The following is a 288,358-nucleotide window of genomic DNA, read 5'->3' as shown; positions in this document are numbered from 1 at the left end:
AATGGGAACTGTCAAAATGTAAGTACTGTCATTTGTTAGTAGATTTCATGTGGACAGATGTGTGTAGCTGTCCTTCAGTGAGGATGAGATCAACATCAAGGAAAGTGACACAGGATTTGGAATGGGACCATGTGAAATTTAATTGTGAGAAGGTATTCAGAGATTTGAGAATTTTAACAGGTCAACCTCACCATGAGTCCATATGGTAAAGATGTCATCAACATATCTAAACCAAACCAGGGGCTGAAGATTTATGGATCCCATGAAAGCCCCCTCCAAGCGACCCATGAAAAGATTGGCATAGGAAGGAGCCATCCTGGTTCCCATGACTGTACACCTGATCTGTCTATTCGTATCACCTATGAAATTACACGTCATATGCCAGCTGTTATGTAAACACTGTTCGGCCTTTTATGTCAGCATGACTACCACGAAATCATCAATTAGGATGAATGGGCATAAGCAGAGGGTGTATACTGGCAATGCACAATATCCTGTTGCAGAGCAAGCTCTACAACATGACAGTCAAGACCTCAGTGCCTGTTTCACCACATGCGCCATCTGGATTCTTCTCCCAGACACCAGTTTCTCAGAACTCCAGAGGTTGGAACTAGCACTGCAACATGTCCTAGGTTCTCACCACCCATCTGGTCTTAATTTCTTCACAATAACTACTCTTTTTCTTCACTCCGTTTTAGTTTTCTACATCTTTCATTGTCTTACCCGTGCATTTTTCACAGTCCCCCTCCCACCACTGTTATGCACAATTCACTTAGCTTTTCACTCTTATTAACTCGTGCATAAGGTTTAAGCAGTATTGCATATTACCCTGTCTTCCACCTTTAAACTCTCAGGTTTTCAAATCTCATGTGATGCAGTCTCCAATCCGTCTTTCCTTCTCATCCTGTCTGGTAAGTCTCCCAGACCAGCAGTTCTAGGTGTCTTTACGAAATCTACCCCTTTTCCTTGACCCTGTTCCTTACCCTTGAACCCTTCTGACTGAAGCAGGAGCCACTGGCTCTTGAAGCTTGCCTAATTATTTATTTGTTTATTTATTTATTGCGTCATCAATCTTATGACTGGTCTGATGTGACCTGCCATGATTTCCTCTCCTGTGCCAACCTCTTCATGTCAGAGTAGCACTTGAAACCTATATCCTCAATTATCTGTTGGATGTATTCCAATCTCTGTCTTCCTCTACAGTTTTTACCCTCTACAGCTCCCTCTAGTATCATGGAAATCATTCCCTCCTGTCTTATCAGGTGTCCTATCATCCTGTCCCTTCTCTTTCTCAGGGTTTTCCACATACTCCTTTCCTCTCCGTTTCTGCACAAAATCTCCTCATTCCGTACCTTATCGGTCCACCTAGTTTTCAGGATTCATCTGTAGCACCACATCTCAAATGCTTCGATTCTCTTCTATTCCCGGTTTTTCCACAGTCCACATTTCGCTATGATACAATGCTGTGCTTCAAACATACACTCTCAGAAATTTCTTCCTCAAATTAAGGCCTATGTTTGATAGTAGTCGACTTCTCTTGGCCAGGAATGCCCTTTTTGCCATTGCTAGCCTGCTTTTGATCTCCTCCTTGCTCCGTCCATCATTAGTTATTTTGCTGTCTAGGTAGCAAAATTCCTTAACTTTATCAACTTCGTGACCATCAATCCTGATGTTAAGTTTCTCACTATTCTTATTTCTGCTACTTCTCATTACTTCCTCTGCCTTCGAATTATTCTCAGTCCATATTCTGTTCATCCCATTCAACAGATCATGTAATTCTTCTTCACTTTCACTCAGAATAGCAATGTCATCAGCAAAATGTACTATTGATATCCTTTCACCTTTGTTTTATTTCCATAATTGCTTCTTCGATGTATGTTATTCAGTGTTTTGGTATTTAACTAATTTGTAAATGAAAATGATAATCTTATTTTATTACATTGAGTAATTACTAAATAATTTTTCTCCCGGTTAAAGATTGGGTCAAGTTGCTAAAGAACTCCAAGTTAATGTCGTGTTAAAGTGTTGTCTGTAAGTTGTGTAAGTGTCACTAAATCACAGTTCATACAACAGATTCTATACAACTATTGATTATGATGGAAGCAGTTATCTTCAGCAAAATGATCATTAAAACCACCGAATATCAGCCGCACGCAACACTGATGTATGTTACCTGAAACAATATTCTTTGCAACTCATGCTTAATTAATTTTGGCTCCATACATCAGCTAGAAAAGTTTGTTATAAGGATCGTGCTATGAGCACTGTTTTTAAAGAACCAATCCGATTCGAATTATTTTCATTAAAATGAGTTCGGGACCACCGGCGCACATTTATTTTTACACATTTGTATTACATTCGGCATTTATGTCTCCAGAGTTGCGTAATTTGAATTTGCCGCTGAGATCATTGTTAAGATGGCGGCAGACAATTGATAGAGATTTTCTATTGTTAGAGCAAATAAGATAAGCATTTGAAATGCTTATTAAACTTTACTTTCATATTGTGCGCTATTTAGACTTCATCAAGTAAACATTTGATTTTTTTCTATGGAAAACACAGACAAAAACGCGATACAAATCGCTATCATCAATGGCTGTGCTCCTTGCAGTGGAAAGAAATAATTAACACAGATAATGCTTACTGAGAGAGGAATTAAAGTTACAAATAATTATTCACTCATATTTATAATAATAATAATGAACTCTATTCTCAAGTAATAATTAACAAATAATTACAATTTCTTAACAGACTTCAATTTGATATGCGTCCACAACCTACAAAAGCCAACCAACAAAAGGTAAAAACAAAGAAAGACAAATGCAGATCTTAAAAGGAATTTACAATTATCATTGTCTTTGTGCGATACATATCGATATGTCCAATTACATCATAAAATATTATTAAATAATTAATATTTATCATCGTTTTCACTGTTTTTCTTTTTTTTTTTTTTCTTTTTTTAAAATATGTCGAATAGATAATGTTTATAACTGTTAGAGGCATAATTTATCTCGTGGATGTTACACTTTCCTCTCCGTTTCTGCACGAAATCTCCTCATTCCTTACCTTATCGGTCCACCTAGTTTTCAGGATTCATCTGTAGCACCACATCTCAAATGCTTCAATTCTCTTCTATTCCCAGCTTTTTCATAGTCCACGTTTCGCTACTATACAATGCTGTACATCAAACATACACTCTCAGAAATTTCTTCCTCAAATTAAGGCCTATGTTTGATAGTAGTCGACTTCTCTTGGCCAGGAATGCCCTTTTTGCCATTGCTAGCCTGCTTTTGATCTCCTCCTTGCTCCGTCCATCATTAGTTATTTTGCTGTCTAGGTAGCAAAATTCCTTAACTTGATCTACTTCATGACCATCAATCCTGATGTTAAGTTTCTCACTATTCTTATTTCTGCTACTTCTCATTACTTCCTCTGCCTTCGATTTATTCTCAGTCCAGATTCTGTACTCATTAGACAGTTCATCCCATTCAACAGACCATGCAATTCTTCTTCACTTTCACTCAGAATATCAATGTCATCAGCAAAATGTACTATTGATATCCTTTCACCTTTGTTTTATTTCCATAATTGCTTCTTCGATGTACAGACTGAACAGTAGGAGCCAAAGACTACATTCCTGTCTTACACCCTTTTTAATCTGAACAGTTCTTTCCTGGTCATCCGCTCTTATTATTCCCTCTTGGCTCTTGTACATGTTGTGTATTACACGTCTCAGAATTTCGAACATCTTGCACCATTTTACATTGCCAGATGCTTTTTCCAGGCCGACAGACCCTATGAACATGTCTTTATTTTTCTTTAGTCTTGCTTCCATTATCAAGGGTAACGTCTGAATTGCCTCTCTGGTGCCTTTACCTTTCCTAAAACCAAACTATCGTCATCTAATACATCCTCAATTTTTTTTCCATTCTTCTGTATATTATTCTTGTCAGTAACTTGGATGCAAGGGCTGTTTAGTTGATTGTGCGATAATTCTTGCACTTGTAAGCTCTTTCAATCTTCAGAATTGTGTGGATGATATTTTTCCAAAAGAGAGATGGTATGTTGCCGACTCATACATTCTGCACACCAATGTGAATAGTCGTTTTGTTGCCACCTCTCCCAATGATTTCAGAAATTCTGATGGAATATTGTCTATCTCTTCTGCCGTATTTGATTTTAAGTCCTTTAAAGCTCTTTTAAATTCTGATTCCAATACTGGATCCCCTATCTTTTCTAAATTGACTGCTGTTTCTTCTATTATCACACCAGACAAATCTTTCCCCCTAGAGGCCTTCAGTGTACTCTCTCCACCAATCTGGTCTCTTCTTTGCATTTAACTATGGAATTCCTGTTGCACTCCTAATGTTATCACCCTTGCTTTTAATTTCATAAAAGGTTGTCTTTACTTTCCTGTATGCTGAGTCAGACGTTCTGACAATCACTTCTTTTTTGATTTCTTCACATCTTTCATGCTGCCATTTCACCTTAACTTCCCTCCACTTCTTATTTATTTCATTCCTCAGTGACTTGTATTTCTGTAATCCTCAATTTCCCTGAACATTTTTGTACTTCCTTCTTTCATCTATTAACTGAAGTACTCTCTCTGTTACCCATGATTTCTACATCTACATCTACATCTACATCTACATCTACATCTACATTGATACTCCGCAAGCCACCCAACGGTGTGTGGCGGAGGGCACTTTACGTGCCACTGTCATTACCTCCCTTTCCTGTTCCAGTCGCGTATGGTTCGCGGGAAGAACGACTGTCTGAAAGCCTCCGTGCGCGCTCTAATCTCTCTAATATTACATTCGTGATCTCCTCGGGAGGTATAAGTAGGGGGAAGCAATATATTCAATACCTCATCCAGAAACGCACCCTCTCGAAACCTGGCGAGCAAGTTACACCGCGATGCAGAGCGCCTCTCTTGCAGAGTCTGCCACTTGAGTTTATTAAACATCTCTGTAACGCTATCACGGTTACCAAATAACCCGGTAACGAAACGCGCCGCTCTTCTTTGGATCTTCTCTATCTCTTCCGTCAACCCGACCTGGTACGGATCCCACACTGATGAGCAATACTCAAGTATAGGTCGAACGAGTGTTTTGTAAGCCACCTCCTTTGTTGATGGACTACATTTTCTAAGCACTCTCCCAATGAATCTCAACCTGGTACCCACCTTACCAACAATTAATTTTATATGATCATTCCACTTCAAATCATTCCGCACGCATACTCCCAGATATTTTACAGACGTAACTGCTACCAGTGTTTGTTCCGCTATCATATAATCATACAATAAAGGATCCTTCTTTCTATGTATTCGCAATACATTACATTTGTCTATGTTAAGGGTCAGTTGCCACTCCCTGCACCAAGTGCCTATCCGCTGCAGATCTTCCTGCATTTCGCTACAATTTTCTAATGCTGCAACTTCTCTGTATACTACAACATCATCCGCGAAAAGCCGCATGGAACTTCCGACACTATCTACTAAGTCATTTATATATATTGTGAAAAGCAATGGTCCCATAACACTCCCCTGTGGCACGCCAGAGGTTACTTTAACGTCTGTAGACGTCTCTCCATTGATAACAACATGCTGTGTTCTGTTTGCTAAAAACTCTTCAATCCAGCCACACAGCTGGTCTGATATTCTGTAGGCTCTTACTTTGTTTATCAGGCGACAGTGCGGAACTGTATCGAACGCCTTCCGGAAGTCAAGAAAAATAGCATCTACCTGGGAGCCTGTATCTAATATTTTCTGGGTCTCATGAACAAATAAGGCGAGTTGGGTCTCACACGATCGCTGTTTCCGGAATCCATGTTGATTCCTACATAGTAGATTCTGGGTTTCCAGAAATGACATGATACGCGAGCAAAAAACATGTTCTAAAATTCTACAAGAGATCGACGTAAGAGATATAGGTCTATAGTTTTGCTCATCTGCTCGACGACCCTTCTTGAAGACTGGGACTATCTGTGCTCTTTTCCAATCATTTGGAACCCTCCGTTCCTCTAGAGACTTGCGGTACACGGCTGTTAGAAGGGGGGCAAGTTCTTTTGCGTACTCTGTGTAGAATCGAATTGGAATCCCGTCAGGTCCAGTGGACTTTCCTCTATTGAGTGATTCCAGTTGCTTTTCTATTCCTTGGACACTTATTTCGATGTCAGCCATTTTTTCGTTTGTGCGAGGATTTAGAGAAGGAACTGCAGTGCGGTCTTCCTCTGTGAAACAGCTTTGGAAAAAGGTGTTTAGTATTTCAGCTTTACGCGTGTCATCCTCTGTTTCAATGCCATCATCATCCCGTAGTGTCTGCATATGCTGTTTCGAGCCACTTACTGATTTAACGTAAGACCAGAACTTCCTAGGATTTTCTGTCAAGTCGGTACATAGAATTTTACTTTCGAATTCAATGAACGCTTCACGCATAGCCCTCCTTACGCTAACTTTGACATCGTTTAGCTTCTGTTTGTCTGAGAGGTTTTGGCTGCGTTTAAACTTGGAGTGGAGCTCTCTTTGCTTTCGCAGTAGTTTCCTAACTTTGTTGTTGTACCACGGTGGGTTTTTCGCGTCCCTCACAGTTTTACTCGGCACGTACCTGTCTAAAACGCATTTTATGATTGCCTTGAACTTTTTCCATAAACACTCAACATTGTCAGTGTCGGAACAGAAATTTTCGTTTTGATCTGTTAGGTAGTCTGAAATCTGCCTTCTATTACTCTTGCTAAACAGATAAACCTTCCTCCCTTTTTTTTATATTCCTATTAACTTCCATATTCAGGGATGCTGCAACGGCCTTATGATCACTGATTCCCTGTTCTGTACATACAGAGTCGAAAAGTTCGGGTCTGTTTGTTATCAGTAGGTCCAAGATGTTATCTCCACGAGTCGGTTCTCTGTTTAATTGCTCGAGGTAATTTTCGGATAGTGCACTCAGTATAATGTCACTCGATGCTCTGTCCCTACCACCCGTCCTAAACATCTGAGTGTCCCAGTCTATATCTGGTAAATTGAAATCTCCACCTAAGACTATAACATGCTGAGAAAATTTATGTGAAATGTATTCCAAATTTTCTCTCAGTTGCTCTGCCACTAATGCTGCTGAGTCGGGAGGTCGGTAAAAGGAGCCAATTATTAACCTAGTTCGGTTGTTTAGTGTAACCTCCACCCATAATAATTCACAGGAACTATCCACTTCTACTTCACTACAGGATAAACTACTACTAACAGCGACGAACACTCCACCACCGGTTGCATGCAATCTATCCTTTCTAAACACCGTCTGTACCTTTGTAAAAATTTCGGCAGAATTTATCTCTGGCTTAAGCCAGCTTTCTGTACCTATAACGATTTCAGCTTCGGTGCTTTCTATCAGCGCTTGAAGTTCCGGTACTTTACCAACGCAGCTTCGACAGTTGACAATTACAATACCGATTGCTGCTTGGTTCCCGCATGTCCTGACTTTGCCCCGCACCCGTTGAGGCTGTTGCCCATTCTGTACTTGCCCAAGGCCATCTAACCTAAAAAACCGCCCAGCCCACGCCACACAACCCCTGCTACCCGTGTAGCCGCTTGTTGCGTGTTTCTTTGCAGTTACCGTCTTTGTACCTATGTTTTTCTTTCCAGCTTCTGTGATTGCCCTTTTTGGAGATGTCCATTTCTCTTTAACTGTACTGCCTACTGAGCTATTCCTTATCGCTGTATCTATAGAGAAATTCAAGCGTATCTTATCATTCTTTTGTACTTCTGTATCCTACTTCCTTGTGTATTGATCTTCCTGTCTAATCTCTTAAATGTCAGCCTACTCTTCATACTACTACATTGTGATCTGAGTCTATATCTGCTCCTGGGTATTCCTTCCAATCCAATTCGGAATCTCTGTCCGACTGTCCGACCATGATGTAATCTAACTGAAATCTTCCCATATCACCCAGACTTTTCCAAGTATATACCCTCCTCTTGCGATTCTTATAATCTTCTTTTATGTGTGTGTTCTGCCGCCACTTGGTGAGTAGATTTGCATTTTCTTTGGTGGATGATACCAAATTTATCAAACTAGTTAAGACACTAGGAGCATGGTATTCTTTGTCTTCTAGGAAGAACCTGACAAACAGGTCTTTAAATCATCGTTGTCTTGAAATCGGGGAAGTTACAGGCAATAAATGGGCTGAAACCAAATATGTTATAGTGGTCATGGACATGTAGACCAATGTTAACGCACAGTGCACTTTGTTGAGCAGCACAAAATACAATGTGCTATTACCGACACTGCTAACATTCCTGAGCAGTACATTTCATAAAGCATTACTAAGGGTATTAAAGTAATTGTTTCTTATGGGGAATAAGTGAAAATGTGTATTTTCTTGTCACTGGAAGTGCAGTTGTTATTTTGGATGTAGTAAAGAAAATGATGGTTGTTCATTTAGATTGCACTTTTCAAACTCTTAATTAGTAGTGTGACACGTGTTCAACCATCCTGAATCAGGAGCACTAAGCTGCTTGAGCAAGAAATGTTGCAATTAATTATTGTTTTGTTCAAAATCAGTACTGTAGTCACTGCCAACTTCAGCTAAACAAGAAACAGTTAAAGCTTATGACACAGCATGTAGTGTTGGTCAAAGGTGGCTTCATAATGATACTTTCATTTGTTAAGTGTGAGATTCCAATGGCAGAAGAGTGTAGTGTTTTGAAAGACTGCTTTTTGATGTTCTGAAAACTCTGTTCAAAGTAATGGAAGAAATGCCTAGGGAGCAGTTCGCAAAATCTCCTATTGTGCTTCCTTTGGTCTAAAGATGCCAAAGATTAGTGTTATGGTGCTTAGTGTAGGTGCCAAACAATGTGTGTCTGAGTGGTAGACATGCATATAAAATAAAGTTCTGTTCATGAAGGTGCATGAAAACTGAAGCACAAATCAAACACTGGAATGAATAAACAAACATCACTGTAAAATATTTATATTGTGAATACTCAACTAATACATTGAAGGTGGGCATGTGCAATACAAAGTCTGTAGCCTACTGATGGCATTGACATGCACAATTGAAAGTCTCTGTGCACTAGCTCTGTTGTCCTAACTGAAGTTAAAGTTCCACAAAGATAACTGCCCTTGCTGTGAGTTGATGTCTCTGAGGCAAGGTAAACACTTAACAGCAATACATGTCACTGTACTACTAAGTGGCTCCACTGGTGTCATCATGGACAAGACTGGCTGAGCCCCAAACAGTAACTGGGGAGTAACCAGCAAGTAACTGGGCCTGCTGCTGCAGACGGTGTCTCTATATGTTACTAAGTCTCGCATCCTAACGGCACTGCTGCACAGGGGGTGTGAGCGTGGCATCACTCAGGGTTGGATGGCACCTGTTTCAGTGGCGACTGCTGGTGGATGACATTTGCACTTCTGCTGCCAACTTCAAAATGTTCGATGATGGCACCCTGTATGATATTGATTGTGCAATGATACCCCATTCCTTCCTTTCAAACATCCTCATTGTCATCATACTGTGGGCAAAACAGTGGCAGGGAGATGCTTGGTCACAGGTCTTGCTGATGAGGCAGGGGCTAACACATCAGCCAGTGTAGCATCCCTGCTCACATTCCAGCATCTGCTTTGTGAATACCCAGAAACATTGGCCAAAGAACTAAACATCTCTGTGTCCTATGGTTTGCTGAAATTGTGATGACTGGCAGATGGGTGATCCTGATCTGACTGCAACAACTGATGCTGCAGGCACTGTGAAGATGTCATCAGGTCAGTGTCCAGCAGTGTTGCTAAGACCAAGGGAGATGTTGATGGCCGTGACTGTAAAATCCTGCATGGCCCCACATCTGTAACTGAAAAATCTGTGGCTTAATCATGCTGCAAACTGTGCACTCTGTCAGGACACTGAATCAGAAACATTGAACAACCTAGCAATTGGAGAATTGTGCCATGTTCCCATTTGTGGCTGGCTCCAAAGACTCTGTAAAATACAATGTCATTAATCTTATACTTTTTATTGCAAGACTACTTTCTTGCCTGCTGTGGTAGATGTAGCAGATGCAGGAGAATTTGATGGCAACCACTGTGTAGTGACTGCTGGTGATTTTCCATCACGTGCCTGTGATTGGTAGGATTACAAAGAAGGTCTGAAGAGCTTGTTCCTGAGTATGGAAAACATGAAGTCTTTATAGCTGTTGTTTGAATGTTTGGACAAGGTGTTTGGCCTTACTGTTGGATGAGGGATGTAAACAGTGCAGTGTTAAATGTTGAATGCTGTTGCCTTCACAAAATTGCTGAAATTCTCTTGAAGCAAACTGTGGTCAATTTTTGGGAACAACAAACAGGAATTTACTGAAGGCGTTCACCACTATCAACTGTTTGATACTCTAAAATGGTTGTGTGAAATCAGTATGCTGTGTCTACCACAGGGCAGTTGGTTGAGGCCACTCGAAATAATACTGTGGGGGAGCAGCTTGGTGCTCCACAAAGGCCTGGCAACTTGCAGTCATCTTCTCAATTTGGTCATCCATTGCAACACAAGTACAATGGTGTTGGGCCAGCGGTTTGGTTCTGACCCTGCCCCAATAACCACAGTGCAGTAACTGAAGCACTTCCTGTTGCAATGACTTGGGAATGACTATGCATGATTGAGCCGACTCCGTGTGGAGGAAAATCACCCCTTTCTGTATAGAAAGAGCCTGCTGGAGTGTGAAGTAATGACAAACCAAAGAATTTGGCATTGTCTTGACAGACCTGTGCCAAGCAGTGTGGATGTAGTGTAGTAAACTTGCGAAACTTGAGGTTTTGCTGTTGCCAGGACTACCTTGTGATGTGTAATTGGGAATTCTTGAAGTTGTTTTGCTGCTTCCTGAGCATCCACAAAGAAACATGACTCTTCCGACTGGTCAAGTATTGTATCAGTCCCAACAGAAAGTCGTAAGAATGTGTCAGTGTTTGAGTGCTTGCTTGTTAGATGGTACAAAATCTCATACTGATAATTTGACAAAATGAACGGTCATTGCTGCAATTTCGGTGTGGTGTTTGGTGGGGTGGGGTGGAGCAGGCTGAGCAGAGATGTCAGTGGCTTGATCTGTCACTAGGAAGAATTTTCGCCTATACAAATATTGGTGCAACTTTCTAACTCCATCAATGATGGCAAGAACTTCTTTCCCAAGTTTTGAGTGATTGCACTGAGCCTTGCTTAGTAGTTTCAATGCAGGGGTGATCAGTTGACTGGCACCTTTGGGGCGGTGAGACAGAACTGCCCTGATCCCTAAAGACAAAGCATCGACCGCCTTAACGACCGCTTTGGATGGGTTGAAATGTATTAGGCATGTGTCATATAGAAAAGCGTCTTCTAACTTCTTGAAGGCTGATACATGTTATTTTGACTGCACAACGGAAAATTCTTCCGAGAGATGCGATGCAGGGAAGTTGCAATCTGGGAAGCATTCAGAATAAATAAAATATAGTATGTCAGTTTGCCTAACATGACCCGTAGTTCCGGAACACTGTGTGGCTCTGGCAAATCAGATAGCTCTGAGATGGGCCTGTGTTGGATGAATGCCTTGCACATTGCTCACATGTCCCAAAGTAAGTGTTATTCTGGTGTGCGAACAGCAGCTGTAACATAATGGTACCTTGGCTGTTAGCCAATGGGAGGCGCTGAAGTGCTGCTGGAAGGTTAACACAGGAATTTGAATAGACGCATGAGCGTGTTTGTGACAAAAATCTAATATGACTGCTTGTCTAAGGAAATCCAAAAGTAGGCATCTTTCAAATCTGCCTTGCCAGCACCTAGTCTGTTCACGAGTTCCTCTAGCCTGGATAATGGGTATGAATCCACAATGATCTGTGGGTTAACAGTGGACTTAAAATCTACACAAATGCATAACCTGCCATCCGACTTGGTTAGTACGACTAAAGGCAAAACCTGTTGGCTTGCTGTGATTGGTGCCACCACACCTTGTTCTTGTCACTATTGTAATTATTTTGCTACTGTGTCCCTAATGGCATGTGGGACTGGCCATGCCTGGAAGAATTTCGGTTGTGAATTTTGCTTTCAGAGCAATATGAACTTCAAATTAATGGCCTTGCCTGAAGAGTGTTGAAAGAGGTCCTGAAATTCATTGCACAGTCTAGATACCCGCCATTAGGTATGATTGTCCTGAATTTGCAAACCAAACAAGTCAAAAGCGGCCATGCCAAAAATATTTGGACTGTATTTTGCATACAGCACCACAAATGACGCTGTTTTAGTTATTTTTTTTTTTTTTAAAAAAAAGGTAGGCATACTACACACAGCAAGAATCTCAGAATATCACCTTCATTCTGCGTAAGTGGACAGCACAATTAGTGACTATGAAAGTTTTGGCTGACTTTATCAGTCATATGTACACCAGTTTAATAGAGTGACTGTTGCTCCTCTGTCTAGTTGCATATGCACCTCTCGCTGACAAATGTTCAAAGACGTGAATAACTTGTTAGCTTTCCTCTAAACTGATGACAAAACTGACTTAGACTTAACACTGTTTGCCTCAGATGTGGTTTTCACACAATTATGTTCACACTATTCTCTTTCCTTTTAAATGAATGAACATTGGACTTTTTCTGAAACTGATTGAACATGTCCACATTTGCCTCATTTAAAGCATTGTGCCTCCCTACAAAGACAAGCTTTCCACTTATGCTCCTTGAAGCATTGAGGACATGACTTCACTTTGTTTACTGCTTACTTATCATGGGGCAGATGTTTACTACTGCCGCCATGTTGCATGGGCCAGGCCAGTTTGCACTAGGCCATGGCACATAACCTGTATGCACAGTCTGTTTACTACTACCACCAGCCTGAACAACAGAAATTTGCGGGGACTCAAACCCCAACACCGCACTATCAAATGTGTCTCGGTGATCCAACCAATCAAAAACCTGCTTGAGAGTAGGATATTGGTATCTTAGAATTTGATATCTTAGATGACTGTCTGATCCATTATGGGTAACAGAATCATACGACATGTCATCACTGTAACTTTTGCTACAGTCACAACTAAACTTCCACTGTCTAGTTAGACCTCTCAAATCTGTAATACATTGTTTGTCAGTTTGCACTGGCTTCATACAACATATAACAAATTTAAACCTCATTGCAGCTACTTGAATCTCTTTGTCAAAATACTTCTCTTAGCTGCTACTAAACTGTCACACACAACATTCTTGGGGCCAGTTGTAGAAAATAATTTACACCAAAATTGGTAAGTTACAGCACAAACACTTGAGAGAAATGAGCAAGCCACTCTGTTCCTTTTATGTTTTGGGTTGAAAGATGTGCTTGCAGAGGTGCAAATTAATCAGTCCAATCTTCTTGCTGAGCATTGAATTCCTGGAACCTAGGTGCACAGTCTGATGCTGCAGCATGACCTGGGTAGCAGGAAGCAGTGCCATTATGTTTGACTGGAACTCTGAGTGTCTGTTCATATGTTCAATAAGTTGTTGAATATGTTGTTCTTGAAACTGAGCAATTTGTGTAAGTGACATTTTTGGCATAGCCATGGCATACACAAATACAAGTAACGGCACAAGAAATTACCAATTCTAAGCAAAAGTGAAAGTGGAGAACCGCACAACAACAAAATATGCTTTATACACTGGAAGTAGCTTCTTGCCAGAAGTCTGTAAGTGAGAACATGTCAGTACACTTACATACTGTGGACAATGGCCAGATCTCAGAACAAATTTTTTAAAATTAATTAGAACCTTCAAAATCATTTTTCCTTGTTGCCGGATGTTATGTGCTTAGCGTCAGTGCCAAAGGATGTGTGTTCAAGAAGCAGATACGGGTAAAAAATACAGTTCTTTTCAGAAAGGTGGATGGGATTTGAAGCATAAATCAAACATGGAATGAATAAAAAAAGTCACTGTAAAATAGTTGTATTGTGAATACTCCACTTATATACTGAAGATCTGCATGTGGTACAGTACAAAGTCCTTTGCCTACTGATGGGGTTGACATGCGGAATTGAAAGTCTCTGTACAGTAGTTCTGTTGTGCCTGATTGGCATTAAAGTTCCAGAAAGATAACTGTCCTAGTGTTAAGTTGATGTCTCTGAGGCACGGTAAACACTGAATTGCAATGTACATCACTGTACTGCTAAGTGGCTCCGCTGGCATCATGGACTGAACTGGCTGGACCATGAAAATTGACTGGGCCTGCCACTGCAGGCAGTGCCACTTTATGCATCAAGTCTCACATCTAGGTGGTGCTGCTGCAGAAATGATGTGGGTCTGGCATCGCTCGGGGTTGGATGGCACCTGGTGCAGTACCAATTGCTAGTGGATAGCCTCTGCTTTTGTGCTGCCAACTTCAGAATCTTTGATAATGATGTCCCCCCTGTGTGATATCGACTGTGTGACAATACCACAATTAGTGAAACACAGAATCCCAACTCTGAAGCCATGCATCACCTTGAGAAAAAATATACTACAGGCCCTGTCAAAAAGGCTGACTTGTTATGAAGAAGACTGCACAGACATCTGTTCCAAAATGATTATTTTGGACACTCAGCACAAAAAGTGTGGTTTTGGAGTAGCTAGAAGTGCTGACAATGTTGTGAGCAAGCTCATAGCAGAGAGCAGCCAAACTCCAAACAGTGGCACCACAATGATGGATTGTATGGTGGCTCAAGGAAAGGGAGACCAGTCACAAGTTAAGAAGATCTGGACCTTTTGCAGGGAGCAGAAAAATAAAAGTAATTCAGTATCAGGGAGGCTTACTTGTTTGCAAGAGGACATATGTTTATATATAAATTCTCCAAAAAGCTACTAGACATACATTTTATTTATTATTTATTTTATTTATTTTTTGGGGCAAAGTACCCCAAGCCCATGTTATTTTTTATCTGGGATTGCATTAAAGTGTTTGTGTGCCCTTGTAACTTTGGCGCTCTCAAAGTGAGGCTGGACAAGTCTGTAAGATGAGGAGCCAGTTGAAATTGAAGAATGTGGACAAGATGGTGTTTTTAAATGCTAACCAAAAGTACATTGTTAAATAAACAATCTATAGTACCACCATCTGACAGCTATGGTTTGATTAAAATTATTAAGGCTTCTTTTGTAATGGAAATGGATTTTAATAATATATTGCACTTTCAATACAATCAGTGTTATCCACAGGTTTTGTGTTTTATGAAATCAATCAAAACTATATGAAAATCCAACTGAGTGAGTACCTAACGTTTCCCCTCTGCTAACGAACTGAAGTGTGTTTGTGCTCATAGTAACAGTGAGAGAGTACACCACAGCTTATTAGAGCAAGAATACAAAATGTAACATAATTCAACATAATAATTTAAGGTATTATTTTGACAGTGTGAGCCCACTGGAATGCATCAGTGCATTTGAAGGTGAGGTCTGCCTCAGTTTGATTCTCCACTGTTTCGAGTTGGTTCTGCTGGCCAACCTCAGTGAGGTTTTTAGGAGATTTACCTACACTCGTATAGGTGAATGGTGGTCTAGTTAATCATTTTCATGATACAAAAAAAGTTACAAGACAAAAAACATATCTACAAAGTATGAAGGAGACTAAAAAATTTTAGAATGTGATTCTTTCTAATGTTTGGGAACTTGACTGCCATGCAGTTTCTTCAGTTTGCTCAAGTAGTTTAACTATCATCATTTAAAGATATTATGTACAACAAAAAATGGATTTGACTACAACATAACTGGGCTATAATTTTGTATGATTTTAAAACATCATTAACACCAAAACAATGCATATATCATTTCAGAAACTCATTTAGCAAACAAGCCCCATCCAGGACAACAATTTATAATTGCTACAGCAGATTCAAAAGAGATCTCTCTTTCTTAGTGATGACTTTCATGAAGGACACCCAAGAAGTGCTGTTAGTGATGAAAATACTACTGCTGTTCGGGCAATGCTTGCAGAAGATCAACGGATGTCTTATGAACTTATTCAGGCAACATTGAGCATTGTCATGATTTAAATCCAAATTATTTTACTTCAACAGTTAGTGAGAAAACATAATTGTCAATGGATTCTAGATAAACTGACTCTCGATTGAACACAACAATGCAAAGATTGCAGCAGAAAAGCTTGGGGAAAATTTCCCAGGTGGCATTTCAACTTGGTTTGGAATATTGTTACTGGATATCAATCTTGGATTTATTGTTGTGATCCTGAAAAGAAAAGTAAATTGGCTTAAAGGGTTTTTGGAATGGAGCTTAAGTCTACAATTGATGTTTGTGGACTCGTAACACTGCTCCATTCACTGCCACTGCTTTCTAGCATGGTATGAGATCTGAAGATGGTCAAAGACTGACTAAAACTTTTAACCACAAAAATAAAGGTTTCTTGAGGTTGAGACTGTTTGTATTGATTTTAAAATAAGGAGAAAAAACGAATGGGAGAAATCATGTGATTGTATAGAAAGTGATCCTCAAGATAAATTCAGTGCTATGTGCAATATCTACAAAGCTGATTTGTATTTTAGAACTATATAAATTAAAGAAATTAAAAGAATATGAATGACAAACACTATTTTTGTAGAAAAAAATAGTTCCAACTAGTGGCAGCATGTACTTAAAATACAAGTGATTAAGTCACTAAACATAAAAAAATTATATCCTATATGCTTTCTGTTCACATCACCTCAGCATTTACCAAAATACACTGTGTGATCAAAAGTATCCGGACACCCCCAAGAATATATGTTTTTCATATTAGGTGCATTGTGCTGCCACCTCTGCTAGGTACTCCATATCAGCGACCTCAGTAGTCATTAAACATCATCAGAGACCAGAATGGGGCGCTCCATGGTACTCATGGACTTCGAACATGGTCAGGTGGTTGGGTGTCACTTGTCTCATATGTCTGTATGCAAGATTTCCACATTCCTAAACATCCCTAGATTCACTGTTTCTTATGTGATAGTGAAGGGACACGTACAGCAAAAAAGCATACAGGTCGACCTTGTATGGTGACAGACAGAGACCGCCGACAGTTGGAGAGAGTCATAATGTCTAATAGACAGACATCTATCCACACCATCACATAGGAATTCCAAACTGCATCAGGATCCATTGCAAGTGCTATAACAGTTAGGAGGGAGGTAAGAAAACTTGGATTTCATGGTTGAGCAACTGCTCATAACCCACACATCATGCCGGTAAATGTCAAACAAGGCCTCACTTGGTGTAAGGAACGTAAATATTGGATAATTGAGCAGTGGAAAAACAGTGTGTGGAGAGATGAATCACAGTACACAATGTGGCAATCTGATGGCAGGGTGGGGTATGGCAAATGGCTGGTGAACGTCATCTGCCAGCGTGTATAGTGCCAACAGTAAAATGTGGTGGTGTTATGGTGTGGTCTTGTTTTTCATGGAGGGGGCTTGTTCCCCTTTTTGTTTTGCACGGCACTATCACAGTACAGGCCTACATTTATGTTTTAAGCACCTTGCTTCCCACTATTAAAGAGCGATTCGGGGATGGCAATTGCATCTTTCAACACGATTGAGCACTTGTTGATAATGCATGGCCTGTGGAGTGGTTACACAACAATAACATCCCTGTAATGGAATGGCCTGCACAGAGTCCTGACCAATCCCCAAGAAACCTTCCAGCACCTGACTGAATGTATGCCTGCGAGAGAGGAAGCTGTCATCAAGGCTAAGGGTGGGCCAACACCATATTGAATTCCAGCATTACCGATGGAGGGTGCCACGAACTTGTAAGTCATTTTCAGCCAGGTGTCCAGATACTTTTGATCACATAGTGTAGAATAATCAGTGTTGGGGGGCAACCGGTGGGAAGAGTGAGATACAACTTCAATAAATTTAAACTAAAAAACAAATTTTTGATTATTTAAACATAAATTCAGAATGCAGCACCAGTTATTAAACTTCTAAAAACCAACCAAAGATTGATACATAATGTTAGAAGTGCAAAAAAATTTGTATTTAACTAAATAAAAACAAATTTTGAAAATATTTAATTTTTAGAAATATATCTGATTGAAATAAGATATGTTATTTGTCTTTCAAAAAGTTGGTAACCCTTGTTGTATTATGTGTAACCAAAAATGCTGAAGGCTGTCCTTTGTGATGGTATTTGGGGAACACAATGTGTGAATGAATGAATTAATCACGTATGAGAATGAAAATGCTTCTACCAAGAGACTGAGTGAAAACATTCATATAAATTAACATAACTGTCAGAGACTTGCGTCAGTCAGTTGTTCCACTTTAATTGAAATCATTCAAACCAAGAGTGTGTGTGAAAATCATCCAAATAGTTGATATGGCTGCAGAGATTAATTTCATTTGACTACAGAGGTAGGGAGGGGAGGCTGACTGAAAAATAGCTGACTGTCCAATCAACTGCTAAAACCAGTTGATTTTCTCATGATTGTTGAACACTCTGTATGAGATGACATGTTTGTTCTTGAGACTTTGTGAGTAAGGAATGTGGGATAGCTGGTGCCTATCCTCAAGCATCTGCAATTTCAGTTGCACTATGTGAGTCAACTGCACCTGTGACAGTTCATGCCATATATGTTTAATATCATGTGTCTTGCTGCCCAATTTCATTTGTGGAAATGAATGCTTGAGGTGGTGCAGAACCAGGAGACACAGAAGCAGACCCAATGGGTAAGCAATACATAGAGAAGGCAAGTCATCATTTATGGGAAAGAGAGCATATTAATTACAAAGCCAGCTGCTTAATTACTCAAATGATAGCAAAACCCACGGAGTGGGTGACTCTCTAACTGGAAAAACCAACCAGAGAAAGTAACAAACAATGGACAAGACATCCAGATATGGAACTTTTAGGCAAGGTTGGACTATAAGTAGTTTGTAATATATAACCGACTAGGCAGTTCGCAGTTGGTCATCTGTGAGGAACAATCACAGCACGGTGCAAGACGAGGGTCGCACTGAGACATCAGAAGAGCAGCAGCACCAAATCAGTGTCGCTGAACTAAGATCTGTGCAGGAGCAAGCATTGTACTGGAAGTCTCTATTCCATTTTGGCAAGCCTAATGATGTAGATAATGGAGTCCAAGAAGTAATGGGTGTCTTTATCTGTGTGTCAGATAATGGTTAGAAGAATAAGGGCAATCAGCACTTGTCTCTGTGAGTGAGTACATACTGGCCACCTCTGGTGGCTAAAAGCCAAGATCGTTAAAGTAACTTAAACAGTTTGTTGGAATATTAATTGGGCCAGGTGTGCCATAAGAGAGAAGCTACTGTAGAGGGAATATTTGCAGTAGAGGGAATATTTGCAAATAAATTGATAAATGGTTCAAACAAATCTGTTTAAATACTTCCTAGTCTGATGAATAACCCTCTCTGTTCCCATCATCTTTCCTATGTTACTGAGGAAGGCTTTTACTCCCTCTCACTTCAGAGGAGCCAGCCCACAAGTATCTGTCACCCAAGTCCTGTTAGCATCTAGTGGGGATGTGAAAAAAAAAAAATCATTTTTTTGGTGTCAGGTGTCTGGTTTGTTAAGATGTTTTGATACACAATTTGAAATTATGTGCGAGAACATAGGAGTAGAGAGTGGGAAGGATAGGATATCTAGTCAGATTCCCAAATGGTTACAGGAAGAAGACAAACTCAACCCAGACTTGTATAGGTAACTTAGTTCGAAGAAGCAAGAAGAAGCCTGTCTGGAAGCCCAACCGAGCTTGTCAAAGCCAGACAAGCTGAGATAAAATGGAGCAAGTCCCAGCAAACCATGTTAAATGAAGGAATCATAGACATCATAATTTCCATCATCATTCCCATAAAAGAATACAACAGCAAGTGACAACAGCGTTAATATTAAGTTCACACACACACACACACACACACACACACACACACACACACACACACACGCACCACATGACTACAGTCTCTGGCAGCTGAAGTGAGACTGTCTGGCTTTGACTGCCAGAGACTGGGGTCATATGTGCATGAGATGCATTTTCGTGTGTGTGTGTGTGTGTGTCTATTTTTGACAAAGGCCTTGTTGGCCGAAAGCTCATTTTGTGACTGTTTTTTTGTTGTGCCTATCTGCGACTCAGCATTTCCGTTACCTGGTGAGAACCTACTATCCTTTTCATAATATTGTTGAGAGTTAAGAGAGTTTCTTGAGTATGTAAATGCAGCATTTGACATTGTGTGGAATGAAGATAAGACATTATTGTTTCAATATGTGAAGTCCAAAATTACTGGGGGTACAAATCCTAAGTTAACAATAAGTGACAAGACTAATGTTTGGATCCAGGCAAGCCAAATGCTAAAAAAGAATTATTCGGATAAAAGAACTGTTGATTTCTGCACATGCTGTATGTTTTAAACCAGACAATGCTCAAACAAAACAATTGCACCAGGGAAAACAGAATTGATGAGCTGTCCAAATGATTCAGAATGGCTGCTGTAAAGGTGATAGGTGGATCACAACTAAAAGGTGCTTTAAATTTGATATATGCATTAGGATGAGCATGTTTTGTTCATAGCAAGTTATCAAATTGAAATGACTCTATGAAAGCACAGTGAAAATATAAGTTTAATGGATGCTGTAGAAGCTGCACAACAGAAAGAGAGTGCACTACTGTTGATGGAGGAAAGGTATTAGGTACCAAGGGTTACCCGCAGAGAAATTGAAAGAAAAAAATAATATAGTGGCAAGATATTATAACTGAGTACAAAAAAATGTTCAAATGTGTGTGAAATCTTATGGGACTTAACCTAAGGTCATCAGTCCCTAAGCTTACACACTACTTAACCTAAATTATCCCAAGGTCAAACACATACACCCATGCCCAAGGGAGGACTCAAACCTCTGCCGGGACCCTGAGTAAAAAAAGATCAGCTAGCAGTGTATTGCTGGAACCAAAGAAAAATGTGAAAACACGATGGGTAACACAACACCACCCACACAGGCACAAGAGGCGAAAAGTTTCAGAATTTCTGTTAGCATTGTGATAGACTGGGGCATACAGATGCTGAGTGTCGAAAGATAGCTACCAGCAAACAATCCCACAGATGTGGGCATCGAATGAAGGATTATTGGACACCTAAATGCAACAGTATGGGCATATTACGCCTTGGTGTGGAGAGAAAGTGATACAAAATTTGGTGGACAGATAGGGAAATGAACAATTTGGAAAACAAAGCAGTCATTTGTTACCACAATAAAGTGGCCAGAAATTAGAGCCATAGAGTGTGAAGCTAAAAACAAATAATTGTCATGCAATGCTGTGACTCAGATAAAGAGTTACAGTTACTGGTTGATACAGGGGCACATTATGTGAGACTTGTGAAGGAAGAGTGGCTAGACAAGAAAAGAGGTATTAGTTGTAAAGACATTCATAGGTTGAAAGGGGTCACACAAAGTATAATGGATACACCGGAGGTCCATGGATCTCTGTGACAGTTTTTAGCAGAGAAACTGCAAGTAATACTCAAGATCCATGTCAAAGGGAAAGGATCTGATGTCTCTTATGATGATTTAATAGGATGTGGTGTTTTAAAATGGCAAAGGATCACAATGAATTATGATGACAAAGTGTTCAGAATATGGGGTTGACTTATCTACCTGCTGACGGTGCCCAAAGTAGTGACACAAACGGATGAAGTAAAGCAGTAAATTTCCAAGGAACCCATAGGTCAGGTGAAATAAGTAAAGAATACAAGACTACTAGTCAGATGGAAGCCAAGACTGATATGATAGTCAGCCATAGCTTGAGAAAATTTGGAGATATATGTAGAAAGAAAAGAATCCCTCATGATTGGAAAAGAAATAACTATTCCCGACCAGGAAATTGATGGTACAATGAGGAGAATGTGTTATAAGAGTACTGAATATGAAAGAGGTGAGTGTAAACTGAGTTCAGTGAGAGTAAGGATAGAAAAGCTTGCAAAAATAATACCAATTAGGAGGATACAGGAAGGAGCAGGCAAAGTAAACACATATGAGAACTATATGACTCAAAGCAAGAGCAGCAGTCTGCATGGGGTGTTTGAATACAGAAGATAAATATGATTTAGAGAAACTACACAGCAAGTATTGTTACATACGCTACTTCAAAGGTGATAAGTTATCTTATACCGAAACAGTGAAGCACACTCTCCCTATGTTACCCGAGCATAGCGGGAAGGTTGTGTATGTATGCATGTTTTTTACAGACTACCAGAGGTACAAAGAAAGTGCTGCAGAAAAAATACAGCCCAAAAATGCACCAGTGTTGTTAGTGTCAAAAGACACCAGAGTATTAATAAAGTATAGTTTTGCAACAGATTAGAGGAAGTTAAATGAAATTTCAGTTGGAGAGCCTTTCTCAATACCCAATGTAAATGAGATCTTAGACCAGATGGGAAAAGTTAAGTATTTTTCCACTTTAGACTTGACAAGTGGGTACCATCATATCTTGGTGGAACCAAGGTATAGATAAACAAATGGTGATGTGACAAAAAACTGCACCAAATACATATACATCAAAGGTTAATGAACGTAGTATTGTCAGGACTGCTGGTAACAAGATGTTTAGTGTGCCTAGATGATATTATTTGTTATGGAATCTGGTGAAATAAGAATAATGAGAAGTTCAAGAAATCTTTGAGAGATTAAGGGAACACAGGTTGAAACTTCAACCTGACAACTGTGAATTCCAGTGAAAGGGGATAATATTTTTAAGGCAAAAAAATAATGGATAAAGGGGTAGAATCAAACAGATGAATATAGAATAGTGTGGTATCACATATTGATACCACCCCATGGGTGTCAAAATTGGCAACAGAATTGCAAGTTTCTGTCAAATGCCGTTAGTGGTTGTACAGGATCTGGCAGACCCAATGGAGCATGCACACTTAGCCATGTCTCCAGTGGCTCCGTACAAGGAGCACCCACTGCCACTACAATATAGGACAGCCAGCAGCAACCAGATAATCCCACTTGCACTTGCAGTCTCTTCTCTATGTGACACTATGCAGATGCCACCCAGTCACAGCTGTGACACCATCATTCGTGTTATAGTTCAGAGAGCCTAATCCTTGTTGACATTGAGAGCTGGACTCTGTTTCTTGTTGCATTATTTGTAACAAGTTCTCAAAGGCGTGGAGAAATACAAGCTAAGTAAATCTTCTGTTTATGGTGTTAACTACTTCACTAACCATTCCGCAATGTCCAGCTTTCCTACAATGACAGTTGCCGCACCACTCTGCAGCCCACTCTTCTTACCATTGAGTATGAAGTCACACACAATGTACCTGGCGATGAGTGATTGTGCCTATGTGTGGCCATTTTCAAGTTGACTTCTTCCTGTTCTGTCAACTTTTTGCTTGTTTTTTGCTGTTATTGTCTTCTGTGTCACTTCTGTGTCTTCGCCTGTTGCATTGCCTGCAACTGATCTAACTCAGTTTACTCAGTTTCAGAGTCAACAAAAGGCACAACTGCTTGAAGTAATAAATCACTTCATGACAGTGCAGATGACTTCACACAAGATGCTGGGTCCAATGGCAGTACCACCAACTGCACCACCTGTGTATGTGCCGCCATTTCATGAGTTTTATATGGCGAAGGAAGACTGGACAGCATATCTCGCACAATTCAATGTACACATCGCAGCACATTACTTACAACAGGAGTGACTATTTATAAGCTGTGCGCCAAGTTATTTCCCTCATCTCCCCCTTGTGTAAGCAACAAGGACAAACATACTGTCAGTGGGTGACTGAATTGCAAGGCCTTACTATACCTCAAATGTGAATGTGGCAAATATTACAGTGATACAATGGTTTGTTATGCCATCACACACAGTGTAGCTGACTCTCGAAATTGGGAACAGATTCTTAAATACCTGGATCCTTTATTGCAATAGGTTCTGCAGATTCTAGATTATCAAGATTCCTGTGAAAGTACAGCAGAAAGTTTTGAGGAAGTACCTGTTTCTTTGATAGATAGACACAGCAAACAGGCCTTCCAGCCAGCTTGCAAACAGTGGCATGGCTGGACACAGTGCTCGTGTAACTACATGTCGTGCCCAGTGCAAGATATGAAGTTGTCACATTATTGCTGATTTTGCCCCTCACATGAAGTGCCTTGCTTTTTTGTGGCAAATGAGGACATGTGCAGACTGTGTACTTACAAAAGCACAAGGCACTCCCTTCTGCTACTCCTCCATGCAAATCTAAGTCACAAACAGTGTATAATGTGTTTTCAAAGACTCAAAGTGTTGTTAGTCAAAAATGACAGTGTAATAGCCATTCTAGAAAGGCTCCCAACTCATCTCAGCGCTACATGAGGACCATAAACTTTTTGTGTCTCTTACTGTTGTTGGACAATCAGTCCATTTGCGTTTGTTCAGCTGTAGCACTTATGAATTGCCTGGCAAATTTAAGTTGTGCATATCATGCCATATGTTGATGGCTTATAATGGCCTGTCCCGGACACTTGTAGCCTTCCTGCAACTTTCTGAAATTTGGTGAAGACACTGACATTCACAATGACTTTCTCCTGTGAGAATGCTAATAATTTGGTCTTGACTCTTTTGATCTGTTTGGGTTAAGTATTTAGGACAATGTAATTTCTATTTCTTTCTTTGATCCTTGGGGCAGTGTTGCTAAGTTATTTGTAGAATTTCAGGATTTGTTTCCTGAGAGTTTAGACAAAGCCAATAATTTTGTTTCCTGTGTCACAATGCACAGCCATGTTTTGTTAGAGCTTGTCCTGTCCCTCTGGCTCTTCGAGAACAGATGTTTCAGGAACTTACTGCTTTCCAAGATTGTGGGGGCTTAGCACCCATTACTGCCATTCAGTGGGTGTCCCCTCTTGTTTTTCCAAATAATCTATTTGGCAGACTGCTGTGCACCAATTTTAAGAAAACAGTGAATGCTCAGTCAGTCATTGACAGTTATCCCTTCCCATGCTCAGAAGAACTGATGGACAAATTAGGTGCCAGTAGTTACTTTTCCAAAATTGATTTGTGTGACACTTACTTGCAAATCTCTCCGCATGAGCAGTCACTAGAGGTCTTGTCATTGATGCTCATCTACGTTTCTTCAAATTTTTGAGATTGCCATTTGGCAGTGTTTCCACACCCACCATATTTCAATGCTTTCTGTAGCACCTGACTGCAAAAGTTTATTTTTGCTTGAATTACTTTGATGCCATTGTCATCTCAGGTCACACTCCTGATGAACACATCAGCAATCTTTGCACTCTGTTTTAAGTGTTAGGTGCAGCTGGTCTCAAATGTAACAGACACAAGCTTATGTTTCTTGAAACTGAACTTGAGTACTTAGGATGTGTCATTAATAGCCGGAGTGTTCACCCACTGCAATCACATTTGCTTGCTGTCTGTGACCTTCCACCCTCACACAATGTGCAGGAATTACGGTCTGTATTATGGAAGCTCACATATTACATCTGATTACCCCCAACACTGCTCACAAATCATGGTTCCATTCCAGTGCCTGTCCAAGGAGTATGTTTCTCCTGTTTGGTCACATGAGGGTCTGTTTGCTTTCCAGAAGTTGAAGGAGGCTTTGCTTGGTAATCGATGCCTTGTTCATTTTGATCCAGTCAAACCTGTGGTCTAGGCTGTGCGTGCTTCCTCTTATGGAAACAGTGCAGTTTCCTCTTATGAATTTGTCTTTGCTTCGAAGCTATTGAAAGAAGCTCAACATAATTATTTGCAATCTGAAAAGGAGGCTCTTGCCATTGTCTATGGTGTCACCAAGTTTCACCAGTATCTTATTGGCAGAAAATTTTACCTGGTGTCTGACCATAAACCCCTATAATCTTTATTTAGCCTTTCTCAGTCAGTTGCAACTCGCTCAGCACAGAAGCTACAACAGTGGGCTCTTCTTGTGTGAAATTACCAATATGAGATTGTGCATCAGCCCACTTCTAAGCATGTCAACACAGATGGCCTTTCTCGCCTCCCTGTTGTCCCACATTCAACTTCTGATGAGTGCTCTGCTTCTTGTTGCTACATTCATGTACAAGACACAGACGCCTTTCACAGTTTTCCACTTAATCACTGGAAAATTGCCCAGACCATAGCAGTCCATAGCAGTGGATCCTGATTTACAAGATTCTGTTGCACTACATTTGAAATATTTGGCTGCATTAGCCAGACAGATCCATAGCTCTGTGGTTTGCTGATATTTTGCCTGTTGGCACGCTCTTGAGTGCAACAAGATGTCATTTTGCTTTACACCAATAGTGACCAGTCTCATTTTGTGGTTCCCCACAGCCCAGCCTGACATGCTTTATTTGCAACTCCAAGGTCACTGGGATGTTGTTCGCCCCAAGCAGTTGGCACAATGTCATTGCACCTGGCATGGTCTGGATGAGCAAATTGAACAGTTGACTTCTCAGTGCCAAGCCTGTACTGAACATCAGTCAGCATCACCTGAGCAGTTCTTTGAATGGCCCAAACCACAAGCACCTTGACAATGCTTGCACTTGGATTTCAGAGACCCTTACTGATATACATGTTGGCTCTTTGTCATTGACACTTTCATCATGACGCCTATGCAATCTGCTATGATTCAGTCCTTGATCCAGGCCTTATCACAGATATTTTGCCTCAAGAGATTGCCTTAAGCAATTGTGACTAACAAAGGATTTCAATTTGTTTCCGCCAAGTTTGAACAGTTTTTCACTGCCTATGGCATCAACCACATCACGAGTGCACTGACTGTCCCCTCCCCCCCCCCCCCCCCCCCCACCTCCAATCCACTGCCAAAACTGAATGCTATGTACAAACACTTAAAGCAACACATGGACAAACTTCATGCCTCCCACACATGGGATCAAGCTCTGTCGCTCTTCTTGGCTTCCTACTGCTCCCACACATGCAACGGGCCATCACCGGTGGAGTTGTTACACTGACGATGCCACCGCACCTCGCTTCAGCCGCTGCACCACAATGTGCGGCACCCACTCTTTCCAGATAGGTGAAGTATCACACTAACGATTCAGTCTTTTACAGATTGTATGGCAGGCAGAGGTTCTGGAAGCGAGGCACCACTGTAAATTTTCTTGGATGTTCTATGTTTCTCCTGCAGGGACTGAGAGTCCTGTTGAGGTAACACCAGAATCAAATTTGTCTATGTGAATTGCATGATCCTGCCACAGGGGTTGTGCTTTCATATTCCATGACCACCTGGAAGTAGCAGTCCTCATTTCACCACTACAAAATAACAGGTATGGAATGCAATGCTTACTTTTTGTCCACCATTGGCCCTGACATGTATTGCCTCTATGTCAAATTATGTGCTGCAACTGTTCTTGACAAAATCATGTTTGAGAACCTTGTGAAATTGTTAGAAGACTATTTTGACTGTCAAGTCTATGTAACAGCTGGATTGTTTAAATTTTTTCATCTGAAGCAGCAGCCTGCTCAGACAGTTAAACAGTGGATACCAGAACTTATAGGTCAAACTGAGCATTACGAGTTTAAATGTTTGTGTGGAATTAACAATAGTGCAATAATGTTATGTGAGGTTTTTATACATAATGTATCTGATGCATGCATCGATGCTGCAATTCTATAACTGCCAGACCCTGATTTAAAAACAGTGTCTATAGTGGAATCACAAACAATTGTGAACTCAGCAGAGGTTGATTTTCAGGCTCCATGTATTTCTGTTGTTCATAGTGCACCAGACACTCAGTCTCATGTATAACATAGTGTTCAAGTAATTAAGAATAGTGCTCAGACAAACAGCAAGAACAATAGAAGTAAACATTTTGTCTTGTAGGGAACACAGTATGTGTTTTTCGAGACATGAATGGAAAAATTGTCCATGTCATAATGCTCAAACTACATTGCACTTGGCTGCAATTATTGACATGTCGGCACCTCCTAACATTAAGGACCTTCAGTCAGTCATGGGAATGCTCATGCCAGAACACACTTCAGCAGTTGAAAGAGGCATTGTTAATTTGTAGATGTTTGATTCACTTTCATGCAGCTATGTTGTGTTAGCTGTGGATGCATCTTCTTATGGGATTGGAGTTGTGTTCTCCCATCAGATTGGTTATTCTGACAGGCCTATTGCTTTTGTTTCAAGAGCTCTTCACAAAGTACAGTGTAACTAGAGTCAGCTTGAAAAAGAGGTGCTTACAAATTTTTACCAGTATTTGTATGGTCAGAAATTCTGTTTGTTGATAGCTCATCAGCCTTCAACAGCCTAGTTTGATCTTTTCAAGCCTGTATGACCTCGGATTGTGCAAATATTACAATGTTGGGCTCTGACATTGTCTAATTATCAGTATGAGATGTCATACAGGCACAGTGCCCAACATTTGAACACTGACATGTTGTCTTGCTTATTGGCCAGTAATGACATGGCATTTGATTTGTCTGAGGTACCATGTATTCAGATCAATTCTCAGGATATTGATTGTCTTCACAATTTTCCTCTCGACTTTTGGCATGTTGCCACAGCAACTTGTGATGAAGCAAGCTGGGATCTCCTTACTTCCTCTCTTGTTTTGCCATCTGCCTCCCTGGATTCATTTTATTTCCATTTTTGCCTAATTACCATGAACATACATGAGTATTATCTGCATTTCTGCAAAAGAGAAAGGTTGACCCTCAGTCTTAAGAAGTATAGCACCAGATCTAACTTTGTGCATAGTTTTGTGTATATAATCAATTTCCTAATTTATTTTGACCATTCCTAGTTAATATATTTTGTTGTAGGATGATATCAGTAACTGTTTTGTGGCTTAGATTCTGTTGTTGACTTATAAACAGATATAAATTCTGTACTAATTATAAACTTTTGGAAGAACTACTAGGATTCTTTTAGTATTTTTTGACTCTTTTCGAAAACATGTTATCAAAGCTAGCCCTTATTTAATTCCAAAATAAATACCAGATATGTCAAAAGCATTGTTTGCATAACTATATCTGTTAATTTCATTATTTAAACAAATAATTTGGCCTAACCTTGGTGGTAGAAGAAACTGTTAAAAAGGAGGAATTTTTCTGATGTATTCAGTTATTTGAATAAGTTATGTTTTAATTGTAATTTCTGCAAATAAAATCAAACAATGTATAGTTTCAGTGCCCATTATTGTAAGGATATATAAAGGATGGATTTTTGGTCTCGAAATAGTCAGTCCTTGCTGATTTTCAGATGGGAAGTCTGTATCAGTTAGAGGAACAATAATGCATTAACTTAACAGTGGAATTAGTGTAACACAAATAGGCCATGTGTTAAAACAATGACAGTTCTGTTCAATTTATTTGAAATATGGTGTCACATGTACCTTATTATTCTGCAAGAACTGTGAACTGTGTGGTTAGGTATTTACTGCTCACAGATGTTCAACAGCAAACTATTGTAGCAGTATGCTCATGTTTGTCTGTAAACTATTAATGAACCTTATCAGAAGTTACCAATAGTGAACTGGCCATATAACTGTTATCATATTAGTGGGTTGTAAACAGTGAAAGTAAAGAACTGTGAAACACAATTGTTGGCTACATCATTTACAGTAGTCAGTGTTGAACTTCCATCTCCTGTTTTTCAGCCAGTATAACAATGCAGTACACTGACAATGAGGACTATCAACGAAGAAATAAAGCAGGTGAACGTCACAAACTGCTTCTGATGCAGCTTTGTAGGTTGTTTTGCCATATGTGCATGTTGGATGGCCACACAGTTTTCATGTCAGCACGCACTTTCTGTGCAATTAGGCATTCTGCTTCTATGCACACAGAACAATGATGTGCATGTTGTGATTCCTCAATTCACACAGCGGAAATTCTTGTTTTTATTGCACCAAGGCCACTAGAGCATAGTTCACATGAAGCAACTTGCCTGCTGTCATTATACTTGGCAGGGCATGGACAATCAAACTGAGCAACTGACTGCCCATTGCAAAGTTTGTGTGGAAAATCAGTCAGCTCTGCTACAACGTTTGTTTGAGTGGCCATGTCCATCAGGATCATGGCAGCACATTCATATTGATTTCACAGGTCCGTTTTGGAACACTTACTTCCAGTAAGTTTCCTTTTGTTGTCCCCACAACATTCACCACTACTGCAAGTGAGGTATCAGCTTCACTTCGCAGGTCTCCCAAGGTCATTGTCTCAGGCAATGGTCCACAATTCGTATCAGCTGATTTCCAACAGTTTTGTGCCACGTGACCACTGCACCTTTTTCACCAACAGTCTAATAGTGAAGGTGAACGGTTTGTTTATAACATTCGAACATCACTTATAAAAAACCATGTTCCTCCCACATGTGGGACCAGGTTGGTTCAAATGGCTCTGAGCACTATGCGACTTAACTTCTGAGGTCATCAGTCGCCTAGAACTTAGAACTAATTAAACCTAACTAACCTAAGGACATCACACACATCAATGCCTGAGGCAGGATTCGAACCTGCGACCGTAGCGGTCGCTCGGTTCCAGACTGTAGCGCCTAGAACCGCACGGCCACTCCGGCTGGCGGTGGGACCAGGCATCATAAATTTTTCTGTCTTCACACTGCTCCTTGCCACATGATAGGAAGCTGCTGGCAAAATTGTTATATGGTCAAAGCCACCATACTCTGTTCCATGTTCTGTGGCTGCCATGGAAACCATTCATTCCACCAGGATGGACAAGTTTCAGCCCCAGGATGAAGTCTTTTAGAAAGTCTTTGGCAAGAAACAGCATTGGGGCAATTGAGTCATTATTATCAAAGCAATCACAAGCTCATCTTATATCATCCACTGTTTTGCTGGGCTACTGCAGTGCCACCACAAACAACTGCACCCCACACATACGAGCACGTTACTGATTCCACTACCGAATGTATGTCCACAGGCTCGGTGCATTGCTAGGGTCACCATATGCAGTCGCAGTCATCTCTTGGTCAGTCATGGCGGGCACCTTCCCCAGTGGTGCCTGTGGAGATCGACACCTCACCATTGCTGCTGACATAACCGGCATTCCAGCCACCCAAAACAATGTCCATGGATCAGTTGCCACTGGAAGGTCATCACATTGCTCCAGAAGATCACTTGCTGGATGCGGCATGCACCCTGTGTCTGTTTTTCGGTTGGTGTTCCTAGATACCCTTCTGGTGGATACTGGAGTGTGAGCAGGGAGGTGCCAACAGGCACAGTTCCCCTCCATTACCTCCTCATCTGCATCTGGATCTGGAAGAGGAATGTTGTATTGCACAGAGATTACGTTACCACACCAAAGTTGGTAACATGGATCGATATCACAGACATAAGTGGGGGCTTGCTACAATCCACAACAACAAATAGGAGGTTTTCCTGAAGACCATGTCCCCACTCTCGGCTCAGCAGCACCCTCACACTGAAGTCGGTATAGTGTCAAACTAGCAAGAGCTCTACCACAATTTGAGACCTCAGCTACAGCAGTTACCATCATCGTGTAGGACCAACGAGTAATTAAAGTTTCAGATGAACTTTAGTGTTGTTAATGTCCTACATTGTACCTCAAGAGAACAGTTTGTTAATTAGTGCTCCAAGTGATGCTTTGCTAGCCAACGAAAGTTTTGAATTATGCAGTACTCCTCTGGCACAGAAGTGGGTCAAAGTTCAGTAAATCTTTTACTCATTTGCATAATAAAGTTAACAAATATATCACATGTTATAGTTTGATGAGCCTCCTCCCAGATCAATCAAAGAACTCACAGTTATGGACGGATGAAAGCAGTTTCATCAGGACACAAGACAAATAGCACAGAAGAAAGTAGTTGTCTCACATAAGGATAGTTAGAGAAGAAGAAGAATGAGATGCCAAGGTTGAAGAAATTAGTGCAGAAGAAAAGACAAAGATTATGAAGGAGATGCATGACAATCTATTAGGCAGACACCAAGGGATCTACAGAATGTTGGACTGCATAAAGAAGTATAAAACATAGAAAGGCATGAAATAAGACATGGAAGAATATATCAGGAGAAGTGACAAGTGTCATTAGAAGAAATTTACAAAGTGAATGTGCTGTTAGTGATTACAGACATGGTATATACAGTATTTGAGAAATGTAATATATACGTAGCTGGTCCACTAGTTGTCACATAGCAGGAAACAGATATATCATGATATGCCAAGATGAATTAGGCAAGTTTATGGTAGCAGTAGCGATCAAATGTCAAGATGCTGAGACAGAGGTGCAAAAATGTGTGAAGAAATTGTACTGAGATATGGGATTCTGTCAAAATTACTAACTGACCAAGGGCTGAATTTTTTGAGCGATGTATTTAAGCAAGTATGCAAGCTACTACATGTAACAAAGATACAAATGAGAGCTTTTCATCCACAGATGAACAGAACACTAGAAAGGAGTTGCAGAACATTGGTAGAATATCTGGGGCATTTTATAGGTGATGACCACAGTAATAGTAATTGGGATTTATGTGTATCATACAGTACATCCATGTTCAACACTACACCACATAATAGTGCCATATACACTCCATTCAAACTTATTTTTGTGAGAATGGTGAACATACCAGGAGTTTTTCAGAAAGAAACGATGACTGTTGGGTACAATTATGACAAATACATATGCTAACTCAACACACAGATGCAAGAAGTTCACAGAGTAATACACAAGACAATTAAAGGGGCAATTGAATCAACTGAGATTTATAGGACAGAGAGACCAAACACATTTGAAACAGGAGACAAGGACCATTAGAAGAGGTAGATCAGAGAAACAAGTCACACTTCAGAGGAAAGTGTTAAGTGGCAGCAGTGAATCTGGCAGACTTAATGATCAAAGTACACAGAAATAAGAGAATGAAAGTACACGATAACTGACTGAAGTCCTGTTATTAAAATGATATATACAGGAATGCTGAAGAGAAATAGTCAATATTCAGGCATATGACATGAATGATTGTTTTACGCAAAATATTTGTATGGAGATAGGGCATATTCCAAATGGTTTCTGAGATAGAACACATTTAATGAACAATTGTTATTTATTTTCTGTATTATTAAATACACTGTCAGATTTAAACATGTACAACAGTTAGTAAACATTACATGTGTTTTACAAAGTGTCAGTTCAAAAAATATGTATTTTTAACATGTTCACCTCTAAGCATTCATACACATCTCATTTACTCCTGTTGTACAGTGCACAATAAATGTTTGAATATCCTGTCATCAGCTTCAGTGAATTTGTGCATTCTTTGGAGAACATATTGAGTTGCTTGTGTGAATGCATCTGTGCATTCCCTAATGAGGGTGGCAGTGTCCATGATGCGAGCAAGTGGTTTATCTCACATATTCACCTATCATTTGTACACCTCAGACTTCATCCTAACCTGTAAAAAAAAATCTAGTGGCACAAGGTCTTGGTGGCAAGTTAATCGTATTAACACGTCCAATCCAGCGATTAGGGTAAGTGCAGTCGAGATGTTCCTTCACACACCTGGTAAATTATCGAGGGACTCCATCATGCTGGAACCACATTTCAATCTGTGTAGCCAGTGGAACATCCTCAAGGTGTTCAACGAAAGAATTTTCCAAAAAATGCAAGTTGTTCTTCCTGTCATGTACTTTTCTAAAATGACTGGACCTATCAGCACGTTACTGATCATGCCACATCAAACAGTGATTAAAAAGTGAACTTGGAATTTGGTTTCCACTATAGTATGTGGATTTTTGCTGTGAACATTGATGGTTATTATGTGTGGTGTTGACTCCATTCCATTTAAAAACTGCTTCATCGGTGAACAGTATTAATGGAAGCAGTTGACAATTTTCATTTAACCAGTGGCAAAATTCAAGTTGTGTGGTACTGTCACCAATGTAAAGATAATAGATGCACTGTGTGTGATATGGGAACAAGTTTTCTGCATGTAATGTTCACCACACACGTTTGTGGGACAGCGATACATGCAGAGAGTCCCCATGTGCTGGTAGCAGGACTATACTGCACCATTTCAACAACGTGTTGCTGTTCCTGCACAGGTTGTTGAACTACAGATTCAGAAGAAAAATGGTAACTTGAAAGGATACCTGTTTCTCATAGTGTGCTGAAAACTCAGATATAAGCACTCTGTGATCAGGAAATGGACTAGTTGGGAAGTGCCAATGATATTCTCCTACAGCAGAAGAAGCACTACCGTTGCAGAAGCCATAAGAACATACCAACCTGCATATTCTTATTAGTGTAACGTGTGGTATTTTAGCCAGTATGTGTACAAACACAGTTAACTGATTGTCCTCTCTGATAAAGTCTCAGTCCCTTGCACTACTTCACTCAAAACACGCCATGGACAAAATTAAACTAAATTAAATTTCCTACTAAAAAGGTTCTATTCATTTTTTATGTAGGACTAACAGTTTCCATGTTGCAGGGGATAGAAAAATCACAAATCATTAAATATATTGTTCAAAGGGTAAAAAATTAATGTTTATCTTTAAATGAACTAGGTTAAAAACAAATATTAAATATGTGTACAACATCTAAGTACAGCAGAGCCATATTAGGGGATAAATTGTATTATAGAAGTGTAACGGGGGGAGGGAAGAAGTGCGAGGGAAAGTGGGTCACAGGATTGTGTTCATGCCTTCCCTCCTTCACATGTCTGCAAACTGAAGGTTATTCCCTGCTCTATCCACCCGACTTTATTTCACAAAGCACCTTATGAATCACCTTTGATGTAGCGCCCAGACATGTCTGGGGAATGTTTATTTTGCACAAAATGCATTAATACTACATGGAATGCAGATATGAGTTACTACTAATATCGATGCATGTAATGCAGATTGACAGAATCTACGTCAATCTCTGCACACTGGTGTGTACTGTTAGAGGAGAAATTGATTCTTAGTTATCCTATATAGCAGCTGTAACATTCCTCCAGGAAGGCAACTACACACACCATGAGTGCTGCTCACTTTTCAGTTTACAAGCGGACTATACCTCCCCTGCATTCCTGTTCAGTTCTCTTATGTGGGTAGACAAAATAACTTCACTGTGCTCATGTTGATATAGTGAAGTTATTTTCAGTTTATTAAGTGGGTACTTAATTGCAGTTGTTAAGTGAACTATTATTTAAAGAGCTCAATAACTGGAGCAGTTAACTGTCTACCACACTGAAGAGCCTTTTCCAAGTGCAACATGCTGTCAATATGCATTCAACAATGTCAATTGTATTGTCTTCACAATCACTGTTTAGAATGTTTTTCACAGCATGATGGATATAAAACACATCATTCTAACCTCAGCTCTCCCAAATTCTGAAGAGGCCCACAGGCTTAAACTGTCTCCCTTTCCAACAGAAGTAGGTCACCTAGATGTTGTAGAACTTCAGATGCTTCAACATAAGTCAAGCAATAAGACGACGGGAAAGAGTTATACACTCCACCATAAACGCAATTTATGGTGAGAGAAGTGCAGTAACTCTTTGGTCAATCACTAATTCACCACCAAGCATATTTACAATGTGCTCGAAAAAATCAATCTCTTGTCTTTAAACCAAACTGGTTTTTGCAAAGGCATGAGTACAGAAACAGCAATCACCCAATTCATTGAAAACATTGTAATAGTACTTGACAGAAATAACAGTACAATAGGAATAAACTTGGACTTAACGAAGGCATTCAGTACTGTTGATCACGATATCTTGTTGGACAAACTAGAAGCTATAGGTATACGAGGAGTTGCATTAAAATGGTTTCAGTCATATCTCCACAATAGAAAACAGGTAGTAGAAATTACCTCAGCAAACAATAAAAACCAAAGCATTATGTACAGATTGGACATGCAGACAGTACCAATCGGAGTACCTCAGGGCAGCGTTTTAGGACCTTTCTTGAAATCAAGATCCCAATCAGTGGTACCCACATAACTTTGTTTGCTGATGACACAAATATTGTTGTAACAGACATAAGTAGGGTATTGCCAACATCTGCAACCAGGGTTTTGGAATACATACAAAACTGGTTTGAACAGAACAGGCTAACCTTAAATATTTCAAAAACTAATTTTATACATTACAGGAAAACTAAGTCTCTTCATGATGTGAACATCAAAATTCAAAATAAACAAACTGAAAGGGAAGCTGCCACATAATTCTTAGGTGTGCAAATTGATGAAAATTTAGACTGGAAAGCCCACATTCTCTACCTCACTAACAAGTTAAGCTCTGCTTGTTTTGCATTACGCATAATTAGTACTGTGTGTAGTAGAGAGTGTAGCAGAACTGTCTACTTTGCTTACATACATTCTGCCATCACCTATGGCCTAACCCGCTGGGGTCATAATAAGGCAAACATGAAAACTATCTTCACCTTACAAAAACGAGCTGTTAGAATAATTACAAACAGTAAAAGGCTAACACCTTCCAAACAGTTATTTCAACATCTAAATATTCTACCCTTACCATGCCTCTGTATAAAAAAAATGCACATTGATAATTACAAAACAACTCAGATCTTCACTCGTACAATACAAGAATGTGCAATGACATCCACATAAAAAGAGTAAACAAGGCTTTAACACAAAAACAAACTAACATTCAGGGTACTATTTTGTACAACAAACTTCCAACTCGGCTAAAAGAAATATAAACATTATCTACATTCAAGAAGCAATATTTAAATTCTTAATGACCAACTGCTATTATAGTGTAAATGAGTATCTGCAGTAACCTTGTAGCAAGTAACTACATTCATTTACTATATGTTAATAGTACCATAAATCAAATGCTTGCCACAGCCTCAATGTAATTTTTCTGAACAACAGTGTTAAATCAATTATTTACTTGTAATGTATTTCATGTGGAAGATCCTTCTCATACTTTTATATTGTTACAGTAATCAAAGTTGTACTGCCCAAAAATATTGTGATGGGTACAATGAACCATTGTATTGTGTAGGAAACTGTACAGTCCTATCTTATTTTTGTTATACTATGTTCTTTGACGAAATCCATACAATCTACACTGTTGTTGGATAATAAACTACTATTACTATTACTATTACTACTACTACTACTACTACTACTATAGACAGCAGCAAGGTGTATACCAATACAGTACCTTTCCCACCAACACTATATAGGCTACTAACATCATCACACTTACAAATTAAATACATGTGTTTTACATAAAAGTTCACTTAACAACTGCAAATAAGTAGCCATTCAATTAACTCAATGTAACTCCACTATGTAAGAATGTGCTCAGTGAAGTTATTTTGTGTATTCACATAAGAGAACGGAACAGGAAATGTTGGGAATGTATACAGTCTCTAAGTAAACTGAAACCCGAGTAGTACTTGTGAATGAAGTCACCTCTCCCAGAAAAGCTGCCATACATAATGACTAAGAATGAATTTCCCCTCTAGCAGTGTAGAACAGTGTGCAGAAATTTACACAGATTTTGTTCATACATTTGTGTTGGTACTATTAGAAACTCATATCTGCTTTCCTAGTATCATTAATGCACTTTTCAGAAAATAAACAAGTCCTCAGGCACATCACCAGTAGTTCATAAGACACACTGCGGGCTGTCCGTACGTCTTGCTAAAAATCTTATAGTCACTTATTGTGATGTAGTGGGAATCACCTGTCGACCGACAGCTTGTAGATTTACGAAGGAGGGAAGAGCATGAACACAATCTGGTGACCTACATTCCCTCGCAGTTCTACATGACACATCTCCCCCTATCCCCTCTTAACACAATTTACTCTTAATACAGCCCTACTGAATTCAGATGTGGTAGACACATTTAATATTTGTTTTTAACGCAGATCATTTAAAGATAAACATTAATTTGGTACAATTAGAACAATATTTTTAACAATTTGTGATTTTTCCACCCCTTGCAATGCGGAAAGTATTAGCCCTACAGAAAAAATGAATAGGACAATCTCTGTAGGAAATTTAATATACACTCCTGGAAATTGAAATAAGAACACCGTGAATTCATTGTCCCAGGAAGGGGAAACTTCATTGACACATTCCTGGGGTCAGATACATCACATGATCACACTGACAGAACCACAGGCACATAGACACAGGCAACAGAGCATGCACAATGTCGGCACTAGTACAGTGTATATCCACCTTTCGCAGCAATGCAGGCTGCTATTCTCCCATGGAGACGATCGTAGAGATGCTGGATGTAGTCCTGTGGAACGGCTTGCCATGCCATTTCCACCTGGCGCCTCAGTTGGACCAGCGTTCGTGCTGGACGTGCAGACCGCGTGAGGCGACGCTTCATCCAGTCCCAAACATGCTCAATGGGGGACAGACCTGGAGATCTTGCTGGCCAGGGTAGTTGACTTACTCCTTCTAGAGCACGTTGGGTGGCACGGGATACATGCGGACGTGCATTGTCCTGTTGGAACAGCAAGTTCCCTTGCCGGTCTAGGAATGGTAGAACGATGGGTTCGATGACGGTTTGGATGTGCCGTGCACTATTCAGTGTCCCCTCGACGATCACCAGTGGTGTACGGCCAGTGTAGGAGATCGCTCCCCACACCATGATGCCGGGTGTTGGCCCTGTGTGCCTCGGTCGTATGCAGTCCTGATTGTGGCGCTCACCTGCACGGCGCCAAACATGCATACGACCATCATTGGCACCAAGGCAGAAGCGACTCTCATCGCTGAAGACGACACGTCTCCATTCGTCCCTCCATTCACGCCTGTCGCGACACCACTGGAGGCGGGCTGCACGATGTTGGGGTGTGAGCGGAAGACGGCCTAACGGTGTGCGGGACCGTAGCCCAGCTCCATGGAGACGGTTGCGAATGGTCCTCGCCGATACCCCAGGAGCAACAGTGTCCCTAATTTGCTGGGAAGTGGCGGTGCGGTCCCCTACGGCACTGCGTAGGATCCTACGGTCTTGGCGTGCATCCGTGCGTCGCTGCGGTCCGGTCCCAGGTCGACGGGCACGTGCACCTTCCGCCGACCACTGGCGACAACATCGATGTACTGTGGAGACCTCACGCCCCACGTGTTGAGCAATTCGGCGGTACGTCCACCCGGCCTCCCGCATGCCCACTATACGCCCTCGCTCAAAGTCCGTCAACTGCACATACGGTTCACGTCCACGCTGTCGCGGCATGCTACCAGTGTTAAAGACTGCGATGGAGCTCTGTATGCCACGGCAAACTGGCTGACACTGACGGCAGCGGTGCACAAATGCTGCGCAGCTAGCGCCATTCGACGGCCAACACCGCGGTTCCTGGTGTGTCCGCTGTGCCGTGCGTGTGATCATTGCTTGTACAGCCCTCTCGCTGTGTCCGGAGCAAGTATGGTGGGTCTGACACACCGGTGTCAATGTGTTCTTTTTTCCATTTCCAGGAGTGTAGTTCACTTTTGTATGGGGAAAAATTTTGCGAGAGGCCATGGTTTTTTAGTTATTCGAGCGAAACATAAAGAAGTGACCTTTAAATGCCCCCCACATCCCCACTCCAATGCTCACACCCTAACAGTCAGGTTTGTGACACTCCCCCCTAACACTGTGCAAAATTTGCAGTGACTACATGATTTCTTTCCCAGGTCAATTTCCTAAAAAGGGAATATTAGTATTAATGGCACTCTGTTTACTGCTCATTAAGTATTCTGGGGAGGAGCTATCATGGCAATCCAATTTGACTAAATTATTAAATGTCATTGTCATGAGTGTGCAACTCCATTTGTATAAATGAACGCTTGAGCCAGTGCAGAACCAGAGGACATGAAATCAGATGTGACAGGGTAGGAACTACAAGGAGAAAATAAGTCATCACTTGTTGATACAGGTATGGAAAGAAGACAGTATGTATGTCACATTAGCATAGCTGGGAGCTGAAACACAGAAGAGATAATAAGCCATTCAGATTGATCATCTCTGTAACGATAAGTGAAAGGTTTTTGGAACTTGGGAAAAAGTCAGAGATAGTGACAAATAAGTGACAAGAAACACAGATGCAGAATTTTGGGAAAAAGTCAGAGACAGTAACGAATAAGTGACAAGATGCAGAATTATTAGAGAATACTGTACTATAAGTAATTCATAATATGTAGCTGACAAGGGAGTTCACAATTGGTCAGGCACAAGGAGCCATCACATCACAGTGGAAGATGGGGAGCTACTGAGGTGCCATTTTGGGGAGCAAATGACTTAGGTAATAGAGTCCAGAAATATTGAGTGTCTCTGTGTGTCAGATAATGGTTAGAAGAACAAGGGTAGTCAGCACTTGTTTCTTTAAGTTTCTGCACATATGAGGGTAGACTGTAAAGTTTATGACCTCACAAAGAAATACATTTTTTCATCAAATTTATTTTTATTTTTCAACATTATCTCCTTGTAAGTCTATACACTTCTCCCAGTAATGCTCCCATCTCTTTAACCTGTCCAAATAATAGTGTGTTTCTCTATAGTTGTTTACGAAGGTGATTGCCTCTTCATTTGACAAAAATTTCTATACTCAGAGCTCAACTTTTAGCTGAGGTAATAAAAAAAAGTTGCTTGGGATTAGATCCGGTGAGCAGCTGAAACTGTAATTTGTGGATTTTCACTACAGAAATCACTTAGGTTTGAGGCAGCGCATTGTCTTGGTGAAACAATTTTTTTTCTTTTGCTACTGTGATCATTTTTCCTCAATCTCTGCTTTTAGTTTGTCAAGTAATGTCACACAGTATGAGCCTATAATAGTTTTCCCTTTTTCTCTAGCACCATTTGGTGAACTTGAGCAATGTTATCATCAGTGGTTGCTGTTTTTGGCCGTCCCAAATGTTTACCATCATCCGAACTGGTATAGCCAGTTTTAAATTCAGCTGCCCAAAATTTCATGGTGGAAAATAATGGTGCAGAGTCCCTATACACAGCATCCAAATCGTGTTTAATCCATGTAGGCTTATTGCCTTTCAAAGATAAAAATATGATGATAGTTCAATAATCAGTTTGTCCATTTTCACAAAAAACACTCACTTTGGCTCACTAAAATGACTGTCAAACAATAACTGTGCATCCAAAATGGCTGTAATTTTGGTGTATGCCTTAATATGCAGGCGTAAACAAATTATCCAACTTGACAAGTGCTGGTTCCTTATGATGAGGTTGGAAACAACTCAAACCACCTTTGTAAATAAGAATGCATCATAACACAACACTCTTCTCTAGTGGCAGTTAGAAGCCAAGACTGCCAAAGTAACTGAAACTGTTTGTGGGAACATTAATCAAGCCAGTGGGCCACAAGAGAGAAGCCACAGTAGACACCTCTCACGGTAGTGGGAATATCTGTTAAATAAATGATTCAAGTGTAACTTGTTCTGATAAATTAGCCCTCTCCACTCTCATCTCCTTTCCTAAATAACAGAGGAAGGCTTTTACTCCCTCAAACTTCCTGCAACTTTATGTAGCCAATTCTAGAGCTATTCTTGCTCAAGGCCTGTCAGCAACTAATGGGGACGAGACACCTCTGTACTCCCTCAATCTTGAGGAATATTGCAGGATGGATGCATAAGAATTTTGAAAGCAATCTTCTTTGTAGACAGACTGTATTTTCCCAGTACCAATGAGCCAACTCTACAATCTGCTTTACCTACAATTGATACTATGTGATAATTCCACTTCATTTCTGCACAAATTGTTACTTTGATGTTTGTATGAGTTGACTGATTCCAGTTGTGACTTAGTGATGCTGTAATTTTAAGACACTAAGTTTTTGCATTTTGTGAAGAGCACAGTTTTGTGTTTGTGAACATGTAAAGCAAGGTCCCAATGTTTGCACAACTTTGAAAACCTGTCAAGTTGTTAGCAACAATACAAGTAAAATGATAGATTGCTACTCAAAGTAAATATAACACAATGAGTTGCAGACAGCCACGAAGAAAGACTGCCATCTTTGTGATGAGTAGCAATCTATGTTTTTCCTTATATTGTTGACATTCCAGCCTGGAGTTTCCAAGTTGTTAGTTACTTTCAGGTTCCATGTATCATTTGCACAATAAATCATAACGATGTTGAAGGAGTCATTTTACATTTGCATCACAAATTAATTTGTAAATGTGGCTACATGCTAATCATTTATAAGTATTTTATAATAATAATAATTATTATTATTTGTTATTATTATTAAATATAAAGATCTGAGCTAGTAATTCCTATCCACCACCTTTTACACATCACAATGATAGAAATTCTTCTATGGATTAGGATGGATTGTTAAGGAGAAACATTTTCAGTTTGTTTTCAAATTTTCATATGCTGTCTGTCAGAGACTTTATATCACCGGGTAAGTCATCAAAAATTTTAGTTGCAGCAATGTGCACCTTGTTTCTCCTACAGACAACCTTACTGTGCAATAATGAATGTCTTTTTTTTGGTATTGTAATTATGTAGTACATCATTGTTTCTTTTGAACTGCAGTGGATTATTTACAACAAACTTCAAGGGGGAGTAAAATATACTGTGCACCTGTAGTCAGAATGCCCAACAGCTGTGTACAAGATGATCATGGATGAGCACCACATATTATTCTTGCAGCACATTTTCAGGCAATGAAGACTTCCTTTCTTAGAGATAAGTCACCCCAGAATATTATACCATATGACATAACTGAATGACAATAAGAAAAATATGTCAACCTACTGATTTCTCTCCACAAGATTTGTAATTTTTCTAAGTGCAACTGTGGCTGAACTAAATTGATTTAGGAGTTCCAAAATAGGCTTTTTCTGGTTTACATTCTCACCAGTATGGACATCCAAAAATTTTGAAATTTCCACCCTATTTATTATTTCCTCACCATGTGTTACACTTATCATTTGTATAGTATCTCTAAATGTACAGAACACAAGAACTGCCATAGTCAGACACAAGACCAGTTGAGAAAAATTTGGGGGGCGGAGTAACACCTTGGTTCACCAGGCCCGGGTGATACTACCTTATGAGGGTGGTATGGTGAAGACTTCAACAACAGCGAAGATGGAAATGGAGACCATCAGAATGGTGGAGCTAGTGGATGAAGCAGTCCTGTGTTTCTGAGCCAACACCAAAATGGATAGAGGAGGAACCTCCTTTTTGTGGTTCTCAGTGGTTGTCGAGGTGGATGATATCATGCCAGATGGACCAGCTGTGAGAGCGCAACTCAGTGGCATTTTGAGTCAGTGACACTCTGTTGCAGTTGCAGTTGCAGTACTAGAACCTGCATGTCACATTTAATCTGAACTGTAGAGTCTAGACCAAAGATCCTAGTGTGTGGGTCACTTCCTTGCAAGCTGTGATCCACCTTAACCAAAATCCTGCTTGTGGGACTTTTTCCTGCTGTCACACCTTCAACTCAAGTCCAACGGTGATGGGTAAGGATAGTGGAGGGAGATTTTCAGATGAAACTGGAAGCCTCCAGTTTAGATCTGCATGTTGGCAGCAGATGTGTGATGATCATCTTTCTGAGATCCCATGACTACTCAGGAATTTGGTCCTGCATCTGTGTTTGGGCAGGCCTGTTTAGGATTACTGCTGCCCACTCTGAATGGGGAAGGCCCTAGAAAATGTGATGAGAAGGATGTCCTTGTCACCAGGACTGCAAGATGCATTGATGACTGCTGGGCAGATCATAAGCTTCTTTACTGCTGGTGGAGGATTTAGTCTGTCGCAAACCAAAAGAATCCATCCACAATCTGCCCAGGCTGAAATTCGATACGTCTAAACTTCAAATTAAATCCACAGGTACAGATTACAAAACACAATCTCAAATAACCTGGCTAGTCATCCAGTCAGCACTAACAGTGCTAACAGTGCTAATCAGGAATAGGCCACACTTCAGAAGGTCATTACCGAATCAGCTAAAGAAACAACTGGTTTTGTGAAGAAAAAAGACAAGACTGGTTTGATGAAAATAATGGAGAAAATATGCATCTGATCGATCAGTGGTAAACAGGAAGGCTATCTATCCTTACTTCATGATCCGTCTTCCAGTGCGAATAAATCACATATCATGGAACTTAAGGGGAAATGCCAGGCACAAATCACGAAAATAAAGAATAACTGGTGGCAACAAAAAGCTGGAGAACCACAAAGATTATCTGACCTGCAAAACTTCTATGCAGCCATAAAGGAGATATATGGCTCACTCCCATCCTCTTCAGTAACACTGAAGACTGCTGACAATTTCATCACTTTAACTAAGAATGCGAAAATCTTAGAGCATTGGAAGGAACATTTCTCTGGGCTTCTAAATCATGGCTCCAGTGTTGCTGAGGACTTTCTTCAGATTATCGGTCAGCAAACCCAACAACCATGGATGTCACATCCATTCACATCCAGAGGCTTTATCAAAGTACTCAATCAACTAAGACCAAGAAAGACTCATGGTCCTGATAACATTCCTCTGGAACTGATACATAATGAAGGTAAACCCCTGAAGAATAGACTTTTTACACTGATCCTCTTAATTTAGGAAATTTTAGAAGCACCTGATGACTTGAAGAATGCTACCATCATCACTACTTCAACAAGGGCAACAGTATTGTAAGTGGGAACTACCGTGGTATATCGCTATTGTCAGTTGTAAGTAAAATTCTTGCAAGGATTCTATTAAATCAGCTCCTGATTATTTCAGAGAGGATTTTGCCCAAATCTCAATGTTGTTTCCAGATCTCCAGAGGCACAACAGATATGACTTTTTGTGCAAGACAACTCCAGGAAAAATGTGGAGAGCAACGAAAGCCGCTATATTTAGTTTTCTATGGCTTGGAAAAAGCCTTTTATACTTTCCCCAGATTACATTGTTTTAATTACTAAGTACAGCTTTCTGCATTCTTTTGGTTAGGTGTCATTACCCATTGGTTGGCTATACCATTAATTCCATAGAATTTCAGTTTGTCTAGGAGCACATAGTGGTCAACATAGTCAAATGGCTTAGATAGATCACATGGCTGGATATTTGTGTGGTGTTTTCAGATAGTTCTTCATTATCAATAACTACATCATTTGCAAATAATCTGAGGTTACTATCAATAGTGTCTGTCAAGATATTAACATGAATGACAAGCAAGGGTCCCAAGACATTTCCCTGGGAAACACTTGAAATTACTTCTATGTAGCTGCTGACTTTCCATCCAAGATAAGATACTGCAATCCCCCAATGGAGAAATCCTCCAAATAGTTACAAATTTAATTGATACCCTATGTGACCATACTTTTATTAACAAGTACTGGTGTGGTACTGCATCAGATGCTTTCTGAATGCTTTTTGGAAGTAAAGAAATATGCCAAAATGTGTAAAAAGGTTGAGCTGGATTTCACTTGACTGATGTTTTTGGAACCTGTGCTGAACAGCATGGTGGAGGTGAGTCCATATGAGATGCCTTATTACCAAAATATATGTGGTAATATTCTATGGTGCCTACTGAGCATAGTTTTTTGTCTGAAGGATGTATGGTGTATTATAGGTAACAAAGGTGCCAATCCTGCTACAAAATCTGTACTGAATCTGACAAGGATTCCAATGACACCTTATTTAATTTTTATAAAATCAGCAGTTTCTCAACACAACTGACTCTAATACGTACATGACTTATCTTTACAGTGGTGTGAGGATTAATTGTGGACCATTAATTGTGGAACTAATCCTGCTCCTTCTTTTGTAAAGGACTTTTTGAAAATGTTAAGCATTTATGGCTTTACATATGACCAGAATTTCATGAGGTTTTGGGAGAAGTCAGTCAATAAAAATCTTCTATGGTAGATATTTAAGGATTCACTCACTGCCCCTTTCACAACTAAACAGGATTCATTCAGCATCTCTTTTTTCTATTGCCCTGTGCTTTCTTGTTTCCTTAGAAGCTTTTTTTACATGAAATGTGTACCATGGAGGGTCCCTCCTGCCATGAGCTGTTCTGCTACATACTAGTTCACTATGTAACATGATTGCTAATTTTGTGAATTATTATGAGAAAAGCAGCTCCACTGCAGCAGTATGTGATTTCATAAACAAGCCTGTATACCTACCTCAAGGTAGCTAGGCTGAGACATGCAATTTTGACGACTTCACAGAAAAACAGTGCTACTACCAATGGCCAGAGAGGAGTTTCCACATTCTTCGGCCATGAAAGTGATGATCTGTACAAGCTCGGAAGCAAGGCATCTGCCCAACAAACATGCCATTAATCACTATAAATACCATTGAGTCTAGCACAGTATGCGCAGTCTGGCAGTACCGTCCATGACACCATGGCCAGACAAGTCTGGACCGTGTTATGGGCCAGTGAGCAGCCGATTTCGATCTGGGCAGCCATCTCCACCAGACTAGCTCTTGGGGCTAAGTTTGCACCCATGGAATTGGAGCAGTATAACACATGAGTTGACTCCAGGTTCTACACCAGCAGTTGAACTTCTGCCTTGGAGAGCAGCAGTTCATAACCAGGGCAGTACCACTGCCATCCACTTGCAATGGGACAAGCTTCTCTTCCAGTAGGTGTAGACGTCTATGAGAATCAGGGCAGACGTTTGCATCACTGGCACTTCTTACTCACTGCCACACAGTGCTAACTGGAGCATGCACTGCTGAGTGAAGCAAGCAATGCCAGTAAAGTAGGACACTGATGTCAGACATCCAGCATACTGCCACAGCCTTCTGCAGCTGATGGCAGCTGGCAGAACAAACGGCTGCAAGGAGGGTGTCTGTGGTATCAAAGAATTTCGAACATTGTAACAAAAGTCCCAATTAAGATGTTTTGCCTTGTAGCCAAGTTGCTATAGCCAGCAACATTGCCTCAACACTCAACATCCCACCACTCCACCACCTCTACACTGTATCAGCCCTGCTCTCCCCAGGTCTCTACAAATTGGTGTCAGAAGTATTTTGGTATCAGTAGACCTCGACTGGCAGCTGGTGCTACACAGTCTACCTCCATGCAGCATGGCTTTGCAACCACAGCACACAGTTTTGTCACACAGTAGGGTGAGTGAGCAGAATGTTGGTTTTTGTGGTTGTTTTTCCTGTTTCTGGGTAGATGGCATGGAGTCTAAATGGGAGTTCCACAGAAATTTAAGGGCTACACTTGTATAGCCATTGGAACAGGCTGATATTTCTCACTTCCAAGGTAATACGAAGGAGCAATATTTACAGTTTGTGAGATGTGGTCAGAATAATTTTCTAGGGCATTTTTCACCACATGCAGAATCAGTACTGGTAATTTGTGTTAATTTTCATAGGAATGGCATATGGCTAGTCAGTGAACAGAGTCAAGATGATCAATGATAAGACATAAGATGTAAACATTATATTGAGGTAAGCAACCTGTTATAAGTGTATTCTCTGTTATGTGGTGCATTTTGGAGATTCAGATTTCACAGTGACATAGTCTCAGATACAAGATGTCACTGGTTGGGAGGCAGTTCAGGTGTTCATTAATTAGATAGTGCTACTGAGGGCATATAATACAAACTTGAGTAATGAGCTTTCAGCTAGAAATGAACAGTTAGAATTATCCAAGCAACCTAGCACTTTACTAGATTTAGACATCATCAGTTTGATCATGTCTTTCTCTGGAAAGTTAACAGCCAATGTAATGTCCTTTTTTGATGACCTGCAGTTAATAGTGAGAATTGTCAAAGGATCAGTTACTACTGGTGATGAAGTTACAATTGGTAGGGAAACCTGAGATGCATGTCAGATGTACGGAAGGACTAAATGGTGTGGAAACATTTGATAAATTGAAATAAGAGCTGCTACAAAAGTACAAGAAGCAAAAAAGTGCGAGATTTTTTTCACAAACAATTGAGTAGTCTGTCAAAGAAATACAATAAGTCACTTGAGAATTTTGCAGATAGGATACTTAAGGTGAATGTGCTAACAAATCAATTAGGGGAGTGTGATAAGACAAAAAAAGTCATACTTCAGGAAGTGAAACAGAAAACATTGGATGCATTTTAAAGGGTTTGCTGGTTGATATGTCAAGAACAGTGAAAAAGGATACCACAAAGGATTTATACTCTGCAGTCAGATTAGCCACAGAGTTTGATGAAACTGATAAAGCAACAGGAATGCAGGATAAGAGGGGAGTATTTTCTGTTAACATGAAGTGCTGCAGATCTGAGATGGCAAGATATGTGCAGAGGCAATGTCGCCAGTCCCATTGTGATAGATGTGGTGTGGCTGGACACCACCAATGCAATTGTAGGGATCGTAAGGGGCTTACTGGACACAGGAGTGCATGTGTTGGTAGTAAATAGGGACCTCATGGGTCAGCGGTGTTTGAACCCCCCCCAAACTATAATTTTCATGGTATTGGAGATAGCGATGTGGAGTCTTTGGGTCTAGAAATAGTAAATTTTCAAATTGGGTGCAGAAATTTAAGCAGTGTCTAGAAGTAATGCCCCAGTTAAGTGAAAGTTACTGAATGATCTTAGGGTTACATTTTCTGATAATCCAGCATACCAAAATCAACCTTAGGTGATGTATAGTTGAACTTAGAGGAATAATGTTTCAGCTAGGGGATGCTGTTGCCAGTGAAGTAATATTGCAAGGTGCATCAGTCTAAAGGGGAGAACTACTTGAATTGCAGTCAACAACATTAAGGATTAATTTGCATGTTATTGTGCCTCAAGACACAGGGAAGATGGTCTGGGTAAATGTGGAACCAGAACAGCCTATTAACGTATTGTGTTTGATAGGATCAACTGCAGAAAATGATGTATTAGATAAATAACACTGCTTTGTAAGGAGAAGTATTGTAAGCATACAGGAGAGGTTGGATGGGAAAGTAGTACCCACGATTTTGATAATTTTAGTGTTTACAGAGCAGAGCTGACCAAATGAATGCTGGTAGCTAATCTGAAAGTCCTGGATATGTTGACAGGGACTTAGTCAGAGTGCAACAGGGTAATACGCAAAAGTAGAGCACCTTAAGGGTACAAACAGACTGGATATGTAGATGTTATAATTTGAGTTTGAGATTTTTTTTTTCCGAGGGCCTTTACCTTTGACACCTATAACACATCTTACCCCTACAGGAAATGAGTCACCAGGGCATCATACACCTTACTGCATACCTTAATATTTGCAACCAGTGTTGGAGAAATTGATTGATCAACTAGCCAGTAGAATGATATAGTACAGAGTAATAGTCAAGGGAGCAGCTGTGAGGGTTGTGCCAAAGAAGTCACCAGATCAGCATAAGAGATATAGATTTTGTTGTGACTACAGACATCTTAACAGTAAAACTGTAACCAAACTGTATTGGATGCATGTCCAATACCGAACATCACTGTGACTACTGACAGCTTAGGGCAGTGCAAATACTTCTCTACCATGGATCTGAGGACAGGCTACCATCAGATAGAGGTATTTCCTGAGAACCACCGCAATACAGCACTATCAATCCCTGGGCCCACTACCAATATCGTAGAATGCCATTTGGTTCGAAGAATGCTTTGGCAATGCTTCTGCATTTGTTAGATGGAGTGCTGAAGGGACTGAGACCTCACCAGTGCATGGTATACCTAAATGTTATAATTGGTGTCATGAAGGATATGGCAGAATATACACATTTGTCAAAGGTTTATAGAAGGTTACAAGCTGAGCATGGAAAAATGTCACTTCACTTTAGAAGAAGTAGCACATTTAGGGCATGTGTGACTAGCAGTGAAGGAGTTCAGATGGATCAGAGGTTGGTACAGGCAGTATGGGAATTTCCAATTCCTAGTAGTACTAAGGATTTATGGCGTTCTTTGTGTTTAGCAAATTATTAAACAAAATTCATAAAAGTGTTTGCAGATGTGGTGGGACCACTGTTAAGAAAGGGGGCGAAGTTCAATGAATGAAGGAATGCTAAAACATGTTTGAGGAGTTAAAGAGAACATTAACAACAAGTCTAGCACTAATTTTTCTGAACTCTCTGAAAGAATTTGTCTTGTATGATGCTCCTAATCAAGTCGTAGGATGTGTTCTCAGTCAAATAGTAAATGGAGAGGAGCATCCAGTAGCATATGGCTCTAGGCATTTAAACAGAGTAGTATGAAGTATGGAATCACATATTTCTGATGTTATTTGTATGGAAATAAGTTCCAAGTAGTAACTGACCATGCAACTCTTAGGTGGCTGCTGGTACTTAAAGGCTCTTCTAGTAGACTGATCAGATGGTCATTGAGACTGAGCGAGTTCACGTATGAAGTCTTATACAAGCCTGGTAACAAGAACTACAGATGTGGATGGTTTAAAGCAAAAGGTACTGGTTATAGAGTCACTGGGTCATCGCCTTGCATACTGACGAGCAGCACAATGCACTGCTGCAGAATGTAAACTATATGCATCACAGTTGCAATTCACTGTGTGTGATGAGTTGTTGTGTAAGACAATGAGCTTGGGACTGCTTTGAAATTGAAAGAAGTGCATGATCACATATTGTCAGGACATGAGGATTCTTGAACAGTGAATAGGAGAATAGTGGAATGCTACTGCAGGAAGTCAAGGAAAGAAGATGTGGATCTATATGTGAGATGATGTACACAATGTGCAGATATAAGTCATAAGTTAATACTTTTGCAAGGATTACCAGAAGTGACGGAAAATTTCCAAATGATTGGGTTATATATCCTTGGACCATTTAAGTGGACTCTAGCAGGGGTTGATTTGTGTTGACTACTATTGATAATTTTTCCCAATATGTAGAAAAGGTTGCAATCTCTAACCAAAAAGGTGCAATCATAGCACAAGAATTGGTCGACAGCTGGGTGCTCACATTTGGAGTGCCATAAATGATAATCATTGATCAATGGACAATGTTTACTCGGATTTGTTAAAGCAACTGTGTAATTTGTTAAAGGCTAGAAAGCTAAGTATTAGTCTCCTGCACCCACAGGCTAGTGCTAGGATAAAGAGGGTGCATTGCACTATTGGCAGGATGTTGAGTCATTATGGGAACTCATACCATAATGATGGGACATGTATCTATCATTTGTTGTGGCCTTGTGCAGTTCACAGACCTATTTTGGATCAGGGTTGCCACCTTATGAGTTAGTTTAAATGAGGTGCAAGCAGTAGCTGTTGGACTGGATAAGACCAAAGGTTGGCAAAGATGGGGAGTCTGTCAAGAATTTTGCTAAAGAATTAAGGACAATATGGAAGTATGCTCAGGTACCAAATGCCAGAGCTCTGGAATGTCAAGATCAGTTTGGAAATTATGTGGACAGATTACCACAGTATAAAGTTAGTCAGTGGATGATGTTATCCCCAAGGAAAAGAATGAGAAGTTTTTACTTCTAGATATCAAGGGCCATATCATATAATTGAAACAACATCGCCAGTTAACATCAAACTCCAATTACTGAATAGTAACATGGACGTTTATGTTGGCCACATAAAGCAGTTTCAAGGTGCTCCAGATGTGTTGAAGCAAATGTCGTCATTAGTCAAGGGTAAAATTACGTACAGAGAATAGGAAGAAGGGGAAGTGCAAAAACATTTTGCAAACTGCAGCAGAGATTCAGTTTGGATTAAGGCATTTAGGGGTTAATGTAAAGCATAAATGATTAATGTATCGAGTGGTTGTGAGATAGAGAGAATGAGTTGTGTCTCATGTTATACCTATAGTCACACTTCTGTGTTCATTTGTATGCATATTAGGTATTTTAGGGTTATATTTTCTCTTGTATATCTACATGATGACAGACCTTTCAAAGGGGGGAGGTGAGTGATGGGAATTCCTTGTTCCCAGGTTGCTGTGGGTTGATGTAGAGATGAGAGTAGTCCTTGTTTTGGTAGTGTACCACCTCCTTACCAGGCATGAAGTGGGTGCCCTGGGATACTCTTCCCAAGACTGAAGTATGTGCTAGTCAAAAGCCATCATCGCGCACTGAACCTGACACTGAATACTTGGGCTGTGTTATGAGGCGAGATGGTGAGAAGATGGATTTGTGGAGTTACAGCCAAAGATAAAAGGTGAAGATGTGTTGAAAGGGTGACAAGTGAGTACAGTAAGTTGCAGCAGATGTATGAACAACTGCAAGTGCAGATGCAGCAGATGGTGGAAGTGGTACAGCACATGGATGGCAATGAAAAAAAGGGTGGTTAGAGGCAGTGGGAAGAATACTGAAAATTCTTTTTGGGACTATGGATATTGGTGACATCTGGGAATTAAATGGTACAAGAGGAAGAGAGTGAATGTTGTGGTGAGGAGGAATAAAGCCATCATGGAATGGCACACTACACAGTTAACCAGTTTGAACAAGAGGTATTGAATAACGCACACACATTACAGAGATTAGCAATGTAGGTAACATAGCCTATGAAGAGGATGGTAAATAGAGTAAACTGAGATGTGGAAGACCTGAGGGGTACTTTAGATACATGAATGGCAGTAGTAACAGCCTGTGGTGTGCTTGGGTAGTGGTGACAGAGTTGCAGTAAACAGTTTTACATTAGCTACATCTACATCTACATCTACATTTATACTCCGCAAGGCACCCAACGGTGTGTGACGGGGGGCACTTTACGTGCCACTGTCATTACCTCCTTTTTCTGTTCCAATCGCGTATGGTTTGTGGGAAGAACGACTGCTGGAAAGCCTCCGTGCGCACTCGAATCTCTCTAATTTTACATTCGTGATCTCCTCGGGAGGTATAAGTAGGGGAAAGCAATATATTCAATACCTCATCCAGAAACGCACCCTCTCAAAACCTGGACAGCAAGCTACACCGTGATGCAGAGTGTTTCTCTTGCAGAGTCTGCCACGAGTTTGCTGAACATCTCCGTAACGCTATCATGCTTACCAAATAACCCTGTGACGAAACGTGCCGCTCTTCTTTGGATCTCCTCTATCTCCTCCGTCAACCCAATCTGGTATGGATCCCACACTGATGAGCAATACTCAAGTATAGGTCGAACGAGTGTTTTGTAAGCCACCTCCTTTGTTGATGGACTACATTTTCTAAGGACTCTCCCAATGAATCTCAACCTGGTACCCACCTTATCAACAATTAATTTTATATGATCATTCCACTTCAAATCGTTCCGCATGCATACTACCAGATATTTTACAGAAGTAACTGCTTTCAGTGTTTGTTCCACCATCATATAATCATACAATAAAGGATCCTTCTTTCTATGTATTCGCAATACATTACATTTGTCTATGTTAAGGGTCAGTTGCCACTCCCTGCATCAAGTGCCTATCCGCTGCAGATCTTCCTGCATTTCGCTGCAATTTTCTAATGCTGCAACTTCTCTGTATACTACAGCATCATCCGTGAAAAGCCGCATGGAACTTCCGACACTATCTACTAGGTCATTTATATATATTGTGAAAAGCAATGATCCCATAACACTCCCCTGTGGCACGCCAGAGGTTACTTTAACGTCTGTAGACGTCTCTCCATTGAGAACAACATGCTGTGTTCTGTTTGCTAAAAACTCTTCAATCCAGCCACACAGCTGGTCTGATATTCCGTAAGCTCTTACTTTGTTTATCAGGAGGCAGTGCAGAACTGTATCGAACGCTTTCCAAAAGTCAAGGAAAATGGCATCTACCTGGGAGCCTGTTTCTAATATTTTCTGGGTCTCATGAACAAATAAAGCGAGTTGGGTCTCACACGATCACTGTTTCCAGAATTCATGTTGATTCCTACAGAGTAGATTCTGGGTTTCCAGAAACGACATGATACACGAACTAAAAACATGTTCTAAAATTCTACAACAGATTGACGTCAGATATATAGGTCTATAGTTTAGCGCATCTGCTCGATGACCCTTCTTGAAGACTGGGATTACCTGTGCTCTTTTCCAATCATTTGGAACCTTCTGTTCCTCTAGAGACTTGCGGTACACGGCTGTTAGAAGGGGGGCAAGATCTTTCGCGTACTCTGTGTAGAATCGAATTGGTATCCCGTCAGGTCCAGTGGACTTTCCTCTGTTGAGTGATTCCAGTTGCTTTTCTATTCCTTGGACACTTATTTCGATGTCAGCCATTTTTTCGTTTGTGCGAGGATTTAGAGAAGGAACTGCAGTGCGGTCTTCCCCTGTGAAACAGCTTTGGAAAAAGGTGTTTAGTATTTCAGCTTTACGCGTGTCATCCTCTGTTTCAATGCCATCATCATCCCGGAGTGTCTGGATATGCTGTTTCGAGCCACTTATTGATTTAACGTTAAGACCAGAACTTCGTAGGATTTTCTGTCAAGTCGGTACATAGAATTTTACTTTCGAATTCACTGAACGCTTCACACATAGCCCTCCTTACGCTAACTTTGACATTGTTTAGCTTCTGTTTGTCTGAGAGGTTTTGCCTGCGTTTAAACTTGCAGTGATGCTCTCTTTGCTTTTGCAGTAGTTTCCTAACTTTGTTGTTGTACCACGGTGGGTTTTTCCCATCTCTCACAGTTTTACTTGGCACATGCCTGTCTAAAACGCATTTTACGATTGCCTTGAACTTTTTCCATAAACACTCAACATTGTCAGTGTCGGAACAGAAATTTTCTTTTTGATCTGTTAAGTAGTCTGAAATCTGATTTCTATTATGCTTGCTAAACAGATAAACCTTTCTCCCTTTTTTTATATTCCTATTTACTTCCATATTCAGGGATGCTGCGATGGCCTTATGATCACTGATTCCCTGTTCTGCATTTACAGAGTCAAAAAGTTCGTGTCTGTTTGTTATCAGTAGGTGCAAGATGTTATCTCCACGAGTCAGTTCTCGGTTTAATTGCTCGAGGTAATTTTCGGATAGTGCACTCAGTATAATGCCAGTGTGGGCAGCTGTGTCCAGCTCTGTTTATGCCGGATCAGTTCTTCGTAGGCTTGCGGAATGTGTAGAAGGAATTGTCACCAGAATTAGAACTTGTTCCCAAGCCAGATGAATCAAACCTACCACTGTGTTACCCCATAGCAGTGATTGAGATTAGAAGGGATCTAAAGTGATTGTACATATTAGGTCAATTCTGGTTAGCAGTGTGTCAACCCAGTTCATGAGTTACACCCATACCTATTACAGTGGTGGACCTTGGGGAAGTTTGTCCAACTCAAAACAAAAGAGATATTGCTGATCTCAGAGGATGGTGACAGGCATGCGGTGATGTCACTAACCAAACTGCAACACTGTCAAAGACAGAGGGTTACAATCTGCTCAACCCAGGTGGTGCATCCAGACACTGGCACACATGAGATTCAGATGTGCTTCGGTAGGATAGAAGGTCAGGATTGCCCATTTGACTTCCTGCAAACTGCAACTTGCAGGGCAGGCTTGCAGGAGCTAAACAGTTAGAATTACATGTGAGTGGAGTAATTATTAACAGAAAAGACTGTGACATGACAGGGCTGACCTGCCAGCCTCTGTTACAGGAGAATCTAAATTGAACATTACGCAGCTGTACTTGCACTGGCCAGCGAAGCCACTAGGGATACTTACAGTAAGAAATTTGACTTGCCTAAATAAAACATAGGAGCCTAACCTAATCCTATCCTTAAACCAACTAATAGACATGGAAGAGGGATGGATTTCAGTATGGCAAATATTTTCACATGTAGAGCAATATCGGAAGGAGTAGCAACACATGATCACAATTATGGCTGTCACAGCAGAAGCACTGTGTTGATTCTGATTCAGTTTTGTGTAGCCTTCATCTACCTCAGGCAGAGGGCTGCTTGTCAGTGTGACCCACCAGTACATAAAATACCAACACAGTGGTTAACTGTGCAAACATGAAATAGTACAAGGGGTGCAAGAAACTGAATAGTAATGAGAGAAATTTGTTGTAATGTTAATGATTGCTTGTAACTAGGGGTGGGGGTGAGGGCACTGAGTGATGTTGGGACAAGTACTGTTGCTTATAGTATGAGACACCATAAGGGAACAATTAGTGGATATTGATGTAAATTGTTATTAAATGTTTTTGAATTGTTAATGCTTATGGGGTAACTTAAACAAGAACAGACGTTTTGTGTATTAATGTAAGGAAGGATGGATGAGTCGATGAGCTGAGAATAGCAGAGTGAGTGTGGGACCTCTGAACTTTGTAGCCCATGCTGCTTAATATTAAGAGGGAAACTGTAAATTGCTTATATCATAATTATGTATCTGAAGTCTTTTGTTGCAGACTGGTCATAGGTTCAAACCCGGGGTCCAGGTCTTTCCAAAGAGGGGAAGCACGTAATGGTATTGCTAATTCTGGGCATTACTGTGAGAAAAGCAGTGCCACTGTTGCAGTTTGTGAGGTGAGCAGACAAGCGCTGAGGCATTGGTATGTGATTTCATAAATGAGCCTGTTTGCCTACCACACGACGGTCACATCAAGCTGTGCAATCTTAGCAATGTCACAAAAAAGCAGTGCAACTACAAACCGGCCTGAGGGGAGTTCCCACACAGTTGGGCTACAGAGCTGTTGCTCTGCGAAAGCTTGGAAGCAATGCATCAGCACAACAAACATGCCATTAACCACTATAAACACTCACTCAATCTAACACAGTTATGCACAGTCTTGCAGCACCCTCATGACACCATAGCCATGCAAGTCTCCACACATTACGGGCTAGTGAGCAGCTGATGCCGGTCTGGCAGCCATCTCCAGCAGACCAGCTCACAGGGTTAGGTCCACACCTGTGCACTCGGAGAAGTACAATGGATGAGCCTTTTCCAGGCTTTACAGCAGCAGCAACTGAACTTTTGCCTTGGAGGACAGTGGTTCACAACCAGGGAGGTACAACCAGCAGAGCCTTCTGCTGCTGCTGATGCAGAGCGCAGACCAAGCACCTGCAGGGGCACGTCTGTGGCATCGCAGCACTTTGATCATTGTAGCGCAAGAGTAAATAGAGATGTTTTGCCATGCAGCCAAATTTACTTAGCCTCTATAGATCAGGGGAGACTTACCAGATGGGATGAGAAGAAAAGACTGATTCTTGAGGACTACAATAGATGAGATTTCTGGGTGACTTTCCTCCAGTCCTTTTTCTTTCATGCATCTTCATTCCCCTTCAACTCTTCTGCCAGGGGAAGGAGCCACTGGCTCTGAAAGATTGTGAAGGTTAAGCCTTTTTGTGTATGTGTTCTCCTGCCGCCACTTGGTGAATAGTTTCTTTTATCTATCCATTTACATTATTTAGTCAATAATTGATTATTTTTGTTGTTTAACTACTTAGTACAGATTGTTTGGAAGCCCACTCACAATGGAAATATGTTGTAGTTGTGATGTTCAGTCCAGAGACTGGTTTGATGCAGCTCTCCATGCTACTCTATCCTGTTCCAGCTTCTTCATCTCCCAGTACCTACTGCAACCTGCATCCTTCTGAATTCTGAATCTGTTTAGTCTATTCAACTCTTGGTCTCCCTCTACGATTTTTACCCTCCCCCTCCAATACTAAATTGGTAATCCCTTGATGCCTCAGAATATGCCCTAACAACCGATCCCTTCTTCTAGTCAAGCTGTGCCACAAGTTACTCTTCTCTCCAATTCTGTTCAATACCTCCTCATTAGTTATGTGATCTACCCATCTAATCTTCAGCATTCTTCTGTAGCACCACATTTCGAAAGCTTCAGTATTCTCTTCTTGTCTAAACTATTTATCGTCCACATTTCACTTCCATACATGGCTACATTCCATACAAATACTTTCAGAAACGACTTCCTGACACTTAAATCTATACTTGATGTTAACAAATTTCTCTTCTTCAGAAACGCTTTCCTTGCCATTGCCAGTCTACATTTTATATTCTCTCTACTTCGATCATCTTTAGTTATTTTGCTTCCCAAATAGCAAAACTCATTTACAACTTTAAGGGTCTCATTTCCTAATCTAATTCCCGCAGCGCAGCATCACCTGATTTAATTCGACTACATTCCACTATCTTTGTTTTGCTTTTGTTGATGTTAATCTTATATCTTCCTTTCAAGACACTGTCCATTCCGTTCAGCTGCTCTTCCACGTCCTTTGCTGTCTCTGACAGAATTACAATGTCATCGGCGAACCTCAAAGTTTTTATTTCTTCTCCATGGATTTTAATACCTACTCCGAATTTTTCTTTTGTTTCCTTTACTGCTTGCTCAATATACAGCTTGAACAACATTGGGGAGAGGCTACAACCCTGTCTCACTCACTTCCCAACCACTGCTTCCCTCTCATGTCCCTCGACTCCTATAACTGCCATCTGGTTTCTATACAAATTGTAAATAGCCTTGCTCCCTGTATTTTACCCCTGCCACCTTCAGAATTTGAAAGAGAGTATTACAGTCAACATTGTCAAAAGCTTTCTCTAAGTCTACAAATGCTAGAAACGTAGGTTTGCCTTTCCTTAATTTATTTTCTAAGATAAGTCGTAGTGCCAGTATTGCTTCACGTGTTCCAACATTTCTATGGAATCCAAACTGATCTTCCCCAAGGTCGGCTTCTATCAGTTTTTCCATTCATCTGTAAAGAATTCATGTTAGTATTTTGCAGCTGTGGCTTATTAAACTGATAGTTCGGTAATTTTCATATCTGTCAACACCTGCTTTCTTTGAGATTGGAATTATTATATTCTTCTTGAAGTCTGAGGGTATTTCACCTATCTCATACATCTTGCTCACCAGATGGTAGAGTTTTGTTAGGCATGGCTTTCCCAAGGTTGTCAGTAGTTCTAATGGAATGTTGTCTACTCCCAGGGCCTTGTTTCACTTAGGTCTTTCAGTGCTCTGTCAAACTCTTCACGCAGTATCATATTTCCTATTTCATCTTCATCTTCGTCTACATCCTCTTCCATTTCCATAATATTATCCTCAAGAACATCGCCCTTGTATAGACCCTCTATATACTCCTTCCACCTTTCTGCTTTCCCTTCTTTGCTTAGAACGGGGTTTCCATCTGACCTCTTGATATTAATGCAAGTCGTTCTCTTATCTCCAAAGGTCTCTTTAATTTTCCTGTAGGCAGTATCTATCTTAACCCTAGTGATATGCGCCTCTATATCCCTAAATTTGTCCCTGCTTAGCCATTTTGCACTTCCTGTCGATCTCATTTTTGAGACATTTGTATTCCTCCTGCTTCATTTACTGCATTTTGTATTTTCACCTTTCATCAATTAAATTCAATATCTCTTGTGTTACCCAAGGATTTCTATTAGCCCTCGTATTTTTACCTACTTGATGCTCTGCTGCCTTGAGTATTTCATCTCTCAGAGCTACCCATTCTTCTTCTACTGTATTTCTTTCCCCCATCCTTGTCAATCGTTTCCTAATGCTCTCCCTGAAAATCTCTACAACCTCTGGTTTTTTCAGTGTATCCAGACCCTATCTCCTGAGTTTCCCACCTTTTTGCAGTTTCTTCAGTTTTAATCTACAGTTCATAACCAATAGATTGTGGTCAGAATCCACATCTGCCCCTGGAAATGTCTTACAATTTAAATCCTGGTTCCTGTATCTCTGTCTTACCATTATATAATATATCTGCAACCTTCCAGTATCTCCAGGCTTCTTCCATGTATACAACCTTCTTTCATGAATATTGAACCAAGTGTTAGCTATGATTAAGTTATGCTCTGTGCAAAATTCTACCAGGCGGCTTCCCCTTTCATTCCTTACTCCCATTCCGTATTCACTTACTACGTTTCCTTCTCTTTCTTTTCCTACTATCGAGTTCCAGTCACCCATGACTATTAAATTTTCGTCTCCCTTCACTATCTGAATAATTTCTTTTATCTCATCATACATTTCACCAATCTCTTCATCATCTGCGGCGCTAGTTGGCATATAAACTTGTACTACCGTGGTAGGCGTGGGCTTCATATCTATCTTGGCCTTAATAATCCGTTCACTATGCTGTTTGTAGTAGCTTACATGCATTCCTATTTTCCTATTCATTATTAAACCTACTCCTGCATTACCCCTATTTGATTTTGTATTTATAACCCTGTATTCACCTGACCAGAAGTCTTCTTCCTCCTACCACCGAACTTGACTAATTCCCACTACATCTAACTTTAACCTATCCATTTTCCTTTTTAAATTTTCTAACCTACTTGCCCAATTAAGGGATCTGACATTCCATGCTCTGATCTGTAGAATGCCAATTTTCTTTCTCCTGATAATAACGTCCTCCTGAGTAGTCCCCACCCGGAGATCTGAATGGGGGACTATTTTACCTCCGGAATATTTTACCCAAGAGGACGCCATCATCATTTAACCATTCAGTAAAGCTGGATGGCCTCGGGAAAAATTACATCTGTAGTTTCCCCTTGCTTTCAGCCATTCTCAGTACCAGCACAGCAAGACCGTTTAGGTTAGTGTTACAAGGCCCGATCAGTCAATCATCCAGACTCTTGCCCCTGCAACTACTGAAAAGGCTGCTGCCTCTCTTCAGGAACCACACATGTGTCTGGCCTCTCAACAGATACCCCTCCATTGTGGTTGCACCTACGGTATGGCTATCTCTGTCACTGAGGCACGCAAGCCTCCCCACCAACGGCAAGGTCCATGGGGAGGGATGGAATTATGTTGGATCTAATAGCAACAAATTAGTCTCGGAAACTGACATACAGCTGAGAGAGTGGTGAGCTGACTACATGCCCCTTCATATCCGCATCCAGTGATGCCTGTGGGCTGAGGATGACACAGCAGCCGGTTGGTAGCATTGGGCCTTCATGGCCTGTTCGGGAGGAGTCTTTTTTTGTTTAATAGCAACAAATTGCCAGCCCCCTTTGATGATGCCCACAGCATAACTGGTATCAGTGACCATGAGGCAGCTGTAGCAACAATGATTTATGAAGTAAAAAAGTCTTACTAAAACATGCTGAATGATTTATAGGTTCAGCAAACTAGATAAGGAGCCAGTAGTGTCGCATATCAGTTACGAAACTGAAACATTTAGCTCTGGAGAGAAGCAAGAAGAAGATCTGTGGCACAGATTTAGAATAAGAGCTGACCATGCACTTGATAGATATGTACACAATACAGCAGTTCACGATGGGAAGGACCCTCAATGGTGTACAATCATCATAAAGAAACATCTACAAAAACACAGACTACTGCATAATAGGTGTAAAATCATAGCTAAGGGTTATAGACAGGGAGATGTTGAATGAAATGAGTTTGGCTGTCCAAACAGCTATGCATGAAGCCTTCAATGACTATCGTAGCAGAATATGGCAGAAGGATCTTTCATAAAACCCGAAGAAATTATGGTCACAAGTAATGGCCGTTAGTGATACTAGAGTTAGTGTTCAGAACTCATGAATGAGACAAGAACTGCAATTCATGTTAGTTCATGGATTTATTCCAGTGGCAGTATTACTGTCAATGGTGTTGAGAAAATGCTGAAATCGCTAAAACTGAACAAAGCTCCAACCGCTGAGGAAATCCCTATCTGATTATATACTGAATTTGCGGCTGAGTAAGCCCATCTTTTAATCATAATCTGCTGTACCTCCCTCAAACATAAGACTCTACATAACAATCTACAAGAAAGGCAGCAGAAGTGATCCACAAAACCACCATCTAGTGCCCTTGATGTCCATTTGTTGTAGAAACTTAGAATATACCCTGAGCCAGAGATCACCTCCTCCATGCCAACCAGCATGAATTCCTAATATATAAGTCATGTGAAACACAACTTGTACTTTTCATTAAATCTCAAAAGTCATGGATCAAAGGAGTGAGCTACAAGTAGTATTTCAAAATTTCTGAAAACCATTTGATTCAGGAACATACCTGTGCTTACTATCGAAAGTACAATCATAAGGGCAATCAAACAAAATTTGTGACTGTATTAAGGATTTCTTAGTAGGCAGGACACAGTATGTTATCTTAGGTGGAGAGACAATGACAAATGTTGAGTTAACATAGGGTGTGTTACAGGGAAATATGTTCAGATCCTTGCTATTCACATTGTATATTAACGACTTTGCAAGACTACAGTAACCTCAGACTCTTGACAGATGATGCAGTTATCTGTAATAAACTACTTGCTGAAAAAAGCTGTACAAGTACTCAGTTGGATCTTGATAAGATTCTGAAGTGGTGCCAATAATAGCAATTTGCTATAAATGTTCATGAATGTAAAATTTTGCAATTCAAAAATGAGTATGCATAGTATCATATGGCTACTATATCAACAAGTCACAACTGGAATCTCAAAGCTCATACTAATGTCTACAACTACATTTATCACTGCAAGCCATCGTGAAATGCATGGCTGAGGGTACATCCCATTGTGTCAGTTATCAGGGTTTCTTCCCATTCTATTCATGTGTGGAGCACAGGAGGAATGACTAATTGAATGCTTCTGTGCATGCTATAATTATTCTAATCTTGTCCTGAAAATCCCTATGTCAGTGATACACAGGGGATTGTAATATAGTCCTAGAGTCATCAATAAAAGTCAGTTCTTGAAACTTTGTCAGTAGACTTTCTTGGGATAGTGTACATCATTCTTCATGAATCTGTCAGTTCAGTTTCTACAGCATCTCTGAGACACTCTCCCATAGATCAAACAAACCTGTGACCATTTGAGCTCCCTTTCTCTGTATACATCCGATATCTCCTGTTAATTCTATTTGGTACAAGCCCCACATACTTGGGCAACATTCTAGAAGGGGTCACATGAGTGATTTGTAAGCAATCTCCTTCATAGAGTGATTGTAATTCCCCAGTATTCTACCAATAAACTGAAGTCTACCGCCTGCTTTATCCAAGACTGAGCCTGTGTTATTGTTTCACTTCATGTCCCCACCAAGTGTTACATCCAAGTATTTATATAAGTTGGCCGATTCTAACCGTGGATCTTTGATATTATAATCATAGGATACTACATTTTTTTCATTTCTGAACATTTGAAGGAAGCTATCAATCTTTGTATCATTTTGTGACTTACCATACGAAAGCGCTGGCAGGTCGATAGAAACACAAACAGACACATACATACACACAAAATTCAAGCTTTTGCAACAAACTGTTGCCTCATCAGGAAAGAGGGGAGGAGAGGGAAAGACGAAAGGAAGTGGGTTTTAAGGGAGAGGGTAAGGAGTCATTCCAATCCCGGGAGCGGAAAGACTTACCTTAGGGGGAAAAAAGGACGGGTATACACTCGCACACACACACATATCCATCCACACATATACAGACACAAGCAGACATATTTAAGCTTGTGTCTGTATATGTGTGGATGGATATGTGTGTGTGTGCGAGTGTATACCCGTCCTTTTTTCCCCCTAAGGTAAGTCTTTCCGCTCCCGGGATTGGAATGACTCCTTACCCTCTCCCTTAAAACCCACTTCCTTTCGTCTTTCCCTCTCCTTCCCTCTTTCCTGATGAGGCAACAGTTTGTTGCGAAAGCTTGAATTTTGTGTGTATGTATGTGTCTGTTTGTGTTTCTATCGACCTGCCAGCGCTTTCGTATGGTAAGTCACATCATCTTTGTTTTTAAATATATTTTTCCCGCGTGGAATGTTTCCCTCTATTATATTTGTATCATTTTGAAATCTTATCAAGATCTGACTGAATATTTATGCAGCTTCTTTCATACAGTACTTCATTATAGGTAACTGCATCAACTGCAAAAAGTTTAAGGTTCCTATTAATATTGTCCACAAGAACATAAACAGCAAGGATCACAAACACACATTTCTGGTGCACATCTGAAGTTAATTCTACATCTGCCAATGACTCTTCATTCGAGATAACTTGCTGTGTCCTCCCTACCATTCTCAATTCAGTCACAAAGTTAATATGATGCACCATATAATTATACTTTTGACAATAATCATAGGTGTGGCACTGAGTCAAATACTTTTCGGAAGTCAAGGATTACTGCATTATCTGCTCCCTAGTTCCAAAGCTTTTGTATGCCATGTGAGAAAAGTGCAATTGGGTTTTACATGATCAGTGTTTCCAGAATCCATGCTGGTTGGCATGGAGGAGGTCATTACATTCAAGATACTTCATTGTGTGTCAGCTCAGAATATGGTCTAAGATACTAAAACAAACGATGTCAAGGATACTGGACAATAGTTTTGTGATCATTTCCACTATCCTTCTTGTAGATGGATGAGACCTGCACTTTCTTCCAACTAGTGGGTATGGTTTTTCGTTCAAGTGATCTTGATAGCTTATAGTTGCAACACAAGCTAACTCAGCCACAAATTCAGTGTAGAATCTGATACTGATTCATTGGGCCCTGGTTTCTCAACACCACTGACACTAATACAGATTTCACTCATTTTTTTCAGTGGTACGGTGATTAAGTTGGGGCAGTTGTCTTGGGTTTTCCTATATAAACAAACATTTGTAAACAGAGTTAAGCATTTCAGCTTTTGCTTTCCTACCCTCAATTTCAGTTCCTGTCTGATACACTAGGGGCTGGACACTAACTTCCATCGACAATCTTAGCCTTTCCATATGTCCAGAATTTGTTTGTGTTTTAAGAAAGATTATTTGACAATATTCTGTTATGGTAGTCATTGAAGGCTTCAACATTGCTCTCTTAACAGCCAAATGTGTTTCATTTAGTGTATCTATATCTATAACCCTATGTTTTGTTTTATGTCTATTATGCAGTAGTCTCTGTCTCTCTAGAAGTTTATTTAATAGTTACTGTATACTGGGGAGGGTCCCTCCCATAATGAACTATTCTAATGGGTATGTATCTAACCAAGACATGGTCAACTCTTGTTTTCAACCTAATCCTTAGATCCTCTTCATACTCCAGGCCTGTGCTGAAAGTTTCAAGATCCTCATTGAGATATAACACTACTGACCTCGTATCTAGTTTACTGAATATATCAATATTATGAAAAGGACAGTTGCTACTCACCGTATAGTGGAGATGGTGAGTCACAGATAGGTGCAACAAAAAGACTGTCACAAACTAAGCTTTCGGCCAACAAGGCCTTTGCCAAAAATAGGCAATAGACAGATACACTCTCACAACCTAACACAAGCAACTCACACACACACGGTCACAGTCTTGTCAGCTGCTAGAGACTGTGTTTTTTGTTTTTTTGTTTTTTGATTTTGTGTGTGTGTGTGTGTGTTGTCTACTTTTGACAAAGGCCTTGTTGGCCGAAAGCTTATTGTGTAACAGTCTTTTCGTTGTGCCTATCTGCGACTCAGCACCTCCGCTATATGCTGAGTAGCAACTATCCTTTTCATAATATTGTTACATTCCATCCTGGATTTTCCATTTTTTTATTGAATGTGTAATACATTGTTGATATTCCCACGTGGAGTTTCCACTGTTCTGTTCATTTTAGTTGTCCTTTGCACTTTGGTAACCATTGTTGCAAAACCGCGTCAGGGTCACCGATATCAATTTCAATGTGGACATCCTCAAAGAAGTCAGGTCCATTTGTTGCCATTAGATCTAGTATATTTCCATCGTGGGTGGGGTTCTGAACTGTTCGTTCTATGTAGTTTTCAGAGAAGGCATTTAGTAATTTAGGTATTCCGTATGCTCATACCTTTGTTAATATTCTGTAGTGGGGCACAATGTCAAATGCTTTTTGGAAATCTAGAAACATGGAATGTGCCTCTTGTTCTTCATCTATGATTTGCAGAGTATCATGTGAGAAAAGGGTATAGAGAATTTGACATGAATGATGCTTTCTAAATCCATGCTGATTTGTGGACAGAAGCTTTTCTGTCTCCAGGAAATTTGTCACATTCAGACTCATAAGAAGTTCATGAATTCTGCAGCAAAACAATGTTAAGGATGCAGGGTCCATTCTTTTGCTGTTTTTATATGCAAGAGTTATCTGTGCTTTATTCCAGTCACTTGGGATTTTGTGTTGGGTGACAGATTCACTATAAGTGCAAGCTATGTAAAAGGCCAATGATATAGAGTATTCTTTATAAAAAAGAATTGGGATTCCATATGGATATGGTGACTTACTAGTTTTCTGCTCTTTCAGATGCATCTTTAAGACAAGGATGCCTATTACTATGTCCTCAATATGGGAATCTATCCGATGGTCAGTTGCAGTATGTCTGTATCATCCAGGTGTGTAAACAATATTTTAAACTCAAAATTTAAAACTTCAGCTTTCCTTTTATTATGACACCAGACAGGTCTGTTAGTAACTGGATAGAAGCCTTTGATCTGGTTATTGATTTTATGTGGGACCAAAATTTTCTTGCATTCTCAGAAGGATCTTTTGCTAAGGTATGATGGTGGTAGTACGCTTCAGTATTGATCCTTTTATAGACGCATGAATCCCTACTAACTTTTGCCTGTCATCATTTGTGATTTTCTTTTGAATGTGAGTGCAACCATCTCTGCTTCCTCAGAATTTTCTGAATTTTGTATTAAACCACGATGGGTCTTTTCTGTCATTGCTCTTCTACTTGTCTCACATTTCTCCAGAGCCCGATTTATAGTTTGGTTAAACTTTGCCCATAATTCCTCTACATCCAGCATACTGTAAGTAAATGATGTCCATTAATTCTCTGACTGGGATTCTAACAACTGCTTATTCACTCCTTCTAGCAAAATTACTCTCCTTGTCTTCTTGGTTGATTCGTTAATATTAATAACTATCATCACTATGATATTATTAATCTCAGTAGCTATACTAACACTGTTGATAACGTCAGGCCTGTCTCTAGCTACAAGGTCTGAAATATTTCCATTGCATGTGGGCACTCGAACCAGCTGCTCAAGACAATATTCAGAAAATGCATTCAGAAGTACTTCACAAGACTGCCTGTCCATATCCCCTGCAGTGCATCCGTAGATATCCCAGTCCATACTCTGTAGCTTAAAGTCTCATCCAACTAATATTGCACAATCTGTGTCTTTACATGCTACTGACCATAGATTTCCTTTGATTGATTCTAATACTGTTATAGCAGAATTGGGTGGCTGTTAAAAACATCCGACAGTTAACTTGTTTTCACATAGACCTGTTGTATGTGTAGATAACTTCACAGTCACACTCAAATTCTACCTCAATGGAGATAATATTTGTTGACAGCAATGAACGTTCCCACTCCAATGGTATCTAATCCGTCTTTCTGATATATGTACCATGAATTGCTAATAATTCATTTGGGGGTAGGAAAAGACTTTTGATAGGTTGCTAGAATCAAATGACTCTACAGAAGTTTCTCCTTTATAGGGATTTGGTTAGTAAATAATATTTTTCTACTTTTGAACCATAAACCTTGAAGTTGGTGGGGTGGCTTGCATGCCCCAGCGATACAAATAGCCATACCATAGGTGCAACCACAATGAAAGGCTATCTATTGTTAGGCTAAACAAACCTGTGATTTCTGAAGAGAGGAAGCACCCTTTTCAGTAGCTGCACAGGCAACAGTCTGTATGACTGACTGATCTGGCCTTGTAACATCAACCAAAATGGCCTGGCTGTGCTGGTACTGGTGTAACTGTTCCCGAGAGAGTGCAGCTCTACTGTATGGTTAAGTGAAATGGGCAACCTTCTGGGTAAAATATTCTGGATCTCGAGGAAGGGACTACTAAGGATGACATCATCATGAAGAGGAACAAAACTGGCATACAACTTAGTGGACCATGGAATGTTAGGTCACTTAATTGAATAGGTAGTTTAGAAAATTTAAAAAGGGCCATGGATAGACTGAAGTTATAGTGACAGTGAATTTCGGTGGCAGGAGGAACAGGACTTCTGGTCAGGTGAATACAGGGTTATAAGTACAAACTCAAATAGGGGTAATGCATGAGTACGTTTAATAATGAATAAGAAAATAGGAATGTGGGTAAGTTGCTATGAACAGCATAGTGAAAACATTATTGTTGTCATGATAAACACAAAGTTCCCACCAACCACAGCAGTACGGGTTTATATGAAAACTATAGAACTGAAAGATATTGAAGAAATAAATAATGAGATAAAAGAAATTATTTAGAAATTAAGGGTGGCGAAAATTTAATTTTGATGGGAGCTGGAATGGGACAGTACGCAACGAAAGAGAACATATTTGTTCATATCAGTTTCAATGTGAACATTGTCAAAGAAGTCATGTCTATTTGTTGCCATCAGATCCAGTGAATTTCCTTCATGAGTGGGGTTCTGAGCTATGTGTTCTAGGTAGTTTTCAGAGAAGGCATTTGGCAAGGTTTCACAGGATTTCTTATCATGCCCACCCCACCACTAACAATACTGTAATTTTCCCACTTGATTGTTGGGTTATTAATGTCTCCACCAATGATCACAGCTTGATTGGAGAACTGAGGCTTCGTCTGAAGTTTTTGGTTATGTCAGGAGATGAGTCTGGTGGGTAATACAAGGATGCAGATACCATTTTAGGCCCACCCCTGATACTGAGTCTTGCACAAACAATCTCACATGCAGCTCCAATTTCTATCTCGTTGGATTTGAGTTTCTTGAATACTGCAACAGGTTTCAACCAGCTTTCTGTACCTAGTATCATGTGAGCTTCACTGCTTTTCTGGAGCTCTTCAAATTCTGGCACTTTGTTGTTAGTGCTTTAGCAGTTAATCACTAGGATTTTAATACTCTCGCTTGTGAGAGGAATTTATTTCGATCTTACACTGATACTCCTTGATTTCTTACAGCTATCGTTATTTGGACTGAACGGAGAGTCACTTAATCTAAAAAAAAAAAAAAAAAAAAAAAAAAAAAAAAAAAAAAAAAAAAAAAAAAAAAAAAAAAAAAAAACAACCTTGTGTGCACTCCGCACACAATCAACTACCGTATTTACTCGAATCTCGAATCTAAGCCGCACTCGAATCTAAGCCGCACCTGAAAAATGAGACTCGAAATAAAGCAAAAAAAAAAATTCCCGAATCTAAGCCGCACCTGAAATTTGCGACTCGAAATTCAAGGGGAGAGAAAAGTTTTAGGCCGCACCTCCAAATCGAAACAAAGTTGGTCCATTGTAATATGAGACACAATTTACGTCGAATGAATGACGATACAGCGACAGTAGTTTGGTTTGAGTCGTAAGCTTAGCAGTTAAGCTTTACCAGGTAGCCATTGCTATGCGTCAGGCGCTCCGTCCGTATTTATGCGAGTACCATTCCTTTTTCACGTGCTCTGTCTGGTTTGAATCGATTGCTTATTTTGCTTTGATCTGATAAGTGCCGTTTTCTTTGTTATAGGTGTCATCCTAAGCTGAAAATGCATTACTGTACTGTCATGGATTGTTTGTCGCATTCTGACAGTGCGTGTTTAACTGTTTACGGCCTGTCGCCTCTCGCTGCACGGCTTTCTTTTGTGCGCGCTACCGCCGCTTACAATTTAAAAAAAAAGAGAGGGGGGAATCGTCTCATTAGCGAAACAATGGCAAGAGACTGCTATTTGTTGTTACTTACACTGCTGCTTTCTTTGATAATGATCAACAAGAACCAAATAATAGACTGCGTATTTCAGAACATGTTCTGAACGAGAGTTCGGCGAAAATTTTTCTCCGTTTGAAAATCTTTGCGGCCGTTTCTGTAGTACATCAAATTCTGCACAGAAATTAGAGTCATCTTAGATTTAAAAATCTAGTCAGTTGCCATACTTCATTTCTGACTGTATCACATTAGGCATAAGAATAATACGAATATAAACATGACACGATACGTATATTCTTCCGCGTTTGCTGTTGTCTCACTCTAGTTTCGTAGTTTATTAGGCAGGATTTAAATGAGATAGCAGCAAACGCGAAAGAATACATGGCAAAATGTTTATATTCGATTATTCTTATGGTGAAGAGAATACTGCATGTGATTCACATTTCATCAGGTTCCTATTAGCAACCAACTCTTCTCACTGGTAGGAAAAAATTCAGAACGTAGAGTTGGGCATATTGACAAACATCCTAAACAGTCTTGCCAGTCGGATTTTCGTAGTACATTGAAATTCTGTTACATTCGAAGATGAACAATACGGAATTTGTATTTACTTCGTTGGGTAATGTATGAAAATGCAGTGGTCGAAACTCGGGGCGGAGAAAAAAAAAAAGCTCGTCTTCCACCTTTTTTTTTAAATTTATTTACTGACACAGAGGTTTTGGCGAAAGTATTTATCTTTGTGCCTACAAAGCATACCTGTGTAGCGCTACATATATTCGACAGAAGAAGTTATAGTTGTAGCGGCACCTACCAACATTTTTCAGAACTTCCGCTTCCTTTGCACTTGATTCTAAGCCGCAGGCGGTTTTTTGGATTAAAAAAAGCGGAAAAAAGTGCGGCTTAGATTCGAGTAAATACGGTACTTGGGTAGCAGCCTCTGATGTGTACTATATACCTGACACTTTTAGGGGCACCCTACAGCCCTCAACCCTATAGCGCAAATATAGGATGTACAGCCTAGCTTGACACAGAACCTTTGATGTCTGTGGTTCAGTTCTTCCACTTAACTCAGAACCAAAGGGCCATGATCAGGCCTGGGGATGATGCTGCAAATTATGAGCTTCATTGAAACCCCTTCTGCAAGTCTGGTCTTCTGAACTTTCTCTGCCAGTCGCTGGAATGATCAAAGTATGACCTTGGAGCCAAGATGACATGAATCATTTGTTCCAATGTGCACCACAGTCTTGCAATTGGTTGTACCCTGTTCCATCAATGGCTGCCAGAATAGTCTCTTCAACATGTCACATGAAACTCCCAGGCGCACATACACTTAGTGCCTCTGGTGTCTTTTCCTATCCATTGCTGCCATCATTTGCTATATGTCTGAACTGCTGACAATTAATAATCCTCTACCCTTTGGCATTTGCCCCCTCTTGACAGCAGAGAAAACAGGTTTCCCCAGAAGATGTGAGTCCCACTGACACAGCTTCAGTGAACGACAGCACCATGAACTTGTTGGTTAGGATGATCCGTGTAACACCCTGAGTCCTGGACCCCATCCATCCTGTATAGAACTACTAGATCAATAATTGAGACACTACCTGCTGCCAAAAGGATGAGCAATGTCAGATCCCTCACTTCCTGCAGAGGAGACAGGATCCACAGGTAAGGATAGTGTCTGAGGTGCCTTTGGTACCTGTACCACTGGTACTTGACTCTCAGGAGTTCTTTGAACACACTGATTTGCAGCAGCTGCCAATTGTTTGATAGTAGTCAGGGTGATTTCCAATTGCTTACAAACATCAAACAACTCATTCTGTGTTCAAGAAGGGCATCCACAGTGGGGCTGCATTTTGGCTGGTGCAATGTATTACAGGGCAGTGAGCAAATAATTTTAGACTAGGCCTGCTGATTATGAAACTTCCTGTCAGATTAAAACTGTGTGCCGGACTGAGGCTCGAACTCGGGACCTTGGTCTTTCGCGGGCAAGTGCTCTACTGGTGGAAGTAAAGCTGTGAAGATGGGGCGTGAGTCATGCTCGGGTAGCTCAGATGGTAGAGCACTTGCCCACGAATGGCGAAGGTCATGAGTTTGAGTCTTGGCACGACACACGGTTTTCATCTGCCAGGAAGTTTCATGTCGGCACACATTCCGCTGCAGAGTGAAAATCTCATTCTGGAAACATCCCCCTGCTGATTTTCTTTTAATCTGTTGAGCTAGAAAAATACTAATTGCCTATATGAACTGAACAAAGAACAAAACAAGATTTCTGTTAAGGCAACAGAAAAACCTATGGTAAAAATAAATAGTTTCCTAAAACTTTTTGATTTTAGTTATAGTTGTTAACAAACTCGAAAATGGAGTTAATGTATGAAAAATATAGATCATATGTACAGTACCCATATTTAAGGGAAAACTAGATGTAACACAATATGTTAGTTACTATATCTGCTACAGTAACTAAATCACAAACGCTGATTTACTAGAAATTAGATTATGCATAGGACAATGGTAACTTCTGGAAATTCTCAAAAATGCATGTTCATTTGTGTTGATGTACAATGAAATACCTGTTTGTAACAATCAGTAGGAATATAAAATGGAACAGATATGCTCCCAGTTGTGGGTAAAACATTTCAATTTATTGGCAGAAAATGGGGGAAATGCAATTGGTCTACAAAGGAGATTGCTTACAAACCACTCGTCTGACGGGGGATATTGGATGTATTACGGATGATCACAGCTTTTTTTGACACATGGGAAATTGTCACAGAGAGGTTAAAGAAACTGGCTTTGTAGATATTTGAAGACAGATGCAAACTATCCTGACGGAGCCTACTTACAAAGTTTCACTAACTTTCTTTGAACTATCAGGTCAAAGTAGATTCCAGAGGGTGCCGTTACCATTAATTTGCAGGTAGCCTCATTGGGCACACTGCTCATGAAACTGTAAATATCCCAATTGATTGTCAGATGACTGAAGTCTGCTTCAGTGATGACAGTATGATAGGGGGAAACATACTAATGAACTTGAGTTTTTCACTATAGTATTTGGTTAGATCAGTGGGAGAGTCTGATGATTGATTGTTGTTGTTGTTGTGGTTCTTCAGTCCTGAGACTGGGTTGATGCAGCTCTTCATGCTACTCTATCCTGTGCAAGCTTCTTCATTCCCAGTACCTACTGCAACCTACATCCTTCTGAATCTGCTTAGTGTATTCATCTCTTGGTCTCCCTCTACGATTTTGATGATGATTGATAGAAAGACATAATTACAAGTTGTCCACTCTTGATACTGAGTCTTGTCGAAACAATATGGCATGCAGTATCAATTTTTATCTTGGTGGATTTGAGTTTCTTGCCTATTGTGAAAAATCAAACAGCTCCATTTCCGATTAGCCTATTCTTTTAATATCCACTTAGATTCATAACAAAATCACAGTTTTCAATTTCATAATGTACAGAAAGTTCTGGCCAAGAATTTCGAATTATTTAGGAATAAAGGAGGCGACTCACCAAAAGGCAGAAGCGCTGCATCATCGACAGGTATACAAACAAAAGGGAAAGAGCTCACTAGCTTTTGGAATAAAATTCCTTTTTCACGCTTGTAGGAGAAACGTGCACAGAAACACACTCACACTCATGCATACTCCTGGCTCCCTACATTGTGCTCAGTCAGCTGCCAGCTCTTTACTGCCCCACAGTGAGTGTATTGAGGTGAGGTGGGGTGCAGGGTGGTTGGATGGTGGTACAAATTGGGGCAGGAATCCAGTCAGTCCCAATTCTGACCAACATCCAACTGTGACCTTCCCACACTCCATTCTAACCATCTCCTGGTCACCTTCCAGGAATTCCCAACTTCCAACCCGGCCTCACCATCCTTTCCCAGGTCCCTCCCTGAGAACAACAACGATTCTGCAGAAGAAAGGACTGCCCCATACAACCTAAAAATGGCCAACATTATTGTGATGAACTGGAGTGACTACCTGGCAGAGACCTCTGTCACCTCCACCTGCAAGCTCTGCCAAAGTGACCCCATCCCAGAAGTCCAACGTAACCTCCAATCACTGATGAAATCTTTAGGCCCTTCCCAGAACCTCTCCCCTAAATTCATCTCCCTACTCACCCGAACAACAGCCTGCACACCAACCTTCTACATGCTCCCCAAAATCCACAAACCAAACAATCCTGGGTGCCCCATTGTAGCTGATTACAGTGCCCCCAGTGAAAAAATATTGACCCTTTTTGACCAAAATCTGCAACCAATTGTCCAAAACCTAGCCTCCCACACTGCTGATACCAACCAATTCCTGCACCAGCTCTCCACTGTGCACACCCTTACCTCCCGTGTTCCTACGCGTCACTTTACATGCAGCCTCCTTATACACCAATATCCCTAATGCCCATGGCATTTGTACGATTGAACACCACCTCTCCCAACACCCTGCAGATTCCAAACCCACCACTTCATTCCTCATACACCTAACCAAGTACTTCCTGTCCCATAACTACTTCATGTCTGAAATTTGTGGCACAACCATGGGCACCTGCATGTCATGCTCTTATGCCAACCTCTTCATGGGCCAGTTAGAGGAAGCATTCATAGCTTCCCAAAACCCCAAACACCTGGTCTGGTTCATGTTTATTGATGACATCTTTATAATCTGACCCAAAGCCAGGACACTTTATCCTCATTCCTCCGCAATCTCAACACCATCTCTCCCATTCACTTCATCTGGTCCTCCTCCACCCATCGTGCCACCTTCCTAGATGTCTATCTTCTTCTCTCAGATGGCTCCATCCATGTCAGTTCACATCAAACCCACCAATCACTAGCAGTACCTGCAGTTTGACAGCTGCCACCTCTTCCACCCCAAAAAATCACTCCCATACAGCGTGGCCACCTGACGCATCTGCAGTGATGAGAACTCCCTTGCCCAGTATGCTGAAGGTGGCCTTTACAGACAGGCAATACCCTCCAAACCTAATACACAAAAAGATTTCCCATGCCATATATCCCCACATACACCTGATCCTCACATCTATCCCAAAAACCAGTCACAAAGCAGTGTCCCCCTTGTCACTGGACACTGCCCGGGACTGGAATGACGGAACTGTGTCCTTTGTCAGGGATTTGATTATCTATTATCATGCCCTGAAATGAGGGACATCATACCCAAGATAGTTCTGTCCCCTCCCAAGGTGGTGTTCTGCCACCCACCCAACCTCGACAACATCCTAGTCCATTCCTATGCCACTCCCACCCCAAATCCCCTGCCATGAGGATCATATCCTTGTGGAAGACCCAGGTGCGTGACCTGTGCAATCCACCCACCCAGCACCTCTTACTCCAGTCCCCGTCACAGGCTTATCCTACCCCATCGAAAACAAGACCACTTATGAAAGCAGCCATGTTATATACCAGCTGTGCTGCAACCATTGTGCTCTGTTTTATATTGGTATGACAACCAACCAGTTGTCAACAATGATGAATGGTCACTGCCAAACTGTTGCCAAACACAAGGTGGACCACCTAGTGGTAAAACATGCAGCAGAGCACAACATGAGAGATTTCAATGGGTACTTCAGAACCTGTGCCATCTGGATCCTCCCCACCACCAACAGCTTTTCTGAGCTGCAAAGATGGGAGCTATCCTTATAGCACATCCTTACTCATGTAACCTCCCTAGCCTAAACCTAAGGTAACTCTGTGTGTGTGTTTTCTCCTACAAGCATGAAAAGGAATTTCATTCCAAAAGCTAGCAAAGCTCTTTACCTTTCTTTGTGCATATGTCGACGACGCAGCACTTCCGCTTTTCAGCGAGACATCTCCTTTATTCCTAAATAATTCATAGTTTTCAATTTCAGGTTTCAGTCCATTTGCTGTATTACATGAGCTCCACTGCTTTTTATTAACGCATTAACCATCAAAGACAATTTATTGCATTCTGCCAGTGAAGAAGTTATCAGTTTAGTCAAAAATCTAGCTCGTTATCCATTATGATGTTTTTACTTTAGTAGATGTCAACTTAGTGCTGAATCAAATACTTTTGTAAGTCTAGAAACAGCAAAAGCATCTGGTTACTTCTGCCCGTAGTTTCTAGACCATCATATAGGACATGAAATGTGGGACTATCATTTTTCACTATTGGAGTTTACAGATTCCATCTTGGCTGCAATGGAGTTTGTCTTTTTGCTACAGGTAAGTTATTATGTTTGAACTGGGAATGTTCATAAAGTATGGTACTGATAATTTAGGTAGCTATTTGTATGCTCCGTACATCATTTGTACAATTAACTGTTATGAAGTGGAACAAGTCATTTTGCATTCACATGTAATATGATACAAATGTTCATCTACTTTTTTTTCCTTCAGTACTTTTGCTAACTAATTATTCTTGCCTGTCACCTTGAACACATTATAAAATTAGAAATTCTCCTATGGAATGGATGGAGGCATCAAGAAGAAACTTTTTCAGTTTGTTTTAAAATTTAACTTAGTTGTATGTCATATATTTTTTATCCCTGGGTAAGTGATGAAAAATTTTGGTGGCAGCATTGTGCACCCCTTTTTGTGCTAAAGATGACCTTAATGTGGAGTAACAAATATAATTTTTTTTGATATTGTAATATATACATCATTGATCCTCTTGAACTATAGCAGATTATTTACAACAAACTTCCTGTAGGAATAAATACAATGGGAGGCAGTAATCTAAATGTCTACCTTACACAGATGTCTACAAAATGTTCATCGGCGAGCTCCATATATTATTCTTAATGCACATTTTTGAGCAATAAACACTTTCGTTCTTAAAGTTGATTCACCCCAGAAATATTATTGAATAAAATACACAAAATATTTCAACACACTGATATGTCTCTCCCCAATATTTTCAATCATTCAGTGTCCAAATGTGGCTAAATTAATTGTTACAAAATTTTACATTTCCATCCTAGTTATTATTTCCTCACCATGTGTTAACACTTGTATTTGGTGTAGCACTATTACCTTTTTATGGGCAGAACTGAATCTTTTGTATCTTTTTGAAATTGAGAGTGAGACTATTTACAGAGAACCACTCAATAACACTTTTAAGCATCTTATTTACCATTTACTCTGTTGCCATATATATGTTTGGATTGATTACAGTCCTAGTGTCATCCACAAAAAAAGTAATCCTTCTTCTTGTATGTTAGATGGAAGGTTGTTTACATGTCTGAGAAACAATAGAGTACCTATGATTCAGACTTGTGGACCCCGTAAGTGATTTCTCCACTCAAGAATCTCTCCTGCTTACATTGGTTGAATTTTTAGATGTAACTTTCAGCATTATATTAGTTAGATAAGACATTACCCTCTGGTTTACTGTACAATCAATTCTATTCCACCCCAGTTTCTCTGGGAAAGTATTTTATTTCACAGAGTCAATGGTTTTCGATACAGTAGTTAAGGATGCCTTTTTGCTGATGGATATGAAAAACTGTTTTCCAACTAACAATAGTGATAAATTACAGTTAAAAACGGATGTCACACCCAGCGACCCTTGTCTCCACGTGCTATGACATACTTAAATCATACATTACAAATAGGAAACAATGCACAGAAATCAGACATACTAGTGGGGGAAACATAACAAACTACAGATCAGAATTACAAACAGTTAAACACGGTGTGCCGCAAGGGTCTGTGCTTGGGACAATACTATTTATACTCTACGTAAATGACTTCCCTAGCTATATAAATCAGAAACTTATAATGTATGCTGATGACACAACAATCATTTGCACAGCTGACACAAAGGAGGAGCTTGAGAAGGAAGCACTCCTAACTATCGAAAATGCAAATAAATATTTAACACAAAACAACCTGTTTATGAATCAGTCTAAAACAATAAATGTAGTATTTCAGACCAAGCATAGTGAAAATTATATATAAATGTTAATATAAATGGAAAGACTATTAAAGAAGTAACCAGCACAAATTTTCTAGGAACTACAATAGACAAACATTTGGCATGGAGGGAGCACATAGATGCACTGTGTAAAAAGATAAACAAACAGATCTTCATCATGCATAAAACAGCTAAGACTGTGGATGATGAAGTCCTCAATCAATGTATTATGGACTTGTCTTCCCACATTTGTCTTATTCAGTTCATATATGGGGAAGTGCACAAGCTGGCTACCTAAAAAGAATATTCACAATTCAGAAAAGGGCAGTGAGATGCATTGCAAAAATACCACCAAGACAGACCTGTAGGCAAGCTTTTGTACACTATAATATTATGACAGTATATTCACTGTACATATACCAAAGCATAATGGTGGTAAGGTCAAGTGATAAACACCTCCTAAATAAAGATGTACACAAACACGGTACAAAAGGAAATGAAAATTACTACATGATAAACAGAAATCTAAAACTGTCTATGACTGCCCCAGAAGAAGCAGGCAAAAGGTTTATTAATCAACTCCCCAACATCATTAAAAAAGAAACAGACCTAAAATGTTTTAAAAATCATTTGAAACTATATCTCACAGAGAAATGTATATACAGTTTGAGTGAATACTAAGATGGTGTTTAAATATGTTATATCGTTACTGAAATGTACCTTTAAAAATTATCATTTCTGTATGTTGTTTGGATTTGTGTGTACATATAATGTGAAACATGTAATACCTTTGTATGATTATGGACTATTTCTGTTTAATTATTTGTTTCATTTATATATAATGAAATCAAGTTTGATGTTAATAGCCTATTATATGACACACCCAATACTCTCAGCTGGATTTTCAGCTGGAGTCCATGGGCAAAGAATAAATAAATAAATAAATCTTCTACACTCGATGTTTTTGCTGAAGTACCAGGAACAGCTTTTAAGAAACACAGCAAACCTGTTAATGCTGTTAATGAATGTGAAGTTTATCACTAATACTCTACTTGCCTAACCAACTGAGTACATTTCTTGTGTTCTGGGTGCTCTATGTACATCCTGGATACCAAGTCACTAATAATTAAACTACAATTGTGTGTTTGCTGGTAGCCATCTGTTTATGAGATCTTAGAGATTAATTTTAACAAGTGCCACTATTGGTTGTCAAAAACCATTAATATAGCAGTCAGGAAACAGTGTGTGTATTGTATATCGCACATTAGGAGTTCTGTACATCCTCCCCTACCCCTTTTCTCCCCTGTAACGTTATTTCTGTAACTATTGACTTCTTGTAAAGGGCGAACTAATTTCTGGGGCTTTTCCTCACGGGTTTTTGCACAAAATTACCTCCCGTCAAGGGTGAATACAACTGTGTGATCTGAACAGCTATGGTTTTTCTTTCTTTTCAAGGATAGCAATTGAACATAAGAATTAAGTTACTCGACAGCATAAAATTTGTGCAGAGGCCTAAAGAACCCTACTAAAGCGTACAACTAGAATAATTCTAAATATGTAACAAACATATCTACATTATAGATGTTATTAGTTACGACGCAGGAAGGTCTACAATTAAAATAATTATCCCTGGACATTTACTATTTACCACTAGTGTGTTTTGCTGACGCTATTTTAACTGTGTATTTCGTCGTCATATGCACACGACGCATAAGTGCCTAGACTGAGTTTTGCTACGGACTGTAATAAAGTGCAAGATGGGCATTAAATTTTTCCAAAACATTTAATAATTATGGGCATATATTCCCCTTGTCTTCCAGCGTGCAAACACCCACCCACATTGACTTGTTTCGTTTCCCCTACCCTTACCGCTACACTTCCTTCACGTTTATCCAGTGCATGCAACGTTTTTAATTGGTGTGGAAATGGACACAACACAAAGTTTTAATATTGAAAAAGATATTTTTAAAACGTAAAACATCGATAGGTCAACTGTGTGAGCAACACAGTTGGGTGAAAAGTGGCCACAAACATGCACTGTTCATTTTTCAGAAGACTTAGCTCTCGGTGCATTCACAAGGTTGGCAATAATGTTGACGTCACCAAAGTGACCAAATGGCTGTATCTAAGTTCACGTAGATGATGAAGCTGAAACATGAGTAAAGAATAATGTAAATTACGAACATAGCTCCAGAATCGAATAGCTGACTAGCAAGAAAAACTGACTTCAAAAGTCTAGATAATTTTGCATAAATAAAGAACGATACCTGAGAATATATATATATCTTCCTTTTTATCCTCAATTTACGTCGGGCTCAATGGACTGATGCCCTGTGTACTAATCGGATCGCCTTGATGAAGAATACGCAAATATGTACTGTCTGACTGAATAGTGCTACCCATCAGCTCTGGTGAGTACGCACCGTTCGCTTTACTTAATATATTTAATGATAGTTTCTGTGTAAATATCAATTTACGATACTAATTCCAGCGAATGTACCGTGTAACCACTTCTGAACAAGATGGCGGACAGGTAGTTCCTGAAATTATTTTGCTGCGTGTTTTGAAATCATTTTCAAAGTTTTCAGTAGTGATCATTACGTGACTGACATTTGTAAACACAAATTCTAAAATAAGTGTAGTGTTTTTGTGGCCGTAAACAGTAACGGTAAGGTTATGATGTCTTTGTGGGCTACATTGTGTATCTACAAATTAGGTTTTGTTTTCCTGGAATGATAAAACACCGTTGCACAGTGACGAAAAGTTGAACACCTAGCACTTCAGTTATTATGTGTTTTGTTTGCAGGTAAATGTCTTTTCGTATTTTTGGGCCTTGTGGAAGTCATATCTAGTGTCATTGTGGTGAAACAGTTGTGCAGCGGTGCTGTTACAATGGCAAGGGTAGATCACTGGCTGTATCTCCGGTGTAAAGAGATAAATTTTCTAAAAGGCGCCTTAAAAATGTTATCCGGATTCTAAATTACGATAAATTACTTTTGGTGCCAGTTGTCCGTTTCTCAGTGATGTCAGCTGGGTGTTTACGTTTGATTATACAGAAAACATTGTATGTTTTCTTGTATGGAAGAAATTTATTTCGTGTGAGTTTATTTTTATTAACTGTTACAGTTATGGACTACGTTTTACGGTTTGTAGAGTGTCATATTGACATGGTCAAATTGTGGCAAAAGGTTTGTTGAGAATCAGCTGAGTGGTTAATCTTATTTGTATTGTTTTAGCCTCCAAATTGCGTCATTAGCTTTCTGAGTGTTTAGCCCATGCATTTAACAATTATTTTTGGTGTGCAGCCCTGTGAACTGACCCCTCAGTGTTTTTTGAATCGTAGTGCATATTTTATATCCACAGTATATTTGAATGTTGTGTTGAAACTAGTTGCAGGATTGTGTTCTCAGGAAATGTTACAAACATATGAAGTGGCATTAGTTGTGCCTTTTTGCAAATTGATTATATATCCGCCTTGTTCATTTACTTATCTATAGGCCTAATTACTTAGCAGAATGGTAGCTGTACCTATATGTAGAGACCTGGTGAGATACCCATGAGTGGAAGTTTCAGTGAGCAGTGCAGTAGAGTGGGAGTATTCAAACTTAGTTATTAAGTCACCAGCAATTCATGGTGGAGGGAAATTACATAGTGTAACCTGACCCTTTTCTGAGAGCGAATAAATCTGTGAAAATTGAATGACTTTCAGATGGTGTGGAATGTTACCGCCCATTGCCAGCCTTACCTATTACACAACACAACATACCGTAGCATTTTAGCAAGCACTGTTGATGCTGTTTATTCCAGTGTGCTGCCCTCTCTGTGAGAAAGAGGTGTGGGCTTGTTTCCCAACTCCTCTCTTTCTCTCATAGCAGCATACAAACCAGGGGACGATCATGTGCTTACACTTCCACCAACTACTGCAACAGTTTCAAGTTAGATTTTGTGTATAGTAGTCATATTTCCGTAATACAACAATGAAAATAATCAAATGTTAACAAACATGCAGATATTTATAATTACTTACAGGTCCCTGCACATATTGCCCACATGACTTCTGGTCGATATCAGGGCCGTGTACATATTCCTGCCTCTCAATTACATTCTTTCTGCACTTCTGTCCGGGGAAAAAAAAAATGATTTAGCACCTGTGTGTAATAAGATGATGTTGAACTCAATACGGTTAACATTTTACATCTCAAATCTTTGGCAGAGAGTTACCTAATATTAAGCAGTATAATACGAAAGTGTATGGCAGAGATGTGTTCTTGTTTCACCATTTCTTACTTTCTTTTATTTAGGGTAAACCTATGCTGTTTGGTATTTTATTTAAGAAGGGGAGGCCACGACATTGGGATCACAGATTCACTACAAACTGTGTACTCTTTTATTAGGCCATAAAAAACACTATAATGTGCAATTAGTAAGGTGCACTACTCAGGCAATTCCAAGAAAATCACAAGGGAAATTTTATGCTGCTTATTATGTAACTGGTCTATCTATGTGAAGGTGCCGGCAGTAAGAAGTCATTGTTATCAAGCGGTTACTGTTGGCGCATAGCGAAAGACTTGTGGATGAGGCTATGGTTCAAATCCTGCCATCACTTATTTTTTAATCGATATTTTTTTCCATCACTGGTCACATTATTGAATTTATATGAGTTTTGAGAGGTAATATAACGGGGACAAAAAAACTACGTGCATTTTCATGAAGTCGCCGTGAATTTCATGTGTTATTTGATTATTTACTATTTCTAATAAAATTTTCAGGGTTGAGGGACAGGCTTGAAAAGCCAAATCAAACCTCGATAAATAATGATGTGAACGACGCTATTCACAATCAGTAATACAGTAAGTAACAATGTGCCAGACAACAAGACTAGTGTAAAATTCATTGTCAGATGTGCTCTCGATGTCACATGTTGCAGGATGGTATTTTTCATGAGCTAAAACATAAACTGAAACTTCATACAAATACACATCGTTTTTCTTTTGTTCTCATTATATTACATCTCAAATGTCATATAAATTAAATTAAATGACTAGTGATGAATGAAAAAATAGATTAATAATTAAGTTTGAGTGGGAGTCGAACCGTCACCTCAAACATGTATGTCTGACGAAGCTCGAACGCTAATCACTTGATGACTAATGAACTCCGATTTTCGGCTACTATGCATTGATATATAAGGCACATAATAGACGTGTAAAAATTCTCATGCGATTTTCTCTGCTTTGTCAGAGTAGTGCACCATACTACTTGTACATTATTTTGTTTTTAATGACCTACTAGAGGTGTGCAAAGTTTGAAGTAAATCTGTGAGCCCAACACTGTGGCCTCACCTTAAAAGATGTATGCTTTAGGTGAACTTTTAAAGATGTTTGTTTTAACCACCCCTATTGTTTCTTTGACAACTCATTATATAGTTTAATTTCCTTGTGGAACACACAATTTTAAGTTTTTTTGATATGTTTAAGTTAGATTTGGCATTTGCTCCATGATAATAAATAGAACTGTCAGTGGATTTTTACAGTGACTGCAATTACTGTTTTTGGTTGATATTCCTGTGTCCCTTTCTGTAATTTGAATGTTGTCACTGTATGATGTTTACTAGATTCCCCCAAAGAAACAATATTTCGTGCAGTGATATCTGATTTCCTGGCCACGATGAACAGTTGATTGCAACTGTAATTTACAGTGTTAGTTTTAGTAATTTATTCATCCAAAGATCATTTCATAACGATACAGGATTTGTCAGCTTAATACAGGGAGAAACATAAGCTAGATATACATACAGACTTACGACTATACATATGTTTTGTGATGAGAGGTCAGGTGATTTGCTGTAGTCTTATCTAAGGAAACATGGAATTTGCCTGAAATGATTTATGAAAATTATGAAAATCCTAAATGTGGATGATCGAACTGAACATCTGCCTCCATTCTATTCACAGTACGTTGGAGTGTACCTTGTGGATAAGTTTCTCTTCTTTGGGGTTGTATGATGGATCTTGTTTGTTTTTATTATTTACAATGCTTCCTTCACTTGGAACTCATAAGCAAGTTGAAGAGTAGGAATGAAGATGTCTGTCATCAAATTTCTTCCTTTCTTCAGAAATTTCAGTGAGAGGCACAGAAAATGTACCTTCCAAACAGGTGATTACATAAATGTATATTCTCTGTATAGAGGTGTGGGAATGCTTCCCAAACATACTTTACTTTTATGTCAACAGTACTAAGAAACTGAAGCTGTTGATGTCTCTATTTTATTGGGAAAGAACTAAATGAACCTGGACATTTTTTTCCTTTGTATGAGGCAAGCACAAAAAATAAGAGTACTCGATTTTTATATTGTTCGTAGAAAAGTGTATTTGAAAAAAATTACTGGATATTGTTGATACACTTGTTGACTATTTTTTCACATAATCACTCTCCCATTCAGTGCATGTGGTGAGCTTTGGTATGAGCTGCTTCTGCTCTCCTTGAAGAACTCTTTCCACCATTTCCTTCTTCCACTTTGAAACCACTTTTTGTACCTGCTCGTCAATTTAAAATTCAATTCCACCGATGTGTGCTTTCAGGGAGGTGAAAAACTGATAATCTGGAGGTGCCAAATCAGGGAAACATAGGGGGTGATTAAGAACATCCCGACCAAATGGGTCTAAGGGTGCCGTGTTGGCTAAGGCTGTGTGAAGATGGGGATTGTTGTGCAACAAGCACGCTCCTCTTTTGCTTTTAACACTCCTTTTTAAATTTTTTTAGGGTCTCAAAATAATGTTGTGCATTGATGTTCTCCTGAGGCAGAAATTCAAATGAAATAGGCCCGTATACAGTAAGGTCATGATTTCCCCCTCCCCCCCACCCCCTCCCTAAAGATTGTGGTTGTGAATTTTTTGGCAGGTAGGGAATTGGTGTGATGCCACTGTGACAACTGTCTTTTCATATCAGATACATTTCATCTCCAGTCATTCTAGAGCTCAGACAATCCTTGCCCTGTAATTAAAGAAACTCAAGAAACTTGTGCGCACTATTGACCCAGTTTTTCTTGTGCTGCTCTGTCAGCTGTTTTGGGACTCATCTTGTGCACTGTTTCCGAAATCCTAGCATCCTTTTAGTGTCTCATATAAGAGAGTTGTAGAGGCACTGCAGAAATTTCATCCACTGACAATCAACAGTCGTCACGAAGTGTTTCCTTGATTTTTTTTTTTGCACAAACTCATCAGTCAAAATGGGTTATCCACTGCTCTGTTCGCCATGGACATTTGTTCTGATCCAGTAATCTCCCTGCACCATTTAAACGCATTAATTATTTATGAAAAAAATTGGTAGGTGGTGTTTCTTCCATGAGTGTGAAGTGGATCATAGCATGTGGCTTGCACTTGGCGGGATTCTTATTAACATTTTTCATGCAACTGGACACTACAGTGAGAGTTTGTGTTCTACTTTTTTCATAGGATGCTGATTGTGGTCAGGGGATTCCCCTCTACCACTAAAGTGTTGCCAACTTTCAAAAAACCACAGCTTGTTCTGGTCACAGTATACTGGCTTTTTGAACATGCTTTGTGTTAACTATTCATCTAAGATTTTTTTTTCTCCTAGGTGATCACCAAAAAGGAATTACCTACAAACTTATGCTAAAACTTAAACTCAACCTAATGAATTAGAGCGATCAGAGAATTGTTTGATAAAGTATGTGTTAGCACTTAGTTTTCTTTGTAAATACAGGCTCGCAGTTGTGCAGCCTAAAATGACAACAGTCTGTTCTTTCCCTTGTTCTTTCTTTCATTCATTGTACCTTCTCAAGATAAGGTCTATTCCTTTTTCTTGAGTCAGTTTTTCACCATTTGGTTCTTCGTGTGTCTGTATCAGTTAAAGCAGCACACAAATAATATAAAAACATATAATGGTATCATCAGCTCATTGACAGACATTCAGGATGTTCACAACTGATTTTCTTCCACTTGGGAAATAATGAACAGGCAATAATATCTCACGCTGTTTCATGTCTAATTACCAGCCTGTGAATCATTTGTCCTGACATGGGTCAGCAGTTTCATTGTGTTCTTGCAATTACATTTTATTCATGATGTTAATAGGCCTACTTGCTTGTCTCTGGAACTAAATCGGTTATCTTCTAGAATTTAGGTTCCAATCATGGTGTTCAAAGTTTAAAATAAGTATGACCTCAGCATATAAGTAAGTGTACTCTGGTTTTACATTAGTGAATAATATTACTCATGCGAAGAAAATCACTTCTATATTTGAATATGAACTGTCATAAAATGAAATCTTTAGGTCTCTGGAAACTAAAATGATTGTTTTTTGACTGTACACTGATAGCTGACAGCTTGTATGGAGTTACTTCCAATAAAGGATACGCTTCACTCCTGTATTCAGAGATGACATTAGTGTGGCCAAATTGACACCTCCGGTTGTTTGTACAAAATTTATAAGAGAAAAGATTATTAGTGAAATTTTCGAAATTGCTGTTGCCCCTTTCCCCATTTTTCCACCCCTCCCTCAATTAACAACTAATCTCGGGTCAACTCAGGCATTCAATACCAGTTGTTTTCTTTGACCCATGATGTAACTTTCTTTGACCCATGATGTAACTGTATTGTTTTATGTGATGTCACAGTGGCACAGCGTGTTTGTTGTGTGTAGTGTTTGCAGAGGGCGTGTTGCAGTATGCTGTGGCATGCTCTAGTATGGGATTTTTATTTTTTTATTTTTTTTAATTCATTGGCAGTGGTGTTAGTGACACTGGACTCCATGAGTGCTGTTTGTGATAATAATATTAGAAGACTTTGTGACAGTTTGTTAGTAAGTTATTTTGATGTTGACAGTTACGAGCAATAGATTCATTTTCAGGTTTGGGATTACGATTGAGGTGCATTGTTTGATAAGAGGTTGAGTTTTATGTTTCATTTTTTGTTAGTTATGGATGTGACGGTGAAGGTCACGAGTAAGAGTCTGCATGTCACAATGGGGACAAAATGTTGAACAAGATTAAATTTCTAATGTTGCTCAGTTTAACTGCTGAGTATGTATTACATTTGTGGAGGATGCGTGAGATTTTCTAAAGTTGCTGCAACTCAGACCAGGGACCAGTACATTTGGTGTTGTCTTCAGGACAATAGATGGTGTTCTGCCTAGAGGGGTTCCTGGTTTGAGATGTCTAGGCTGGTTCGTGTTGCTGTTTCTAGATTTCAGGATTTGTATGTCAACTCACTTTAATTGCTAATTATGTTTTTATGGTTTTATCTCTTTTTTTGTTGTAATATGTACGATGTGTGTTTATCTGTGTAATTGTGTGGATCTTGTATTTTAAAATTTATTTATTGTAGGTTTTTGTTGTGTTGGTAGTTTTTGTAATTATATTGGATTGTGACTGGTAGATATCGTGTAGTTCATTTTACCTACATTGGTGAAGTTATGTTTTTGACATTTGCCATATGAGCATATAGTTTTGTGGTACTGTGGTTAGGCTTATCGATGTTGTTGATACAGTCTGATAGCTTTCATGATTTTTTGCTATGTATATTGGTCTTCCTTTTGGCATTTTCTAGTCCAGTCTGCTGTAGGATTTTTGCAGTGGTATTGATCTTTCAAGTAGAACTATAGCTCAACTCTGGTAACAAGGGGTACCAGGTTCAATTCCCGGCCGGGTTGGGGATTTCCTCCACCTGGGGACTGGATGTTTGTGTTGCCCTCATCATTTCATCATCATTCATGAAAGTGGTGGGATTGGACTGAGTAAAGATTGGGAATTTGTGCGGGCGCTGGTAACAACTCAGTTGAGTCTCCCAAAAACCAGACATCATCATCATCATCATCATCATTATCATCTGGTTATCACTACCACATTTTGTTAGTTTGATGAATTATTGCTAGTTGTATAGTGTGATTTATTTTAGGATTTCTGTACCGATTTTCCACTGTATGGTATTTCTTTTGTGTTTTGTATAGTTTTCTAATCATGTGTTTTTGCGATGGTTAGCCCTACCCAAAAATCACGCTTTTTACAGTAGTCCCATTAGCTTCTGTATTTAATATAAATAATTTGTATGGTTTTGTGCTTGTTGGCTGTATTTCACACCAAGTTATTGGGTACCATTGTGAAATCATTGTGTTGTATCGTGGGGCTGGCTGTTACATCGTTGATCAAAGCCAAAGAGTGGTATAGGATGCCCTAGTGGCTTATTCCTACTCTACTTGCCCCTCCCTGACACACTAAAATGCACCAACACCACATAAAATGCACAAACACCACAGTGCTTCAGGAAACCAGTCATCCTACACAACTGTCCTCAATGGACCTGCTTCAAAATCTCCCCTCAGAGTCTAGTTTTCTGGCACAGATAGTGGCTATTGAAAGAGGTTAATTCTGTAAAATGACAATAATGATAATGATAATCATAATCATGAGCATGAGGTGAGTTACAGACCATGTTGTTGTTGTTGTTGTTGTTGTTGTCTTCAGTCCTGAGACTGGTTTGATGCAGCTCTCCTTGCTACTCTATCTTGTGCAAGCTATCTCCCAGTACGTACTGCAGCCTACATCCTTGTGAATCTGCTTAGTGTATTCATATCTTGGTCTCCCTCTATGATACTAAATTTGTGATCCCCTGATGCCTCAGAACATGTCCTACCAACCGGTCCCTTCTTCTTGTCAACTTGTGCCACAAACTCCTCTTCTTCCCAATTCTATTCAATACCTCCTCATTAGTTATGTGATCTACCCATCTAATCTTCAGCATTCTTCTGTAGCACCACATTTCGAAAGCTTCTATTCTCTTCTTGTCCAAACTATTTATCGTCCATGTTTCACTTCCATACATGGCTACACTCCATACAAATACTTTCAGAAACGACTTCCTGACACTTAAATCTATACTCGATGTTAACAAATTTTTCTTCTTCAGAAATGCTTTCCTTGGCATTACCAGTCTACATTTTATATCCTCTCTACTTCGACCGTCATCAGTTATTTTGCTCCTCAAATAGCAAAACTCCTTTACTACTTTAAGTGTCTCATTTCCTAATCTAATTCCCTCAGCATCACCCGATTTAATTCAACTACATTCCATTATCCTCGTTTTGCTTTTGTTGATGTTAATCTTATATCCCCGTTTCAAGACACTGTCCATTCCGTTCAACTGCTCTTCCAAGTCCTGTGCTGTCTCTGACAGAATTACAATGTCATTGGCGAACCTCAAAGTTTTTATTTCTTCTCCATGGGTTTTAATACCTACACCAAATTTTTCTTTTGTTTCCTTTACTGCTTTCTCAATATACAGATTGAATAACATCGGGGAGAGGCTACATCCCTGTCTCACTCCCTTCCCAACCACTGCTTCCCTTTCGTGCCCCTCGCTCTTATAACTGCCATCTGGTTTCTGTACAAATTGTAAATAGCCTTTCGCTCCCTGTATTTTACCCTTGCCGCCTTCAGAATTTGGAAGAGAGTATTCCAGTCAACATTGTCAAAAGCTTTCTCTAAGTCTACAAATGCTAGAAACGTAGGTTTGCCTTTCCTTAATCTTTGTTCTAAGATAAGTCGTAAGGTCAGTATTGCCTCACGTGTTCCAACATTTCTATGAAATCCAAACTAATCTTCCCTGAGGTCGGCTTCTACGAGTTTTTCCATTCGTCTGTTAAGAATTCGCGTTAGTATTTTGCAGCTGTGACTTATTAAACTGATAGTTCGGTAATTTTCACATTTGTCAACACCTGCTTTTTTTGGGATTCGAATTATTATATTCTTCTTGATGTCTGAGGGTATTTCGCCTGTCTCATACATCTTGCTCACCAGATGGTAGAGTTTTGTCAGGACTGGCTCTCCCAAGGCCGTCAGTAATTCTAATGGAATGTTGTCTATTCCCGGGGCCTTGTTTCGACTTAGGTCTTTCAGTGCTCTGTCAAACTCTTCATGCAGTATCGTATCTCCTATTTCATCTTCATCTACATCGTCTTCCATTTCTATAATATTGTCCTCAAGTACATCGCCCTTGTATAGACCCTCTATATACTCCTTCCACCTTTCTGCTTTCCCTTCTTTGCTTAGAACTGGGTTTCCATCTGAGCTCTTGATGTTCATACAAGTGGTTCTCTTCTCTCCAAAGGCCTCTTTAATTTTCCTGTAGGCAGTATCTATCTTACCCCTAGTGAGATAAGCCTCTACATCCTTACATTTGTCCTCTAGCCATCCCTGCTTAACCATTTTGCACTTCCTGTCGATCTCATTTTTGAGACGTTTGTATTCATTTTTGCCTGCTTCATTTACTGCATTTTTATATTTTCTCCTTTCATCAATTATATTCATATTTCTTCTGTTACCCAAGGATTTCTACTAGCCCCCGTCTTTTTACCTACTTGATCCTCTGCTGCCTTCACTACTTCATCCCTCAGAGCTACCCATTCTTCTTCTACTGTATTACTTTCCCCCATTCCTGTCAATTGTTCCCTTATGCTCTCCCTGAAACTCTGTACAACCTCTGGTTTAGTCAGTTTATCCAGGTCCCATCTCCTTAAATTCCCACTTTTTTGCAGTTTCTTCAGTTTTAATCTACAGTTCATAACCAATAGATTGTGGTCAGATTCCACATCTGCCCTTGGAAATGTCTTACAATTTAAAACCTGGTTCCTAAATCTGTCTTACCATTATATAATCTATCTGATACCTACTAGTATCTCCAGGATTCTTCCATGTATACAGCCTTCTTTCATGATTCTTGAACCAAGTGTTAGGTATGGTTAAGTTAAGACCATATTTGGTAATAATTTTCCAATAAAATGTTGTATGATGTGGTTGGTGAATTAATACGGTGTACGTTTAGTGTGAAGATCATCAGAGATACCAAAATTGCTGCTGATTAAGAATTGCATTTTTATGGAAATATTTGATTGTCGTCTTACACTCTTCCATTTGTCCCCATTCTCTCAATTCCCTTTCATCTGCTACCACACTACCATGACGAGTCTTCCTAGTATAACCGCACAGTAAAAGTTTACATTGGATGCAAAACTTATTACAAATTACCATTAGTATAATCACATTAGACGTAACTGTATCTTAAAATAAATCAAATGTACTTTAATTTTATGTATACTTTTTAATAGTATTGATAAATTTTTCAAACTTTTCTATTTTAAAACACTACATATTTCATGATAATGAATGTAAATTTTCTAAAATTTCTTGTTTTTAAAAGATTGGCAGTGATTGCCAAAATGACTGTAGGTTTTCTTTACCACCTTTTTTGTAGTATCCATAAAAGCCATAATGTTATTAAATGAAGGCAGCATTTTTCCATTTAAACTGTACTTATTTTGCCTTCTTAATAAGTACAAACTATGCGAAAGATACTTTTTTGAAGTACGAATAATTCAAACTTTAATTACTTTTTGATAGAAGCATACTAACATAAAGCTTAAAATGAAAATGGAAGGCACCTATTACTCAGGAATGAATATAAGATGGATGTAAACTGCAACGATAATGAAATATAATTAAATGAAATAATAATCATCACATAGATCCATATTGATGAAGGCTGATGAACAGATTTCATCTTTGCAGTACCTCGGTCCATCTCCTTCAACAGGAATCTTATATGGTCCCTTTCACATGATAACACTTCGTTTGTTGTTTTTATCAGAAACTGCTGCACCACACTGAAAGCTGTTTCTCCTAAATACGAGGGTTATTCCAAAAGTAAGGTCCGATTCGCCGTAACTATTGAAATTTGGCGCCAATAACAAAACACGCATGCGCGCCGACTCCCGGCAAGCCTTGCGCGTCAAACGCCGCCATTCGCTTTGTTACTGTCGCTGAGTGTAGTTCACAGTGTCACTTTACAATGTTTAAGACAATTGATCAGCCCGCCGATTGTGAAGTAAGGGCAGTGATACGGTTTTTGTCTGCAAGAAACAATTCAGCGGCGGAAATCCATCGGCAGATTACTGAAGTGTACGGTCCTAACATAATGAGCGACAGTAAAGTGCGCAAGTGGGTGCGAGCTTTTAATGAAGGACGGGATAATGTGCACGATGAACCACGGTGTGGCCGACCATCAGTGATTTCAGACAATTTGGTCAATGCGGTTGACAAAAAAAATCGTGAAGATCGCCGATTCACTATTACAGACGTAGACATGCTTTTTCCGAATGTGAGTAGAACAACTTTGTACAGAATTGTGTCTGAACATTTGAAGTTTCACAAATTGTGTGCCCGTTGGGTTCCCAGGCTGCTTACTGAGCCCCAACGAATGAAAAGAATGGCTTTTGCTCTTGATTTTTTGGAGCGATATCATAAGGAAGGTGACAGTCTTTTAGACAATGTTGTCACAGGGGATGAGACATGGGTTTCTCACATCACTCCAGAGTCTAAACGTCAGTCAATGCAATGGCGTCACACGTCATCGCCAGTCAAGGTCAAGGCAAAGCAGACAATCTCAACACGTAAGGTTATGGCGACTGTGTTCTGGGATAGACGTGGAGTATTGTTAGTCGACTTTATGGAGAGAGGAACAACGATTAATAAAGCCGCCTACTGCGCTACCCTGACTAAACTTCGACGTGCAATCCAGAATAAGCGACGTGGTCTTTTGTCGTCTGGAATCTTGTTGTTGCATGACAATGCCAGTCCCCACACTGCAAATGAAACGCAAGCTCTGATCAAGAAATTTGGATGGGAACAGATGGACCATCCTCCTTACAGTCCGGACCTGGCGCCAAGTGATTTCCACCTGTTCCGTTACTTAAAGGAGTTTCTCGGCGGCAAGCGCTTCGACACAGATGATGAAGTGAAAGAAGCAGTTAAGGACTGGTTATCGTCACAGGCGGCCGATTTCTATAACATGGGCATTCAAAAGCTTGTTGAACGATGTGACAAATGTTTAAATAAGTATGGAAGTTATGTAGAAAAATAGATAAAGATGTAAGGAATGTAAATAAAACAATTGTTTTGAAAAAACATTTTAGTTTTGATTTTTGTTTTATAACCGGACCTTACTTTTGGAATAACCCTCGTACATACATAGAAAAGCTAAAATGACAGTTGTAACTTTCACCACAGAAGAGGATGGGAATTGTTCACTTTTGACCAGAAACCTTCGTAGCCATATTATTGGAGTAATACTTGGGCCTTTGTTGTGTTTCAAATCAAGTGACTCCTCTTGCAGCATCTTTATGATATTTTTCTTAGCCTATTGAAATTGGATTGAAACTCATGTTGGTAATTTGAGCTATATAGGTCATGACATTTACACTGAGGTGACAAAAGTCATGGGATACCTCCTGCTAGTGTGTTGGACCTCCTTTTGCCCAAAGTAGTGCAGCAACTTGGCATGGCACAAACTCAACAAATTGTTGGGAGTTCCCTGCAGAAATATAGAGCCACAGACACCCATAAATGTGAAAGTGTTGCTGGTGTAAGATTTCGTGCATGAACTGACCTCTAGATTATGTCCTATAAATATTCTATGGGATTCAACGTCAGACTTTCTGGGTGGCCAAATCATTTGTTCAAATTGTCCAGAATGTTCTTGAAACTGATGTCATGGCACATTGCCATCCATTAAAATTCCATTGATGCTTGAGAACGTGAAGTCCAAGAATGGCTGCAAATGGTCTCAAAGTAGCTGAACATAACCATTTCCAATCAGTGTTTGGTTCAGTTGGACCATGGGAGCAGTCCATCCTAGTAAACATAGCCCACACCATTATGGAGCCACCACCAACTTGCACAGTGAGAACTTGGCTCTGTGGCTTTGTGGTGTCTGTGGCACACTCAAGCCCTACTGTCAGCTCATGCCAATTGAAATCGGGACTCATCTGACCAGGTCACGACTTTCCAGTCATCGAGGGTTCAACTGATATGGTCATGAGCCGAGAAAGGTGCTGTAGGCAATTCATGCTGGTAGCAAAAGCACTTGCATTGTCATCTGCTGCTGTAGCCTGGTAATGACAACTTTTGCTACACTGTCCTAATGGATATGTTTGTTGTACATTATTCATGGATTTCTGCAATTATTTCACAGTGTTGCTTGTCTGTTAGCACTGACAACTCTAAAACACCGCTGCTCTTGGTTGTTAAGCGAAGGCCTTCGGCCACAGCATTGTCCGCAGTGAGGGGTAATGCTGAAATTTGGTATTCTTGGCACACTTTTGATTCTTTGGATCTCGGAATATTGAATTCCCTAACAATTTCTGAAATGGAATCTCCCATGCTTCTAGCTCCAATCACCATTCTGCATTCAGTGTCTGTTAAATCCTTTCGTGCAGCCATAATCATGTCAGAAACCTTTTCACATGAATCGCCTGAGTACAAATATCTGCTGCACCAATACACTACCATTTAAAGGAATATTTTTTCTTCCTTTGAAATTTTTTTCGAGTTTCTCATGTAAAGCTTGTTGGTTGATCAAAGTCCTGGCAGACAGCAGTTCCTCTAGTTCTTTGTAATTCTGATTAATGAAACAAATGTAAGAGAATAGTAATACTTCATTAACTGTAGCTGTTGATTTGTCAATTTGGAGTATAAATTTTGTGTTTTTCTATGAATTGAATGCAAGGCACCTCATATTTTCACAGTGGTCTAAGAATATAGACATAATGTACTATAATTTACACAAAATTTCAGTAATGTCATTATTGACACATCACCGTTTTTAAAATGGTTGTCTGGTGAAGAGTTTGTTCATGGACTTCCCTTATTGTAGCTGAGCCCGTCTGTGAGCTTTTGCAATTTGTGTGTGCGCATATTGACTCCAAGGCAGAGAACTTGTAGTTACACTGGCTTGTAGAAGCATAATTGTAACAAAAATGTATTTGAAAGCATTTTCACTTTTATACATCTTGCATAAATTAGTCTCTCATTTTTAAACTAACTGGTAAAGGGAATATCATTTTGATCAATTGTATTGTCTTTATCTTTCATGTGTCACTGAAAAAATGTTTAGGAAATTAAATTCCCTTGCCTTTCTCTGTTAGTAACGGAAAGAGCAATCAATCAAAGTTATTGCAGAACATGCACTGTCCTCCTGTGTCCCCAATTCATAGCTGCACTCCCCTCACCCTTCCATCCTTATTGCTACTTTTCATTCCACTGCCATCTCAAGAAATGGAATGCTTCCCCCACCCACCCCCAACCCCTCCCCATCTTCCATGGGGAGATAACTTCCAGGTTGTGAACTATAAGTCAGAATCTACATCTACATATGTACTCTGCAAGCCACAGTACAGTACATGGTGGAGAGTACTGCATGGTGGAGTGTATCTTGTACCACTATTAGTTATTTTCTTTCCTGGTCCACTCGCAAATAGAGCAAGGGAAACATGACTCTATATGCCTTCATATGAGTCGTAATTTCTTTTATCTTCATGCTCCTCGCGTCAAATGTACATTGGCATCAGTAGAATTGTTGTGCAGTCAGCTTCAAATGCTGGTCCTCTAAATTTTCTCAATAGTGTTTCTCAAAAAGAACGTCTCCTTCCTTCCAGGGATTTCCATTTGAATTCCGAAGCTTCTCCGTTGAGACATGCATGTTGATTGAATTTACTGGTAACAAACTAGCAGACTGTCTGTGAATCGGAAAATAGCCACAGATTGCTGTTCACCCTGTCCATCAGATTATTTATGTGCATAGAGAATAATTGCAGTCCTATTATACTTTCCTCTGGGGGCACACTTGATGATACCCTTGTTCCTGATGAATACTTGCCGTCAAGGGCAGCATATTGGATTCATTAGTTAAGAAGATTTTGAGCCACACACGCACATCTGGGAACCTACTCATCTACATCTACGTCTATTGTCTGTAAACCACTGTGAAATGCATGGCGGAGGGTACGTCCCTTGTACCAATTATTAGGGTTTCCTCCCGTTCCATTTGTGTATAGAGCATAGGAAGAATGACTGAATGCCTCTGTGCATGCTGTAATTATTCTAATCTTATCTTTACAATTCCTATGTGAGCTATACAGGGGGGGGGGGGGGGGTGTTGTGATATATCCCTAGTCATCTTTTACAGCCGGATCTTGAAGTTTTGTCAGTGGTTTTTCTCAGGATAGTTTGTCTGTATTCACAAGTCTGTCAGTGAAATTTTTTTCAGTATGTTTGTAACACACTCCCAAGGATCTAACAAACCTGTGACTATTCGTGCTACCCTTCTCTGTTTATGTACCATATACACCTTTACACCCAGGCATTTGTATGAGTTAACCGATTGCAATGCTGACCCATTGATATTATAGTTGTATGATACTGCATTTATTGTTTTGTAAAGCCCACAATTTTACATTTTCGAACATTTGAAGCAAGTTGCCTATCTGAAATCTTAGCAAGATCTGAGAGTATATTTACGCAGTTTCTTTCAGATGGTATTTCATTGTGGATAACTGCATCATCTGCAAAAAGAGTCAGGTTGCTATTAATATTGTCTGCAGAGTCATTGATACACAATGTGAAGAGCAAGGGTCCCAACACATTTCCCTGGGGCACATCCGAACTCTCCATCCATGATAACATACTGCGTCCTCCCTGCCAAAAAGTCCTTACTCGAGTCACAGATTTCACTTGAGACCTCATATGATCATACTTTTGACAATAACAGTAGTTGTGGTACTAGTCAAATGCTTTTCGTAAATTGAGAAATGTTGCATCTATCTGACTGCCCTTATCCAAAACTTTCAGTATCTCATGTGAGAAAAGTGTGAGTTGGGTTTCACATGATCATTGTTTTTGGAATCCATGCTAATTGACGTGGGGGAGGTCTGTCTGTTAGAGATATCTCATTATGTTTGAGCTGAGAATATGTTCTAAAATTCTACAACAAATCGATGTTAAGCATATTGAATGGTAGTTTTGAGAATCATTTCTATTAGCTGTCTTGTAGACAGGTGTGACCAGTGCTTTTTTCCCAAGAACTGCGATAGACGTTAGTTAGAAAAGGAGCTAATTCAGTCTCAAATTCATTATAGAATCTCGTAGAGATTACAGTGGGCACTGTTCGGTTTTAATGATTTTAGCTGTTTATGAACACCATTGATACTAACACTGATTTCACTCATCTGTTCAGTGGTACAAGGGTTAAATTGGGGCAATTCATCAGGTTTTTCTTCGTAAAGGAACATTTGAAAACAGAGTTAAGCATTTCAGCTCCTTCCTTGCTACCCTCAGTTTCAGTACCTGTCTCATTAGTGACAGGTCTCATAACTTTTTTGATACTAATAGCCTTTAAATATGACCGAATTTCTTTGGGTTTTGTGAAAGATCATTTGACAGTATCCTGTTATGGTAGTCATCAAAGGCCTCACGCATCACTCTTGTGACATCCAAACGAATTCCATTCAGCATCATTTTATCTATAGCCCTATGGTTTGTTTTTCACCTGTTATGCAGTAATCTTTGTTTCCTTAGAAGTTTATTTACAGTGACTTTATACTGTGGAGGGCCTCTGACATTATGAACTGTTCTACTGGGTATATTTCTATCCAGTGCATGGTCAACTATTCTTTTAAACTTGAACCATAGTTCCTCTCCATGCTCCTGTTCTGTGCTGAAAGTTTAAAGTTCTTCATTGAGCTATGACACTAGTGAGTTTTTATATAGTTTATTGAACATGTATAACTTTCAGCTTGTTTCAGTTGTTTGTACTTTGGTAATCATTGTTGCCCCAACCAAATCATGGTCACTAGTACCAATTTCAATGTGGGCGTCCTCCAAGATGTTAGATCCATTTGTTGCCTTTTGATCCAGTACATTTCCATGATGAGTGGGATCCGAACTGTCTGTTGTAGGTAGTTTTCAGAGAATGTGGTGCAGTGGGGCACTGTGTCTAATGCTTTTTGGAAATCTAGAAGCATGTAATCTGCCTCTTGCGCTTCGTCTGTGGTTTGCAGGATATTCCAAAATCCATGCTAATTTTTGGACAGAAGCTTTTCTGTCTCAAGGAAATTTATTATATTCAAACTGAGCATGTGTTCAAGAATTCTGCAGCAAATCAATGTTAAGGACATGGGGTCAATTCCTGTACTATCTTTATATGAAGGAGTCACCTGTGCTTTTTTCCAACCACTTGGGACTTTGCACAGGGTGAGAGATTCACTATAAATGCAAGCTAAGTAATATGCTAGTTGCATAGAGTATTCTTTATAAGACCTGGTCACTTCTTCCCCACTTTTTCAGTTGCATCTTTAAGACAAGGATGCCTATTACTATGTCCTCCGTATGGGAGTCTGTGCAACAGTCAGTTGCAGAATGTTTGTATGATCCTCCTATGTGAACAATATCTTTAACACGAAATTTAGAACTTCAAATTTCCGTCTATTGCCACACCAGCCTGGTCTAAGAGTGACTCGATAGAACTCTTCGACTGTTAAGCGATTTTCATAGGACCAAAATTTTCTTGCATTCTCAGCAAGATTTTTGCTACACACGTCTATCTTTTTACAGACACATGAATTTCTGATAACTTTTTCCCTTCAACATTTGTGGGTTCTCTTTGGAACAAGAGTGCAGCAGTCTTTACTTCCTCAGGGTTTTCTAAATTTTGTTGTTAAACCATGGTGGGTCTTTTCTGCCCTTAATCCACTTGCTTGGCACGCACGAAGTTTGTTCAAAAAATTCCAACATTTGTAATTTCGTCCCAGTGGTGTGTTGGAGCGAAATATGGTGGCATCCCAGCACACACCTGTGTTTAATGTGTGTCATAAGTTCCATTGTTGTATTTCTCTTAGTTATTGTTCAGTGCTGTATAGAGTAGAATGTTTTGTTGCACAGTTTGTGAATTTTGAGAGGGAAGAATGAGAGGAGCAACGCATCTGCATTAAATTTTGCGTGAAACTCGAGACAAGCTGTACAAACACACACCAAATGAGTGCAGGAAGCCTATGGTAATGAATGCTTAAGCCATTTTCTCGGTGCTGTGAATGGTTCACACAGTCTAAAAATGTCCGAACAGAAGTTAAAGATCACTCCCATTTAGGACACCCGCCAGCAGCTACCGATACCGCTCATGTCAGGAATGTCAACAAAACTGTTCATGTCATTCAAAGACTGACTATCCGAAAGATTGCAGGAGAATGTAACATTTCAGTTGGATCATATCATGGAATCCTGACACAGCATCTTGGAATGCACTGTGTTGCTGCAAGTTTGTCCCATGGCTCATGAGTCAAGACCAGAAAGACTTTCACCTTGCAACCTGTGAAGAACTTTTGGACCCTGCAAATGAGAACAAGATGTTCCTTAATAGAATCAAAACTGGTGATGAGATGTGGGCCTACAGTTATAAAGTTGAGAAAAAGGTTCATTCTTCATAATGGGTCGGGAAAGGCCAAGAACAAAAAAAAGCTCGTCAGGTCAGGTCAAATGTCACAGCCATGCTAATAGTTTTCTTTGAATTTAAAGTATAAAGTCATCATGAATTTGAGCCACAGGGACAAACTGTTAATTGATTGTACCGTTAGGACATGTTGTGACACCCGCGAGAAAATGTGAGAAGGAAATGGTGTGAAATGTGGTGAGATAATGCACCCGCACATTCATCCCTGTTGGTGCAAGGCTATTGTGCAAAAAATGAAAGCACTGTGCTGCCTCATCCTCTTTACTCTCCAGACCTGTCTTCTGTAGCCTTTTTTTTATTTCCAAAGTTGAAAGCCACACTGAATGGATGAAGATTTGCATCAATAGGCAAGATAAAAGGAAATTCACAGTTGGTGCTTCGCGCAATCCAGAGGTGTACTAATACAGCTTTTGGAAATGGAAAAGATGTTGGGAGGGATGTATCAAATGTGGAGTAGTGTTTTTTGAAGAGACCATGCACAACAAGTAAAAGGCGAGCGTAGAAAAATTTTGTATTTTTCGAAAAGACCTCATACTTCTCCAGAGCTCAATTTATAATCTGATTAAACTTTGCTCATAATTCCTCTAAATTTGTCATACTGTAACTAAATGATGTACCTTTGTTGTTTAAGTGGGATGCTAACAACTACTTATCTGCTCTTGCTAGCAACACTACTCTCATAGCCTTCTTGATTGATTTGTTAACTTCAATGACCATTGACGCTGTGGTATTGTTAAATTTAATCTTTATAATGACTCTGTTGATGATGTCAGGCCTGTTTGTAGCTATGAGACCTAAAATATTTCTAGTGCATGTGAGACTCAAACCAGCTGCTCAAGGCAGTTTCCAGAAAATGCTTTCAGAAGAACTTCACAAGATTGCCTGTCCATAGCCCCTGCCGTGCGTCCGTAGATGTCCTAGTCTATACTTGATAGGTTAAAGTCTCATCCAGCTAATATTGCATGACCTGTGTATTTACATGCTACTGACCATAGATTTCCTTTGAGTGAGTCTAGAACTGTTATGGCAGAATTGGGTGGCTGTTAAAAACATCCAACTGTTAACTTGGTCTCATGTAGGCCTGTTGTATGTGTCCGGATAACTTCACACACTCAAATTCCACCTCAAACGAGACAATATTTGTCAACTGCAATAAACGTTCCCCCTCCAATGTTATCTAATCTATCTTTCTGATACATGTTCCACAAGTTGCTAAATAATTCACGTGTATGCAGGAAAAGGCTTTTGATAGTTTGCTAGAAACATATGACTCCACAGAAGTTTCTCCTTTATTGGGATTTGGATAGTAAATAACATTTTTGTCTACTTTTGAACCATAGACCTTGAAATTGGTGGGGTGGCTTGCGTGCCTCAGTGATACAAATAGCCATACCATAGGTTCAACCACAGTGAAAGGGCAGACTAACTTGTTGTTTCTGAAAAGGGAAAGCAACCTTTTCAGTAGTTGCCCGAGCAACAGTCTGAATGACTGACTGATGCGGTCTTGTTAATATCAACCTAAAATGGCCTGGCTGTGCTGGTACTGGTGTAACTTTCCCCAAAGGCGTGCAGCTCTACTACTGCATAATTAAGTTATGTTCGCACTCTTCTGGGTAAAATATTCTGGATCTCGAGGAAGGGACTACTAAGGATGACATTGTCATCAGGAGAAACAAATCTGGCATTCTTTGTATCAGGTCATGGAATGTTAAATCCCTTAATTAGTAAATAGTTTAGAAAATTTAAAAAGGGAAATGGATGTATTGAAATTAGATATAGTGACAGCTAGTGAATTTCGGTGGCAGGAGGAATAAGACTTCTAGACAGGTGAATACAGGTTTATAAGTACAAAATCAAATAGGGCTAATGCATGAGAAGGTGGAACACCAGAAGTTTTCAGACTGATTATATAATATGGTAAGGTAGAGATTTTGGAACCAAATTTTAAGTTGTAAGACATTTCCAGGGGAAGATGTGACCTTTGACCACAGTTTATTGGTTATGAACTGTAGATTAAAACTGAAGAAATTGCAAAAAGGTAGGAAATTATGGAAATGGACTCCTGATAAGTTGAGGGAACCAGAGGTTGTAGAGTGTTTCAACAAGAGTATTAGGCAATGATTGATTAGAGCTGGGGAAAAGAATGCAGTAAAAGACAAACGGGTAGTTTTGAGAGATGAAATATTGAAGGCAGCGGAGGATGAAATGGGTAAAAAGACAAGGCCGAGTAGAAATCCTTGTATAACACAGGAGAGAGAGAATTTAATTGATGAAAAGAGAAAATATAAAAATGCAACAAATGAAGCAGGCAAAACAGAATACAATCGTCTAAAAAATTAGACTGGCCAGGATGTGCAAAATGGCTAAGCAGGAATGGCTAGAGGGCAAACATAAGGATTTAGAAGCACATTTCACTAGGGGAAAGTTAGATATCACCTACAGGCAAATTAAAGAGGGCTTTTGAGAAAAAGCAGCTGTATGAATATCAAGAGCTCGGATGGAAAACTGACCTCTCAGTGTAATAAGCCATGGTTGAAAAATACAGACATGAATTATGTACAGAAGAATGAAAAAAAAAAAAAAACAGTAGAGGCCGACTTCCAACTTCGGGGAAGATCAGTTAGGATTCTGGAGAAATTTAGGAATGTGAGGAAGTACTATACCTATGACTTATCTTCGGAAATAGGCTAAGGAAAGACAAACCTATGTTTATAGCATTTGTAGATTCAGAGAAAGCGTTTAACCATGTTGACTGAAATACTCTCTTTTAAATTCTGAAGGTAGCAGGGGCAAAATACAGGAAGCAAAAGGCTGTTCGCAGCGTGTAGAGAAACCAGACATCAGTCAAGAGACATGTAAAGGAAGCAGGCTTTGGGAAGGGAGTGAGGCAGGGCTGTAGCTTGTCACCAAAGTTATTCAGTCTGTACATTGAGCGGGCAGTAAAGGAAACCAAAGAAAAATTTGGAGTGGGAATTAAAGTACAGGAAGAAGAAATAAAAACTTTGAGGTTTGATGACAACATTGTAATTCTGTCAGAGACAGCAAGGCACTTTCCATAAGTTGAATGGAATGAATGTCCTGAAAGGAGCTCATCAGATGAACACCAGCAAAAGCAAAACTGAAATAATGGAAACCAACCAAATTAAATCAGGTGATGCTAAGAGAATTCGATTAGGGAAGAGACACTTAAAGGAGTGGATGAGTTTCATTATTTGGGCAGAAGAATAACTGATACTGGCAGAATTATTGAGAATATAAGATGTAGACTGGCAATAAGTCTTGTCTGGAAGTACAGTGTGTACATGAAGCCCAGGAACACTTTCAGTTATCTACTGAATGAGAACCAAACTTTGTACAAATATCATACATGTAATTGTTGAATCCAGGATACAAAGCATCCACATGAATGCATTGAATTTGAGCGTGATTCCCCAAAGGTAAATGTTTTTTGTGCCTTTTCACGTTGAAAACTGTACGGGCCATTCTTCTTCTCTGAGAGCACTGTCACTGGATATTCCTACTTGGACATCTTGCAGCAATGGCTGATGCCTCAAATGCAGGTGGACTCTCCGTTCATCTTTCAGCAGGATGGGGCTCACCCCGTTTTCATCATGAAGTTTGTTGGTACCTGAACACGGAGCTGGCACATCGGCGCATTGGCTGTGCTACAGAAGGGGACAGCTGTTTCATGAAATGGCCTTCCCCATCACCAGATGTCACGCCGTGTGACTTTTTTCTGTGGGGACACATTAAAGATCTGGTGTGTGTACTCCCTCTACCACGTGATGTAGCAGAGCTCTGGTAGAGAATGTGGGAAGCAACTGCCACAGTCGACGATGCCATGCTGGGATGGATATGGCAAGAATTTGATTACTGTACTGACGTCTGCCGGGTCACTCATGGTTTGCATATTGACTGTTTGTAAAAAAAACTTCCAGAATTTCTCTTCAAAATGCAATATGTATGACATCTGTACAATGTTTAGTTCTTGTGCAATAAATAATTGAAAGTGTTCCCAGACTTCATGTACACTCTGTATTTGTATATAGTCTTGCCATGTATGGTAGTGAAACCTGGGCTATAAGCAGTTTAAACAAGGAGAGAATAGAATCTTTCGATATGTCGTGCTACAGAAGAGTGCTGAAGATGGGAATGATAGGTAGACGAGTAGATCACATGACTAATGGGGAGGTGAAAAGAAATTTGTCTGTCAACCTGATTAGAAGAAGGGGTCAGTTGATAGGACACATTCTGAGAAATCGAGGAATTAGCAGTTTAGTATTGCAGGGAAGAGCGTGTGTGTGTGTGTGTGTGTGTGTGTGTGTGTGTGTGTGTGTTTGGGGAGGGTGTTAAAAATTGCAGAGGGAGAACAAGAGATGACTGCAGTAAGTAGATTCAAGGATGTAAGTCGCTGTAATGATAAACCAGTCTTCGGATTGAAGACCACAACAACAGTTTTGATTTGCTTATTGTAGTTAAATGTGCAGTCCACAAACTTGTGACAAGGAAATGTGAGCCTGACCTGTATTAAATTCAAGTGCCTGATTAATGGCCATTCCATAGCATGGTTTTAAGATGATAGTTCACAGGTTTGTAACCAAATGCCTATATATTTGGCTGTCTCCACCTAGATGCACAATACAAAATCAAAAATATTAATAGGTTGAGTTCAGCTGCAGGTGGTGCACGTGACTTTATTCATGATGGTTAATGATGCCATGAAGGTTATCTGACTGCGGAATTGAAATAAAAGCCACATATGCATGAATTAGCAGACAGTCCAGTGGTGGCAAGTCATCATTAGTTGTTCAGAAAAATTTGCTGCAGCATATGTCTTTGTAAGGCGACCCAGTAACAGAAGGTAAATCGTGACAAACAGCAAACACGTTCAAGTAGTGAGGAGCCACATTTCCAAGCGTAGTTGAAGATGTTTGCCTTGGAAAACTATTATTCATTGTAGACATATCTACAAGCTACTTAATGATGATACTATTATTAATATTATTATTACTATTGCTATTATTATTACTTAAATGAAGTGTGTCCAGACCAGCTATCCTGATTAGATTTCCAAAATAATTCCAGGTATATATCAGGATAGTTTCTAACAACAGGCCATGGGTGTCACTTCACCAATTTCTTGCTTGTGATGACTAATTTAAACTAACGTTTTATGCAACCATGTTATAGTAGTTGGTGTTAACACTTTGTACACATTTCTCTACCCAAGACTGCAAGGCAGCCGTATGCTGTGAAACCATTAAAAGTAATTCTTGATGAATACAAATACCACTATGATTTACTAAGCTTGATATTCTTGATCACGGAGCATTACCAGAGTTAAAAGTCATGCTGGTTGATTATTTCACTATAGTAAGTTGGCACATTTATTAAGTCATTGGATTTTTCCTGATATTTTAAATGTCTTAGTTTAATTTTAGAATAATTCCTCAAACCTTACCGTCAGCTCTAATGATCTTTCCTGTCCTTTTCTTTTTTACCAGAAGTGCTTCACGTGTAAAACACCTTGTTTTAATGTAGGCTAGAGTTGTTTGCGATATCAGTCCTAATTCGTGATTTCCCAGTTCCTTGTGTTATTTGTCATATACCCTCTGTAATATGAGTACTGTTTGGAGTGTGATTCGTTGACTACCTAAAATTTTTTGTTGCTGCCATTTTTTTAAAAAATTTCTTATCTCTCCTTATTTATGAATATTTAATCAGTTATTGTTTATATTTTTAATGCATGTGAGGACATCTGATTGTGCCTCCATAGAGTATATAGGTGAACATGAATAAAACCAACAAATTGCAGGGACAGGTTCCTGACTGGAAATGGAGGTGTAAAAGGTCCTATGAAGATGTGTCTGGATTTGCATCGTTGCTGATGAAAGACTGTTTCCCTGACCACATGCCATGTGTTCCTTGTGCATTGCAAATTGTGTGTTTGATGCAGTTTACTTTAAGTAGCAGAATGGTCTGGTATTCATGTTGGGAACAAGCCGAGGCGAATTGTCATTTGACAGTGCCGTGTACTATGGCAACAATGCATTTCTGGACACTTGTTCATAGGATCTTTCCTCCATTTCCAGTCAGGAATCTGTCCCTGCAGTTTGTCGGTTTTATTAACGTCTGCACTGTATAGTGATGGAGTAATACAGTGCCATAGTTGTTCTATATTTTATTCAATTCGGTGTGTAATTTCCAGTTTAAATTGTTGATATATGATTGTATGTTGCTTATATGTAAGACCTGACATCGTCATGTTGCAGAGGTAAGCCATCTGATATATTTGGTAAAGCTTTTTAACTGTCTTGATTACAATAATATACTAATTTACAATTTATAAAAATATAAATAATGCATTAATTTACAATTTATGACCAATTGTAAAGTAATGTATTATTGCAATCAAGGCAATTAAGTTTTTTTTAAAAAAAATATAGCGCTTAACTGAGTTTGCTGTTAATTCCATTGTCATATTTTTTGCCTTCGACTACATTACTTTCACTTTTGTGTTTGGTAAATATTTCTGCCATTTACGGTATGTCTAGTGGTGAAGTTATTAACATGTAATTTTTTGGACAGTATTTGTTTTTAATACCCTCTGTTCTTTCATTTCAAACACTGTTATTTGCCACATTTTGGAATTCTGATCGTGTTTTGTGAATTCATTTGTTACTTAAGTTTGTTGATGAGAGGTTGTTACATAGTTGTATTGGCCTTCTCTTGTCCTAATATTTTCCATGGTGAGTAATCCATTGATTAACACTACTAACAGCGCTGTATATAATTCACTAAGCATGATATTCTTGACCACGGAGCATTACCATAGTTAAGTCATTTTGGGTGCAGACTGGACTAACTGGAACATGCTCTGTGACATTGCAAGAAGTCTCCTTACACTGTGGATATCCTCGGGACAACTCCTGTTGAAGAATGTGACAGGCTTGGGCAGTATTGTCTCCACCATCTTGTGGAAAGCATGCACAGGAGAATCCAAGCATATTACGATGCAGGAGCTGAAGTAACATAGTACTTTGGTGGCTTGTGGATGCGAGTATATTTCTGCCGTGTTGCTTGTATGTAATGTCAGCAACAAAGTAAAAGCATGAAGCCATGTGGTGCAATTTTTTACACAGCAGAGTAACACGTAGTAAGAGTCAGATTCAAATCTTTCTCCTAAAAATCTTGGTGTAAGGGCCACAGTTGTAATGTAATTGAGCTTGAGACTTCTGAAGGCCTGATTATGCAGAGCATTATTGGTTGTTTTTGTAGAGGTAGTAGTAGTAGCAGCAGCAGCAGCAGGAGCAGTTTCTCTCCTTGAATCATGTTACAGTGTTGTCTGTGTTATGCAAAGTAAATGGATGATTCACACATCCAGAATATAAACATGAACTGCTCAAAAAAAGTTTTGTACTGCTTGTATATATCTCAATTTGTGTGGGATTAGGCTCAAGGAGGGCAGAGAATGAAACAACAATGCTTACAAAAGCAAAGAAAAATAAATTACTATGAAATAAAAACAAGACAATAACCAAAATGAGCACAATCAGCAGAAAGTACAGACCTTTGAATATAAGTGAAATCAAAATCTGCTGATGGAAACATTTAATACTACGTTACTGCAGCCCTTGCGTTCTAACATGCTATCCACAAAATTGTGAAGCCTGTCCCATTCTTTGTCAGGAGTCATCCTGAGGTTATCCATAGTGTAAGGAGATTTCTTGGTGTCGCAGTGCATATTCCAGTTAGTCCAGTCGATGCCCAGTTGGATTCATGTTAGCATATACAACAGACCATTCCATTCAGTTGGTTTTGCCTCATCAATAGTGGTTGAATGTTTTAATTATGCCACTGTACGAATTTGGCAGGCAATGTCTTGTGTCAGCAAACTACACCCTGAACGTTGTACACAAGTCACATTGTCCCATTCATACTGGGAAACACAGTACACAATTTTACTGAATTGTTATGAGGATTCAGGTTCACTTTTATTTCTGTTACACAGCAATTTCCTATGGTCAAAAGATTATTAAGAAGTGCGTTTTTGATGATAAAAAAAAAAAAAAAACAAAAAAAAAAAGACTATTCAATCTATGAGGGTGAGGGGTGGTGCAATGACAGGAAATTATATCTTAACCGTCTACTGACTTCACAGTCATAGATTGGACTAAGATGGGTGCAGGCATCACTTGTACCTGTGTTGAACAAAACACCTTGATTTAGCATTTGCTTGAAGTGAATTAGGGTGCAAAGTAAGACTTTAAATCAGCTTGGCAAGATGAGAATGAATCTTGCTCCTTTATCACTTGTCAACTTGTTAAATTTGTGCATGATGTGGACCACTCTGTCATATTACGCACTTTAAGATGATTTGTCTAATTACATTGAAACTTATGTTACTGTGGGGAAACTCTACATTCACATGATGTCAGTTAGTGTGTGTTAAAAATTAGTTGCGACTTCTGGCGTTTGGCTACCTGGAGGGGGACGTGATGCCGTTGCCTGGGTAACACCAATTGCAAGCTGGCTTTCCCTGCCACGCCGCCAGCTATTCGGCTGGTAAAGCGCCCCTGTTGCCACACTGTGTGTAAACAAAACCATGTGGTGTCACACACAAATGAATCAACGTTTGTCAGCTCTCATAGTAAAGTATTTCTGCTGTTGAAGTGTTCTGTATTCGTCAGGTATTGTGAACATGTGTTTTGTGTTGGCAGTGCAGTAATGACAACAGTGCAGTACATCTGAATACGAGATTTGCAGTAAAAGTGTCGTCCAAGAACACGTTCATTGGCCAGGAAGATAATGTTCTGCTGCAAGGGATTCTTCGGAATTCGACAATAGTAATGGACAAAACTCCATACCACTCTGTTGTGATGCATAATGCTCCAACAATGCAGTGGATGAAGCGGATGTTTTCTCTGGGCACAAAGAAATGTTCCATGAGATAAAAGTTTAACCTAGCATGTATAAGCCGAAACTTCATCTACCGTGTCGACGAAGTGGCTAATAGGACAAAGTTTAATCAGGCTTCATCCGTATCATGCTCGTTTAAATCTGACAGAGTATATCGGCCTAGGTGAAAAGTAATGTGTCAAGAAACAGAAACAAGTTTACACTCAGTGAGATTGAAATGCTGATAAAAGGAGCCACTGCAAATGTTACACAACAGTGCTGGTCAGCCAATACCAAGAAGTTGGCTGAGGAGACACTGATTCGTTAAGGACTGTGACGAGTTTTGAAGAATATGTAATATTTCCTGTTGTCATGTTAAAATCTGCTTCTCTTGTTAAAACACAGCCGAGTTTGGAAATATTCACCTCACTAACACTGTAATGCAGTTGAAATGGCAACAGAATCCTGAAATAGTGTATTATTAAACTAACAACCGAGTGCAAGTCAGGTCAATATTTATGAAACAGAAAATTCTAAGTATAAAAGTAAAGATGTAACTTCTTCACTTGTAACGTTACAAAACCCACAGCAGTTATCATTTCACCATGGCCTTCAATTACATTATTTATTTGGAAAAATCTGTAGTCTCTTGAAAATTGCTGTAGATATGGAAATTCCGCATATTAATCGTTTGGCAAAACAGTCTCGTTTTAGTTATCATTTGCCAAAATCTTGTTTTGATATCACAAAACATTTATGAGATATGAGGAATTGATGAATATTTCATTTTAGTAATGTTGGAGCCCTGTATGCACATTTAATTTTCTCAAGATTGGAAACAGACAGTGATATCCTGGCAAGTTTAAAGAGTAATTCAATATATTATCTACATTCAATACACAGCAACATGTAACCTAACATACGTCAAACACAAATTCATAGAGGCATCCATTTTTCACTGCAAACTAAGAATTTCTTGCAGTAATGTACCTACTACCAAAATATCACAATAACTGTGACTATTAATGAAATGATATGTGGTTCTTCATGAAGCTGACGACTTAAACTGTAGGATGTGTGAGAATGAGAGTTTATTACCGAATAGTTTGTTTGAGAAAGAGTGCAGATCGACCAGCTTGCTGTTAATGCAGTCGAGTGACCATGCCAGGTTCCGCACCGAGTGGGACTGGCATTATCCTGTGTTCATCTGCTGATGTGCGTTACACATGCTGGCAACTACGCTACCCTCCACTCGCTCCCTGCTGAACTATCAGAAGTCGCAACTTATTTTAAACACACTATAGGTTATACAGCATCTTTTGAACTTCAGCAGCAATATTTGTTTTCACACATGATCATTTATGTAATCAATTTTCTGCTGCATGAATTTTTATTGTTATGTTTTATTATTAGAATCGTTTCACACTCATCATCAGAGACTGTGTTTCTGGTCTATCCTCTCAAGCGTTGTATATGCTTATTCAAAATAATAGATAACTTTTATATACATAGACAGGTAATGTAGAATCAATAGTTTTGCTACGAATTTATGGCATTATGGTTTTCATAGCATTTAAGTTACAAGTTTATCTTACTTTGTGGAGGAAGTTTATCTTATTTGATCCTTTTTACTTTTAAGTACTCATAAATTGGTTAAAAATTGTCATGGATTCACCTCTGCTGGCAAAAATTATCAATAGTAAAATTTTGCATTTTTTCCTTGCATAGTGTTCTATTGTGACCAGTGGAGTATCATTGTTATGTAACCATGTTTAAATTTCTTAACTTGTACCATTATCACATTTTTTCCCTTATTTTCAGCTGACATGCCCAGTGGCCGAACATTAGAACGCAATGGAAAGATTGGGGATCATAGAAGACATTCAAATGCATCATATACTAGGTCTGATGGCTCTGGGAGTGACATAGAAGGAGGAAATATGGAGAACACTGCAGACACAGTATCACGTAACAAGCATTCAAAACATTACAGCAAAGCAAAAGCTTCAGTGAAGAAGAGCCATAAAAGACGACGTTCTCGTGAAAAATCAGTGTCTGTTGACAATACTATTTTGTCTGTGGCATCGTCTGTGGTAAAACCATTAGTGGAATATTCAGATGTATCATCAGAAGCTCTATCTGGACCAGAAGCCGGTGAAATTCAAAGTGACGATAGTGCTCGTGTCAGTTTAAGTGAAGGTGAAGTAAGTCCTCCCACTGGTAAGTCCTCCCACCGCCGCAAGCACAGCAGGAGGGGAAGTAAAGATGATGCTTCGAAATCTTATAAGCACCACTCGGAGCACAAAATCACACAGTCACGTGCATCTCCCTCGAGACGGAGCCCCAGTAGAAAAGCTTCAACACCCCATTCACCTTCACCCCAGACACTTAAGAGTGTTAAAAGAAGGGACCACCAGCGTTCTCTTTCACCATTGGCAATGAAAGAATTGCGGCATTGTAAACGTCAAGAACAATCCCCTGTATTAGATAAACGTGTAGATGGTGTTAGAGACATTTCCCCCTCATCAGCGTTAGAAGTGTATAGAAAGATAAAAGATGAAATGCGCAGCTCAAGTGGTAGGCATCGATCTCCTAGTTCTACAAGAAAAAAAGAAAAGAGGCACAAACGTGATAAAGTTGATAAACGAAGAGGAAGCCGAAAATCGAGCAGGAGTCCAGCATCAAGCACTGGAAGGAAGAAAAAGAAGAAACGATACAGAAAATCTAGCCCTGAGGTGTTCCATCGTGAAAGGATCCTTTCACACTCACCTACAAGAAGGGAAGGAAGCTTTGGCTCTCCTGATGAAGATCTAATACAGCGAAGGCAACCATCTTGGACACGACTGCCTCCAAATGAAATGGAAGGAGCTATATCACCTCCAAGGAAAGCAAAGAACACAGTGTGTTCACCTGAATCTCCTCCTTTTATTAGAAGTCCTACCAGTCCGCGGAATAAGGAATGCAGTGACATGGATATCGATCCATCAGATTCTGAACGTAGCCCATCCCGACGGTCTGTAACGCCATCACATACGACACCAAGGGTAATGAGACGAGCTCGGACTCCTATCTCATCCCCACATACACCTCCCTTGCCACCAAAAGCATATGAGAAATTAACATCTTCAAGGTTAGCAGATAGTGATAATACAAGTTGTAGGCAGTCCCCCAGCATAACTGATAGACGGTTGAACACTCATTCAAGATGCACTTTATCTCCAACGGAACGCTCACATACAAGATCGAAGCCAGTTATGATTGATGACGATGATAGACGTGAACATTGGCCTTCCCACTCCCATGCCAGTTCACCGAGAACTATGGGTCATTCCCGTACTCCAAGTCATCATCCTAGTCGTAGAAGTGTTAGTCCATCATACCACAAGAGAAGAAAATCTTCACAAAGGGAGAGAGAGAAAACCAGATCTCATCGGCGAGAGAAGGATCGGGATCGTAGTTCCCACAAGACGAGGAGTCGAAGGTCTAGAAGCAGATCACCAATAGCAAGGTATGTGAATATAAATGTTAATGTTCTTTACTTATTTAGGAGTACATTGTGTTGTTTAGTTTATGCCTGTGCGGGAAAAAAATTTAGAATTATTCAAAATTTAGATTTGTATTCTGATCAGAGACAGTGTAATTGAAAAAGTGAAAGGGAAAAATAAAAACAAGTAAGGAATAATGAACAGTGCTTAAAAAAATTTTTTTTTCTTCTGATGTGAGTCGGTTAGTCCCAGCATGAAATTCTGTGACACAAAATAAGCATCTGAAGTAAATGCATTTCATCACATTGAAGTCTCCAATATAGTAAATTACCATAATGGCAAATGCAATCAAGCAGAGCCTTTGTAAGGTGTGGAGGATCTTATGTTTACAGATAAGCATGCTGTTCACACGATTTTGTAAGAATTTTGTGCAATATATTACTTGTATATGCTAGTTGTCATGGACAGTAAAGCTCTTTGAATGCTGTGTGTTATAATAAGAAGGAAAATGTATGTGATTAGTTTTGCTCAGGTTTATTGCCAATGACCTGGTTTCAGACCGGTTCAGGATTGCTTAAACAAGTTGACCTTCAGGTAGATGGAAGATTTGGTGCTCTATCACAGTGTTCGAATTATCAGTAAACTTGACATTTTTGGAAAAGGATATAAGAAGTCAGCAACAAATAAAAAATTGCCACTGAACATTCCCGTAATCATCTTTTGGTTTTGCCTGTGTTTCTTATCAGCGTTGAAGTAATATCTCCATTTCTGTTTGTACAGTTGACTCTCGTATCTCATTATATCAAGTTGTTATGATTTTATTACAAAATTAGTTGACTTTGAAGCTGAAATAAAGCTTTCAGTAGTTCTTAGTTACATTGCTTAATATTTCATGATACTTTTGTAATCCGTTGAGGTACCTAAATGAGGTGAGGTTCTTGATTGGAACTACTGTTGTAGATAGAACACAATTCTTCTTAACTAAGCAGTAAGGAAATAAGAAGGAAATGACTATGAAGAGTAAACTAAATCGTAATAATTAAGATACTGCAAATTTTAATAGATGGAGTGGAGAATGGTAAAGCAGAGAATAGAAATGTAGACAGGCAGAGACTGCGGGAGTGAAGTTCAGGGTGTGAAGAAAGATACCTGCAGTTACCAGATTGGGGTAAATTGTGTGTATGCTTCCAGATTACCAGAGCCACAGAAAACAAATTCTAGGTATGATTCTGCAACTGTTTTGCTATGTAAGTAATTTCCACGTAGATTCTTTAAGATATTTTTTATTCTATATGACATGTTTGTGTACAATGTTTGTTAGATGCTGTAAACAAAATAAAAAGAAATACAATGAGAGAAAATGTGCATACATTACTAGCATAGCTACCTTTGCCTTCCTACATGAGATGCCTGTTCATTGACATGGAACTTTGTTTAGGGAGTTGTATGTTTTGGTTGGTGGAACTACATTCTTTCTCTGTTGATAAAATTTACGCTTACTATTGTATGTTTGATGGCATGAACCAAAACATTTTAAGAAATAAAATATCGTGAAGCAGTGCAGGCAGATTTTTTTTTTAAATCTATTTTAATTTGCAGCCTTGAACTTGATCTGATACAGGTGGAGCTTAAAGTGTTTGGTTTTGTTGTTTCAGATGTCGCTTTTTTTTTTCACAGGGTACGTTGGACGCCGTCACGGTCACGCAGTCGCAGTATGCACCGACGACGGCGTCCTTCGAGGTCTCGATCACGTACTCCACCTCGTTTGCGCCGCTGGAGTCGTTCACCAAGCTACCACACACGTAATGTGCGTGGCTCTAAGAGACCGCGCTCACGCTCGCCGAGGCCTATGACACCGCCACGAAAATCGTACAAGACCAGGAGTCCAATGACGAAAAGCCCTAGGACTCCGAGAAGTCCTATTTCTTCATCTGGTGCAAGTGTGAAGGACCTGCGTGATGCAAAAATGAGTGAAACTAGCCTTTTTGCAGAACTTGTGAAAGACAAAAACACTCGTGAGTTAGCTATGAAGAGACTTGCACAGTTAAAGGAAAAGACTGCTAATAGGGACAGTGAAGTTGAAGAGATAATCATCTTGGACAAAGATGAATCAAGCACTGATACTGTAGAAATAACAAAATCTGTTTCCTCACAGAGCAACCAGACTGCACAGACTGCTCCAGTCACTCAGACTTCACAGACTTCTCAAGCGCAACAGATGACACCATCAACTCTCTCAGTTGTGACATCACAAGTGTCTTTGCCACCACTGCCACAGCAGCAACAGCAGGTTCCTCATCAAACACAAATTCCTCCACAAGTCCAGATTACTCAGCTGCCACTACCAGTGCACACTCAGCTGCCAAATGTTCCTTATGTCCCTGCAGCATCACAGTTAGATGTTAATACTATTCCTGTACCTTCAAATGATGCAGTAAAAATATCACAGTTTCCACAGACTGACCCCATTCGTAACACCCCTACTGGTACACAGCAATCTGGAAATGCTAATGTTGGTCAGGCATTGCAGGATGCTGGCACAGGACTTGGTGGTAGTTTGGCAGTACTCCCTGCACAGAAAACTTCTGATGCCAATGTGCAGTCAGAGCAGCAGGCAGTGTGTCCTCCTTCAGATACTGTATCTCTTAATGTGGCACCTTCTGGTTATTTACCTCTCCACGGGCAGGAGCTTGCTGTTGTGACAGCTTCACCAAGAAACTCGACTGTGTTGCAGATTCCTACTCCTGCTGCCACTGCTCCTCCTTCAGTAAGTCATGCCACAAGTCAGCTGCCACAGGATCCTACCCAAGTTATTAAGGACCAGAAAGTGTTGAAGTTAGTGAATGAGGTACCATTAGTGCAGACAAAGCCTGTCTCATCTGACGTCAGTAGCTCGGCCAGCGGAGCAGGGCAAGTAAGCAAACCTGTTATGGCAGATGTTGGTCAGACTCAACAAGCAAAACATAAGGATCTCACAAAACTTCCAATGCCACCTGGTATTAACCAAAGTGACTTTGAGAGTATTGATTCACCTCCAAGTAGATCACCTACTCCAGAGCCAGTGAAACAGAAGGCACTTGGAATAAAGGATTTGCCAATGCCACCAGGTATTTATTAATAATACTACATTTGAAATATTAATGATAAATAAAATGTCATGAAAATCTAACTAAATTGCCTTGTGAATCTAGATTACACATGTTAGAAATTATCATTGTTTCAGAAATCAAGGATTTCTTAAATAGTGTGAAGTTGTTTCTTTTGATTTTATATCATATCAGACGCTCACAAACTTTTATAAATCATCTTTTTTAAATTATGACTTTAAAGTAATTGTGGATTTGTAAGTGGGATATTCTTTCCTATCAACATTTGTGTTAACATTATCATTGGCAACTTTTGCTGTACTTTCATTGCGCGTGTATGCACGTCTCTCTCTCTGTGTGTGTGGGGTGTGTGAGTGTGTGTGTGTGTGTGTGTGTCAACGTCAACAGCACATGCTCTGGTATTCTTGCAAGTAGCATTCGTTTACACGCTATAGGTCTAAATGCTACACTAAATTAAAATTTACATTTGTGACTAGAAAATGTCTGGTCCTACATTAACCTTACATTGGCTGCCCCAATTATACGTGTAGGAGGAACTTAGGTTTATATTGCCATTCTTTGAACAGAAGTCTTGAAGTATTGTATTTTTGTATCTGTGTAGGAGCAGTGATTAATAATGTAATGAGGTTTACCAGATTTGTTTCAAAACATTTTTCACAAACGTTTCACTTCTAAAACACGTGGCATTTTATTGAAACTGATGTCTTTCTGGTTGGGATTAACACACAGAGGTGTAAAACTCAAATATATGTTTCTCTCTATTATTGGCTTATCGTATCCATCCCTCTAAGTATTAGACACAGGCAATAGCTTAGAACTAAATTCAAACTGAAGCAGAGTTGTGCATTCTACATTATTTATATTTCTGTTTGTTTTTAACTTCCTTAGCAGAAATCCTATCTTTGTAGCATCCTACGTGGCCTTTGACAAGCAGTTTCTCTCAACTCAACAAGAGTTCTTCATAGGGCTAATAATTCTTTGTGGGCCAGCATTAGAATGAAGTACAGATTTAGATAACTTTAAACAATTTCTCACAGGTCGCACATCAGTGCAAAATTCTCAGCCATTTCTCATCTGACTTAAGCTTAAAAAAAGGTCTCTTTTTCATCCTTGAAAAAGGTCCTGAATTTCACACATTCTTTGAATGTCGAATCTTCAGTAACATAAATTTTACATTGAGAGGTCTCTCTTAAAAATTCCAAAGTATCAGTATTAATAAAAAATGGTTTTAAAACATTGTTTTCATTTTCTTCAAAATCAAAACTTGTTAATGTGATGTATAATACACTGCAAGTAACTGGCTGCTTCTTGTTTTGATGTTTCGATATGTTGGTCATTTACTAATTTCAAGATGACTGAGAATGTCATAGAACTATAAAACTGGTCTTCTCTTCTTTGCTTCAGAGATGTTCCAAAGTACCACTTACTGTCAAATAAATAAAAAAAAAAAAACAATATTGTTCACTATACAGCTGAGATGTGTGAATAATGTCATCCTCAAAACTGTTGCTGAGCATCTTTGATGGGCATCGTCCTGCAAGGTGATGTACCATTTGATTAGTTCAAAGTTCTGCACTATTCATTTTACAGCTGTAGAGGAAATAGTTACAGGGTTGATATGTCTCTTAAAAATATCTTGTCATTCAACTTCCAGCCACCAAAAAAAAAAAAAACTGCTTTGAGTTCCTGTTTCCGAAGACCAATCGAATTCATTGTCTGTCATGATAACAGTGGGTCCCACATGAGTTCAAAGAGAATTTGCTGTCTGTTGTGCAGCATCAGTTACATGTTGCCGCGATGAAGTCGGAATTTTATTTCCATGTTTTGACATACAGACATTTATTCTTTCCAGAATTTACGCATGCCTTTCGGCACAAAAACTGGTGATATTCGTGAATGATGAAGGTGCCGTGCTATTGATTTCTGCTGCAGTTGAAAAATATGTTTCACTATCATTACTGTAAAATGACAGAAGTTCTGCACAGCTACTTTCTTCATGAAAAAGTAATGAACTACAATTGGAAAGGTTTCAGTGTGTCCTTTGTTGGAAACATCTAGAGAAACAATGATAATGAGAGTTGTTCAGCTTCTTAAACGTTTGCTCTTTACAATATGGACCTAGCACTAATTGAAATCAATTTCGTTACCTTGATGAGTCCACTTAAATATTTTTTGCAGCTTTTTGAATCAGGAAATAACAGTGAGGATAAATTGCTGCAGCATTCCACAGAAGCATCACCATGAATATGTTTAACTGAATGAAACACAGTGCAGGAAACATTATAAGATTTCTTTGGTAAGCCATGAGTAAACCTTGCGTCACTCATTAGTAAACTCAGTTTACAGTTTTGACTTTTGCTTGTTATTTCAACTTGTCATTTTATTAGTTTCGCCATCTGATGCCAAATCCTTTTGTAAAAATGCTCTACGAACAGTAAAATGCACATTAATGACAATCAGTTGTTTTGATCAACTTCCGAGTTGCTGCTGAATGTGAGGAAGTTCAGTGTAACAGCTGTTGACCGTGAGTGTGTCAACGTAGTTCTCTTTGGTGTGAAGGAAGAAATTTTAACTTCATCTGCGTTTACAATAGTACCTTTTGGTTTAACACTCACACAGTGAACAAATTGTATTATTATCGTTTTTGGTCTAATTGAGATTTTTATATATTCAGTTGAGCTTTTAGTTGAGAGTTGGGTTTCCACCAGGAAAACGGAGACAACCCCGCCTAAATTGGTGTGTTTGACAACCTTGAATGTAACTCGTGTCGCTGTCTTCAGGGATAATGATGAAATGTTTATGGACATGTTTGTTTGACAATACAACTTCACATGTTGTCCAAACAAACCAGTGGATGGCTGAATTTATCGACTTTAAATTTCCAACATCTCCCTCTCTGAATTTAAGTTTCTATCATCTTCCTCTACACTTGGATTTAGATTTTTTGTGGTTTCCTTAGAAAACTTGAAAAATGCTGGAATGTTTCCATTGAAATGGCCACAATAGTTTCCCTTTCCCATCCTTAGCTCATCTGAGCTTGTGCTCTGGTTCTAATGACATTAAAATGTATTGTTAAAATACAACAATGGGTAGTCCAGGATGGAATAAAAGTAGTATTACGAATAGGATAGATTGCTACTCATCATGTAGAGGAGGCACTGAGTCACACATGGGCACAACAAGTACACAGTTTGGAGACCGTGGTCATGTGTGAGTGAGCTGTGCTTTCGTGACTCTGTGTGTGAAAAATCCAGGGTGGAATGTAACAATATTATGAAAAGGACAGTTGCTACTCACTATATAGCGGAGATGCTGAGTCACAGATAGGCACAATAAAAAGACTGTCACAACTATAGCTTTCGGGCAGTAAGACCTTTGTCAAAATTAGACGAAAGACACACACTGCAGTCGTGCTGCGAGTTGTGTGTGTGTGTGTGTGTGTGTGTGTGTGTGTGTGTGTGTGTGTGTAGTCTAATTTTGACAAAGGCCTTACTGGCTGAAAGCTATATCCTTTTCATAATATTGTTAAAATCTGTTGCTCCTTTTCTTCCAATGTTTCCATTGTTTCTATGTCCAGTGATACACCAGTAATCACTTGTTTATTCTGATACCTTTTGAAATTGAATGCAATGTTTAGAATAATTTTTCTGGGAGTATCTTTGCTAGCCCCCCCCCCCCCCCCCCCCCTCCTCCCCCACCCCTAGCTCAGTTCTGTGTGACAAGAGACTTGGAGTATTAAGGAACTGATATTTCCTCATCTATTCAGAACATTTTAGAAATTCCTTCTTAAGAGCACATTTATCCATATCATTAGTGGAATATTTATTGTGAGGACTTTGCTTCTTCCTCTCATCTTCTTCCTTTTTTTTTTTTGGGGAGATATTTAAATTTTGTTGTGCATGGCACAGTGTCCACCCTTATCAACTTAACTTTAACTGTTTGCCAGGATGTTCCATTGATAGCTTCCTAAGTATGCAAGAGAACGGCTGTGAAGTTGGGAAGTATGGAGAGGTACTGACAGAGGAGAAGCCGTAAGAATGAAGAATGAGTTGTCAGTTCTCCCTCGATAGTTCAGTCAATAAGACTATTGCCCATGAAAGACAAGATTCTGGGTAGGTTCCAGTCTGGCGCACAGCTTTAATCTGCCAGGAACTTTCAAAGTAGCACTCACTCTCCCTAAGACTAAAAAACTCATTCTGTTTGCATATAACTTTTTCCACAATTACTTTACATGTGCACCTCTTAGAACTGAGTGTCCAGTTCAAGTGACAGGATTGGTTCGCACTTCAGTTCAGGTTGTGGCGTGAAGTACTCTTCTTTGTGTGATTTTTCAGATAAAGTAAAACTCAGGGAAAGCATCTTGTAATAGATTTGTTTCCACAGTCGTTATGGACTCTGAAGACCTTAGCCCAGAGGAAGATGCACCAGCAACACCTCCACCACCAGTGATGGTAGAAAAGGTGAAGCCAAGCAAAACATTGCCGCGGCCCAAGCTGAAGCGTCCCAAAATTTTGCACCGACGCCGAGTGAAGACTGCCAACACGACCATGTCAGCAACTGGTGGCAAAGATTGGGGTGAAAGATGTGTTGACGTATTTGAAGTAATGGCACAGATTGGTGAAGGGACATATGGCCAGGTGTACAAGGCAAGAGACAGGAGATCAGGTATGTTTGCTATTGTAATTTTCTGTGCTGAAATGTTAGTCCTGTAACAATATGTAGCTATTAATTGTAAGCTATGAAATTATATTCTAGTTTGTGCATTTTAAAAAATAATTGTTATCTTCCTCTTTTTCTCTGTCTGTCATGTGTAAGTCTGTTGCTGGTTGACTCTCCATTCTTACCAATGCTGATTTGTTATCTTGTAAATTTTTTTTAAATTTTTGTCCTCAAAATAAATTTGTTTTTCATATGTGTGCGCCTTAAAACTGATTTATCTAAAATAGTGTAAAAACATTTAATTTGTCTACAACAAAAGAAAAAATGAAAAAGGAAAATTGGCTAATGCTATACGTTATTTACTACGATTACAACATTTTGTGTATTTTAAGAAAAGTTTTGGACAAAAGGCAGCCGTAGAAATAAACAGATTACACAGACTTGTAGTATCGTGCACTGCTTAAAGAAGAATTTATTCCTATGTGATGAGTACATATACTGTATATATTTTTTATTTTTATAGGTGACTTAGTTGCATTAAAGAAAGTGCGGCTTGAGAACGAGAAAGAAGGTTTTCCTATCACAGCTGTCAGAGAAATTAAAATTTTACGTCAGCTCAATCATAAGAACATAGTTAATCTCAGAGAGATTGTTACTGACAAACAAGATGCCCTGGATTTCAGGAAGGTATATGCATGCAAATGTATTTAGAAGAATTTTTAAAAATATAGATACTCTGGGGTTTTCTTTTAAAACTAATTTGTGATTGGGTAGTACTAAATCTGTCATTCAAAAGTAATCATCTTACATCTGTTTTAATGTCACTTTTCTCTTCTGAATGAATGTTACATGCTTTTAAGTAGTGTTATTTGTTTATCAGTGACACTCTGCATGAAATCATAGTAATCTGTATTGTTCATTTTTTCCCTGTGCTGATTTGTGTGAAATATTATTGCAAAATGCCACATGATATATGCTATGAAAATGGGTACTATATTGTGCAGGATTCAGTAAATACTCACAAACATATATAATAAACTATTGGAACTCATAATTTATACACATACCCACAGTTGTGAGAGAACTACATTTTATTTTACTTCCAGCTTTGGTTTTTCAGACCATTTTCAGGCTCAAACCTCATAACACTGTCCTGTGTTCACTTTGATTTCCAGACAGGTTCTTCAAGTCAGTCAGTGTCAAACATTCCTTAAATCCGATATGAACAAAAATACACTAGATATATTTAATGGGTGGCATGAATTACACATATTTAAAAATACGTTTGTAATTGTCCTGTACAACATACATTATCTAAAAGTAATGCTATTTAATCTGCTGTTATACACCAGTTGTGTTCTAGTTTTCATTCAGAAAGAAGTGCTACAGATCAGATAATATCACTCATGACCTTCATAGAAGGAGGCTTTCAGAAGAATTTTAAAAAATCACTTGGTTTATAGATGATGCAGTTTGGAGACGTGGCTACAAACTCATTAAAATAACCCCATACAGGAAAGAAGTCCAACTAATTAATAATATGATTGCTGGATGGTCATCCCGGATCATGCTAGGCAGCAGGATAAGCTCTTCAAAGATGCTAAATGATGGACAACCTTGGGGATCTGTCCTTGCCCTACTCCTGTACATATCCAGTGTGAGTGAAACTAGATCTCATAAGCTTGGATATGCTGATGTCTGTTTGCAGGCAGTGAGACATATAAATTTTGAAGAAGCAGAAGCCATCTTAACATCTAATCTGGTGATAATGGGAACATACTTTCAGAGATGGAGACTAAAACCAAACTCCACCAAGAAAGAGATGACTTGCTTTCATTTGTGCATCAGCCCATTGAATGGGCAGCTCCTAGTGTATTTTGGTGACAGACTACTTCACCCCAATCTACACCCAGAATGTCTACGGGCTATGTTGGACTGGTCACTGTCCTACAAGAAGCATCTGGAAAACACCACTGTGAAGATATGGGCTATAAACATCATCCTACATAAGCTGTTTGGAACAACCCAGGGTTTCTGCTGTTGAAACCCTTTACACTTCAGCACTTGGACTGATCTACTGTACTGCGGAATTTGGTGCTTCTGTGTGGCTTAGTAGTGCACACACACAAACACTCTATGCACAACTGAACAATGTTGTGAGTATTATCAGTGGTACACTAAGTTCAACCTCCCTGTTGGATGTCTGTGTATATTGAGCCACATTCCACCCTATGGGTCTTGATGAAAAGTAGCTCTACTCCATGAGTTTAAACACATACAAGGCAACCTGCAACTCCTCCATCAAGACACAGTTTTTGTAGAAAGCAACTGTCTTTGACCAAGAAAACCATCCATGAAAACAGCCATGGAGCTGTACACATCTCAGTTAAACTTAACATTCTCATAGATATGAGATTGGGCAAAGGCTTGTCCTCCACATTGCCAGAACTTGCCCTGCATGAGAAAGAAGCACCCCTGCCTTTCACCACCCACACACAACATGGATAATGTTCAACAGAATATGCACCATCTACATCTACATTTATACTCCGCAAGCCACCCAACGGTGTGTGGCGGAGGGCACTTTACGTGCCACTGTCATTACCTCCCTTTCCTGTTCCAGTCGCGCATGGTTCGCGGGAAGAACGACTGCCTGAAAGCCTCCGTGCGCGCTCTAATCTCTCTAATTTTACATTCGTGATCTCCTCGGGAGGTATAAGTAGGGGGAAGCAATATATTCGATACCTCATCCAGAAACGCACCCTCTCGAAACCTGGCGAGCAAGCTACACCGCGATGCAGAGCGCCTCTCTTGCAGAGTCTACCACTTGAGTTTATTAAACATCTCCGTAACACTATCACGGTTACCAAATAACCCTGTGACGAAACGCGCCGCTCTTCTTTGGATCTTCTCTATCTCCTCTGTCAACCCAATCTGGTACGGATCCCACACTGATGAGCAATACTCAAGTATAGGTCGAACGAGTGTTTTGTAAGCCACCTCCTTTGTTGATGGACTACATTTTCTAAGGACTCTCCCAATGAATCTCAACCTGGTACCCACCTTATCAACAATTAATTTTATATGATCATTCCACTTCAAATTGTTCCGCATGCATACTACCAGATATTTTACAGAAGTAACTGCTTTCAGTGTTTGTTCCACCATCATATAATCATACAATAAAGGATCCTTCTTTCTATGTATTCGCAATACATTACATTTGTCTATGTTAAGGGTCAGTTGCCACTCCCTGCATCAAGTGCCTATCCGCTGCAGATCTTCCTGCATTTCGCTACAATTTTCCAATGCTGCAACTTCTCTGTATACTACAGCATCATCCACGAAAAGCCGCATGGAACTTCCGACACTATCTACTAGGTCATTTATATATATTGTGAAAAGCAATGGTCCCATAACACTCCCCTGTGGCACGCCAGAGGTTACTTTAACGTCTGTAGAGGTCTCTCCATTGATAACAACATGCTGTGTTCTGTTTGCTAAAAAATCTTCAATCCAGCCACACAGCTGGTCTGACATTCCGTAGGCTCTTACTTTGTTTATCAGGCGACAGTGTGGAACTGTATCGAACGCCTTCCGGAAGTCAAGAAAAATAGCATCTACCTGGGAGCATGTATCTAATATTTTCTGGGTCTCATGAACAAATAAAGCGAGTTGGGTCTCACACGATCGCTGTTTCCGGAATCCATGTTGATTCCTACATAGTAGATTCTGGGTTTCCAAAAACGACATGATACTCGTGCAAAAAACATGTTCTAAAATTCTACAACAGATCGACGTCAGAGATATAGGTCTATAGTTTTGCGCATCTGCTCGACGACCCTTCTTGAAGACTGGGACTATCTGTGCTCTTTTCCAATCATTTGGAACCCTCCGTTCCTCTAGAGACTTGCGGTACACGGCTGTTAGAAGGGGGGCAAGTTCTTTCGCGTACTCTGTGTAGAATCGAATTGGTATCCCGTCAGGTCCAGTGGACTTTCCTCTATTGAGTGATTCCAGTTGCTTTTCTATTCCTTGGGCACTTATTTCGATGTCAGCCATTTTTTCGTTTGTGCGAGGATTTAGAGAAGGAACTGCAGTGCGGTCTTCCTCTGTGAAACAGCTTTGGAAAAAGGTGTTTAGTATTTCAGCTTTACGCGTGTCATCCTCTGTTTCAATGCCATCATCATCCCGTAGTGTCTGCATATGCTGTTTCGAGCCACTTACTGATTTAACGTAAGACCAGAACTTCGTAGGATTTTCCGTCAAGTCGGCACATAGAATTTTACTTTCGAATTCACTGAACGCTTCACGCATAGCCCTCCTTACGCTAACTTTGACATCGTTTAGCTTCTGTTTGTCTGAGAGGTTTTGGCTGCGTTTAAACTTGGAGTGGAGCTCTCTTTGCTTTCGCAGTAGTTTCCTAACTTTGTTGTTGTACCACGGTGGGTTTTTCCCGTCCCTCACAGTTTTACTCGGCACGTACCTGTCTAAAACGCATTTTACGATTGCCTTGAACTTTTTCCATAAACACTCAACATTGTCAGTGTCGGAACAGAAATTTTCGTTTTGATCTGTTAGGCAGTCTGAAATCTGCCTTCTATTACTGTTGCTAAACAGATAAACCTTCCTCCCTTTTTTATATTCCTATTAACTTCCATATTCAGGGATGCTGCAACAGCCTTATGATCACCGATTCCCTGTTCTGTACATACAGAGTCGAAAAGTTCGGGTCTGTTTGTTATCAGTAGGTCCAAGATGTTATCTCCACGAGTCGGTTCTCTGTTTAATTGCTCGAGGTAATTTTCGGATAGTGCACCCAGTATAATGTCACTCGATGCTCTGTCCCTACCACCCGTCCTAAACATCTGAGTGTCCCAGTGGCAGAAGCATTTACTCTCTTCACAGGTAGTTTAAGGCTTCATCTGTAAAATGAGATTTTGGAACAGGCATGCAAACTGTTTGTCACATTGCTATAGAATGTCCCAACAGGGCCTATCATGGATCTTTCAATGATTTCCTGATGTCAACGAATGGTGCAACTGACTATATTAAAAATGTAGATGTTATTTTGTCAATTACTTGTTACTGTGTGTAGTATATTTAATATTGTGGTTAGAAACCATACAGTAAGTAAAAGAAATTAATAAATAGATATGTTTTGTCATGCCTCATGAATATTCAGGAGAGTGTAGAATGTTCATGAGGAGTGACTGAACATTATTCACCCACAACAGCCACCTAGATGGCATGACTTTTTGACTGTGTGTTAAGTTGGGCAATTATGAAGGTATTGTCAAATGTATATGTAGTTCATGTTGCCCACTAAAAGTATGCGGGGTAAAGTTTTTGTTCAAATTTGATTTTAAGGAACTTTTTGTATAGATTGACAGGATAGACGTGTTTTCAGATCATAAAGTGAATATACTTATGTGCACTGTGGTGGTGATTTTGTACCTAAATATGATCTGAAAGACTGCAGCAGTTTGGAAAGTAAATGGAACTCACCTAGCAACTGTCAGTGTGTCTGTATGAGTCTCATGCAGACTTGCAACCTGGCATAAATAAGTTGTATTGCTACACTGAAGTGTTATCAGCTTCTGTTAATAAACATTGATTGCAGTATAGCTTTAAGGACAGTTCTATGTCATCAATAACAACCTGTCTTGTTGTAGCCAAAGTTTTAAAATTGTGAATATTGGATGATATGAATTACACACAATTGTATAAATCAAACAATGGAAATCCAAGATGGAGTGTAACAATATTATGAGAAGGAAAGTTGCTATTCACCTTATAGCGGAGATGCTGAGTCGTAGATAGGCACAACAAAAAGACACTCACAATTATAGCTTTCGGCCATTGAGGCCTTTGTCAGCAATAGGCAGACATGTGCACGCACACACGCGCCCAACTGCAGTCTCAGGCAACTGAAATCACACTCCAAGCAGCAGCACTGGTGGATGATGGGAGTGGCGACTGGGTAGGGATAAGGAGGAGACTGGAGCAGGTAGGGGGAGGGATAGTATGGTGGGGGTGGTGGATAGCAAGGTGCTGCAGGTTAGACTGAGGGCAGGGTACAGGTGAGGAGGGTGAGGGGGCGAAGTTACAGAAAAGGAGAGAAATAAAAAGACTGGGTGTGGTGGTGGAATGATGCCTGTGTAGTGCTGGAATGGAAATGGGGAGGGGCTGGATGGGTGAGGACAGTGACTAACAAAGGTTGAGGCCAGGAGGGTTACGGGCACTTAGGATGTATTGTTGTATGAAGTAGGATGTATGATAGTATAAGCTGAATTCTGGATGATTTTCAGAAATAAGTTTACTTCTCTGTTTGAATGCAAACCAGAAATATTTGAGTGATTTTCGCTATTTAAATATGTTGTTAGAAATTTAAAATTTAATGCGTATTTCATGGGAGTTTTGTCATTGCTTTTCAGGATAAGGGATCATTCTACCTCGTTTTTGAGTATATGGACCACGATTTAATGGGTCTTCTGGAGTCTGGCATGGTTGACTTTAATGAAGCCCATAATGCTTCCATAATGAAGCAACTACTCGATGGTCTGAATTACTGTCACAAGAAGAATTTTCTACACAGAGATATAAAGTGTAGCAACATTCTTATGAATAACAGGTAATTACATTAACTAAAAGTACTTTGAGAAAGTAAAACTGTTATCATGAAATGATTTAGATGAGAGGAAAAGTAATTTAGTTTGATTGTACATAAATTATTTGTACTTTTAGGGGTGAAGTGAAGTTAGCAGACTTTGGTTTGGCAAGATTGTATAATGCTGATGATCGGAAAAGGCCCTACACAAATAAAGTTATTACACTGTGGTACAGACCGCCAGAGTTACTTCTGGGTGAAGAGCGATATGGACCTGCAATTGATGTGTGGAGCTGTGGCTGTATTCTTGGTGAACTCTTTGCCAAGAAACCCATGTTTCAGGTATAATTATACAAATCACGTATTGGAATTGCCAGATGTTATGACTTAATTTTGAACATCAGTTTGCATGTTGTGAAATATGGTTGTAAATGCTGAAATTTGTTTAATTATTGTATGCAATGGTGAATTGTCTAATTGTGTAATTTTTTCCTTAATGATTGAAGTTGCTTGTGGACACTTAATTACCTCAAAGTATGGTTGGTATTACAGTATACTTCTGATTATTCATGGTAACATGGTAATGTGGGGGAGAGGAGGCACAAATAATCGAAAAACATGAATAATACAGATATTTTCAAACATCTATTCTTTGTTCGAAAGTTTATTCAAGTTCTGTGCATAGGTACCGTAGGTGTGTTTAATTCTTAAAATAGTCTGTGATATTGGTCTGCTTCTGAGAGGAGTTTACATTTCTTTGCGCAGTGTTTCAAATTATTTTTTATTTATTTATTTATTTATTTATTTTTTTTTTTTTTGCAGTAATGTCATTATACTGAACCCCATCCTTGGCCCATATAATTTAGAAGAGTATAGACACATTGCTATGTGGTACAATAACTGACAAGGTCACTGTCTTCATCCCCACTTTCACATTCCTCTTCTTTATTTTATTGTGACGCAGCAGTTACAAGTTCAGTGTCACTTATGTAGTGGAAGCTGGGTTCATCTGCATTGATCTTCAGCCACTTATTCAAATTTACTTCATTGACATATTCGGAGCCATTTAAACTGCCTGTTAGATTCATTATTTGTACAGTTGCTGTTATTCGTCACTAAAACCTTTAAAATCACTTTCTTGTACACCTGAAAGAATTTTCTCTATGATCAAAATAGTGTATGTTGCTTGACTTCCTGCCAGGCATCAGAAATCCCTTATATGCCATCTAGAATTGTCAACTTCTTCCAGAACGCCACATAATTAATAATAATAATAATAATAATAATAATAACAATAATCCTTGGTCCATTGGCTGTATAATGGTAGTCATGTTATGAGCTAAAAACTTAGTTTTAATGAGATGACATCAGATAAGAGAATCCTCTCATCGAGATGTGAAGGAACATTATCAAGCAATGGACCGGCCAACTGTGGCAATCTTTTCTTTTCTAGAAATCACCAAACTTGTAGTGCAAAATGTTTGTTGAACCAGTTTTTGCAAATTTCGGTGGCCATTCGTGCTCTTTCTTATTTGTAATAATGCACAGGGAGATCCTTAGCTGTGATATCCTTGAATACTTCGGGTTTATTGGGCTTTCCAATCACTAGTAGTTGCACCTTTTGGTTTCCAGAAGCATTAGCGGTGCACAAAATTGTAATGTGTTCTTTAGACGACTTATATCCAGGAACACAAACTTCGCTCTTAAAATCAAGAGTTCTGGTGGTAGACATTTCCGATACAGACCACTTTAGTCTGCATTATAAATTTGGTGTGGTTTGTAATTCTCTTGTTCCTAACATTTCCGGAACCATTCCTGAAACTAATCGGCTGCTGCAACATTTGAACTAAGCCACTCTCCTTGCCCAGTAAGTTCGTGAAACTTGTGACTTTGTTTCACTCTGGATAACCGTCAAGCTGAGTGTTAAATTCTCCCTCAAATAACGTTAGACCTTCATGAAAAAATTTAGCTTTTGTGGCACACATTGCACTGAAACAATCACATTTCCTGGCAAAATCTTGTGTTCTCTGCTTATTCTCTGGAATGTCCTGAACGATCTGCATACCAGTGCAGTAATCTGCACTGTTTTGCAGCAGTTTCTCCCTTCTCAAATCTTTCAGTTAAGTCTTAAGTTTTATTTTAATCTCATCACTTATTTTTTTCATTTCTCCTTCAGTGCTTTTACAGATTTCTCTTCACTTGCTTTGTGGACATGTACATGGCCATTAACTTTGTTCTCAATTTACACGGAACAAGGTGGCCGATAGCAACGAAGATGGTGCACTGTTGTCATTGTTTAAACAATGGAAATAGCCTTATTGTCATGCAGTAGGTTGTTTATTGCTTTTTGCCAAAGAAAAACATTCCACATTTTTTAAGATGTGTGAATAATCTGCAAACCAGATACTTTGCACATGAATAATCTGGAATCCACTGCATTTGCAAAAATGTTGAGAATTTGATGAGTAGCCAGTCTCGAACAATGAAAGCAAAAATTGTTTTCATATTGAGAGATAGGCAAAAGAACAAAGTGTTTCTTCATACTCAGTTTCCGCTTTCTTCAAGTCTCTCCTCTCTCACTTTTTCCCTTTTAAAAGTAAGTGGTGTGAGGTACCCAGAGTTGTTACATATGTTGATTTCAGTTTGTAGGGTTTGAAATATTGGCTTCTGTTTAACTATGAATTATATAATTACAGGAAAAATGATGCAATATTTAATTTTTCATTTTTGATTAAATAGAATTTTTGTGTGTGTAGGGGAATGTGGAGCTAATGCAGCTGGACATTATCTCTAGACTTTGTGGTACACCAACACCAGCTGTGTGGCCCTCTGTAATAAAATTACCATTGTGGCATACACTGAAGCCAAAAAAACCACACATGCGGCGTTTGCGTGAAGAGTATGAAATGTTTATGCCCGCATCGGCCCTTGATCTGCTAGATAAGATGCTTAGACTTGACCCTGAGAAGAGAATCACAGCTGAAGAGGCTCTCAAATCAACATGGCTGAAGAATGTGTGCCCTGAAAAGTGAGTTAAAATGTCTAATTTTGCATTCTAGTTAATGTAACAAAATGTGAGACATATGCCTGCTTCTCTCTCTCTCTCTCTCTCTCTCTCTCTCTCTCTCTCTCTCTCTCTCTCTCTCTCCCCTCCCCCCTTCTTTCTTTGCTGTATTTTAATTCGTTGAATTAGAAGAGAAACTACAAATTTATGAAGGTTTGTGCATTCTGTTTTAACTGATTTCAGACAAGTATGGCTTACATTTTAAATTTTTTGTTATAACTGCCATACATTTTAACATTGATGATTTGTATAGCAGAGCAGTTAGCTCATATTTTTCTGAGCACAGTGATAAGCTGGCCATGTATCTATATTTGTTTCCTTTTATATTTGTTCTTTGTCTTAAAGTATTTATTAAGGGCAGCCCAAAGTTGGGTTTGTGTTCCAAGGAATAATTTTAATACACATTTTAAATAGCTATTTATAGCTATTTATTATTAATTACTTGTTGTACCTATATTTTTCTCATAATATTTTGCTCTGAATATTAGAAATACCACGTGTAGGTCTTCAGAATCTATATACTCATTGTAATTGTCAGTTTGTATACACTGCACCCTGTATTGATGTAGCAAAGATCCTCTTGAGTGTTAGAAAAGTGTTCATACTGGATTGCTACTCTGTAGGTAATAGCACAGCACTCTTCTATATATATTTTACCATTATTGACTGGGGAGCTGTCTGTTGAGTCCCATGCTACAATTTTAGAATTAAAGAAATGTAAGTGATAAAATGTCATAACAGGGACTACAATTCTGTTTCAGAATGCCTGTGCCTGAACTACCTACGTGGCAAGATTGCCATGAATTGTGGAGCAAAAAGCGAAGACGACAGCTGCGTGAACAGCAAGAATCTCTTCAGAATTTGCCTCCTGGTAAACCTTCTACCTTGAAAGAAAAGACTTCGAGTAATAAATCTTTTGAGGAGAGCTTTGAAATGGGAGGGTAAGTATGGTTCAATGTCTGCGAACCCATTTTCTTTCCTGATATATTGTGGGCATTACATTTTGTCATGTTAAATGCAGTTGAAAGAAAAGAACTGTATACAACAATTGTAAAGTTGTCAAAGTGCTGTAATTTTGGATTTTAGTTTTCATTGCAAAATAGTAAAGTTTTTTGTTTTCAATGTTCATTTTGTCACCAAATTTATGATTTTCTTTTATTTAATTTTCTATTCAATTAGATGTTTGTTAAACTGAGAAACTGTTGGCTGATATGCTTACAGATCTGCCAACTGTACCCCTTCGAAGCAGGCAATGTCTGACAGGTAATTAAAATTGTAAATAACTTAACTGTGGGTTCTAATTAATGGCTGTAATGGGAAATACTTTCTGTTTTGTATGTGTGCTAATTTATGTAGGTTTGTGCAAGAGTTGTCCAGTTAATATGTGAATTGATTTCATTTCATAGTAAACTTTGTGGGTACAATGGTTGAAATGGTATCTTTCTTTACAGTTTAGATAAAAATTATAGCATTATTTCCAACGATTTCAATAGCACTTTGAGCTGTTCATGTTGTTCTTTGCATTGATCCTAAGAAATTCTAATTGATAAAGTGCTAATTATATACTATCTTAATGTGAGGCAGCACTTTTCATGTAATTTCTTCTTTATGTATAGTTAACTCTTAAACAGTGGTATTGTCGCAACGGAATAGATGCTGTGTTGACATGCACCACTCACATTAGTGCACTGATTGCAAATTATGGGTGATGGCAAGCTTTATTCAATTCATTTGAATAGTTGTATAACATCTTTAATTCATTGGAGTTACAAGATTTTTTAAACAATTTAGTAGAGAGAAGCTTAACAGCTAAACATAATATTCTTGCTGTCTGAAGTCTTTTTGATCACAGGCATATAAATTAACAACAACATTGTGTGATTTCATTTAATTGAAGATATAGTTTCATCTGCCTACTACCCAGTGGGTGAAATTAACTGCAAGATTTGATTCTGCTGATTTCCTTGCTGATACGTACTACTGTCATAGGTCTGAAAAACATTGTAGTCAGCTCATCATTGTTCACCCAAGTTAAACTGTGCTTTCCTTGTCAACAGTGTGTAGTGTGCCCTTGTTGCATTCCCAAATTCTAGAGTTGTATGATCCACTTCAGGTCAGTTCCTGCCCTAGTCCACAGCGTGAACTTGTCAGTAACAACTACATTTAATTCGGTATAAATACTATTCTAAATAAATCTTCGTTACTGCTGTAAAGAAAGGTGCTGTTCAAAACGAAACTTAAATTAGGAAAGATAGAAACAATGTGCTTGCAGGACAGCACATTCAGACACTAACACATGTACAGGTTTTAGAAAACAGAAGTTCCTTTGATTGACAGTGAAAGGAAGAGGGTGTCTGCATGTGGACATACCACGAGAATAAGTTTGATACTGTTGCATGAAGTGACATGGACACTTACTGGCTTGTTCTATATGTACATAGGCTTGTACATGGTTCTCACTCATGCATTACAGACATTCTGTCCCTATTTGATACAGATCATGTAACTGTCTCCAAATGTCTGCTGGTGTGTTGATGTGTATGTTACATGTGCTGCAACATGTTGCATAGAAGTTACCTGAACTTTGCTTGATAATGACTAAAAATTCAAAGTTTGTTAATAGCATGTAAATTTGAAAACTGTGGCGCTTGTAATGGTCAACATTTTCCTTTGAAAAATATATTGAGGCTCCGGACTCGTGCAAACAAAATTATAAAGAGGATAGGCTGGAGAAAATGTGGCTGACAAAGGTCAGATGGAAATCTACCCAAGATGCAAGCTGGAGTGAGTCCTGCTGTGCCTGCCTTGCCTGTAAATATCTGTTGTGGTCTGTACTTTTCTCTCTCTCTCTCTTTTTCTTTTTGGTTGCTTTCTTTCCAGACTGAGAAGTTGCAGGCTACATGTAATAATTTTTATAGGTCACTGGAAAAATCCACATATGTAAAATAGATGCCTCAAAATGTGAAAGCATGAAAGTAACGAATATATGTTGTTTCATAGGGAATTGTATGCAGAGGAACTTTATTATAAGAGAGACTTTGAAATAGATTTGTTTTCCACATGTTAATGTAGAAACCAGTTTTTGGTTACTGGTATTGTACATCATCTGGCGAATCCAGTTTGGAAAGATAATGTGTGTATGAAACTCTTTGCAAAACAAAAAGTGCATGAGTGCAACAGTGTATCAGTGTGTTTGGTACTCTGGTGTCATGCTAGCTATGGGCAGATGAATGGTCTATTTGTTATTCAAGCTAACTAAGCTGACACTCAGTGTGGTGTGTGATGGGAATGACTTGGTGTGTGATGGGAATGACTGAAATTGGGAAATACGTTTATGGTTGCTTCCATCAGCCACTGTGCTGAGTGCCAACTTACTTTGTGCAAATAGTAAGATACGTGCTGTGTAATGCAACATAGTAGTCAGCTATAAGACCTAGCTTGTAACATTTTATAACAAAGAAACATGCACTTCCATTTTTTAGCTTAAATCGAAACAGTGGTGTAATTTGGACACTTTCAGTGTGGCAAATTATGTTGTGGGTATTTCAAACAGTGGATGTGCTGCATACCACTAGAGGTCAGGCCTAAATTATCTTGTTAATAATACTCTGACAACTTAAACAGTCAGTTGTGCAGTAGCTGTTCTTGAATGCTTTGTGTTGTGCTTTCCTCATTGTATTCCTTTCTTAATTTGAAATGAGTGAAGTGACTAATCCTGGTCCATCACGGATTTCGATTACAGCCCTTACAACACCAGCGTAGATCGATGATTGCTGTGACAATTAGTTCTGCTTTTGCAAACATGGGGTGTAGGCTCCTACCCTGCAAGAGGGAGCAGGGGTTGTTTCCCTTTACCAATCCTCTCCTCTCTGGCAGTCAGAAGTGTAGTTTAAGTTCACAGCTGGCTGCCACTACATAGTGTATACACTGTGCGCTGAGTGATTGGAAAACAAAATCCGTCACATTTCTTGACTGCACTGAAATTCGTCCCTTAGTGTTCAGATAGAGCTACTTTGGTTCTACTTCTGTGCTAAGTGCCTCGATCATTTCTATCTGTAGTGTTGCCAAGCATGGGTTGCACGGCTAGGAATGCCCACCGCAGGTTTTGTAATCATCGAATTGTGCAGGAAAAGACAAATATTGTCGAGAAACTCTTTAAATAAAAAATGTATTTAGTTCAGCAGTGGGAAAATGCTGCTGCTTTTCAACACAACAAACACTTGTTGTAAGATTAAACACAGCCAATGAAGAAAATGGAACAAACACTTGTTATAAGATTAAGCACAGCCAATGAACAAAATAGAGGCCATTTTGAAGAAAAAAGCTTGTAACTTTTTGCAGAAGCAAAGATTCCAGTCAATAAGCACTTTTTTTAACAGTCTATTGACAAGAATGGATGTTATATTTTGCAGTAATCAGACTAATTCATGGTGATTTGTTATTCTTCAGATGAAATCAGTGCCAATATTCACTGGACACTACTTGCACGTGTAGACGGAACTAAGTGTACTGTCAGTCTTGCCTCGTATTGTATTACTTTGTTTTGTTCAAATGCATAACTTAAGATAGTAATTTATATTGGCAGATTGACTTCTTGTTTTATCAATAAATTGATTTGTTGGTTTTAGTTAGTTTAAGAGGAATATAAATTCAAATGGTGATGGTGAGAAAATTCTTATAATTTTTGCTATAAAGCCTCAATTTTCCTTATGAATTTTGCTATAAAGCCAGGTTGTTGCAATTGGCGAGAAGTATTGTTGGGAATATGAAGATGGTTTGATAAATTTGGTAAAAAAGCAAGAAAAAATTTTTGTTTCGTAAACAATTCACCTTGCTTTTTGACATAGTCTCCTTTGAGGGATATATACTTGGTCCAGTGATCCTCCAGCTGGAAAAATAGGTTCTGTGAAACTTTGCAAAATATTCCTTGATGGAAACTATCACTTTTGCGAATAGGGTGGATGAGGAACTGATTCAAAGTTCATTTCATGCACTTGTTATCGCTGATGTGTGGGATGGTGTATTATCCTGATGAAAGTGCACTTTTTTAATCTTCTTTCAGACAATGCAAGTTTCAGATGAACCAACGAAGAAGCATAATATGGCCCAGTTATGGTTCTACCTTTTCTAAGTAATCTATGAGGATTATTCTTTGGGAACCCCAAAAAAACAATAGCCATCACCTTACTAGCTGACAAAATGGCTCCTTCAGTGCACTTTCAACACCTTTTGCCTATTGTTTTTACTGATGTTTTGGCTCTAGTGTGCAAAATCAATGCAAAATGTCTTGAGGATTGCAATTAAACATCACCATAGGTTGTGCTGAAATGAGTCTGATGTGGTTTTGTGTGACTGAGTAATGCTGCTCCCACTTTGCAAATTGCTTTTTCATAGCCAATTGTCTGTGCAGGATATTACGCGTTCTCTCAGTTGAAATGCCAACTGTCTCGACAATCTCACAGATTTTTCTTTGTGGTTTTACATTATCATATCATGGATTTTGTCAGCGGTTTCCTTTGTGGTGACCTTACTTTGACAGGAAGAGTGCATTTCATCTTTGGTAATTTTGTGCCCATGTTTAAATTCATTAACCCAAAAGTAAATTGTCTTAATTGGTGGTGCAGTGTCTGTGAGAACTTCATCCAGTTCTGTTTTGATTTGTGCGGTAGTCCAATGTTTCAAATGAAAATGTTGAATAACAGTGCGAAACTTGGTTTTCTCCATTTTCAATTGCAATTGACACATTGACCAATTCAGACTTCTATTAACAATGGACTGTATGCTGTAAACTGCTGAAATTCTTTATATGATCCTTGAAATAATCAAGCTTACAAACCATGGAGGCACAACAAAAAGTGTGGTCTTCTTTCCTGAAAATATACTGTACATATCAAACCATCCTCATATAATTACGCAGCAATTTGCTTTGACTTTGGCTTTTGACACCCAAGATGAATAAGTAGTGGAAATGCAGTTTGTCCTTTTAAGTTTAAGTTTTTATTTGGTAAGCCAATTTAGTAAACAGCCAGCAATATAAAATAACAAAAAGAAAAAGCAAGTCACATATCAAAAATCTGTTACTTTTTCCTTAATATTTAGAATTTTGGTACAAAATACGTTCACAGACACTCTTGTCAAAAATTTGTCAACTATTTGTTAATACATTAAATTTCAGGCATGCAGCGGTATGAATTTGCATGGCTGCATGCGAAAAATTTAATGGCTTATTCATTAAACCATGAAAAATGGAAAGCGCACAATTCTGTTGTTGATCACCTGTTTCCATGAAATGTTTAAATTGGCTTCTACATTTTATGAAATCGATATTTGTTTCTTTGTAATTTTAGAATTGTCCATAGGATATTGTGTTTTTATGTGATAAATTCTCTTGTTTTTATTTCTTACTGAATTTTCATTAATCTTCTGTATACTCAATTTAATTTTTAAATTATATGTGATGTTAATAATTGAGTGGTCCTTGTCGCCTTCTTCTGCCCAGCATTCTGATCTGTTTCTGAAATCTTGATAAAGGTCACAGTGGACTCTGTCAGGACTAAAATGATTTAAAATGTTAATCCAAACAATTTTCCCAATTGGAATGCTGTTCAACTGGTTCATAAGTATGGTGTATTGATATTCAAATAAAAAAATCTCCTTTGTATGAGAAATGGAGCTAACTGTATGTGCGCATCCATCTGTACCCATGTCAGTTATTGGTTGACCTCCATGATGAGGCCAAGAAAAGACAATGTGCAATATGTCCATAAATTTTGAAATTTATTTCATGTGTCATATATGAATGTAGGATGGACGTGTCCCTATTTATAAAGTAATGTGAAAGGAAAAGACAGAATGAAGCTACTTTTTATTCAGCTGAATATTAATTTCATTCTGGTATTCTTCACTAAATAACAAGATACTGAATTATGTATAAGAATGATAAATGAGATACTCAGACAATGCAAACTTTAGGTAGTAAATCAACAACATAGGAAACGATAGATTGCTACTTGTAGTAAAGATGACATGGTAAGTTGCGGACAGGCAAAATTAAAAGACACTTCCACATAAGCTTTTGGCCACAGACTTTGTCAGAAAAAGAGAAACACTCACCTTTCATTCACAAAGCAAGCACATCTCATGCTCACATGACCGCCCGAGCTACCAGAGTTGACAGTCATGTGTAAGTGTCTTTTAATTGTCCCTGTCTGCAACTTAATGTGTCATCTTTATGGTAAGTAGCAATTTTTTTTCTGACATTGTTAAATAAGATATTTCATGTTCTGAAATTATAGGAACTATTTTGTACTGTAATGTAATTCATTAGTGAGTACGAAAAGGTTGAAAAATCAGCCAATGAGTCATTGAGTCGAGCCTGTAAACAAGCTTACAGGTAAGTACATTAGTTGTGCTGGCAGGTAGAACATATCTACAGAGCACATTATCTTCATTTTCTTACTTCCGACAATCTCTTGCATAGTTTCTCCATCACATGTAAGAAGTTATTGTTAACAATAAAGAGATTAATATTCACAATAGGAAGCACATCCCCTCTATTTGTAAGACCGATGTTGCAGTTGTTATATACCTGTATCAATGTCCAGTCCAGTAACGAGCACCGAATTCTGTTGGGCTTCCCCCTCCCCACCACCTTCCAATTTTGGCCAGCTGTGAACCGTGTAGGACTTTTAGGCTTCTTTGCCTTTGTTTTTCTTTCTTCCCAGAACCTCTTCATATTTTTCATTCCCTCTTAGTGATTTCACATTTGTGCTATTGGCTTCGCTTTGGAATTCTTCTCATTTTGGATCATCTTTAAGTATAATACTATTTTCTTATGCATCTCTTTTGACCTCTTTTTGTCCAGTTAAAATTGCACTTTAATGATGTGATGTTACTGAAGATTTTTTAACTCAAGCAGTTTTCATCCATTCTTTCTAGGTGTCCATAAAATTTCACATTATTTCCATGATATTTTCAGTATATATGTAGAGCTCCTTGTTTTTCTTATTCTTCCAAGTTCCACCAGTAGTTTTCAGAGGTATGAGAATATCTTGAGAATATTCTTTCGACTGTGCTTTTTTACTTAAAGTAAGACACTCTGAAGCAGTGTCCTTATATAACTGAATTATAGTGACTGCTTTTTGTCCTTGTAGGATCCTGTTTTTTATTGTACATGTTCTGTTTCAGTTTGTAAAGCAAGATTCTTCCTTTGCCTGCTTCTTTATCCAGTCCATTAGTTTGGATCCATTTGCCTAAGTATTTGAAGCCCTCTGTTCGTTTGATCTTCCTATATTGAATTTCCAAATATTCCTTCCATTGTTGTTTGTTTCATATATTCCCTTGTTTCTTAAGAGGCATTGACACCTGCTTTTACTGTGCTTTCATGCGAGATCTCCCATATTCTTTGTGCATCCTTTTGGTTTCAAACTAAATGGGCAAGACTATAACATCTCATTTCCAGATTGTTTCCTTTCTTTCCAAGATGTACACTGAGGTGAGAAAAATCATGGGATAGCGATATGCACGTATACAGATGGTGGTAGTATTGCATACACAAGGTATAAAGGGGCAGTGCATTGGTAGCTCTTATTTGTACTCAGGTGGTTCATGTGAAGTGGTTTCCAATGTCGATTATGACCACATGACAAATTAACGAACAGACTCTGAACACAGAATGGTAGTTGGAGCTAGACGCGTGGGACATTCCATTTGAGAAATCATTAGGAAGTTAAATATTCTGAGATCCACAGTGTCAAGAGTGTGCCAAGAATACCAAATTTCAGGTATTAGCTCTCACTACGAACAATGCAGTGACTAATGGTCTTCACCTAACGAAGGAGAGCAGTTGTATTTTCATAGAGTTATCAGTGCTAATAGACAAGCTTCACTGCATGAAATGACTGCAGAAATCAATATCGGATGTATGACAAACGTATCTGTTAGGACAGTGTGGCCTAATCTGACATTAATGGGCTAAGGCGGCAGACAACCAATGTGAGTGTCTTTGCTAACAGCACATTGCATGCACTGTGTTTCATGGGCTCAGGACCATATCGGTTGGACCCTAGATGGTTGGGTAACTGTGGTGTGGTAAGATGAGCCCTGATTTTGGTTGGGCTGATGATAGGGTTTGAGTGCGTTCCAGACCCCACGAAGCAATGGACCCAAGTTGTCATCAAGACTTTGTGCAAGCTGGTGGTGGCTCCATAATAGTGTGGGTTGTGGTACTCTGGTCCAACTGAACCAATCATTGACTGGAAACAGTTATCTTTGGGTACTTGGAGACATTTGCAGTCATTCATGGACTTCATGTTCCCAAATAATGATGGAATTTTTCTGGGTGACAATACGCCATCCTACCAGGCAATTAGTTTGAACAACTTTCTGGACAATTCAAGCGAATGATTTGACCATCGCCCGACATGATTCTCGTCTAACATTTATGGGACATAATTGAGAGGTCAGCTTTTGCAGAAAATCCTTCATTAGCAACATTTTTGCACTTATAGTTGGCTATATAGGTAGGCATGGCTAAGTAATTCTGCAGGATCCTTCCAGCGACTTGTTGAGTCTATGCCATATCGAGTTGCTGCACTATGCCGGACAAAAGGAGGTCAGATACAATATTAGGAGGTATCCCATGACTTTTGTCATCTTAGTGTATTCTATTTTCTCGTTGTGTGACCCTGTCTTTATTTCAAAAGGCACAGAGATTTTTGCGAAAAATTTAACTTTTGAAATGGTGAACATCAAGGATTGTTTTACAGTTTACCTTGTTTATGTAGCAGTTCTGAATTCCTCTAAAATCATAAATAAAGTTTGCTTGTCAGTGGAATCATATGCTTTCTTGAAGCTGACGAAAATCACTGTTGTATCCTGACCCTTACTTCTTATTGCTCTAGTTCTCAGAATACCCTTGAGGTTTGAATATCTGTTCCTCGCATGACCAGCCTTTTCGGAAACGAGCTTGATATTCTCCAATGAAGTAATCAGGCTGTTCTTCAGTTCTTCTTGGCAGGATTTTGGAGGGTAGTGAAAGAAAGGAGATCCCTCATAATTGTTCATATCTGTTCAGTTGCCTTTCTCAGAGGTGGGGTGTATGAACACACATTTCCAGTCTTATTGTATCTTTTCAGTTTTCTGTATTTCTTCTTTAAGGCAATACACCATCTTCAGTAATGTGTCCTCCGGTCTTCCACATTTCTGCCACAGTACCATCTTCATATGGTGCCTTATTACTTTTGAGCTCCTTGTTTACCTGCTTGGTTTCACGAAGGCTTGATGGTGTGGAATCTGAATTATTGTTGATTGTTTTCCGAGGCTGTTCAAAGTTTAGCAGCACTTTGAGGAAATTTTGCGAAGAACTCACAGTTTTATTTGCCATTGATACCTATGCTACAACCCATTCGCCTGAAATACAGACATGGAGGTTGGTATCCCTGTAGCTCCACTTTGAAGAGTCTATAAAACTCACTGATGTTGCTCCTTTTGAGCTTTTGCTCCACCTTACTTTAATCACGTTTCTTCTTTTCTCCTATTACAATATTGGCTGTTCCGTTCCTTTCATTCCTGAAGTTCGGGCACTGATGACCGCGTAGTTGAGTGCCCCACAAACCAAACATCATCATTCTAGAAGTCCTCCTGTTTTCCGCAGTCTTGTTAAGAGTTCCACCACTTTTAGAATTTTAATATCCTTTCTGAGCTTTGTAGAAAGTGATTTTTGATCCCTGGAGCCATCATTCCTCTTGAAGTGTTGCATAAAAATGAACTCTGCACAAACTTTGTTGGATCAATACAAACTTTGTTGGATCAATACAAACTTTGTTGGATCAATACAAACTTTGTTGGATCAATACAAACTTTGTTGGATCAATACAAACTTTGTTGGATCAATACAAACTTTGTTGGATCAATAGAAATTTTGTTGGATCAATAGAAACTTCGTGTGGCTCTAAATTTACACGTGATACATTGTATACCCTACTACCACACATCTATACTATTTTTATGTACATTATGGTGCAAATTTGCATTTCTTGTCACATAAAGAGCCATTTTGCGTAATAATGTGAGTATTCTGAATTATTATAAAAATCATTGCAATTGATCAGTAAAATTGTGAAATTTGCTATGGACTAAATATAGCATGCATTTTGTCATTTTGTTTGATAAAGGTAACTAATGAACAGTTTGATTATAAGTTAAAACCGTTTTTGTTTCCTCCGATTGCAGTTCTTCAAAGGCGTTGAAGAAAGAAGCTGCCGTCTTTTCATCACGTGGTGTAGAAGATGCTTACAACCAGGCAGTGTTTTCTACAGCAATGGCAATGTCTGCTGCAGGGAATACATCTCCATATCTGCAGAATGTCTCAGGGCCTAATAGCCCCTTAGTTGGACGACCTATACCTCGTCTTGGTGGTGGAATTGGAGAATCCTCATTAACACCACCTCCAAATTCAAATATGGCAGCACTTGGGTGTATGTCATCTAATCACTCAGAAGGTTCTCATACTCCTCAGGCAATTGATGACCACCCCAGTATGGAAACAATGTCCCTTCAAAAACAGCTGTCAGTGCTGTCACATGCATTGGTTAATAAACTGCCAGTACATGTTGGGCAGCTGTTGTCTCTCCATGCAGAGAAAGAGGTAAGTTCAGAGCATTTTTTATGCCAATTTGCAGTAATCTTTTACTATAAGTAATTTTCTTGACATAAGTGCAGAATGGTTTGTTGCAGCCTGTTGCATCTAGCAAAATAAGGAAGTGATATTTTCTGTGTTGAAACCTGGAGCCATTTGTAGTTATTGTTTCTGGCTACTCCTATTCTTGTAAACTCACCACTCTGAAAAAAGTGCAGTTAGATGTCACTGTTTTGCTGCGGACTGTGCTTCTAGTGGCACATTAAGGTACACAATATTGGCAGTAAGTTACAATGGCGTGTTTGCAAGATATTAAAGTCTCCTGCGGCTAGCAAGTCCCAATATCTGTTCCCAATTGAACATGTGTGGAACCAGCCCAGACGTCAACTCCATCGCGATACCACTAAGATATCAAGGACTAATTAACAATTATGGGCCAGCTTGACTCAGGATATGATAAATCAATTTTATGACACCCTTCCCAACCGAATCATACTGATGAATGGGTTCATACTGCCAAGTTGTCAGTTTGACTTCATTTTGTAATCATTGCAATGACACCGCTCCCCCTCTCAGCTTGTGAAATCTTGTTTCATTTTCTGCTCCCCTTCTGGGTGCCTCACTTTTTTTTGTCAGGCAGTAGATGTCACAATAGAACACACAGTTACCTGGCTGTTTTCACAGTAACTTGGCTGTTATCACAGTAATTATCCTAAACAGTATCCAGGAAACAAATAGTTTTCTGCAAAATCTGCCACTACTTCATCAGGTTTTAGATCTCCTTTCAATACTATCAGGTATTGAGAAAGTGATATTCTGGCACAAAATGATGGCCTGGAAAATACACAATTCTTTCTGGAAATTTTTCAACAAAATCTTCACTTGACAGTTGCTGTACATTTAGTATAGCTTGATCAGTGCTTCCCTCAGGATATGCATCCCCATGCACTGAAGAAACATATGTTTCTACTTTTGCCTTTCTGTGTGTGTGTGTGTGTGTGTGTGTGTGTGTGTGTGTGTGTGTGTGTGTGTTGCAGCATGCAGTCTTTTGGGTCTCTACTGCAGGCTGTGCAATCCACAAACAGATTTGTGCTTTCCTTGGGCGATATTAGCAGATAGCATCAGTTTTATATTTCTGTGAGCAATGCACACACAAACTGAATGCATTCCAGCAGAACAAACAATGAGACATCATTTTGTTTTTAAGTCACGAATAAATAAATAAGTAAATCTGATCTCTGCATCAGACTTGATATGCGCAACAAACAGTTACTTTAAATTGAGCAAGAATAATTTCTTCTACTTTTTAATTTTTTTGGCATCAATTCTTAAAGGTACACAATTCTTCATGCCAGGCCAAAGTTAGTAAAAAAAACTGATTGCACTGTTTTTTATTTCCTGAGAAAAAGCACTGCCTGTCTTATCCTTTGGTATTGACTGAAACAATCTGCCCACTCACCATTTTTATCACTTGATTCATTTTACATGTTGCGTAGGTTTCTGAATCTCATACCTCACTTTCTTAACCTTCAGTGGTGACGCCCAAAACAAGTTAAGCATTAACGTTTCTGTATCAGCATTCATTTTGACATCTTCATCTTCCTTGTCAGATGAAGATGATTGTGAAACATGCACCAATGAAACATGCACCAACTTTATGTTCAGTTTTTTGTGACACAGTGTGCAAAACTTTAAGCTAAAGGCAACAGTATCGGAAAACTTATCAGCTGCAGTGGTTTTCCAGCCTCAAACCTTATTGAACATGTGTGGTAGCTGTGGCCTTCAATCCGAAAACTCGATTGACTGGTTTGCTGCACTTCTTGATGCTACTCTGTTCAGTGCAATTCTTCGAATAACTAATGCAAGTTACGTTGTACTGAATTTGCTTCCTGTATTCATCTCTTGGTGTCCCTCTACAGTTTATAGGTTCAACACTTCGTTCCAATAATAAATTGGTGATCCCTTGCTGTCTCAGAATGTGTCGAATCAACTGATCCCTGCTTCTAGTCAGATTTTGCCTCAAATTTGTCTCCCCCCCCCCCCCCCCCCAATTCAGTTGAGCACCTCCTGATTAGTTATGTAATCTACCATTTAGTTGTCAGCATTCTTCTGTAGCACGACATTTCAAAAGCTTCTGTTTTCGTTTTGTATGAACTGTGTATTGTCCATGTTTGTCTTTCATACATGGCTGCATTCTGCCAAATACTTTCAGAAAAGCCTTCCTAACACTTAAATCTATTATTGATGTCAACAAATTTCTTTTCTTCAGAAAAGCTTTTCTTGCTATTGCCACTCTATACATTTTGTATCCTCTCTACTTCAGCCATTAACAGTTTTTTGCTGCCTGAATAACAAAACTCATCCACTCCTTTAAGTCTCTCATTCCCCAATCTAACTCCCCCAGCATCACCTGATTTAATTCGATTGCTTTCCAATATTCCAGTTTTGCTTTTGCTGATGTTCATCTGATGTGCTTCTCTCAGGACACCTTCCATTCCATTCAACTGATCTTCCAAGTCTTTGACAGAATTACATTGTCATCAGCGAGATTTTTCTATGGCTTTTCAATGCACAGATAGAATAACTTCAGTTATAGGCTACAACCCTGTCTCATACCCTTCTAAAACAGTTTCCCTTTCATGTCCCTTGACTGACATCTGGTTTCTCTATATACAAGTTGCAAATAGCCTTTTGGAATCGAGCCCCTCTTCCCTCTTGGAGGGCAGCAGCTTACATCAGAACTGATGTGTTGTCATAGGGATTGCCGATCTCTTCTGTCGTCGTAAGGATCACAGTCGAAATCCATGATGGACTAGGATTAGTCGCTTCACATATTTCAGAATAAGAGAAGAAAAGAATGTGTGACAAACAACACAAAGCTATCGGGAATGGCTACTGCGCGATAGCTTGTTGAGATTAGCAGAGTATGGTTAACGACGTAGTTCAGGCCTGATCACTAGCGGTATTCGATGCAAACACAGTTCAAAACATCCTCCACCTAATTTGTCATGTTAAAACTGTCCGCCTTATACCATCTTTTGAGCTTTAGTTAGCAAGCAAATGTATGTATTTCTTAGTTATAAAATTCTAGGTCCCATGGCTGATTAGTTCTCTCTTAAATAAATCGTGCAGCCGCTCACAATTGGCATGACATTAGATCATTGAGCACATTGGGTTGCCTATACTACTTGTACCTGTCCACAGCCGATATGATGGGTACCTGTGCACCATGAGGCTGCGTTGGATCTGCTTTTTATATAATGTGTAGAAGTTCAAGAAGAAATCTTAATTTAAATTCCTTAAATGAAACACACCAGTGACAGCCAGTGATTTAACCACTTTTAAAGTAAATTGTTCCCCTAAATCTCAGAATGCATTGGAGTCTTTCCATTGCCATCAACATCCTTTTCACCTTGGAGGCTATTAGTGACAATGTATATGATTGTTTGGGGTATGAGGGTTGCAAGCTGAAGACTGATGCTGTTAACTCATAGTGTATACTTGTTGAAAGGAAAGTTAAAGCAGGGTGGAAGTCGTAGGTAGTGTGTATCTTGTGGCGCACCAAATAAAATTAAGAGTGCTCATGCACAACAGACCTACTGTGAAGTGTCGAACGATAATGTTGATGAGATATAACGTTTTAACCTACCATCCAGTGGTGGAGCAAAAGGGGAAGGGGGAGGGGTTAAGGGGGTCTATCATCCCGTGGGTGTCACTTGCAGAAGGGCGCCAAATGATCTCCACAAGATTTTTCAGAAAATATGTTGTTATTAGAGTAAATTCTGTATATTATATCACAGTTATGTGTTTCTGGAGAGGGCACAGTAAAGAGTGTTGTACACCAGGTGCTGTGAGGGGATGGCAGTGAAGTGTTGCCCCCCCGGGCACCAATTTGGGGGGGGGGGGGCAGTTATGTTTGCTACACCATTGGTACCATCCTTTCAGACAAATGACACTTTGCCACAGAGATTCTGTAATTTTGTTGTTATTGATGAGACCAAGCTTTCAGACATTGTGATTTGAGTTGATAGTCTGGGCTCATTAACACTTTGTGACCTTTACCTTTTGTTGTGTCCATGATGTGGAATCCCTAGCATTTTCAGTCTTTCATTATCATAATTATGTTTGCAAAAATATAAAGATCTTGGGGGAAAATTCTTCTTCGAAATAAAAGCAAAATCAACAATATTTGTTCTAAGTACTGCGTGCAGACTTCATTTAAATTTGGCTGAAAATTTCAAATTTAGAAAGCCTATGCAAGAACTTAATTGCTGCATTGTCAGGTAAAAGTATAACTTCCAAGAGAATAAATGTATGTTGTGTTCATTTTTCAGCTTTTCAATTGCCTGTTTAGTTGAATAATGCTAACTACATATAATGAAAGGTATTCTACCCTCTGCTGAGAGGGTGAGGCTACTGGAAAGACGCAACAAAGGTCCATATATGCTAGGTTTTCGAAAATAATTGTATGTATAAATATTAAAAACTATTAATTCGGTATGAGAGGGCAGTAAAAGACTGACAAATGTGTTGTATACTGAATACAAGTAGAATCTAAAACTTTGAAGAAAAAAAAAGAAAAGAAAAGCCTGGCAATGGGAATGATCAGAGTGTAGGATAGTTGTAATATTGTTTTGGTCCTAAGTTTTAAAGAGTCACTCTGCCAATAGAGGAAGAATAGCAATTTCTGCTCAACACATCTCAGAAATTGAATGGGAATTGAAGTAATGTTCCAGCTACCAATACTTTTCAAGGGTAGTCATTGAACAAAATACCCTAATTTTGTTTTCAGAAGGGAAATCTGGTGTTGCAAGACAGTGAAGTTTGTAAGAGTGATTTCTAATGGGCTGCTTCTTAAAGAAGCCACACGAGTGCGCACCAGTGGGCTTCAGTATATATGTATAAAGGATATTGCTGGCATGAGCTGATCCCTTGCTTGCCCAATATGATAAAAAGCTAGTGGTACAAAGATAAAGGAATTTGTACAAAAGTTGGTGGGTAGTACTTCATACGTGGAAATTATTCTTGAGAAATATGTTGGAAGGAGTGAGATTTATTGTGAAATATTTTCTGCTTTTAGCTTTCACTTCATTGTACAGGGTGCGGTAAATAAAAGTGGCCTGGGGAACAGTTGCAGGGTACAAGCAAACATAGCAGAGGAAAGGAAAAACAGCCCTAATCTGACTATAGCAGATTTTGAAAGAGGCCACCATTCATCTCTTGGCACTTTTGTGCCCTCGTCAGCAGGCGGATTCAAGCTGGAGTGCTGCAATTGCTGCAGTCTCATCCTTGTTGAGATATACCTTAGATGTGCGGGCTCCCCACATACACTAATCAACACTTATCAGGTGACCTGAGTGGTTAGCTAGAGCTGCAACGAGAGTGACTTCTGTTAACAAATCTCTTGAGCGTGAAGATTGTGTTAATGTTCTCCAGGGTTCATCTAGTTATATGGGCAATTGCCCCATCCTCTTGGAAATAACAGGGTGTGGTTATATGCATACATTCACACACAATCATATCGATTCATCTGGGCCACTTTTATTTGCCCTATCCTGGATATAGAGGGACAAGTTCGTGACAAAATTTCAGAGAAATTTAGAGAACATCATGTCACATAAGGTACACAAATAGAAATTCAAGGATATTAACAACAAATAAAATAGCAGGCAGTTAATCACAGGCAGGTTGTGTGTGTGTGTGTGGGGGGGGGGGGAGGGTGAGGGGGGGGGGGGTGGTATTTAAAATTATTTTGCGCAACCACTGGAAATTTGAAGGTGAAGCGAGTACGTGCATCATTATCAGCAAGCAAGGCAAAACAGTACAGCCCCTACTTCTCTGTTACGTCAGTGTTAAGATAATATGTGTAAAAAGGAGACATATCTAAACTGGTTGTCAGTGGAAGCAATGAGTAACACCAGTTTTATGTGCCCAAATTGTTGCCTTAGGTAATACAACTTTTTTCCTAAATGGCCTTTCTGTTAGCGAGGTATTAAAGTTCCATCACATATTCTTCAAGACACACATAATTGCATTATAATTTGTACTTTTGATTCGTAGAAATGTAGCAGTTGTTTTAGAAAGAAAAATTTGTAACTGTTTGACTGAGAATATGTACTTTGCAGTCTGATCCACAGTCACAACAGCTGATCCAGAAACTTCACATGGAGCTGAGGGGAGCTGTTGGTGGTAAATACAATAGTCAAGCGTTCCAGATCAGTTCTATGAGGCTGGATCCAAAACAGCTAGTATTTAATCCACCAGGTAAGTGCATATATTCTGCTGGTGTAAGCATTCATAAAACTGATCAAATATAGTGTCACAAAAGGTGATATAAACATACTTTGGATTTACTATGAAGAGCCAGAGCATTATGGCCACTGAGCAACTATCGATTTAAACACGTCCAGGTGATAGCAGCATCACCTGGTGTGGAATGACTGTTAGTCAGACACACACGTAATGCATGTAATATCAGTGAGCATGCTGTCCATGTGTAGAATGGAGGTGGCACACAATCTATCTGTTTGACTGAGGGCAGATTGCGATGGCCCAGTCGCACGAATGTCTGCTGTTCTAGGAGTGCTGCAGTGAATGTCTTCAAAACATGCAAAAACCAAGGTGAAACCATGTTCTGACATTGTGGGGTTACGCGGCCAACTTTTCTTTACAGATGTCGGACATTATAGGCGAGGCAGACTGGTAGAACAGGACACGTGGTGAACTGTGGTGGAAGTAACATCAGACTTTAATGCTGGGCAGAATACAAGTGTGCCAGAACACACAGTGCACCGAACACTCCTAACAATGGGCCTCCACAGCTGACAAGTCTTTCATCTTCCAATGTTAATACCACGACTTCGCCAACTAGGACGGAAATGGGCACGTGACCATCAGCACTGGATGTTTGCGCAGTGGCAGTGTGTTGCATGGTCTTATGAATCCTGATACCTTCTTCAATGCACCGATGGGAGGGCGCGAATCTGTCTTGTTCCAGGGGAACAGCTCCTTGACATGTGTACTGCGGAACAGGGACAAGCTGGTGGTGGCTCCTTTATGCTTTGGGACAATTCACGTGGGCATACATGGGTCCAGTAGAGCTCGCACAAGGCATAATGAAGGCCAAGGAGTATTGTACACTGGTTGGAGACTACGTACACTGCTTCATGACAATCATGTTTCCTGATGGCAGTGGCATTTTTCAGCTAGATAATGCACCATGTTACAAGGCCAGAAGTGTGATGGAGTGGTTCGAGGAACACAGTGGTGATTTCCAATTGTTTTGCTGGTCCCCCAACTCGCCAGATCTGAATCCGAACGAACGCATCTGGGATATCATTGCACATGGCATCAGAGCTCGTCTCCTTCCCCCCCCCCCCTAAAATTTACGGAAATTAGGTGACTTGCGTGTGCAGATGTGGTGCCAATTCCCTCCAGTGACCTACCAAGGCCTCATTGCTTCCATGCCACGATACGTTGTTACTGTTATCCGCGCCAAAGGTGGACATACCGGCTATTAGGTAAGTGGTTATAATGTTCTGGCTGACAAGTGTAGATTTCATTTTGTGGTATACATTCAGCGTTAGTTCTGTAGTATGCTTTATTAGGTGAGATGTTAGGAAAGTTAAAAGATATATTAGAAGTACACTTCAGTGTAAAGTATTTTAATTGAGACAAATATTTTTGGTCCATAACAAATTACTTATTGAAATTTTTTACTTAGTTAAACTTTCTATCTCGCATGCAGTTACTGCTGCAAAATTGTGTTGGTCATAATAGTTAAGAGATATATGGCACACACAAATTTGACTGTTCTGTAACAGTTTGTGACTTGTCAGATAAACAATGTTACATCCACGACATCTTTCTTTAAATATGGAAACTACTTTCTTCTTTGTTCTTGTTCAGTATCTTATTTGATCTGGATTTTTTCCCTCTGCATACAACTTTCAGAAGAATGATATCATTGTAGATTTGGCCTACCATGACTGGGAATATTAATTGACACATACAAATAATATTAACCAGTCACTGTTCGTATTTTTCGTGTGTTCGAGATACTTAACTTAGTGTTAATTTGTAATGGTTCTGCAGCACCCCACGAAGCCACAAAGCTTGTTTTGTAGAAAATTGTTCATTTTCAGTAAAATCATCTGGCTGCAAATTGAAGAAAATATGAACCTACTGAATTATTTATTTATTGGAAGAGTGCCATTCGATATATACCAGGAAGATAAAATTTTGGGTTTAGCAAATCCAATTTTCTCTTTTGAAGCTGTTCTTAAGAAATTTGTTAGCCCATTGTAAGAAATATGTTGTAATCGGAAGGGGAGGGGGGAAGAGTTTACTTTCAACTGTAGTTTCACTTTTGCTAGCATGTACTTCTGATTCAAAATGTCTGCTATGCACAAGAAAGGAAACACTCACATTTTTGTGTTCCAAGATTTTTTCTTCTTTTCCAGGTGGAAACTTGTGGTCAGTGGGTGGAAAGGCAGACGGCAGTTTCGATGCACATGCTGTTTATGCTGGTGATAACGCTGTTAGTAGTGGCAGTCGAAATTGGGGTGGTGTGACACCCCTTGCTACTGAAGGTGTCCGCACTGCATTAGCAACTTTGTTTAGTCGTCATGGGTTGTCAGGTGCTGCTGGAATACTCATGAAATCTATGGCCAAGGACTCAGGTACAGTACCCCCTCAGTCTCGAACATTTCATCCAGGTTTTAGTGAGTCAGAACAGGGTCATCCCATCGCTACAACGTACAGTGCAGATATAAGTGGTGATACAGGTAACCTTCATACAGACAGTTTGCGAAATGTGGGTTCAAATGTTCCTGGGAGAGGTAGAAGTCGTGGAGGTAGGGGTATGTATCGTGGTGGGCCCAGAGGGTCAGTAATTCGTAGCCCTCAAGACTCCCACACTCCTGTATTTACAACGCCGCCGCCACCTTTACACAGGCCTCCTCTGCCCTGGGGTACAGGTCGAGGAGCACCTTTCCCTTGGAGAGGACCACATCCAGGAAGATAGTATCGGAGAAATTCCCGAGTGGTTCTTGGGGTAAAAGCTCGGACATATCAGGTTTTCTGTACTTGAAATGTGTGGAATTCACTGACATAGAAGATATTACATAGCTATTTTTATCAGATGGTGATGCTAATGCTCATTTTTCATTAATTCCTTGGTGCTATCAGTATTTTATGTGGAGTCTCTGACTTCCCTTTTGTATTGCAGGAATGTGTGGTATGTAGCACATTGTCTGGTTAAGATTTGCCATAATTCAGTTTCATTAATATTATTCTTACCCATCACAGAAACGTAGAATGGTAATCATACCCTGGAAACAAAGGCTGTGTTTGTTAGTGTACTAGTACAAATATGATTTGTAGTTTTCATCAGATGTGTAATGTCTCATCTTCCAGTCACCATTCACAACACTGAAGGTGTGGCTTCATAGAATACATTGGAAAGCTTATTAAAACCCAGAACTTACATTGTGATAAACAGTGTCACATCATTGAAATGTATATTTTGTGATTATTGTTCAAATATAGTGAATTGATTCGTAGAGCAGTTGGCATTGCTAATATTTTTGTTCCATTTTGATCATCACTAGTGTCGCCGTGCCTTACTTTTTCTTTATGATTTTAAATCGTGAAAGTGACATGTTATCACACTTGCCCTTCAGTTGCTCGAAGGCTAGCATTACTCCTGAATATGATAAGTGTACTTAGTTTCTGCTATATAACATGCATCTTTATTTATGGCCGATGTTTGATCTTTTATTATAATTTCTTGTTTACATTGAATTGTCTCAGCTTTTCTTGGGTACAGGAAGTAGCAGTGAGTACTTCTTCCTCTGTCATATTTTTTAGTAGTCTGTTCAAAAAAACAGAGGGAGAGCTATGCTGCAATACACTTTCTATGTTAGCTGGAAAGTTCATGTTTGTTTTATTGTTATTTTCATAATGGTAATGGAGTTTGTGCTAAGCATTCTCTGTAGCGAACTGAATGTTTTATATGGTTGTGGCCACATACAATAGTCCAGTCCCTGCCTTTGGTGGTCTACAAATGACGATTGATGTAGTTGAGGTTCATGATACTGAATCATGTAAGTTAAAAATATTGCTCTTTCAGATCTGTCAAACAGTCTTTGGATACATATTGTTTGGCAACAAGAGCATTATTCTTATTTGTCTACCAAAGATGAACTGTTGTGTTGATTCACTATATAGTGTGTATACAAGTTGCTGATGTGTAAATATATTGTCAGGTGATTATACATCTGATATTTGTCAGCAGATTGTGGACTTAATCTGGTACCAACAGATTTGTACAGTGTACACATTAAGAAAGTTGTTTAATATTATATGTTATATGTTTCTCTTCCTTTTATACCTTTTTTAATGATATGCTTAATTTTTTAAGCAAATCATAGATGTAAAGTGTATATATCATATTGAATGTGACAGTAAGTCATAAATGCATTCCAGTTAAAATTTTGAGAAATGCTGTTTGTGCCTTGTGCAACATTTTTGAGAAATATTCGAATACTGGATATAAGTGAGCGATAAAAATAAACTATTATTTATTTCATCAAGGCTCAGTAAATGTTGCCTTGTTGCTTTGTAATATAAAATTTAATAAATAAATACAATTTAATGTTCTGTATAGTACAAATCCAATGTTGTTATTTGTATAGTAGGCATAGCAGTGTTTTTGTTGAATTTACTGCATGTTTGTGTTGCCCTGTAAACCCTGTTCCTTGTTAATAAAGGTTTCATTTCCATTTTTAAACATGTTTTGTCAGTGCGTATGCTTGATTAGTTTTTATAGAGAAGAAAAGAGAGTCTGACTAATGTGTCCATTTTGATATTTGCCAAAAATGGAAAGGAAATCTAATTATCATTGTTAGGCTACTGTGATTTTGATCTTCCACTTGAGTGGTGGTGATGCAAGAGGTCAATGGTGTCATTGATGTGTTTTGCGTAAGTACTGAAGAATCAGTAGTTATTGACTACCACTGGCAAACAGCATTGCTTGCACTCCCCCCTCCTCCTTGCAAAAAAATTGTCTTAAGTTTTTAAACTCCTCCCCCCCCCCCCCCCCCCCCAAAATAAATAAATTGAGTGAATATCCCTAATGTGTGCTGCAGAATTCCTGCTTTCTCATAAAAAGCTTTATTATATTTCAGATTTCTTCCACAGTAGGGATGGCATTTGATTGTGTAATATGCAGGTGTGAGCTTGGGAATGTAGTGTGTATCTCAGTTACATAAATGATGATGTAATATATTAAACAAGTAACACAGTTCTTTACATTGTGTATGAAATGAATAGGATTCTATTTTATCCACAGGAAAATAATTTGGCCAGTTGTTGGCAAACTATATCAAATCTCAACAGTGATTTTATAATGTATATTTGGTACTGTATTTATTTGTTTTTTAAATGTGGAGAAGAAATATTTGTTTGTTTTTTAACAAACAACTTTTCCATCAAACCGTTCATACTTTGCGTATAGTTAGTAATTCTTTCTCTGTCAGCAGTACTTGCGCTATTCATCTTCTGTCACTGACATTTCATTCTAAAACTAGGAGAAAGTATTATGCACCTGCGGAATAAAATTAAACCATGAGAGGAAGGTTTGTAAATCGCGTAATGTTTCACTTAAATAATCAGAACTCTATTACCAACAGGAACATAATGTTTGAATAACTTAGCTCATAACTGTGTTGGTACCAGATACAATCCAAGCATAGTGCAAAATTTTCACTAGCAGTGCTAGCCATGGTACAATTGGATGCCTTTCTTGTGTACTTTTCTTCAAATGTAGGCAGTTTTTCGTATATTGTGATCATACAGTAATTTTTCAAAAATCATTGCCATTTGCCTTTTTTTACATTGTTGGTGCATTTCTGCTTTTGTAGTTATGTTCAGAAGATGGTGGGAGGGCCTCACCTTGCAAAAAGTTTTGTTTGAACAACTTCAGTTTTATCAGTAATGGGAGAAACGGCTTGAGTGGGGATGAGTGTGTCAGTTTTACACAGAGCAAGTCTTATTTCAATATATGGATGGCCATGATGACTCATCATTTTTATTCAAGTGATGAGTACACATCGAGAATTATGAAAGGCAACTTCTTGGTGGATTGGTGTTTTGTAGACATGAATTACATCCCATTTATTGACAAATTTATGCCAGCAATTCACACACAATAATTTTTGTGTGTCCCAATGTTTAATGTCAAAAATGATGTGGGCATTTTTCAGTGAATTACTTGCAGCGATAGCGATTTCAAAATATGACAGTGGAACTGATCACATTTTGTTACTTGCGTTGAGTTAGTGTGTAGATTTCAAGTACACTGCTGACTAGAAAAAAGGCAGTATCCAGAGAACTTGGTCAGTTGTCAATGTAGGCATTATTGGGAGGTATGTACATGATTTAGATTACAATCCTTTGCGACAGGTAGAATGGCCACCAGAGTGCATTACTGTTGTTACCAGGTGTGTTAGGATACATAAGGGGAGTGAACATCGATAGATACTGAGTGCCGCTGTGAAAGATATGAATATGCCATGTACTCATTGGAGACCTTCAGTGAGGACGAGTGTGTCAATTTTACAGGGAGCAGTTCTTTCTTCAAAATATTGGTTGGCCATGATGGCTCATCCTTTTTATTAAAGTGAAAACTGAGCGGAGTTGGAAAGGTGTCTCATCGTAGGTATCTGTTTGGCCAGCTGATTGAAATGTGCAATATCCAGATTTATGGAGCATTCTGAAGTGACAGTGACCCACTGTAGGACTGCATGGGACCGTTGTAACACTCATACTGCTTGTCGACCACGTCTAACCACCACAAGTGAGGTTTGCTATATTTTGCATCAAGCCCATCGTAACTTGTACACGTAAGTGCGTGTCATCCAAGAACTAATAATGGTCTCCCTACAACATTCTGTGTTGTCCCACATCATTGGTTGGAGACTAGCAGCAGCCGAGCTAGTGAATTCCATCCATGTATATGCTGCCGTTAACATCACAATAGAAACAACAGCATTTGGAATGGTACCAGAACTGGAAAGCATGAACTGCTTATGGATGGCATAGCATTGTGTTCAGTGATGAATCATGTTTCTGTACTACCCCAGATGTCCATTATCGACAAGTACAGTGTGGGGAGCTGTTGGGTACGACTTAAGGTCAAGGCCGGTAAGACAGCACAGTAGCGTATCACAGACATTATGCATCCTGGTGGATTACCTGTCATGTGACAGCATTGTAGTGTCATTTTTCAACAAGGCGATGTTCATCCACATGTTGCACCTGTGTCTATGAATTTTCTGCATGATGTTGATTTACTCTTGTGGTCATGAGATCCCTAGATGTGTTCCAGAAAGAACATGTGTGGGACCAGATCAGACACCAACTCTGCCCCAGTATCAATACATGATTCAGGATATCAAGAGTCAGTTATAACAGTTGTAGTCCAGCTTTCCTCAGGAGAATATACAATGGTTTATGACACACTTCCTGCATTTGGGCCAGAGGGAGTGGAGCCAGTTTCTTTGTAAATTTGTCTCAATGTTGTAATCATGAAGTGTCATTTGGTTTCCTCCTCTCCTTCTGGATACTTTCTGACCCCCCCCCCCCCCCCTTTCCCGTACACTCCCTCCCCCCTTCCCCCCAAGGCAGTGTATGATGATGACTTCTAAGTAAATGTACACTAAATATTTTTCAATATAAATGAAACTGCATTTTTTTTTTCAATTCATTTCACTCTGTTTGCTCTCTGAAATTGTTTTTAATTATATGCACTTCAGAAGTTGGTGTGGCATAATATCTTAGCAGCAGGTTGTAACATAATGAAGTTCTTACAAAAAAATTATTTCTGCTGTGTAAAGATTGTAGATCTGATGTCTTCACAGCCAAGGTAATGCTATAGTAATTTTGAATTGGAAACATTGTCGAGGCATAGTAAGAAAGAAATCTATACATCAATAATTGAGTGCCTTTTAAAGCTGCCATTACCATATTACCAAAGGCTATATATGCAATACCAAGTCAACACCTGCATCCAAAGGGAGTTGACTAATTTTCAGATCCTGAAGAATTTTACAAACAAGATTATAAAAACGAAGATTGGTAGAATTTGTCAGGTTAGCAACAGAGATGTAAGAAACTAAGAATGAAGTAAACGTGACAGAAAGATGACGACAAGGATCCCTCCTCTCTCTCTCTCTCTCTCTCTCTCTCTCTCTCTCTCACACACACATACACACACACACACACACACACACACACACACACACACACACACACACACACACACAAGTTCACTTTCTTGGATTCCTCTGTGTTAGATGTCGCAGCCCAGCAAGAAAAGTGATGCAGGTTGAAGAACGGCATATTTAGTTTATGTCACTGAAAAATGTGTCTCACAGTGTGCACAAAAAATGTGATAGAATTTACTTCCAACAATACTTATCTGAAATTCAAAGGGAGCTTGCATTATTTCAGTATAAGTTTCATAGAATTAATTCTTTAAATCGAGTTTTCTCTGTACTGAAATTTTGAATTGTGTCACTGTTCTTGCTGGGCTATGATATAATGTTTTATTCTTTTGGATCTCATTGTTTCGTGGTTTTTATTTAGTAACTTTTGGACTTGATATTTCGCCTCTGACTCTGCATACTGGACAGTTGTGACTGAATATTCTGAAGTTTCCTTTCCTCCATCTCCTAATCCTTAAACCTGTTGATTTATATTCCTTGTGTATGACAGTGATGTTCTTCATTTTAGTAAATTATGTGTGTAATAGTTTGATGTAAAAGTTCAAGTGATATACACACCAAACCAGTAAAGCAATGGCTTAGCTTTTATACTCCATCTTTGTGTAAAAGTTCAGCTGACCTATCATGAATTTTAATCCTTTATAATACTCGAAAGTGGAGGCTAAAACAAGATGTGAGAAGTGCAACACAGGTGAATGAGACATGTGAAGGGTGTCATGAATTTTATCACTTTACAACACTCAAGATGGGAGATAAGACAAGATGTGAGAAATGCAGTACGGGTTAATGAGACATGAGAAAGGTAGCTAAAGCAGAAAATATCAAAAGTCTCAGCTAAGCCTTTATGATTTTCCATGAGCCATATTTCCATCTCTTCACAGATGTGCACTCTTGAGGTACGGGCACTAACTGAATTCTAGTGGATTCTTTCACTTATCTCAAAATGAAAAATCACAAACCATAAACCTGGAAAGTAAGAGGGCTAAGTCAATGGCACAGAAACGTCATTTCTGCTGTTGTATGGTTGTGCAACGAGTAAGATCGATTGTATGAATATTTAGATTTAACACGTTGATGTGATAATGAAAAATGCGGGGTGTAATACAAACATTAGTTTGAGAAAAGACACCTACTCTATATGGCCATTCCAATCTGAGCTGCCAGAGATGATGGTGTGTGTGATGTCTCCTTGCTTGTGTGAATGAATGCATGGATGTTTTCTTTTCTGAAGAAGGCTTTGGCTGAAAACTAAATTTTAACAGTCTATTCGTTACGTCTGTCTGTAACTCAAAGTGTCCTCTTTACAGTGAGTAGCAATCTATTCTTTTCTTTATACTGTTGATATTCCAACCTGAAGTTTCCATTATTCAAATACTATTAAACTACTGTGTAGTAGATCTACTGATGGGGCTGTAATGTTTGCTCCTTGTTTATGTGCCTATGTACTATTCTATGCTTCTTCTATATTGAATATGTCTGTGATGAGCACCATCAAATTCGATCCATAGCTTTTAAGTCTTAGTTTAAAGCTTTGGACTCTTTGTGATGGTTTTGTCTTATTATCTTTTGTAAGTATTATTTGATAATTCTGCTTGGTTTACTGTTTGAGTATATGAGAGATCAAACTTCTTGATTAATTCTGTGAAGAACTAAAAAGCGATTCCCATTTTAGTGATTTTACTGTATCTCATATTTTTAATTGTTACTACAAAATGCTGGAATGTGTTTGCCGTTTCTCCTGCTGGGATAAATAGTCTTTCATCTCAGTTTATTTCTTCACTACAGTCATCCTTGTCTAATGAGCGACAGTGTAGTATGTTTTACATGTGCACATTTCTTTGACTTTCCTCCCTTTCCCTCAGCAGTATATGTAGTCAGTGAAACAGCTTAGTAAGAAATTTCCACAGAAATAAAGTTAATGTAATGTATTGTAAAAGGTAAAGTAATGAGTCTTTGTGTTCACTGGATTTCCTCCTTATTAGTTTGTTATGCTCTGAAAGGTAAAATGAGTTGTTGGGTTCACTGTACCTCCTTCACCATTTGTACATCTACAAGAAAAGTGCTTATTGTTAAGTTTTCAGTTGGAGAACTATGTCAAGCAGCCATTCATATTGCTTCTCCCAAAAATGTTTAAAACACTATAAATATGGATCAGGTGAACGATAATGCCCATTAGTCAACATGTCTTATTTTGCAGGGAAAGACCCTAAGGGTTCTAGATGGAGATGGTAATTACTGAAGTCAGTAGACTATTACAAACTAGTGGCAGTTCACGATTATGCTAAATCTGTAAAATACTTGTGTTTGTCTGTTTGTCATTAGACACACTAATCTGCAGAACTACTAGATGAGTTTTCATGGGGTTTTTGCAGGTAACCTGAGCATAGTTTGAAGCACTGGATAGGCTTTACTTCACCAAAAGTTGATCATTTAAGAAAGAAAAGATAACATGATTTAAAGTTTTAGTAAAAGTTCCTTGTCTGTCTGTCTGTCTGAACATGCTAATCTCCAAAACGACTGAGACGGGTTTTTAGGGGGTTTTCACTGGCACTTTCAGTGTAGCTAGGGGCACCGTATAGGCTATATTTCATCAAAAGCAGATCACGGGTAAAAAGGTATTCATACATATTATAAAAATGTATTTATGTATATTCCACATCTCCTCCAAAACTAATGGTACCAGTTTCAGTCAAAACCTTGGTACGTGCATAATTTCTTGTCTGTAAAGAATTGCTATTAATGGGGTGGGGTATGTGGAAAAGACGTGTAGCCCATGATACATGAATATCCAGATTTTGTTCATCCATTGTTTGAGAATGAGAGCATTTGGTGACTTTCAACAAATTTTGTACATAATTTCAAACCTTTAAAAACTTTTTCTCACATATCCCCCCTCCCCTCCCCTTCCCACCCCTCCTCTTCCCCTCCCCTCCCTTCTCCCGCTCCCCTCCCTTCTCCCCCTCCCCTCCCTTCTCCCCCTCCCCTCCCTTCTCCCCCTCCCCTCCCTTCTCCCCCTCCCCTCCCTTCTCCCCTCCCCTTCCCCCTCCCCTTCCCTTCTCCTCCTCCCCTTCCCTTCTTCCCCTCCCCTTCTCCCTCTCCCCTCCTCCCCCCTTCTCCCTCTCCCCTCCTCCCCCTTCTCCCTTTCCCCTCCTCCCCCTTCTCCCTCTCCCCTTCCTGCCCTCTCCCCTCCCCTCCTCTCCCCTTCCTGCCCCTCCCCTTCCTGCCCCTCCCCTCCCCTTCACTTCCCACGCAATGATGAAAGGGAAAACGTTTATCACTTATCTGAATTGTCGCTGTTCATTTTCACACCTGGCGGGGTGTTTTTGCTGCTGCAATGTGTTACTTCTTTGCTACTAACTATATTTGCAACACAATTTGTACACAATGTTCAAGTACAAGCATGGTTTGGTGAATCTGGTAAATTTCCATGAAAGGATGGAATATTTTTGTTGTGGATTCAAGGCTGGTAATGTTAATTATTCCAAGGATCGTATAAAGAATTTCGGCAATTTACAGCATACAGTTCATTGTTAAGATTAGTCTGAATTGGTAAGTGTGTCGACTGCAATTGCAAATGGAGAACACGGAATTTAGTGCTGGTATTAAACATTTCCGTGTGAAAAATTGGGACCACACTGACCAAAATAGAATTGGATGAAGTTCAAATGGAAAGTGCACCATCATTGAAGACCATTTGCTTTTGGATTAATGAATATAAACATGGACGGACAACCGTGAGAGACGAAGCACGCTCTTATCGTCAAATTGAGGTCACCACAAAGGAAACCATTGACAAAATCCATTGTATGATAATGAAAGGCCACAAATAAAAATTCGTGAGATTACTGGGACTGTAGGGATCCCAAATGAGCGAGTACATAATACCCTGCACAGAGAATTGGCTATGAAGGAGCTGTGTGCGAAATGGGTGCCTTAATTGCTCACAGTCGATTAAAAGCCATTTAGGACAACATTTCAGCACTATCTCTAATGATGTTTAATCACAGTCAGCAAGACTTTTTGTGCTGATTTTACACACCGAAATCAAAAAAATGGTCAAAAGCTGGTGAAAGTACATTGAAGTATCAAAAGACAATTTTTCAGCTGGTAAAGTGGTAGCATCTGTTTTTTGGGATTCCCAAAGAATAATCCTTATAGGCTATGTGGAAAAAGACAGAACCATAACTGGACAGTAACATACTTTCTTGCTTCTTCGTTTTACACTTGGGTGTGCTGAAAAGGCCAATGTTGGCATGCTAAATAGTGGTCATTCACCAGGATAATGCACCATCCCACACATCAGCGATAACAATGGCGAAAGTGTGTGAATTGGGCTTTGAAGTGGTTCCTCATTACACTATTCAGCAGACTTAGCCCAAGTGACTTCTTCCTGTTCCATAATTTTGAAACATTAGCTTGCTGGGGAGAAATTTTCATCAAATGAGGAAATGATTTTTCAATCAATAAGTATTTTTCAGAGTTTGAGAGACTCTATTTTTCCGATGGGACGAAAATGCTGGAGGATCGCTGGACCAAGTGTGTGTCCCTCAGTGGAAATTGTGGCAAAAGGAAGGTGAGTTGTTTGCAAAATAAACATTTTTATTTTTGGTTTTTACCAGACTTACCAAATCACTCTCGTACACCACTGAATGTACCTGCAAAATTATATCTGTGTACAGCACATAGTGCAGGATATATGATGTCATGAACACTGAAAATGTGAAAAACTGCTGCATCATGCGTGGCGTTTAAATTTATCATCACTAACACGTAGAACTGATTTTGATGAAATTTGGTAAGGAGGTAGCTTGAACCCTAAGGAAGATCATAGGCTACTTTAGAAAATGTGTAGTACAAGATATTTATTGATTTGAAGAATATTATACAATTTACGTAAAAGTATTTACTCTTTGATAAAGCTACTTTGACTTTTTTATTTTATTGAATTTTTTTAAAGTGCCTTTCTTGGTTGATACATGCTATATGATTTAAGAGTAATGAATGCGATGCTTATGCAGTCTAGTAGTTTACTCAGTACTTCCAAACTACTTGTTGTATGGTGTTTTGCTGCATGATGTTCAGGGTGTCCCATTTATCTTGACCACCCTAAATAACTGTTTGTCCAGACGCAAATGTTCTTTAGCTGTCAGGGGGACTAAGTGCCATCCTGTAATTTTTTTAAAATTTATTTTTTTTCCCTGTAATTCATTTCCTCTCCTAAACATCTATTCAAAAATGTATCACGGTGTACCATTCACTGAAACACAATGTTATTAATTACATAACACAACATTCATGTTGACACTCCCAGTGCTTAGTGCAGGTACTCTGGGTAATGGAACACATCCATGTGCTAACGTTGACAGAGGACAAATGTAAACATAAGTAGAATGCACACCCGTCATTCCATCAACCATCGTCAGTTGAAGAGTTGTGAGAGTAGCATGTTTAGTACAGTAGTTTAGTCCTTTCAAATATTGTTGTGTAGAGTCGGCTTACAGTAAAGGCTGCCCTTCCTACAAACTGCATCGACATAACAGATCTTTTATTGTTGTTGTTGAAGGTAGGCAAAATGTTACATAGGCAGCGGAACTGTACAGAGAGCGATATCCTGACAAGAACCCACCTTCCCAATGGATGTTTTCTTGTCTTGTTGCGACGCTTCAGGAAATGGGAAGTTCCAACCCCCCTACAATGCAATCGTCGTAGCACTCAAACAGATGAAGCTGACAAAGTTACTGTTCTCGCTTCCGTTGCTATCAATCCACATGTGAGCACACGACAGCTTGAACACGGGATTGGCATTCCTAAAACCAGTATACATCGTATGCTTACATGTCATCGGTTCCATTCTTATAATGGACACTTACATCCAGAATTGCATGGGAATGATTTCCAGAATTGTGTACAGTTCTGTCAGTGGGCGCAACAGCAAATCCTCGCCAACCTGAACTACTTCTCCAATGTTCTATTTACTGATGGAATGTTCCTTCTCAAACAAAGGACAGGTAAATACAAGGAACATGCATTATTGGTCCAGCGACAACCCACAATGTCTTAGATAGGTGGAATATCAGCATCAATGGAGAGTTAACATCTGGTGTGGGATGCTTGGTACTATAATTATTGGCCCTTATTTCATCAATGGTAGTCTAAACGGCACAGCGTATGCCAACTTACTCAGATGAATTCTTCCTCCTCTCCTGGATGAAGTGCCACTAAGAACTGCATGTCATGTTCTAAACCGAAGGTATTTTGCCAGATGGATTGGTCGAGGAGGAACAGTTACTTGGCCTGCTAGGTCTCTTGATTTAAATCCTTTGTACTTTTTTCTTTGGGGATGCATTAAAGATGTCTATCGTGATATCCCAACAACTCCAGAAGAGATGCAGGAATGTATCGTGCTTGCTTGTAATTCTCTTCAGCAGGCAACACTGGAAGCAGTAAATAATTCTTTCATTCAACGAGTGCACCAGTGTATCTGTGTCCAGGGTCACCACTTTGAGCACCGCTGAACGTTCTACTTCAGGGAAATTGTACAGGAGAGTCAAAGTCAATTTTGTTTTGTGTCTTTTCTTCGTTTTCATTTGTTTTCTGACAACTCCAGCAAGTAGAAGAGTTTGTGATCCTGGGCTGAAAGTCAGTGTTATGTTATGTAATTAATAACGTTGTGTTTCAGTGAATGAATGGTACACTGTGATACATTTTTGAATAGGTCTTAGGAGAGGAAATGAATTACGAATAAAAAAAATACAGGGTGCCATTTAAAAAAGTCATACCACTGTTCATATCTTTGTAAAAAACAATGCTACAACGAAGACAATCATGCTTATTGATGTCCCCCTGACAGCTAAAGAACATTTGCTTGAAACATTTTGTAATTTCCATTTGGACAAACAATTATTTCGGGTGGTCAAGATAAATGGGACACCCTGTATAGCTGTTATGTGCACCGTCCAGTGTTTGAGAATGAGAGAACTTAGTGAAATGCAGCAAACTTTACACATAATTTCGAACCTTTACGAAACTTTTTCATGCTGATAATCCCTATAATATGATGAGAGGAAAAACGTTTATTGCTTACTACATTTTCACTGTTCAAGCAGTAAACTGTAACATCAGGCATGATGTTATGACATTTACATTTAGTGCTTCTTTGGTACTAATGCTATTCACAACTCCTTTAGCAGACAGTATCCACATACGCTGCTGAACATGTGTACAAAATTATACCGTTGTACGACACACAGTTTAGGAGATATGAAGGTTGCAGGAGATGGACAGAGAGAAGGGGAGGAGCAGATGGACTAATAAAATTAAAATAAATATATACCAGGGCAACATTGGGTGCTCAGCTAGTTAGAAAGAAACTCAGCTTCGTGGAAGGGTAATATGACAGCACCTAAGGTGGTAATAAACTCATTGTATTGCAGTATACATAACAACACAAATAGACACAGTGTATTAATGGATGGGACAAGTACAAAGTTTATGACTGTTGACTGATCAGATGAAAGACAAGATATTTCTTACTTTGATTTTACATTGTGAACTCTCTTGGGTGTGACAGTTTCTTTAATGCTACTATTCTTCAAATTTGTTCTAGATGACACTTGACTGCACCTCTAGGCACTCTTGAACTTGGATGGTGACTGTGTCCTTTTATTCTTGAAGACTGCATGTATAAAGGATCTGCCCATATAAAAAGGAAAATTAGTTCTCTAAGTGTGCTTTTGGCCTGTGGCACAGGTCGATGATTTGGTGGTAACAGGGCAGTTTCAAAGAGTCTTTCTTAGTTAGAGTAGTACAGTGGTGGGCCTGTACTTCCATGTCCTGCTTTTGATAACTTTGCTGACAATTTCATCATTACGGCTTTTTACTAGTGGATGTGCATGCTACGTATCAGTCAGTCATACTCACTGGTGCAGTTGCCGTCAGCTGCATAACACACACTAGACCGTGAGCAACTGCACATGATGGAAAAAGCCATCTGAGTCATGGGGTTAAGGAGGAGGTTGGGGAGGGGGAGGGATAGCAGGGTATAGGTGGGTGATGGCGAAGTGCTGCTTGTGGTACCATGCAAGCATGTGGTAGGGACGGGGTCGGCAGCTAGGTGCAGTCAAGAGGTTAGGGGGGTGGAAGTGGGTGTGTGAAAAATAAGAAATGTAGAGTTGGAGTAAAAGGACTGTGGTGGAATAGAAGTCTTTGTGGTGCTGGAGTGGGAACAGGGAAAGGGGTAAGCAGGTGTAGGAAAGGGAGAAACGAAAGTTGAGACAAGGGGGTAACATAGGATATATTGCAGGGAGAGTTCCCACCTGTGCAGTTCACAAAAGCTGGTGTTGGTGGGAAGCATATAGATTGCACAGGCTGTGAAGCAGTCAGTGAAGTGAAGAATGTTTAACCTCCCAACAAGCAGCACTTCACCGTCCCCTAACTTACCCTGCTATCCTTCCCTCTACTTGTACCAGCCTCATTCCTTAGCCCATCAAGCACAGTTGCTCGCATTCCGGTCTCAGTGGCCAGACACAGTGGTCAAGTGTGGGTGAGTTGTGCTTGCACGAATGTACAGGGTGATTCTAATTAAAGTTAAACTTTCAAACTGCTGTAAAATAACACCATTGGTCAGAATGACGTGAAATTGCAACAGAATATTATCGGAGAAGGGGGAAAATGTGTTACAAAATGTAGCAATAGATGGTGCTGCGAGCATCATAATTTGTGGTCGACAGCAAATGAATCATACAATGATGCCTAAAGTATACGTTTAACATTAAACAAACTGGACTATTCAGTGTGCATGCAAAGTCACATCACGTCAGATGGGAAAATTAGTTTTTAATTGTCGTGAGGCCAAAAACCGCGTAAGAAGCATCAATCAAATTCAAATCGGATTATTAATTTCTGTGTGACTGGTGCAAAACATGTTCAATGTCCACCGTTTTCTGCAACAAGTTGAAACTGAGAAACAGCACATTCCACAACTGATCGAGATGTTTCCAGGGTCACGTTCAGAATGTGTTGTGCAATGCATACCTTTAACACAGCTAAGCTTGCAATCAGAACAATGAACACAGTATCTTACAGATAGCCCCACAACCAGAAGTCACACGAATTAAGATCAGGTGATTGGGATGGCCAAGCTGTTGGGAAATTGCGGCTGATAATTCTAGCATTTCTGAAATGGCACTTCAACAGTTGCTTAACTGGATTTGCAATGTGCGGAGATGTGCCATCTTGCATAAAAGTGATCCTATCCACACATCCACGATGTTGGAGAGCTAACCAGTGATGGTATAGGTAACAGGACCAGAAGCACCCGTTTCACCAAAAAAATATGGCCCTATGATAAATGATGCCATAACCCGTACCACACAGTGACCTTTTCAGGATGAAGTGGTACTGGTTGATTTGCTTGTGGATTTTCCGTTGCCCATATTCGACAGTTCTGTGTACTGACATATGCTGTCAGATGGAAGTGTGCTTTGTCTGTCCACAAACTCTTCCATGGCCAATCATTGTCCACTTCCATGTGAGCAAGCAATTCTAAAGCAAAGGTCTCTCGTGCTGGCTGGTCAACAGGAAGCAACTTGTGCACATGGGTAATTTTGAAAATGGATAGCAAAGAAGGATGTTTCGTAGTTTTATACCCACCATGCTCATGGGTATGCCCACTATTTGGGCAATTCTCCATGCACTACACGTTTGCACACCACCACTTGTCTCCTCCTGCATTGCTGTGGCCACGGCTTCCTCTGACATCGAACCAATTTGTTTCCCCCCCACTACCAGGTTGCACACCAAAACAACCTGTCTTTTTGAATTTCTGAATCAATTTCTCAAGACCCATGGCAGTCATTGGACCAATGCCTTTTTTCAAACCTTTCAGTGTCTGGAACGTCTGCAGAGCAATGTGTGCACAGTCATAATTCTTGTAATACAGCTTTACAAGCAGAGCACGATCCTGCATTGGAACAGTCATGGTGAACATCACAGACGTGAAAGGAACAAAAGCCATGGACTTGGCGTGTTTATGCCAACTTCAATGGTTTGTACGCATGAGAGGTGTTCTCATTTATGTATTCTGATACATACAGCACCATCTATTGATCAGTTTTCACGCTATTTTTTTTCTGCTGCCATGCGTTTTCCCCCTTCTCCGATAATATTCCGTTGCAATTTGACGTCACTCTGACCAGTCGTGTTACTTCTACAGCATTTTGAAAGTTTAACTTTAATTATAATCAGCCTGTACATCTCTCTCTCTCTCTCTCTCTCTCTCTCTCTCTGTGTGTGTGTGTGTGTGTGTGTGTGTGTGTGTGTGTGTGTGTGTGTGTGTGTGGAAGGAGGGGGGGGGGGGGGGGGCACTGAGGTGCAGATAGGAACAACAAAAAGACTGTCAGAAAGTAAGCTTTCGACCAACAATGCCTTTGTCAAAAATAGAGAAGAAGACTAGAAGTTTTTTACGACCGGATGACATATCTTCTGGTAAACCTTCCGGGATGTAAGGTCGTGGTCCATGAAACTCTTCAGCTCCTAACTCTTCAGCTCCTCCCTCTGAAGATGTCCAGCGCAGCTCTGGACGAAACGTTAGGAGCTGAAGAGTTTCATGGACCACGACCTTACATCCCGGAAGGTTTACCAGAAGATAAGAATAGAAGTTGTCCATGTGGCCAAAGGCTCACATGCTTAGCAGTCTGTGTGTTGTGCCTGTCTGCAGCTCATCATCTCCTCTATATAGTGAGTAGTAGCAATCTACACTTTTCATAATATTGTTATTATTGCGTCCTGAAGTTTCTATGTGAAATTTAAGGAGAGGAGTTGAACCTGATTGCTTTATATAAGGAGAACTCTGATGAAAATGAGACAGATGGGGGGAAAAAGCAAATAAACTGTGATGTCAAAAGTAATCGCCATAGCTGTTATTACATTTATCCCACTGTGGGACAAGACGATCAGTTCCTTAATGGAAAAATGCTTGTTGTTGCATATGGAATCATGATTGTACCCAGGCATGTACCTCTTCGGCCAAAGCAAAACAATTGTCACAAGTATCTTTCTTCAGGGCTCCAAAAATGTGCGAAACGCATGGGTAAGGGTTTCCCAGCAAAACTTCTGCAGTGTAGTCGAAACAGCCCTGGTGACATGTGGGCTCATCTTCTCACAAAGTGGCATAAATTTACTAACAGTTATGGTGATTACTTTTAAAATAGTAAACAGTTTATATACTTTTTTCTATGACTGCCCCTTACACTTAGTCGTGTCCACTGAAAAATTTGGTGTCCTGGGTGTAAATTTAAAATAATGCAGTAGTCCAGAGGACATGTGAGTAATGAAATACAGCTTGCCTTTATTTGTGTATCAATGTGATAATATTTCATAACTTTCAGATGTCTTGACCACACTTCCAAAATTGCCTTATGTGTTTCAACATTTCATCATTTGCAAAGGCTATAAAGCACGGTTCGTAATTGGTATTGAAGGTGTAAAGTGTGTTACATTTCACCACTGATTAGAGATATAATACAATATATATATATATATATATATATATATATATATATATATATATATATATATATATATATATATATATATATATTTTTAGCTTGCCAATGTTATGTCAATTATAGGAAATTGTTCAGTAGATACATTGTATCTTATCAGTATTCTTAATCATGAATACAAACTACCACTAAGGAACACATTAGAAACCAAGGGGCTAAACAGCTAGGTGACACTGGATATGGTACACACTGCATTTGTTTGTTCACTATTACATTCATTATTACACTTAATAAAACAACTTCAACTGTAAACAGTTAATGGAAATCACGAGTTTTACAAGAGGTATTTTTTACAAACGAGTGTGTAACAGTGTTTTTGAACTGTCGAAAATAATACAGTGGAAGAGGCTGCTGGGCGGCGCAAGGGTATGTGAGGCAAATTGTAGCTTAACAAGCATAATTCTTGACAACTTAACAGTGCCTAAGTTAATAGCATCAGTAAAAATTCATAAATACTATTGTATGATAAGTTAGAAACTATAGAAATATCATTTGAGGCACCTAGCACTCGCTTTTTCAGAACAGGCGATGCCCATGCATTGCCATTGCCACTGATGGAAGTAAGTTAATAAGCGCCCTATAGGAAATCCAAACAATTTGAGAAGGTGCAATCTTGGAATGCCATACATCTGTGTCATCAATAGTATGATGTCCATGGCAGATTGCCTTAGCTAATTGAAACTCCTTAACCCCCATGTGTCAGTTTAACTAAAAAACACATCCAGATTTACAATCATGTGAATACCAGTGCAGTTTTACTGCTAATAGCACATTGGTAATTGTGCTACCCTACATAACTTGTTCCGATTTATGTATATTACATGTTACAATCTTTTCTAGGGTCCAAGATAGCTCCTACAGGTATAGGTATAACTATATCATGTAGTATAAGCTGTAATTGTAAGTATGATAAAGTGATAAAAAATAAAGAAATTTGGGCGACATTAAGAATTGACTTATTTAAAATATGTTCTTAGATCTTCTGTGGTTCTATGACCATGAAATTGTTTTTCTGTAAATAACAAGCATTATGAAATTCCATGAGGCAAGTAAAAGGGGGAGAGTGGCGAGCAATGGAAAAATCTTTTATAACTGTTTGTAGTCCTGTGATTACACCTATTTTATAAAATGACAACTTTAATTGAAATAAGGTGAAAGTATTGTGGAGCAACTAAAGTAGTTCTTTTGTAGAGGGTTTTCAATTTGTGCTGTGTAGTGTCAAGCACTAAGTAATAATTTAATCAGTGGAAACTCAAGGTTGGAATATCAACAATATTAGGAAAAGGATAGATTTCTGCTCACAATAAAGGTTAAAGGTGACCCCTTGAGTTGCAGACAGGCATGATCTGGATGAAGCTGCCGGTGATAGTCGCCATGAGTGAGTGAGTGAGGTGTGTGTGCTTATGTGAATGTGTGTGTTTTCTTTGCTGAAGAAGGCTTTGGTTGAAAGCTGTAGTGTGTAACAGTCTTTCCATTGTTTCTGTCTTGTATGTGTAGTAGCAATATATCCTTTTTCTAGTGTTGTTAAGTAATAACTTATGAATATTCTATCGACCTGTGACCAATATGATGAGTGACACTATATGTTTATGAATATTTAAGCTTTTACTCATCTTAGGAAAAAAGCAAAATACTGGGGGAAGCCACACAAAGATACACAGTCTTTGGGGTTAAACACAGAATAGTACAGCATTTATCACTAAAAGCATACTGTGCAGTGGTGAACTGTTGTGTGTTTCCATTTACCAATGTCATAGGATGAAGGCAGAAATATATATCCTAGAGACTTAGTAGACAGTGCTGCACTAGAGTTCACCACTACACAGTATTCTTGGTGTGATAAATGCTGCACCATTGTGTATTTTACCTGCAAGGTTGTGCATCTTTGTGCAACTTCACCCAGTGTTTTCCTTTTTTTAAATAAGATGAGTAAAAGCTTAATTAATCACTACACATGCAGTGACATATGCTCAAATTGGTCTGTAGCTGATACAATATTTGTAAGTTATTACTTAGCACTTGATGCTTGTTAACATACAACTTGCCTCATGTACCCCAGCACCACCTAACGGCCTTTTCAACTGTATTATTTTCGACTTAAAAAAAAGAGAGGGGGGGGGGGGGGGTTAGAGAGAGAGAGAGAGAGAGAGAGAGAGAGAGAGAGAGAGAGAGAGAGAGAGTGAGTGGGAGAGAGAGAGAGAGAGTGAGTGAGAGTGAGTTACACATTGTTTTATAAAGAAAGATACATTTTTATAAAACATTGTAAAGTGATTTCCATGAGTTGTTTACAGGTGAAATTATTTTATACAATGTAATGATGAAAAATGTAGTGAACAGACAAATGAAGCATTTACCATGTATCCAGCACTGCCTAACAGTGTAGCCCTCTTGGACTCTAAGATGTTCCTAGGTATCAGATTGCACTCATTGTTAAGAATGTTGATGAGATACAATATATTTGTTGAACAATTTTCTCTGTTAACAAAACACTGGCAAGCTAAAAAACATATTCTACCCACTGTACTACCTGTATGTCTCTAATCAATGGTGAAATGTAACATTTTCATGTATTTTGATACCAGTTTTGTTTTGTATTTTATAGCCTTTGAAAATGCTGGAATGTTGAAATGTGGAAGGTGATTTTGGAAACAATAAAAAGTGTGCTCAAGACATGTGAAAGTTATGAGAGTTCATCCAAACGGCCACTTTGTCTCATAGCATCTGCATGCTGTTAGCAGACGTGATAAAAAGTATCAATTTGCTCTTTACATAATAGGACTGTAAATATATTGGTGTTAGTCTGTTACTATGAATTGGATGGTGCAGTTGATAAGAGATTGGGCTTGTATGTGTCAGCAATGTAGATTTAGTTTTTGTTAGACTGATTAAGATCTATCTTGGGATTTTGTTTCTGTAAAGGATAGGGGAGACTTCTCTTCTCTCCATGTCCTATGCAGAGTTATGTCTATAATGACGTTTCCAGTGATGGACTGTCAAACTCAATCTTCCTTGCCTTTTACATGCACGTAAAGTCCGGGAACATTTTCAATTATTTATTGCAAAAGAACCAAACATCGTATAGATATCATACATATGTCATTTTTAAGAGAAACCCCAAAAGTTTTTTTTTTTTTTTTTCCACGTATACCGCCACAGCGTAGTTTGGTAATTTGCCTATAGTTATTGGTAGTTGCAAACATGGCGAGTTCAGGTGAGGAGAGAGCTTTCTGTGTGTTCGGAGCTCGACATAAACAAGTGTGCTAAAGCTGTTCCATGGATGTTTAGAACCAAGTATGGTAAGAAGCCACTAACAAGTAGGGCCATTTACCACTGGCACAACAAATTTGCTTTGACAGGTGGCTTGTGCCCGGCAAAGAGAAGCGGACGTCTCAGTGTGAGTGAAGTGAATGTGGAGCACGTATGAGAGACATTCATAAGGAGTCCAACGAAATCGGTTCTTCGTGCATCCTGTGAATTCGAAATGGCTCCAATGACAGTGTGGAAAGTCGTGCGATAGAAGCTGTCTATGAAACCATTCAAATTGGAGCTAGTGCAGAAGCTCAATGACCTGAACTCGCCATGTTTGCAACTAATGCTGACTATAGGCAAATTAACAAACTACGCTGTGGCAATATACTTGGGGGGGGGGGGGGGGGGAACTTTCAGGGTTTCTCTTCAAAATGACATATGTATTATATCTGTACAATGTGTGGTTCTTGTGCAATAAATAATTGAGTGTGTTCCTGGACTTTATGTACACCCTGTACTTTTTATTTGGTAAAGTGATAAATTATTGTTATGAGCGTGCAGAGATTGTGTTCATGTCAGTGTAAGAGGTACAAAAACTGAATATTACCCTTTCTTGTCATGCTTCATCCAAATAAGTAATTTGTATAATTTTTATATTTTGATTCTACAATTCCTCATTGTGAAATTTTAGGCTTATTGTTTAAATCAGACTGAAATTCAATTTCTCAGTCTTTCCTGAGGTCAAGAGTAGCTATTAGGATAGAGCCATGTATTCTTCATCTAATAGTGTGGTAGAGAAAATTAAACTCTTTCATGTGAGAATCATACTTGGAGAATTTAAAGAGCACAGTGTTACCCGATGATACCTCCATGAAAGTTTAGTAAAATTTGAAAGGGGAGACAAAAAAACCCTGAGTGTGTCTTGTTCTGTTTGACCTAATAAGGACTGTGACCTTTGCTTTTGTGGGCAAGTGCTCTACCGACTGAGCTATCCAGGCATGAGTAATGACCCAGCCTCACAGATTATTTCTGCCAGCTTCTCTTTTCTACCTTCCTAATGTAACAGAAGCTCCGTTCCAGAAGAAAGGATAATGTGTAGAACTGGCTTAGCCATAGCTGAGGGACCTGTTTCCAGAATGAATCCCCACTCCACAGTGGAGTGCAGTGAGTTGAAACTTCTAGGCAGATGTAAACTGTGTGTCAGATTGATACTCGAACCTAGGACCTATGCCTTTCGTGGGCAAGTGCTGTATTGATTGAACTATCCAAGACAGACTCATGACACGCCCTCACATCCTGGTCCGTCATGCACTTTTGATGTTATTTCTTTAATGTAGTTTGAAGGGACTTTTACACATCTGATCAAAAGTATCTGGACCCTTATTAGTGGACATTAATGTGGGGTGTGTTCACCCTTCACCTATGATGGCTTGAACTCTGCTGTGAGTATAGTCAGTGAGGAGTCTGAATGTCTATGGAGAAATGGCAGCTCATTATTTCTCAAGAGCTGAAACCAGAGAAGGTAGTGATGATGTTTGATGCAGGGTTTGAGCAAAGTACAAGTCATAACTCATTCCAAATGTGTTCCATTGGGTTTTTGGTCATGATTCTGGGCAGGGCACACTGTTTCAGGAATGTTATTGTCCACAAACCATTGCCTCACAGATGCTGCTTTATGACAGGGTGCATTGTCATGCTGATAAAAATAATCGTCATCTCGAGACTGGTACTCCACTGTAAGCCAGTACATAATGCTGTGTAATGTCTTCATATCCATCTGCATTTAGCATTTTATTAAGTGCTATAAGAGAACCACACCCTAACTTTGAAAAACATCCCATACAGTAACACGATCTCCTCTGTACTTCACTGTCGCTTATACACTCGATGGCAGGTTGTGTACTTCAAACATTTGCCAAACCCAATCCCTTCCGTTAGATTGCCATGGGTTATAGCATAATTCATCACCCCAAATCAATCATTTCCAGTCATTCACTGTCTAGTGGTGTCGCTCTTTACATTACGTCAAGCATCACTTGCCACTGACTACAGCAATATGTGACTTATGAGGAGATGCTCGACGGTTGTAACCTGTTCTTTTTAATGCAGTCACTGTGCTAGCTGGACAACTAGTAACACTTTGGAACTCGTGAGTGGTTCCTTCCATTGATATCATGTTTTGTTTTTGCAACCACACTGTGCGTTGCTTGATGGTACCTTTTCAGTACATGAGGTCAGCCTGCTTTTGGTTTTTGTTGAACTTGTTCGTTCACATTTCCACTTCACAATCACAACACCAACAGTTGATGTGGGCAGCTTTAGGATTTAAATATCCGTGATGGCTTTGTTACTCATGTGACATTCAATGATGATAATCCACAGTAAAAGTCATTGAGCTCTCCTGACCGAATCATCATGCTGTAACTGGTTCTTTACTGGCAACACAGTATTCACCACTTCCTTTTATACTGACAGGTTGACCCCTCATAACATGTAGTGGTCATTTCTGCATTACATGTGCGTTTCCAGACATTTTTGATCAGCTAGTGTGTTTATAACCCCTTCCATTAACATTAGATTTTAACAGCATATAGCTATGTTCTGCATTAGGAGGTGTAGTACATCCCAACACTTGTGGTTTGTACTTGCTAAGATATCTGCTTACGGCCTTGCTGCAATGGTAACTCCGGTTCCTGTCAGATCACTGAAGCTAAGCACTGTCGAGCTGGGCTAGCACTTGGATGGGTGACGATTCGGTCTGCCAAGTGCTGTTGGCAAGTGGGGTGCACTCAACCCCTGTGAGGCAAACGGAGGAGCTACTTGATTGAGAAGTAATGGCTCTGGTCTCATAAACTGACATACAACGGGGAGAGCGATGTGCTGATGACGTGCTTCTCCATATCCACATGCAGTGATGCCTGTGGGCTGAGGATGACATGATGGTCGGTCAGTACCATTAGGCCTTCATGTGGGCGGAGTTTAGTTTAGTTTTAAGATATCTACTTTACAAACTGTCATGTTTGTTGTTGTAACATCAGTTATCTGTGTCATCTGGCTTTCTGTGCATATTGACAGATTATGCTTCCCTGATTGGATCATGGAGTGGGCTTTTTCAATTATTTCTTGATATTGTGCATGGAAATTTTATAAACAAAAGTTAACATGTAACATAACACTATGGAAAGTGCGCAGACTGTGACAGAAAATATTTTATTCTGTGGAATGGCTTTGTGCAAAGCTTGAAGGTTGACTTCAAAAAACGAAATGCAGGGCTGAAGTGTACAGCAAATGCATTGCATTCTCGCAGAAAAGCAGGCAAATTTATGTCATATGCTATGGAAAGTTACTTTGCTGGTGTAGCGTTCTGTGCTAATTAAGTGCCGCTCAGCAGCTCCTTGTGCTGTATAAACAAAACTGAAATTCTCATTTTTAATTTTTTTCCTTTGGAAGGGAAGAGGAATATCTGATTACAATAGAAAGAAAGTTAATATAGAATGTATCTTTTGTAATGTCAGCACTTCAAATAATTTACAAGTGGATTAAAGACATTAAAATGATTTTTTTAGAGTAATCTATTGAGATATTAACCTAATTATGATTTTTAAAAACAGTGGTGCTTGAAGTAGTAAGGTAGTATTGTATCACTTGTCAATATTGGTAGTGAAACTATTCTGAAAATAGGCAGGAAATTTTATACACGTAAGTAAATATGTAAACATAACTTAATAGAATGTAAAGTGCTCAGTTTGTATAATCTTGCTGTTCACATTTACCACGACAGGAGTAATTTGTTCTGTGCAATGGCCTTGGGGAAAAAAACTTGGAGGTTGAGTTCAAAAAATGAAATACAGGACTGAAGTTTACAACAAATGTGCTGCACTCTTGCAGAAAACAAGGGAAGAAGGATGGTAATAAAAAGAGTGGTACCAAGAGGAAGTGAGAAATTTTGTGAACAAAAAGCAATTGCAAGTCATTAGAAGAAGACACAGGTCACAGTTGTCTACAAGATGGGTAGCAGAAGCAAGCCACACTACTACTATCCAGTTTCATTGATTTCCATCTGTAGTAGAGTCCTAGAACGTATTCAAAGCATAAAATAATGATTGACAACCTCCATAGTAACCAGCATGGGTTCCGGGGGGTGGGGGTGGGGGGGGGGGGGGGGGGGGAATGATTAGGCGAGACCCAGTTTGCGCTTTTGTCACATGATGTCTTCAAAGCTGATGCAGTATTTGTTGACTCCCAAAAGCATGTAACTCAGTTCCACACCACTGATTATGCTTTTATGTCATATCAAACTAACTTTATTACTTAATTGTGACGATTCTTTGGTTGGGAGGAAACAGCATATTATCTGGTGGTTCAAATGGCTCTGAGCACTATCGGACTTAACATCTATGGTCATCAGTCCCCTAGAACTTAGAACTACTTAAACCTAACTAACCTAAGGACAGCACACAACACCCAGCCATCACGAGGCAGAGAAAATCCCTGACCCCGCCGGGAATCGAACCTGGGCGTGGGAAGCGAGAACGCTACCGCACGACCATGAGATGCGGGCATATTATCTGAGATAGAGTGTCACCAACAGAAGCAGAATTAACTTAAGGTACGCCGAGGAAAGTGAGTTGGAACCCTTGTTGTTTGATTTGTATATTAATTTTCTGTCAGGCAATATTAACAACTACTTTAATAATGAAGAACTGAAAATAGGTGCATAAATGCTCAGTCAGATCTTGATAAGATTTCAAAGTGGTGCAGAGATTGGCAACTTGTTTTAAATGTTCAGAAATGTTAAGTTGTGCACTTGAGTGTAACAATTTGTAGGAATGTGAAATGGAACAATCACACAGTCTCGGTCATAGATAAGGCAGACAGCAACTAAGAGACTTTGATTCATTGACAGGATACTGAGAAAGTGTAGTCAGTCTGCAAAGGAGAATGATTACAAATCATATGTATATCCCATCTTCGGACATTGCTCAAGTATGTGGAACCCGTATGAAAAAGGATTAAAGAGGGATAATGAACGTATATGAAGTAGGTCAGCACAGATGATCACAGGTTTGTTTCACTCGTGGGAAAACGCCAATAAAATGCTGAAAAACTTGAATTTACTGACACTTGAAAGATAAACACTAATTAAATGAAAAATCAGGAGATACTCTTTAGCCTAGTACCTCTTTCATTGGGACTGCAAAGACAAGATGATATTAAATGCAGCATTCACAGCAACTTGTAAGCAGCCATTCTTCTTACCCCAGATATTTAATTACAATGGGAATAAACCCTGACATCTGGTACAATGTTTAGTACTCTCTGTCATGCACTTCATAGTGATTTGCAGAGTATGTATGTAGATGTAGAGTTAATGGTGAGAGGTCAGTATGAATGGGATAGGGTGAGACTCACACATCATTAGAGCTTGTAAATAATGTTATCCAATTTACCAATAACTCAGAGTCCTTATCTAAAAACATGGTACTAGAACATTTCCAGTACCTGTTAACCCCAACTGCACACCCTTCAGCTGCCTTTCCATATCCCACCTGTTTTAGCTGCTCCTCAGTATTGGCTTTTACAATTAGTGTTTAAGACCTCAGTATCTGTGCCCTTGATTTTTTAGTGTGGAACTGGAAAACTGGCAACTAGTATAATAGATGAAGGGAGAGCCACTTTGAAATGTTGCATCATTTTGATGAACTGAAGGACGGGAAATGCAAGAACTTTATGTTAGCTGAATTTGTCACAAATACAAGGTCATATACAGCAGATGGTGTGCTTGCCACATCTGTGATTAGTCTATACGGTAATAAACATTTAAAGAATTTGGTGCAAAAAATGATTTCCATAGCAAATTTCTGAATTATCACAAATGCCATGTATGACTTTCACATGAATATGCAGTTTGAATTTTTGTTACAATGTTTTAATCTTGAGTACAAAGGGCAAAGCAGTTTTCTGCTATGTTTTTGGCAACTCTGTGTAAAAGAGGCAGAACTGAGCTTGTTTTCTCTTTAGTTGAAGAAAATAATTTTTACCCCACAGTTTGTTTTTACATAATTGCCACAGAATTTAGAATGTCATTTTAATTTGGTGATTTGGTTACAGCGTACATATACTACCACTGCTGTGTTGAGCTAAAGCCTATGTTTTTAAATAAGCAAGTGATTGCTGTGGAAATGGAGATGAAAAATTCTGCCCTTCTTTGTTTCTAATCAATCATATTTCTCTAATATCAGGGGACTGTAGCATTTGTATGCCTTGAATTAGTTTGTGCACTGGCCAGTAGTTGTGAATGGCAGGGAACAAGAGAAGACGTGCTCCTCAGGCCAGCCTTATACATTTTAAGCAGTGTTATTGGGTACATTACCACCATGAATGATGGACTCTTCTGCATAGAACAGTGGCAGAGTGACAGTGTTTTCATACACTTTTCAGTTACCTTCCATTTCATTGTGGCTGTGGGACCCCTAGGATCCCTATGAGAGCTGTAATCTGACTACTCCAAAGCTTAACAGAACCTCCATGATACTTCTTTGTGTGAAGAAGTCTTAGATTATACACTTCTAATATCTCCATTCCTAAATACGCAGCCGGCCGAAGTGGCCGAGCGGTTCTAGGCGCTACAGTCTGGAGCCACGCGACCGCTACGGTCGCAGGTTCGAATCCTGCCTCGGGCATGGATGTGTGTGATGTCCTTAGGTTAGTTAGGTTTAAGTAGTTCTAAGTTCTGGGGGACTGATGGCCACAGAAGTTAAGTCCCATAGTGCTCAGAACCATTTGAACCAATTTTGAACCTAAATACGCATGTCCTGTGAAAGAGATGTAGACTCTTTGGTCCACATTATGAGAGCAGTTCAGTGAGGATCCTTGTTTGAAGACAAATGTCCTTGCTAACAGAAGTTGGTGTTACCATTTTGTGCTGCCAACTGGTAAACAATCTTGAAACAAAAATGACACTACTTCATAGGTCAAATTTGGCTGCCATTTCCATAAATTGTGGAAAGTGCTTTTGGCTGAGATGGAAAAACTGCAGAATCATACAGTGGTTTGTTTTTAAATATGAAAAATGCCAAGATAAAAGTGAATTTGAATGCTGATTATTTTGGCCTTTGTCCTCCAATGCAAATGATTGGACATGGTTTGTGCAGATGTATTTACTGAAGAAAGCATTGAAACAGTCCTCAAATCAATTCTTACTGATTTTTTGGGGAAAAAAAAGAGCATGAAATACCAAAGGCCATAGATTTGTCAATTGGAATGTCAGCTAACATTTCACTTGATCAGTTGGCGATAAACAGGGTACCACTTTCGCTGAATATCGACCACAATGAGGTGTAGGTTTCAACATCAAAGTTATGTTTGGAGCAATGTAACTGAGGTCTGGAAAACATTTTATGGTTGTGTTGTCACCATCAACGAGACCAGTATTCATCATTATAACTCATAAATCTAGCAACAGTGAAAAGGATTTGTCCCAAAGAAAGTGCAGATTGTCTCATTTGCCAGAAAAGTTACAGTGATAACTTTTGGGCTGTAAAGTGCATCATACTCTATGGATTTCATAGAAAAAGGGTAACAATCACTGGACAATAATACTGTGAGGCATTATACTGCTTTAACAAGAAATGGAAGAAAATGCTGTCCTGTTTGGTGAAGAGAAAAGTGCTGTTTTGCTGCTAGCATGTGGCAACACATTCATCTACATTTGTTGCCACAATACTGTGTGAACTGCATTATGAACTGATGTTGCATTTACCTTATTTGCCCACCTGGCTGCCCTGCAGTTCTGTCTTGCTTCCACATGAAGAAATAGCCCACAGGTTAAAAAGTAAGATTAGTGGTTTTAAAAATATGATTGAGACATTAGAGAAAATGTATGAAGCTAAAAGAAGAGACTGCTGGAAAATAATGTCTTCTTTGGAGGAGGGGGGTGGGGGTCGGGGGGGGGGGGGGGGGTTCAGTCATATCTTTGTTCCCAACATAGGTGCTTGTTGAATTATTGAATCGCCCTTTGTACTTGCTTCCAATCATCCAGTGGTCAGCAGTCTTAAGAGTTTTTGGTTCTTATACCCCCCCCCCCCATCCCCCCCTCCATGAACGATGGACCTTGCCGTTGGTGGGGAAGCTTGCGTGCCTCAATGATACAGATAGCCGTACTGTAGGTGCAACCACAACGGAGAGGTATCTGTTGAGAGGCCAGACAAACATATGGTTCCTGAAGAGGGGCAGCAGCCTTTTCAGTAGTCGCAGGGGCAACAGTCTGGATGATTGACTGATCTGGCCTTGTAACACTAACCAAAATGGCCTTGCTGTTCTGGTACTGCGAACGGCTGAAAGCATGGGGAAACTACAACCATAATTATTCCTGAGGGCATACAGCTTTACTATATGATTAAATGATGATGGCGTCCTCTTGGATAAAATATTCCGGAGGTAAAGCAGTCCCCCGTTCGGATCTCCGGGTGGGGACAACTCAAGGGGACGTCGTTATCAGGAGAAAGAAAACTGGCGTTCTACGGATCGGAGCGTGGAATGTCAGATCCCTTATTCGAGCAGGTAGGTTAGAAAATTTAAAAAGGGAAATGGATAGGTTAAAGTTAGATATAGTGGGAATTAGTGAAGTTCGGTGGCAGGAGGAGCAAGACTTTTGGTCAGGTGAATACAGGGTTATAAATACAGAATCAAATAGGGGTAATGCAGGAGTATGTTTAATAATGAATAGGAAAATAGGAATGCACGTAAGCTACTACAAACAGCATAGTGAACGCATTATTGTGGCCAAGATAGATATGAAGCCCACAGTAGTACAAGTTTATATGCCAGCTAGCTCCGCAGATGACGAAGAGATTGATGACATGTATGATGAGATAAAAGAAATTATTCAGATATTGAAGGGAGACGAAAATTTAATAGTCATTGGTGACTGGAATTCGACAGTAGGAAAAGGGAGAGAAGGAAACATAGTAGGTGAATATGGATTGGAGCTAAGAAATGAAAGAGGAAGCCGTCTGGTAGAATTTTGCACAGTGCATAACTTAATCATAGCTAACACTTGGTTCAATATTCATGAAAGAAGGTTGTATACATGGAAGAAGCCTGGAGATACTGGAAGGTCGCAGATAGATTATATAATGGTAAGACAGAGATATAGGAACCAGGTTTTAAATTGTAAGACTTTTCCAGGGGCAGGTGTGGACTCTGACCACAATCTATTGGTTATGAACTGTAGATTAAAACTGAAGAAACTGCAAAAAGGTGGGAAACTGAGGAGATAGGGTCTGGATACACTGAAAGAACCAGAGGTTGTAGAGATTTTCAGGGAGAGCATTAGGGAACGATTGACAAGGATGGGGGAAGGAAATACAGTAGAAGAAAAATGGGTAGCTTTGAGGAATGAAACAGTGAAGGCAGCAGAGGATCAAGTAGGTAAAAAGACGAGGGCTAGTAGAAATCCTTGGGTAACAGAAGAGATACTGAATTTAATTGATGAATGGAGAAAATACAAAAATGCAGCAAGTGAAGCAGGCAAAAAGGAATACAAAAGTCTAAAAAATGAGATCGACAGGAAGTGTAAAATGGCTAAGCAGGGATGGCTAGAGGACAAATGTGAGGATGTAGAGGCTTATCTTTTGAGGGGTAAGGTAGATACTGCCTACAGGAGACCTTTGGAGAAAAGAGAACCACTTGCATGAATATCAAGAGCTCAGATGGAAACCCAGTTCTAAGCAAAGAAGGGAAAGCAGGAAGTTGGAAGGAGTATATAGAGGGTTTATACAAGGGCGATGTTCTTGAGGACAATATTATGGAAATGGAAGAGGAGGTAGATGAAGATGAAATGGGAGATATGATACTGCATGAAGAGTTTGACAGAGCACTGAAAGACCTGAGTCGAAACAAGGCCCTGGGAGTAGACAACATTCCATTAGAACTACTGATAGCCTTGGGAGAGCCAGTTCTGACAAAACTTTACCATCTGGTGAGCAAGATGTATGAGACAGGCGAAATTCCCTCAGACTTCAAGAAGAATATAATAATTCCAATCACAAAGAAAGCAGGTGTTGACAGATGTGAAAATTACCGAACTATCAGTTTAATAAGTCACAGCTGCAAAATACTAACGCGATTTCTTGACAGACGAATGGAAAAACTAGTAGAAGCCGACCTTGGGCAAGATCAGTTTGGATTCCGTAGAAATGTCGGAACACGTGAGGCAATACTGACCCTACGACTTATCTTAGAAGAAAGATTAAGGAAAGGCAAACCTACATTTCTAGCATTTGTTGACTTAGAGAAAGCTTTTGACAATGTTGACTGGAATACTCTCTGTCAAATTCTGAAGGTGTCAGGGTTAAAATACAGGGAGCGAATGGCTATTTACAATTTGTACAGAAACCAGATGGCAGTTATAAGAGTCGAGGGACATGAGAGGGAAGCAGTGGTTGGGAAGTGAGTGAGACAGGGTTGTAGCCTCCCCCCGATGCTATTCAATCTGTATTTTGAGAAAGCAGTAAAGGAAACGAAAGAAAAGTTCGGAGTAGGTATTAAAATCCATGGAGAAGAAATAAAAACTTTAAGGTTCACCGATGACATTGTAATTCCCTCAGAGACAGCAAAGGACTTGAAAGAGCAGTTGAACGGAATGGACAGTGTCTTGAAAGGAGGGTATAAGATGAACATCAACAAAAGCAAAACGAGGATAATGGAATGTAGTCGAATTAAGTCGGGTGATGCTGCGGGAATTAGAGTAGGAAATGAGACGCTTAAAGTAGTAAATGAGTTTTGCTATTTGGGGAGCAAAATAACTGATGATGGTTGAAGTAGAGAGCATATAAAATGGAGACTGGCAGTGGCAAGGAAAGTGTTTCTGAAGAAGAGAAATTTGTTAACACCGAGTATAGATTTAAGTGTCAGGAAGTCATTTCTGAAAGTATTTGTATGGAGTGTAGCCATGTGTGGAAGTGAAACATGGATGATAAATAGTTTAGACAAGAAGAGAATAGAAGCTTTTGAAATGTGGAGCTACAGAAGAACACTGAAGATTAGATGGGTAGATCACATAACTAATGAGGAGGTATTGAATAGAATTGGGGAGAAGAGGAGTTTGTGGCACAACTTGACTAGAAGAAGGGATCGGTTGGTAGGACATGTTATGAGGCATCAAGGGATCACCAATTTAGTACTGGAGGACAGCATGGAGGGTAAAAATCGTAGAGGGAGACCAAGAGATGAATACACTAAGCAGATTCAGAAGGATGTAGGCTGCGGTAGGTACTGGGAGATGAAGAGGCTTGCACAGGATAGAGTAGCGTGGAGAGCTGCATCAAACTAGTCTCAGGACTGAAGACCACAACAACAACAACAACCATATAAAACCTTTTTTTTTCATTTGCCTTGTTGAGAAGATATTCAGAAATGCTGAGTTTTTTGTGACAGTGCATTTGTGCATTTAAGGTTTTGCTGTTTCCAATGACACTGTGTTATCTAGAAGTGTATGAAGAAAAGTAATCGTGGCAGTAATAACAGTTCTTATTAAAACGTTCCTCTCTCTAGCATTGAGTTTAGTATTTCTTCTATTGAAGGTTTTGATGTTTTCCCATCTGTGGCTTTTATTGTCATGGTCACAGCTGTGACAGACTTAGGTACCCCTTCCAGATTTGTGGCTTGTCACTGGTACACCAGTCAAGTGAGAATCAAAAATTGATGCTGATTGAAAGCCTGAAATATCTGACATGTCGATATGTTAATAAAACGTTACAATGATTGTGGATGTATGGCAATTCAGGACACTCTCAGGGAGATATAACAGAGGAGAGAAGCAAATCACAAAGTCTGTAAACTAGGGATAAGATATAAACAAGCTCTGAAATTATAACAGTTTGAGTTAGTTTGGATATCTACTCACCATATATAGGAGATGTACAGGCACATTTAAAAAGTAAAGTAGGTTCTTGGACTCTATCTGAGACTGCTTCAGATGTAGAAAACATGCACACGCATCCGTGTCCCCCCCCCCTCCCCCCCCCCCCCCAGAAAAAAATCCACCAAGCTATGAGGGTAGTCATAAAGTATTAATTTTTTTTTCTTGATAAAATAAAATAATGAAACTGATTTTTTTTTTTGTTTTGTTTATTTGCAGTACATATCTGCAGTCCTGGTACACATTGAATTTTCCATTCTACAGTACCATAGCACACTGCTAGAGGAATCAAAATAAAGTGGCTCATTGACAAAGCAAAGTATCGTGTGGCAATTCATTTTCTGTATTTTAATGGGAACAGTGCCACATTAATCCATTCTGAGTGAGTGGGAGCGTACAGCAACAATACATCATCATACGACACAGTGATTTGATGGTGTAGACATTTACGTCCACTGTCATCAAACAAGTCTGAAAGGCAAGGAACAAAATGGCACATCATCTTGTTATGAAGAAATGAGAATTGCAGGAGAGGTGGAAACCCTGATGCTTGAAGACCAGTGTATCACAGTTGGGACAATAGTGAAAATCATTCGTAGGTCAGTTTCATTGTACATGAATTTTTGAAAATGATGAATTTTGCCACCCTCTGTATCTGCAACTGCTTGCACTCGTTCAGAAATCCTGTTGAATCAAGGCAGCAAGGGAAAAGTAACTGTGTCAGGTCCGTCCGGATGACTTCCTTATCTACTTAGTCACCGTAGATCAGTGCCGAGTGTATCACTATGACTTTGAGACAAGAAGGACTAACTTTGATGCAACATATTTTTGTTTGACCTCTACCAGTTACATATCTCAAAGATCATTTTTGACAGTTATTTCAGAATTATCCCCATGTCATTTTTTACTTGTACTGACAGAGACTGTGTCTCATAAGAGTTTTACTAGGTTGCTCAGAGAATGAAAAAATAAAAGTCAGTTAATTATTATTTTACGATATATATTATCTCTTACAGTTATATCCTATTATGTAAGTCACTAAGCCATATAATCAAATGGACCAGTTAATTCGAATAGTGTTTGCTGCATACACCTATTACAAAATAAACTACTAATTAAAGTACATGAAATCTGTATTCATTATCTGATTACCAGTGTAAACATTATTGCTGTTGCTAGTGTAACTATTATCACTATAATTACAACTATTACCATTATATGTCTCTCATTAGTTTATTCGTTATGGATACCATTTCCTTGTAGAAAAACATATTTAAACACATTTAGGTATATGTGTCACCACTAGACCCAACAGAAAGCTACATGAGTCAACAGCTACAGTCAATTGCTTACATAAGGCTTGGGTTGGCATGTTAGTGCAATTTCACATTGGCCTATATTTTGAATTGTACCATCACAGAACCTCTTTTCTGGAAAGTTTCACTCTTACTCAATATAAACTCCTGTAAATAGTTCTATTCGGTGGTCAGTGAGCTCGCGTATCCTCTCTGCAAAATATTGACTGACAGTAAGTGTAAATCACAATGAAATGATTGCAATGTTATCCCTAGCCTTCCCCCCTTGTTACAACAGTATTGTTGTCCAAGTGAAACCAGTTTGCTACTTTGAAATCTAGCATCCCTACTGTGACTTGTTGCATCTACATAGAAAGGAAAGTGCCATACTCTGTGTTCTGAATTATTCATGATATAGCTATTGTTTGTCTGTCTTTAATGATTTTATTCAAGTGATCATATATAGGCTGCTTCCAATCAGTTAGTGGCTTAAACAGTTTGACAGGTTAAAGAAGCTAAATGTTCATTTTTCCTGACTGTTATGCAGAAATATGTATGGTTTTCCACCCCTTTATTAAAGATGCCATTCTGTCTACCACAGTTACAATATGCAATATCTTTTTATTTTTAAAATTTTGTTTATACATATATCTGTATGAGTCTCCAATCCAAGTATTTTATGCAGTTGTGTTTGATTGACATTCTTGAATCAATAGAAGGAGCATCTTTCCCTGATCTTCATATGTGACAGATGTATTGTCAATGTGAAAGCTACATTGGTGTAATAAAGAGAGCACATGCTAACTTAAACAGTGCTGAAGATGCAAGCTATGGGCCCAGATAGTAGCCCTGTACCACACAGCAGATCCCAGTGTAGATCGTTGGCATGACTGCAGTCATCTAAGAGTACACTGGAACCTTCGGTCACTGTCTTCCTTTCTTCATGTTCAATACCTGCTTTTAATCCCAGTTGTTATGGATGCCACTCACACCAGTAATATTCCGAGATTGATTGCATGAGTGTTTTATAAACCATCTCCTTTATAGATTGATTGCATTTTCAGGTAGGAAAACTTCCTGCAATATGTCCTTTATTCCTGCAATTCCTCTTGCCTCATCCTTTGCTAGTCCCTGCCCTCCACATACTACCCTCTTCCCTGATCCCTCTCCAACACTACACAGCCTTCTGTTCTGCCAATGCACTGACAGTCTTTTTTTCTCTCCTGTTACTCTTCCACTCCTCCCCACCCTCTTCCAAACCATACTTCCTGACTGCACCTCGCAGCCCTACTCTGTCCCCTCCATGTCTCTGCATGTTCTCCAAAGTAACAGTACACCTTACCCCTCCCCTGCCGTACTATCCTTACCCCACTACCCATGCCAAATTGCTACTCCCATCAGGTGCAGTTTCAGTCTGTAGTCTGGCTACAGTGGCTGAAGACAAAGATTGTGTGTGAGATTTGTTGGTTAAGTGTGTTTGTGTTTAATATCTCAGAAGAAGGCCTTTTGGACAAAAGCTTAAATGCCTAGTATTATTTTTGTTGTGCCTGTTTGCAACTCTGTCTCTCCTCTATAAGCTGAGCTGCAATCTATCCTTTTCATAACTTCGTTGTTATTCCATCCTGTACTTTCCATTGTTTAGTTGGTACACCTGTGTATTTGCAAGAGTTGATTAATTCCAGTTGTCACTCATTGATATTGTACTCATAGGATACTATGTTCTGTATTTTGTGAAGTGCATTTTTGAACATTTAGAACAAGCTGCCAATTTTTACTCCACTTTGATGTCTTATCAAGATCTGTATTAGTACAGGATGTTTAAGACAGTATTTCATTATTGATAACTGCATCATCTGTAAAAAGCGTGAGGTTAATGTTAATGTAGAGTATAAACAGCAAGGGTTCCAACACACTTTCGGTGTGCAGCCTGAAATTTGATGTGCTTCTGCCAGTGGCTTTTTATCAAAGATAATATGCTGCATCTTCCCTATGAAAAACTTTAGCGTGGTCACAAATTTTATTTGATACCCCATATGATAGTAGTTCTGTAATAATCATTAGTGAGGTTCCGAGTCAATTACTTTTGCAGAGATTGGACCCATCCATTTTCTAGCAGCTCAATAATTGTAATTATTTATTTTCTTTTGTTACATTGACATGGAGTAGAGGTGGGGGGTGATCACTACATCATTCTTTGAGACAATTATTAAGTAGTATCACTATTCTTATTTTACGCTTGTAGTGAGGTCTTACAAGAATTGTGTCATGTATGGAAATAATATTTCCTTCCTATATAATGATTCCAGTTTCCTTTGAGATATCAGTGTCTGGACTACTAGTTTTTTTATGATGTTAATCACATGAACCAGATGCAATGGAGCAAATTATTACAGATTTAAATATTTTATTTGTTATCTTGCTGTTGTTGATTTCATCCCAGAGAATGAGGGTCAATTTTGTGTCACTAGCAACTTAAACGTTGCACACACATCTTGGAATCTTCATGAATCTGTTACACACTGTGCATCATCAGTAATCAATCCTAGTACTGCAGTTTTGCTGTGCCTTTATGACAGTTATACAACTGCATTGAATTATACATTCAATATGTGCTGGTTTGTTTTTACGGTTCATGTAATACTACTGAGCCGTGTTACTTGCAGTGTGAATTCCGTACATAGGAAACACAGTTCTAAAGAGAAAAAGAACACTGAGATGAACTGGAGAGTGTAAAATAAAGTAAACAAATTCTCATGTTGCTGGATGGAACATAGTTACTGAGTGAGGTGACATAGAGGTTAGCACAGTGGACTCACTTTTGGGAGAACAATGATCCAAATCCATGTCTGACCATTCACATTTAGATTAGCTGTGATTCTCCCCAAATTGCCCCAGGTGAATGGTGGGTTTCTTCTTTTGATGAGGTGCAGCCAATTTCCTTCCCCATCCTTGACAAAGTCCGAGTTTTTATTCCTCTCTAATGACCTCAAAGTCAACAATATGTTCCTTCCTTCCTTGAACCTAGTTTCATTGTGCAAATTTTTCCTTAACTGTTTCATGTGGAACTTCATGTAATTTAATGTTCTGACACAGTGCTGTGTTAGGTAGCATACTTTTTGTGATGTTGTTATTTGCAAATTATGCTGTCATTGAGAATTGTACAAAATGAGTTTTTCTGTGATAAGTTAGCCTAGCTGTAGAAGTCTCTGACTGAAGTGTCCCTACAAATGTAGAGAATATCTTGTGATGTTGCAGTTTAGCAGGTGAATAAGACAGCTAACCAGTTGCAAAAAAATGGTGGTTTTCAACTAACCTTAACCGTGGTTTCAGTGGATTTAAACCTGTCTTCTTCAGAAATTACACCATGTATTACAATGAAAACATAATGGACCAATATTATGTGACATACAAAAGCTACTATCTCGAACAATTTTAGGCATGTCACAAACAACATGATATATACCAACATAGGAAAACTAGTACTTACAAACTTCACATTACCAAACATTCAGTCAGTAAAGCGATGTAACATTTCCACATGAAATGTGTCGGCAATGTTCTGTACATATACTTGTAAAAGTTAAGGCCCTTAAAATCAAGGGCTTGTCATATCAGTAAAATCAATCACATAAAATGCCAGACCCTGTTGAGAGCTATGTACTGATTGAGGGAGAATGGAGAGTGTGGATACCAGGAAATAAATGATGAGCTACATGTGCCGATAGCATGTATGTTTGGCAGCATAACCAGCCAATAAGCATAAGCACATCAAGTTACTAACAGAATTAAAGAAATACACAATGCCAATAAACGAGTGTAGAATAAAATGTTGAAAAAGATAAATACATATTAAAATATTCTAGCACACATTAAGACCCTTGTAGGACCATTAGTACATTATTGTACAAAAATAATAATGTCTGTGCATAAGTAAGTTATTACAAGCGTAACGACAGTAAACAGATTAATATGACCTATAGTAAATCATTGTACAGGAAGTAATAACACTAGTGCATAAACACACTATTACACATAATTACAGTAAAGAGCAAAAACTCCTAGGTCCCTGTATAGTGAAAAATGTAGATTAAATGGACTACTTGCAAAGGCTATCAGCAGTCATTAAGTGTTTTTTTTTTTATATAAATACAGCATTGGTTTGAACTCATTAAATAGTTGTCTACAGCTGAGCTGCAACTGATCATTTAGTAAATTACCATCTCTGCACTCTAGATGTTTATAGGTATTTAGTTCTCCCCAAAGGTCCATCCTGCACCCTTTGACCTCTGTGAAGATTAGTTGTCTTTTTCCACACTGGCTGTTTATGCCACCAAGCATAAATGTTCATCGGCACTTTTGCCTCAGGATTTGTTTCCTGGTATCTCTGCTCTCCACTCTCCCTCACTTAACGAGTAGCTCTTAACGTGTCTGGCATTTATATGATTGATTTTACTGATGTGACAAGCCCTTGATTTTTAAGGGCCAACACCTGTTGTAGGTAGTGGTTTCTGTATGACACATAATATTGGTCCATGGTTTTTTTGTTGTAATTTATTGTGTTGCACTGTATGCAGGTTTGTTCTTCTGGAGATTACAGGTGTAAATTCTTTGAAACCATAGTTAAAGTTAATTGAAAATCACAATGTATTACAACTGGTTGGCTGTCTTGTTTACTTGCTGTTCTGTAATCATTGCTGAAGTATAGCTTCGTTCAAAATATTGAAGTTCCTGCCTGCCGAGGTATCTAAAGCTGTTTCTAAATATAGGGACATCAAACTGAAAATAGTAGAAACACGTACGACCATTGACTTTAATAAACTGTGTTTGAAGTCAGACATAATTCCTGATTACATGAAATTGTACATAGATGTGAAGCAGTGTAACAAAGAGCCTTCCATCAAAAGGAAACTAGTGCAGCAAGTCATTTCTGATAAGACAGTACAACTTCATAGAAAGAAAGACAATTTAAATGGTGAAGCCTATTGTTTGCATTTGTTTTTATTTAAATATTTTAAGGAACTTTATAAATTTCAAATTGATTGTATCTGGGATAGTATTAATGATAACAACATAGATAAAATTAGGGCTAGACATGAAAAGAAATTTTAAAAGTCCAGCAATAATAGTGCCAATGCAGTTAACAATGGTGTGAAACATCAGTTTTACTATAGAGTGCTTAATAAAACAGACATTACTTTTGCACAGGCTGAGAACAATTTGTTACATAAAAGGCTTGAGTACAATCTAATTTTCCAGCTTAAGAAGTTGGATTGAAATCTCTTAAAACTGGATAAGATCAATCAGGTCAAAATTGCACTTGAATGCAATAACGTAATAGATAAAGAACTAAGCTGTCTATATCATTTTTTGTAGCACTATAGTCTTATGTCTGAACAAGAGATGTAATTGATAATTCTTCCGAATCTGAAGAATCTGAACATGATTGTGAAATGCCAAGAAAGACAGTTAGTCTACATTTAGCATTTCATATTCTCTCTACTTCAACCCTCATCATTGTTTTACTTCCAAAGTAGCAAAAGTCATTTCCTAATGTAATCCCCTCAGCATCACCTGATTTAATTCCTTGCTTAAACATGATTTCATTCTTGCCATAAACTGTTCTTAATTATATACAAAACAACAAAATCCCACAAAAACAATTCTTCCTCTTTCCAGACAACTGACGTATATTATTATTGTTGTGATCTGTAGCCTGTGTTGCCATGCTGGTTTTGTGGGTTTCTTCTGTGTGTTGGTTGGTTCTGATCTCTGCCTAGTGTGTATATTTAGTGTAGTGAGTGCTCCTATATAAACCAGTAGTTGTAACTCTTCCATAGTTGTATTTTCATTTATTTTGTTGTGTATTATTGTGTTGATAGTTGTTATTGTTGTTTCGACTTGTGGGTTATTTGGTGGTCTATGCAAGAATGGTCTAATGCCTGTATTTGTGTCTTTGTATTCTATATATGTCAGCTGAAATTTTTCTTCTATATATAACATGTGTGTCAATCTGTGTTCTATTTGTGCTTATTCTGGTGGCTGTCTTAAGATTTCGTTTTCCTCTGATTTTTTAACTGATGTGTGTTGTTCTTTGTTTGTTTGCTCTGGGATGTTTGAGTCCATTACTGTATTTTCTTCTTCTTCTGATTGCACATTATTTTGTTCCAGTATTTGTTGTTTGATGTTTTCTAATTCCGACTGGGGTATCCTGTTATTTCTGATTATTACACGGATCTGAGCAGCTAGTCGTTGTTCTATTAAAAATTTTAATTCTGGGTTTCTGGTAATAAATGTTGTGTATACTTGTGATCTGTATCCAGTTGTGTTGGTTCCTAAGTTTGTTGCTTGGTAATAACAGAACATGAAGTGTCGGTTAACTTCATCTGACCATCTCATCCTCTGTCTTTGTTTTCCTTCTAGAGTGGTTGCAGGAAGCATATCCTGCAAAATACTTCTATTTGGATTTAAATCATTTTCCGTGTGGCTAGCAGTGTCATTACCATTGTGAACGGGCATAAGGTTCAAGCGTCGTCCCTGACTATGACAGTGCTTGTCCGAGGCTTCATTAGTTCTGTCCTGAACCAACTAATCACACTAAAAGGGGGGTTAGCCCTAGTAGTGGTTTGTTCTTTTCGTCGCCTTTTACGACTGGCAGAACATACCGGAGGCCTATTCTTTTCCCGGGCCTCCACGGGTTTTATTATTGTTATTATTATTATTATTATTATTATTATTATTATTATTATAATTGACAGCAGATGCTATTAATTTCACATTCTGATTATTGTCTGTATTAAAAAAATTTTGAACACCCAGAATGTATACCTATGAGTTGCCACTGGTCCCAAGGTCAGCACCTTCTTTCTTTGGAATTGGAATTATTCCATTCTTCCTGCAGTCTCAGGGTATTTCGCCTGTCTCATACATCTTGCATACTGGCAGAATGTAGATGAGTAATGATAAGAAAAACATTTCTGAATATGAGAAATTTGTTAACATCAAATATAAGTTTAAATGTTAAGAAGCCTTTAATGAAGGTGTTTGTCTGGAATGTATCCTTGTATGGAAGTGAAACACAGATGATAAGCAGCTGAAACAAGAAGAGAATAGAATCCTTTGAAAAGTGGTGCTACAGAATAATGCTGAAGATTAAATGGGTACTGAATGGAATTGGGGAGAAAAGGTATTTGTGGCACAACTTGACTAAAATAAGATGTCAGTTAATAGGAGACGTTTTGGGCCATTAAGAAATTGACATTTGAGGGAAGTGTTGGGAGTAAAAATTGTGAGAGGAGACCAAGGGAAGAATAGAGTAAGTGGGTCCAAACAGCTGTAGGTGCTGTAGTTATTCAGAGATGTAGTAGTTTTCACAGTATAGATTAGCAAGAAAAGCTGCAGTATACCAGTATTTGGACCAAAGACCACAGCAGCGGCAACAACAACAACAACAACAACAACAACAACAACGACGAAGAAAACACAATGTAGTGACGAATTTGACTGGAAATAAAATGGCTTTTGTCCACTTAACCACACATTTGATGATTCACCTTCAGCACACAAGTGCCAACAATGGGGTGATCCAAGTATTTTGTCATTCTTTATGCTATTTTAACATAGGATATGATGAAATTTGTGATCGATAAAAAACTATCAGTTTTATTTGTTCATCAAGAAAACTGCTCCAAAATCAGTGCATTATTGTCTATCAAAGATAGATATAGGATATGAAGAAATGTATTATTTCATTGTTATTTGTCATCTCATGCATTCTGTGAAAAAGCTAAAATTAATGAAAATTGCTCCAGGGATGTTCCTATGAACAGTTCAGTTTACAATGAAATTATGTGCAGATACCATTTTGTTTTATTTTTGAGAAAGCTACATTTCAATGACAACTCTGTCGATAACACAAGAGACTGATTATTTAAAAACAGGATCACGGTCGGTAAAGTTCGTATGGGATTCTGTTGTGCATTTAATCCACATCAGAAGCTCTGCAATGGCCAAAGCCTTTTGTCATCCAAAGGACTTTTATCTTTCAAATAAGTCATTCCATAAAAATGTTTGATGTTTGGAATGAAAATGCTTTTGCTGTGTGACAGTCACACTAGCAATGCCTTAGATTTCATAGTTTGTTCACGGGCAACAGAAACTGGGTTCTACAGTTAGGTTAAAAGTTATGAAACTCTGCCATTGATGGCCTTTATCCACTTTATCCCTCATGTGCAACAAACCAGCATAGTCTGTACACTAGTGGAAAGTAACCAATGATGTGTGATCTAAAAGCATCCACTAAACTAAATTCATTATTTCTTCATTTATTAGATTGAGGAATACATACAGTACAGTACATATTATGAACATTTGCATATGATGGCATACTAAACTACTGATGTATACTATGTATACTGAAAGTGACATGTAACTTTTCGAATGGGCCACCAAAACTGGATCAGAAAGTACTGAAGGAAAATATTCCTTTATATGTATATGGATTTGTAACAACCATAAATTTTCAGAGCAGCTTAAAAGCAAAAAACTGATTTTCACACCTGGAGTAACATTCATCTCAGTGGTGACGAATTTTAGAGTGACAAGAGGAGACATCGTACAAAGCACTCCAGAAATATTCAGCACTGGGTGAGGCAGGTTGTTCATGTAACCCTGCCCAAGGTAGAATCCCAAATGTACGCTACATAGTATGGGTAGATGCAATAGGCAGTAATGATACAGGCACTTCTGCAGTTGTTAAAGGGCTAACAAAAGAAGTTTGTGGATAATAGGGGGGTAGTAAAAATTGTAGAGGGAGACAAAGGTTTGACTGTGGTAGGCAGGTTTAAATGGATGTAAGCCACAGTAATTGTGCATAGATGAAGAGGCTTATGCAGAATAGATTTATTCGAAGAGTTGCACAAAACCAGTCCTTGGACTGAAAGCCACAAGAACAATATGGAAAGTAAGTACGATACACACATGCTGGTAAATTTCGTCCCACATCCCAATAGTCCAATGTTTACATTGATACCTTACTGTAGAACATCCTTTCTGTTGTATATGTGGCCATTAATACTTGTTAATGTGCTATAGATGTGCATCAAGGTATCTTTGTATGAGGAGTTTCCTAAAACAGAAGTAAGTAACACATGTTAGGTAGGTACGTAAAATCAGGTACAAATAGAAGCTTAATGTAAACTGTCTCTGACAGACCTTATTCCACAGGAAGAAATACTGACATAGGACACCATTACTTGCATTTTCCAGCATAACCATTATGTCTGGCAAAACATTTGTTAATTATTGTGCCTCGCATAGATTGAATCTGAGATGCAAGGGAAATTCTGAACATTCTGGCCTAACACAAAAATGATATGTTGTGAAGTTTCTGAAAACTAGGTTCAATTCCTTACATGTGACAACTGTCCAGACATTGAAATCTTAAGACTGTCATGAGACATAGATAAAATTGACTCAAGACTCTGATCAGGTGCTTTTTTTAAGGTGTTTAACCCCAATGTAAGCAGAAGACGAATTAGATTTAGCGTTAAAGATTCTCCCACCAGCTTTGTTTTTTCAATGGTTGGGCCAATGTTAAAGTGCAGTTGTATAGTCAATGTATGTGATCAGCATGCAACTTGCCCAAAAACATGTGCTACTAAAGATTTACAAAAAATTGACACTTATGGACTCTTTTGTGATTACCAACAGGACATTGAATAAACATTACTCAGGCATGTTTAGACTAGTTTAAAACTAATTTCAGAGATTCTCTGATATTCTATAGCAACGGACAAAATGTGGGTTCAACATCATATGTTTTAGAGATGAAGGAACAATCAAAATGATTAATAACAAAAAGAGAAAGTGGCTAAAGAAAGCAATAGGAGTACCATCTGGAGCAAAAGTCATAGTTTGCTTGCTAGTATTCTTGTGGTTTGAATTCACAGACTATGGGTGGTAATGATAGGAGTATAGTGTACAAGTTGAAGCATGCTGTTTGTGCCAAACACTTATACCTTGAAAAGATGAAAGTTCTCGTGCATCACAATGGTACAGCCATACTCAAATTTTGAATTATTGCTGCATAACTACACAAAATTAATTTGAAGTACTTCCAAATTCACTATACTTGCCAGATTTGCCTCCAATGGATTACTTTCTGTTACCAAACCTAAAGAAATGGCTTAGCTCAACCTGATCCATATTTTTCCCAGTTGTACAAATCTTATTTTATTGTAGGCACTAAAATGTTGGAAAGTATATCTGAACACCTCTTAAATAAGGAGATAATTCAGAGGGTTCCTTTTCCAGGATACAGGTTGGCTGGCAGCTTTTCGAGGAGCTCTTTGCGGTGTGGGGGAGTAGCCATGTATGTGAAAAACGGCATCCCATTTGAGTCAATTGATGTTTCAAAGTACTGCACTGAAAAGGTGTTTGAATGTTGTGCAGGTGTGGTTAAATTTAACGGAGCTAAACTTCTAACTGTTGTTATTTATAGATCCCCAGACTACGATTTCACAACATTTTTGCTAAAGCTAGAGGAGGTTCTTGGTTCACTTTATAGGAAATACAAAAAGTTAGTTATATGTGGTGACTTCAATATTAATTGTATAAGTGATTGTGCAAGGAAGAGGATGCTGGTAGACCTCTTTAATTCATATAATCTTATGCAAACCGTATTCTTTCCAACGAGAGTGCAAGGGAACAGCAGAACAACCATAGACAACATTTTTGTTCATTCCTCATTAGAAGGGCATTCTGTTAGCAGAAAGGTGAATGGCCTTTCAGATCATGATGCACAAATTTTAACTTTAAAAGATTTTTGTGCTGTAACACGTGTGAAATATAGTCATCAGCTGTTCAGGAAAGCTGATCCAGTTGCTGTAGAGACCTTTGTAAACCTTATAAAGGAACAAGAGTGGTAAGATGTTTATAGCGCTGATACAGTAGACGATAAATATAATGCTTTTCTCATGCTCTTTGAAAGTTGCTTTCCGTTAGAACGTTTAAAACAGGGTACTAGCACAAACAGGCAGCCTGGGTGGCTGACTAGAGGGATAAGAATATCTTGTAGAACAAAGTGGCAATTATATCAAAACATTAGAAACAGTCAAAATCTAAATGCAGCAGCCCATTACAAACAGTATTGTAAGGTGCTTAAAAATGTTATTAGGAAGGCAAAAAGTATGTGGTATGCAGATAGAATAGCTAAGTCTCAGGATAAAATTAAAACCATATGGTTAGTCGTAAAGGAAGTTGCTGGTCTGCGGAGACAGGTCGAGGATATAGAATCAGTTCGTAGTGGGAATGTCCGTGTTACTGATAAGTCACATATATGTACAGTATTTAATAATCACTTTCTGAATATAGCAGGTGAACTAAATAGAAATCTAGTCCCAACATGGGAATCATATAGCGCTCTTAGAAAAAAGTGTTCCGAGACTGTTACCTGAAATGCTCCTCCATGATACTGACAAGAGGGAGATTGAGTTAATAATTAAATCACTAAAGACCAAGAACTCGCATGGATATGACGGGGTATCTAGCAGAATACTGAAGTATTGTTCTATGTATGTTAGCCCAGTTCTCAGCCATATCTGTAACTTTTCCTTTAGGAGTGGTCGGTTTCCTGACCGATTAAAGTACTCGGTAGTGAAGCCACTTTATAAAAAGGGAGACATTGATAATGTTGACAATTTTAGGCCTATTTCTATGCCATTGGTGTTTGCTAAAGTTATCGAGAAGGTTGTATATACAAGGTTACTGGAGCATTTAAATTCACATAATTTGCTGTCAAATGTTCAGTTTGGTTTTAGAAATGGTTTAACAACTGAAATTGCTATATTCTCTTTTCTCTGTGAGGTTTTGGATGGATTAAATAAAAGATTGCGAACGCTAGGTGTTTTCTTTGATTTAACGAAGGCTTTTGACTGTGTTGACCACAAAATATTGCTACAGAAGTTGGACCGTTATGGAGTAAGGGGAGTAGCTTACAATTGGTTCACCTCTTACTTTAAGAACAGAAAGCAGAGGGTAATTCTCCGCAATATTGAGAGTGGTAGTGATGTTCAGTCCCAATGGGGCACTGTTAAGTGGGGCGTTCCCCAAGGGTCGGTGCTGGGGCCACTGCTGTTTCTTATTTATATAAATGATATGCCTTCTAGTATTACAGGTGATTCAAAAATATTTCTGTTTGCTGATGACACCAGCTTGATAGTGAAGGATCTTGTGTGTAATATTGAAACAGTAACAAATAATGTAGTTCATGAAATAAGTTCGTGGCTTGTGGAAAATAATTTGATGCTAAACCACAGTAAGACTCAGTTTTTACAGTTTCTAACTCACAATTCAACAAGAACCGATATTTTGATCAGATAGAATAGGCATATTATAAGTGAGATGGAACAGTTCAAGTTCCTAGGCATTCGGATAGATAGTAAGCTGTTGTGGAAAGCCCATGTCCAGGATCTTGTTCAGAAGCTAAATGCTGCTTTATTTACCATTAGAACAGTATCTGAAATAAGTGACACTTCAACACGAAAAGTAGTCTACTTTGCATATTTTCATACGCTTATGTCGTATGGTATTATTTTTTGGGGTAATTCTTCTGATTCAAAAAGGGTATTTTTGGCTCAAAAACGGGCTGTTCGAGCTATATGTGGTGTAAGTTCGAGAACCTCTTGTCGACCCCTATTCAAAAATCTGGGAATTCTGGCATTGCCCTCACAGTATATATTTTCTTTAATGTCGTTTGTTGTTAGCAATATTAGCCTATTCCCAAGAGTTAGCAGCTTTCACTCAGTTAATACTAGGCAGAAATCAAATCTGCATGTAGAATGCACTTCCTTGACTCTTGTGCAGAAAGGAGTGCAGTATTCTGCTGCATCCATTTTCAATAAGCTACCACAAGAACTCAAAAATCTTAGCAGTAGCCCAAACTCTTTTAAGTCTAAACTGAAGAGTTTCCTCATGGCTCACTCCTTCTATTCTGCCGAGGAGCTCCTGGAAGAGCTAAAAAATTAAGCAAATTCCAGTGTTACATTGTTGATTTTCTTCATTTAAACGTACGACTTGTCACCTGAATATGTTTTTTTATATTTCATTTTATCTGTTTCTAATATCGTGTTATAATTTCATGTATTGACTCGTTCCATGACCATGGAGACTTCTCCTTAATTTGGTCCCACGGAACAATAAATAAATAAATAAAAAAGTCATTGGATTAACAGTATTAATTTACAAGGTGGTGGTGGTAAAAAATAACATGATTCCACATTCAATAGGATTATGTCTGGTAAAGTACTGTGAGTTTTAAATCAACCTTTTAAGTTGAGAACTACTTTACTTTTTATCTGTTTTTTATTTTGTGTTGATGTTAATTATTTTGTGAAGTGTCCTGGGTGTTTTTGTTGATTTTGTGTTATAGCTATATGATTCTTTTTGCTATTGATAATGCACTACACTTTTGGTTGCTTTCCATATGCATTTTATGTCATTTTATTTGAACTGTTTTACATAGAATTACCATAATTTTCAGTATTAATTTGTTCAATTAGTTTGCATTGTTTTACATACACCAAGTGCTTTGTTATTACATACTAATCCCTAAAATATGGAAGTAGTATTTGTTTCGTATCATTAACATCTAAACTTGTACTCCTCAAGGCATCTCCTGGTGTCTGGCAGAGGGTTCATCTTGGAACACTATAATTTTCATCCCTTCTTTCCCAGTTATGCATGGTGCACTGTGGCAAGCATCTTTGTGAGCTTTAATTTATCAGATTTTGCAGTCATGATTGTTTAATAAGATGTATATGTCACAGCAAATAATATGTTGCTTAATTATCCTTGATATCTGCATTTTCATGATTTTATTGATAAACAACTCTGTGACACACAACGCAACACTTTGCTTATAGTTTCCTGCAGCAGAGTGTGCACTGATTTGAACTTCCTTGTTATATTAGAACATCAATAGATTCTGCCCATGCCTGGATAATTGCAAATTACTCAGCTGCTAATGACGACAGCAACAAAATCCATCACTTGTGGGGGAAGGAAAGAGTACATCCCATGCTGGTTAGAAAAATGTGAGAAACTATTGGATGACTTTAAAACAACTGAAGACAATGAAGTTGCTGAATCAAGCACTTAAATCAACAATGGAGAAATAGCTGAAGGAGACAGTATACCCTCTTAACTTTACACATTCCAGTCATAAACAATGGGATTTATTACAGAAACATGGAGGAGCAAAGCAGATGAAAACTGGAGCTACTACACTGAAGAGTCAAAGAAACTGGTACACCTGCCTAGTATTGTGTAGGGCCACTGTGAGCACGCAGAAGTGCCGCAGCATGATATGGCATGAACTTGACTAATGTCTGAAGTAGTGTTGGAGGCAATTGATACCATGAATCCTGCAGTACTGTCCATAAATCCGTAAGAGTATGAGGAGCTGGAGATCTCTTCTGAACAGCACATTGCAAGCCATCCCAGATATGCTCAATAATGTTCATGTATGGGCAGTCTGGTAGACAGCAGAAGTGTTTAAACTGAGAAGAGTATTCCTGGAGCTACTCTGTAGCAATACTGGATGTGTGGGGTGTCATGTCATCCTGCTGGAACTGCCCATGTCTGTCGGAAAGCACAATGGACATGAATGGACGCAGGCGATCAGACAGGATGCTTACGTACATGTCACCTGTCAGAGTCGTATCTAAATGTCTCAGGGGTTCCATATCACATATCACTCCAGCTGCATATGCCCCACACCATTTCAAACCCTCCACCAGCTTGAACAGTCCCCTGCTGACATGCAGGGTCCATGAGGTTGTCTCTATTCAATTTGAAATGAGACTCATCTGATCACGCAACATGTTTCCAGTCATCAACAGTCCAATGTCAGTGTTGAAAGGCCCAGACGAAGCATAAAGCTTTGTGTCATGCAGTCATCAAGGATAAACAAGTGGGTCTTCAGCTCTGAAAGCCCATATTGGTTCGCATGCTGACTCTTGTTGATTGCCCCGCACTGAAATCTGCAGCAATTTGTGGAGGAGCTGCACTTCTGTCACGTTGAACGATTCCCTTCAGTCATCATTGGTCATGTTCTTGCAGGGCCATTTTCTGGCCACAGCAGTGTCGGAGATTTGATGTTTTACCAGATTCCTGACAATCACAATACACCCATGAAATGGTTGTACATGAACATCCCCACTTCATTGCTACCTCGGAGATGCTGTGTCCCATCACTCATGTGCCAACTGAAACACCACATTCAAACTCACTTAAAAATCTTGTTAACCTTCCATTGTAGCAGCAGTAACTGATCTAACAACTGCACCAGACACTTGTTGTCTTGTATAGGCGTTTCTGACCGCAGCACCATGTTCTGCCTGTTTACGTGTCTCTGTATTTTAATATGCAAGGCTATATCAGTTTCTTTGGCATTTCAGCATAGCATCTTGCCCTGCCAGATTGCTTTCATACTTAAGAAAAAATAAAAAATAAAACATAGTAGTTGAGAAAAGAAGGAAATGTCTAGAAAGCTGAACGACTATTTAGAAAATTTGCATTGGCTAAGTCTTGTATGTTGAAATAACATAGCCTCAGTGTCTTTAATTGCACATTCAATTGATTTTGGTGACACAGACATTGCTCTGAAACAAGTGAAAAACCATAAGACCCCAGATGTATGTGGTGTACTACTGGACTTTTTGAAAAATTGGATCCAACCAAAATCTGGTTGGCCAGATTCTTCATGGAAATAGTTGACTCTGTAAAACTACCAAAGCTATTGATGGAGGTAAAGGTGATTGCAATAATTAAACCAGAGAAAACAGCAGGAGATCTGAAGCACTTTATACCTATCTCTTTACTGTGTACCACCTACAAATTGTTTGAGAGGGTATTGACTTTGAGATTAATGCCACTTATCAAAAAGCTGCTGTTGGTGGAACAAACTAGTTTGAGGAAAAACAGGAATTGCAATGAATGAGTATTGACACTGACTACATACATAGAAAGAGGCACCGAGTGATGTGGCACACTGGTTAGCACATGACTTGGATTCGGGAGGGCGATGGTCCCAATCCACATCCAGCTATCCTGATTTCCCTAACTGGCTGAGGCAAATACCGGGATGGTTCCTTTGACAGCATGGCGGATTTCCCAAATCCGATGGGACCAGTGACCTTGCTGTTTGGTTCACTCCCCCAAACCAACCAACCAAATGAAAGAGGTATCCAAGATGCAATGAAGACAGGACTAATGCAAGTAATTTTGCTGGATCTGTTGCGAGCGTATGACAGTCCGCATCCAAAATCTGTTATGTAAACTCGCAGAAGTCACCAAATCCAAGCAAAAACTGAAGATCATGAAATCTGTGCTAGTGGAGAGAACTTATCTGAAGAGTCCATCTGAAAAAAATAAGCAATGTTAGAACACTTAACAACTGCCTACCTCGTGGTTCAGTGCTCACTCCCTTACTTTTCAACTTCAGTCACATATATTTGCCTATGCCAGTTATTTAGCAATTGCCTCACAATCACAGTCATTCAAGCAGCTAGAAGCTATTCTTGAATAATGGTCTACACACTCTTCATGAGTATTATATCAAATGGCACTTGAAACCAAATCCTTCCAAATTTGTATCACTGTGCATCTCAACAATAAAGAAACTAACCAGAAGTTGAGGATTAAACTCGGGGAAGAGCCAATTAAACATGAAAATAGCCCTAAGTAGCTGGGAGCTAAACTTGACTCTACACTTTCCTACTGGCATCACCTAGAAGTAGTGCAGCAAAAACTGCAACCAGAAAAACTATGCTAGCCAAACTAACAGGCAGCTCATGAGGAAGCAATGCCTGCACACTGTGCACATCAACATTGGCAGTGGTATCCAGTACTGCAGAATACTGCACCTTAGTATGGGCAATGAGTGTCCACACAAAAATGTTTGGATGTGAACTCAGTGAATTGATGAGGATCATAAGTGGTTCACTTTAAATGCCCGCACAACTTGGCTACCACTGCTAGCCAATATCCAGTCACCAAACACTGGATGCAAAGGTGCAATAAAACAGGAATGGTAGAAGATACCAAACCAATGTGATGTCCCAGTTCATCATCATTTACACACCAAGAATCAGCTGCAGTTGAGGATACCAAAATGGATCCCTTATTGCTGATGTGACCAAACAAGTTCCTGGTTTTGACCTTCCAAGAGACTCTGAACAATATTAGGCAGATTAAGAAGTCGAATGGGTTCCTGTAAAAGCTTCATGACAAAGTGGAATCTTGCAAATGATTCTTTCTGTGAGTTCAGTGACCTTTAAACTGTGGATCATATTTTAATTTATGTAATGTATGGTTTCAAAGGAGGAGGAATTACAAATATCCATATTGTCCTTGGAGAAGCCCTCCAATGGCCGAGTAATCTCCAGTGTGTATTTGACTGTAGTGTATATCTTATTAATAGACCTTTTTTTTTTAAATAGTTCTTTTAGATTCACGAAGTTTTGTGGTTTTCAGTTCAGATATGCTATCTGTGTGCAGTGTGTATAATGTATTTTCCCTTCCCTTAGGATTATTCCTGTGACTCTCAGATTTCCATCTGCTTTTTCTACAACTAACTTTATGTGGTGTACAGTTTAAATTACTTCATATGCTCATAGATAGCTTGCACTTGTTGCTATGACTGCCTATGATTTAATCGAACAACAGTGCATCCTTGTGGCTGTCCACACACAATGCTTTACATTTGTTTGTGTTACTAAATTGCATGACTTTCCAGCAAGTGTCTATCCTCTGTAGTTTCTGCTGCATACTGGTACAATTTTCGGGACTTACAACTTGCTTGGTACATATGGACTGTCTGAAAACTGTCTCTTATAACTCCCGACATTATGCACCAGGTGATTTTCCCATATTGTGAACACAGTAATGGTCCTATAACACTCCTATGAGGCATAAACAAACCTAAGTCTCCATCTCATCATTTCTCCCCACTGAGAATTTCATGCTGAGTTCTGATTGATATAAAGTCTTCATTCACATATTCCATAAGTATTCATTTCTTTCATTAACCAACAGTACAGATTCTGTTGAATGCTCCTGTAATTCAAGGAACGCAGCAGCGACCTGAGCACTGCCACCTACTAAAGACAAACAGAATCAGCTAAGTCTTAATCAGGCACTGCTTGCAGAATTTTCATACAAAGGATATTTGCAGTGTTTCAAATAGTTTTAAAGGTTTTTAAAAAACTAACTCCAACCAAAGTGTGGTTCGCCAAATTTGTGTGACAGATGTGGACATAAAATGTATCCCATTTTTCAACACTTATAACTGATCTGTATGTATAGTTATGTGCATCAATCTAATCATTTAGTTGGAAAATGGGAATAACTTGCATCATTCTCCAGTTGCTTTGATTGCCTTGTCGCTCCAATGACCTATGACCTCCTAGTAGGAAAGAAAATTCTTTTAGTTGGTCTGTATAGATTCAAACAGGTATCTTATATTGTCTTGGTGTCTTTCCCCTTTTGAGTGTTTTAAGTTGATTTTCGATTTCATGGTCACTTATCTCAGTAACAGTAACTCTGGAAAATCTAGGATGGAATAACAAGAAGATGTAAAGAATAAATAACTACTCACCACATATAGGAGGTGCTGAGATTCAGACAGGCACATTGAGAAAAGACTCTTAGACATTATTAGCTATCAACTAACAGTAAGTGTGTCATCAGACATGGACACCCCCCTGCCACATGCACAGAGGGTCACTGAAGTCTCTGAAGATGAAGGCCTGACTGTGACTGCATCTGAAATAAGCAGCAATCTCACTGGGGTGGGTAGCATGGGTCCAGAAGAGGCATAGAGCATGTAGGGGGAGGGATACAAGGGTAGGAGTGGGGGAAGGTGCTAGTGATGTCTGTGGGAGTATTAAGGGATGTGATGGGGACCAGGATAGTAGGCTGTTAAGTGTAGTTTTGGGATGCTGTGCCAAACTGGTGGGGAGGGTGGGGGGGGGGGGGGGGGGGAGGGGACAAGGACAAAGGTGTGAGGAGAGTAGTAGAGGAGGGAAAATGACTATGCTAGTGTTCTTGTAGGATAGGAGACATCTTTAGGACTGGAGTGGAAGCAGGGAAGGGGATAGACTGGTGGAGGATAGGGCTCCAGCCTTCACTACTCACTTGCTCAAATTATCATGTCATCCTCTATGAATTCTTCTACTGAATAGTAGCATTTCTCCCACAGAATCTGCTGTAGCCTTATTTTTAGACTCTCTGGCTTCATATTAAATATATTTTTGCCCATTAGCTTGTTACTTATTGTCATCCCCACATACTGTGGAGTTCGTGCATATAATTTCAAATGGTGTGTGGGTAACATAAAATTATTTTTATTTCTTGTGTTGTATGTTGGTTAAAATGATTTTCCTGAAATAATTTTTGTCTGCTGTGTACAAAGATTATAATTTCATAAATGTATATGGAGGGAACTGTTAGGATTTGCAGGTTCCGAAATAATGGACGACAAGATTCTGTTTGTTGTGCTCTACACATGTATCTTATAATTTTCTTTTGCAGTTTCAGTATTCGAGATACACTACTTGAATTTCCACAGAAAATGATACTATACCTAATGACAGATTCAAAATAACTATTGATATGCTATTTTTTGTGTACTCATGTCAGTAGAGTTTGCTAGTATTTGCATTGCAAATGCAAAGCTGCTTAGTTTATTTGATAGGAACTCAATATGTGTACTCCAGTTTAAGTTGTCCACATTTAGTCCTAGGAATTTGACTGTGTTAGCTTTTTCCATAGGATGATTGTGATGATGTATTTTAAGATCCACACATTTCAAATGTTTGGTTTTTGAAATGTACCATATTGATTTTTGCAATGTTCAGTTTCAAGCCATTTAACTAGAACCAGTTTTCTAGAGTACCCATTGTGCTCACAATGGAGCACTGAACTTTTTCTGCATCATCTTCAATTAGAACAGAAGTGTCATCTGCAAACAGAACTGACGGGGAATTTATATTTATGGGCAAGTCATTTACATAGAATAGGAATGGGATTGGCCCCAAAATGGAGCCTTGAGGCACACCTTGTGATACTGTACTCCATTTAGAATAATAATTCACTGCATTTGATGTGACACTTACCCTTTGCTTTCTGTTGTGCAAGTATGATGTGAGCCATTTCAGAGCTTTGTCCTTAATCCCATATTTGTTTAATTTGTAGATAAGCAAGTCATGGTTCACCTAGTCAAATGCTTTTGAAAGATCGCAGAAGATACCTGTGACTTTACTCCTCTGATCCAATGATTTGCATATCTTCTCAGTAAAGTTATTTACTGCATCCAGTGTGTTTTTTCCTTGTTGGAATCCAAATTGGTTACTTACAATAATATCATTTTTTACGATAAAATTTTTGATCTGATTTGCAGCTACTTTCTCTAACACTTTTGACAGGATTGGGAGAATAGAAACAGGGCGATTAGTTTCCCATATCTTCCTTGACCCTTTCTTGAACAGAGGTCTCACTTCGGCATATTTTAACACATCAGGAAAGCACCCCTGTTCAAAAGATTGGTTGATTATTTTAGCTAGTGGGGGTGCTATTATGCCATATACTGCTTTAATCACTTTACTTGGTGTCCCATCCCACCCAGCATAATTTTTATTTTTTAATGACAATATAACATTTTTCACATCCTTTATGGTGACTTTTTTAAAATCTGTGAGATACTCAGCTTCTTGGTCGAGTCCAAAGGGATTTACTTTACTCTGATATCCTGCTACATCAACTTCTGACTTTGCTACATTTATGAAGAATTCGTTTAAACACTCTGATATTTGGGCTGGGTTTACAACAACATTATCATCTACTTTAATCTTAATTATTTCATTACTACTGACTTTAACACCTAACTCTGATTTGGCAACAGGCCACACTGCCTTTGTCTTACTACTATGTTGTAAAATAAACTTATTGTTTGCCGTTTGTTTTGCTGCCTTTACAACTTTTTTGAATATGGATTTATAATGTTTCACATACACAGCAAAATGTCTGTTTTTGTTATATTTCAGTTCATTATGCAGCTGCATCTTTCTGGCACTAGAAATTTTTATACCCTGAGTTATCCATTTAATCTTCCTAGTCATTTTGTTACATTTGGTTTTAAGTGTAAAAGTTTCATTAAATATTTCAAGAAAGGTACCAAGAAATTTGTTAAAGTTTGTACTACTTGAGATACAGCTGTCATAAGGCCATTCAACCTCTCTTAACTGTATGACATTCGAAAGGGGAGTCATAGTACAATCTTGTCCTATGAAACCAGTTACCTCTCTTAAAATTCTCAACACTCACAGTAACTGATGCTGTAACTGGCTTAGTCAGGGAACGTTAAGTGAATCAGAGAATCCAGAACTTTATGCACCTAGAAACATTAACTTAAAATTATTTTTCAAACTATTCAAGTTAATCTTCAGATATTTCCCATGCTAAACATTCTAGTTATGCCCTTTTTCAGTCTATGGCAGGTAAGATGAAATTTCTTGATATTAGCAAAGCATGGTTAAGAAAGTTACATACACTGTTTTCCAAGTATCCTTGATTACTTCGTTTTTAAAGGCAGATAACAATGAAAGTGACCGATTACTGTGTTTAATCCTCTTTTGTTGTTAATGTTACCCTGATTATGTCAGTAATGAGTAATAACCTCATTAAATGTGGCAATAAATATACTGCAAAAACCGTTCTTAGCCGATCATTACAGTGTGTATGTCACTCAGAACTTAAGATTTTACTTCTGTTGTCATCCCTTTATCTGCTTCCAGTACTACTTGGCCATTATTAACATTATAAGTGAGGTAAATTCTGAGACCTTACCACGGGTGTTTCTACAGTTTTTTAGTAATGGGCTGGGTGATGCTTAAGTACACCTAATATAACAGAGAAGTCAATCTGTAAAAGACTTTACGTCATTTCTACCTCAGAAAGATGATATAGTGCAGGTCATGAACCAAAACAAAAAAGTGGTACTCTATGACTTGAATATCAACGAGTCTTATTGGAATTGGTCAACTCATATAAGGACCTGGTGTAATAATTTGTAGGGATATGAAATAAAGTGATCATATAGACTCACTTACAGGTGACAGACTTCTATTCAGTGTCAGAATACTATGGAAATGCAATCCATCAACAAAGGAGATTTGATTCTTGAGTTTCTCCCGGCGTATTTGATAGGCAAAATATCCACGGGTGTACTGCCGGTCTATAGTGTCCAATGGGCACAATATTTCGGCGACCATACATGTCGCCATCATCAGGTGAACTGGCGGACTGAGCTCCTGTGAATGTGCTGGCACGGAGATCCGTACGCTATGGCTGCTCAGAGGGAACTGGGTTCGGTCGCGGCGGCGGCCAATTTAAATACCCTCCGCCCGCGGCGTGCTCCCTCCGCCGTCCGCGCCTCGCGCCACGGTCGCGCGGTGGAACAGATTGCGACGGCGTCTCAGATGACGTCGGTGTGATGGCTCTGTCCGCCGTGGTAGTCACAACTATACGTTTGCTCGATTTACTCTTGATTAACCCAATCGCTGGTTCCCAAGCCTTGCTAAAATTATAGCCACAGTCACGGTTTATGAGGTCGTCATTGGTGCGAATTTCGATGGCCTCTCTAACAACGCTGTCCCAGTATCTCGACGTCTGTACCAGAATCCTCGTGCGGTCATACTCCATGGCGTGATTTTCCGATAAACAATGTTCAGCGACCACCGACTTGCTCGGATACATCAGTCGAGTGTGCCTCTGGTGTTCACGGCATCGATCCTCGACGGTACGCATCGTCTGACCAATATACGATTTGCCACATTGACACAGAATCTGGTACACGCCGGCCTTCCTCAAACCGAGGTCATCTTTGGCGCTCCCCACCAGTGCACGAGTTTTATTTGGAGGACAAAACACAGTTCCGACCCCGTGTTTCTTCAGAATGCGGGCGATTTTCCCCGAGAGTGTGCCTGTGTATGGAATAAATGCAGTGCCTACCTCCTCCCTCGTGACTTCATCCATCTCAACAGGTTGTGCTGCAGTGGTTGGGCGGAGAGAACTTTGAATCTGCCACTCTGAGTACCCATTATTTCGAAATACAGTTCTCAGATGTTCCAATTCCTGGGGTAGACTCTCTGCATCAGAGATAGTGCGTGCCCTATGTAGTAGAGTTTTAAGTACCCCATTCCTCTGTGAAGGGTGGTGGCAGCTGTCTGCGTGCAAACACAGATCAGTGTGCGTTGTCTTCCGATACACCCCATGACCTAGGGTTCCGTCAGCCCTTCTCTTCACCAAGACGTCAAGGAAAGGTAATTTACCCTCCGTTTCAGTCTCCATAGTGAATTTGATGTTGGGGTGTATGGAGTTTAGATGTGTAAGGAAGTAAAGGAGTTTATCCATACCATGTGGCCAGATGACGAACGTGTCGTCCACGTAACGGAAAAAGCAAGTAGGTTTCCATACGGATGACGACAGGGCTTCCTCCTCGAAGTTCTCCATGTACAAACTCGCTACCACCGGTGAGAGTGGGCTACCCATGGTGTCTCCCTCCGTTTGTTCGTAGTATTCTCCATTAAAAAGAAAATACGTGGAAGTCAAGACATGCCTAAAAAGTTCAGTGGTCTTCTCGTCAAACTTCTGACTAATCAATTCTAGTGACTCTCGCAGGGGTACCCTCGTAAACAAGGAAACGACGTCAAAACTCACCATGATATCTGACTCATCCAACCTGAAGCTATCAAGGCGTTTAACAAAATCCACGGAATTACGGATGTGATGAGGCCATTTACCCACACAAGGACTTAATATTCCCGTCAGGTATTTGGCCAACAAATATGTAGGTGCCCTGATGTTGCTGACAATGGGGCGTAATGGTACCCCCTCTTTGTGAACCTTCGGGAGTCCGTATAGTCTAGGCGGTACCGGACCTTGGGGTAACAATTTCTTAGCGTCACCCTCCGGTAAATCTGCGTCCTTGAGAAGTGCCCTCGTCTTGTTCTCCACCTTCTTTGTAGGGTCAACGCTGATCTTCCGGTAGGAATCGTCATTTAGCAGGCTCTGCATCTTATCAGTGTAGTCCTTACGGGAGACAACAACTGTAGCATTGCCTTTGTCAGCCGGTAAGACAATAATTTCAGAGCGCTCCCTCAGATCACGAATGGCCGCCCTCTCTTTACTGCTGATATTTGACTTCATTGGCTTGGATTTCGTCAATGCACGACAAGTTTCACGACGTATTTCCTCGGCTGATTCTGGCGGAAGTCGAGCTACAACCTGTTCAACTGTACTAACAATTTCTGCGACCGGCGTGAACTTGGGGGTGGGAGCGAAGTTGAGACCTTTTTGCAAAACCGAGACCGCATCATCGCTCAACACCATGCCACCGTAGATGTCGTTTGCTAAGTACTCTTGCCTTTCTAAAGAGATGTCGTTCCGAGAATGTTATACAAATTTTGCTAAGGTTATGCACCACATCGATTCTGCAGCAGTTAAGAGAATCAAGAAACGAGCCAGCCTTGCATTGGTACGTGAGAGAGTGCAATTCACCCGCCGAAGCCTTGAGTTTATCTCACAGGAATTACTCAAACTACATTTGCAACTGGCTAGTAAGTTCACTTCTTGTTCTTGGGATTGGATTGATGGTGTCACCTGGGTGTCAGCTGATTCCGCCCATAAGAAGGCTACGGGACGTCAAACAGCTAAGTTCTCACGTCTCCTTGACAAACCATCTCTGCAGGTTCTGTGCAAGACTGTCATCAATTTGAGTGGCATGGTGTTGAGTGATGATGCGGTCTCGGTTTTGCAGAAAGGTCTCAACCTCGCTCCCACCCCCAAGTTCACTCCGGTCGCAGAAATTGTTAGTGCGGTTGAACAGGTTGTAGCTCGACTTCCGCCAGAATCAGCCGAGGAAATACATCGTGAAACTTGTCGTGCGTTGACGAAATCCAAGCCGATGAAGTCAAATATCAGCAGTAAAGAGAGGGCGGCCATTCGTGATCTGAGGGAGCGCTCTGAAATTGTTGTCTTACCGGCTGACAAAGGCATTGCTACAGTTGTTGTCTCCCATAAGGACTACACTGATAAGATGCAGAGCCTGCTAAATGACGATTCCTACCAGAAGATCAGCGTTGACCCAACAAAGAAGGTGGAGAACAAGATGAGGGCACTTCTCAAGGACACAGATTTACCGGAGGGTGACGCTAAGAAATTGTTACCCCAAGGTCCGGTACCGCCTAGACTATATGGACTCCCGAAGGTTCACAAAGAGGGGGTACCATTACGCCCCATTGTCAGCAACATCAGGGCACCTACATATTTGTTGGCCAAATACCTGACGGGAATATTAAGTCCTCGTGTGGGTAAATGGCCTCATCACATCCGTAATTTCGTGGATTTTGTTAAACGCCTTGATAGCTTCAGGTTGGATAAGTCAGATATCATGGTGAGTTTTGACGTCGTTTCCTTGTTTACGAGGGTACCCCTGGGAGAGTCACTAGAATTGATTAGTCAGAAGTTTGACGAGAAGACCACTGAACTTTTTAGGCATGTCTTGACTTCCACGTATTTTCTTTTTAATGGAGAATACTACGAACAAATGGAGGGAGTCACCATGGGTAGCCCACTCTCACTGGTGGTACCGAATTTGTACATGGAGAACTTCGAGGAGGAAGCCCTGTCGTCATCCGTATGGAAAACCACTTGCTTTTTCCGTTACGTGGACGACACGTTCATCATCTGGCCACATGGTATGGATAAACTCCTTTACTTCCTTACACATCTAAACTCCATACACCCCAACATCAAATTCACTATGGAGACTGAAACGGAGGGTAAATTACCATTCCTTGACGTCTTGGTCAAGAGAAGGGCTGACTGCACCCTAGGTCATGGGGTGTATCGGAAGACAACGCACACTGATCTGTATTTGCATGCAGACAGCTGCCACCACCCTTCACAGAGGAATGGGGTACTTAAAACTCTACTACATAGGACGCGCACTATCTCTGACGCAGAGAGTCTACCCCAGGAATTGGAACATCTGAGAACTGTATTTCGAAAAAATGGGTACTCAGAGTGGCAAATTCAACGTGCTCTCCGCCCAACCACTGCAGCGCAACCTGTTGAGATGATGAAGTCACGAGGGAGGAGGTAGGCACTGCATTTATTCCATACACAGGCGCACTCTCGGGGAAAATCGCCCGCATTCTGAAGAAACACGGGGTCGGAACTGTGTTTTGTCCTCCAAATAAAACTCGTGCACTGGTGGGGAGTGCCAAAGATGACCTCGGTTTGAGGAAGGCCGGCGTGTACCAGATTCCGTGTCAATGTGGCAAATCGTATATTGGTCAGACGATGCGTACCGTCGAGGATTGATGCCGTGAACACCAGAGGCACATTCGACTGATGTATCTGAGCAAGTCGGCGGTCGCTGAACATTGTTTGTTGGAAAATCTCGCCATGGAGTATGACCGCACGAGGATTCTGGTACAGACGTCGAGATACGGGGACAGCGTTGTTAGAGAGGCCATCGAAATTCGCACCAATGACGACCTCATAAACCGTGACTGTGGCTATAATCTTAGCAAGGCTTGGGAACCAGCGATTGGGTTAATCAAGAGTAAATCGAGCAAACGTATAGTTGTGACTACCACGGCGGACGGAGCCATCACACCGACATCATCTGAGAAGCCGTCGCAATCTGTTCCATCGCGCGACCGTGGCGTGGGGCGCGGACGGCGGAGGGAGTGCGCTGCGGGCGGAGGGTATTTAAATTGGCCGCCGCCGCGACCGAACCCAGTTCCCTCTGAGCAGCCATAGCGTACGGATCTCCGTGCCGGCACGTTCACAGGAGCTCAGTCCGTCAGTTCACCTGATGATGGCAACATGTATGATCGCCGAAATATTGTGCCCGTTGGACACTATAGACCGGCAGCACACCCATGGATATTTTGACCAACAAAGGAGATTGTTTAACCTGGACCAGAAGGGACTAGGGATGAAACAGGTAACTGTTTGGTCAGATATTGGCTGTTCGGCCAATCTATAAACCAGATATCCAGTGGCCAGTTATTGAACTGAATGTTGCCACATAGCATGTAGGTTTGAGTGAGCCCAAGGAGGTCAAGTAGTGACAATTGTGCAATTTCAAGTAAATTCAGCCATTGTTGTTCATGACTGAAGTGAGCGAATGGCATTGAGTGACTGACTTGACTGCCTGATTTGTTGCAAACTGTGATCACTTTCATTTGGTGTTATATGAGGTTACTACTGAAAATAAATTTTTAGGTACAAGATAAATGATGAAAAATGTCATTTGGGAATATTTTGAAACAGACAGCAACAATAATCAGTTTTTCAATTGTTTTTTGAGCTGATTTCAAAATTATTGTGGTGTAAATGGAAAAAAAGCAGGTATGTACCAAAGCTTTAGCTTGTCTTTTATTCTTTTGTTTTGAACTGTTTGATTACATTGATAAAAAAGGTGTTATTCATAGATATGATGATTAATATGATTAATTAGGTCCTATTTATTGAATACTTATTTTAAATAAACTTGTTGGGGATGTGCTGATGTTTGTGTGAAATCTAATAATAAAAAACCATTTAAACTAATAGAAAATATATAACCTACCATAAACCCAAGAAAACAATTTTTTGTCTAAGAGGTACTTTGGCTATGAAAAATTATTTGAAAATGAAACATCTAGATAAATTGCAAGAAATGAATAAGGCACAGCCACTTCTGTGCCTACACCATCTTTATCCATTCATGGTACAAATTCGTGTTCAGCATCAACAGAAAAGTAATTGACTGCATCAGAATTGTTTGAAAGGAAATTGCTTTAGGATGTAAATGATGCAAAATCCAATGGATATTGTTATTTAATAGCAGAAATTATTGCACCAACAATGAGCAATTATATATAACAGAAAGGACAAGATTCACAAGACTCGTAGAACAAGTTTTACCCCACTATGAAAATCCAAGTCATACATTCATTTCTTAAGAAAATGTTCCTGACATCTACAACACAATTTATGAAAAAATCAAAAGAATCATTTCAAATGCTCTGATGTTTTCTGTAACTTCTGATATGGGGACCTGTTTGCATAACAATTCCAGTTTCTTGAGTTTCACTGCTCATTGGTTTCTCCTGAACTCCAGCTTTAACACAGAGGTCTTGCAGTGAAGCCTGTTCTAGGTTGTCATACAGAATAATATCTAACAAGGGTGCTTAATACACTTGCAGATCACTGTGATATTGACCACAGCAAAATATATTAACTCATTCATGACAATGGCACTAACACAGTGAAAGGTGTTTGGATGGCTGAGTAAGATTCTACTGTTTCATCCATTTGCTTCAGAAGGTTGTATCTGAATCATTTAATATCCAGTGTGAAGTAGCAGGAATAGTCACTACTGGCAGACATTTTATAATGCACTTGAGTTGTTTGAGCTTAGGTAAAGAAAAATTGTTGGTTGTTCAAAAGGAGCTAAATTTACTGGAGCATCAATTGGTGCAAGATATCAGCACATTATGGAATTCCACATTTTTTATGGCGGAGTGTGTGCTGGAACAAAAATGTACTTTCCCTCTCTATGTAGCTTACCATGGTACACATACTAATTTGATGTCTCCAGTGGTGTTTGATGAAGCATTGCATTTAGCTTTTGAAACCTTTGAAGAAGTAACAAAATAAGTTCTGACCTCTCCTAAGTATCTAAAGTAATACTATATGTTGCGGCATTAAATAAGTATGTAGATAAGATTGAGACGACATGAAGAACCCGTGACTTACCACACCTGAGAGCATTGCTGAAAGGTGAATTAAAATGTTATTTCAGTCTATTAAGTGAACATCCAAATCAGTTGATTGCAATCTCTCTAGACTCAAGATTAAAGACAGACTATTTGGGGATTCTTGCAGCCAAGATTCTATTGGAATTCTATGAAGAATCTTTCACCAATAGCAGTACACCTCCAATGCCTGCTAAAAGAAGCATAGAGGTGAGACTGAATAAATGTGACTTGCAAAGCTCATGACATGTTTGGGACTGGTTTAGTGAGGTGGCAAATGAAAATAATCAGTGTGATGGTCAAGAAACAAACACGACTACAAGCAAGGTTGACTATCATCTGAAGGCAGTTCACATAAGCCACAATCACAACCCTTGTATTTGATTGTCTGCTAATGCAATGGGTTACCTAAATTGGACAAAGTTTGTTCAAATTTATCTTTCAGCACCTTGCAGTCCTGTACGAAGCAAAAGACTTTTCTCTGAAGTTAATCTTGTTTATGAAAACAAGTAAAATCGCTTATTACATCTTAATGGCAGAGAAATTGGTGTTCATTCACCAAAATTTGCCCTTAGTTCATTATGAGTACTAATTTATTTTTTGTTAAAGTGAATAATAAATTGTGTTTTGATTAGAAGATAGTGTGGTTTTATTTGTGTTTAGAGTATCTTGTAGAGTCTTGTTCCACAAGGTAGCTAGAGAGAGAATGTTGTTATGGGTGGGCGGTATCCTCTGTCTCTAACACCAATGCACACACGGATTAATATGGTTCTTTATTTATATGAAGCTGCTACTTAACTTGAATAGAATCCATGTTGTGGTACACGCTCATCAGTAATAATCCTCTTGCAGACAATATCGGTAATCTTGTTATTACAAATTTTAGTCTCACTGCTAGTCCCACTATAATCACTAATCTGGTCGCTATGTACTGTCGTAGCCTGTGGTGTGCTCTGTGACTATATTGACAGACACCAACTGGAAGAGTGAGTCGATTGAGGCCCTCAGGTCAGCAGTGGTGGCCTAAATACAAGCTGTTGAGAGAGCTTTGGCGGCGTGTTGCTTGTTGGTGTGTCTCTGGCCTCTGTCATGATACGAATGCTTGATCCAGTGCCTGCTACTGATCTTCGCCCTACATCTTTGCTGACCAGTGTGCTGGCAACAGCCTACGCCGGCACATTCCTCGCTGAAATACTGCACCATTGTTGTGTAGAAACGATGTGAACGACAACAGGTGGGGGGTGAGGGGAAGGATGGAAAGGATGCTGGACATAGAGATGAGCTGGGAGCTGTGGCTGTGGAGGATATCATACTTCTGACCATCCCGAGACAACAGGTAAACCCTTTGGAAAACTGCTACCAGGGCGTATGTCCAGGCCTGAGGGCTTGTCTGGAGGTGATGATGGCGACGGTGGATCCACATCCAATGGGTCAGTGAGCAGGGATGGTGGGGGTGCGGGCGTATTGTCCTCATGGATGCCGTGGTGGCACCGGCGGGTGGCTGCGAAGGCAGTACAGTCCTGTGAGGCCATAAATCTGACGAAAGAAAAGCATCAGAATCAGGGGAAAATGACACGCAAGAATTTGGTTCTGGTGGCAGCACTGCACACCATTGGCACCTTCAATCAAATACATAAAAGAGCCAATGCGTTCCTGGATCATGCCTCTTTCCCAGCGCCCATGGTTTCCATAAACCCTGAAAAGAACAAGATCGCGTGAAGCAAAACGATACTTGTGGAACATTGGCAGCACAGGATGCAGAGGTAGGTGTGGCAAGTGTAGAAGTGTCCGATGGTGGCGGCTGTGCAGAAGTTCCACCAGTGATGGTACGTCTTTTGGGTGGGAGCAATAGGAGGCAAGAAAGAGTTGCGGCACCTGTTCCCATGTGTGGGTGATGCGAAGCTTGGCCATTTGTTGTTTAAAAGTGTGCACAATGCGTTCTGCTTCTCCGTTGGACTGTGAGTGAAACGGAGCACTTGTTAGTTGGTGAATGCCATATCATTCACAAAACTGTTCAATGTCACATGAAGTGAACTGTGGTCATTGCCTGACACAAGTACTTACAGGACACCTTCTATCCAAAATATGGAGGACGACATTTGAATTGTGCTAGGTGATGTAGTAGAAGCCATAGGCACTGCAAATGGGAACTTGGCTGAAAGAGTCTACCACTATGAGCCGATGAGTGTTCAAAAATGGTCCTGCAAAGTCAATGTGCACTCATTGCCAAGCTGCCATTGCCAAGCTGCAAATGTCTGTGGTGGAGAGGACTGGTTTTCCATGCATGCGTGACACTGTGACATCATCTGTTCAATATGGGCGTCCATGCCCTGCCAAGTACAGTGCTGGCGCACTAACTGTTTAGTGTGCTCAATTCCCTATTGTCTATGATGGAGCAATCCCAATACATCCTTTTGCAACACTTTGGGAATAAGGACACGCGATTCTCCACCATTATTTTGAACTAGACTCACACCTTGTTGTACTGGAAGATTATGCCAGTGTGCAAAATATTGGCACACTATGGAGTTCTCAATACTGTTCAATGAGGAGGCCAAGATGTGTGAATGTAATGCAACAGAATCTTGAGGTCTGGGTCTGCTTCCATGGCCTGTGCAATTTTTCTGTTGTGCAAGGGAAAAGATTCCAGCAGTTCAGAGTCCTGTGCATCAATTTGGCAACAAGATGCAGCAGATGCATCAAAATCAGAGTCTGGGCCAATCGAAGGTGTGAAAGGGTGTCTCCATTGCTGCCATACTTGGCCGTAGGTCTGTACATAATTTCATACTGATGCTGTGAAAGCAAGAAAGCACAACATTGCGATTTTGGAACAGTGCATGTAGGAACCAACTTTGGTGGATGAAACAACGACTGGAAAGGCTTGTGATCTGTCACTAATAAGAACTTGCGACCATACAAATAGTGATGGAATTTTCTCACGCCATACATAGTAGTGAGAACTACTTTTTCAGAGTGCCGAGTTTGAATTAACAACTTTGAGGCAAAAGCAATCGATCTCTCCTGTGCACCAATTCTGTGTGACAGCACAGCACCGATTCTGTAGGAAGAAGCATTGACTTGCTAAACTAAATGCACTAAACATCTGTTGCTGAGCAGGGCATTTTTGACACACACAAAAGCTACACTTTTGTGATGCAAGCAACACAATGGAGCTGCGATCTGTGAGGCATTTGGTTCTGAACCGAATGTAGTATGTCACCTTGCCTAGTACTGACTGCAGTTCAGACACATTGTGAGGAACAAGCAGGTCACAGATTGCAAGGAAATGAGATTGGGAGGGGTGCACTCTCTGACTGTTTATCACATGTAGTTCAGTTTAAAAAAATCGTACTTTTCTAGATGATACTAGGGCCCTGCTTCTGACAACACTCAAAAAATAGTATGCAAATTGGCAATGTGTTCCTCTGGTGCACTACCTGAGACGACAATAACAATGAGGTAGTTTGAACAAAATGGCACTTTTGCAGTCAGCTTTTCAAAACCCATTGAAAAATGGCAGGTGCAGAGGCACAGCCAGAGGGCAAATGCAAATACTTAAACAGTCCTAAGTGTGTATTCCAATTGCGAAACCTTCCCAGTTTGCCCTCTTGAAATTAAATCTTCGTCGAAATGGAATCCGCACTGGCACCACTGCTGAAGTAACTGTGAGTTTGATGGGTCTATGTTGGGAGTGTGGAATAGGACCCAGGACATCTTTCACACACTCAGTTACCAAGTTCTGGCTGATGAAGACGAGGTCAGGGTTGTATCCCCTTTGCCACCTGCCGCTGTTAAAAGATTGGGGGAGTTTGGCGTCGTGTATGAGACAGAGTGATTCAGCATCTGCCCATGTCTCCACCTTGAGTCCATCTTCATTAGATTCATTGTATCCCCAGCGTGTATGGTGGCTATTGAAGTCACCCATTACAATACTGCCCGTGGGAAGGGGAATATTGCGCGGCAGGTCATATTCGAATGGCGTATTTGGAGGCTTATATATTGATGTTATTGTCATATGATTAGTCTCAACTCTGAGAAGTTCAATGTTGTTTTTGTCTGAAAGTTGAAACCCGTCGTAGGCTACTCCCTCTCGTATGAAAATTGCACTTCCATATTGATCGTCAGGCCGTTCGATTGCCAGTTTCGTGCCCGCAATTTTAGGTCTATTGCTGTTTGGGCCTCGGTGCGTTTCCTGTAGGCATAGGACGTGACATTCGTTCGATCTGCACAAATCAGCCAGTATATCCTGTTTGGCAGGTGATAATCCCTCCACATTTATGGAGATGATAGTCAAACGTGGTCTTAAGAAGGACCGATGATGGGAGTCGTCATGCATTTTGTTCTTCCTTGTGATGGCTTGGTGGTAGCAGAATCAGCAGGACTACAAGTAGTCCTCCCAGGGCCGCGACGTGGACGCTTCTGCTGTGGCCCCAAAGCTGCAAACTCTAGAACCAACACCCAGCAACTACGATAAGTTCATAGAAATCGTCCAGAATGTATCAAGAAAGTCTATCCCTAGGGGCTGCAGAACGGAGTTTGTACCGGGCCTAACGAAAGACAGCCGGCAACTATACGATGCATATAAGGAAAAGTATGAGGAGAACCCATTCTCTGAAGAAACTCTTGAACTTGCAAATGCACTTACCGACCAGCTAATTGAGAAGCGCCGAGAAGAATGGCAACATCTAATTGAAAGTGTAGACATGAAACATTCTAGCCGGATTGCCTGGAAGACAATTAAGAAGCTAAATAGTGACCCTAAGCAGCAAACGGAAATACCAAGAGTAACAGCCAACCAAATAGCGCACCAACTCGTTCTTAATGAGAAAATGAAGACTCCAGCAAAAAGCATCCCAATAAGAAGTGGCGAAAGTGACACGAACTACTACAGCCGTCCATTTACCATCGAAGAGCTAGAGTCCGCACTTAAATCTCTGAAACCTGGCAAAGCAGCAGGGCTAGACGACCTTAGGAATGAACAGATCCTTAAATTTGGCAAGTACACGAAAACTGGCTGCTCCTACTTTTCAATACCTGTATCCGGCTAAACAACATCCCGAAAATCTGGAGAAAGGGCAAGGTCATAGCCATTCCAAAACCCGGCAAACCATTGGACGAGCCAAAAAATTTCAGACCGGTAACATTACTTTGCTGCTTGTACAAGGTGTTCGAGCGCATGCTGCTGAATCGACTTGTGTCTAATATTGATCATCAGATAATTCCGGAACAGGTGGGGTTTCGCCCTGGGAAAACTTGCACTGGACAGGTCTTGAACCTTACCCAGTTTATAGAGCATGGGTACGAGAACCGTCTAATTACTGGAGCCGTACTTGTCGACCTCTCATCCGCATTCGACACTGTAAATCACAAACTGCTGCTCACTAAAATATACGCTATGACTAATGATTTCGGGCTGATACAAATTATATCAACTCTTCTCAGCAACAGACGGTTCATCGTAAACCTAGGAGGGAAGCGAAGCCGATGGCGTATCCAGAAAAATGGACTACCCCAAGGCAGTGTCCTCGCACCCACTCTTTTCAACATATATGTGAATGATCAACCAGTTGCACCAGGGACTAGGAGCTTTGCTTACGCGGATGATCTTGGAATAGCCGTGCAGGGTCGGAACTTTAACGACATAGAAATTAGCCTTACGAATGCCCTCAACGGTCTAACGCCATACTACGAAGCCAACTGCCTACGCCCGAATGCAGCAAAAACACTATCCTGCCTATTCCATCTTCGAAACCAAGACGCCAAACATACCCTAAACATCACGTGGAACAACCAACGGATTGCGTTCAGCAGCACTCCTTGTTATTTAGGCGTCACCCTTGATCGCACACTTACTTACAGACATCATGTAGAAAAGGTCAGGGGCAAACTATCAACAAGAAACAACCTTCTGAGTAAGCTCATCTCCACAAAATGGGGTGCCGACCCACATACTTTACGTACGTCGGCACTTGCACTCTGCTACTCGGTTGCTGAATACGCTACCCCAGTTTGGGAAAGATTAGCGCATGCGAAACGAGTGGATCCTCTGCTGAACGATGCCTGTCGCGTAATCACGGGATACCTAAGACCCACCCCGGCTAGCCAACTTTATTTGCTTAGTGGCATAGCTCCACCCAACATCAGACGAGCTATAGCAAGCGAAGCAGAGCGCCTCAAGCAGCTGCGCGACCAGCGCCATCCTCTCTTCGGACAAAACCCTCCACACACACGTCTAAAATCAAGACGGAGTTTCCTCACCTCAGTTCAACCGATCGAAACCTCAAAACAAAAGGCCAGATTGTCAAAATGGAAAGCAACACTGCCTACGGGAGACCAGGCACCTCTAATCTCACCCAACGAACAATTGGCCTCTGGAAATGAACTAAAATGGCCATTATGGAGAACCCTCAACCGCCTACGAACTGGGGTGGGCAGATGCAACATAAACATGTGTAAATGGGGATACCGAGACGGGACGGACATGTGCCAGTGCGGACAGACCCAAATAATGGACCACCTCCTGGAATGCAGCAACATGGGGGAAGTGTGCAGGAGAGAAGATCTGGCAAACGCTACGGCAGTGGCAGTTAAATGCGCTGAATTTTGGCGGGACGTGAATGATATATATACTATGTTTGTCTTTATATTGTAATGTGACTCCCCATTTTGGGTTTGTTTTACTTATACATATGTGTATTGTATTTGTATTTGTGTGTACATGTAATATGTGGATTGTCTATGGCTTGGACACGATTAAATAAATAAATAAATAAGTGTGTATTTATGACAAACACTTCCTGTGATTCTTCATCCAATGGAATTTGCAAGTAGGCATCACACAAATCTGTCTTAGAAGAATAGCATCCTGCACCAAGCCTGTCCATGAGTTCCTCAGAGTGAGGTAATGTATAAGTGTCAACCACTTTTTGTGGGTTGACTGCAGACTTGAAGTCAACACAAATGTGAATGTAATCAGAAGGCTTAGGCAACAAAATGAGGCACTTGCCCATTATAAAGCTTGAACAGGAGCAATTACATCATTATCTAGAATTGTTTCAATTCACTGGGTACTTTGCCGCTTAATGCAATGGTATTGGGGTGAGCCCGGAAAAACATGGGCTGTGCAATGTCTTTCAATGTATTACAAAGTTAGTAGCTTTTCCCATTCCTTCTGAATATAGTCCAGGAAATTCTTTGATCAAGCTAGCTGCACTGCCTTTTTATATAAAATCAGATACTGAAAGTACATTGTCTTGGATGCGAAGTGCAAACAAACCAAAGGCATCTGAATGGAACATGTTCTCACTGTCTCTTGATTTCAACACAAGAAAGTTCACTGACCTAGTGTGAGATTTGTAAGTGGCAGGCAAACTACACCATCCAAGCACTGGGATTTCCTGTCTGTTGTAAGCAGTGAGGCACTTACTAGATTTAGAAAGGCATGGTGAATCTAACTGTTCATATGTGGCACAATTAAGCAAAGCTACTGCGGCACCTGTGTCTAACTGAAAGTTCACATGACGGCCAGCAATTCTTAGTGAGACAAATAGTTTGTTAGAACATCATTGCACAGCACTAGGGTGAGGAGGCGGCACAACCTTAATTTTAATTTTGTCAGAATCTGTTGTAGGTTTTGAAAACAAAGTATTCACTGCATGTGCATGATCTTGTTTTTTCTGGGAGCAGGCAAAATTGACATTTTGGTGCTGTTGCAAACAAATTGTTTGGACATGACCTTTTTTTTCCACATTAACACGTTGCATTATGTAATGGGCAATCCTCTCTTTTATGGCAAGCAAAACATCTAGAGCAAGACTTCACTAAATTCACAGGCTTGTTTACATGTCTATGTGGCTGTCTGCACAGCTACATACATGCTTGTTGTTGTGGCTACTTGGGGCGGTCGTGAACAAGATGCAACTCAGCCTGGCAATTCGAGACCTGGTCAAACTTACCCCAAGATTCGCAATACTTGGGGAAGTGATAGATCAGAGTACTTGAAGATCTGTTCCTGTATTCTACTATGAGGGACATTGAATGTTATTGCATCCCATATCATTAAATCACTGTAAAAGTTGCTGCAACTACACTTGAATTTACACTTCCTGGTCATGCCTATTAATTCAATGTGCCATGGTCAGTATGTCTGTTCTGGCTTTTTCTGCAAATGAAAGAACTGATATCTAGCTGCAGCTACTTGGACTTGCTCGTCACAATATTTAGTTACTGCAGCGATTACTTGGTCGTAGCGGAGTTCGTTGGAAGGAAGTATTGTAACTTTACAGTATCTTAAACACAATGAACTTGACAATGTGCTTGGAACTGAGTCAGGTATTTGAGCCATTCTTCTGCTGATTCCTTAAATTGCTGGAATGGTGGTGTACCAGTCGGTGGCACCTGTTGGGCTGGTCGGTTGGTCAGTTGTGGTTATGTGGCAGATGAAGCTTGAGCAGCCAGTAGTTATACTGTTGTCAGTAGGGTAGCAATTTGTTGGTTAGATCCATCACACTGGCCGTCTGCAGCTGAGACATGGGGGCAGGGGATGGAGAGGGCAGGGAATTCACGGATTATGCAAGTACATTATATAAAAAAGCAAACAAAGTACTGTTTTAGCCTGTGATGGGCTCTGCAACTATTACTGACAGGTGCCAAGTGGAAGAGTGAGTTAATTGAGGTCCTCTGGTCAGTGGTGGTGGCCTAATTAGTGCTGTCAAAAGGGCTTTGGCGGCGTGTTGCTTGTCAGTGTGTCTCTGGCCTCTCTCGTGATAGGCGAACTTGATCCAGTGCCTACTATTGATCTCCGCACTACATCTTTGCTGACCAGTGTGTTGGCGACAGCTTACACAATATGAATCTTACATGTGAATTAAATGAAGTCAACTTTGCAAAATTTTCATAATTTATCGTAAATCCAGTATCCACTGGATATTCACCTACCACCTGTTATCTGGCCAGATAGTAAAATTAGCCTGGATATGGCAGATACTAGATAGTTGTTGGATGTACATTTCATCCCTAAATAGGACTAATGGCAGATATTAAACTTACAGAGAGATGCAGCACAAATGTTCATAGGTTTGTTTGTTTTTATGAAATAGTGTCATGGAGATGCTGGATAAACTGAATGTCCAGATGCTTGAAGACAGATGCAAACTATCTCGTGAAAGCCTACTTACACAGTTTTAAGAACCAATTTTAAATGAATAATCAAGCAGTACACTGCAACCATCTACGTATCACTTCCATGGGGAGTAGTAAAGAGAAGATTTGACTAATTATAGTGTGTACCGAGGTGTTGAAGCAAACAATCTTCCCGCATTCTGCACACTAGTGGAATGGGAAGAAGTGCTAGTAACAGGTAGGGTTGGGAAGCACCGTTTACAGTTAACAGTGGTCTGTAGAGTTTAAATATTGATATTGAAGCTTCCATTTCAATTCTATAACTGATAGCAAATAAATAGAGCTTTTGATAACGTCAGGTTGTTGAAAATTTCTACAAAAGGTGACACTCTTGCCAGTCTTGATCAAAAGCATGGAAGTGTACCAGAGTTCAGTGATTCTTAATACTTTTAGTGTGATCCTGTTGGTGTTTTTGCGTATTAAGTGCTTCTGAAACACTGCATAGAATTAGCAACCCAAGTGTTGATGAAGTTCAATGAGACATTCTCAGATATATTTTTAGAGTGAAAACTCCCAGAAAGGAAGATGTATGGGTTCATGTTTCCATCAGGTTCATAGTTCCAACTTGTCACAAATGTTAAACCAATAGATACTTCTGAAAGAATCAAGTAGTGGTGTCTCACTTTACTGTGTGTAAGTTTGAACACAAGGAATCAAGAAACTTCAAGGGTGTGTGTGTGTGTGGGGGGGGGGGGGGGGGGGGGGGTAGCTCACTGCATTCATAGCTTTCAGTAAGCCATACATGCATCCTAGTTTGTGCCAAGTGGTATGTACGGCAGGGAGCTCAGTGTTCATCAGCTGGGTTCAAGTTTGGCCACAGATCTTACAACTATTATAAACACTCAGAGTGCCTCAGCTGAATCACAGAGAGTATCAAGCACCTACCACAGAAAAGGATGACTAAAATTAATAGTGGGGCTCATTTCACAAGAAAAAATGTGTTTCTGGTTTTAAAAGGAAAGCAGTGTGGTTTTATTCTGATAGCTGAAACTGATAAATCAATTCAAGTGGAAGTACTAATAAAATTAGGAAAAGAAGGGTGAATTAAATGTTGAAGTTGAGATGCACTACTCTCTCAATTCTAGCAAGGGCATATTCGCATAGCGTGATGTAATGGAAATGGGTACCTTGGAAATTAAAGAAGAATGGGCATCAAAGGGAATAGTCAACATGAGAGAAATGACATGAAGAAATAATGAAGAGTGGGAGAAGACAATCGTTCTCCTTGTAACTTTCAATACTCAGTCACGACCTGAGTATGTTACAACAGGCTCCCTGTGTCTTATCAATACGCCTAATTTATGCAGAGATATGATGTTGTGAAACTAAATTTCAAAGCTATGCTGCCGGGCAATGTGTGGTGCACGTTGGCAAAAGTTGTTAATGGAGCTAATCAATTTTGGCATATTCCAACTTTTTTACCATGAAACTATAAGTTGCATGTGTTTTCAGGATAGCTTTATGCCATGAATAGGTGCTGATGGGATATAAATAGTATCATTTTAAGAATGTAGTATGAGATGCTGCAGTATTTGAGTAATTTTTGTTCGTGATATGAACATTGAAGAATTGATGGGTGTCACAGCTATTGAGCGAAATGCATTTAAAAGAAAATACATACACAAATCAACTAAGAAGAAGTAAAAATCTCGCCATGGGACTGGTGATGTGTACATCACAAAATTTACATGGTTTACTTTATTGGATTTAGTATTGAGCAAAACTGTTGCAGAAGGAAAAGCTATACAACTTTGATAAGCTGAACTCCGTATTTAATATTATTTTATTTGATTTTCTGAGATAAATTAATGTTTATTAATATTTTGAATGCTGCCATAGCATTGATCTGCCTTCAAGAAAATAGTTAGCAAACCATTCTCTTCTTAATCTGGCCTGTTTCAAATAATCAATCCTGCCAGATCGCAGCTCCATATAGTCAGTCCCTCTGGGTTTATGCTCCTCCTTGTGCCCAACTTGTGGTCTTTACTGCAGTCATCTTCTTCATATATTAACTGTGGCTGTACATGCCACCGTGGAGGTGTTTTGCGCCAGCAGTTATGAATCACAAATGTAGCTCTACCATTTTATGTCATTTATGTATGGCTGAAATGGTACTGGCTTTTTATGCAAGCACACTGTAGAAATCAAAACTATGAATTAATTTTTCACATGATATGCTTGTAAGTCAGTGGACCATGCTTTGAGGAAGGCTCCGTGAAATAAGGAGTTAAAGGAAATGTGTCAACACCAAGTAGCATTGTATATTTTGGACTGTTTAGCTGATTTTAGAGTACTGTTGCATAAATGCTACCTCCGGAAAGCCTTAAAAGCTTCACCTATTTTAACATACAAGGCGCAGTAATTATTGTCTGATACAGCAAGGGGAACAATGTTAAATGTGCCCTTGTAGCTGTGGAATTCTGAAACAGTTTTTGATGGAGACTTTCATCACAATATGTTTCCCAGCAACTATAGTGAAACTTGAAAAGTCTAACTGGATGTTGAAGCCCTTAATTAAAATCCTTCTCAGTTTGAGATATCTGTAAGGAAAAGCAGTCTGTGGTTCATAATAATGCTACTTAGATCTCATTTGGTATGCTTCAGCTTAATTTATGACAACCAAATTCTTTTCCTTCCAGGATGCAGGAGTGAATCCTACTTGTTGAGAAACAAACTGGCATGGTTTGGAGGATGCAGTAATTTTACAAAAATCGCCCACAGTGAGAACTGTAGGTGAAGGTACTGAAGCTGGACTTGTGCTGTCCAGCAGCAGATCATCTTTAATGTCACAAAGATCTCTTGCAAAGAGGAAGCAATCTATGAAAATAAAGATTACTTTTTGCATTTGGAAAATCAGTAGATGCTCTTAGAGCAGGCCTGAGGAAACATACAAAGCAGCCAGCTCCACTAAGAGTGTTGCTGTGCAAATGGGGAATCTGTCCTTAAATACAATGTGGAACTAATGGTAGAAATACAAAATATTATCTCTGCAAAGCAAAAAGCTTTCATGCCAGTAAGAGGGAGAAATGGAGCTTCTGGCCTGGAAGACTTTCATGCTGAAAAGGTGGCAGACGTGTTACAGTAACATATGATTATGGTGGTGTACTGCGAAACTGTTTTGTAAGAACTGCAAGCATTTTATGTTGCATCTATTACATTATATTTTTGTTCTGTATCCTATTAAAGTGAAAAGTAAATAAAAACTTTGAAGTTTAAAATGTTTATGTGTGTTCCACTTTCTATATTACACTATCTTCTTTCCTTTTACTTGTTGATCTATGTAAGAAAATACATGAAATGTTTTGATGCCATTCATAGATGGTTGAAATTGCTGCAGTCTTCTGACCTTTCAACGAGGTTGCTAGCACTCAACATGCCGTCTCTTTAACCAGTCACTAATTCAAACCTATTTCTTTGTCTTCTTCTTTTTCTTTTGGTTTGATTTCAAGGAGAGAAGCATTATCTCTGCCATTGCTAATTTAGCTGCCAAAATTTCATCTTGTAGCTGAGAGTGGTGCTTTGGTATTCACTAAAAGTCAAAACTGAAGGGTACACTAATGTGTAGACAGCCACATACAAAACTAGTTTTGCATTGCTGGTTTCTCGAATCTAGTTTCACAATTTAGTGTCTCTGTGTAATTTATGCTTTACATCCAAAAACCTATATGGTGTTACAAATGCCATTATTTTAGTCCTATATCAAAGATTTGTAAAAAAAAAGTAATTTGTAGAAAATATGGAATGGCTGTCTATTAACCTGCCTCTGGCTGCCCACCTCCAGCCATGCACATCAACTGCTCTGCCACCCACTCTGGCGACAAGCCTGCCTAATATTCAACAAGGAAAAAAAAATTCAAGAAATAAAAGTGACAAAAATGGATGCCATGTGCAGACAACCAGTAACTTCCATTGTTTTCCATCTTTTTTGCTTGTTTGATGAAGAAGCCTGTCCCTAAAGTAGAAATTTTGATGAGAAACAATACCCATTGAAGCAGGAACTAATGACTGTACATACACTCCTGGAAATGGAAAAAAGAACACATTGACGCCGGTGTGTCCGACCCACCATACTTGCTCCGGACACTGCGAGAGGGCTGTACAAGCAATGATCACACGCACGGCACAGCGGACACACCAGGAACCGCGGTGTTGGCCGTCGAATGGCGCTAGCTGCGCAGCATTTGTGCACCGCCGCCGTCAGTGTCGGCCAGTTTGCCGTGGCATACGGAGCTCCATCGCAGTCTTTAACACTGGTAGCATGCCGCGACAGTGTGGACATGAACCGTATGTGCAGTTGACGGACTTTGAGCGAGGGCGTATAGTGGGCATGCGGGAGGCCGGGTGGACGTACCGCCGAATTGCTCAACACGTGGGGCGTGAGGTCTCCACAGTACATCGATGTTGTCGCCAGTGGTCGGCGGAAGGTGCACGTGCCCGTCGACCTGGGACCGGACCGCAGCGACGCACGGATGCACGCCAAGACCGTAGGATCCTACGCAGTGCCGTAGGGGACCGCACCGCCACTTCCCAGCAAATTAGGGACACTGTTGCTCCTGGGGTATCGGCGAGGACCATTCGCAACCGTCTCCATGAAGCTGGGCTACGGTCCGGCACACTGTTAGGCCGTCTTCCGCTCACGCCCCAACATCGTGCAGCCCGCCTCCAGTGGTGTCACGACAGGCGTGAATGGAGGGACGAATGGAGGCGTGTCGTCTTCAGCGATGAGAGTCGCTTCTGCCTTGGTGCCAATGATGGTCGTATGCGTGTTTGGCGCCGTGCAGGTGAGCGCCACAATCAGGACTGCATACGACCGAGGCACACAGGGCCAACACCCGGCATCATGGTGTGGGGAGCGATCTCCTACACTGGCCGTACACCACTGGTTATCGTCGAGGGGACACTGAATAGTGCACGGTACATCCAAACCGTCATCGAACCCATCGTTCTACCATTCCTAGACCGGCAAGGGAACTTGCTGTTCCAACAGGACAATGCACGTCCGCATGTATCCCGTGCCACCCAACGTGCTCTAGAAGGTGTAAGTCAACTACCCTGGCCAGCAAGATCTCCGGATCTGTCCCCCATTGAGCATGTTTGGGACTGGATGAAGCGTCGTCTCACGCGGTCTGCACGTCCAGCACGAACGCTGGTCCAACTGAGGCGCCAGGTGGAAATGGCATGGCAAGCCGTTTCACAGGACTACATCCAGCATCTCTACGATCGTCTCCATGGGAGAATAGCAGCCTGCATTGCTGCGAAAGGTGGATATACACTGTACTAGTGCCGACATTGTGCATGCTCTGTTGCCTGTGTCTATGTGCCTGTGGTTCTGTCAGTGTGATCATGTGATGTATCTGACCCCAGGAATGTGTCAATAAAGTTTCCCCTTCCTGGGACAATGAATTCACGGTGTTCTTATTTCAATTTCCAGGAGTGTAGATCTACAGTTTTACTTGCAAAAGGAAACAAGGTAAGGAAACAGCAACCCATGCAGTTACAATAAAAGAAAAAAAGTCAAATTTAAAATTATGTTTAGAGAAAACAATGTGAATATGAAGTGCCTTCCAACAAACGCATTGCCCATCATACATGAAGCAGAAAGAGAATTGGGAATGAGCATAAAATGTTAATCATAGGCAGTCCCAGGTATCATAAGTATGATATTGTCAAAACTGACTAATGAGGAGGACATCATGAGCCCAGATGCCTTGACATCAGAACTGCTGAGCCCCTCCACATCTCCCCATCAGTTGGTGGCTCTGCACCCCAATACAAATTTGGTCAAAAATTAAAAACACAGTGCTAAAATAGATTCTATAAATCAGTGGAATATTGATGGGGAGGATATTGAGACTACTCGTAGAGGAAGAACATTTCTGTGTATGTTTTTAAGATAGTCCTCCTTGAAAGACTGATGCTTCTCTACTTGGAGGCTATAGTTTCCATAGAATAGGTGATGTTACCAGTGATACAACAAAAAACGTGTGGTTGGCGAGATCTGTTTGTTCATCAAGGATACGTATCTCTCCTCACTTATGCCCTTAACCACAACACTGCAAATAGTGCTGTCACAATTCATGCTCATGATAACAAACCAGTGAGTTTTATGTACTGCTTGCCACCCAAGCTTTTCAACAGTGTCCGTCAGAAAACTTACTGCTGAGCTCCTCATGTCTTCCTTCTTTTTGAAGGTTTTAATGTATGTAATGCACTATGGGACTCTATCATTATCTGTCCCAGGTGTCAAGTGACTGAGGCTTTCACACAAACTTAGCACATCTTGGTGATTAACATGATCATTGATTTATTTTTGTACAGCTACACGGTCAGCTAAAGTCATAGACCTCTCATTTTGCTCACCTACTTTTGCAGACAGTGTTCAGCAGAATGTGAATCACACAACCTGTATTGAAGTAACTACTTTTCCATTTGGATCCATCTGCTAGACAGAGCAGATTCTGCAAGCAAGGTGCTGAAATGGATACTTCATAGGCAGTTACTTGTTTTCAGACAGCATGAAGTGTCTACGCCCGGGCAGATTACATCACAATTGCTATCCCCATGCAGTTGACATATACAGTGATCTGTACCAAAGTCATCAGAAAAACCTCTGAGACGGCCTACCCATTAATAGAATGACAAGTGTCATTCTGCAATAAGGGACAGGTGAGCTGCTATGCGAAGTTTCAGGCAGTGCCAACATTGCTGAAAACCTCTCAACGTTTTGGGTGTCAGGGGTGAAACTGAGGAGAATAATTAAGAGGATAAGAAGAGGTCATTGTAAGCATTCTCGAATACTGTCAGCAGATCCAAATTACAAGAAAACTGCAGTAAGCAATGAGAAATATTTGCAGGTGACATTTGAGACTACCTATAGCAGCTGTAGAAGATTAGAGGTTGTCTCCTCATATCAGGGAACATCACCCAGTCAGTGGTTGACTTTTATATTAGCTTTCTGTCACTATCTGGTGACACACTAAGGAGTGATTGTGATTCTTGTTCCACTAACGTTATAGAACTGCCCCTTCTTCCTGTGGGAACTGGATTCTGAATAGTCCACAGCTTGTCATGTTGTGACCTGTGATGATACGTTAACATACGGTATACTAAAGCAGTTGAACCAATGGTTGGAGCAAATCCTATTTCAGCTTTTAAATATATTTGATTGACAAAAATACTTCTCAGCTCTTGGAAAGAAGTCAGTTTTGATCTTAAAATTAGGAAAGGACAGTACTTGCTTCAGAACCCCATGGTGGTGCATGGTCAGTAGGTGCATAATATGGGTTCATGTAATTCTATCACTATAATGTCATTTTCACTGAGTGTTTAGGAAGTATCGCTCCACCATTAGTAACTTGACACAGCTAGAAGTGGTAATTCAATAGGCTTTTGATGGAAGAAACATATTTATCTTTATTCTTTGACGTGGAAAAGTCTACGGTAGTACTTGTAGGCATGACAGTCTGCTGCAGCTCCATGAATACAGTTTCCATGGACATCTGCCCACATTCATGTGGCCATTTCTATTGGAAAGATTCTATGTTCTAGAGTCATAACTATCCTAACTAAACACTTTAAGAAGAAGAACTGTATCCCACAAGAGCAGGTTTTAAGTGTAACCATGTTCTTCCTTATGATAAACAGTATTACATTCATGGGAAGAAGTCCTGTACAGTGCTCCTTAGTACTAGGTGATTTCTCCATTTTCTGTGCATCCTCTAGCCTCCTGGTACACTAACTTCAAATAACTTGTGGAAATGCAGGTGGGTAATGTCCTCAACAATAGCCAGTGTTTCAATGGCTGAGCACCCTGTCATTTTGTAGACATAAATGCTATGAGAGTTTGATGTACAGAGCATTTTAAATCCTAAGTAGTTGAGGTTGCACCTGCCCAAAAACCAAAATACAGCATATGCAGAAAGACAATAAATACCGCAAACAACTAGTGCTATCATATAACCAAAGATGAGCAATGCTAGACATTATCAGTAGTGAAATAGAAATCAGCAACAGGTGAGCAAGTAGTGCTAACTCTGTCCCTCTATTGTTTAACCAGGTAGATAACTGGTACAAAGGGACTGTTCTACAGTCCCAGATTTGTCTGGCTGTTGTAAGAATGTGTGATGCTTGTGCTCTGTATAATGGCTCTGCATGGTCCTAATAGTATGACCAATATATGGCAAGCCACAATTGTAGGGGACAAATTAGACATTCATCTTATGCAAATGAAAGTCATCCTACACAGACCCAAAAAGGGCTGTAATCTCAAATAGTTGTTGAAAACACATTTCCAGTTGTGTTTCCTCATTATACTACCAATCCTGTTGGAAGTACCGTCTAGATAAGGAAGAAAAGCTGTAAACTTCAGAGCCACTTCATTATTCTCATCACTCACTCAATTCACAGTTTGTCAATAGCACAAATAATATTTGATCTGAAATTTCCTGGCAGATTAAAACTGTGTGCCCGACCGAGACTCGAACTCGGGACCTTTGCCTTTCGCGGGCAAGTGCTCTACCAACTGAGCTACCGAAGCACGACTCACGCCCGGTACTCACAGCTTTACTTCTGCCAGTACCTCGTCTCCTACCTTCCAAACTTTACAGAAGCTCTCCTGCGAACCTTGCAGAACTAGCAAGGTTCGCAGGAGAGCTTCTGTAAAGTTTGGAAGGTAGGAGACGAGGTACTGGCAGAAGTAAAGCTGTGAGTACCGGGCGTGAGTCGTGCTTCGGTAGCTCAGTTGGTAGAGCACTTGCCCGCGAAAGGCAAAGGTCCCGAGTTCGAGTCTCGGTCGGGCACACAGTTTTAATCTGCCAGAAAGTTTCATATCAACCCACACTCCGCTGCAGAGTGAAAATCTCATTCTGGAATATTTGATCTGTCTCAAATTATACATTTTCTGGTGAAAGGTAACATCAAATTAGGCTGATACAGCTGACAAACTTTCAGGAGCTGAGATGATGTGGAACCTGTGAACTGGAATATGAAGTATCATTTCATGCTAAGCCAAATAACTGTCAGCCTGAATACACAAATTGGTGAGAGATGGTTCCTATAAACAAATTGTTTCAGCATACCATCATCTCTCCTCCTGACCAACACATCAAAGAATGGAAGGCAACCATCTTTTACAGCTCCAGCGAATATTCAGGATGACGGAATTGAGAAGTTTTAAAAATTGTGCACATTCTCACTACCAAAAGGCCAGAAACAGAAGTGTCATCTACATATCTAAAAACAGCAGGCAGGTATTGACCCCATTGACTCCAGGGCACACTCTTTGAAATTTCGCGTAAAAAGATGGACAACAATAAATGACAAAGAGCTCCTTGAAAAAATTCTGGCCACTGAATAAAACATTAGTGAAAGACAATACATACTAAAAGAGGTTATTTAGTTCAACACCAAATCTAATCTTAGTTAACCATAATGAGTCCAACAGAGGAACACAAGAGAAGGTTCAAATGGCTCTGAGCACTATGGGACTTAACATCTGAGGTCATCAGTCCCCTAGAACATAGAACTACTTAAACCTAACTAACCTAAGGACAACACACACATCCATGCCCGAGGCAGGATTCGAACCTGCGACCTTAGCAGTTGCACGGTTCTAGACTGTAGTGCCTAGAACCGCTTGGCCATTCCGGTCGGTACAAGAGAAGGGGAAGACCACATCAAAACTAAGTATATCAATAGAATGAATTGCCAAATTCTGAATACAATGTGCACTCTGATCTACTAGTGGGCCTAAGAGGAAGCATTTTCTTACGGATCTCTGGAATGCTGTGTAATCTGAGGTGGACCACAAAATAAGAGTTAAGACTTATGATAGTATCATGTGGCAAGGAAGGGTTTTAGTCTTCCTCTAAATCCTTTGTGTTGGATGAGCACTTGAGTCTGAGATATTTAGATCATATATTAAACACTGCATTTTCTGAGCATAATCCCACTTGTCCAACACAACTCTAGCATTGTACTTGTCTGCAGATGGGCTAATACTCAGATCCAACCTGAGAAGTGCAAAGCAGATCTCCAAGCTGCCATCGAGATTAAACTAACAAGTGTCTTTATAAACAGAGGTGAAGGTTTTTGCCTGAATTCTGCTTAATCCTGCTCTCTCCCAGGTTAAATATTGGAGGGACAGGTAGAGATACCTGCTCATCTGTTGCTGGCTAATGTTTAATTATCAATAATGTCTGATGTTGATCATCCTCGGTTGTGTAGTGTATCTAGATCGTTACAGTGGGGGTTATCATCTTGTATATACTATAGTTTGATTTCCCCACTGGCACAGCCTCACGCACTGAATTTTTTAACTGACATGCAAAGTGAATTCTCATTGCAACTGAAAATGATGGTGTGTTATGTCAGAGTACTGATGATTGTCAAGGATGTTACCCGACTGCTTTCCCATATTCATTTAAACATCCAGTATGCTGAAAGAAGTTTAAGATTCACATATAGAACCTTATTTGTTGAATTACCCAACCACCTGTTCAACATTTACTCAACAACTGTCCACAGGCATTCTGGCTGTTTGAGATCAGTGTGAGGCAGATCCTTGATATTCCACAGTCCGATGGAATTGTAGTCCAAAGTCAGGGGTGCAGTTAGTGATCCCTCTTTATACAGGATGACACAGAAAAACTGGAACATTTCCACAGTCCAATAAGACTAGAAGTGATGAAGAAAATAAATTGTATTCATAGTAACTGAAACCTTACAACTTTGCCATTTACGAATCATTGATGTCATTTATAATTTTTTAAAAATTACATCCTTTAGATGGCGTCCTCCTTTATGAATACATACGTGAAATCTGCTGTTGAGACTTCTCATTGACCGCTGCAACATCTCAGCTGAGATATTGTGAATTGCATCCCAAGTTCTCTGTTTTAACTCATCAAGGGTTCTTCGTTGATTCATATAGATTTTACTCTTAAGGTAGCCCCACAAGAAAAAAATCAATAACTGATAAATCTGGCAATCTAGAGGCTAGGGAATGCTACCAAACCATGAGATCACACGGCTGCCGAACAATTCTTGCACGTGTGCCATTGATTTCCGTGCAGTGTGTGACGTCACTCCGTCCTGTTGAAACCAGTCTTCTTGAATGTTTGGAAAGTTGTTCAATGCATGTGTAGCAAAAGTTCGTAATATCTCCATGTAACGATTGGCATTGACAGTTATTTTGTTTCCCTGTTCATTTGTGAAAAAAATATAGCTCAATAATCCCATGTGATGAAACACCACACCATACTGTCACTTTACTAGCGTGTAAAAGGATGCTCATGAACATCATTAGGATCTGTTTTTGCCCAGTAATCGTAGTTCTGTTTATTCACATACCCTGTGAGATGAAAATGTGCCTTATCCGACATCCAAAACTTGTTTAGATATTTGTCATCATTGTTTACTTTTGTTATCATTTGTTGACAGAATCCTAATCGTAACCAGTAATCGTTGTCCTTCAATTGTTGCATCATCTGTAGTTTGTATGGATGAAATTTTAAATCGAGATGAAGAATTCTGCGAACACTCTCCTGGGACATTCCAACCACTGCTGCTTGCTTATGAACTGAACACCATGGGCTGCGTAAGACAGACTCGTGTACAACATCAATGTTCGCTGGAGAACATACACTTCTTGGTAATCCTGTTGGTTTCTTCTTGAGGACTGATCCAATCTCTTCAGAGTTATTAATCCAACATTTTATCATGTGCTTCGACAGAACAATGTCATGATGTCCTAAATTATAAAAATGTCGAAACTCCCTCTGTGTTGTTGCCAAACTATCATTGTTTTTATAAAACATTTTTATGGCTAACACGTGCTGTTGTCCGTTCCATTGATCCATGATTACTGAAATGGTGGACTGTTTACTCACTAACTGTCATGACCCTTCAGTGCTGCCACCTGCTCATGGCTGCCACTACTCATTTCAAACATTTCCATTATTCTGTGTCACGCTGTACTACATTGGTCCAGATTAATATCGAAACTGATGAGATGCAAGAAGGCTTGAACCCAAAATTCCATTTCTTAGAATAAATTTTATCAGGTTTTAAACTGACACCCATATTTTATTTGTGTTTGCGTTAAGGGGTTTAAGCCGGGAGCCTTTATCAGCTGCTCAGTCTTGGCCCTGAATGTCCTTGAGTTAAGGCTCCTTAGACAGTTTTATGTATGTACTATGCCAAAGTGTTTCCCATTGGGGGCCTGATCAGCTAAGACAATTTGTGATAAGAAACTCGTCATCTACTTAGGTTAATGAAGTATTCTTCTTATCATTAGACAGTTGCATACAGAAGACAGTATGCTCCAAATAATCACACTCATTCTCTTGCAAAGGCAGGAGTAATTGGTAATTTTCTTCTGGGTACTACTGCACACAGGATTACAGAGAAGTTAGCTTGCTGATGTGGCTGCCTAGGTGGTATGCTCTCTCCTACCTGCTCCTTGTTCATTATCCCTGCAAATGGTTGAGTAAAAAAATGTGTCGAATTGTTGGAAGAAAGCACGCATCACATCCATCTATCAAGAAGGTAGCAGAAGTGATCAACAAACTGTTGTTTATATTATTGTCATCCATTTGTTGTAAAATCTTAGAACGTATCCTAATCTCAAATGTAATTAGGTATCTCTAAAAGCATGACCCCCTCAAGGTCAACAAGCACTGATTACAAATATTCTCTGACCAGAGGGCGGTGGTTTCCTTGCCACCGGATTTGCCCTCTATTTTGCAAGACGACGCAATGACTGTGGTTAAGGACTTACGGTTTTGTGTCCTGTCCAATTTGTTGCCTCGGACTTTAGAGAGAGGACTTTAATGTGCTGCTGGGTGACTGTCTCACCCAGGTTTTAGGTAAGAGGCCCGCCAGTCATGATTACCTACGTGTTTCACTTCGATTTCTGTTCTCTTTTCTGTGTGTTTCCTTTCCTTTTTTAGTGCGTTTCTTCTCCTCTTGTTTTGCCTCTGTATGTGAGGATTTGGAACTGTGTCAGGTCTGTGTCTTGTAGCCGTTCTCCTTGTTCGCTGTCCGTCTTCGTCCCTTCACTGCATGTGTTCCTGTTTCTGTTTCTATGCGTTTGGGCGCTGATGACCATGCTGTTTAGCACCCAAAAACCTCAAACCACACACACACACACACACATACACACACACACACACACAAATACATCAGTTACGCGAGATCCATATTGTGCTTTTTTTGTATATCCTGAAAGCCATTGATTGTGCCAGTCATGTATATGCAATATTTCTTGACTTTTGAAAAGCAGTTGACTCAATACCACACCTACACTAATTAGCAAAAGTATGATCGTATGGGGTATTAAGCAAAATTTGAGACTGGATTAAAGATTTCTTGGTAGAGAAGATTCAACATCTTATCTTAGATGGAGAGTCATTAAAATGTAACTTCAGGTGTGTTGTTTGGCCTTCTTTCCAAAATATTGGAAAGTAGATTTTAATGTATGACAGTGTGGTTGCATCATCCATTGTTTTTAAGTGATCACTCAGCCACAGTAATCTTCTTTCTTTCTTCAAATGTTTTTGTTCTGCAATTTTGTGATGGTTTAATTTGTTTTGTGTTATTGTTTTTAAGAACTCCTGTTTGTCACTATATTTTATTAGCTGTGGTTTTTTGTTGTTGTTCGGTTTGAGATTTATTGTTTCTATTAATTTTATCCACTGTCATCTATTTATTTTGTGTAAGGGCAGTAATGACCCAGCAGTTTCTATCCCATTGGGTGTGAAGTTTTTATCTGTTGTGACAAATACACCATTTCTCTCCCCCATTAGCCTATCATTTTGCTATACACTTAGATTTCCCCAAAATCTTGTTGCTATCAATTTGTGGTATTAGCCAACCTTCCACTCCTTGTGTTATGTGAACTCCGTTACATTCTAAGCATTTGATCACTAAGATTTCACTAGTCTCATCTGTGGGGTCATTTCTTTGGATTTCGCAACAATACTTCAGACTCGCCTACAGCTATTTTTATCTGGACTGTATGGAGAGTCACTTAATCTAAAAAACACTTGTGAACTCCCCTAACATGCTGTCAGCTGGAACCCCATAGTTCATAAATCTTTGGCACAAGTCCATAAAGTTGCAGCCTGGCTTGTCACAGAACTTTCAAAGTATCTGGTTTGAGGTTTCCATGCAGTGTGGAATTAGAGGGCCATAATCAATTCTATAAAAAATCCTGCAGATGTATCTTTGAAATACCATGAACAAGCTGGTCATCTCAACCTTTTCTGCCAGTCACTGGACTGATTCAGCTATGACCTTGGAGCCCAGATGGTTAATGGTTTCCTCAGTATGTAACTGGTTGCACTCTGTTCTCTCAGTGGCTGCTGGAACACAGCCCCAAGTGTACACACTTGATGCAGAAGATGATCTGTCTAACCCTTGCTTACATATCCCAGTGGGTGCCATTATTTGTCATATGTTAAAACTGAAGATGAGTAACAGATCACTACCTTTTTGCGCTAGCTGATGGAAAACACAGCAGGCTGCCCAACAGGTCAAGTGTGTGACATGGACTTACGTTTTTACTGCTCCTGTTAGCACATATCATGAAACTAAATATCACACAAGACTAGCCTGGACCCAATGTATCGAACGGATGCATAAAATTCCACTTTCAAAACCATTTATCAGTTGCTGCTGAGAGTAATGTGAAATATGATGAGCAGCGTTTGTTTGGACTGGCTCCATCCACACATTATTAAAAACTAAATTGCAAATATCTGCAGAAATACAATCCTGAGAACATCAGAGCTTCTTTGCCAGTCTCTGACTTTCATCAGCTGTCACTCCAGGAGGAAATCCTGCCTTAATTCTGTGCACAACCCTACCAGAGAAAGCTACTGTTACTACTTTGTGAGCTGTATTCATGATTGTGTTGACCTATTCACCTCACAGACCATTGCAGTCTTTGCCGTAATTGTGCCAGGATATTTTTATGATTGACTACTGGCCAGGCCGGTTTGACTAATTTTTTTTTAAAGGAAGCATTTCTCTCCCATCCTTCTCCTTTGTGCTGATTTATGACAGGGAGAGCCTGGCCTCCCAAGGGAGAGGTGAGATTTCCAGGATTATATGTACACACATACATTGTGAACTTTAATCCAATTTCTTTCATGATTCATTTCAGCAGCTGTTTTCTCCTCAGAAATGGGAGTCTTTTGAGTGTAATGGTTAAAACACTTTACTCGCCCTGGTAAGCAGTGATTCTAGCTTCTTATCCAGTTACCCTGATTCAGGTTACTCATAGTTTCTCAAAATCATTTCAGGCAAATACCAAGAGGGTATTTTAAAAAAGGCTAGGGCTTGAGTAGCATTATGATGATAACCTCTCTCTCTCTCTCTCTCTCTCTCTCTCTCTCTCTCTCTCTCTCTCTCTCTTGGCTTGTGTCAGGACCTTGAAGATATTTCTCCCATTCTATTTCATTCTTCATGTTGTCCCCTTGTTCCATCTGGAAAAAAGGTGACACAGCATCTTATCACAAAGAATTAGATGATCAGCTCATGAAAATGGAAAAAAAGTTAGAATTGTCCATCACACATTTTGGGGATAGGATTTTACCATAAAAATCATTAATCTATGACAGTTTAACTGTAGGATGACAGTTGTTTATTATTAAAAAATGGAAATTTTTTACTATTGAGTATTCTCTATTCTGTGTTATCTAAATAACCCTTGGCTTTGTAGTATGGATTATTTCAAAGGTTTGCTCTGACTAACTTTATAAATATGTGGGTTTTAGCTATCTCTTTATTCTCTTTAATTGTACAATTTTATTTGTGTGCAGAAAATGCTGGTTTGTGTTTACTCTTTACTCTTGGTAAGGACAACTTTAGTCTGTCTCTTATTCAATGATAATGAATGCAGTTGCTTGTGAAGTAATTGCTGATGTTCTTCTTGATGTGCTAACCAGTTTGCTAAATGCACTTACATGACACAACTACAATGTCCAGCTATTTAAAGAACTTCTTGCAGGGAGCTTGCTTACTATCTTTAGTTATTATTCTAGTGGTCCTTTTTTGTAGTTTCAAGACTGTGTCCATCTTTTGTGTTTGGGACCACCAAAAAATGATTCTACAGCTAAAGATGGAGTGCATATAAAAACACTATGTAACTATAAGATATTGTAAATTACACACTGATAACATGACTCTTAGCATGTTGATAACATTTTCTTGGCTAGTGCACTTGTGTGTTCATTTCACTTCAGGTGACAATCAGTATTAATTTCCAAAAACTGCGTGTTTGCTCTATAATCTATAAAATTTTCACCCACATTTAATTTTCCACTATTATTGTCTCCTTTTAAGGAGAAATTCATGCTGCTTTTTTTTATATTCAGTGTAAGTTAAATGCATGATGACCAATTATAAATGTCCTTCAGGGTTTCATTTGCTTTCTGTACTAGGAGTTCTGGTGATTTTATCTGTGATTACAATATTGCTGTCATGAGCAAAAAGAATTTTTTCCCCATGTCTAACATGGTCTTGAAATTCACTGATCTACAGTGATGAAAAAAATTGCAACACCAAGAAAGAATTATGTGATGTAAATTAAAGTTTACTTATGTGTTTCTACTTCTGAAAGATGATGTCTCTCCAAATTTCGCACCAATCACATAGGAGTGGTGCTAGTGGTGCTACTATGAGGATGCAAATCAGATTTACTTTAAATACGTGGTCTAATGGTCATAAGCATTAGTTACCTTTGAGATTGGACATATTACTCAAGAATGCCTTTAAGGCGACAAAGACACCATTATCAACACCTCACTGAGTTTAAACGAAGTTGTGCAATAGGGCTGTGAGAAGCTGGATGTTCCTTCTGCGATACTGCAGAAAGACTTGGTAGGAATGTAGCAACTGTACATGACTGCTGGCAGTGATGGTTATGACACTGGTCCTAAAAAGACCAGGCTCTGGATATTTGGCACTATCGACAGGGAAGACTGTTGTATTTGTCAAAGGGCTATGGCACATTTTACTGCTTCTGCAGCAGCAATTTCAGCTGCAGTTGGCACCACAATGACACAACGAATTGCTACTAATTGGTTACTTCAAGGACACCTTTGAGCTAGATACATTCCACTGACACCACCACCATTTGCGACTTCAGTGGTAACAAGTGAGAGATTATTGTAGGGCAAGATGGAGGTTTGTTGTGTTTTTTGATGAAAGATGTTCTGCCTTGGTGCCAGTGATGGCCATGTGTTGGTTAGAAAGAGGCCAGCTGAGGTCCTGCTTTCACCCTCTCTACATGCTAGACATGTTGGGCCTACACCTGGAGTTATGATCTGGGGTATGATTTTGTGTGACAACAGGAGCACTCTCATGGTTATCTCATGCACCCTGACTGCAAAATTGTACATTAGTCTGGTGATTTGACCTGTTGTGTTGCCATTCATAAGTGGCATTCCAGGGGGTGTCAACAGAATGGCACTCACCCACATACTGCTGTTGTAATCTACAGAGTGTGGACATGTGGTCTTGGTCTCCTGGATTGCCAGATCTGTTTCCAGTTGAGCACATATGGAACATCATCAGATAACTCCAGTGTCATCCACTTACATCGTTAACTGTCCCTATATTGACCAATGGAGTACAACAGGCATGGAACTCCATCCCACAAACTGACTTCTGGCACCTGTACAACACAATGCATGTACATTTGTATGCTTGCTTTGGACATTCTGGCAGTTGCACTGGTTATTAATGTACCAGCATTTCACATTTACAATGACTTTATCTTGTGCCTACATTAACCTGTGATCTTGCAATGTTAACCATTTAAATATGTAACCTAGACAAATGTATTCCCAAAATTTCATTACTCTACAGTAATTATTTTTTGTCGTTGCCATTTTTTTCCATCAGTGTGTATCAGAAACAATATTGGTCCTCAAATGCTTCCCTGAGTGACTCCCTGGTTTATATATTTGGAATCTGATAAATGTTTCACTAAAAATTTTGTTTTATTTGAACCCCCTGCAACCTCTACCCTTCGTACCCTGTTTTTCATGCATGATGAGAACCAATCATTGACAGTTCCTCTCATTCCTAATGATTCTAGTTTTTTTATTATAATTTTATGGTTATTGATATCAAAGGCCTTTGATGGATCTAAAAACATATCTATGACACATGCATCCTTGTCTAGTGCATTAACCCTCATGCATGCACTCCTATATATAAAATGTGCCAATCACAAATAACATTGTTTTGCACCGTTCCATTACTGTTTTACAATTGCAAGCCCACACCCATTCCTTCATTATTGCTTCAGTGTAACACAGTGATAAATTGTGTTGCCTTATGTCCAAGTGAGCTGCAGTAATATGAAATAAACAGCAAGCTAGGTGAGAAAAAATTTATGATTAGTAGAAGAAAATGACCCAGATTACGAGATAGTAGTGCATTCCTACTATGAGGCTGTTGTCCAAAAGATAATTAGTAATTGAATAAGTGGCTAGCTGAGAACTGATGCAACTTTGCTGTTTAGTGCTTTGAGTGGGTTGTAATTGTCTGGTAACACCTGTCCATGGCAAGAGAGTGATGTAATGAAAGTTTATTTCATTATTGCTTAATTAAACATCATGTAAGTTTATTTTATATTGTTTAATTAAACAAAGATTTAACTGTGAATGCACACATACATGTTTATCATGGTAACATAAAGACAGTTATTCTTTACGTGTGTACAAAGTGCACCATGTGACTGCTCATTTTATGAAAAATAGTGCACCTTCTTGAAGGATAAGTACCAGTTTGTAAAATCTGCTGTGGCTGATCCTGTACACTGTGCTTTGTTGAGGAGATTATATTTATCTATTAATCTGTCTGTTATAATGAATTATATTATTTTTTAGAATGATGACAGTAGAGAAATGGGCTTACAGTTTTCTAAATCATCTGTTTCTTTGGTGGAGGCATAACTCTTGACTGTTTCTGGGATTCCAAAAAGTTACCAGAGCAGAAACATTCTATTGTTAAGCCAGTTAACAGGGCTTGTACACTGCCTATGAATACTCCAAGTACATAGGCAGGCAGTTCACCTATGCCTGCTGACATCTTATTCTGTAATTTTTGAACTGTTTTCCAGACTTCATACTCTGTGGTGGCTAACATCATCGTTTCACTTGCCCCATAAGCTTTTACTAGAACAACATTTGATTTTGAGAATTTTTTTTATAGTTCCTCTAATATGTAACATATGTCTGAAAAATATTTATTCACAAAATTTGCTAGTTTCTGTGAATCATTTATCAACTTATCTTGTCTTTTATCTGCAAGTTATTGTGATTCTGTTTCTGTTATCCTATTTCGTGTTTGACAACCTTCCAAGCTGATGATGTATGAACACCTGTTCACCAAATGCTGCTCATAGTATCTGAAGATGGCCTTTGAAGGCTGAAACTCATTGTAATGATATAATTGAAAATGATCGTTATTAAATCCCTCTAGGACTGAGATTTTTGTTACCCTTGTTGTGCTATTGACCATCTATGACATGCCAGAACTGTGAAGCATGTTTATGAGACGGCTACTGGCTTTATCTGTGATAGTTAAGTTTATATATTTGTGTGTCTGTACAAGATTATCTTGATTTTTTTTTGGGCATTGAGACTATGTTGAGAGCCTGACTTAATTTATTACACAAAGGTGTTTATATTTCTGCTAGGTGATCAGTACACACAAAGAACGAGTATTATTTTTTGTGAATGCCAATATCTATTAGTTCACTACTATGAAAAGTCCTAGATGGAATAACCAAAATATTATGGAAAGGATATATTGCTACTCATCATGTAGAGGAGGCATTGAATCGCAGACAGGTACAGTGGAAAAGAATACTAGAAATAATTTTAGTTTTTGGACAAAGTCCTTCTTCAGAAGTAGAACTCTCACACATTCACACAACAATAATATACACACATATGACACTGTCTCTAGGCACTAAGGCCCAACTACCACTGCATCTGATGTGAGCAGCAATACAGGTGCGGTGGGCAGTGGGGTAAGGAGGCGACATGGAGGGGGGGGGGGGGGGGGGGGATATGGGAGGAGGGGCAGGACTGTCTGTTACTTTCACTATCCACCCCAACCAGATTGATGCTCACATCAGATGCAGTGGTAGGCAGGCTTTAGTGCCCAGAGACAATGGTCATATGTGTATAAGTAGTTGTTGTGTGACTGTGTGAGAGTTTTATTTCTGAAGAATGATTGTCTTAAAGCTGAAATTATTTCTTATATTCTTTTTCATTGTGGCTGCCTGTGAATCAGTGCATTCCCTATATGGTGAATAGCGATATATCCTTTCCATAATATTGTGGTTAGTTCAATTCCTGGTTTTTCAAAATATGTCTCATCATTAACTATAGTAAAATAATGTATGAATTTAAACCATTTTCCCTTTTTTATATATGTTTATGATTCTCCCTTTTTTAAAGAAGCCTTACAATAAGAGCTTGTTCTCTCATATGAGGATAATGTTATATGTTGGAACTTTGTACAGCTTCACTATTTTAAACTTTCAGAAAACTCTTCTTCACTAAAAGAATCTAGGACATGTGGGGGTTTCTTTTTGAAGGTTGGAGCTATCTACTGGTCTGAACGTATCTGTTTCTTATAAAGCTGCTGTTGTCACTGAACGTAAAATCCTCTGGGTTGATAGACAATGTCATTTTTCTCTTAATATGATACTGGTACAAACCAAACAGAGTTCTAATGTCTGTGAAGTACTTCATCAAGGTATAACTGAAAATATACCAATATATGAGTTTTTGAGAAGCAGTAATAAAAAAAATAACTTTTATATGGTAAGGAGACATACCTGTACACAGTGTGTTCACCACTGCCCTGAAATCACTCCATATTTTATGGTATCCACCTGATTTGCAACGCAACATTAAAGGGAGCTGCCCATACACTGGATGAACACTTTTGCTTTGCCTTGTGATAGAACTCCTCATGACAGCATATATAATAGAGGAATATGAATTTGGAATCGTTTTTCTGCGTTCAAAGTCTGGCTTGAACAGTAAATGAAATTGTGCTTACATTAATACACTAGATTCTCCTTTGCACAGGACAGATACCAACTATATTCAAGTGTATTGTCTGTCATTCACTGCTTAAATCAGTGTTGCTCCAGAGTTCAATTGAAAGGAGATCGATTAGATTGACTGTGAACCACAAATGCGTATCGTAGGGTATTCTCACAGTGTGTACCATGTGTTTTACATCCACATGTGTGTGTGACATGAGTTGTTGACTAGTTGAAGCTCTACTGTAACAGTCTGAGGGTACTTGTGTGGCACAACCACAAGGAGCACAAGAGGCATAACAGGAAGTACACTCTGCATGTTGCTTTATGCATTCAGTGCTGTATAATGATGTGCAAGAGAATGCTTTATTCTGACACAATTTTGGTTCATGTTTTCTGAGCAATCAAGCATCTAGAGTACTTTCTCAACTGCTGAATGGGCCCCATCTGCCTATAACTTGCACCATGCAAATCGCTGCGTTTACTCTTTTGACCTGGACCCCGGGTCATACTCTAATGGGTTGGCACATACTTATGACATATTTACTACTATTACAACAAAACTTAGATGTGGTGTAATCCTCTTAAAACACATGACATGAGACAAAACTTAAAAATTCCTTACTGGATGACCACCCCAATTAATGCTTGATCAACCCCTTACCTACTCCTCTTATACTCTCGGTATCCAATCCACCGGGATTTGGACTGCTGTCGGTTCCCTGTTGGAATTGGCTCTCCGCCTAATCTGAATGAAAGCAACACACAACAAAGTTAAGGCTGTGATGGCACTTGGCTCAGAGGTGCTCAAAACGATCGTTATTTGTCGTATTGAGCAACATGCTACACAAGCTGTTCGGCTGAAATGAACTGGTTTACAGATCTCGACAGACCTGACTCCAGAGTTTGATTTAACAAGGTCAGATTCTGCCTTGGCAAAAACTCTAAAGTTGCTTCATGCCACTACAGCTGTGGCTGTGTGACATTCAATTGCGTGACTCCTGAAATTGATACTGGCAGATGGAAGGTTGGTCCTATTATGTTACATGCAGTTCCATTGATTAAAATTCTGCTCCCCTCAAGCTCTATACGTTTTGCTTCTGCAGATATTCCCTGCTCAAAGCAACTTGCTACTACTGTCATATTTTCGCAGGTGGAGGAGATCCAATGCTTCCTGACCAATTGCAAGCTCAATTTTGGCTCCACGATGTCCCTAGAACAATCTATTTCTTTCCTCCTGGCTAAAAATAACTGGACTGTGCATGTGTCTGGATTGGTGCTTATCACTCTGGTTGGACATACCGTTACCTTCCCTCTATGGCAGCTCTGTAATTCCTCCCTTGTCATCTTGGCATACCGGCTGTTAACTGCTGAGATCAGCAATACCTCCTCAGTTTTTACTTCTACAAACTTGCTCAACACTCCCCACTTCACTGGATACAGGTGGACCGAGTAACATTGAAACCTCGCGTTTTTCCCCATAACTGGGAATTGAACCAAAATATACACACATGCCTCATCGGTTGTTACCTTTACTGTTCCAACATGGTAGAAAAAAGGGCAAATTTAGCTCGCTGGGCTCCATTATTAAATATAACCCTGATGGTAGCTACTTCTGGGCCTTGCACAGCCTGCGTAAATATTGGTCCAACAGTAACAAATAGGTACTTATATGGCCTCGCCATGCATGATGCGCTGCTTCTCGCAGATTCGTTATCACTCCCTATACATCCCACACACTGTCACCTACCTCCTGCAGAAGTCTAGTTAACACCACCCGGCTATCTAGGACTTCCAGACGCCCCTGTAAGGTTCCCAGGTTACGATTTCTTACTTCTTCCGACGCCTTAGCGTATTCCACTACCTGCCCTGCTGATGAGTGGAGTAACCATGTGTTATTCAGGACTTCCCCTTCTAATGTGCCTATTTGGGTTGCGTGCCAAGCTTCCGCCACTCTACTCTCCTCTGCAAGTTGCCTCACAGGTTAAACCACATTGTTCAGCTCCTTTATATCGCTTTCATCCAATTCCTCCATCCATCCTACCTCCTTCCATAGCGTCTCATAAGTCTCATGCAATTTGTTATACTTCCTGGCTGCTTCCTTCAGCATTCCCTTTCCCTCTGCACATTGCCTAAGCTCTTCAAACACTTCCTCAAGCCTCCTTACTTCATTCCACATTTCCCATACATTCCATACCCACTTTAATGCCCACTGGTGACTTGACACCACCACATCTTCCTGCCTCAAGTACAGCACACCTCCATCCAGGTGCTGCAACCACAAGCACCTGATGATGAAGAGATGAATTACCGCCAACACTCACCTTTTCAGTGACCTGAGGTCAGGAATCACCATCACCCTTCCTCCCTCTTCAAAAAGACTGCTGTCCCCAGCAGGCTCACAATACTCGAAAATGCATACAACATATGAAAATACAGTGCCTAATTAGTCTACACAAACCCAGTGATACATAACAAGAAAACAAAAAACTACAAATACTCTAGTACTTTCTGAATTGCAAAGCGTACAGTACATCATGCTGTACTCTATCTTCCTGGTTTTCCCTGCCCTTAACACCTCTCTCCACTCTCTCTTTCTTCCTCTTCCCTTTCTTCCCTTCCTGTGACGTGCCTGGAACCACATCCCGACAACCCTTAAATGGCTGCACCCACCCAGTGTGTACTATTGTTGTTCTAGTTGGCAGCTGAAGCTTACATTAACGGGGATGTGGTTTCAACTAATTGGTATGGCCCTTGATACCTCGTGACGAACTTCTTCGTTTTCTCTTTTGGCATATAGGGGCTGGACAGCATTGCCCATTGTCCTACTTTATACTGCGGTAAACTTCCTTTCCACTTCACTGCGTCTTCCTGCCTTTCCAAAGCCTTCGTATTTGCCTTTTGTACCCGTTTCCAAACATTCCCAATTGTCCTCGCGAATTGACGTACAGATTCACCAGTCCTTCCTTTCTGTAGCTTCACTAAATCAAACAGTGATAGCATTTTTTGCCCATACACTACCTGTAATGGAGACAAAACGGTATTGGTATGGATTTTTGCATTGTATGCACATACAATATGCTTCATATACTTGTCCCATTGATGGTGATGAGGATCCACATAAAAACTCAGCATCTTCCCAACTGTTCTGTGTACCCGTTCTGTCCTTCTGTTTGCCTGTGGATGCAACGCGCTTGTCCTCAACAACAACGTACACAGTTCCTTCATTAAATCCTGACATCAACTCCTAACATAGCAAATGGACATGTTGCTTCCGACAATCATTGTTGCTGTATCCATTTCCGATTCAAATCTGCTCTCTGCGCATGTGATATACAATTCTTGGCATACTGATCCACATCTACTTTCCTCCCTCTCCACCAATACCTCTCCGCCACTCTCCTGTTCGTCGCTCTACCCCCACCATGACCAGATAACATGTGAGAATGTGCTTCTTTTAAAACCTCATCTCTCAGCTTCACTGGCACTACTACCCTTGGCCATAACTTCGTTTCCCTGCACAGAAGACCATCGTACATATTAAATTGTGGCTGTGTCCAATACAATTTACAATCGTTGTCAGTGTCTGGTAATTCTTGCCATACTGCAAGGTCATAACCTATGACTTCTACTTTTGCCACCTTACTACTCAGTGCATCTGCATTACCATGCTTCTTCCCAGGCTTGTGCACCACCTTGTAGTCAAATTCACTAAGCCTCACAGCCCACCTAGCAAGACTAGTGGACGGATCCTTCAACCCCAACAACCACTTTAACGCAGTATGATCTGTCAGTACCCAAAATCTTCTCCCATATAAATAACACTTAAAATATGTGATTCCATAGATTGTGTTAAGCATCTCCCTCTCTGTTGTTGAGTAATTCCTCTCTGCTGTATTCAACTGCCTAGATGCGTAGGCTACAGGATGTTCATTCCCATCAATTTCCTGACTAAGAACACACACTAATGCTTGATTCAATGCATCACATACTAGAATAAATTCCTTTTCAAAATCTGGATACACAAGGACCATACTTGATGTTAACACTTCTTTCAGTTTGTCAAATGCTTTCTGACACTCTTCTGTCCACTCAAATTTCACACCCTGCCATAACAATCACATCAATGGCTGTGCTAAATCTGCAAAACCCTTCATGAACTTTCGATAGAAATTTCAATTTACAATGCATGATTGCACTTCCTTAACTGTTTTCGGCTCCAAAAAATCCATTACAGACTGTACCAACATCAGACCTGTTCACACCCCGTCCTTACTGATAATATGACCTAAATATTTCACTTCTTCCAATGCAAAATGACACTTCTCCAGGCTCACCATCAAATGTGCTGCCCTTAACCCATAAAGACTTCCCTTAACCGCTGTCTGTGCTGCTCCATACTACTTGAAAACACTATAATGCCATCCAAATAGACAAGACCCTCAACACACTGTCTAGCAACCTCTGAAACGTTGACATGGAGTGTTTTTCAAACCGAATGGAATTCTGATGTACTGGTAATGGCCTCCAGGAGTAGAGAAAGCAGTTTTTGGATGATCCTCTGGAGCTACCTCTAACTGATGATAACCACTTGTCAAATCCATCGTAGAAAATACTGGAACTGTCCTAAGTGATCCAAAGTCTCCGATGTGTTTGGAATGGGGTATGTGACCATTACTGTCTTATTATTGAGGTATCGGTAGTCACAACATAACCTGTATTTCTTAGTTCCATCCATAGATTTTTTAGGCACAATGACAATGCCTGATCCCCAGCAACTATTACTATCCTCCATAATACCATCTGCAGGCTGCAAATACCTCGGTATTCTGTATGGTTTACAGCAAACAGGTGCTTCATTCCCTGTTGGTATCCTATGTTGAACTAATGAAGTTGCTGGTAATGGTGCTCGTGGAAAAAATTCTCACAACACTTCTTCCATATGCTCTTTTTCTCCTCCTTTCAAATGCTTAACTTTGGTACGCAATGAAGTTCTATCGGCAATTAGTGGTTGATTGCTATGCCTACCTCTCAAACACCAGTCTTCACCATCTGGTACATCCAAATTCATTACTAAAACTCCTTTTCCCAAATTCGCATCTACAGCACTAAAATTATCCACATTCATGGGGACTACTCGCCCACCGTTTCCCTCTTGTACGTGTACAATACTACATTTCACAAAACAACGCAATGGATCCAAAACTTCATTATCCTCCAATGGTTCAATAACACATACTGCACCCACAGGTAGATTTGACTCTATACTTACCCAAAGCGAATTCCCGGTGCCACTAGACACACACTCATTTGAATTAAGCCTTAATGCTAATGTACTCGGTTCAGTTGGTTTGTTCATCACGTTGAATGACCCTCGTGACAGCTCTGCATTGAAAACAGTTTCCCCTAGCTGACATGATATTCCACCAAGTTCCACAGTTCATTGTCCAAGGTCAATTTTGGCATGATGTTGATGCAAGAAATCTACTCCTAGGATCATGTCTAGCCCTTGCTTACCCATGGAACTACCTCCATGCATGCATCAAACCGGACTTTCCCTATGCGAAAGTCAACTGTCACTGACCCCAAAGGTGTGACCTCCTTATCCCCCACTCTGCGCAACCTATAACGTGGTGGGTTCAACTTCTTTCATCCCATTAAACTCTTAGTAGCCACTGACACTTGCACCCCTGTGTCCAAGAAAATCTTAAACTTTTTAGTTCCTATGGATCCTACCACTGAACATTTCACCTCTGCATACTTATTTCTAACATTGAAATTAAACAGGATCTCCCTTAGGTGGGTCTTGAGCCCTCTCTGCCATTTAACGATTGTCCACCTCTACTAACTCCACTTCTCCATCCTCCACGCTGCTGATTTCCACCCCTTCCTCTATTCCTTGGTGACTGGGTACATTGCCTCTGCACATGTCCCATACGACCACACTCATAACATTTTATACCTACTGTAAACACTGTTTGTCTATCACATACCCCTGTTGTCACGTCTATTTCTCACAATAAATTGCCAGCTGAATGGCCGAATACAAGTCTTTCAGAGGCCCTTCACACACTTTCCGCACCATATGCGCTGGTAACCCCCTCAAAAATACATCAAGTGCCCTTTGCTTGGCCTCCTGCGACAGAATACAATTCGCTTCATCGCTCTGACCCAACTTGTAAGTATACTCGTTAATTTTCCTTATTCTGTCTGCAAATTTCTCTACTGTCTCCCCCTGTCTCTTCATCATTGTACTCAACCTCTCCCTAAAGTACCAAATGCTATTCTATTTCTTGTACCTGTGTAAAAGCCCCTCATTCAACTGCTTAAACTGTCCTGCCTTCCTTAAGGCCTGAGAAAACCTTACATATGTCTTCGCTTCACCCATTAATCTAATCTTGGCTACATGTAAGAACTGTCCATCAGATCAGCCATTCATCACAGCTGAAGTTTCCAAGTCTTCCACAAGCGAATGCACATCCTCAGGTACCTTGCCAGAAAATGGAATAATCAAACTCATGGCAGCTGGATTAATTTTCTGCTGCGGCACCCTAGGCAACAATGACTGATCAGATGAAGTTTCCCGCTCACTCCTATATGTTAATTCACTTCTCAACTGCGTATTGTCTGCTGTCAATTGTGCTACCTTTTCCAACAAAATCTGTACCACTTCTGGTTCCGACACACTTTGTGTCCCTGACTCTGCCATTGTGTTGCTTTCATTCCCAGTTAGTCCCATTTAAACCCATAAAATCCCACAGAAACAAAACATTTAACTACAAAAATGAACTGACTTCCTACAGCTCATATCTCATCCTACGTTTTATGCGATGATGTACTAGGAGGAGATAAATAAAACATCATACTCAAACCAATACAAAAGTAATTAAATGCCATGAAAAAAAGAAATCTTATTGCCCCAAACACACTAACACTTATTCTGACAATGCAAAGAAAGAAAACATCCAACACTCGAAAAGAAAAATTGATCAATGCTCACCACATTTTGTTACTGTAATGCAGGCGGTGGGCTCAAACGTCGTACTGTACAGACGACGCCTGCTATTCTGACACCAAATGTAGCTGTCACTGCCAAATGTAGATGTTAGCATGCAGTGAACGAATGGTGGACATGGATGGAAACTGCCAGGAAGCGCCTTATTAAAACTCGGCCATGATCTTCAAGTGTTTCATTATTCCCAGATACAGTGCCATGTTCCTCTCTGTCCTGCGATGCCGAGGACGCCACTTCACTGTCTGCAAAACAGCTTGGCATGGAAGGGCTACCTCAGCAACCCGTGCAACGTACTTCAGTGTGCCGGCTGTGTACAGCCGCAGTGTTTTGACGACATCAGGATGCGCTGGCAGCCGACTCAGTGGTCTTCGTCCCCATTGCCTGCTGGCTGGCTATGGACCCTGCATTGGCCTCAGAGAGTCGAACCAGTGACCCGCTGTGGACTGGACTGCTGGTGCCCCATCTGCTGCTGCATGTAGCTGGTGATGTGACAGGCCCTGCCATCCAGGAGAGCTGCCACACTTGAATCCCCCTTGTTAGAAAACCGGCACCTATTTATATGCGGCTGTGCGCCTCTGTTTTGCTAATGTGCTGCTCCGAGTCATGTACTCATAACACCTAGGTTGGGCCAGTGGGCCCCTTCTGCTTGTAACTTGCGCCATGAAAACTGCTGTGTTTACTCTTTTCAATGGTTCTATGGTCCTGTGATCTCCATTCTACTTCGCAACAGCTGGTAAGTGTAACTTACTGTCAACAGGTCCATGCCTGACTGTAACTTGTGCGTGCAGAAATATTGCACTGAATCTAACTTTTTCCTATCTTAAATGGTGGTGCCATTACACAGGGATCAATATTAAGTGAAGAATCTACAGAGATTCCTCTTCTTTCTACATTTGACTCCTATCGGGCATACACAGAGGCAGTTAAGCAGTTTCTTCCCATGCTCCATACAAGGTAGGAATGGGAAGAAACCCCGAAATTGCGGGTGGTGTATGTAAATGTAAATCAAGTGTATTCTGTAAGAGACAATCTCTTACAACACTATTTGAGTACTAATGACTCATTCTGAGCTGGAACAGATGAAATGGCAATGTTGACTCGTTGCAGCGAGGCACCTAATATTAAAAGGATTGACCTGATTGATTCTAACAATTAAAGAAATAAATATGTTATGACACTACATGTGCCATCCAGTCAAACAACTGATCTAAAATATTTTTGAGTTCAACAGCAGTTAAAATGCTTCTGAGCCATTCTAGACCTTGATTTAATCACTGTGGTGGTCAATGTGTCTGACTTGTGCCATCACAAGATGGTGTCTGAACTGTGTGAATAATTATTTCAGCCCTTTGGAATGGACAAGGGTCAATGGTGTGTATTATGAGGATGGTTTGAAAAGTTCTCGGAATCACCACGAGATGTCAGCGCTAGCACAACGCATTGTTCACGTGATATTCACTGGTCTGTTGCCTGTAATCACATGCCATGTCAGTGCTCTTGGAAAAGAGCTATGGCAGTGACGTGGCTCTGTTGTTGTTCCCGCTTAGTGATTTGTGAAGATGGAAAGAATCGAGATTCGAGCAGTGATTAAGTACTTTGAAATGAAAGGTATGAAGGCAAAGGACATTCATTTTGATTTCCAAAATATGCTGAGGGACTCTGCTCCTTCACATTCAACTGTTGCCAAGTGGACAAATGAATTAAAATTCGGCCAGGACAGCTTAGATGATGATTCACACAGTAGTCGGCCAAGATTTGTCACTACTCCAGTAATCATTGCAGAAGTGCGCAAAATGATCATGGAGGATAGCTGATCGAAAGTGCATGAAATTGCTCATGCTTGCCAGATGTCATCTGAAAGGGTATATCACATTTTAACTGAAGAATTAGAAATGAAAAAATTATCTGCAAGATGGGTGCCGCGACTCTTGATGCTGGATCAAAAATGCATGAGAATGGACATATCAGAACACTGTTTGGCCCATTTTAGGAGAAACGGACAAGATTTTTTGCACCGGTTTGTGACCACAGATGAAACTTGGGTGTGCTACAATACCCCAGAGACAAAACAACAGTCAAAGCAGTGGAAACATGCTGATTCTCCACCACCAAAGAGAGCAAAGACAATTCATTCAGCAGGAAGGTCATGGTATCAGTGTTCTGGGATGTGAAGGGGATCCTGTTTGTAGATTATCTCCCTACTGGGCAAAAGATTACTGGAGAATACTGTGCTAACCTCCTGGACAAATTGCAACAAAAGATACGTGAAAAAAGACCAGGTTTAGCAAGGAAGAAAGTCATCTTCCATCAAGGCAATGCACACCCGCACATGTGTGCCATTACCATGGCAAAATTACATGAACTCAAGCATGAATTGTTGCCACACCTGCCTTATTCACCTGATATGGCTCTGCCAGACTTCCATTTCATCTCAAAACTGAACATTTTCCTTGGTGGATGAAGATTCACTTCAAATAAAGAATTGATAGCTGCAGTTGACAACTATTTTGCAGTCCTGGAGTGAACATTGTTGGACCTAGTGCATTAATCTACAAGGAGATTACATTGAAAAATAAAAAAGTTTCAGTGATGTAAGTACTTTTTTCTATTCTGTTCCGAGAACTTTTCAAACCTCACTCTTGCATAAAAAGTCGTTCAGTAAGCTACTATTGCAGGTAAGTAGTTGTCTGTTCTGCAGCTGTTGTTACTTCATTTGTTTCTGTGGCAAATGAAGCTGATGGGGGATCTTATTTTTTAATTTGGGAACAACCTGTTTGTGAATGAAACTGAAAGAAATCTTCCATTGTAGAAAAATAGCATTACTGCAAGGAAGGGAGAAGAACAAAGTCATTTGTGGTGATTGTGTCGCTGACTTCACCTTCTTGCTTAAGCTCCTAAATACAACACCTTATCTAAAACCTTTAATTATCCTAACAATATTTCGGTATTTGCCTGTACTTATCACAACTATGATGATTTTTAGGCCCTTCCTACCATAGTGATGTCTTCTATGGTAAAGTGGCCTCGTAATTACATAAATTTCAAGGAAACTGTGAAAATACACATACATTATATCAGGTAGGACATTATGGAGGCATCAATGTTCATCCTCAATTTACAAGTCTCTCAGCTATGTAGGAGGACACAGTCCATTACAAAGGCCAAAGACTGTCATGAGGAGACAGTCCATTACAAAAGCAAAATGATTGTCATGGGCATTAGTGCGAGTACCCTTTGTATGGCACAATATATTTATGTTTTATCATCTGAACTGAAGTTTTTCTGGCAGTCGGTTGCAGAATTTGTTTTTGTTGGTCCATATTACATTTGAAAATATCATTAATATGCATTTATGGTACATTTGATCCACTTTCTCTGACTTATGAGAAAGATCCTCCTCCTCGTTTTTCTTTGCCTTTGTCTGCATCTATGCAGGGTTGGCATGGTTACTATGGATTGATGTGGTTAATTTAAGGGTGACTGGATGTTTTTTCGTACAGGAAAGATTCTTATGGGAGTGATTCAACACAGATTATTAATTATAATTGTGAGTTCCAATGTATTTACATATAGTATTCATTAGTGTGTGAGCTGAGTGCCAAATTTAAATATATATTGTCTTGTAACTGTAGCATTTTGCAATTTATGTGAATGTCTGTTAGTAATCCTTGATGGCTGCATTTGAACTGATTACTTCCTAAATGTGTTGAAATAGTCCAAATGATTACGTCTTGTGAAGGATTGTTGAAGGGCAGTCATTAAGCTTCAATTATGTACCACCTCGAAAAAATAAAGTTATGTAATCAACTATTTCTTTGTTTGCAGGTATGTTTCTGCAGTACACAGTGAAATCCCCATGTGACAGTACAATAGCATGTTGCTTGGGGAATCATGAAAATGCTGCATGCCATTCATTAAACACAGTACTATCTGTGAATTCATTTTTGACAGCAGTGGAATGTTGCAACAGTGCCAGGTCAGTCCCCTATGGCTGAAGAAGCTATTTTTTCAAGGTGATAATTAATGAAATTTGACAAAAGATGGACCAATAAGCTTAAAAATAATGGTACTTATGTATGTAATCAAATGATATTACTTCATGTATAAATTGTTGCCTCACTTATACAGAAATGTTGCGCGACCTTCAAGGGGTTGTAGAGGCTGACATGTGCAACAGATTGCGGTTGGGAACTGGAGTCTGGAAACATCAGCCAATGATGTTACAGAATGTCGAAGTTGTAGGTGATGACACCTGCCACTAAGCCACCCCTTCTACAGACAATGTGTCTTTGTACGTTCACGGACTGTAGGCAGAACATTTTGCAGTGTTGATTGTTATTAAGTGATAATGACTGATTGCCATGATCTCCAGTGCGGAAACTGAAGCTAGCTGCTGCATAGAAAGGCCTTATCTTCCATGAAAGCAATGCTTTGTTGCCTCAGTAAGTGAGGGTTTCAGACATGGGTTTCCATCTGTAGTCTGTTTTTCTCTCAGGACCCTCTAAAATCTCTAATGTTTTTTCAGTATACAGGACAAAAATAAACTGCAGATGGAAACCTCTGTCCAAAATCATCATCCACCAAGGTAACAGAGCTTAATATTCATAGGAGAGAAGGCCTGCCTACGCAGCAGCTAGGTCCATCTTCTCCACTGGCAATTGCGACAATCAGTTGCAATCACTGAATAGCAAACTACGTGGAAAGTTATGTTTGCTCCTGAAGGGACAGCCTAGTGGCAGTGACAGCATCTATAGCTTTGGTGCATATACAAAAGCCTTTCAGAATTACACATTAACTGAATTTTATGGTTTTCATTTAATTTGGTGTATCCTTTCTGAGAATGATGGTTGTTGCCATCTCAAATGGCAGATATGTGGGTCTACTCATGTAACAGCAGTGAGTTAAGAAATGTTTTGATATTTGTGTGTATGAGTTGAAATAAAAAAAAAGGACTTTTTGAAATATCCTTTATATTATCTTTTCATGTGTATGTTACTTAGTTTTGTTTACAGTCCTGCTATGATCTAATAACTATCTCTGTAATTACCAGTTGGATAGAAAGAAGTAATGCCTGTGTTGTCTTGTTAGAGATTTCATGATCACATCCATTATGATGAAGACATAATTAATCATTGAAAAATGGCAATGTCAGCAATTCATCTCTAAACTGTTAGTGGGGAAGTTTATATCAGAATGACTGGCTCATTCTGTCACATGTATAATCCCAGGTTTTATTTTCTTTTACTATATATTCTATTTTCTTGACCATGGAGTTATGCTTGTTCATCCAAAGGGACATATGTAAGGCCATCTTGTAAATCACCATAAAATTTTTACACACAAAGCCTATAACAGTAGATACACACTAAAATGATCCATAAACTATGTTATTGTGCTAGTGGATGTTAGCTGGAGTGTCCATTCATTACAAAACTCCATCACCAGCCTCAATAGTATTTTCTCCGTGCTAGCCACTTAAGAATCCAAACTGAGCCACAGTCTTGCCAGTTAATGTTTTGGAAGAGTGTTTCTTTTTTAGTTTATATAGGGGACTATGTAGTAGATGAATTGAAGGAATTCTGCTGTCTTGTACACAAAAATTCACATTAGATACTATCAGACTATAACAGGAAAGACATAATTTCTCAAAAAAAAAAAAAAAAAAAAAAAAAAAAAAAAAAAAATACCAACAACCTTCTAATATCAAACATGGGCCCTAATTTGAGATAGATATTTCTGAAGCACAGTAGTGTATTGAAATGAATCATACCCTGTGAGAAGACTGGACAACATTATTCACTTTTACTTCGATACGGTTAAGGCTTCCTCAAAACCAAGAAGATTGTTTCATTTTGGAACATATTTCAATATGTATTTGAAATACAGACCCATATCATTGAGATTATAACCACTACAGTTGTGCAACTAGCTTTTTAGATGGCTATTAGAAGGTTTTCACAACTAACTTAGTGAAAGCACAATCAGTTTCCCATTTAATTTGTGTGCTGCATTAGAGAAACAGAGAATGAAGCTCGATGTAGTTACAAGAATGCTAATGCAACATAGAGTTCTGATGTTTCTAGCTGGTTCAGCTCACATCATCTTCACCAAAAGTGATGAGAGTGCCACTCATCATTGAAGACCTTACTTAGCCTGCTTTCTGTGAGTAGTAATAGTGAAAAGTACTTGCATGTAGGAGGCACAACAAATTGAATAATTGTTCTCTTCTTTGTAGAAATAGTGTGTCGTCTTAATCAGCATGTGATGTTGTAGTGATTCGAGAATTTCTGTGTACATTCTAGAACCGTTCAGCCTTCTACCGTCTCGAATCCACAATATTCTGGATATGAGTGTGGGATGGTAGAATCCTACCTACTGCGCATCACATGTTTGTGTGTGCAGGTTTAATATCAGTCACTGGAAGAAAGTATACGCGGCGGACGGACGGCACCGACAAGTACCTGTCGGGCAATCCATAGCTGTTGTAGTGAGTGTGTAAGGAAGAACCATGCAGCTCTGTGCTTGCTGTGTCATTGACTATTGTTATTAAAACAATAACTGTTGAAAAAAGTACACTTGTAGACTCTTGACACAACCTTGTTAGAGGCATTTTATGATTCATGTTAAGAAAGGTCATGGTATCCAAGCCAACTTTCTTTTAACTCCTAATTCAATATGTTTCTAATGTCTGACTGTACAAGAGACTTGCAGGAAGTTATATATTCATGTGGAAAGTGAAATTTTTATTTTGTGTGGAGGTCAAATACATCATTAGTTGATGAAAAGTAAAGTTTGTATGTCTACTTATTTCATAAGTAGAAAGAGTCTGAAAATTACTGTACCTAGCGTTATTCAACGGAGAAGAAGTCGAGAGGATTTCCAGCAGCTGGCCATTCAGTAAAGAAGAGTGGTTGTAAATACCAAGTACGTCATCTCGTAAAGAAGTGGAAGGTGGTTTGGGGGAATAAGCTGATATAACCAAGATCCACACTCACACTTTAAGTCATCAGAATGTTAGAAAATGTACAGATGATTTTGTATTCCTGCTACTGATCATTGCAACTTCTCTCCTTCCTTGTTTGTGTCCATGCTGAGTCCCACAGTAGCTGACACAACAGTAATACCACAGTCTTTCAATGGGCTCAACCATTGGAATCACAAGAACTGTAAATTTCTTCAGCGTACTGGCAATGTCAATGAGATCTCATGTTCATTGATAACTGAATGCCTCAAACTCTCCTTCCTGACCATTAATCTGTGCACAGAATTTACAGCAATGATAACATACAATGCCACTGTAAGGGACAGAATATGCAAAATAAAAGATTCATGACACATGGCTGTTCCTCAGTTTGCATCTGAGATGCTAGGCATTATTGTTTCAGTACAGGACCACAAGGTGCTGGTAAATATCTTTTACAAGAACAATGACTGTGCACCTATAGCTCTCCAGAAGTTCTGGATACTCAAAGTATGAAAAAAAGTGTTGGTCTGATGTCTGTCAAGGGCCTGGACAAAATGATTATGAAATTTGAAAAGGCAGGTTCTTTTGAAGTGCAATGTGACAGGTGGTCCTGTACTGAAACAATAATGCCTAGCATCTCAGATGCAAACTGAGGAACAGCCATGTGTCATGAATCTTTTATTTTGCATATTCTGTCCCTTACAGTGGCACTGTATGTTATCATTGCTGTAAATTCTGTGCACAGATTAATGGTCAGGAAGGAGAGTTTGAGGCATTCAGTTATCAATGAACATGAGATCTCATTGACATTGCCAGTAAGCTGAAGAAATTTACAGTTCTTGTGATTCCAATTGTTGAGCCCATTGAAAGACTGTGATATTACTGTTGTGTCAGGTACTGTGGGACTCAGCATGTACACAAACAAGGAAGGAGAGAAGTTGCAATGATCAGTAGCAGGAATACAAAATCATCTGTACATTTTCTAACGTTCTGATGACTTAAAGTGTGAGTGTTGATCTAATGAGAGCAGCAGGTGAGACCGCAACATTGCAGGAGGAGTTGAGCAGTGGTGTGCTACCACGCAGTGCAGGGAATTGACCAAACTTTGTACATGCCCTTGAGCACAGAGCCTAGAATTCTATGAAATATCATGCATTACTAGCCATACAAAATTGCCCATGTTCAGGAGTTGCTTCATGATGACCTGCCAGTAGGACAAATATTTGCTCTAGAATTTCTTACTCACATGGATGTGGACAATGAATGGCCATTGAACATTCTGTGCACAGACAAAGCCCATTTCCACCTCCAAGGACATGTCAGTACACAGAACACAGAAACTGGGCAACAGAAAAGCTACTTGGACATCAAACAGTACCAGTTCATTCTGCAAAAGTAACTGCATGGCACACCGTTTATTGTAGAGCCATATTTTTTTGAGGGGATGGATCCTGTGGGTTGAGATGGTTTGTCCCATTACTTGTCATGATACTAACTCATACTGGTTACACACTCCCTCCCTCCTGAAATACGATCTTAGTAGTTCAAAGCCTCTCTGTCTTCATTTATTCACAGAGAAATGTCAGATATCCCTGATATGGTCAGCATTGTGCTCTTCCTTCAGAGGTGCCAATATTTAATTAAAATTTCTCACCGAGTGTGGTGGCGCAGTGGTAGCACACTGGACTCGCGTTTGGGAGGACGACGGTTCAATCCTGCGTGTGGCCATCCTGATTTACGTTTTCCGTGATTTTCCTAAATCGCTCCAGGCAAATGCTGGGATGGTTCCTTCAAAAGGGCACGGCCGACTTCCTTCCCTAATCCGATGAGAGATGAGACCGATGACCTCGCTGTTTGGTCTCTTCCCACAAACAACCAACCAACCAAAATTTCTCAAAGAATATTTCCGATAATATAAATGACTATTTTTATTGGCAGGACTAAACCTCATTCGAAAATGTTTTCGTAAATAGATTTATTTTTTCCTTTGTTGTAAATATATTCCACTTTCTGTTAAATATATGTATATCAGGTTCCTTTTATCTACCTAGATGAGAAATGACTGTTTTTTAGATTTTTAATAAATTGTCTTCACCATGTAAGAATAGCCTTTCGCTGTAGTTAAACAATGGCACATTGGCTTGATAAAATTCACATGACCACTGACATTAGTTAACAGTTCTCCTGTGCAACACCAAACTCCATCACTTTTGGGTATTTTCTTCTTAAATACTGATCAGTGACTGACAAGATAGTGTAATAATTATTATTTGTCTAAGTTTCTATGTTCACTTGCCAGTCAAACACCTCTTTAATCTAAAATGTTGGTCAATAAGCCTCACAGATTTTAATGCAAGGATGAAGTGATATTGACTGGTTAAGTGACCACCAAGATCAAATTCTAGTCAAGCAATCAAACAAAACTATTTTGCTCACTGGTCATAGTTCGTTTCTTTAGGAAAAGTTCATGTTTTCAGTGGTATAAAACTTCCTACTCTAAGTTTGGGCACTTTCCACAATTAGGAAAACTGTTACTGTATATCTCATCAAGTAGTAATTTACTAAAATTACCTTGTCCATCAGTAATTCGAAACTGGTTATATCAGTCACCACCAGATTAGAGCAGAAGAGCTATTCTTCCAGTAAACATCAACCACAGATCTTTTAGAATTTTCTTGTAAGAAGACCATCTTTGATAACTTCAGTAGGCTTATACAATACATTTACTACATTGATCAATAAACAAAGTTGACAAACATTTAGTTAACATATGGTTTATTTTACAAATTTTGTTAACATACAAGTTCAAGACCTGATGTAGAACCGGTGCATTTTTATATATTAATTTTAAACATAAATTCTTAACAAAATACAGATGTGATCCTGAAGATGGTGCCTTTATGCTCATGTCAACACAGACCATTGGTGCTGTCATGATAGAGACCCTTACTGCTGATTTCCTGCATTAGTGAAACATTGATAATTTACGTGTCAGGATCTCTTCCATGCAGCATGAAACAGACAGAAAACACCAACATTTCAGTATACAAATCATAGAAATAAATTTTCTGTCAGAAAAAAAATGTTCCTATCAAAGCACAAAACGAGGGAATATGCTCCTGTTTAAACGATTCTAACTGGAGAGTGGATACCAGCTGCCTCATTCTACCTTCCTCAGCACCTTTAAAAATTTTCCAAAAATTTTGACATGTGAACATATTTGCACTTTTTATTGTGCAACTCACCTCTCAGTTGCTGTGTTGTCTGAACAAGACACAGCCAGGGTAAGAGCACCACAGGCACAAAGATGCAAGCTGGTGCCAGTGCCATAGAGACTCGCCACTTCCACGAGTTCCACCAGTGTCGCAGGCAGTGCTGAGGATGAAGACATCGACTTTGCCTCAGCCAATTGCCAGCCAAGTATAATCTGCCAATGACCAGATGACAACTGACAGAAACCTACTCGGAAGATAGAAGAGCAACTTTCGCCTTTGTAGTTATAGATCTTCATCCAGGGCTGACTTAGACAGGAAACATCATTTAGTTAACTCTTACAAATGAACAGACAGTTGTTGTAAATTGCATTTGCTATGTACTGTGAAGTTTACCTATGATTATTTTCACTCAGCCATTGAGGGCCTCTTTTTGCTATATTCCGTGCAGTGTTGCAGACTTAATCATTCAACAAGTCACAAGGATAAGTAAACTTTTTTAACTCATTTGTGTGACTCTGTTATTAATTTGTTGGAATGTTGTAGAACCTTTGTTCTCCTATCCTTTTACCTGACCCTGGGGCATAGCTGTGTAATAGTGGTAGGGAGAAATTGTCTTAGTGGTGTATAGCACCAGAAGCTATTTCACGAATTCGGAAACTCGATCTGCCATTACAGCAGTAGCGACACAGCCTTTACAAAACTGGCGATGAGGGTTTACAAAATCACTCTCACAAGCTCCACTAACTGTAACTTGCTCATAGCCCCTAGTCTGTCACTGCAAGTTGGTAATACCCATCCACTCCCACCTTCTCATTCTCATTAACTCATTCCGCCCAACTTCTTGTCATTATCTCTTTTTGTCTTCCTGTCACTGTCTCCAGTCTCACAGCCATAGTCTCCTTCCTTCTGTCCTACTACTACTACTGTCTTCTCTCCCTGTCACTGTCTCCCTCTTGCTCTCTCTTACTGTTACTATCTCATTCATTCCTCCCCACTGCTGCTGTCTCTTCTTACTGTCACTATCTCTCTATTCCTTGTTATCATCATTATAAGTTCTGTCTCTCATAATCACTGGCTCTCATCCACTTCCACAAACTCCTTCTCTTTTTCCTCTCCCACTGCCACTGTCACTTTCACTCTTTTTCTAGCACTGTTCTGTCACTTCAACTATGTTCCTTTGCCACTGCACCCCTCTCATTCTCGCACACTGCCATTGTCTCCGTCACTCTTTCTGTACCACAACCACAACCACTGTATAATATATTTCAGTATTTATTTCATTTCCATCTCTGTGACTCTGCCACAATCTCCTTCTCTCTCAGCTTAAAAAAGCACGAATATATCTGCATGGCAAAATTTTTGGGAAAATCCTAATGGTGCTGAGGAAGATAGAATGAGGCAGCTTGTACCCCATTTTTCAGTCAGAGTCTTTTGAACAGGAAGGATTATGTTCATCTTTTTCGTGTTCTGGTAGTAGCGTTTTTCTGATGATTCCCTCATATGAATAGAACTTTAATGGTAACAAAAATTTGGATAATTGACTTATGTAAACTTGAAATAATGCAAATTTAATTTTATACCTCAGATCAGATTTTAAATGTACAAAAATTTTGTTTGTGCTTCACTACAACATGTGGTGCCAGGACCCTTCTGATAACTTTACAGCTTGTTTCTCTGCACTTTGTAAATTTATAAACTACGTTTTCATCTCACACTGTATTTTACTTACATATTTTGTGTGTACAAGTAGGGTAACTTTGAACCTTTGTATATCTGAAATGTACGAAGACATCAAGAACATTGTGCTGTGCTAACCATTGCACCACCTCTCTTGGTCTATTCCTTGAGTTTATCAATAAATAATAAATATTTTTGAAAGGAGAAGATGGCACTTCTAGATAAATGAGCAATTTAAGCAATTTGCTGCAGTTATTTATTATTTAGATTCTGCCTCATATTGGATTTTATGTGCATATTTTTACTCATAGAAGTAGGATGCCTTTGAACCTCTGTATCCTGGTAATTGATAGAAATATCAAGAGACTTTGCAAGGTTGTTCAAGGTCGGCATCTTAGGAATATTTTGTAAAAAATTTCAGCCATTTCCTGTGTATAGCCATCTTCGAAATTGCAGATTGGCTTTGGTGTGGAAAGTGATTAAATAAACCCTTTTTTGAAAAGGGGGGGGGGGGGGGGGTGTCTGAGGAACCACCCATGAACTGAAGGATAAAGGCCCACATAGAACACTACAAATGCAAAAAGAATCAATCACTTTGCTCCATTCATCTAAGCAACTGAAAGTGTGTAATATTCATACTTTGACCCTGTCCTGTAGGGCAGTGACACTAAGAAGATCTGTCTGTTGGGTATACAAATGGTCCCTTGCCAAGGGCTATCCAAAAGACTTAACACTCTCTTTCTATCACCATTAGAACACAAGGTATCCGTTTTTATTTGCAGCGTTTCGGAACATATTAAGTAGAACATGCTGTCACATACATACTGATTGTGACTTACCTGATGTCACTCAAGTGGAAAATAAGGACAGTGCTGCTCACCAATTTGGTGCAGGACAGGGTCCTGTTACCTGTACCATCACTGGTAAATGCTGCGATAGTCTCTTGTGCACCAATGTTGCTCCAGCTCTTCAAAAGTGTGGATATGTGGGTAGGATCATTTTTATGTAAGATGACACTCCTCCACATGTTGCACAGCCGTACATTGCTTCAGGGGAATTTTGGAAATGCTAGAATTATCAGCTGCCATTTAGCTACTGCCTAGCTGTCCAAATCACCCGATCTTAATATATGTGACTTCTGGCTGTGAGGTAGTCGGAAAGATGCTGCATTCAGTGTTCCTATTACAAATGTAGCTGAACTGAAGGCATGCATTGTGCAATACATTCTGAACATGACCCAAATGACACTCAGAGCTGTTGTGGAACATGCTGTTTCTCGATTTCAGCTTGTAGCAGAAAAAACATTGGCAGTGTATTGGGCATACCTTGCACCAGCCTCATGACAATTGAAAGCTGATTTTACTGTTGCTTTCAGGACAATGAAAAACTGATTTCATCATTGCTTTTTATTTGGCTTTTGGTGCCAGGACAATTAAAAACTGACTTTGCCCCTCCCATGTGGTATGACCTTGCTGTGATGGATGGGCTTACCTAGCTAAAAATGCCACAACTGTTTAATGCCAAACTTGTGTGGTCATGCACATTGTACTGTAGGGTTGGTCAAATGTGCTTCTCACACCGTAGCCATCAAATTCTGATTCGTATGTCATTTGTGGCCAAACCCTTTTATTTTGTGACACTTACAGTGCCATTTACTGGAGATATTTTTGTTAAAATATGTTTCCGTAAAGTTCCTTTCTTCTTCAGTTATATTCTGTTCACATTTGACATCATTCTGAGCAGTAGTTCTTTTTTTACAGCATTTTGAAAATGGAACTTTAATTATGATCACCCTATACTAAAATATTTTCTGGTTATTTTAGTTTTGTGTCTGTGTCACTGATCACAGATAATGACATTAGCTGTAAAGAAATGGGTATTATTACTTTTTTCAGGTTCCCAGTCAGGTTTGAGGCACAGAGGGTCTATAAATAAAGTGTGATATGTAGTCCCGCTTGAAATAACTAGCACTATTGATCTGATTTTTATGTCCATCAGTGACAGGTAAAGTAGAAGTCACTTACAGTCTGTGATTATTTGAACAAAGCATTTTGAACTTTTTTCTCTTAGTATGAACAGAATCCTTATTGAAATTCATACTATTATAGGACAACATTGTAATTTTAAAAAATTAATTAGCAAGTTTTTACTGTTGACAGACTCCATTTGTACACTACTGCATTAAACTGGTGAGTTATGAAACTTGTTGTTAAAAGGGAAGATGCACTTGAAGTTATTGCAGTATTTTCATATAATTATGGGTTGAGGCATGGCATTTTGTCAGTCAGTTTTCTAATATTACACTTCTGCCATAACATTTGCATATTTTTGTTTAAGTCATCAGAACAAGTAATTAGTTTACTTTGTTACAAATTATGGATGACTGAGTAGTACTGATCAAAGTGTAGCACTGGACTAACATTTGGGAGGAGTGGCCTTGCATCCATGTAAGATCATCTACGTCATTTTTTGTCCACTGCATAGTTTATGGGTCATTCCCTCCAACACGCTTGTTTGACAGAGGTAACACCACAAACGACATTCATCTCCACAGGACACTGATCTTCTTTCCTCTCTTATTTGGACAGTGTGTCATAATGATACAGAATGGGTTAGTTTACGGACTGCTATACATAATTTATAACCAAACTCATGCTAGTGACTTATAGGTGAATACATATAAAAGAAAAAGAAATATTGAATCTAGTAACAGAAATAAGTACGTAACTCATGAAAGGAGATTGTTTGGACGTAGCAGAGGAGACCTGTGGCCTTTAAGCATGATTAGATTATAAATGTCAGTGTCTAGGTCACATGCTAGTTTCTTCTTCTTCTTGCATTAATGCCTGCTAGGAACCATGTTCCAATTTCAGTCTCCCCCCCCCCTCTCTCCCCCCCCCTCCCCCCTGCCCTCCCTCCTTCTCTCCCTCTACCACTTTGTGCCAGTTTTCTTTCCCTCCCTGCCTTGGAATCCTTTTTTCCTAAAAATCTTGCTTTCCAATACTTCTTATGTTATTCTTTTCCAAATCTAACCTAATCTCTTCAATCCCGGTGATTGTTAACATCTCTCCACCAAGATATTTGAAGATCTGCTTCATGGGTCTCTTGCAATCCATTCTGTAAATATGTTTAAAAAGCAGTAATCTCCACTTCCTCATTGTTTTTGATGTCTTTTCTATGTGCTCGTGAATTTCATCATTACTCAGTAATTTCTAAGGACTTAATAGTTTTTTTTCTGAGGACTTAACAGTTTCCATATAATTCTTCTTTCTAATATTTCCAATTTGTCAAGCTTATAAAGTAATACTTTGCTAGCATACAAGCACTCTGGTTTCACTACTTTGTTGCAGAGCTTTATTTTAAGGATTTTTTTTCTTTTTTTTTAATAAGCACTTTTTGTTGTAGGTATTCTTAGCTATACATAAGCTATTTCCATCATGTGTATCTCTAAGCAAGATTTTAGATTTTTTAAACCATTTTTTAAATATTCAATTACAAATATTTCATTTTTTTACATTTACTGTTTGCCAAATATCTTTCATTAAATATTTTGATTTTTATATTTGTCATAAGTTCTGTTTTCTCTGCAGAGATTCTTAAGCCTGTGATGTTGACTGTTTCTTCCAGAAGACGGACTTGCACTGCTGTGTGTATCAAAGTTTCAGAAAGTCAATCCACAAATGTTAGGCAATTTATTGCAACACCCTTATTCTTTCTTGCTGGTATGAGTGACAATATTTTTGTATTCTTGCAGTTTTTCATTCCAATTTTTTACACTTTTCTTCATGACACAATTGAAAAGAATTAGAAATGAACCATCATCTTGCTTGACAACATTATTTATTTTGAAAGTTTCAGATATTTCACCTATAAATTTTACTTTTGAGGTTGTGTCCATCAGAGTTTCTCAGATTAGTTTTGTCTATTTAGCTTTAACTCCAGATTCACAGGTTACTTTACTTAGGGTTTACCTATCAACAAAAGTAAACATTTTTTTAAAGTCACTAAATGTCACAACTACATCTTAGGAGTTTATTAATCTGTGACAAAATATGGATTTCAGGATGAAAATCAGTTCTGAGTAGGATGTTTCCTTTCTAAACGTACATCGATAGTCAAGCAATATACTGTCAAGTGTATATTGTATGTTGTTGAGAATAACTTATAAGCAGTTGATGAAAGGGACGTACCTAATAGTCAACATCGTGCTTGTTGTACAATGGATGTTTCAGAGCCATTCTCCATTCTTCTGGGATCTTTCCCATTTCCTAAACTTCTTCAAATTGATTGTTGGTTTTGGCCTTGTAGCCATCAGATCTAATGATTATGTAAGCAGCCTGTACGTGTGTTGTCAATATGTCAATACATGTATTGACTACATGCCTACATGTTGCTGACATGCCCTTGTATTGCTGCTGTGATCACTAGATCTGATTATGGCTACAAAGCTGAAACTCAATCAGTTGTAATAAAGTAGAATGTGACTAGTGATGTATATTCTGTCAAGCATTTTGTTTGTAACTCATCAGTTCTGTGTGAGGTCCCCAGTTCTGATGATATTCTAAGATTCTGCCATTTAATTTGTAAATGTCGAATGTCTGCCATTGGTCTTCCAGTATCTTTGTGTCTCTTTATGTCACTCCACAACTGAGCAAAGAAATCACATTTCAGAAGCTTGGACTGTTACCTTAATTCTTGCTTGAGCTTCCATGTAAACCTGCCAGTACCAGCATTATCTTGTAGAATTTCAGCATTGTTTTCTTCTTTAAATTTTTTTTTTTTTTTTTTTTTTTTTTTTTTTTTTTTTTTTTTTTTTTTTTTTTTTTTTTTGTACCACATATTCTTATAAGTTTTACAGTTTTTTTCCAGTATCGATTTCTTCAAAAAGGTCACTCAACTGACTAACTTGTGTGATGCAATGCATTTATTATTAATAACAGACTTGCAGCAGACTTAATAGAGGCCACAAAATACTGTGGACTCTATTTTATGTAGCAAATTTTTGAAATAGTACTGTTCCATTATGTTATTGAATCTGAACTGTAGCATGCCATCAGAATCTGTTATTATTCATTCACTTGAGTGTGAGTTGTGTGTCAATGGTAGATCTAGGCTTCCTGTATAGGAAGGTCTCAGGATGTGACACCGACCCCTAAGCAACAAGTTATAGGTGGTCTGTCTGTCACTGAAACTGAAATTGAACCAGTGGGACTCACTTCACCTATTTTGAGGAAACCTGTTTTGCTGGTGTCAAGAGGAGGCAAATGCAAAAGGGTAGGGGTCTATTAATTGCTGACAGTTCAAATGTATGACAAATGATGGTACGCCAACCAACTGCAGACTGTGCACATTGGAACAAATGAGGCTTGTTGTCTGGACTCCAAGATCCTATTTGGTTCATTCCAGTGACTGGCAGAGAAGGTTGAGAAGACCAGCCTTGCACATGGAGTCTCAATGAAGCTCACAACTTGTAACATTGTCCCCAGAACTGATTGTGGCCCATTTGGTTCTCAGTCAATTGGAAGGACTGAACAAGAGACTTCAGAGTTTTCAAAGACTGTGATAAGTTGTGCAGCGACCTACTAGACTTGTGCCACAGGGTTGATGTGCTGTTGTAAGCTGGCATCAGCACACCATACAGCATAGAGGTTGCGAGAAGATCGATAGAGGCCAGGAAATGCGCTGCCAATGCCCTCTCAGCTGTCAGTATTTAGATCACCACCATGGATTGGAGGGCCAGTGTCGCACCCAGTGAATTCGAGTCTGTGATCAGTTGCAGCCCAGTCAGAGTCGCAGTCACAGCCTCCATCTCAGAATCGGACAGCACATAGCAACCAGGATAGTGTACATAGCAGACTTTGTACTTTACCAACAGCAAGGCTAATGTGGACTATTACAGAGAGCTTGTACCATGATGACTATCTTGAGTTAAACAGATTTTTGATTCTTGTGAATAAGGAATCCAGTTCGTGTATGCATGAAGTTTGTGTTATAGAAAGAGGGCACCAGTCACCAAACAACATCCTCTCATTGCTCCCTTGGTACAAGCTTACAGAGACAATGAGACAACATAAAAGATGGCTCAGATGGCTCTGAGCACTATGGGACTTAACTCATACAAGATGGTGACAAGTATAATTCAGAGGAAGGTTTTGCTTGCTTCTCTTGTGTTCTAGCTTTCAGGGGTGCTCATTGCTACTTTCTTGTTGTTTCTTGCTTGTATTCCAGGAGCTACAGAACTAATCAAATCTCTCTTTTCAGAGGCTTTGCTTTTTTTTTTCCTCCTACAATGTTTTTGTAGCTATGGTGAAGTAATCACTGCAATAATTCAGTATTATGACCAGCAAGTTGAAATAGCTGCAGTCAGATATCAGTTTTTTCACTTGCAGAAAAAGCATAACAGACGTACCGCCAGTGGTACATAGAATTAATGGGCAAGACAAGGAAGTGTAAATTTAAGTGTAGTTGTGGCAACTTTAACAGTGACTTAATGATTACGGATGCTATAACATTCAGTGTCCTTGATAGAAGAATACAAGAAGAGATCTTGAAGTACTCTGATCCATCACTTCCTCCAGTGTTGCAAATCTTAGAGCAATATGATTTGGGTGCCATACCAGCTGGTAAGTTTGACCATGTCCTGATTTGTCAGGCTGAGTTGCGTCTTGTTCACGACCGCCCCAAGCAGCCACAACAACAAGCACATTTGCAACCATGCGGACAGCCAAACAGACATGTAAAGAAGCCTGTGAATTTAGTGTAGTCTTGCCCTAGATGTTTTGCTCATCATGAAAGAGAGGATTGCCCATTACATAATTCAACATGTTAATGTGGGAAAGAAAGGCCATGTCCAAACAATTTATTTGTAACAGCACCAAAATGTCAATTTTGCCTGCTCCCAGAAGAAACAAGATCATGCAGATGCAGTGAATACTTTGTTTTCAAAACCTACAACAGGTTCTGACAAAATTAAGATTAAGATTGTGCCTCATTCTCGCCCTAGTGCTGTGCAACAATGTTCTAACAAACTATTTGTCTCACTAAGAATTGCTGGCCATCATGTGAACTTTCAGTTAGACACAGATGCCTCAGTAGCTTTGCTTAATTGTGCCACATATGAACAGGTAGGCTCACCATGCCTTTGTAAATCTAGCAAGTGCCTCACTGCTTAAAACAGACAGGAAATCCCAGTGCTTGGATGGTGTAGTTTGCCTGCCACTTACAAATCTCACACTAGGTCAGTGAACTTTACTGTGTTGAAATCAAGAGACAGTGAGAACATATTCAGTCTAGATGCCTTTGATTTGTTTGGACTTCACATCCAACACAATGTACTTTCAGTATCTGCTTTTATACAAAAAGGCAGTGCAGCTAGCTTGATCAAAGAATTTCCTGGACTATTTTCAGAAGGAATGGGAAAAGCTACTAACTTTGTAATGAATGTCACATTGAAAGACAATGCACAGCCCAAGTTTTTCCTTGCTCTCCCCATTCCCATTGCTTTAAGAGGCAAAGTAGCCAGTGAATGGAAACAATTGCAAGATAATGATGTAATTGCTCCTATTCAAGCTTCACAATGGGCAAGTCCTCTCATTTTGTTGCCTATGCCTGCTGATTGCATTCACATTTGTGTTGACTTCAAGTCTGCAGTCAACCCACAGACAGTGGTTGACACTTATACATTACCTGGGTGAGGTAACAGGTAAGTGTCAACTAATGTCTGTGGGTTGACTGTAGACATGAAGTCAACACAAATGCGAATGTGACCAGAAGGGTTAGGCAACAAAATGAGAGGACTTGCTTATCTACTTTGCCACTCTCACCCATGAGATGGACCATCACTGGCGGAACTTCTGCAGGAGTGCTGCCAGTGGTCTGCAAGTATCACCTTACGCCATGCAATCTTGTTTTTTTTCAGGGTTTGTGGCAACTGTGGATGCTGGGAAAGAGATGTGATTCCGAAGCTCATTGGATCTTATATATACTTAATTGCAGGTCCCAATGGTTTGCAGTGCCGCCACCAGAACCAAATTCACACATGCCCTTTGCCCCAGATTCTGCTGCTTTTCTTCCCTCAGATTCACTTCTTTGTGGGATTGCACAGCCTTGGCAGCTGCCCACTGGTGCAACCAGGGCACCCCAGGATTAGTGGACGGATGATGCGCCATCACCCCTGCCGTCTCCAATCGCCAATGCGATGGAGCTGCACCAGCTATTGCCATTGCCGTCGCCGTCACCATCGCCATCATCACCCCAGCACATGCCCTCAGGACTGGACATGTGCTGTGGCAGCAGTTTTCCAAAGGATTTTCGTGTTGCCTCACAAGCCAGATGGCAGGATACAGTTGGGAGTACACCTTCCTCCACAGTCATGGCTCCCGGCCCATCTCTGTGCCCAGTGTCCTGCTTCCATCCCAATTGTTGTTTGCAGCTTCACTACACAACAGTGCAGCATTTCAGAGGAAAGGGGGGGGGCAGAGGAAGGTATGTGCTGGTGAGCGCTGGCAACACACACCATGTGGCACAGAGGTTGCGAGAAGATCAATACAGTTTTGTTAGTGGTGGCCATGATAGTACATCCTGTGAAACATTAACCCTGTGGTGCATGGTGTCAACTGTAGTGGATGGCTGCTATTGGCCACTTTTACCTACACTGTGACCATGTTTTTAAGTCTTCAATCCATGCAGTCCACTCGAATGGACACTCTCCATCTGCTGCTGCCATCAGTAGTGCGGTAGTGTAACTATTAGAGTGTCTTCTTACATCCAAACATCACAGGTGATCAAGATGGCTTCTAGGAAGCGTGGCTGTGGACCAGTGTGTAGTATTTCAGCAAAAGATTTCTATGGGTGTTCAAGATGCAGGGTAAGAAAATTTGTAATGAATCTAGATAGATACTGCTCCATTTCTAAATAATCAAAGTTCACCTAAACATATTTTTACGATTACTATGAAGCAAAAAGTATGTGTCCACTGCAGTGGACATCATGCAATAATGGCATTGGTCATGAGCTGTCTTACAACGTGACATAGTAACTCAGCACTCTGAAACATTTAGTTTGTTTCTTATTTTACAGTTTTTAGTATACTTTCTTAGTTTAGCATAGATATTATAATTTATGGCACAAGAAATCCTATTATTAGTCCCAAAATTCTGAATTTCAGGAAGTAACCGAAGATTTGCCATCTGATTCAGATTGCACACTGGCCGACGAAACTGACGATGAATTCGGGAAAGCACAGTCATCGAGAAACTTAATGGTGGAAACAAGTTCCAGCTCTGATGACAATGGTTCTGATTCTGATGATAGTGAGAGTGAAACTCCATGTGATGCTACAAGTTCTGAGCCAGTAAAAAGAACACAGCTGTCAAACTACAAGTGGCAGCAGATCGACAGTAATTCTGTACCAGTACCAAAATATACAGGTGTGGAAAAAATAAATATAACTGGAGACAGTCCTATTGATTTCTTCACAGAAATAATTTCTCATGAAATGTTGGAACCAATTGTGTTTCAAACTAATCTGTATGCTCTTCAGAATAGCAAATTGAATCTAGGACTGACAGTTCCTGAACTGAAAACATTTCGAGGTGTGAACATAGTGGTGACATATTCCAAGTACCCTCGTACCCAATCATACTGGTGATCAGATGGATGTCTAAGGATGGATTTAGTAGCCAACTCTTTACCAGTCAAGCAGTATGATAATATACTGCATTTTCTTCATTTTGTGGATAATAGTGCAGTCAATCAAAGCAACGCAGATCGTCTGAACAAAATCTGTCCATTTCTGGAGTGTCTGCAAAAAAAGTTTCTTTATGCCACACAAGCTGAGGAGCATCAGTGTATTGATGATCAGGTCATACCTTTCAAGGATCGGAGCAATATCAAACAGTATGTTGCTAACAAGCCGAAGAAATGGCGACTGAAAGTCTGGGTGAGAGCTGGTTCTTCTGGTTATGTGTACCATTTTGAAATATACCAAGATGGATCTGGTGCGAGGCAGCCAGTTAGTGAGTTTGGAGCTTGTGCTGATGTGGTTCTACGACTTTGTGATGATATCAAGAACAAGAACCACAAAGTATTTTTTCACAACTTATTTACATGTGTCCCACTAGGCATTTGGGGCACTGGGACAAGCCGAGCAAGACATGATAAAGGGTGCACGAGGGAACTGTGTATCTGTTATGTGTAAAGAGGGCATAACCATTACAAAATGGTTTGACAATAAGTGTGTGCATATTGCTTCTACCTGTGCTGGTGCACAGCCCATATCACAAGTTCAGCGCTGGAGCAAAAAGGAGAACAACACCATCAGTGTACCTCAACCATTCAGCGTCACTTGTTACAATCATCATATGGTAGGTGAAAACATCATGGACAAGTGTCTAGCATTATATCCACATTGTTGACAAAACAGGCGGTGGTACCTGAGTGTCTTTTTCCATTTTATTGATGTGGCCATTGTGAACTCTTGGTTGCTATATAGGCAGGCAAGTAATGACATCCGTCTCCTTGATTTCAAGGCATCAGTAGCACGATCACTCATAAACCTGGGAAAACATGAAGAGTAGTCACCAGTAAGGAGAGGGTGACCTGTTTCTACTCCAAGATTCCAGAAAAAGATACCAGTTTGTAAAGCAGCAGATGAGGTGAGATTTCGTCAAGGGAGTCATTGGCTGAAACGTTTGGCCGTAAAAAATGCAAACAGATGTCATAGTCAATTGTGCAAAAGGAAAACTAAGTATGTTTGCACTAAATGTAAGGAACCTCTATGTCCAAATTGTTTTGAGAGTTTCCATACAAAAAGAAATAATAAACAGACACAGACCCAGGAGTTCTTAAGTGCATAGTGTCCACTCCAGTGGACATCTCGATATTTTTTTTTGTAAATAGCAAATCTGAATAAAACTTTGTATTTTGTGATAATAGGCATTGTTCTTTACTATATAAACCCCATTTCAAAAACTTTTTCTCACTTGGTAATAATTCATGCATCACAGGGTTAATAACTGCCTTCTCTGAAAACTAACTAGAACAGATAGTTAGTCCCCCACTCATGATGGAAATATATTGGATCTAATGGCAATAAATAGACTTGACCTCTTTGAGAATGTCCACACTGTATCAGTGACTATGACACAGTTGTGGCAGCATTGCTTACCAAAGTACAAAGGACAACTAAAACAAGCACTAAGACATATATGTTCAGCAAACCAGATGAAAGGTCAGTAGTGTCATATCTCAGTGAGCAACTTGAAACTTTCAGCACAGGACCGGAGTATGTGGAGGAACTATGGCTCAAGCTGAAAAGAGTAGTTGACCATGCACTGGGTTGATATGTACCCAGCAGAACAGTTCATAATGGGAGGGAAAATATAATAAATGTAAAACAAAGCATAGGAGTATGAATAGAGAGATGCTGAATGAAACATGTTTGGCAGTCAGGAGAGCAATGTGTCATGCCTTCAGTGACTATCATAGCAAAATATTGTCAAATGTTGTTTCACAAAACCCAAAGAAATTTTGGTTGTTTTTAAAGGCTGGTAGTGGCACAAAATTTAGTGTCCAGTCCTAGCGAATGAGACAGGAAGTGAAATTGAGGGCAGCAAAGCAAAAGCGGAAATGCATAACTTCATTTTCAAATGTTCCTTTACAGAGGAAAATCCAGGAGAATATCCCAATTTAATCCTCACAGCCCTGAAAACATGAATAAAATAAGTATTAATGTCAATGATTTAGAGAAATAATTGAAATGGTTAAAACTGAACAAAGCTCCAGGGTCCGATGGAATCCCTACCAGATTCTTTACTGAAGTGGCAGCTGAGTTATCCCCTTTTCTAACTGTAATCTGTTGTAGATCCCTCAAACAAAAAATAATGCCCAGTTCCAGGAAGAAAACACAGGTGACACCTGTCTAAAAGAACGGTAGTAGAAGTGATTCACAAAAGTACCTTCCAGTAACCTTGACTTGATTTGTTGTAGAATCTTAGAACATATTCTAGTTTAAACATAATGAGGAATCGTGAACAGAATGACCTCCTCAATGCCAATTGGCGTGGATTCAAAAACCTTCAATCACCTAAGCCCATCTGGCACTTTCTCACGTGACATTCTGAAAGCTTTGCATCAAGGCAGTCAGGTAGATGCAGTAGTTCTTGATTTCCGAAAAGCATTTGACACAGTGCGACACCTAAGCTTATTGTCAAAAGTATGATCATATAGGATATCAAGTGAAATTTGTGACTTGATTAAGGACTTTTTAGTAGGTAGGGCACAGCATATTATCTTGGATGGAGAGTCACTGTCAGATGTAGAAGTAACTTCAGGTGTGCCCCAGGGAAGGGTGTTGGGATGCTTGCTGTTCATGTTGTATGTTAATGACCTTGCAGACAATATTGACAGTAACCCAATACTTTTGGCAGATGATACAGTTATCTGTAATGAAGTACTATCTGAGAGAAGCTGCATAAATATTCAGTCAGATCTTGATGAGATTTCAAAGTGGTGCAAAGACTGGCAACTTGCTTTAAATGTTCAGGAATGGAAAATTGTGCTCTTTACAAAATGAAAAAAACATAGTATCCTGTGACTATAATATCACTGAGTTACTGTTGGAATTGGCCAACTCATACAAATACCTGGGTGTAACACTTCGTAGGGTTATGAAGCGGAATGATCACATAGACTCAGTCAAGTGGAAAGCAAGTGGTAGAGTTTGGTTTATTGGTAGAATACTGGACAAGTGCAATAAGTCCAAAAGGAGACTGCTTACAAATCACTCATACAACCAGTTCTAGAATATTGCTCAAGTGTGTGGGACCTGTGGTAGATGAGACTAACAAGAGATATTGCATGTATACAAAGAACGGCAGCATGAATGGTCACAGGTTTGTTTGACCCATGGGAGAAGGTTGCAGAGATACTGAAGGAAATGAACTGGAAGACTCTTGAAGGTAAATGTAAACTATCCTGGGAAACCCTATTAATAAAGCTTCAAGAACCAGCTTTAAATGATGACTCAAGGAATATAGTACTATCCCTGTTATATCCTAGCCAGTAATGCCAACCGAGCCCGCTGCCAAAAGGTTGGCAGCATCAAAGTCCGGACGCCGTCCGCATAAGCAGCGCCAACGATACAGGAAATCGCCGCAAGTCTGCGCGCGCCACCGCTGGCTTCTGGCTTCTTAAGCGCTGGAGTCGCGAGCGCTAGGACAGTTCTGTATTCGCCGCTCAGTTGTATACTCGCCACCGAATTGTGTACTTGCTAGTCAGTTGTGTGTTCATCGCAGCAGAGTTGTTGTTTGTCGTCAGCCGACGCTGATCTAGCCGCTCCGACTCGAACTAGACAGATTTCTGTAGACACGGAGTTCACTGCTGTTGCTGTATCTTCGTTAATAAAGATAAGTACCGACTTTTATTTAATCAGTGTTTGGGTTTTCATCTTTCTGTTCACTGTTCCAGTGGACCAGTCGGCCCGCTATTAAAAGTGTGGCGGTGACTTCGTAAGCCGTTTCTACAGCGAATTGCTTGTCGCTACGAACACCGCCACAAAAATCCCTTACACGTCGCTCACATAGGGGTCATGAGAATAAGATTAGAATAATTACTACATGCACAGAGGCATTTAAACAATCATTCTTCCTGTGCTACATACATGGATGGAAGGGAAGAAACCTTAATAATGGGTTAAATGGAACATACCCTCTGCCATGCGTCTCATTGTGGTTTGCAGAGTATGGATGTAGATGTAGATGTAGAATTTCAAATCATTACCTGGTTTTTGGCAAACAAGTGTGTCAGGATAAAGTTATTTGTCTGAAATGAACCTGACTGTACAGGCCTTCTTTTCCATTTTCGAATGATGATGATGTTAAAATTAAATCAGTGACAAAGAACAGGCTTATTGTATGCCCATATTAATGAATTCACATAACCTGTTTGTAGAACTTATACATGTCTTCTCAAAGAATTTCTTGCTTAGTACTTTGACTTTGTCTATAAATAGAATATAGATGCAGTGATGCCATTTCTTGTTTTCCTTGATTACTTGTTTCATGATGCAAACATTATCTGACAGATCTACTCTTTTGACATCCACTGATGAACAGAAAGAGAAAGAAGTGAGATGTGAGTATTTGGTATGAAGCTCATATCCAGAGCTCAAAAGGCAATCCTGATGTAGTAATTAAGATTGATCCTACCTCCTTTCTTTCAGTTGCTAATTTTAGTAATTAAAATTTGTTGATTAATCTCTTTGTAAGCATTAAAGGAAAAAATTCACTGAAATTAGTCACGTAACGGGTTTTAGTATGTGTTTGCCATTCTTTTCCAAGTTTTTGTCAGTAAGTGGACTGAAAAATTTTAATATCCTGACTTAACTTTTGGTCATGTACTACATTTATCAGTGACATTGTGTCCATTGATGGCGGAAAAGAATATGAATTACTGTTAAAAAAATAAAGAGATTGATACTATTTCCAGAAAGGCACTCTTAATTATTTTAAAGGCGTTATTGAAAATTTTAAACTTAGAAATAACTCCTGTGATAGGGTTTAGGGCACTACACATCCATAAAAATGGTCAAAGGTCATGATACAGGACCAGTTTTGGATTTGATGGAATTATTAGAATCATGAAAAACAAAGAAGTTTTATTTATATGTAATCAAAGAATTAGTAATTTTGATCTATTGCTGGTCCAGGTGAGGAGGTGAACTGCTGCTACCCTGGATGGTGGCCAAGTGGTATTAAGACCTGCATTTAGATAACAGTCATCTTCTGTATGCATGCCTTCAAATCAATTTTTTTGCAATACATTGTGCACTTTGTCAGGAGAATGAAAGCTGTCATGAAATTTGTTTTGTCATATAATAGAGGGAAACATTCCACGTGGGAAAAATATATCTAAAAACAAAGATGATGTGACTTACCAAACGAAAGTGCTGGCAGGTTGATAGACACACAAACAAACACAAACATACACACAAAATTCAAGCTTTCACAACAAACGGTTGCTTCATCAGGAAAGAGGGAAGGAGAGGGAAAGACGAAAGGATGTGGGTTTTAAGGGAGAGGGTAAGGAGTCATTCCAATCCCGGGAGCGGAAAGACTTACCTTAGGGGGAAAAAAGGACAGGTATACACTTGCACACACACACACACACACACACACACACACACACACACACACACACACACACACACACACACAAACACACACACATATCCATCGCACATACACAGACACAAGCAGACATTTGTAAAGGCAAAGAGTTTGGGCAGAGATGTCAGTCGAGGCGGAAGTACAGAGGCAAATATGTTGTTGAATGACAGGTGAGGTATGAGCGGTGGCAACTTGAAATTCGCGGAGGTTGAGGCCTGGTGGGTAACGAGAAGAGAGGATATACTGAAGGGCAAGTTCCCATCTCCGGAGTTCTGACAGGTTGGTGTTAGTGGGAAGTATCCAGATAACCTGGATGGTGTACCACAGCGCCAAGATGTGCTGGCCGTGCACCAAGGCATGTTTAGCCACAGGGTGATCCTCATTACCAACAAACACTGTCTGCCTGTGTCCATTCATGCGAATGGACAGTTTGTTGCTGGTCATTCCCACATAGAAAGCTTCACAGTGTAGGCAGGTCAGTTGGTAAATCACTTGGGTGTTTTCACACGTGGCTCTGCCTTTGATCGTGTACACCTTCCGGGTTACAGGACTGGAGTGGGTGGTGGTGGGAGGGTGCATGGGACAGGTTTTACACCGGGGGGCGGTTACAAGGGTAGGAGCCAGAGGGTAGGGAAGGTGGTTTGGGGATTTCATAGGGATGAACCAAGAGGTTGCAAAGGTTAGGTGGACAGCGGAAAGACGCTCTTGGTGGATTGGGGAGGATTTCATGAAGGATGGATCTCATTTCAGGGCAGGATTTGAGGAAGTTGTATGCCTGCTGGAGAGCCACATTCAGAGTCTGATCGAGTCCCGGAAAGTATCCTGTCACAAGTGGGGCACTTTTGGGGTTCTTCTGTGGGAGGTTCTGGGTTTGAGGGGATGAGGAAGTGGCTCTGGTAATTTGCTTCTGTACCAAGTCGGGAGGGTAGTTGCGGGATGCGAAAGCTGTTTTCAGGTGGATGCTTTCACACGTGGCTTTGCTTTTGATCGTGTACACCTTCCGGGTTACGGAACTGGAGTAGGTGAAAACAGCTTTCGCACCCCGCAACTACGCTCCCAACTGAAAGACCATGATTCTTGCTCACTAAAAGTACCAATCATGGGGAAAGTCACTTCTATAATTTTTATTCATGGCAAATTGTCAGGACCTCTACCAAGTGTTTTTAAGGCAATGTTCTCAGGGAACCTTAAAACTTTTTGTGATATCATTATCCATTACTGAGCTCTAGCAGTTCAAAGTTACCATACTTATGCACACAAAATATGCATTTGATATTCAGTGTGAGAAATAAATGTAGTTTTAACTGACATAGTGTATGCATGACAAGGGTTATAGGGTCACTGCCAGGGTTCTGAGGTTACAAAGCTACATTTTTTTCACGCCTATACAAATAATCTCAAAGTGGTATTGCAGTGACAGAAAATGGGTTAAAATGGGGCTTAGCCTGAAAAGAACTTAGAATGGCTGTCAAGAAGTATGTAAAACTGGAAAAACCACAAATTCACTAAAATATTTCTAATGACATTTTTGCCCTTTTAAGAAACAAATAATAAGCCAGGTATTTTCAGTAAATTGTTGTTGATGAGCAAAGCATACAGAAAGAAAGGGAAGCAAATGATGTTAAGCTTATGTTATGCATACTTATTTGTTGTTTCTATGCATCAAAGAATGAAAATCAAGCAATGGAAAAGCTGGGATGGAATGTAACAATATTATGAAAAGGAAAGTTGCTACTCACCATATAGGAGAGATGCTGGCACACACACACACACACACACACACACACACACACACACACACACACACACATATATATATATATATATATATATATATATATATATATATATATATATATATATATATATGGCTTATACAGATGCTTTTGTGAGGTCACAGAAAGATCCTGCAACCTTTTCTGACTTGTCTAAGGCAGAAATGATTTTTTGTCACAAACTCATTAATGGCCGCTATTGTGCTTTTACCTTTCTGAAAGCTATATTGAATATCTGAAATTATATTTGCTGTTTCTATAAAATTTCAGAAAAAAGCAAACATAATTTCAGACAATTGAAATGGCTTTCATAAAGACAAAAGCACAATAGAGGCCATTAATGAGTTTGTGATTCAATGTGTAGAAGGAGGGATGTCCCTAAGCAGATCGACAAGGCATTCTTTTGTGTTAGCAGAAGAGCCAACACCGTGTTACGAGTGGAGGCCAAAGTGCATGTGTTTTAGCTCAAGCAGGCTGTCGTGAGGAGAGAAGAATGATACTGACATGAGGTCTGGAACATGATAAAGAATGAGATTTCAGAAAGGGGACATAATTAGTTTGATACTTAACTTTAATTTATTAATGATGAACATCGCTCTTGATGGTACATGAGTCACCATATTATCTGTTCAGAAGACATTCTTGAAGATAGTACTTATAGTAACTGAATATGGCGCTTTGCTAGGTCATAGCAAATGACGTAGCTGAAGGCTATGTTAAACTGTTGTCTCTGCAATTGAGTGCATCTGTAGACAGTGAACCATTGCTAGCAAAGTTGGCTGTACAACTGGGGCGAGTGCTAGGAAGTCTCTCTAGACTAGACCTGCCGTGTGGCGGTGCTCGGTCTGCAATCACTGATAGTGGCGACACGCAAGTTCGACGTATACTAATGGACCGCGGCCGATTTAAAGGCTACCACCTAGCAAGTGTGGTGTCTGGCAGTGACACCATACATTCCATTCACGTAGACACACCAACACAGTAGTCAATATGCTGTATTGCCGACTGGCTGTGCCCATACGTACACCTGATAACAATCTCAGTGATGAAAGGCAAACTTGATTGTCGGCGCGCAGTGTTGGTGCTCATGGCACCATTAAAAAATATTCAAGAATTATGACCAAGGTAAATACGAAAACAGGTTTGACAAAGACAGTGCAGAATAATTAAAGAACCAATGAAATCCCCTGTGACATGAAACAGAAATTATTATGAAAGATAAAACAATAAAACTGTGGATGATAATGCATTTCTCAAATGTGTAGGTCTAACTTGTTTGGAATAATTTGTATTTTTTGCAATTAGAAATTTGTTTCAGCACATCCACTATGAATTATTCAAAGACATTTCTGATTCCACTGTACAATTGAAATCTGGCCCATGCTGAACACATGATGCCTGAATGAATGACAACCCAGTTGATTCAAAATGTCTTGTAGCAGTCCAGCCATGTAACTTATCGTCTGGGTCAGATCCTTTTAATTACTACCATTTGGCAACCACTGACATCACATGTAATCTGTCCATGAGTCCACACACTATTCTACATTAACAAATTGTTTTCAGATTCTTTTGAAAATGAACAGTGAGATCAATTTGTAATCACCTCATGAAAAAAAAAAGTTGAACAATTGTTTACCTGTATCTCTTTTATGAACATTGAAAATGAAAAGTACAAAAGTAACATGGTATACGAATGCTAAGAGAAATTTTATTACCTTTGATATAATTTTCTTTTATTTACATTAACTGTTGTTGTTGCTCTAGTCTTCAGGCCAAAGAATGACTTGCTGCAGCTCTCCATGCTACTCTTCCCTGTGTGAGCCTCTTCATCTCTGAATAATTATTGTAACCTACATCTTTCTTAACTGTCTTCATCTCTTGGCCTCCCTCTACTATTTTTACCAACCACACTTCTCTCCAATACTAAATTGGTTATCAGTTGATGTCTCAGAATGTGTCATTTTGGCTAAGTTGTGCCACAAATTTCTTGTCTCCTCAATTCAGTTCAGTACTTCCTCATTAGTAACATGATCGACCCATCTAATCTTCAGCATTCTTCTGAAGCATCACATTTCAAAAGCTTCTATTCTCTTTTTATCTAAACTGTTTATTGTCCATGTTTCACTTCCATACATGGCTACACTCAAAACAAGTACTTTCAGGAAAGACTTCCTAACTCTTATATCTGAATTTGATGTTAACCAATTTCTCTTCTTCAGAAATGCTTTTGTTGGCATTGCCAATCTACATTTTATATCCTCTCTACTTCGGCCATCATCAGTTATTTTGCTGCCCAAATAATAAAACTCACCTACTACTATAAGTGTCTCATTTCCTAATCTGAGTCCCATAGCATCTCCTGATTAATATGACTACATTCCATTATCTTTGTTTTGCTTCTGTTGATGTTCATCTTATATCCTCTTTTCAGACACTATCCATCTGTTCAACTGCTCTTCCAAGTCTTTTTCTGTCTCTGACAAGATTACAATGTGATTGGCAAACCTCAGAGCTTTTATATCTTCTCACTGGACTTCAGTTCCCACTCAAAATTTTTCTTTGGTTTCCTTTACTGCTTGTTCAGTGTATGTATTGAATAACATTGGGGATGGGCTATAACTCTGTCTCCCTCCATTTACAACCACTGCCTTCCTTTCATGCCTCTCATCTCTTATAACTATTGTCTGGTTTCTGTACAAGTTGTACATACTCTTTCACTCCCTATATTTTGTCCCTGCTACCTATAGAATTTCAAAGAGAGTATTCCACTTAACATTGGCAAAAGCTTTCTATAAGCCTACAAATGCTACAAATGTAGGTTTGCCTTTCCTTAACCTATCTTCTAAGATGAGTTATAGGGTCAGTACTTCCTCACGTGTTCCTTCATTTCTCCAGAATCCAAAATGATCTGCCCAAAGGTTTCTTCTATGAGTTTATCCAATCTTCTATAAAAAAACTGTGTTAATATTTTGCAACCATGTCTTATTAAACTGCTTGTTCAGTAACTTTCACATCTGTCAGCAACTGCTTTCTTTGGAATAGGAATTACTACATTCTTCTTAAAGTCTGAGAATATTTTTCTCTCTTATACATCTCGCACACCAGACAGAAAAGTTTTGTCATGGTTGGCTCTCCCAAGGACATCAGTACTTCTGATGGAATATCATCTTTTCCTGGGGCCTTGCTTCGACTTAGATTTTCAGAGCTTTGTCAGATTCTTCTCGCAGTATCATATCACCCCTCTCTTCTTCATCCGTGTCCACTTCCCTTTCTAAAATGTTGCTTTCAAGTTCATCTCCCTCATGTAGACCTTCTACATACTCCTTCCACGTTTCAGCTTTTCCTTCTTTGCTTAGGACTGGTTTCCCATCTGAACTCTTGATATTCATACAGCTGCTTTGCTTTTCCCAAAAGGCCTCCTTAATTTTCTTGTAGGTGGTATCTGTATTTCCCTAAGTGAAGTTTGCTTCTAAATCCTTACATATGTCCTCTAACTATTCCTGCTTAGAAATTTTACACATCCTATTGATCTCATTTTTTAAACATTTGTATTCCTTTTCAACTGTTTCATTTACTGTGTTTTTAAATTTTCTCCTTTCATCAGTTAAATATCTCCTGTACTATCCAAGGATTTTTACTACGCCTTGTCTTTTTACCTACTTGATCATCTGCTGCCTTTAGTATTTCATGTCTTAAGGCTACCCATTCTTCCACTACTGTATTCCTTCGTCCCCTCTAGTCAACTGTTGCCCTCTAAAGCATTCAGTTCCCATCTCCTTAATTTCCTACTTCTTTCCAATTTCTTCAGTTTTAATCTACAGTTCATAACCAATAAATTGTGGTCAGTGTCCACATCTGCCCCTGGAAATTTAAAATCTGTTTCCTAAATCAATATCTAAGAACCAATCTGAAATCTTCCTGCATCTTCAGGTCTCTTCCACATAGGCAATCTTCTTTTATGATTCTTAAACCAAGTGTTAGCAATGATGCTCTGTGCAATTATACCAGATGGCTTCCTCTTTCATTCCTCCCCCCACCCCTCCTCCCCCTTTTTCCAGTCCATATTCACCTACTCTTTTTCTTTCTCTTCCTTTTGCTACTGTCAAATTCCAGTCCCCATCACAATTAAATTTTCACCACCTTTAACTATCTGAATAATTTCTTTTATCTCATCATACATTTCTTCAATCTCTTCATCATCTTGGGAGCTAGTTGGCATGTAAACTTATACTACTGTGGTAGACGTGAGTTTCACATCTCTCTTGGCTACAATAATGAACTCACTATGCTTTCATAGTAGCTTAACCACATTCCTATTTTCCTGTTCTTTAATAAATCCACTCCTTCATTACACCCACTTGACTTTGTATTTCTAATGCTGTGTTCACCTGACTAGAAGTCCTGTATCTCCTGCCACCAAACTTTGCTAATTCCTACTATATCTAACTTCAGACTATCCATTTCCCTTTTTAAATTTTCTAAACTATCTGCCGAGTTAAGGGGTCTCACATTCCACACTCTGATCCATAGAATGCCAGTTTTGTTTCTCCTGATGATGACATCCTCTTGGGTAGTCCCCACCCAGAGATGTGAATGGTGGATTATTTTACCTCTGGAATATATTACCCAAGAGGATGCCATCATCATTTAACCATACAATAGAGCTCCATCGCATCAGGAAAAATTACAGCTGCAGTTTTCCCTTGCTTTCAGCCATTAAGTACCAGCACAGCATGCCAATTTTGGTTGATATTACAAGGCCAGATCAATCAGTCATCCACATTGTTGCCATGAAACTACTGAAAATGCTGCTGCCCATCTTGAGGAATTGCACATTTGTCTGGCCTCTTAACAGATACCCCTCTGCTGTGGTTGTACGTATAGTATGGCTATCTGTATCACTGAGGCACGCAATCCACCTCACCATTGACAAAGTCCATGGTTCATGGGAGGGTACATCAATTATGCAGATCTATTCATATATTGAATAAGTTAAACCCAAAAATGGAGAAAGGGCACTATTTGTGAATATAACTGAACTGTTTCAACAATAGACAGTGACTAACTGTGTACTCAGCTAAATGAATGTGGATATCAAGTGATGATTCATTGAACAGTCTCATCAAGTTGCAGAAAAGGAAACAGTGCCAACGCCATTCAAGACAGCTGTATAATAGATCAATGTAAAAACCATGTAAACTTAACAAGTCTCCGATAATGTTAAAAATGTATGTAGAATGTACAGAATCGGTAACAGAAATTTCATTCTCATTTTGTTTAAAAAACAATTCCTAAATGTTGGTAAGCTTCCTCTTCGCTTTTCCCCTTTGGTCTTCTCTGCCTGAGCTACTGGCATATGTTGCTGTCATATTTTTCTTTGTATTAATGAGACTTATAATATTTATGTGAAGGACACAACATTTCTATTCATGTTATCATTATCCCTTGTCCTAAACCTGGCTTTTAAATGTTTTTGCAGCCATTTTTAATGGTGAGGGTTGAGTTAAGTTGGATGTTACTAATATGGTGAACTTATCGGCTGTCATTGGTGCAGCCTTGAACGCACAATGCGTGGTCAGTAAAATAACCTGCATTTACTCTAAATTCATGGTATATAGTGTGATACCTTTTAAAGAAGTATTGCAGTTCAAAGCAGATTCTGGCATTGAATTACTAATATTTATTCTCACAGGCATGCATCACCCTGTTAGTAAAGAGCCAACAGTCACTGATTACACCAACTTCCAACTCAACTTCGATCATTAAGATAATTTCACCTTACCTTCTCTCGCTAGTAATCTAATACAATAACCTTTAATATTTAGTTCAAGAGAAAGAGGAATTATATGCTAAAAAGTTCAGTCAATGGTATAGGAGAGCAGTGACTGCACATGCAATCACTGTTTGCTACTCTTCCCAGGACAGTACGTTTGCAAGTTTTGCAGGTATGTGTTTTGCCTGGTATAGTCTCTTAGCTCATTCCAGATCCTTCAGTTACACAAAGCATTACTTGGTGACCATCAGATACTGTTCTCACTCATTCTGATGATGATCAATGGCGACTGATACTGATTAACAGTATAAAACATTTTATGGATTGCATCAAAAGAACTACAGAGTGTACAATAAAAATATGAATCACTATCTCCCTGAGAGAAGTAATTTTTTCCATAAACTTCTTTGGGAGTGTGGACATTATTATGTCAGCCAGATGATGCGGTCTGTAGTGTAATGTGGACATGAACAGTTGTTTGGGTCAATGCTATTCCAAGATGTATCAGAACACACTAGAGATTGTAATTGTACTGGCTGACACTGCCTTCAGAAGGAAAGGAAAATTTTTGTGTAGTGTTTTACGTATTACTTTAGAAAATGACAACATCAATACGGTATTGAAGATGTTGCCTTTTACAGTGCTAATATAGGCACCAGTGACATCATAAGCAGTAGCAGGAATATGTTTTATTTCATTTATTTGTACATTTATCTTGACACAGTTAGGTTCATCGTGACTCTCTTACATCTAACTAAACAGCACACGTATTTAATGTTACAGGTATTATGACAATCGTATAATCAGAGTTTTTACATTTAATATGGAATCCAACACCTACAAATAACTATGACTTTATTTGTGGAAACAGTGATAGCAACAACAGAAACCTGGGATGAAGCCATAATATACTGTAGTTCTTCAAACAAATAACTGTATCTAGGTGTTGGAAGAAAGCACAGGTCACACCCATGTTCAATAAGGGTAGCAGAAGTGATCCACAAATGTGCTACTTAATATCCTTAACTTCTGTTTACTGTATATGAGCTACCTCAAAATTACTACAACATAGAACATTCAGTTTGATAGTGGAAGGAGCCAGATGCATACACTGAGAAATAAACATGTATACTCTTTTACAAAATTTTATTTTATCATACAAGTCTAATTAAAATGACCAGTTTAAAAAATTAAAAACAACAATAAAGACTACCATGGGATACAATTATTTTACTTTAAGAGATGTACAATATAAACATAAGTTAGATACAATTCCTTTGTGGACTCCAATTGAATATAACAGCTTCAAATACCTGCTCAATCCAGCCTCCCAAAAGGCTGTGGGCTGTCTTAAACAGGTTAATTAAATCACACACATAAGAATCTAAAACACACATAAGAAATAATTACAATATGTGCCTTAAAATGAAACAAGCCATTACGTGCTGTACACTACGGTATCATACTTACACTTATTATCAGAAACATGGTCATATGGGGTATCAGGTGAAATTTGTAACTGGACTGAGGATTTCTTGGTGGACAAGATATGGCATGCTGTATTGTATGGAGAGTCATTGACAGAAGTAGAACTAACTTCAGTCACTCCTGGACGTTTTAAACACCACTGCTGATAATGTTGTGTATTAATTTAACTTTCAGACAATATTAATAGTAGCATCAGACTTTTCACAAATGATATAGTTATCTGTAATGAAGCCCTCACCCTCCCACTCTTGCTCTCAGACAAAGGAAAAAGCATATAGAGTCAGGTGTTTTTCTTTCAAGAAGATGATTTGAAAGTCAGTATTGCGTAGATTTTTAACAGGGTCAGAACTGCAACTTTTTAATGCCTACTTACAAGTCACCACCATTCATCTTACAAAATATTAAAGATACTTCATACCCTAGATCTAGCCTTCCAACCCCCTGCCCCCCCTCCCCCTCCCTATCCCCATCCCTACAAACCATCATATGGGTGCCTTTTCTTTCAGGAGAAGTATGCAAATAACATAGAATGCTGGGCTTTCTGTCACAGACTGCACACTAGTATAAATATGTACGTGCATATAGAGAGCTGTTGGCAAGCAGGGTGCACTCAGCTGTTGTTAGGCTAATTGAAGATCTACTTGTTTGAGGAGTAGTGGCACTGGTCACGAAAACTGACAACGGCTGGGAGAATGATGTGCTGAATATATGCTTCACCATATCCACACACAGTGACACCTATTCAGCTGAGGACTACACGGTGGTCGGTTGGTTCCGTTGGACTTTCTGAGGCCCATTTGGATGGAGTTTAGTTACTGTCATATTTATTTACAGCTTTTTTTACACTGAAGCTGCAAAGAAACTGGTATAGGCATGCATATTCAAATAGGCAGGCAGAATACGGTGCTATGGTCAGCAACGCCTATATAAGACAACAAGGGTCTGGTGCAGCTGTTAGATCGGCTACTGCTGCTACAATGGCAGGTTATCAAGATTTAGGTGAGTTTGAATGTATTGTTATAGCCAGCACATGAGTGATGGGACACAGCATCTCCAAGGTGGCGAAGAAATGGGAATTTTCCTGTATGACCATTTCACAAGTCTACCGTGAATATCAGGAATCCAATAAAACATCAAATCTTTGACATTGCCGCAGCTGGAGAAAGATCCTTCAAGAACGGGACCAACAACGAGTGAAGAGAATCATTCAGCGTGACAGAAGCGCAGCCCTTCTGCAAATTGCTGCAGATTTCAGTGCTGGGCCACCAACAAGTGTCAGTGTGTGAACCATTCAACGAAACATCATTGATATGGGCTTTCAGAGCTAAAGGCCTACTTATGTGTCATTGATGACTGCACGTCACACAGCTTTATGGCTCGCATGGGCATGTCAAAACTGACATTGGACTGTTGATGACTGAAAATATGTTGCCTGGTCAGACGAGTCTCGTTTCAAACTGCATAGAGTGGATGGACATGATGGGTATGGATACAGCCTCATGAATCCATAGACCCTGCATGTCAGCAGGGGACTGTTCAAGCTGGTGGAGGCTCTGTAATGGCGTGTGCAGTTGGAGTGATATGGAACCCCTGATACTTATAGATAAGACTCTGACAGGTGACACATATGTAAGCATCCTGTCTGATCACCTGCAGCCATTCATGCGCAGTGTGCATTCCGATGGACTTAGACAATTCTGGCAGGACAATGCAACTCCCCACACGTCCAGAATTGCTACAGAGTGGCTCCAGGAACAATCTTCTCTTCTAAGTTTAAACAGTTCCGCTGGCCACCAAACTCCCTAAACATGAACATTATTGAGCATATCTGGGATGCCTTACAAGGTGCTGTTCAGAAGAGATCTCCACCCTTTCGTATTCTTACGAATTTATGGACAGCCCTGTAGGATTCATGGTGTCAGTTTTCTCCATTACTTCTTCAGACATTTTCTAGTCCATGCCACTTTGTGTTGTGGCACTTGTGTGTGCTCGTGGGGCTCTACATGATATCAGGCAGGTGTTCCAGTTTCTTTGGCTCTTCAGTGTGTTTATGTACCGTGATTACCGAATAGCTATTGTGTCACTAGATTAAATTTTAGGTTACTGTGCAATACTATAACATACGTTGCAACCACAGAGTTGATTATATATTCTAGTGACTTCAAATTTCCTTTTTGTTTCAAAAGATAATGCAGTACACCTGTGGGATGAATTGGAGGCGTCAGCTGAAAATGGTTCAAATGGCTCTGAGCACTATGGGACTTAACATCTGAGGTCATCAGACCCCTAGGTTTAGAACTACTTAAACCTAACTAACCTAAGGACATCACACACATCCATGCCCGAGGCAGGATTCAAATCTGTGACCTTAGCAGCAGCGCGACTTCATACTGAAGCGCCTAGAACAGCTCGGCCACAACGGCCGGCGTCAGCTGAAGAAACTGCTAACACACAAGAGTATATTTTGAGTTTCTATATATTGTATGTTTGATTTAATTGAAAGACAGGACCTTCATTCCAATAACGCAAAACAGATTATACAGTGCAGAGTCCTTTCTATCGATATACTGGAAAATTTGGCACCAACATGTGATGCATTCGAAAACACAACAGACAGCGTAATCAAACTAATCCTTACTATTTTGAGGGTTAAGTTTATGATGTCTTTCTCACCTCTGTGAAACGCATTTTCTGTTAACAGCCTAGTCGGCGCGTGCTTCGAAACGTTTCGGCGGACCGTTAGCGTTCGGAGCGAAGCTTCCAGTTATCTACCTGTCCCTAGTGTTGAGTGATTGGCCTATACAATGTTGGCAGATTTATAGGTTCGTGGAGATTTTGGTTGTGGCTTCTTTCCACTTGTTTGGCACTGTTCCTGGTGTGATCGCTTCTTTATAAAGGGAGTCCACGGAGGATACAATATCCGATGAGTAGTGACCAATTTTCGTCCAGAACGCTGAACGAGTTCTTTCTTTGTTCGGAAGGGGAAGCCGACAGTGTCTGCCACCTTTCGGCCGGTCGGCGGTGATAGAATAGGGGCGGACGCCCTGCAGTCTTTCTCAAACGATTTTACAGAAACTATTTGGTAAAAAAAATCATTTTTGCTTTTCTTGTAGCTTTATATGTCGGTCCATTATGATATGCCTATCATTTCGTTAATGGTCATAGTTATTGTGATATTGACGTGGAAGTAAGACAGTGCGCGGAATTCGAAAAAGTGTACAAGGAAAAATAGGGGTCGCTATGATTTTCCTTTAGGTGCGTATTACACAATGTGTTTCTGCGTATGAAATTTAACCAACATACTGAATTTTTCGTTAGACTTGGGTGGAAGTCTCTATCTGTCACCAGTATTGAGAAAATTAATCTGACATAGCACACACATTTGCGATCGCGCCACACCAGTGATAAAGCCAGTTTTTCATAAACTATTTGAGATACCGAAATAAGATTTTGGCAAATGATAGCACGCAAAGAGGAGAGTATTTTGGTATATGGTTATTACGCAAAACTTCATTACCTAGCGTGGTATTCCACTAACTACAGACTTTTTCGATAAGAGAGTGTAATTTTTAAGGGTCATCAATAGCTGGCGAAACGAGAAATGCTATGGGTTTTGGAACAACGTAAGTGAAGATATTACACGTTTATTTGGTACCGAGGATGTGCAATTTCATAAGCTACTGACCTTACTTTTCCTCAGTTACTCACTTGATAAATTTAATAAACCACTGTTTCAGAAGTCTCTGATAGCTGCGTCTGCACAACATATTAGTGAGGTAAGACACTACAGACTCCGCTGTGTTTTGGCAAAAGAAGCAAATTTTAACATGGCAACAAGAGATGTGTGGTTTTACTCAAAATTCACGATTTATGACACTTCTCTGAAAGTTACAAGTGGTTAACAAGCCAGAGGAAAATAGATCGCCGCGTTTTTTGCGAAATTCCTTTTAGGTACT

At 39.6% G+C, this 288,358-nt stretch overlaps 1 protein-coding gene and 1 long non-coding RNA gene across 6 annotated transcripts; one reads left to right on the top strand and one right to left on the bottom strand.

Annotated features, from left to right (window-relative positions):
• Positions 1 to 79,007: 79,007 nt before the first annotated feature.
• LOC126473402 (uncharacterized) lies at positions 79,008 to 79,610 on the bottom strand. The gene is made up of 2 exons (XR_007586451.1): positions 79,333 to 79,610; positions 79,008 to 79,213 (listed from the first exon to the last, which is right to left on the bottom strand). It is a non-coding gene; the product is annotated as an uncharacterized LOC126473402 (long non-coding RNA).
• LOC126473401 (cyclin-dependent kinase 12) lies at positions 79,181 to 269,198 on the top strand. Of its 5 annotated transcripts, XM_050100414.1 has the most exons (15): positions 79,181 to 79,476; positions 109,135 to 110,821; positions 112,476 to 113,905; positions 118,289 to 118,570; positions 119,088 to 119,251; positions 125,002 to 125,198; positions 125,312 to 125,516; positions 127,931 to 128,202; positions 129,000 to 129,179; positions 129,460 to 129,501; positions 139,471 to 139,885; positions 146,002 to 146,140; positions 148,339 to 148,557; positions 252,166 to 252,316; positions 268,275 to 269,198. In XM_050100414.1, exons 2-15 carry the CDS (start codon positions 109,140 to 109,142, stop codon positions 268,354 to 268,356), a joined length of 5,460 nt encoding a protein of 1,819 aa, XP_049956371.1. In that variant the 5' UTR covers positions 79,181 to 79,476; positions 109,135 to 109,139; the 3' UTR covers positions 268,357 to 269,198. The 5 variants fall into 5 exon arrangements, with proteins under 5 accessions (XP_049956371.1, XP_049956372.1, XP_049956373.1 ...); XM_050100415.1 differs by lacking the exons at positions 252,166 to 252,316; positions 268,275 to 269,198 and adding an exon at positions 222,886 to 223,385; XM_050100416.1 differs by lacking the exons at positions 252,166 to 252,316; positions 268,275 to 269,198 and adding an exon at positions 181,120 to 181,932.
• The last annotated feature ends 19,160 nt before the right edge of the window (positions 269,199 to 288,358 follow it).

Source organism: Schistocerca serialis, chromosome 4 (genome assembly GCF_023864345.2).
Source record: "Schistocerca serialis cubense isolate TAMUIC-IGC-003099 chromosome 4, iqSchSeri2.2, whole genome shotgun sequence".
NCBI classification, from domain to species: Eukaryota; Metazoa; Arthropoda; class Insecta; order Orthoptera; family Acrididae; genus Schistocerca; species Schistocerca serialis.
The sequence above is the reverse complement of the archived record's forward strand: the minus strand, read 5'-3'. Positions and strand labels throughout refer to the sequence as shown.

Excerpts from the sequence above, each read along its gene's own strand:
- LOC126473401 (XM_050100412.1), top strand. The coding sequence starts at position 109,140 with ATGCCCAGTGGCCGAACATTAGAACGCAATGGAAAGATTGGGGATCAT. Across the intron at positions 129,502-139,470 it reads AAGCAGGCAATGTCTGACAG|TTCTTCAAAGGCGTTGAAGA; the intron begins GTAATTAAAATT and ends CTCCGATTGCAG. Across the intron at positions 146,141-148,338 it reads GCTAGTATTTAATCCACCAG|GTGGAAACTTGTGGTCAGTG; the intron begins GTAAGTGCATAT and ends CTTCTTTTCCAG.